The sequence below is a fragment of the Canis aureus genome, chromosome 31 (genome assembly GCF_053574225.1).
Source record: "Canis aureus isolate CA01 chromosome 31, VMU_Caureus_v.1.0, whole genome shotgun sequence".
Lineage (NCBI taxonomy): Eukaryota > Metazoa > Chordata > Mammalia > Carnivora > Canidae > Canis > Canis aureus.
In genome coordinates, this window is record NC_135641.1 from 17,355,467 (window position 1) to 17,635,059 (window position 279,593).

The following is a 279,593-nucleotide window of genomic DNA, read 5'->3' on the forward strand; positions in this document are numbered from 1 at the left end:
TGAACCCGCCGTCGCCTTTCCGTGCCCGGCAGGCGGCTGCCACTCTGCGGGCGGAGCTGCCCTCGGCCGGGCCTCCCCGTGCAAGGCCACTGTCGCGCGCCCCCTGGAGGAGCAGCCGGGTGGGAAAGGCGCCGCGAGCTGCAGCGCTATCCCGCTCCTCGGGCGGCGGGGCGGGGGCGGGGGCGGGGGCGAGTTCCGTCCGCGGCCTCGCCCGGAGCGGTTCTAGGAAGTGGAGTCACCCGCCGGGCTCCGGAGGGACGGGACCCCGCCCGGAAGAAGCCCGCGGCGGCGCACAGGTGCCGGCAGGGGGCGCAGGCCGCCGAGCCACCCCCGGGGCTCCCGCCGGTGGTCCCTCCCAGGTCCGCTGTGCAGCGTGGCCGCGCCGCCGCGCCCCGGCCCCCCGCCCCCGGCCCCTCCCCGCGCAGTCGGCGGGCCCCTGAGGTGCGCGGCGCAGGCGCGGAGCGAGGCGGTGAGTGCGGCCGGCGAGCCTGGGCCTGGGGCCTGGCGGGCAGGGCGAGAGGCGCGCGGAGGGACGGGGGCCGCCCGGGAGCGCCCGGGAGCGCGAGGGCCGGCGGCCCCTCCGCCCACGCCCGGGCGCCGCCGCCGCTGCCGCCGCCGGGGAGCCGCGGCTGGGCGGGCCGGGCGGGCCCCGCGGTCGCAGGGAGCGTGCGGCGCAGCCTCCCGCGGGAGAGGCCGGCGCAGGCCCGACGGCGTCCTTTAAAATGAGACCCTGCCTCGGCTTTCGGGCGGGATGGCGGCGCCCCGCGGGCCGAGGCAGCCGCGACCCGCTCCCCGCACGCGCGCGCACGCGGAGGACGCCTCGGGCCTCCGCCCGCCGCCCTCCTGCTGGCTGCTTTGGGGTCGCCTAGGCCGCCCGTGGGCCCGGCGCGTGGCCGGCGGCTCCTGCACGGACGCCCCTCGGCGGCCCGCGGCGCCTGGGCTCGGGACCGCGGCTGCCCGGCTGGCCCGGCCGGAGCCCTGGGCCCTCCTCGCGGTGCTCAGACGCCCCTTCTGGTTTCTTTTCCTTTTTTTTTTTTTTTTTTTTTTTTTTCCAGTACAACCTAGGGACGCGAGTAGTTTGAAGCAGTTCATCTCATTGCAGAGAGGTAAAAAACGTGTCCTTTGGCAATGCTGACACTGGAGTCGGACGTACCGTGGGCTCTAGTTCAAGACCTCTCCTGAAACGTTTTTGCGTTTGTTATTTTTTTAAAGATTTTATTTATTTATGCATGAGAATACACAGATTGGAGAGAGAGGAGAGAGGCAGAGACACAGGCAGAGGGAGAAGCAGGCTCCATGCGGGGACCCGGCGTGGGACTCAACCCGGGGTCTCCAGGGTCACGCCCTGGGCCGAAGGCGGCGCTAAACCGCTGAGCCACCCGGGCTGCCCATGTTTCTGTTATTTTAAACTCTGGAGAGCATATACTTATCTTGAAATGAGGGTGAAAAAGAACTTGCTTTGAAAACCTTATTGGAAAGATGAAGCTTTTGATTGTAAATACTTGGTTTATTTTTGTACCACTTAGAGAATATTTGTATTACGTGAAAGGCTGTTGATCTCTTTGATGAAGATACTGACTGCCTGTTTTGTGGCATTTTGCACGTTGTTGGGGGGAAAAAAATGACAGGTGGAGAGATGCCAATATGTATTTTGTAAGTTGCTTTTTGAAAAAAAGTACTGCATGTGGCATGGTGTCATTTTTGTAAATGTGAAATATATATGGATACCTTGGCATAGGAAACTGTCTAAATGTCTATCAAAATGTTAGCAGTGGTTTTTCTGCGTGAATAGATTCGAGGTGATTGAATTACTTTCTAACCTCTCTCCTCATTTTCCTGCAGTGACATGTATTCTATGTGTAATTTATTATATGTGCTGCCAAAGCGAGGACTTCTATGTGTAATTTATTAAGTGGGGAAAAGGAAGTGAATGATTAGGTCCATGAGATTCAGAATCTTCCCCATGAGAGGAAGACCAGTGAGCAAAATGTTCATATGACATCTTTTAGTAAAAAGCCAAACTTCTTCATCAGGGCAGTTATGTATACAAAAAGCACGTAAGAATATGTGCTGAAATGAAGGATAGTATTTCTGGTCTTGAGTAGGCATGTTAGCATTCATGCTAAAAGGAAGTCTGATAAATATTTGGATATTGTTCTGCCTCACGTCGTAGTCAGAGCTTCCCTGATCAAGGTGATCCTGTCCTGTTCCTCTCATCCGACAGTCTGAATCCAGGCCAGCTTGCAATGTTAATTCTAATGCTATACTTGCTTTCCTTTCCTTACTTTTTCATTCTTCAAGTTGGAAAGAATTTAAAGTGTATTCTGAAATAGCAAGAGGTTACTTTAATGTTTGGCTGACAGTTTTCATTGTTCTCCCTGATAGTTTTAGAACATTTAAAACATGAAGTGTAGCGCTCTGGGCTGTATAAATTCTAGAGGTGTGCAGAAGAGGTATTAGGAATAAGTCTTGAAGTTTTAGTTTATTATATAATAAGAAAATTTTTATTTTCTTAATGCACTTGATTGGGAAGGGTTTAAGGAATGCTATTTGTGTTCAGGTGAGCCTTTATATAGAGAAAGACTATTTCTATAAATCCACTGTTGTTGGTTTCTTTGGGTGATTCCCTTCCCTTTCTCCCAATTGGTGGTGGAATAAGAACTGGAAGATGTAACTTGCTGGTAATAGTGATTAGCAATGAAAATTACAGAGTTCGAAACTGGAGTCAGAAGACAGGCTTTTTCAGTTCTGTTCTGCCGCTTAGTTGACTGGACTTTCACTGAATCTGCTTCCTCATCTGTGAAATTGGAGTGAGTTTGATAGTAGCCCCTCAATGTACCTCACAGGATTGTTGTGAAGATCAAATAAAATAAGAGGAAAATGCCCAATAAACTAAAAAGCACTATCTTATTACTGCATGATCACATCACCTATAGTGCTAATTAATATAGCCAGAACTTAGTGAAGTAGCAAAAACAGTGTGTGCACCTGAAGTTCCTTACCATTAAAAACAAGATGAGCTCAGTAATGATACCAAGTTATACCTGCCATGTATATTACTTTGACAGTAAGAAAAGCAGCATATAATGCTAGTGGAGAAAACATGTTTCTTTTTCTGACATCCCTTACTTGCCCACTTCTGTGAAAGAACACTAGCCTGAAATGGAAGAGGAGATGTTGATTCTGACACTAAGTTGTTACTTGAATTGGAGTAATCTCTTTATCTCCCTATTTGTTTCCAAAGTATATGCTTTAAAAATAGATCTTTATTCAGTTCTAACCCTACCACTTATTAAGAATTGCCTTGACTTAATTTTACTATGCCTCAGTTTTCTCATCTGTAAAAGGTAAATAATTTTGAGAGGATATTGTATATTTTTCATGTTATAGGATTAAATAAGATAAAGTATGTGCACAGCCTGGCACATGATAGGTGTTAAATAAATGGTCATTGTTCTTATATTGTTAAATAACCTATAAGGACTGAGTATAAAGTCTGATTTGGTTCACTTTCATTGTATTTGCTTTCATTATGGCTGAATAAATGAATCAGATTTATATTCCTATCTTGCTGTTAAATTATAGCTTAAGCTTTAGAAAGTAAATTCATTTCAAAGAACAATGACACATGTATACACTCACATAGTTATCAGTTTTTAGTGCTTAATACGGTATATTCAAAAGATTATTTATACTTGAGTTAATTCCGTGTAACTTTCCAGTTAATTAAAGACCTGGTGCCATTGTATTTTTGAGTCTCAGAAGTGAGCTACATTTTTGCTTGTATGACTTCTGTTGTGTTTTTTTTTTCTACAGGCATTTTTTACCATCTGTGAAAACTTCCTTGTAATTCATTTCTCCTCCCTACAGTATTAAGAATTATACCATGTAAGTGGAATGTGGAAAACCAATTAGTCAATTTTATAAGAGTCCATGGGAATCTAATCATTTAAAAATTAAACAAAAGTTGCTACCTGCTTTGTCCTAAATAGAATGTTGAATATGACCTTACAAGTAAGAAAAGTATTTTTTTTCTTGGAAATTATATTCTGAGCTTCTACGTGATGAATATATTTTCTGGAAGCCTGGGGATAGATACAGATTTGTGACAATATTTTTTAAGGAAATATATACACTTTTAGCTTGAAAACTGCATCAAAATACTCCCATTTATAAGAAATATACTTGTTTTATTCTTAAAAAGATGCCATAGCAGCAATTTTTTAAAATAAAAAATAAGAGTATAGCTTAGTGTAATTATCCAGTTCTCACAATTACATCAACATCTGAAGTGGACTTCTCAACGTCACCAAGAAAAAAAACAGATTTTGGTGTCCTGCCTTTAAACTTGATCAGAAAAAATAAACCTAAAATATAAATGGAGGCATTTCTCTTACAAAGTAGATTTTCAAGTGGCACACACATTTCTTATTACCAATAAATTCTTTGTTTAGGATGAATTTCTATAAAATATTAACAATATTCATTTGTGGTATTTTTGTTAAATTTTTCCATTTTTAGATTGAAAAGATATGAATGAATATCCTAAAAAAAGAAAAAGGAAGACATTACACCCTTCTCGTTACTCAGGTCAGTGATTATTTTAAAGCTGGACCCTGGATTAATTCCCATGCAATTGCATTTTTATCAATTTTCTCATAAATGATCAGATAACAGTTAAATATCTGGGTCAATTTTTAGGTAAGAGAAAACTTCAAGTTCTCTGAATGTATATTCATCTGTCTACCATGTGCTAGGTACACATCAGAACTTTACAGACATTATTTAATACTTAAAACTTAATGGTTGAAAGATACTTAAAAACAGATATCCAAAGTTCCACACTTACACAGCATAATTGGGATTTGTGTAATTCCAAGCTTGTTCTTAATGTACAGCATTAACCTTGATGGAAGATATTTGGATTATTGGGGAAATTTTTTTTTTTATCCTGTACATTATTTTCAGAAATATGAACTTTATTTTTATTGTGTTCCTTTGGGTCCTCTGGTTGAGGTTGGCCCTGCTATCTTGGCAGTAAGAAAGGTCTTTGACTTCACTCATATGTGGAATTTAAGAAACAAAACAGGAGTATAGGGGAAGAGAGGGAAAAATAAAACAAGACGAAATCAGAGATTTAAGAGACTCAATCACAGGAAACAAACAGGGTTGTTGGAGGGGAGGAGGGGCGGGGATGGGGTAACTTGGGTGATATACATTAAGGAGGGCACATGATGTAATGAATACTGGGTGTTATATAAGACTGATGAATCACTGAATTCTTCCTCTGAAACTAATAATATACTATATGTTAATTGATTTTAAATAAATTTTTTAAAAAGAAAATAAAGTATATGTTAGTGAAAAAAAAAGAGGTCTTAGTGGCCACCTATAACTAATCTCACATATATATATATTTAAGACAGTCTCTGGCATACCTGTTAGCCTACCCAAGCTACACATTCTTCGTATCTGAGGAAATCAAGCCTGGTTTACTGTCTGAGAGGGTCTGTATGCCTTTTGCTTTCTCTTCAGTACATGGCAGATCTTCTTGGTAGTCAATTCAATGTTTATAACTTATAGAATTCTGACAGGCAAATCTATCTTTGTGTGCTTCAAGTGCTATTTTGTAAATCGTGTAGTTTGTGGTTTTTTTCAAAGCTCAATGTCAATATCAAATCTGAAATATAGAAGCTTTCAGAAATGAGGGAAATATTAATACTTTATTACAAATTTGAAAGTGTATATGTTAAGGGATGGCTGTTATTAAATGTATATATATTTACTTGAAAGTTTTAAAATTTTGCTCTTATTTTCAGATTCCTCTGGAATAAGCAGGATTGCAGATGGATTCAATGGAATTTTTTCTGATCATTGTTATAGTGTTTGTTCTATGAGACAACCAGACTTAAAATATTTTGACAACAAAGGTATATATAATATTTTCCAAAATATCCTTTAAGTTGTATTTTTATATTCTTGAGAATGTGGGTAAAAGTTATGACTTCTAAATGGGCAAGTATTCAAATTTGTCTAAATGTAGGGAAATGAGGTTTTTATAAGAAAGCAAATATGAATGTTTAATTTTTAACATTATTTTAGACCTATAAATAAAAAAGCACAGTCTCCTAAGTCTATTTTAGGTGGCCAGGAATAAGTAGAAAATCAAGACTGACCTGGAGTTGGGAGCATATTTATGATGAAAGGTTAGGAACAGTGCTATACACAGTTCTTCCACTAAGGTATAGTCCAGAGGGCTAAATGGAAGGAACAAAGGATGAAGGGTTTGATGTTTTTCAGTCTTGCATCTTGTATTGACTCTTTTCAAGAGCATTGAATAAATGATAACAACTTGCATTTATTCTTTCTTTGTGACCATCAAAACTGCCAATTTCCTTGAGCTCCTATCATAGGCACAGAAACACAATTAAAAAAAAAAAAACAAAAAAAAAAAAACAAGGAGTTGGAGACATTTGCATAAACTCATGTTTGGCTTAATAGAGACACAGATGGTTGCATATAGAGACATTTATAGATGTCTGTGCATACATAGCAATGTATACGCATTTTTACTCTGTTAGCTGAGAAAGCCTAAAAGAAATGACACCCCAGTAGAAGTGAGCCCAGATTTTGATTTCTAAAACCATTCTCCAGTAAAAAGAACTATTACTTAGAGAAGTGGCTGATTCTAATTCTGAGGCAGGAAATATATATAAGATACAGGTATACCAAAGGAACACAGGAGCCAACTAAGAGAGATCCCAGTAGCCAAAGCTGAAACGATTTGAGGGGGATAAAAAAGAATTATCACCCAAAGCATAAAATATATATTCTTGAGTCCATACTGATGTGATTGAATGAATGAATAAACAAGAAAATCTACAGAAGAATTCCAAATTATTTATGTGGGTACTCATCCCTCAAGGAGGTAGAACATAACTCTCCACTCCTTAAATGAGGATTGCATACTGGGACTTCCTTCCCCGTATGCAGGGAATATGGAAAGTAAAAGAGTGACTTTACATCAGAGAAACCTGACTGTTGTGATAAAAATGGCAGTTTGCCTCTCTGGTCTACCTCTATTAATCCATAATCCCAGTCTAATCATGAAAAAAACATTTCATTAATGGGACACCCTGCAAAATACCTGACCTATACTCCTCAAAACTATCATGGTCATCAAAAACAAGGAAAGTCAGAGAAACTGCCACAGCTAACAGTATCCTAGAGGGAGATGATAGCTAAATGTAATGTGGAATTTTAGGATCTTGAAACAGGAAAAGAACATTAGGTAAAAACTAAGGAAATCAGCTTAAGTGTGGACTTGAGTTGATATCACCTTACCAGTATTGGATATTGATTGGAACACATGTACCCTATTGTTATAAGAGAATGGAGAAACTGGGCAGCCTGGGTGGCCTAGCAGTTTAGCGCCACCTTCAGCCCAGGGGAGACCCGAGATTGAGTCCCACATTGGGTTCCCAGCGTGGAGCCTGTTTCTCCCTCTGCCTGTGTCTCTGCCTCTCCCTCTCTCTCTGTGTCTCTCATGAATAAATAAATAAAATCTTAAAAGAAAAAAAAAAAAAGAATGGAGAAACGGAATGCAGGATATATGAGAATTCTCTGTACTATCCAAATTTTTTCTGGGAACTTCTAAAAAATCTTTTTTTTTTTTTTTGTTTTTAAGATTTTATTTTTTACACAGAGAGGCAGAGACACAGGCAGAGGAAAAAGCAGGCTCCATGCAGGGAACCTGATGTGGGACTCGATACCGGGACTCCAGGATCACGCCCTAGGCTGAAGGCAGGCGCTAAACCACTGAGCCACCCAGGGATTCCCCTAAAAAATGAATCTATTAAAAACAGCAGTGACATGATTTGCAGCCCAGTTTTTTATGACCTGTACTTCAGTTTCCCCATGCTAAATTTAACGTTGGGACTGGGCTGAGGGAATACACTCTTATTCAGACTTAGTAATTTAAACTTAAAATTCCTAAGTAATTTTAAAAAGTATATTCTAGTCCAAATGGGGCATGGAAGCAAAAGCAGTTGATTATTTGGACAGATTTCTTTGTGTGTGACTGTGGAACAAGGATAACATCCATTTTCTGACTAAGTCCTTTAGTTCCTATTGGAGTTCAAAATTATATTTAAAACATTTAGTGCTTTGTTTAATAATAATTAATAGTTAATGCTTTGATATATATAATAAGTATTTTTCCAAATTTCTTTTTACAGATGATGATTCTGATGCAGAAACATCAAATGACTTGCCAAAATTTACAGATGGGATCAAGGCCAGAAGTAGAAATCAGAACTACCTGGTTCCCAGCCCTGTACTTAGAATTCTAGACCACACTGCCTTTTCTACAGGTTAGGGAAACCAGTTAATAGCATTTGCTTATTTTATGTAGATTCATGAAAAAATAATGTATAAAATAAATGTTTTGCCAGTTATTCAATAGGTCTTATTTAGTAATAATAATAGACTTGTTAACATTTTTCAGAAAAATCTGCTGATATTGAAATTTGTGATGATGAGTGTGACTCACCTGAGTCAGTCAACCAACAAGCTCAAGAGGAGAGTCCTATAGAAGTTCACACTGCTGAAGATGTTCCAATTGCTGCAGAAGTGCATGCAATTTCTGAAGATTATGATCTAGAGACCGAAAACAATTCCTCGGAGAGTCTCCAAGACCAAACTGATGAAGAGCCACCAGCTAAACTTTGCAAAATTCTAGATAAGAGCCAGGCTTTGAATGTGACTGCCCAACAGAAATGGCCTTTACTGAGAGCTAATAGCAGTGGCCTCTATAAGTGTGAACTTTGTGAGTTCAACAGCAAATATTTTTCTGATTTAAAGCAGCATATGATCCTGAAGCATAAGCGTACTGATTCAAATGTGTGTCGAGTATGCAAGGAGAGTTTTTCTACTAACATGCTTTTGATCGAACATGCCAAACTGCATGAAGAGGATCCCTACATTTGTAAATACTGTGATTATAAAACAGTAATTTTTGAGAACCTCAGCCAGCACATTGCAGACACCCATTTTAGTGACCACCTCTACTGGTGTGAGCAGTGTGATGTACAGTTCTCATCAAGCAGTGAACTCTACCTACATTTCCAGGAGCACAGCTGTGACGAACAGTACTTGTGTCAGTTTTGTGAACATGAAACGAATGATCCGGAAGACTTGCATAGCCATGTGGTAAATGAACATGCATGTAAATTAATTGAGTTAAGTGATAAGTATAACAATGGAGCACATGGACAGTACAGCCTGTTAAGCAAAATTACCTTTGACAAATGTAAAAACTTCTTTGTGTGTCAAGTATGTGGTTTTCGGAGTAGACTTCATACAAATGTTAACAGGCATGTTGCTATTGAACATACTAAAATTTTTCCTCATGTTTGTGATGACTGTGGGAAAGGCTTTTCAAGTATGCTAGAATATTGCAAACATTTAAATTCACATTTATCTGAAGGGATTTATTTATGTCAATACTGTGAATATTCAACAGGACAAATTGAAGATCTTAAAATTCATCTGGATTTCAAGCATTCAGCTGACTTACCTCATAAATGTAGTGACTGCTTGATGAGGTTTGGAAATGAGAGGGAATTAATAAGTCACCTTCCAGTCCATGAGACAACTTGATTATTTTCTTTAACTGCCACAATGTTAATGTAAAATAATAAAATTTTTTGGATATGTTAAATGGATGATTTTGAACACAACTTATGAGAATTGCTTTTAACAAGATTTTTTTAATTGTCCAATTTTCTTGGCATTGCTACATTTTTTCAGTATACAAGGGTATGTGAATGTGGTATTTTCAGTGTATGGTAGTTTTAACCAGTCTTGGTGTCTGTTGTCTTGTTTCTTACATAAGCTTTGATTTCATGAATTGATGGAAAACATGTACTAAAGAAACTAGACTATATTTTTCCTTCCATAACCATGGGTGCTATTAACTTTTTTAAACTCCAGACAAACTCAGTTTTTCACGTATGAAATCATTACTGCGTGATCAAAACTTAAATGCAACATACCATACAATTAAGTCCTCTGATATTCCTGTTAATAAGAACCCAGACGCTCCTCTTGATTCCCCATCAGGAATTACCCCTAAGACTATCGGTGGACTCTCCACCTGCGTAATTCTTTTAATAATACTAGGAGGCAAGTGTTATAGTAGTAGGAAGGGAAGATCCAGTTTTGTTGGCAGTCTTTTTTTTTTTTTTATGTTTTTAATTCTCATTCTATTTTAGCCCCTATCTACAAATTAAATGATTTAAGATGGGAATGAGGAGGAACATGTAAGGGGTTAGACAATAAAAAGTAAAATTTCATAACAACCTTTTCACAATTCATTTTCAGTTATGCAAAGTGAGCCCAAACTGCTGATGTCAAATCATTTATTGACTGAGAAAACCTACTATTAATATAGCATTAGGAAGATATGGGCGATAAAAGGTTCTAGCCTTTCTTTGTCTAGTTGATGGCTGTCTTCATTCACATTGACTCTGTATGCAAGTCTAACTCCCCTTTTTATAAGGTCACCACTCATACTGGATTAGGGCTAATCCAATGACCATATTTTAACCTAGTAAAGACCCTGTCACCAAATATGGTCATATTTGGAGGTACTGGGGCTCAGGACTTCAACATATATGGATTGGGGGATAGGAGAAACAGACATAATCACAATTCAATAGTAGCTTCTTAAAAAGTATCACAAAGATAAGATTTTGTCTATCGTACTCTAATAAACACTGCTGCTAACAGTATTGTTCAGGAATACTGATTTAGTTGAAGACATCCATTTACAACCTATGGTTTCCCCACTACCAGAACCATGGAAATTTAGTCTATTTTGAGAATGGTGACAGCAACAAGTTTTTTCCGATCATTTTTAGCTCTACTATTGTCATATGTGCATAATTTTATTCCTAGAAACTCATCTGATTGGAACATTCCAGATAGAGCTACCTGATAGAAATGTTTCTGTGGAGACTTAGAGTGGTTTAATCTGGAAGAGAACCTTAGAAATCAACTGGTCTAAACCTTCTAGTCCGCTAAAGTTTCTTGTAGAAATAGGCCAAGGTCACAAAACCAGTTGTAGCAGACAGGAGTGGAATCTAAGTTATTTGGCTTCCAGTCTAATAATGTTTCCATTACATCATGTTACATTAAAATCTAAGCTTTATCCTTAGGGTGTTTTTCATGACTACTTAACCTAGCTGTTCTGCTACCTTCTTGGTAATTCTGTTTTTATGTCTTTTTTATATACATCCACTTTTAAGAATTTTATTTTTAGGAAACTGAATAATGCCTTCGTGGGTTTGTTTTTCAATTCTATATTGCTTTACATTTGATCACATTAGTAATCAAAATGACTAATGAAACCTCAAGATATTAATCCAAGTTTTACAACCATATAATTTTGTACTTTTTGGTAAATCTGCTTCTTGAGGCCATATTCCACAGACAGTTTGTCCAATAAAATCCTTTTTGCTTTGGCTCAACTTTCAAATAAGTCAATGACACCCATAAATTGCTTGGGTAGATAGTTTATATTTTTAGCTTAGAGAACTTTGAAAAAACAACCCTACCTAAAAAGATTTTTCTAACTGCTTCTGGGTTTTTTCCCCTTCAAAAACAAATATTTCCACTGAACTCTTGTGACTTGAACTACAGTTCAAGTCTGAGAATACATAACTGATAGTGATGTTTATTAGCACTACAATAGAATTCTTGGCAGTAGTGTTAGGACTTTCCTTTTTTTATCTTCACCTCACAATAAATTATTACTTACAAAATTCCACATTTCCCCTGTACTCCAAAATTTGAAAGTGGTTGTGCACTACTCAAAAGCCTCTCTTCCTGCTTGTAAATTTTCTAGTTATGCCGTTTTAAGTCCTCTAAGATTTCCTGAATGTGTGTCCTCACATATTAACCAGTTTCTCCATTTCACATGGCCCATGGCCTATTATTGTTAGGTGATTGCTGAGTTGTTGGCAGGTGTAGTATATGTAATGTGGTGGGTTTTTTTTTTTCAGTACTAACACTATTCCTAATTTTAGAATCTGATTTGCAAAGCATTGTATTAATTCCGGGCACTTTACCATTAACCTTACCTTGCTTGTTTTGTCAGTATTACTACCTTTTGCAAGAAGTTTAATATATGTTTCCCAAATTACTATGATTCATTTTTAATGGAATTTTAATACCTAAAAAGCACTATGGCTTATACAAATTTGAAAAAGCTAATAAAAATCAAATGACCACAATCCTCTTGGGAAGCAGATTGCTTTACCAAAAAATCAATACTCGTTAAGAATTTAAGTCAAAACAAATAGTTAAGACCAAACATTAATCCCAATGGAGAAACAAATTTGGTTGGTCAGGTTTATCCTATAATTAACACAGTCTCATTCCCTCAAATTGAGATGAAATTTGAGGATACATATTCCTTTGCCTACAACTTTCAGTGTTGATGACTGAAGATAGAGTATCTACAAGAGTTTTTGTTCATGACATTTAGATTATTGATCTACATATAACTCCTTGTATTGGTTTAGCTTTCCATAAATTAATCTTTTAAGAGAACATTCAAATCTAAGAGAAAGAAATGTGTACATTTGGGTTGTAAATATAAATTCATAAAGCTAAAAGTTGTCATGTAATTTACATTAATTTATATGACAAGCTTCAATTTGTCAAGCTTCAATTTTTAAAAACTAAAAATTTTAAGACAGTTGTTTGAAGCTACTTCATACCAGCAATCAAAAAAATAATTTTCTGGATAAAAACTTCCCGTATTAAAGCATTAATCACCACAACTTCCTTAAGTTCATTCTCCTTAGTAATCTTGGTGTTAAATTGGTAACTACCCAAACCCAAAATAAATCACATTTATGACGAGCTATTTCTTCATCCTAAAAGGGAAATTTTGTGGGGGCTCCTTGCTGTCAATTAGAGCATGAGACTCTTGATCTCAGGGTTGTGAGTTCAAGCCCCATGTTGGATATAAAGATTACTTAAAAATAAGATCCTTTAAAAAATGAAACAATTTTTTCACAATGCTACATAGGAATATTATCTACTAGTAGTATTCCCACAGTTTAAGAAGGGTGATTATTTACAGTGTTTTTTTAAACTTTTTAAGTTTTTTTTTTTTTTAAGATTTTATTTATTCATGAGAGACACAGATTGAGAGGCAGAGACATAGGCAGAGGAAGAAGCAGGCTCCCTGTGGAGAGTCCAATGTGGGACTGATCCTAGGACCCCGGGATCACCACCTAGAGCAAATGCTCAAACACTGAGCTGCCTAGGTGCCCTATTTAGTTTTTTTCTTTAAAGGAATTTGTTACTTATAAATGTTATTTTTGGTCTTAAAAAGGCAAATAAAACTTGGATAGTCTTTTGTCTTGCTCTAAGTATTGAGCTGAATGACTTAGACTCTGAGAAATGTAATGAAAAGTATGTTTTGAATGAAAACTCAAAGTTCTAGTTTTTTTAATCTTACCCAGATAGTGTCCACTATCAAAAAACATAGTTGAAATAACTGATAACTTTGTTTGCCCTTCTTTTCAGAATAACCTGAGAGCAGGAATTGGAATCATATCCATCAAATATAATTTCTGGTGGGTATTTTTTTCCTTATTTAATCCTCTGTTGAAAGGCCATTCACCATTCTGCTCTGAATTTGAATTGACTAAAGTTTGAAAATATTAAATTCTCCTTTCCTGTCTACCCTGTTCATTTTATTTAGGGTTACCTCTTCTTTTTATGGCATTATTCATGTTTCTAAAACATATTCCTCAAACAAAATCTATGGTTGATTACCTTCATCTTTGGAACTCTTCTGCACCTCATTTGAGTCTCCAGAAAGTCTCATAAGATTCAAGTTTTTGCAATTAACAGAGTGAGGGTAAATATGTTTTCTTTACTTCTATCCTCCAAACTGTTACGTTACTTCCTTCACACCATATACCACATCACTCGTTCTATGCCCTATAAATATTTTACATGTTCCTGTCTGACAGCAGTTTGGCTGTACTGAATTTATATATTTCAGCGTATCTATCTTGAATTTTAGGAAGCAGAATATCATGGCATAGATCTTAATAAATACTTCTTTATGATCACAAGATTATAGTGAAGTTCCTTATGTCATTGATTCATTGTCCTTTACTGAATAATTAAAATACTGAGGCAGAGGAATTAACCTAGAATGACAGAATGTTAGTCTGTCTGGGAGGGATCTCAGAGGTCATCTAATCCAGACTCATAAACTGCACAACATATAAAAATAATTGTATGTGGCACAAGTTTTATTTTCATGGTTCATGTTTATAAACTATGTTAATTGTCACATCAAATCTGATTCATGAATATCTTTTCTTAGGCAAAACATTTTTTTAAGAAAATAGCAAATTGATTTGAAGAAAAATATGAAACAAATAATGATACATGCACATGGAAAAAGTTGGGTAGGTGATACATGAAAGACTAAAATTTGAGGATACAGGGATCCCTGGATGGCTCAGTGGTTTCGTGCCTGCCTTTGGTCCAGGGCGTGGTCCTGGAGACCTGGGATGGAGTCCCACGTCGGGCTCCCTGCATGGGGCTTGCTTCTTCCTCTGCCTGTGTCTCTGTCTCTCTCTGTGTGTCTCTCATGAATAAATAAATAAAATCTTTTAAAAAAAAATGAGGATACAAAATTCTTATCTAAGCTTCAAAATTTTTTCTTTAGAAAAAGTTAAAATGTACTCTATTTTTTTTCCCCACAAAATGTTACGCTAGATATCTGAGGAGAGAAAATGACAGGTTGGAGAGTACTGGACCAAAACATGAGTGATTTTTAATCCCTGTTTGCCAGCTAAATTGTGTGACTATAACCATGGACAGTAGATGTAATGTTGCTAAATTTTTCTCAAACAGTCCATGGACTCTGCAACTCCTTAACAATTTCTATTTCACTACTCTTCAATTTAACAAATAGCTATGGAATATCTACTATTAAGCCATGTGCTTAGGAATATGAGGATAAATAAACTATGGTTCTTGTCCTCAAAGACTTTTACCATATAAGGCAGGAAACTGTCACATTTCTGAAGTCAATTCGGTTAAATATCAGAGTGAGTGATTTCTGCATTTCTAAGTATTTGTTTTATGTACAAGGCTACCAGAACATTCTTGTACGTGTTGAGGTGTTTTGGGTTTGTTTTGGGTTTCTTTGCGGGTGTTTGGGTGAGTTGAGTTATATATATACATAATACACTTGTGATTAAATACTTCCAAAATATTATACAAAATTGCTAAAGTTTATATTTCCATCAGTAGATCATATTTCCCTACAACAAAAATTAATATCATGGGCAGCCCAGGTGACTCAGTGGTTTAGCGGCGCCTTCAGCCCAGGGCCAGATCCTGGAGACCTGGGATCAAGTCCCGCATGGAACTCCCTGCATGGAGCCTGCTTCTCCCTTTGCCTGTGTCTCTGCCTCTCTCTCTCTCTCTCTCTCTGTCTCTCTCTGTCTCTCATGAATAAATAAAATCTTAAAAAAAAAAAAAAAAAAGCATGTAACTTTGGGATCCCTGGGTGGCTCAGTGGTTTAGAGCCTGCCTTTGGCCCAGGGCCTGATCCTGGAGTCCCAGGATCAAGTCCCACGTCGGGCTCCCTGCATGGAGCCTGTTTCTCCCTCTGCCTGTGTCTCTGCCTCTCTCTGTGTCTCTTGTGAATAAATAAATAAAATCTTAAAAAAAAATTAGTATCATACCACTTTTTAATTTTCTGCAAATCTGAGGGGCATAAAGTAGTACATTATTATTGTTTGAATTTGCATTATCAGATCACTAAAAGGATTTAAAATATCTTAATATGCTTATGAGACATTTTGATTTCTTATTTTGTGAACTGCCTCTCCTGGTTGACTTCCAAAAGTTCTTAGTAAATTTTAAATATCAGTCCTTTCTTTGTTTTCTATATACATTGAAAAAAAATCCCAGATTGTTAGCTCTTACTAATGTCTTTTGTTGAACAGAAATCTTTAATGTAGATAGATCTGTTATATTTTCCCTTTACTAGTTGTGCTTTCTGCATCTTGTCTACAGAACCCTCTCTAACCCCAATATCATAAAATTATTTTCCTATGTTTTCTCCTAATAATTTTCTGGTTATACCTTGCCTGTCCAGATCTGAGTTTCTCTGTGTGTTGGTAAGATTCAAGTTGTTGTTGTATCATTCAAATGAACCAATTTCCCTAATACTATTTATTAAGTAATTCATCTTCCCTCAGTATGCATACCAATTTTATCATATATCAAATGCCATGGGCATAATTGGCATATGAGTCTGTGTCTATACTCATTATATTTCTCTGTTCTAGCAACAGTAGCCCAGGATTTAACAGTTACAGTGTGCTTAAAATATTAGGGCTTTGCAACGTATCTTAGTATCAGGTGGTATAAATTTATTCCCTCTATTCTTCTTTGGGAGAATTGTGCTAGTCCTAGGCAGACTTTTTCTTCCTCTGTGTAAATTTAGGATTAGCTCCAGATCATTTTTTTTAAGATTATTTATTTATTTAGTCATAGAGACACAGAGAGAGAGAGAGGCAGAGAGAGAGAAGCAGGCACCATGCAGAGAGCCTGACATGGGACTCAATCCAGGGTCTCCAGGATCACACCCTTGGCTGCAGGCGGTGCTAAACCGCTACGCCACCGGGGCTGCCCAGATTAGTTCCAGTTCTATCTAAAGTCTGTAATTGCATTAAAATTATAAATCATTTTAGAGAGAATTAACATCTTTACAACATTAAAACCTTTCCTTTTGTTTTTTTTTTTTTTAAGATTTTATTTATTTATGATAGTCACACAGAGAGAGAGAGAGAGGCAGAGACACAGGCAGAGGGAGAAGCAGGCTCCATGCAGGGAGCCCGATGTGGGATTCGATCCCGGGTCTCCAGGATCGCGCCCTGGGCCAAAGGCAGGCGCCAAACCGCTGCGCCACCCAGGGATCCCAAAACCTTTCCTTTTGTAAATATTGCATATATCTCCATTTACTCAGGTCTCTTTTTAATGTTCTTTTGAATTTTTTTCATGAAGGTCATATTTAGTTTTTAAGTCAATGCCTTGATTCTTTACAGTTTGGGTTGCTTTAGCATGCTTATTTTCTAATGGGTTATTACGGGTATATAGGAAGGCTTCTGGTTTTTTAAACATTGATTTTGGGGATCCCTGGGTGGCGCAGCGGTTTGGCGCCTGCCTTTGGCCCAGGGCGCGGTCCTGGAGACCCGGGATTGAATCCCACATCGGGCTCCTGGTGCATGGAGCCTGCTTCTCCCTCTGCCTGTGTCTCTGCCTCTCTCTCTCTCTCTCTGTGACTATCATAAACAAATAAAAATTAAAAAAATAAAATCTTAAACATTGATTTTGTATATAGACACCTTTTCAGGTTCTAGTCCTCTTAGTTCTAATAGGTATCTTTGCTCAATTTTTAATGTAAATAATCATATAATCTGCTATGAATGACATAAACTTAAGGAATTAAGTGTCCTTAATAGCTCTTTTATCTTATCACAGAATTTGGTTGTAACTTTATTTAATAATAATAATGAGCACCAAAAAAAAAATAATAATGAGCACCTTTTTTAAAGATTTTATTTATTTATTTATTTATTTATTTGAAAACAAGACAAAATCAGAGACAGAGACAAACCATAAGAGACTCTTAGTCATAGGAAACAAACTGAGGGTCACTGGAGGGAGGGCAGGTAGGAGAATGGGGTACCTGAGTGATGAACATTAAGGAGGGCATGTGATGTAATGAGCACTGGTTATTATGTAAGACTAATGAATCACTGATCTCTACCTCTGAAACCAATAATACATTACCTGTTAATTAATAGAATTTAAATTTAAAATTTTTATTTAATATATTTTTTTTTAATTTAAAAATTTTAAAGATTTTTTCTTATTTGAGACAGAGAGATCAAGAGGGGTGGGGAGGGGCAGAGGGAGGAGAAACTGACTCCCCTCAGAGCAAGGGGAGATTCTAGGAACTTAAGATAATGACCTGAGTCAAAGGCAGATACTTAACTGAGTCATCCAGGTGCCCCAGCAAATCTTTATTGCAAAACAAATTTTGATAGAAGTACAATATAAGGATTCTTAGAATGATTAGCGTACTGTTTATGTGTATGTGTTTATGGTGTGGAGAAAGGGCGGTGAAACAAGATAAGGGATTAAAAAGCATGTAACACTGAAGTCAAATGATTCCAATTTATTTTGCAATTATGCCTAGGGCTTTAGTAGATTACTAATACTAAAAGGCATTTTTCAAATGAAATGGCTTTATTTCCAGCCAATGGACTGGGCTGTTTAATAAACATTGTGTGGAATCTTGATAGGGTCCAACCAAAGTGACCTTTTAAAATGTCAATCAAACCAGTTCCCAAATTTAAAACAGCTTGACATTGCACTTACAATAAAATTCAAACTTTTGATCTTGGCTTATATGACTCTACACCTACCTACCTCTCTAATCTTCCCACATTTTCTCTCCCTCCCTGCATCCCAAATACGCTGGCCTTTTTATCATCCACCATACCACTCTCCTTCCTATAGGCCTTTAGACTTCCTGTTCCGTCTGTTTTGGGCATTCTTCCTCCACATAGTCCAAGGATTGGCTTCCTGAGAAAAATCAAAGAAATATCTCCCCAGAAAAGATCACCCTATGTGGTTCAGTTCTCATTTTTCTTCAGATAGTCTGTCCCCATTGTCATTTTTTCCTTTTTAGAGTACAAAGCACATGCGAAACGATCTCTTATTTCTTTTGTTTTCTTGATATTCATCGATTCTAATAGAAAGAACATCAGTATTTCTTTAATGTAGCTCTAACTGTATACCCAACAGTGTTATAAGCACTTCACACGCTATTGACCCATTAAATTTTCACAACAACCCATAACGTAGGTATCATTAGAATGCCAGTTTGATAGATGAAGGGCCTGAGGGTCAGAAAGATGAAGTGACTTCTCTTGCTAAACTGTATCGCACTTATGAGCTCTGGAATGAAATCTCCAGACTCTCTATTAATTAAGCCACGTACAGAACAGCAGCAGCAGCAGCAGCTCTTCAAGGATGCTAGAAATGCACGCTCTCAGGCCTCATCTCCGACCCAAAGAATCAGAATGCGCAGGTTAGCAAGATTCACAGGTCCTAGAAGTATAAAGTTCGAAGAACACTCAACAATGTATCATTTTCCTAAGTCTCGCTCTAAAGTAATTCAACGAGCGCACACGCGCGCACACACAGGGCTGTACTCCAATCCCAGGAAGCCAATCGCACAACAGAAGATAGTGGAGCGGCCAAAAGGTTCTCCTTTACTGGGGATCGTGGGGCAAACAGAAATCCCTTTTGTCTGGCAGCCCTAACCCCACCTCATCCCACTTCACCCCACCTCCTTTTAAGATCTCTCTCACTAAAGTGGGAGCTAACTATGCCTAAACCAGGCAAACGTCTGGAGACTGTGATGGGCGAAGAGACTGCAGGCAGACGTAAGCGATGGACGCAACCGCATCCCAGTAGCTTTCCCGAGAGTCAACCGGCCTCCTGCCCTTAAGAAAAATGGAGGTCGGCGTAGACGCACTTCCGGCCACGGAGCCAAACAAGCTCGGGGCGGAGAAGAAACCGGAAGTGACCGCCCCCTTGGCGCTCCTCCCACCTCCTCCCTGCTTCCCAGCGTCTCCCGGGAGGATGAGGAGGCCAGAAGGCTGAGGCTGGCCTGCGGTTGCCGGGTGACGGGTCGGAGCCGGGACAGTGTGAGTGCTCGCTGCGTCGGCCGAGGGCCGGTTCGCTTCGCTCGGGGTGACCTTCGTGCGGCCGGGGGCGGGGGCGGGGGGGCAGTCGTGCGCAGGAGTTCTGTGACGAGGCGCCGCCGCGGCGCTCCGGGAAAGGAGCTCCGAGCGGGTGTGCGAGCCCGGCCGGCGGCGGGGTCGAGCCCGCGGAGCCCGCGAGGCCGGAGCCCCGAGGCTGAGGAGCCTGTGCGGCGGGGGGGTCGGGTCCCTGGCTCTGCGGGGGGGCTCCGGCGCCGGGCGGCGGAGGCCTGTCCCCAAGGTGGGTAGGTGCCCACACGCGGTCCAGCCGGGCCCTTGCCCTCACCCTGCTCTTCCCACCCGGCTCGTTCACCGAGTCCTTTCCTGACCCTCCGAAAGGCTCGGCCTTTTTTAATGACCGCTCCGCTCCATGCCACATGCGTACGCACCGGGTGTAGACTGGTGTGTAATCGTTTTTTTTTTTTGGGGGGGGGGGTGTCTTTTCCATGAGAAGTTGCCAGAAAATAATTTTTTTCCCCCTAAACTTAACATTCTTTAAAGTTCTTGGCACTTTGGCTGGAAGCGTTAATTCTCGCCTCAAGCCTTGTCTGCTTATTTGTTCGGATGAGAACTACTTTCCTTTTTAAACGTCGGTATTAACATGATGATCCTGGAACTTTATTTCCTCAGTCTCTGTATGCACCTCCACCCACTAGAGCTCCAGGTTGAGAAACTTCTTGGCGAACTTGCTTCTGCTCGCTGACCCAGTTCTTAAGCGTCCTGTGCTGTCGCAGTTTGCCACGATGAGTTTCATCTTCACCAAAGGAAGATAAAGTAGAAATTGCAAACAGGATTTTGTCCAATAGAGTTGACTTATTTTAATGGAGTACCACCGGAAAAGTTGTCTTTAATTGCCCGTCTAAAACACTTCTCAAAAAACAATTATCTGAAAGTATGTTGGCCGTTTAAGTTTATTTCACTGGGGAGTTAATTTGGCAGGCAGCTGTCATTAATTTGCATGTCTTTATCATACAGTCTAACTTGTGCTTTTCTTTTTTCAACTTTTTTTTTTTAATTTTAAGGGCAGGGAGAGGAAGAATCTTTTTTTTTTTTTTTTCTTTTTAAGATTTTATTTATTCATGGGAGACACAGAGACACAGGCAGAAGAAGCAGGCTCCATGCAGGGAGCCCGACGTGGGACTCCACCCTGGGTCTCCAGGATCACGCCCTGGGCGGAAGGCGGCGCTAAACCGCTCAGCCACCTGGGCTGCCCCCAAGAGGAAGAATCTTAAGCAGATTTCCCCCTGAGCATGGAGCCTGACTCCGGGCTGGATTTCAGGACCCTGAAATCAGAACCTGAGTGGGAACCAAGAGTCAGATGCCCAACCATCTGTGCCACCCAGGCACCCCTAATTCGTGCTTTTCTAACTTTAATTTTCTTCCCCCAGTAACAATGGCAGAATCTGCTTCTCCACTGAAGCACTTTGTGCTGGCTAAGAGGGCAATTACTGCAATCTTTGACCAGTTACTGGAGTTTGTTACTGAAGGATCCCATTTTGTTGAAGGTTAGTTTCTCCAAGTCTTAAAAATAATAAGGTTGAAAATATATGCAGGGGCTTTATCCTTTCACCCGTAGTTACTGAACTTATGCATTCAGTGTAACGCGTTCAGTATATAAGGCATTGCAGTATATTCCAGGAGAGATGCCCTAACAAATAAAACCCATTTCTGCCTTCCGACGGAGGAAGACTAAATGGTATTAATAACCTAAGAAATAAATGGTTGTATGAACGATAGCACTAAGCACTTCGTTAATTATGCATGTAATCCTCATATCCACGCTGGGACAGATTTTAATTGCAGTTATTTTAAAGGTGAAACCAAGGCACAGAAAATTTAAGCATCATGCTTGTGATCAGTTAATGCCCGGACTAAAAAATCAGGCAGCCCACATTTAAGCCATTATACATTATCTCCTCCCCGAGTCAGCAGTCAGCTTAGATCGCAGACCTATCTTATCTTCTCAAATGAGGCTGGAATGTGGTGGGGAAAGGGCAAAAGGGAGTGTAACTGCTCAGACTGTGTTGGTGAGGAATATCTTACTGGGGAAATACTACTTTGGAGGCAACTTGAAATCTTTTCTGGTTCTTAATATCACATGACTATTAATGGTACAGTGAAAAGGGAGGGATTCTGTAAACTTCTAAAGTGACAGTGGGGAAACATTCGGTAGGTTAGTAGAGTCAAACATTTTTTCTTGTCCTTCCTAACCGTACCTCACCAGATTTTTAGCTTGAGGATAGCCCCTGTAATTTTTTAATAATTTTGAAATTTTGGGGGCAGGATTCTTACGACCCCCTTATGGAACAAGGCATTCACCTTTTACCAAATATTCAGATAACTGTGGCATTTTTACTTTTCAAATGGCCATGTGAATATAGAGCAAAGCCAAAATACGTGCATAGTCTTAGATATTCTATTGTATAATCAATTTAATACTCATTTTTTATCACTTTTTCTAACACCATTTTAATTTTGTAGCAACATACAGGAATCCAGAACTTGATCAAATAGCTACTGAAGATGATTTGATAGAAATACAGGGTTATAAAAACAAGCTTTCCATCATTGGTGAGGTGCTGTCTCGGAGACATATGAAAGTGGCATTTTTTGGCAGGTAATCCTTTTTTATTTCTCTTAAGGGTAGTTTCCAGTAATCAGCTTTCCTGTCATATCCCCCAACTTTTGTTTCTGATTTTTCAGCAAGTGATGGTCCTCCCCCTCTGCCCCAAGAGTTTCTCCCTTTCTTAAATGCTAAAGCTATTAGCATGAAAAGCATTTGTTCATTTTAGCTCTAGGTATAAAATGAAGGTTTCTAAAGGTCACCCATATTTATACTTTTGAAAGATGCTCATCTCTAAGAATTGGTTTCTTAGCCAGTTCTAAGACTTGAAATATAGATAAATGATATGCATAATTTGTGACTTTTTTCAGTTTCTCTTAATTATCAGGTGTCCCTTCCAAAAGGATTCTCAGCCCTGTGATTTCTAGAGGGAGAATAGGAAGTGCCATTTGTTAACATAACTGTCTGGAGTGGTAGAGTGATCTCTGCTACAGCTCATATATTCATTTAAGAATCAATTGTTAACTTCCTGTGTACTCTACACTCTGGTGGGCCCTAGGGATGCAAAGACAGATGACTAGGTCCATGCCTGTTTGCTCAAATATCATGTGCTGTGTATCAACGGAAGCATTTACTTACTAAACTAACGTTATAGGCCTTTTAAGCCCTTCTTATGGGTTTTTTTTTTTTAGCACTTGCAATTTCCTATATTTAGAATTTCCTTTATCTTGTTTTATCTATGTCTGGTTCTTTTTCACTCTTCAGATCTCATTCTAAATGTTAACAATCTCATTAACCTTCCCTGACTGCTTTGTCTAAAGTATTCTTTCTCAGTTACTTTATTCTAAAGTGCCCTGTTTATACCCTTAATTTTTTCCACAAAGCTGGGTGTCATAGGGGTTTTTTTTGGTCTACTTCTCCTGCTTGACCTTACAGGGCCTTACAGAGTCTAGTATGAGGTAGGTGCATAAATAGGCCCTAATAAGATTAGGGTGGAGTGGGAATGAGAAGGAAGAGGCCTCCTGGTGAGATGATGACTCAGTTGTCCTATTTGATAAGGAGAAATAGGTAATTGCTTTGAATGTGAAAAAGATGGAATTCAGATTTAAGGACATGAGGACAGTAGACCACATCTCATCATGGGAAAAATCTGCGGCTGTGATTTCAAATTGCCACAAGAAGCAAGAAAGATAAAAAAGGCAAGAATAGCTTTATGGGGAGGTAGGATTTGTTTTCCTCTATTTTTCAGAAATGTGTACATTCCTGATATTTGTGTAAACCAAGTTGGCAACTTTTGTAAAAAGTGCAATCTGATGAAATGTAAACAAAGTTTGAATTCTAAGAAAGTTGTCCTTAGACCCAGTGAAAGAACAAGGTTTTTACTGTTTTGTCTTTATGATTTTATATATTCATTCTTTAGGACAAGCAGTGGGAAGAGCTCTGTTATCAATGCAATGTTGTGGGATAAAGTTCTTCCTAGTGGGATTGGCCATACAACCAATTGCTTCCTGAGTGTTGAAGGAACTGATGGAGATAAAGCCTATCTTATGACAGAAGGATCAGATGAAAAAAAGAGTGTGAAGGTATAATCTTTGTTAGCCTCATAATGTTCTTGAAATAATGTCCTTGTTCCTTTTAAAAAAGAATTCTGTCAGATGTTTGTATTGCTAGAAGTAGAAGAACCATTAATGTTTCTATTTGTAGCTTTAAAGCCATCACTAATATTTTGAATACTCTAAATTTTTTTTGCTTCAGAGCTAAATTATTAGGATATACTTTAAAGCATACCTTCTTAGAAGGATAAAACTTGTCCTTAGAGTTAAAAGTTTATTACATTTATTTTTATTTTTTTAAAGTTTTTTTTATTTATTCATAGAGATACACAGAGAGAGAGACAGAGGCAGAGGGAGAAGCGGGGTCCATGTAGGGAGCCCGACATGGAACTCAATCCCAGGTCTCCAGGATCACTCCCTGGGCTGCAGGCGGCGCTAAACCGCTGTGCCACTGGGGCTGCCCAGTTTATTACATTTAAAAAATAATGTCCCCAGTGAAAATAACATTGAAGTGCTATTAAACATTGAGTGTTTAATCTCAAATCTAATTTCATTTTTTGAAAGAAAACTTCGCTTAAAAAATTGGGCCCTGGAATGTTTTTGACTTACGTCTGTGCCTTTAGAAACTATTTTATTTTTGGAATATTTAGTGAGGACGTTTTATGAATAAATGAAATAGTTTTATCAGATAAAGGCCAATGACAATTCCCTACCTTTCAAAAATTTCTTTTTTCCTTTCAAAAATTTCTTAAATTTAGTGCCACTAGGTTCCTTTAGCCAAAAGAGGGAAAAAAGGTGTTTCTCAATATCTTCACTTTCTCTTGTCTTTTTTCCCCCACTTTCTCTTAAAATCTCTCCCACAAATGGAAAAATTCGGTGTTTAAATATCCATGCCATTTTAGTTTTTGCAAAACAGTTGAATCCACGAGTCTAATTCCTGTTCTCTGAGTTTGCTGTTTGATTTAGCTCAGGTAACTCAATCTGTAGTAATATCCTTCAGATTAGTTATGAGGAACTAATAAAGGAGATGATGTTTCAAACTACCTGTGGCTTTAGATCCTCAAAGTAAAATGTACTATGATATTTTAAAGTATTCTCTCCTTTTTCTTGGTCGGTGATCTCTACTTCCAGTCCTCTTCCTTCGTGCCTTTTCACTCCTCTCCCCTACTCCAAAATTTAAATTGTTGACCTCAAGTAGTGGTCTGCTTTAAGGTACGGACTTTGAGTCTCGTGCTACACTAGTTTACTTAGTAAAAGAACTGCAACATTGACAGCTAATATTTCATTGTACGCTTTCTAAGTACCAGGCAGTATTCTAAGTGCCTGTAGTAACTCAAACCTCACCACAACTCTGTCAGATAGGTGCTTTTATTACCTTAATGTTATAGACCAGACATCAAGATTTTAGTACAAATTTATAATTCTATCAAAAAGTTTATGAAAGCAAGCAAAAATAAAATCTAGCTAACAGTGTCACTATGGAGATTCACTTCAACCTTAATCAGGACTATCATGCCCATTTGAAAATGGATGTTGCCCTTTAAAAATTGATACCTCTACAGTTCATTTGTATGTGTACTGGTGTCCTTTCCTTGAATATTACTTTTATATTAAGCACTTTGTATTTACTGTATATTTAACACATATGTGAAGGTATTAAAGTAATATGTTAATAAATTAGCATATGTCAGAAATTATCTGGAGAAATAGAAATATTTTAGTGAATTCAAATAGAAAGAGAAGGCATAGTCCTTGATGTCTGACAGGCTTATGTGAGTAACTACCTACTGAGAAAAATCTTATTAAAAGAATACGCATTGAGCTCTTCTTGTATTGTTTTCATCTTATTAGTCTGGTATTTTAAAACCTATTTTAGTAAGTGTTTCTTCTGTTTTCACCCCTTACTAAGCGGTAGATTTTAGAAGGAACAGAAAATGCAAATGGGCAAAAAGAAACTCCAAATTCACATGCTTCCTAAAACTAGTGGAAACCCTTGTGGTATAGAGTTAAATGTATGTTTCTCTGTATTTTGTAAACAAAATGGCTTCACACGTGCAATTTGATTACCTTCTTTCTCCTAATATAAATTTGTTCTCATACGTACAATATCAATTTCAGGTGTTACTTTGGATTCCATTGCCAGAGTTTATTGGGCATTTAGAATGTTACCAGCTCTGATTATTTTTGCAGAATGGATGAGTAAACTGTTTTAAGGTCCGCCCCCCCCCCCCCCCCCACACACACTTGGTTTCTAAAACTCAGCTTTTCAAGATTGCTGAGATGGTTTTATTTCAAATTATTTAAAGTTCTGTTTTTTTGTACATGTTTTGCAAAAATAAATGTATTAAATCATAGATTTTTTAATTTTTTACTGAGTTTTAATACAAGCAGAGTTTGTTTTTTCTTTCCCTTCCACTTTAGACAGTCAATCAGCTGGCCCATGCCCTTCATATGGACAAAGACTTGAAAGCTGGCTGCCTTGTACATGTATTTTGGCCAAAGGCAAAATGTGCCCTCTTGAGAGATGACCTGGTTTTAGTAGACAGGTAAAATTACATATGAATTGTATTTTCTCCTCATAAAGGTTTATTTGATAGAATAATACTGCGTGCTTTAGCATATAATACGTAACAGTTGCTGCTTTGTTCTCATTTGCTAGATTAAGGAACAAAAAAGTGTAGGTTTTTGTTTTTTACACTATTACATAAAGTACCAGTTTCTTAGTCTAATTATATTAGAAAAGAACTTTTTTTCCCTCCTCTAGATTGACTGTAGTTTAGATAAATAGGTGTGCCTTGGAGATTGTCTAATTCTAGATAACTAGATAGGTAACACTGATTAGGTAAATTTTTTTAACTAGTGATAAATTTTTTTTTTTTTTAAGATTTTATTTGCTAGTGCACAAGTGCACAGGGAGAGGGAGAAAATCTCAAGCCAACTTGGCATTGAATATGGAGTCTGATGGAGGGTTTAAGATCACAACCTGAGCTGAGTCCAACCGAGTCCAACGCTTAATTGACTGAGCCTCCCAGGCTCCCTACTAATAAATTTATGTTTGAGACCAAATTTCCCAAAGTAACTTTACTGGGCAATTTACATAGCCTTTCATTGTTCAAGAATTAATTGGATATTTATTATTACATGTTTTTTTACTACATCAGTGCTAAGTAAAATGATAATGCTAAGCAATGTCCTTAACTAAAAAAGGTAGTTAAATGATTTTTCAAAATTTTGGTATGCTCTTTTGTTTTCTTCAGTTAAAATTTCAGTGTTTTGTGGAAACCATTTTGGTTTTGGTGATGGGCTTTTAATTTTGCTTTATTTCATGGCCAGACTATGTCCTTGACCCTTGCCTCTCATCTTGCCACGTTATCATGGGGTACATTAAGCCAGTGTGTAGACAGCTGCACTATAATTTTATAGTAAGATGGTATATTAAACCTAGGTCTTAGCATAGGGTATTTTATTATTTATGCTCATGAGTACTTAAATATTTTGAGTTGTACTGGACATAGCTGCTTGCACTTTTGATTTTGGTTATATATTTTCACCCTTCCAAAGCATAAAGATTTAAAAGATCAAATATTGACCATTTCCTTATCAAACATCACAAGATTATTTGTTTTTAGTAAATAAACTTTTTTAGCATTTGTTTTCAAATGGATAGGCTCTGGGAGTTCTTTGTCAGCAGAATAAATATAGAAGTATGTAAAACAGACTCAGCTTGACACAAGTACTCTTATAGGTGAGAAGATAAATCTCATAGGCTTTGTGCTGAAAACCAGTAGAAATCCTGTCCTTTAGACTTCAGTTCATAAAAGTTACACATTTTTTCTACAATGAAAATTTTAAAAAACTATTATAAAATACATTTTAAAAAAAATATAATTTTATCTTATTTCCATTAGTCCAGGTACAGATGTCACTACAGAGCTGGATAGCTGGATTGACAAGTTTTGCTTAGATGCTGATGTCTTCGTTTTGGTTGCAAACTCTGAATCAACACTAATGAACACGGTAGGATTTAATCATATTGTTATGTTTGGTAGGAAATGAGATAGTGTCTGTTAACTCTGAAAAGTGAGGAAAGTCCAAATCATGGATTAGAAAGAACCTCTAATATCAAGGGTGAACAAAGGAGTTTGTGTTTCAGTCAGACCAGAAGAGCTGATTCTGGTGTCTTAAGTATCATTGGGAATCTAGGGTTTGATGGCTCTAGCTTCTAGTGAATCTTTAACTTCAGGGTGTGATACGTGTGTGTTGTTGACATTGATTGTGGTTATTTGCCAGTTTCAGAAGGAATGGGCACCAGAATTGTTAGGATGATGATTTAAGTCTTTTGAATAAAGTTTAACACTCCCCCCCTCCTACCCTTCCCCTACCCCTCACATCTGGCAGACAAAGCTTTTCATACTTCTAGTTTTGTCAACCTTTCCCAGCTTTACTTTTGTACATTCTAGGTTCCACCTTACTTGTGTGCATTCTAAGCTGCTGTCAAACTTAATAGATTAGATTTATGTGTCTAGAGCCAGACTCATCCTAAATAAACTCCAGAATTTATAGATCTCCAATATGCAAAACTATGGTATGATTTTTTAAAGTTGTTATCCCTCATAAACATATAAATGGCTAAACACCATTATAACCTAGGTGTTACCAGCAAGAGCTCTGTTTTGTCACTGTGTTACTAGTTTTTGTACAGTCAGATCTATATCACATGGACCAGGCTGTTGCAACAACACAGACAGTTGTTTATGTCAGATTATACAAGAAACATAAATGTTTAAAATCTTAAGAAAAAAAAATCTTTGTTAGAATAATGCCCATTATTTTGATAATGATAAACAAGCTTTGATGTACATTCTGATTTCTGAGTCTTTGTTGATGCTATTCTTTGCCCACAATTCTTCCCTCACTCCCAACTTCTCATCTTTCAGAAGGCCATTACCAGTACTTTTAAGCATATCTTTATCACCACTTCTTTCTTTTTTTTTTTTTTTTTTTTTTAAATCACCACTTCTTTCTTTATGGAGCTTTTCCTAATTCCAAATAGATACAGTGTCTCTTTCCTTTGAATAAGCACAGCATGTATCTATAGCATTTAGGGCACATAGCTTTCTCTGTTATTATGATATATATAGGTCTTACATTGTTATTAATTTACTTAGTCTAAATCTTAAAAAAGATTTGAGGTAGCTTTTTGAAAATATGGACTACTGTCATATCCAGTAGTATCTATTGTGTTCTGCCAAAAGTAGAGACATAAATATTTGTTAAACTGAATTTCAGAAAAAACTCATGGCAGGATCAGGAAAATCTTCAGTTTTGCCTTCTTGTAATTTAATTTTCACATCTTTGAGAAGCCAAATGTTCAGAGTGCTTTGGGATTCTTTATCAATGGGGATTAATCACTATTGTCTAAATGGTTCAGACTTTTAGGTTAGATCTTCAATTATAAATGTAAATATAAAATAGCTGTTTAAAGTGAACATACTCTTGGGTATTTGATGTTTTTTAGGAAAAGCAGTTTTTTCACAAGGTAAATGAGCGACTTTCCAAGCCTAATATTTTCATTTTGAATAATCGTTGGGATGCCTCTGCATCAGAGCCAGAATATATGGAAGACGTAAGTTATTATTTTTTTTCTTTTAAGTTGTGAAAGAGTCATGTACATTGTTATCTGAGAAAACAGTGTATCTTATGGAACATCACAAGTAGCTGTTCTTTTACTTTGGAAAAGACTAATTAAAACCTGAAGTGGGGGATCCCTGGGTGGCGCAGCGGTTTAGCGCCTGCCTTTGGCCCAGGGCGTGATCCTGGAGACCGGGGATCGAATCCCACGTCGGGCTCCCGGTGCATGGAGCCTGCTTCTCCCTCTGCCTGTGTCTCTGCCTCTCTCACTCTCTCTCTCTCTGACTATCATAAAAAAACAAACAAACAAAAAAAAAAAAACCTGAAGTGGATATGTGATAGAGACTAGAATATTAAGCTGCTTCGGAAAATGGTTGCAGATGTGCTATCTAATCATTTATTTATTTAATCATTTAGATCTTGAAACTGTTGTAATTTTTTATTGAAGTATAACAGGAAGTGTGCAAATCATAAGTGTGAGTTTTACAAACTGAACGAACCTCTGTTAAGATCCAGTCAAGAAGCAGAACATTCCCAGCTCCCCGTTCCAGTCTGTCCTCCCTCACGGGGATGAGCGCTTACCATGACTTCTAACACCCTTGATTAATTTTTTGGTTGTTCAACTTTATGTAATGGAATCCTGTAGTATCTACTTTTATGTCAGATTTCTTTTGCTCAACGTTACATTTGTGATATGCATCCATACCCTTGTGCATTGTTGAAGTGCGTTGTCATTACTGTGTAGTATTTTAGCTTATATGAGTAAGTATATTTCACTTATTCATTCTGCCAGTGTTGGGCATTTGGGTAAACTTCCTATATTTAGCTGTTATTCAGGTGCTGCTGTACATATTCTTACATATGTCTCTTTGGTGCACATGGGTATGTATTTCTGTTGGGTGTGGTGTATATCAGTGGTTTTTCAACATGAGGGATTGGGCAGATTTGATCCCCAGGAGTATTTGGCAATGTCTGAAGATACTTTTAGTCATCACAACTCTTAAGAGTATGCCGCTGGCATCTGTTGGGTAGAGGCTAGGGGTGCTATTAAAAGTCCCATAACACAGAACATCCCTCCCAACCAAAGATTTATCTGACTCACAATGTCAGTACTGCAGAGATCAGTAATCTGTGAGTATATATCTAGCAGTAGAATTGCTGGATTATAGGTAAAGAATATGTTGTTTTAGTAAACACAGCCAAAGAGTTTCTAAAGTGCTTGTACCAGTTTATACTCCCAAACAGATTGAGATTATCCTCTTTCAAATTGAAGTCTCATTTAATCATCAGAATTAGGAAATATCATCCACAGATTGTTTTATTTTCCATTCCTGCTTAGCTTAAATATTTTTTTTTTTTTTTTAGTTTTTTATTTATTCATGAGAGACACACACAAGCAGAGGGAGAAGCAGGCTCCCTGCAGTAAGCCTGATGCGGGACTTGATCCTAGGTCCCCGGGATAACACCCTGAACTGAAAGCACTCAGTCACTGAGCCACTAAGGTGTCCCCAGCTTAATTTTTTATTAAGTCTTAAGATAAAGATCTCACCACAGCCACAATGCTAAAGTCTAGTACTAAACCCTAACTAGTTTCTAATGCTTAGTCCTAATTTTCTTTTTAATTTTTATTTTTTTTTAAAGTTTTATTTAATCTCTATACCCACGTGGGGCTTGGACTCACAACCCTGAGATTAAGAGTCACATACCCCCCTGAGCCAGCCAGGCTCCCCTCTTTTTTTTTTTAATTATTTTTTTAGGCTCCCCTCTTAGTCCTAACATTAATACCAAAGTGCTGATCTTAAACCTAACGTTGCAACTCTAATCCCAAATCAGGATTAAGCCCTAATCAGGGCATGATCCTGGGGTCCCGAGATTGAGTCTCACATCAGGTTTCCTGCATGGAGCCTGCTTCTCCCTCTGCCTATGTCTTTGCCTCTCTCTCTGTGTCTCTCATGAATGAATGAATGAATAAATGAATAAATAAATAATTTGGTAAATAAGCATAAGGAAATGCCACCCAGTCTGATTGTTACTTGCATGCTACCTTTTTGGTCAAATAGTCATGTAAGTCAGTATCCTGTCAACAAGTATCAGACTTCATTTATTAGAATTTTTGGACTTAAGTACATGGAAACTACTACTTATGATATCACTATAAATGGCGTTTAGTATAAGTCTGTAGCTATCAGTTATAATTGTTTAATTACTAGAATTATTTCAGTACACTGTTTTCTCTAGGTACGCAGACAGCACATGGAGAGATGTCTGCATTTCTTGGTGGAGGAACTTAAAGTTGTGGATCCATTAGAGGCACAGAATCGTATTTTCTTTGTTTCAGCAAAGGAAGTTCTTAGTGCTAGAAAGCAGAAAGCACAGGGGATGCCAGAAGGTGGTATGTATTATTATAGATTGGATTGTCTTTTGAAATACAAGTACAATTGTAGAAATAATGTGCTAGAAATCTTATCTTGTATAAACTCTTGACCTAAATATTACAGGTGGGGCACTTGCCGAAGGATTCCAGGCAAGATTACAGGAGTTTCAGAATTTTGAACAAATCTTTGAGGTAGGAATTTTGTGAATGCATTGAGTAATATAAAACCCTAGCATTGGTTGGAGAATGATGATAATCTTCTGTTTCCATTATTTCTTTTGTCAAATAACCTTTGCTTGCTGTTATTTAGTGTAGTTACTGCCACAGCAAGTGAAACAAGTTTGAAGAAAGGAAGTCCCTGCAAAATGGATGATCTGTAAGAATTGAGAATTAAAGATTGTAATTTCTTATTTTTTCTTACGTAGTTGTATTTAAATGAGAAACTATTTTCTAATATTGCATGTGTTGTGCAATGAGTGGAATTCTCTTCAGTAATATGAGGTAAGATTAAATAAATGTAATTGCTATTAGAATGGGTAATAAATTGCTTCTCTGCCTTTTGGCTAAGATCAAGTGTAGATTTGGGTAATAGAGCAAAGTGAAGATGATTGTCTTTTTCTTTTGTACCATACTATTTATAGATATGGAATGTAGTTAATGTCATTTGACAGAAGTTTATTACATTTTAAACTGTATTGTCACCTGTTTATTCTCTACATTTTATGTCAAATATCCTAAACAAATGAATACAAAAGTAATTAGGATATAGGGTATCCTGTGCTTTAGGAATCCCGTAGGTACTGTTAGGGCACATAAATAGCTCATGTATTTGCAGCATTGGGAAGGAAGCATACTTCCTTATATTTTGGTGTAGGTATTTCATTCAGAGACATTAAAACTCATCCTATGTTTGAAGAGTTCTTTATATTTACAAACTCTTATTTAGCCCAGTTTAATCTAGCTCTGCTTATATTGCATATTCCCTCTTCACCCATGAATGAACACGAAGACTTCAAAACTGAAAACATTTCTTTCTGTAATTATTCTTCCTTAGAAGTCAGAATAGCTTTAGTAATAAGGACATAAATGTTGAATGTACTTGGCAGAATTTTTTAAATTAAACATTTGCTCACTATCCCCTATCTTTAATTTGGAGAGTTGGAGATAGACTATTAAGTAGGTGATGACAAAGTATTTAAAGAAGGGAAGCCCGTTAGAGGCTATCTTGGTAAGATCACTCTAAAGTCAGAGGCCCCTGGGATATTAGCATATGCTGTCCCAAGCTAAACCATAGATTACGTGAAGTGCCAGTCAGACTATTGTTTATATTCTTTCCCTTTTGCCTATACAAAGAGATGCAGTGCCCTCCTCATTCTTTATCAATTATTTCATCCATGGAGAAAATATTGGGAGAGGATCTATTGTTCTGTCTCCCTTTGTCTTATTTATTGACCTTTTCTTTCTTTCGTTCTTTCTATGTGTGTGTTTAGATATTTGTCATTGATTTCTCCTACCAAATCATACTGTTCTGTTACACATTTATAACCTGTTTCATATTGGTTCCTGCTACCCAGACAGAATATCTCCTTGAAGAAGTGGGAATGAGAAGAAATAGAAGCTGTGCTGTAGAGCACTGGCTCCTAAACCTTGGCTGATCATGAGAATCACATGAGGTGCTTTAGAGAACTGCAGACTACTGAATTATCCCAGAGACTGATCCAATGGGGCTAGATTGAACCTAGCAATCCGTATATACGTGTATATATACAAAGCTCCCCATGTGATTGCACTAATCAGATCTAGGAATTACTGTTTTTAATGTTTTTAGAAGAAACTTGGCAGTTTTTTATTGTAATAGTTCTTTGGGAGTCTAAAAATTATGTATGGAAAAAACTGTGCAAGAGCTTTTACATAAAGTTATGGAGAATGTCAGACTTTATATAGAGTTTGAAATTTTGAATTAAAAGTATGATAGATTTAATAAGAGAATCAGCTAGAAATTAATTTGAACTTACCTAAAGATGTAATCAGATAGGCAAAAAAAAAAGCCTTGTCTTGGTTGCCAAAGCATTTTTTGATGATTACATTGACAACTCTATTCAGCTTTTTTCCAGAGCTGAAATTTGTTACTTCTTAAATCAATTTCGATAATTTATGACTTCCTGTAATTTTGTTGGATAAAACTGTTCATTTTTATTTTATGTATTTTTTTTTAAAGATTTTCATTTATTTATTCATCAGACAGAGAGAAGCAGAGACATAGGCAGAAGGAAAAGCAGGCTCCATGCAGGGAGCCCGATGTGGGACTCGATCCCGGGACTCTAGGATCATACCCTGAGCCAAAGGCATACGCTTATCTCCTGAGCCACCCAGGCATCCCCAAACTGTTCATTTTTTAAAGTTCTATATTCTTTTTCACTTCTATATAAACATACACTCTTATATATATATACACATTTAATTTCTGTTCTTATTTGGATTTGCCAGTGATTTAACTGCTCTGCTTTATCCTCCAAACATGTAGCTCTAGCCCTTGGTTACTTTTTCCATTCATAAATAGCATTTTTTAGTTTTTAATTTTATTTATTTATTTTTATTTTTTATTTTATTTTATTTATGATAGGCACACAGTGAGAGAGAGAGGCAGAGACACAGGCAGAGGGAGAAGCAGGCTCCATGCACCGGGAGCCCGACGTGGGATTTGATCCCGGGTCTCCAGGATCGCGCCCTGGGCCAAAGGCAGGCGCTAAACCGCTGCGCCACCCAGGGATCCCCAATTTTTTAGTTTTTATTCACTAAAATCTATGTTAATCTTTAAACATAGTTTCTTTTGCTTTTTGTATTCCTTTTTTTTTTTTTTTTTAAGTGGAATTGTGTTTTGCTTTTTATTCTTTTGGAAAAAAATTAGGGCTGTGAATTTGTGATGTAACTTTGGACATATTCCAGGGTTCCGGTATCCAGTTTGGTTTTTATTGTTTAATAGTTTTTAATTATAGTTGTTGGCATATCCTATTCAATATAGGAGTTGTTAAGAATCAGGTGTTTTGATTCTCTTCATCTAACTTTTGGTTATTTCTTGGTTTCTTTGTATTGTGATCAGAGAATGTGCCCTTTATAAACATTTTGTCTTTGTTATTAGAATTCATCTTTTTTTGAGTCTTAGAAAATGATTTTTGTGAAAAGTTGTACCAAGGTTAGCATTTTAGTAGTCTACTCTTTGCCATAAACTTTGAGATTCATTTGGTTCCAAAGGAACAAAACACTGTGAGAACATTTGGAGTACCAAGTTAAATAAGGCTTCAAAATTAAATCTTAAAATCAATCAAGAAAATCAGCGTTAATCCTGTCAATATGTTTCTTAATGTTTTAAATCTGTATTTGAACAAGTGTATAATGTAAAGATAATTTAGAAATCTAAATTTCTTTGCTCAAATATTTGGCCATTAGCTATTCTTTTTTTTTTTTTTTTTTGCCATTAGCTATTCTTAATCGTTTTGGTTATAAGATGAAAAAAGAGGTAAAATAATTCTCTAAAATGTCAGTGAATTTGTTGTAAAGGACATTCTGGGACAACTGGTAAAATTTGAAAATGGATTGTATGTTACATTAATAGTATTGCTCCAGTGAATGCAGTAATTTTTTTTTTATTGGATAGGAAAATGACCCCATTTCTAGGGACCCACATTAATATATTTATTAGTACAGTTGTGATGGTGGCAAAGAACTGTCAAATTGTTCAGGAAAAAAATATGTATAAAAATATATGTACATTTCTAAATATAGACATACGTGTATGGCGAGGGAGAAGGAAAGGTAAACAAATGGGGAAGTTCTATTGTACGTTAATGGGTTTTTTTGCACTTGTCCTGTCAGTTTAAAATCTATCAAAATAATAAGTTAGGAATGATGAATATCATGTTATTGGGTGTTTGAGGTCTGTTAAGAGGATTTGACAAAGCCATTTTATGTCTTAATTACACATAAATGCTAGTATCTATAAATCTATAACTATAATTAACTACCAGCAGGCTTCTTTAGATATTATTAGTAAGTTAGAAAACTATCTTAACTGAGATGTGATTATTGCTTTGGTTCTACATCCTTAATAAGTTTTAAGATAGTTTATAGGATATTCTGGCAAGATGACATTTAAATTGATTTGGCATAGTACTTTAACCTCCTTGGAAAATTAGAGGGTTGTTTTTTTTTTTTTTTTCTATTTTTTCCCCAAAGATTGTATTTATTCATGAAATATTCATGAAAGAGAGAGAGGCAGACACACAAGCAGAGAGAGAAGCAAGAAGCAGGCTCCATGCAGGGAGCCTGATGTGGGACTCCATCCCAGGACCACGGAATCATGCTCAGGCCAAAGGCAGGCACTTAAATAAAAACAAATGAAAAGAGACGCCTGGTGGCTCAGTGGTTAAGTGCCTGCATAATACTTTTTTTATAATTTGCCAGCATATAACACCCAGTGCTCGTCCTATCAAGTGCCTTCCTCAGTGCCCATCACCCAACCCCCACTCCTACCTCCCCTTCCACAACCCTTTGTTGTTTCCCAGAGTTAGGAGTCTCACGGTTTGTCTCCCTAAGGAAAATTAGAGTTCTGATAAAGTAAGTCTGGAAACTGCTGCTCACTATTTTGTTCATAAACATTAATATTAGTGTAGTAAGGGTTCTGAGAAATAATTCAGTTTTAAAAACCTGTATTTAAATTAAAGTTTCCCACGCTTCAGAATTGAGTATTTCTTTTATAGGTTGACTTGATATTTTTTGACCAGTGGGAACATCAGTGTGGGATACTTCTTGACTAGAAGATTGCTTATTTTCTTTATATTTATTCATGATAGTATATTTTTAAATCAAGGAATAACTCCTACATTGCCTAATAACTTGTGAAAATATTTTCTTTCTGGTCTAGCTCTAATACTGTGCTATTATCTACAAATTTTGGGTCTTCATTGCTGATACCTAGATCTGCTTCATCGAGGAACATAGAATTTCTTTTACCTCTTTTCTTTTAAAAATATTTTTATGCTTTTATTATTGTTTTTATGGAGATTAATTTGTCAGTTTATGAGATAAAGTTATTTAAAGAAAATCAGAGCTTGCTTTTGGTTAAAAATAAGCAGTTTATACTTTAATATTGTGTAGTTATTGGTGGTTTTTTTGTAGGCAAATACAGAACAGGGAATTACTGTATTTTTCTACAACTGATCTTTTCAGGATTATTGATGTTGAGTGATGTATAAATAAGTTTAACCATGAAAAAAAGTTAAGCTACACAGTGAAAGAAAATAATGGGCTAAAGTTAAGGCTTTATGAACTGTTGACTAAATGAATTACTCTCATAATGTCCTATAGCTAAAGAAGCAAACCTGCTTTATTTTTTATACCTCAAAGTACTGCAGAGGACAGCTAAAATGGCAAAAGAAATTTTAAAAGTTTTTTTCTAACTTAACTAAATTGAACAGATAATCATTTTAGAGTTGTGAAGGCTAAGCATAGGTTATATATAAGTAGTGTATTGAATATGTAACATACTAACGATTTCAAGATAATAAATACTATAGTATTAAATGAATACCTTTTAAAGTTTGAAAGCCATTTATTGTGACAAAGGATAGTTACCACAGTTTATACTGGTTACAGTGAAAAGAGGTTCAAGAAGATAAATTCATGGAAATCATGGAAAGTTGGGATACATCCCTAATTTTTTTTTTTAATTTTTATTTATTTATTTATGATAGGCACACAGTGCGAGAGAGAGAGGCAGAGACATAGGCAGAGGGAGAAGCAGGCTCCATGCACCGGGAGCCCAATGTGGGATTCGATCCTGGGTCTCCAGGATCGCGCCCTGGGCCAAAGGCAGGAGCTAAACCGCTGCGCCACCCAGGGATCCCTACCATCCCTAATTTTTAAAAATTCATCACAGGGAATAAATGTGGCTTCCTACAAAACACCTCTTATAGTTATTGCTGCTGTGGCCCAGAGAAGCATTTTTTGTTTGTTCAAAGACCAGATAGCCCTTCCTGTTTATGAACACTTGTACTTGTTTTTAGATGTCATATCAGTGCAGAATTTAACTTAATACAAAGAGGGAAAGGACAGTTTTATTTATTTATTTATTTTTGAAAGGACAGTTTTAATGTAATAATTCTGTGAACTTTCAGCTATGAATTCACAGTCTATTTTATTTTTTTAACTTTTATTTATTTATGATAGTCATACAGAGAGAGAGAGAGAGGCAGAGACATAGGGAGAAGCAGGCTCCATGCACCGGGAGCCCGACGTGGGACTCGATCCCGGGTCTCCAGGATCGTGCCCTGGGCCAAAGGCAGGCGCTAAACTGCTGCGCCACCCAGGGATCCCCACAGTCAATATTTTAAATAAGTTGTATGGACATGTATTGAAACAAATAATTTATAAATATCCATTACTATTGTATTAAAAACACTGGTTATGAAACTGATTTGTACAGCTGTGAATGGTTTATGAGCTACAATTAGCTTGAAGGTGAAACAAATGAGATAGGGCATCATTCAGACCTGTATGCAGACTGTAGACCAAGGACCAATAACAGGATTATCTTTTAAATAGCTGTAGATATTTTTCTAAACTAAAATATTATTTAGGTTGTTCATTGCTAAAGAGTGTTTTTCAAGTTCAAGTTTTAACTTGTACAAGTCTTTAACCTTATGTGAATCCTATCATTCAGCTAATTTCTTAAAACTGGGATTCTAATGTATAACTCAGTCAAGAACTTCATTAGGTTATCTGTTTTGTAAGCATGAGAAAAATCAAGACAGACCAGAAGTAACTTAAAGGCAGTCCAGATAAAATTAGTAATTTTAGCAGAGAAACCTTTAACATGAAAACAGTACCCTCTGTATCTATTTGTTTTTAAAAATAATAGTCAAACAACCATTGCACATTACTGTGTAAAATTACACAAAAGATACGAACTTGCTGTTAAGGCCCTTTTTACTTTTGATTTCTTGTAGTTTTTTTTGTTGACCTTTATTTTAAGTTGTGTTTATCATGCATTTATTTTCTGTCCTTATTTATGTTTTGGTTATCATTACAAACAGCAAGTTTTTGTGTTTAAATTCCTGAAAATGTTGGATGGAATTACAGTAATGTGTTATGGCTTGGGCCCCTCGCAGGAGTGTATCTCGCAGTCAGCAGTGAAAACAAAGTTTGAACAGCACACTATCAGAGCTAAACAGATACTAGATACTGTGAAAAGCATAATGGATTCAATAAACGTGGCAGCAGCAGAGAAAAGGTATGAATTCATTTTATTGCAAAATAAAAATGTCAGTTTGTGTCAGTATAAATTCCTTAGACTAAGGTTTTAAATTGTTATTTTTAAAATACTTTCACACTAAAGTCAACAACCTTGCGTGTTTTTAAGTGACTATTTGAAATTATAAATCTTTATTCTACAACCTTAAATACATCATTTACATTCCTTGGATCTCAGTATTCTGAGCTGTGATTTTAACATGTTTTGTAGTTTTAAAATATCTTTAAAGCAGTGGAAGGACCATTTCTTCAAGTGGAATTTTTTTGAAGAGGTCTGAAAAAGAGGTGACCCTCTTTTTTGTTCAATTTAACCTATGACCCATTTTTCATATATTTATACATTGATACCTTAAAATCTCTCTTTGATGCCAGTTGTATTTGTTTTTTGTCAACTGGTAAACAAACAAGGTGGTATTACCTGCAAGTTAGAAAGTCAGTTTGGTAAGCACTATCCCATGTGTCATTGTCCTGCACTCTTATTCCATTTATTGCCTTATAAAGATGAAAATAAATACATGAATTTGCTAACGTTGAAGAAAAGGGTAGTTTTCACAGATTTGGTACACTTAAAGATGAGAATGTTACTAGATATGACACAAGTAATGATGTTAAGCCTTAATTGAACTGTTAGTGGGCTTAAGCCAATCAAGGGAAAGATATAAAGCATCAGAGATTGAGCTTAAGAGGACATTAAATTGGAAATTTTAAATGCATTAAAATCTTACTGGGAACAAATACCTAAATCTGTGGGCAACAAAATTAGGCAATTTTGATACTTTTGCTGGAATGCATCATATACAAAATGAGAACATTTCCAATATATGAAACACAAGAGTGATAACTCAGTCTGATCTCAGGCCCAATCCACTATTTCTGTATGAGATTGTGTTGTCATTTATACCTCCTCCAGTTCAGTTGCTTTATTATAGTAGCCAAAGTGAGTTTTTGGTCCACCCATTGACCTTAATATTACTGAATTTAAAAATACGGGACATTGGAACTAAACACAGCACAAAGAAGATGTGATAAATGAAGCCAATATTTTTATTGTGACAATTCATATCTGTGTTTGGAGAATCCTTTTAATTCTTTGGGGGATTCAGAGTCACATGGGCAGAGAGACAAAGTAGTTTATATCTGATCATCTATGAAATATTTTATAAAAGAAATATTATTTGAATACTTTTAGATGTTGAAATACAAGATTCATTTTTTTCTTTTCCCTGTATCATGCTAACAGATGATTCAATACATAAGTGAGTGCCCTAGCTTAATTGCTTTGGGACTTTAATATATCCTGAGAATTAATTCCTCTGCATACTACAATAGGGTTTATTCATTGGAAGAGAGGGAAGATCAAATTGATAGACTGGACTTTATCCGAAACCAGATGAACCTTTTAACACTGGATGTTAAGAAAAAAATCAGGGCGGTTACAGAAGAGGTGGCAAACAAGGTGGGTTGGTGACCGTATGATTAAAATTTCTGGGAATTGAGGGGCTGGCTCGGTCAGAGCATGCCACTCCTGATCTTGGGTTGTGAATTGAGCCCCACATTGGGTGTAGAATTACTGAAAAATAAAATCTTTAAATAAATTTCTGAGAATGAAAATATTTTTCATAATCCTAAAAATGTCATCCCTGTTACCCACATTTTGTTAAGTTTTTTACAATTTGGTTGAGTAGTAATCTTAATTTTTTTTGACTTCATATTTTCAGGTTTCATGTGCAATGACAGATGAAATTTGTCGACTGTCTGTTTTGGTTGATGAATTTTGTTCTGAGTTTCATCCCACTCCAAGCGTATTGAAAGTATATAAAAATGTAAGTTAAATTGTCATTAAAAGTGACTCAGATAGTTTCCTCACTTTTTCTACATTTTTATTTAGTGATTTAGCCATTTTAGTGTCTTCATGGCAACCAGTACATGATTGAACTGTTAAATCTCCTATGCACTCTTGTGATAAATGTAAATTATCTTGTATGTAAAGTACACAGAAAAGTGATCCTCTTAGAATAAGGTTTTATTTTTTATTTTTTTTTAAGATTTTATTTATTCATGAGAGACAGAGAGGCAGAGACAGAGACACAGGCAGAGGGAGAAGCAGGCTGCCTGCAGGGAGCTCAATGCAGGACTCGATCCCAGAACCCCGGGATCACACCTTGAGCCACAGGCAGATGCTCAACCACTTGAGCCACCCAGGCATCCCAGAATAAGATCGTTTAGTGTTTACTACATTTTTAAAGTTTTCATAAAATTTGTACATGTTCTAGAGAAAAAGTAATGGATACATGTACCATGTTAACAGGAATTAAATAAGCATATAGAAGATGGTATGGGAAGAAATTTGGCTGATCGGTGCACCAATGAAGTCAACGCTTCAATGCTTCAATCCCAGCAAGAAATCATTGGTAATGTTTATGTCTACCAGTTCATGTGTAGTTTCTTATTTATTTCCTTGGGAAATGATTTATTTTCCTTTAGGTGTTTTATAAAATGTAAAATATTTACTGTTTCTTAACTATCATAATTTCGTTTTGTTTAGAAAATTTGAAGCCATTACTTCCAACTGGTATACAAAATAAGCTACATACACTGATTCCTTGCAAGAAATTTGATCTCAGCTATGACCTAAATTGTCACAAGTTATGTTCAGATTTTCAAGAGGATATTGTATTTCGCTTTTCCTTGGGCTGGTCTTCCCTTGTTCATCGTTTCTTAGGCCCAACGAATGCTCAGAGGGTGCTGCTAGGATTATCAGAGCCTATCTTCCAGGTATTTTTTTTTTTTTTTTGGAATAAGCTTTTTATTTTGATACTAGTATTGCTCTACTGCTCAGTTATGCATCTTTGATTCTACCAGTTGAGATTCTTTTTATCTTGCTTATTAGGTGATTTCTCTAATAGAACTAGTTGTGTCCAATTTGCATATATATGAGCTAAAACCTATTGAGGAGAGCCATTTCTGAATTAGGTATAAATGCAAAGGGAAAGGTAATCCCAGTGTTTTCATTTAGTACTGTCTCTGTAGGTGGTTCTACATTCAGTTTTGAACCTTTTTTTTTTCTTAAAAGTTTTTTTTTTTTTTAATATTTTACTTATTCATGAGAGAGAGAGGCAGAGACCTAGGCAGAGGGAGAAGCAGGTTCCCTGCAGGGAGCCTGAAGTGTAGGACTCAATCCCAGGACCCTGGGATCATACCCTGAGCCAAAGGCAGACACTCAACCACTGAGCCACCCAGGTGTTCCATTTCCTTAAAAGCTTTTGTTTTCAAATAAAATTGAAGTTTTGACTCTAGAGGAAATGTAAGCATTTAGAAAAAACTTGAATTTCTCAAATCAGCAATTTTTCAGAAAATCTATGGAGTTATAAAGCCATCACCACAATCCAGTTAGAACCTGTCACCCCAAAATGGTACCCTTGTGGCCATTTGCAGTCAATCATCATTCTACCTCCAGCCCTCTGCTGGTCAGCTTTCTGTAACTGCCATATTTTGCCCTTTTTGGACATTTCCTATAAAAGGAATAGTAAAAATATGTGGCCTTTTGTGACTGGCGTCTTTCACTTAGCATAGTATGTTCAAGGTTCATCATCATGGTACATGAATGTTGTAATATATATCAATACTCCCATTTTTGATAGGTGAATAATATTCCATTATAGATATCACACATTTTATTCATCAGTTGATGGACACTGGAGTTATTTTTACTCTTTGGCTATTATGAATAATGCTGCTATTTTCTTTTCTTTTTAAAGATTTTATTTATTCATAGAGACACGAGAAAGAGAGAGGCAGAGACACAGGCAGAGGGAGAAGCAGGCACCATGCAGAGAGCCTGATGTGGGACTCGATTCAGGGTCTCCAGGAGCACGCCCAGGCAGTGCTAAACTGCTGCGCCACCGGGGCTGCCCTGCTATGAACTCATGTACTATTTTTATGTGGACGTCTGTTTTAATTTCTCTTGAGTATATGCCTAGGAATGAAATTGCTGGCCCACACTATAACTACATGTTAACTTTCTGAGGAACTGCCAAACTGTTTTCCAAAGCAGCTACCTCATTTTACATTCCCACCAGCAGTATATTAAGGTTCTGTTTCTCAACATTCTCATCAAGACTTGTTTTTGTCCTTTTTATTTAGTGGACGTGATGAGCTACCTCATATAGTTTCAATTTGTGTTTCCCTAATGACTAATGATTTTGAACATCTTTACATGTGCTTGTATTGGCCATTTATGTATTTTATGAAATGTCTTCAGATCATTTGCCCATTTTTTAATTGGGTATTTGGCTTCTTATTGTAGGAGTTCTTTATTCTCTAGATACAAATCCTTTGTCAGATACATGATTTCCAGATATGTTTTCTAGTTTATGGCTTGTCTCAATTTTCTTATAGTGTATTTTGAAGTGTAGATTTTAATTTTTAATTTAAAAAAATTTTGTAAGGATGTGTCTGAGATTTTTAAGATACAGTTTCAATTGCTCTTGAGAGTTGAGGGCCTACAGTTATAGGTGGAATCATATAGTATGAAAATTCATTATTCATCATATCACTGGTGTAGTATTGTAGAAAATAATTTTCAGACCGTTTTTTTTTTTCATATATTTATGGTAAACTCATTGGAGTCATTCTTATGGATTTACTACTGTAATTATAGAAGAAATACAATAGAACTTTATAAATGTAACTATTCCATTTGTAGTTTAATTGTAATAATAATTTTTTCCCCCAACCTTATCAGCTCCCCAGATCTTTAGCCTCTACTCCCACTGCTCCGACCAATCCAGCAACACCAGACAGTGCCTCACAGGAAGAACTCATGGTTACCTTAATAACAGGATTGGCTTCTCTCACATCTAGAACTTCTATGGGCATCATTGTTGTTGGAGGAGTGGTAAGAAGTCCTTCTTAGTATAATTAAAATTGGAATTTTTGCAAAGCTGTCTGCTAGATCATGAAAAGAAAGGTGTATTTTACTTTTATATCCAGGATAGTCTGTAAAATGACATGAAAAGTTGTTGGTTAAAATTAGTGAATAAAGATGAGTTGCACCGGTCTAATCTTAAGCTTTTAAAAATATAAATTTATTTTAAAATTGAAATATAATTGACATAACGTTGTATTAGTTCCAGGCATGCAAGATAATGATTTGATATACGTATATTGCAAAGTGATTGCCATAGTATAAATTTTTAACGAATGCTTTAGAAAAAAAAAATACCACCAATTAGCTACACCTTAAAACAATGTTCCCTTCTTTCACTTCACAGCCTATAAAGAAATGATATTTGTACTTTGGAGTAACAAGGATGATTCAAGTCCCTTATCTAGCCTTCTCTGAATACAAAGGGATCTGCCTTAAAACATTAAAGATTATTTTTTAGTAGTAGTTCTTTTTAACTGCTAATTTTTTTTGTTTTCACCTCATTAACAACGTAGGGTTATCTAGTTTGGTTTTTAAAATCTCTGACCTAAAAAAAAAATTCACATCTCTTTTTGAGATATATCAACTTAGCAAATGTCTGGCAGGTTATGAAAGTTCCTGCCTGATATTTATGTACTCCTTTTTCATCTTGGTTGATTTCTAGTAACTTCACATTTTCTCATGGAGAAAGAATATCTTTTTTTAAAAAAAAATGGATTTGACTCAGATCTGTAGGGAGCTGATAAGTTTGTTAAAATGCCTTAACATACAATCTCCCTAGTGGTGTTATTCTTTCTTGAAGTAACCTGTGAATTTATCTTACAGATCTGGAAAACTGTAGGGTGGAAACTCATATCTGTTTCATTAAGTATGTATGGAGCTCTGTATCTTTATGAGAGGCTGACCTGGACCACACGTGCTAAAGAGAGAGCCTTTAAACAGCAGTTTGTGAACTATGCAACTGAGAAACTGCAGATGATTGTTAGCTTCACAAGTGCAAATTGTAGCCATCAAGTACAACAGTAAGTTGAAAGATGTGTCTTTGTTGATTTTTTTTAAGCATTATTGAAGTATGACATATATGTAAAAAAATGCACAAATGAGCATAGCTCAAAAGAATTATCACAATATTCTTGTGATATGAACACATTTTGTGATCACCACCAAGGTGAAAAAAGAGTAAAACCAAACAAGGCTCAAAAATGCATCATGGCAAGTGTAGTTTATTTTTACTGTCACAGCCCAGATTTACAAGCCTAAGGCTTTTTTTGTTTTTGAGAGCGAGAGCAGTAGCAGAGAGGCCTAGAGGTAGAGGGTGAAACAGACTCCTTCCTGAGCAGGGAGCCTGATGCAGGGCTCAATCCTAGGACCCTGGGATCATGACCTGAGCTGAATGCAGATGCTTAACCAACTGAGCCACCCAGGTGCTCCCACCACATTTACAAGTTTAAAGCCATAATTATTTTAGAACTTAAGAGGATTTTATTATAATGAATACTGGAGTACACTAGTTTCTTTAATGTATCTTAAAATTTGTTTCATTAATAAAAATATTAGATTTCAGTTAAGGCAATGCATAATAATCTATATTTGGTTGCTGCTGAGAGCTGAATTTAAAAAGTTTCCTGAGCTGAAGATGATTGTTGTGATTTAATGGAAGAGATAACATGTACATAATTACAATAAAAGGTGAAGAGTGGATGCGCCTGGGTGGCTCAATGGTTGAGCATCCTGCCTTTGTCTCAGGTCATGATCCTGGGGTCCTGGGATTGAGTCCCACATCGGGCTCTCTATGTCTCTGCCTCTCTCTCTCTCTCTCATGAATAAATCTTAAGTGAAAAGAAGTAATATAAGTGGTAAGTAAGCCTCATAACATGAAGCTCTAGAATCTTAAATCATGAAAGATAGTGGGTCAAAAAAAAGATTTCTTCCAAGGAAGAGTAGCCGAATGGGTTTTGAGTGTGCAGAATTTGAAGATGTAGGCAGAGAAAACACACCAAAAGAAGGGAAGTAGGGGGGAAAAGAAATGTGTTCAGAAATAGAGAATTTCAGTGTGGCAGATTTGTATATTGGGTGTGGGGGGGTAAATTAAAATATAAACCTAAAACTAAGACAGGACCTTGGATGATGGGGAGTCCTGCTCTAGAACAAATAACTGCAGTGGTGTAGTGTATAGGATGGTTTAGGCTAAGGAGACAAGAATTGCAGGGAGATTCAGCTTTCAGTCACAAGATCAACATGGTTAGAGTTGTAGGGAATGGAAACAATGAGGGCACAGATTGGAGAATATTTGCCAAATACTTATTAAGCTCCTGCCTTAAATAGTTTTCATTTATTTATGTTAAGAAAGATGTTTTCTCTAATGGAGGTACCTAGACATCCCAAAGAAATCAGCTGAGGTCACATATGTAAAAACAAGGTTAATGAAGCTTTGCATTCATTTGATTATTTGTTAACTGTCTACCATTTGCCAATAACTATGCTAGAGATGATTGTAGGAAACTAAAAATAGATAATGAGATCTCTTTCTTAGAGGACTTTACATCCTAATGGCAGCAGCCTAAATTATTGCTCAGTTAAAATAATAGCTAAATATTGATTTAATGAAATACGAAAATAATAAAAGATGCTTAATTTGTGTAATACTGATATTTGGTGGAATGGGTTGAGCGTGGAAAGAAAAAGAGACCATGGGAAAGATGAGTATGCACAGGAGAATAGTTACAAAAAAAATGTCAGTTAATCATAAATATTCCAGAGGTAAACATCTATATCAGGCATGCTCCCAGTTGCAAAAATAAAATGTTGACCAAAGCAAATATATTAACTGGCACACAAATTGGTTTGGTTGTAGAAACATGGTTCAGTATTACTATGATTTAAAGTATTTTTTGTCTGAGTCACATAAGCTCATGAAGTTTTCTCACCTGTTCTCAGTAATTGTTATTTCTATAGGCAAGGGACACGTAAGGCTTACTGTGCTTCTGAAGAAATATTCCCAACTTCTGCCTTTTTATAGCTTAGTCATATTCACAACCATATTCTAGAGGTTGATACTGCCTGTTGAGCATTTGTCTTAAGGCCAGATGAAATTAAGCCCAAAGTGATGTTAAGCCTACAAGTGCCGTACCCTCCTTAATAGTAATATTCTTTGATATCTTGTTTTAGGTATACTTTAAACTTGCAGTCTTTCTATATAAGCTTTAAATTAAAGCTTCATTTATTTTAAAAGACATTCATGACTGCTGAAAAAAATAATTTTTTATTTTAAGGGAAATGGCAACCACTTTCGCTCGCCTGTGCCAACAAGTTGATATTACACAAAGACATCTGGAAGAAGAAATTGCTAGATTATCCAAAGAAATAGATCAACTGGAGAAAATACAAAACAATTCAAAGTTCTTAAGGTATTTGAACCTTTTTTCTCAATAATATGAATATTTATTGGTCTCATTACCTGAATATAATTATGTAACATTACTTGTGAATTTGTATTAAAACTTTCTGCATCAGCTTAATTATTTTTCGTATTTAATTCTGAATGTTTTTCATTTTCAATGAAAGCTAATTTCACAAATAAAAGCAAATCTAAAAGAGTAAAAGGAATCTTTCAGATCTTTTTTTTTTTTTTAAATCTTTCAGATCTTTATCTAAAACTGTATTAAGCCATATTAGTTCCTTTTCAGAGCAGAAGTTTTTAATTAAAAGTGTGAGGTTTTTTTTTTTTTTTTAGATTTATTTTAGAGGGCATGCGTTTGCACACTTATGTGAGTTGAGGAAAGGGCAGAGAGCAAGAATCTTCAAGCAGAGTCCACCGAGCACAGAGCCTGATGTGGGGCTCAGTCCCAGGACCCAGGAGGTCACCTGAGTCAAAACCAAGAGTCAGACACTCAACCAACTGAGCCACTTTTGGGGGCAAAAGTGCAAGTTTTTAGTCCCCTGAATTCAAGACCCTTAACTTCCATTTTCACTGAGGGACTGTTGGGTATGCTTATATTTAAAGCAATGCAAGTAAAACAAGATATCCTAATACATGCAGTTCTGGTATAGTAGAATTTATCATGGATTCTGTGGGGTCTAAGTAAAGTTTGCCTTTGGGGACCTGACCAGAAGTGTCACCATGACGTGACTACTTCGGTAGGTCCTAACTCAGCTTTTGCCCCATTAGCTGGCTCACCTACCAGTACCATTAAGCATCATTTAATTCCTGCTGCTACTTACCCCAGGGTATGTGCTACATGCAGTTGCCCATGTGAGAGCAGTTTGCAGTGTCTTCAAATTGTAGAGGCTATCCTTGTGAGCTGAATTTGGGGACATCTAAAACAACTGAAGTGGTGTCTACCATGGTATCTTAATCTGATCTGCAGTGACATTGTCATCACTCCTCAATTTCATAATGTCTGGAAAAGACGACTGCCTGTTGTTTAGACCCCGACTTCCTTATCCATACAAACACACCCAAGTAAATTTCACTTATTCTATCATGTTTTAAGTTAAATCATCTCAAATACAGCCTTTCAAATATATTGAAATTATACCTAGTAGAATTATTTACTTAGATTGTTTTTAGTAGTGTTTTGTCTTGTTGGAGTAAAATGTAAATGATATTATTGGCACTTTAGCCTTTTGATTTTGGCAGGACTGACTTGAGTATGAATAGTTTTGAGCTGCTAATCCTTTGTCTAACAGGAATAATAAATACCATAATTTTAGAAACTCCATTGTTAACTAGATTAGGCTCAGCAATTCAGGTAAAACACTTACTTAATCCTTCAGGAGAGTTGCCTGAAGAAGCATACAGAGGAGTCTGTATGTACATTAACTTATATGACCCCTGCCATGTGTACCCAGCAACAGTACAAGACCAAGAGAAAAGAGAGAAGCTCATTCAAGTATGTGTGTGTACCCTGGCATGGTAGGAGAATGGGAGACATGATCTTTGTTCCTGTTTTCCTCTTGTTAGGGTATTTGGCTTTGTCAAGTATTCTGGTGTTAAAAAACTCTTGGAATACCATGGTCCTTTGACATCTGACAGCTGCTTTATATATACACAAAACCAGTTGTTCTATACTTTATGCTTAAACTTAAAAGGGAATTCAAGGACAATTATGACTGTGTGTGACATAGGATATAACTCCCAAGAAGGTAATAGGATTCCATTGTCTGTTACGATTTTCATTTTTAAGGTTTTGGTTTTATCCCCATGTACCTTTTTAAAGTTCTGGACATTGGGTTCTGTGTTTACAGCAGAGTATAATAGCATATATACATATTCTTAGAAGGTTGATAATAGCTTAATCTCATTTCAAATAAATGCAGCACCAGCTGACTAATGATTTTAAAATTGGATGGAATGCATTTTTTTTCTGATTGGCCTTTATGATAATCAGATTGGTATTTTATTCATTTTTTTAAATTAGAAATAAAGCCGTTCAACTTGAAAATGAGCTGGAGAATTTTACTAAGCAGTTTCTACATTCAAGCAATGAAGAAAAATCTTAACAGAGATTGCTTTGGTGATCATCATAGGAGAAAATGGAACTTGGAAGACTGGGACAGTTTTTGTCTTTTTTTTTTTTCATGAAATGACTTTAAATGTGAATTATACTAACTGTATCTAAATAGCAAATCCTTGTATAGATTCTGGTAATGATCTATCTCAGGGTGTTTGCATTTCTGAAGAGTGTTATATCTTCTTAGTTTTAAATTTGGGCAAAGGCTAAATTGTGTTAAAAATGATGAATTAGTTAAAAGCAACAGAACCAACTATGTGACCCCTGAGGGGTGGGGCCTCGTTCTTAATTAGGGCTCTCTTTGTTTTTGATTCTGAAAAACTCTGCTTCCTGGCATCCAGGAGTTAGAGAATGCTTTCATCTTTTTCTCAAAACTAATTTTTGATGCCTACCTTAATGGGTATAGTCATTTGTTTTTGTTTCATAAACTTCATTGCTCTATCGAGGAGTGTGGTGGAATGTTCTTGAGCGTATTGTTTATGCAAGTTGCAATCACTTTTGCCATCCTGGCTGGTAAGTAAACCACTAATAAATATACTGTTTTTACTCCCTCTTTTTTCCCATTAAAACTGATGTAAAAGTAGTGTAAGGATTTGTTATTATAAAGTCTCTTATAAAAAAGTATCTGGGTCTGAATAAATAGTTGCTTGGTCTGTTTCTAAAGAAACATTTTCTGCTTCAGCAATGATTACAGCAAGGAAACCTTTCTAGCTCAGTTTTAGGAATAAAGTTTGAACTGACAAAAATAGCCAAAGATATGGGTGCTCTGAATTGTTGGTGGTTATGGTCTTGTACAAATGCTATTCTTCAGAAGATATTCGCCAAGGATACTGCTGGATTGTCCCCCCAGGTGGCTTTTACTTTTATGTAATTGTATGAATTTGCCAGGGCACTGTTAATATTGTATTTCTTAACTTAATGAAATGTTCATGAGTTCAAGTACTGTGTCTGTTTCTGTGTAAAAACTAATTGAAATATATATGGAAACACCAAAAAATGGCATTCTAGAGCTTTGCTACACAAAATGTAGTCTTGAGGATCACCAGAGTAACAGCATCTAGGTGGTTGTTAGATGCATGACAACAGTGCATTTGGCCAAGCATAGTGTCTGCTTTTCCATAGAGGGATAATACGTTAGGCTCTTTTATCCTTAATACTGTTTCCTTTTTTTGTGCCTTAATTTAAGGCTACTGGATGCTACTCAGTCTTTTCACAGCAGGTGCAGCACTTTTTTCAGGATATTTTGAGAAAACATTTAAGTCACAGAAGCCTTTCAAAAATATATTTTTATGCAGATCAGATACTAGGATGCAGTATCAAAATCCATCTACTAGTTTGTAGCTTTTGTTGCTTTATAACCAAAATATAGTGCAAGCTGCCAACAACCGGGATTAGGTAGCAACTGCCACGTGAAACTAATGTCTGAGACTGGGTACTGCTAACTTAGAAGTTCAAGACCTTAATCTTTACATGAAAGCACTTGAACTTTTGAAATAGTGGTTTGGTATCACCTCATTAGTAATAGTACAGTGGCTGTCAAAGTCTGGTCCCTGGATTAACTGTACATCACTTGTGAACTTCTGACAAGTGCATATTGCAGGTTCTTACCAAGACCCACTGCATCCAGGAGTGTCTGGGAACCAACCATCTGAATTTAACAAGCCCTCCAGGTGATCCTCATGCTTGCTAAAGTGTGGACTGCTGGAATAGTGGTTCCTAGTAAATCTCTAGGAAGTTTTTTCCATCACCAGTTGAATGCAGTTCCACCACCTTGATCAAGTTTGAAAATGCATGAATGTTGAACACTAAAATAAGGACACCCAGCCTTGATGCCTGGAGATTAAGTTTGCAGGACTATAACTTTGTATAACCTTTTTACAAAACTACGTTTTTATAAGTATGCAAGGTGAAAATAAAATGTTTGCCTGATAGTTGATAAATGTAGCATTTATACTGACAGTGAGTTTTAATATTTGTGGTAGGTATCTTGGGTAGACTGGCTGACACATCTGGCCAAGAGAAGTTTCCTCATTCTCCAAGGATGTGGTGATGAAACGAAAGCAGTAAATAATGTTGTAGCCTTTTAACAGTAGATAGCATTCACAGGGGTAAAGAATATGTTTACTTCTGAGGCTTAATTTTTAATGTGATTTTTAAAATTAAAGCCTGCTACATGAAATCTGGTTAAAAGCACTTTATTGATTACAATATCAATTCACAGCAACATTTCACAGAGCTACTGTACAAATAGAGGAATGAATCATTGTGCAAGAAAGAACCAATACTATTAAGTCACGGTACAAGTCCATAGTTTGCTTTAAAGCTTTTATAAGAGCTTTAATCTATGTTCACCTTTCCCATAGTCATACTACTGACATTCAGAGTCAATTGGCTACAAGTTTATAGAAACCACTGTAGGTGAAGAAAAACATTTTAATCAGCTTTAAAAACCCACTTCTGTGAATGCTTTTGGATAAGAATATGCAAATCTAAGTGTTCAGATGCTTCTTCGAAAACAACAGAATAGAGCACCATTGTATAAAAGACAAAAGGCTTGAAATATCTACCAAGTATCACTGAAGTTCCATTAATTAAAAAATAAATATGTAAGATTTTGTTGAACACTTAACACCAGTTGAAACACGAAACCAATTTTTTCATGATGCTGCATTATTAACTTTTATAGGATCAGTAATTGGATTTAAGAAAAAAGACTCAGGAAATTTTATCATCATGCAAACAAATCTGCTAAATACAAGGTGTACCATCAATCTGTGACCAAAATGTTTTAAAAGTACACTGCTAGCTTAGACATTTAGCTACAAACCATTTTAAGGAGTGCCTATTATAACCAATATTTTTAGAATATACCACAAAATTTAAGGCAACCCTAACAGGAAGAAAAACTAGTAAATTTGAAACAATTCACCTACTTAATCTAATTTAAAATGCCAGTTTTCTTCACTGTGCTACTCTTTCTCACGAGAAAGATGGTCTAACCTTGAGGGTGTTTAAAAACTTTAACAGGTAAGAGTTTAAAATTTTGCTTTTCATAAGGGCAAAAGGGAAATTTGAAGCTGAATATAGTACTTGATTTAAAAGCAACTATTTTTAAGCATGACTTCTACCCTAAAGATTCTAGAGAATATTGTGAAAATGATAGGCCCATTTAGAAGATTGCTTAATCAGTTTCCTTAAGTTTAAACATCAAGAGAAACCACAAGTATTCAACTGCCTTGTAATTTAAAATGTGAAACATTCAACAGTAATCAAAGCATAAAATTTCCCTGAATGCTTTCACTTTAAAAAGGTTAAAGTTATTAAATCTTAAGACCGCAACAGTGTTGGAGAAAGTCAGTTATAATATTGGCACAGTATGTTTTAGCAATAAAAATTCCATTGTCACCTGGAGAAGTCAAGATCCATTTCTCTTAACAGATTAATTAACACATTCCAGAAGCACCTACATCTATATGTCTAGACTAGTTTACTATCCCTCGTGCAGTATCCGTTTAGCTGAGTCTACATTAAAATAAGGAAAATGGCCTATTAGACTCTTGAAATAGTAAACCCCAATTTTTGCCTCTGTGAAGATGGAACTCAATGTGGTGCTAGGAACCATGGCATCACAACTAGAAAAATCTGAGTAGGTAGGGAGGGACCTTCGATACTCAGTCTAAACCTTAATACAGCTGCCAAAAATGAGGCCTGCCTCAAGGTGGAGAGGTCCTTGCTATCAGCTTTTGGGATGAAGAGCTGAACCACATGGCAGTCACTACCACTTTTTAGAGAAGAATATGTTCTCTTATTCTTGCCAGATCTGGGAAAAGGAAAAACCACCCCACTCTTTATGAAGTGACTGATGAATCTATAAACAAACATGCTGAGGCATATAGTATGTTTAAATGTTTCTTATAAGGTAAAAGCAAATAGGCACCAGATAAATGCAACAATCTTGATACACATTCTTTAAAACTAGTACTACTACATTACTCTTACTGGTTACAAGTCTTATGCACAATACTTAAGACTATCAGCTGAACTCAAACAGCAATAAATATATTTAGCAATTGGAGCCTGTTATTACTAGAGAGCAAAGGTTTAGCTAGTAAGTTAATGTGGTAATGAGGTCACCATTTGGTCATAATGTGTCAACAGCCACCATAGTGGTTGGTTCATAGTTGTCCAGTCCATACTGAATTACAGGAACTGCTCTGAAACTTCTCTATAAAGACTTTTAACATTAACTCATTCTATCAACATGCTGAAGACCAGAGAATTCCTGTAGTCCCAGCCTCTCAAAAGTATCTTGTGATTAGGTAACTTTCAAAGCAGAGGAGATATTCTCATACAGTGTGTGTGTGTGTACACACACACACACATATATATATGGCTGTTTTGCACATGGCAGAGGTGCTGCTTCAACAGGACTGTGGAACTGTGGAAGGAACTACTGAACTATACGGCAAACCCTCACCTTTTTGGGAAATGAATACTTTGAATTTAATGAATATTAAAGTTTCTTTAAAATAGTCTTGCCTTACCTCAAAGAGCTCTTCTTTATGACAGTCCACAAACATTAATTGCAAAAAAAAGTTCATAGAAATCTTATGTGTTTATAAATATACATTCATGCCTGCCATCTATAATAGTCTTTTTTTTTTTTTTTTGGTCCTTTATCTTAGTATTCGTTTATTATCAGCTGATCTTAAAAACGGGTACAGAGTTCATTATAGTTGATGCACTTACTAGCACATTCACAATATAAAAATGAAAATTCACAAGTAAAATCTGGGGAGTATTTAGAGTTATATGTGATCAAAAGTTGAGACCTATCTCAACAGTAACAGACACAGTTCACTAAATTACAAAAACAATGCACTTCTATATATGAGAGTAACCAATGACTTCATCATCAAGCAAGACTAACAATCTTCTATTGTCAATCATTTAGCTTTAGTTAACAGGAGAAAATCCAACAGGAAAAGTATCTTTATTTGGGGGGAGGGGCATTCTAGTAATAGATACATTATTATCACTGACAAACAGGAATTGCTTAGTATTTTCCTCTGACTCCTTCGAGGACTGCTCCTGGAATTTTTCTTTTGGCTTTAAAGAGGAATCACTTGGATCTAAGCATTCTTTGAGGCAAAATCACTTAGAAATCATATTATGCCAAGGGAAGAAACATTACAGAAAAACACAAAGTCTGAATGCTTCCTTTTTAAAATTTAAGTTGCAGATAATACAAAATGTGAACTGATGTAAACTATGAACAAATTCATAAAGCTACCTTGCTACACAATTATAACTAGTCAAGTCTAGTGACTGGTTAGATTTTACCCTTCTTTCAACAGCATAATGGCATCACCATTATATTTCCTATCTACATGTATATCGAGAACACTGGAGAAAATTCTTCAGATGCAAGGATAATCCAAATGTTAATGTGAAATAATGAGTGGACCCTGTGAACTCATGTCTAGAACATGAAATCACTAGGAAAGCTTATCATTTACAGAGAGCTACTCAAAGCGTCACTTGATCATAACCACATTTTCTGAATGTCAACCATTTTTATGCAATTACTGCTAACAATACAAGAGTTTCTTATCTAGGTCTAAAATTTCAGAATGAAATCTTGATTCCCTAGCCTTCAGATTAGCTCTTCCTCCAAGGACTGAAAACCAGCACTTATTTAAATTCATAGGATGGCAAAGGATGCACCAGAAACTAAGGATACTCAACAGGGGACTCCCCTCAGAGGTACTGAGGCCTGCTAGCATTCTTAAACATTGACCAGCCAGAAGCTCTTTTAGATTTTTAAAAGGAAGATCAGAAATCAAGGAGACTTTCTTCAAACGGAAGTACACACACATAAAGGATCACTTCCATCTATTACTGTGCTTACTTCCTCCATTACAAAACTGAAAAATGTTATTTCTTATGTATAGAAAGTTAAAAATGTAGTTCTTAAAAAATGCAAACACAATCAAACATGATAACCGGCTATAATGTGTACATTCTGTCCTATACAAAGAAAATAAAGAATTTGAGTACAAGCAAGAATTTATCAAGGTTAAATTAGCTCAATTCCTCAAATTAATGCACTGGTCCTTTTGATGTCAGCAAGCACCCCTTGCTGCCACGCCCCCCTCCCCAATTTTGTAGTTTACTGAAATCTTTTTGTATATAATAATCTCAATAGAAAAATCTTCACCTGCAAATAAAAGGTAGAATTTTCTTCTCACAGCAATAGGCTGTAGCACTGATTTCTCCAGATAGCAATGGAGAACAGAAAACCTGCATGTACTATTAATTCCAGATTCTAAGAAAACTGTCCCAAGAGCCTGTTGCCACAGCCATGCCATCATCTGTTACACCTAAACAGCTGACACGGTTGTCATGACCAGCAAGAACACCTGAAAAACAAAAGTTTAGGAAAAAGAAAAAGTTAACAGCAGGCAACTTTCAGAATTGAATAGTTATAGGCATAAAAGATCTAGAAGAGTATTTAAAACCTAAAAAGGGAAACTGGGTTCCAGGGGTAAGCTGGATGTGTGCACAAATACAATTATTTGCATTACATGAATCACTGACATGGACATCAGCTCATGCTTATCACTTGAAATATTTTATAGTCATCTTATATCTAGGAAAACAGATGCATGTATACTTTATATAAGTTCATGATCCACCAGATGTTGCCATTGTGCTCTATGCTGTTTTCAAAACAAAATTTCGAGTGATAAGTAGCCTTTCATCACAACAATAAGAATGTAGGAATGAAGTTGCCTGATATCACTACTTGCCTTGCAGAAATACCAACATAACTTACGTGCTTTGTTAAACTGCAAATACTAAATGTTTTGGATTTAACTTATGAAACCATCCAACTCATCTAGTTTTAGTTTTGTATATTAAATTCGTTTGATATTCAGATCACTACACGGGATAAAAACGAGCATTCCCAAATAATTGCAAGGAAAATGAGAAATGTAAAGATGTACAAGAAAAATATATCAAATTCAAGAATTTTTTCTTTAATAAACTGTGTCTGAGTTTTCAGTAGCTGTACATAATGAAGCAAAATCATTTTCACCCAACCTCAGAAATAAAAGTTCATCGTGTCTAAAACTATTAATATTCTCTGTAGTGTCTCCAGCACAGCAATGTTTGGCAATAGGCAAATGTACAATTACGGGTTGAAATAAAAAATGAGCACTGTGACTAAATACTCTAAGTCACACTGGAAAGGAAAGTGAATTAGCAATTCACAAAGTCGTCATTCAATTTTACTGTGAAACTATCAAGTTGAGCCAACTTGAAACCAAGCAGCTGTAGGGAGAGCAAAACTAACTCAAGCACATGCTAAAATATGGAAAACAAACACATTTTGTTGTGGATGCTAAGTGATTCAATCCAGGCAAAACACCTAATACTGATTTTAAAAAGTCTTAATTATGTAAACACTGACTGAGTTCTAAATAAAATCCGCTCCACATGGGAGACATTAAAAGATAGGAAGGATGTGGCTGTGGTGGGAAGACAGATGTTAAAGCTGAGCCCTCAAAAGAGAACGCCAAGAAGTAAAAAATAATAATAAAATTTTAAAAAATGACTCATTCGAATTGTTTTAAAACTAGGCATTCTCTGTTGAGGGTTCAGCTTTAACACCACTCCTCCCAGAGCACCCCAGTGTGGATACTAAAAACCGTGTTGGAGTGTGCATACGTGCATGTATGTGTGCGTGCATACACACACACACACACACAAATTAAGCAACAGCAACACAGGGTATTATTTAAAGATACGGAATAAATACTTAGGAGCTACCTTTGGGCACAGAAAACATGAGCTGGGGCCAGAGGACTGCTGTTTTGGTACAAGCCATGTACCTGTTTGATTCTCATATGTATAATATTGATTCTAACAATACTTAAAATGACTGTATGTAAGTTGCTATTGATGGCAGTAACCAGTGTGACTTGATGCATTCACTAACATTCTGGAAGCTACACGGGAGAACTGAGCTTGGCTCTGAGGCGACCGTGGGTCTACAGACCGTCCAGGCAAGATCTCCAGAAGGAAGAGGATTCACAGCAATTACAGTGTTTCCGGTCAGGTTAGAAGAAATTGTAACTTGGAAAAGACCACGCTGAATTTGATTCACTGTTCGTCTTTAGAGCAAAACTTACCAAACACGAGGACAAGACAGAGCTTGAGGTTACTGTTTGCAAAGTGGGGAAGTCCACAGGGAGCACGAAGGAGCCCGGCCAGGGTGCTGGGCCCACAGCGCTAAGGCCCCAGAGGCCACAGGCTGCCAGAACCTCCTCCTGCTTGCCCCCCAGCGGACCCCCACGCAGTGCACCCATGCAGTGCACCCCACGCAGTGCACCCACGGCCGACTTCCTCACCGACCTGCACGATCTCCCTTCAGCGTGTCCCACACGTTACAGTTGAAGTCGTCGTAGCCAGCCAGGAGCAGGCGGCCGCTTTTGGAGAAAGCTACGGACGTGATCCCGCAGATGATGTTGTCGTGGGAGTAGAGCAGCAGCTCCTGGTCGGCGCGGAGGTCGAAGAGGCGGCACGTGGCATCGTCCGAGCCGGTGGCGAAGGCATATCCGTTGGGGAAAAACTGGAAAGCAAAGGCGCGGGCCGTGACCACCGGGGCGCACGGGCCGTGGGCGGGCGCGAGGACAGGGCAGGGCAGGGCAGGGCAGGGCAGGGCAGGGCAGGGCAGGGCAGGGCGCCGGCGAGCGGGTGGGACCCGGCCGGGCCCGGGCGCTGCTTAGGAGGGACGCGCGGCTGCAGGCTCACGGCTCGGCCCGCTCCCCCACACGGTTCATCAGCGGGTTTAAATCAAACATTACCCTTTACAGAATTTCTAGATGTGTGGTCTTAAACCCCCCAGAACCCCATCATGAGAAATAAAGATTCTACAAAAGAGCATGAGCCACCCCAGGCAGGCTCGTGGTAAAGCACGCCGCAGTGGTGGGCAGTCGCCTTCTCTCAGAATCTGCCACTACTACTCAACGGGGATTTTTTTAAACACTTTTTGTCCCCCTTGTACCTACTGGCCATCTGTATTTTGTGAACTTATTCTTCGTGACCTTTATTGATTTTTTACTATGCTGTTAGTACTTGATTTGTAGAAATAAGAGGACTATAAAAATTTTTTTTTCAAATTTTACTGTTTTTGTTTCCTTTTTAAAAAATATAAAGCAGTATGTCATTTTATGTAATCAAATTTATCTTTCATTTGAGATTTCTTCCATTGTTTTTATGAATAAAGTCCTTTCTCAAGCTTATTGACTGATGCTCAATATCTTTTTCTAATTTCATTTTTTATGTCTTAATTTTTATCTATCTGGGATATATTTGATATACAGCATTCAGTATAAAGATCTAACTTAATTTTCTTAGTAGTCAACAGCTGTCCCAGCTGTTGATCAAATAATCATTTTACAGATTTTGTCGTTAAATCTTTAATTCACTAAACTCTTGTATGCACAAAAATGTTTTGTCTATCCTTTCTTGTACCTGTACCACACTTTTTAAAAATCACAACCTGATAGTAAATTTTTTCTATCTCACATGGCAAAACACTCATGGTACGCGGATTCAGATCAATCTGTTTTCTCCTCCCCCACTCAGACCCCCGCTTGAATTTCACAGACATCTGATCAAGTTTCTTCATATTCTTGTCTCAAAAAAAAAAAAAAAAAAAAACACACAAAAATTTAAATAATCCACTTTTTTTTTTGAGGGAGAGAATCCCAGCAGATTCTCTGCAGATGCACGGTTCCATCTCACGACTCTGAGATCACAACCTGAGCCAAAACCAAGAGTTGGGGACGCTGAATGGACTATGCCACCCAGCTACCCATCCATTTGGGTTTTGATTAAAATTTGTATTAATCCTAAAAATTAGGGACGCCTGGGTGGCTCAGTGGTTGAACATCGGCCTTCAGCTCAGGTCGTGATCCCAAGGTCCTGGGATCAAGTTCCACATTGGGCTTCCCGCAGGGAGCCTGCTTCTCCCTCTGCCTGTGTCTCTGTCTCTCTCTGTGTCTCTCATGAATAAATAAACAAAACCTTTTTTTCTATTTGTTTTCATTTAAGTTTGATTTGACAATTAAATAAAACCATTAAAAAAAAGCCTAAAAATTCACCTGAGGATAAATGTATTGGCTTATAATATGCAGTCTTCTCATTCAGCACTGTAGTATTTTTTTAAAGATTTTATTTATTTTTTAATTTAGAGAAAGAGAGTGCAAGAGTTGGGGGGTAGAAGGAAGAGAATCTATGCCCAACAAGGAGCCGAGGTGGGGGGCTCCATTTCATGACCCATGCTGAAATCAAGAGTTGACACTTATCTGACTAAACCACCCAGGTATCCCAAGATTATCTTTTTTTTTTATTTTTTTTTTTAATTTTTATTTATTTATGATAGTCACAGAGAGAGAGAGGCAGAGACACAGGCAGAGGGAGAAGCAGGCTCCATGCACCGGGAGCCCGACGTGGGATTCGATCCCGGGTCTCCAGGATCGCGCCCTGGGCCAAAGGCAGGCGCCAAACCGCTGCACCACCCAGGGATCCCCCCAAGATTATCTTTAAGTCATCTCTACACCCAACATAGGGCTTGAACTCACAATCCCGAAACCAAGAAGTGTCATGCTCCACTGACTGAGCCAGCCAGGTGCCTCAGGTATACGGAATTTAAAAAATGTTTCAACAAAAATTTTTTTAATTTATTTATTCATGAGACACAGAGGGGTGGGGGGCACAGAGACACAGGCAGAGGGAGAAGCAGGCTCCACGCAGGGAGCCCAATGCGGGACTTGATCCAGGGTCTCCAGGATCAGGCTCTGGGCCAAAGGCGGTGCTACAGTGCTGAGACACCTGGGCTGCCCTCGAAACAATTTTTTATAAAGAGTCTGTGTGTTTCTTGCTAAATGTATTCCTTGTCTCTTTCCTAATTTCTGTTGCCATTTCCAAGAGGATTTTCTTCCTGTTTTCTACCTGGTTATTATTGGTGTATATAAGAGAGTTATTGATTTTAAAGTAATTTCTGTAACCCAGAAAATACACCAAACTCTTTATGGTATCTAGATAGCCAGATTATATCACCTGCAAGTAATATTTTTTTCTACTTTCTAATTCAGCTTTTATTTCAGTTTTGGGTCCAACTATACCAGCTGAAGTTTCACAACAATTTAAACAATGGTAATGGTATTATCATCTCGTTACCTAATATAATGAGAATGCCTCCAGTGTTTTCACTGTTAAGAAGTGCCCCTACACTCAGGATGATAGTGGAGGGAGGCAGTGATAACAGGCATACAGGTTCTCAGAGATACAGGTACTTTAATGCTTTTAGGGATGGTTCAAGCCCAGTGGAGATGCTTTTTCCGCATCAAAAACAAGGAACTGCTTTTCCTTTTCAAATTCCCAAAGGAAATAGGGAACTTCTATCCATAATTTCCTTTATCTACCAAGCATCCAATCATTGGTCATCCCAGGCTACAGTAAAGTTTGTAAAGGTGGCCCTTCTCTTAAGCAAGTGAGAGGCTTCACCAAACCCTCACTGACTACTTAGAGACTACTGATTCTGACCAAGATCCTCCATTCTAACAGCCAGCAAGATACTCTGCTGTTTATTTGCAGGAAGTCCAGCAATACCGTTTACATACTCTATCAGCATGTGTGGGTTAAACCTGTTCTCTAACATGGACCGAAACAGAACTGTGCAGTAAAGGACTCCCAGCTCAGAACACCCAATCATCAAGAGCACCCCTTTTGCTCACTCTACGGGGCATGGCATGCCAACAGTCTATGTTCAAGAGACAGGAAGACCAGACCTCCCATTTTGCATAGGATCCTCCCCGTTTATGCCCTTCTCCTTGGCAAAATTAGTAACAGCATTCTTTCACTCTCAAAGTTTCACATTTCCTAGTTTGTATGATATATGCTCAGTTTATCCATATGATGAACCAGTTTTAATTGCCTGGGAGCTTAAGATGGCCCCCAGAACTAGAGGAAATATTTAAATGCATCTGGCAGATTTAACATACAAAGGAAAGTGTGTGTGATGTTGGCAGTTGATTTAAGTTGCATTTCTTTTTAATAACAGAGAAGAGCTTTCTAGTACCAAAAATTTTTCATTTTTTAAAAATGGTTGTTTGCTTTTTATCAGATATCTTTTAGTATCCAAAATACTGATAAAATGATTTGGTAAAATTTATTAATAGATTTCCTAATATTAAATCATTCTTCCATTCCTAGAATTTTTACTTGACTTTTTTTTACTTTGATACGTTGTTGATTTGATTTGTAATTAGTCCAAAGATGTTTTTAAAAGATTTTTTTAAAATTTTTATTTATTTTAAAAGATTTTATTTATTCATGAGACACACAGAAAGAAAGGCAGAGACACAGGCAGAGGGAGAAGCAGGCTCCCTGCAAGGAGCCCGATGCAGGACTTGATCCCAGGACCACAACCTGAGCCAAAGGTAGACACTCAACCACTGAACCAACCAGGGGCCCTATAAGATGCTTTTATCTAGTCTGGAGAGAGACCCTTTCTTGTTTTTTGGTGTAACGGTTAATGCTAGTTTGAGACACTAAACTGGGCAACTCTTAATCTTTTTCTTTGTTCAGGAACAGTTTTAATAGTGCTGAAATTTCTGTTCCTTCAAAGTAGTAGTTATTTGCCAATAAACTATATAATTCTGAAATTTTAATTAAAAAATAGTTTTAAAAAAACTATCAAGCTATTCAAGTTTTCACTTACTGAATCAGTTTTGGAAAACTGAGAATTACCATAAGTTACATATTTCTTATGATTTTTTAAATCTTTAATAAAAATCTTTTGTAAGTAATATAACCCCTACTCTTAATTTTGTGTATCTACAATATTTATCCTTCTTAAGTTTACCGGAGATTTAATCAAGTCTCAGAAAATTTAAAAATTCAAGTACTCTAATAGTTCTCTATTATAAAATCTATATTTGTTCATTAAACAAATATTCATTAAGCACCTACTGTATCTATCATGCACAGTTCTAAATGCTGGTCTGGTTATACAACAGAAGTCAACAAAACTGACAAAAATTCTTGTCTCCATGGAGCTTATATTCTTGTGAAGCAGACCATAAACATGAAAAGCAAAGAAAAAATAAGCATGTTAGATCATGGTAAGTACTAAGGAGAGGAAAAAAAAATAAGTCTGGTAAAAGGGCAAAGGGAGCATGGGTAAAAGCTCAGGGTGTCCAGGGAAGGCTTCACAGACAAGTAGTTACTAAAGAACACTCCCCCACACCCCTTCCCTGCCACCCTGGAGGTGAAGCAATGGGCTTCTGGGGGGTGGGGAGGGGCAGTAAGGGTGATAGCTTCCTTGGTAGAAAACGTGCCATTGGGGGGGTGGCCAAGGAGGCCAATGTGACTGAGGTGGAGTGAGGACTGGGGAGATCAGAGAAAGAGGCAGCGTGGATCATGGGTGACCACAGGTCCACAGTCCCCAAGAGGCCAATATGAACCCTTCAGAATTGTGGTTTTTCAGAACTTATAGTCATTCAGATTTTAGAAAAGGAATATGCTGTGTGTTAACTACAACTCCACTGGGCCTGGAGCGGCATGCTGTGATAAACACAGCAGTGCAAGGTCAGTGACAGTCATACCAAGTGGGCTAAGTAAGGACTACAAACAGCTCCCTGCCACAGAGTATGTCTATGCTATTCTTAGGGGAGAAGACGTTTTTCACAACTTTCTGGATGTCAGAACTGCAGCTCAAGAGCTGGACAGACTACAGGTAAGGGGCAGAAGGTAGATGGTGGAGGACCTGCTGGTTCAGGTAAAGGCTCTCACTTCAATCCATATTTCTGCTTTGCTCCTTACCAGCTCCCTCCTCTCTCTCCCAGTGTGAACTGTTCTTTCCTCCAAAGTCCTGAGCTATTCACTTCAGATTAATGATTTCTTTTTTTTTTTTTTTTAGATTAATGATTTCTTTAGTGGCCTGCTGTGCAATTGGTTTTTATGTTTCAGAACATTTGTACAGTGCAGAATGCAATGTTTATTCCATCAACATCATTAAACTACATTTTTCAAATCCTTAATCTTTTTTCTTGCCTACTTAGGATATCAATACCTCAAAGGTGTATATGAAAGTCTCCTCCTTGATGGCTTTTGGTACTTCGTCTCATAGAAATATAGTAATATTACTATAGATTTCTTTTAGTTTATCGTTTGCCCATTCTTTCATTTTTACTGTTAGCTTTCCTGGGCCATTTAGTTTGAGATGAAGCTCTTGTAAACAACATACAGTTTGACTAATGGTGTAACTTTTAATAGTGGTGACCATTTACATTTATTGTCTTGAGTTATTATATGTGGTCTTAATCTCTTATCCTATGTTATACTTACTGGAATTTTCCCTCCCCATCAAAAAATATGACCTCTGATAATTAAAATTCTTGGGTCACAGTATTTCTCCCTCAACACTAAGTGGGTATTGTTCAGAAGCTTTCCAGCCCTGTCTATTATGCAAAAGTGTGAGGCTAGCCTTTTTTTTTAAATCTTTTGTATCTAGGTAACCTACTTTTCATTTTGAATATTTCTAGAATTGTTTTTCCTTATGTTTTGATATCTTAAATTCAAAAGGATGTCTGTTGGTCTTCTTAAATTACTTTTAAATACTGGGGAAGCAAAAAAAAAAAAAATACTGGGGAAGCCCTTTTGTTTTCACTCTTCAGTTCTTTTTAAAAAAATTATTTCTTTGATATCCTTCTGCTTTCAGCCAAAAGGGAGTAAACAGTGATTACATTTACCCCATGCTGATAAATTAATTAATTAGATAAAATATCTGAAACATGGTTCTAAAGACACCGGATATCAATCAAAGGAGACTGGTCCCTGAGAGACAAGGCACAAATGAGGTAAACCGCGTAACTGCCACCACCTTCCTGCCTGGACCTTTACAGGTCACGGTGCTGGGAAGGGCAACCCAGATGGAATCCATTGGTATCTCAGAGTTGAGGAGACAGCTAAGAATCCAGGGAGTCCAAGGCAGCTAGAGTTCACCAGAGAGCACCAGAGAGGACAACACTTAGTAGACAGAAAAGTCAGGAGATGATAAGGGGCCAGTCAAGTATTCAGATGAGTACTGATCACAGGTGTTTAAGGAAACTATTCAAGCAGAATAATTTCCCATTAAAGATAACAGGAAACAAACCTGATGTTCACCCAGGGCCAGGAATAATGCCTGTGCCTTGTGGCAAGGAGGAGAACCTCACAATTCACTGGGAAGAGAGATCATAAGGTTTTCCCTCACTGGTGGGACAAATTTAAGCATACACAAAGTGCTGCTCTGGTCCCACCTAACAAAATTGAAATGTGGGCAGCCCGAGTGGCTCAGTGGTTTAGCGCCACCTTCAGTCCAGGGCATGATCCTGGAGACCGGGGATCAAGTCCCACATCAGACTCCCTGCCTGGAGCCTGCTTCTCCCTCTGCCTGTATCTCTCTCTCACGCTCTCACTCTCACTCTGTGTCTCTCATGAATAAATAAATAAAATCTTAAAAAAAAAAACTGAAATGTAAGACCTGATAGGATCAAATTATTTCCAAATAACTATGCCCTAGAACAAAGCTAAATAGTATTTATCTAAATACAAAATTATCCAGCACCCAACAAGGTAAAATTTACAATGTCTGGCATCACATCTAATGAAAATCAGACATGCAAAAGCAAGAAAATATGACCCATAATTAGGTGGGAAAAAAAAATCACTCACCTGACACAAACCCCAGCAATGTCACAGATAACAGAATTAACAGAAGAAAAACAGCAATGTCTGAGATTAAAAAGTACACTCTATGGGTTTAATGGTAGATCAGACATTGCAGAAGAAGTGTAGTGAGCTGGAAGACATATCAACAGAAACTACCTAGAGTGAAATACAGTGAGAAAACAAAACTGGAAAATAAAATGAACACAGCATGAGTGAACTGTGGGAACACTTCAAGCATCTTAATATACATGCATTTGGAATACCCACAAGAGAACAGACACAAATATACTTTACTGATAATGGCTGAAAATTTTCCAAATGGGATGAAAGCTATAATCCACAGATCCAGACACAAGAAATATGAAGAAAATTATACAAAGATATCATAATCAAGTTGCTTAAAAACAAAGAGAGCACCTGGGTGGCTCAGTCAGTTCAGCTGCCCCTCTCAATTTCAGCTCAGATCATTGTCTTGGGGTTGTGGGATCGAGACCCACATCAGGCTCTGCACCCAGCCCAGAGTCTGCTTGAGATTCTCTCCCTCCCTCTCTGCTCCTCTCCCATCCCCCTGGGTCAACCTGTATTCTCTCTGAAATAAATGAATAAGATCTTTAAGAAAAAAAAAAGGAGGAGGAGGAAATCTGAGCATTCCTTTTAAAAACAAACAACAAAAAAAAAAAACAGAAAATATTTAAAGTAGCCAGAGGAAAACAAAGGGCCTACTGTATAGAGAACAAATATAAGCATGACAGCACATTTCCCATCAGTACCAACATAAAGCAGAAGACATTGGAATAACATCTTTAAAGTATCAACAGAAGAAAAAGAAGTGAACATTTTTTTCAAAACTGAAGGCAAAATTTTCAAAATTTTGCATACAGAAAAGCTGAAGGACCTTAACAGATTTGCACTCTAAGAAACACTAAAGGAAGCCCTTCAAGAAGAAAAATGGATGAAAATCTGAATCTATAAACAAAAGAATGAGAAGCACAGAAAATGGTAAGTAACTATGTTAGTAAACAAAAAGACTTTATTTTTTAAATCTCCCTAAAAGGCATCAGCTCCTTTTTAAAAAAATTTTGAGAGAGAGAAAGAATGAACCAGCAGGAGGGGTGGAGAAAGAATACTTCCTACTGAGCAGGGAGCAACCTATGGAGCTTGATCCCAGGACCTTGGGATCATGACCTGAGCCAGAGGCAGATGCTTAACTGACTAAGCCAGCCAGGCATCCCAGAGCATCCGCTCTTGAAAGCAAAAATAATACCAATGTGTTGTAGGGTTTAAGACATATAAAAGTAAAATGTATGACAATAATTGCCTAAAGGCTGGGACAGGAGAAATGGGAGAATCCAGGTAAAAGGTCTTATATATACGTAAAACTGGTATAAGATCACTTAAAAGTAGACTGCCATAAACTATAGATGTATACTACAAATTCTCTGCAACCACAAACAAAACAAACCCCCAAAACCAACAAAAATCGTGCTAAAAACTAAGAAGGAAATTAAAAAATTCTTTTTTTTATTTTTATTTTTTTTAAAGATTTTATTTATTTATTCATGAGAAACACAGAGAGAGAGAGAGAGAGGCAGAGACACAGACAGAGGGAGAAGCAGGCTCCACGCAGGGAGCCTGATGTGGGACTCGATCCCAGGATGCTGGGATCACACCCTGAGCCAAAGGCAGATGCTCAACCACTGAGCCACTCAGGCGTCCCCCTTTTTATTTATTTTTTTTAAACTCAAAAGAAGGCATAAAAAGAAAAACAAAGAACAGGACAAAAGGCAAAGAGCGAGATGGCAGATTTAAACCTAATCATGTCAATACAATAATCACATAAAATGTAAATGATCTAAACAAAAAGCAGAAATAGGATTCTATTTATTTAAGATTTATTTGTTTGAGAGAGTGAGTGAGGGGCAGCCTGGGTGGCTCAGCAGTTTAGTGCTGCCTTCAGCCCAGGGCATGATCCTGGAGACCCAGGATCGAGTCCCACATAGGGCTCTCTGCATGGAGCCTGCTTCTCCCTCGGCCTGTATCTCTGCCTCTATCTCTTATGAATAAATAAATAAAATCTTTAAAAAAAAGAGAGAGAGTGAGCAAGCAAGCACATGCCAGAGGGGTGGGGGCAGAGGGTGAAACAGACTCTGCAGAGCAGGGAGCCTGACCTGAGCCCAACACAGATGCTTAACTGACCAAGCCACAGAAGTGCCCTGAAATAGGATTCTTTAGACCCAACTACTGCTCTATAAGAAAATCACTTTGAATATAAAAATATAAATAGCAAGTAAAAGCAAGGAAAAAGAGAACACCCATGCTTAGACTAATGAAAGAAAACTGGGGTAGTTCTATCAATATCAGACAAAAATTTCAGAGCAAATACCAGCGATAAAGAGGGACATTTTGTAATGATAATGAAATCAACTGACCATGAGAACAGAACAATCCTAAAGGTTTATGCTTTCAAATACTCACTGAGGCAAAAACTAATAAATTGCAAGGAAAACTGCACTACACAATTAGAGATTTCAAAAGCCCTTTCTCAAGAACAGAACTGACAAGTATCAGTAAGGATCCAGAAGAGCTGAATAATACTATTAACCAACCTGAGATAACTGTTATCTGTGGAACTCTCCATCCAGTAACAGCAGAATAGATTCTTTTCAAGTGCAGAAAATGACCAGGTCAGATTGTATTATGGACCATAAAACAAGTCTCAAAAACTTTAGAATCCTATAAATCATACAAAGTATATCCTTGGACCATAATAAAATGAAATTAAAAACTAACAAAAATAAAAATATCTAGAAAATCTCCAAATATTTGAGAACTATATAACACCCTTCTAAAAAAAACACAAGGGCAGCCTGGGTGGCTCAGCGGTCTGGCGCCTGCCTTCGGCCCAGGGTGTGATCCTGGAGACCCAGGATCGAGTCCCGCGTCAGACTCCCCGCATGGAGCCCGCTTCTCCCTCTGCCTGTGTCTCTGCCTCTCTCTCTGTGTCTCTCATGAATAAATTAAGAAAATCTTTAAAAAATAAATAAATAATAATAATAATAATAAAATAAAATAAACTCAAGGGTCAAAGAGATAAAAAAATATTATTTTTTAAAAGATTTTATTTATTCATGAGAAATAGAGAAAGAGAGAGAGAGGCAGAGACACAGGCAGAGGGAGAAGCAGGCTCCACGCGGGGAGCCCAACGTGGGACTCGATTCTGGGTCTCCAGGATCACACCCTGGGCTGAAGGTGGTGCCAAACCGCTGAGCAACCCAGGCTGCCCAAGACCAAAAATATTTTTAAAGAATTTTTAACTAAATGAAAATGAAAACACAGTGCATTCAAATCTGTGGAATGCACCAAAAGCAATGTTTAGAAATGAATCACTTTAAGCTTCAATATTAAAAAAGAAAAAAATTGTTTTCAAATCAGTGGGATCAACTTCTGCCTTCCATATCTAGAAAAAGAAAATGAGGGGATCCCTGGGTGGCTCAGCGGTTTGGCACCTGCCTTTAGCACAGGGTGCGATCCTGGAGTCCCAGGATCGAGTTCCACGTCGGGCTCCTGGCATGGAGCCTGCTTCTCCCTCTGCCTGTGTCTCTGCCTCTCTCTCTCTCTCTGTCTATCATGAATGAATAAATAAATAAATCTTTAAAAAAAAATAAAAAAAACAACTGAAGTTATTTGTTCATCATGAGAAGATGAACAACTATTAAAAAAAAAAGAAAAAAAAAAAGAAAATGAAACCAAACTACACAACAAAGAAATAATCGCAGTAAAAAATCAACTAAATAAAACAGAAAAATAGAGCAAATTGTCCCAACCAAAAGATGGTTGAGAAGATAAACAGATAAACCTCTACCAAATGTAAAAGCACCACAAACTGGATGGTTTACACAGCAGAGATTTAAGGTCACACAATTCTGGAGGCTGGAAGCTTGAAGTCAAGGTGTCTAAGAACTGTATATATCAGTCTTCTCCCTGTGACTCTTCACACTGCTTACCTCCTCTGCCTGTTGGTTTGTAGATTTCCCCCTTTTCTAAGGATACTAGTCATATGACGGATCTCCAATCTGGGTATGACACAGCTGATGACATCTCCAACGATCCTATTTTCAAATAAGGTCACATGCTGACATAGTGGGGGGTTAGGACTCAATGGATAATCTAAACAGGCCTATATCTAAATAAGACATTAAATCTGTAGATAAATCTCTTCTCACAAAGAAAACTCCTTGGCTAAAGAGCTTTCACAGAGAAGTCCAACCAAACATTTAAGGAAGAAATAATACCAATCCTACACAAACTGTCCCAGAAAACAGAAGAGGAGGGATGCTCCCCAACTTTGCCTACAAGGCCAGCATTGGTCTAAATAACAAACCAGAAAAATCATTTCAAGAAAGGAAAAATATAACAACTTTTATGAACACGGTTGCAAAACTTCTTTTATAAATCAAATGAACTAATATTTACAAACAATTATGCAAGATGACCAAGTGTGGTTTGTCCCAGAAATACAGGGTTGGGGTAATATTTGGGGAAAAAGAAATCAATGTGAATTCACCATTTAACAGACTAAAAAAACAAATCACATGATCATCTCAATAGATGAAGAGAAAAAAGCATTTAACTCCACTCATCCCTGACAAAATGTAAGCAAATTAGGAAAAGAGAATACCACCAACCTGATAAAGGTGATAAAATGAGAGATGGAAAAGACAAGGTTAACCTGCTTTAAATCTCTATTCTTCTAACCAGGCTGGTCTGATAATAGGCGGGGGCAGGCGGTAACAGTATTTACTTTCTCAGATGTTCAACAAAATTATAAAAAATGGCTTTCAATATGTGAATAAAGAGTAACCAATTTTTTCCTCAAACACACTTCTCACAAAATTAGGAGTGTCTGATACACATAAGCACTTGCATTCACAGTACTTTTGGAAATCCTAGTTGTTCCTGTACAGTTTAGCACTTGATCTACATGGGACAATTATACTTCATACAACCAGTTCATTCTCATATACGCTGAGTACTTACTTGGCTTAATCTATTTGCGGTTACCTGTTTGGAGTTTTTGGGGTTAAAATCAGGTTATAGATCTCAACAGTTTGTATGCATAATAAATTTTCCTTAGAAATGCGATTTACTTACACTGACAGCATTAATATCTGACACGTGTCCAGTGAAAGACTGTCTGCACATTCCATCTCGAATATCCCATAATTTTGAAGAGGCATCACAAGCACCAGAAACAAATGTCCTCATGTCAGGACTCAGAGAGAGACTCATCACATCTCCAGAATGCCCAGTGAATGTGGTGGTCTGCTGGGCAGTTTCGATGTCCCATAAAGCACTATAATTAAACATATATTAAAATGATGACTGTATCGTCTTTTATGTTAGTTCCTACTACCACCCTCAATCCCCAAATCAGTGTTCCTGTGGGCCACACTTACCAAGTTGTGTCTCCTGAACTGGTAACAATTTGGCTGTCATCTAAAAAACGACAGCAGGACAAGTAGCCTGCAGCACAGAGCAACACATTTTAGGTTATCACTGACTGAGTACCTCCATTACCATGTGAAATAGTAATATGCATTTTTAACAGCACAATACGTGGCAACAAAGTTTTGTTACTATAACGTCTAGCTCTACTTCTAATTACTTCAAGTTCTATGCTGTCTGCAACTAAATTTTATCAACTCTCAGGTATTTACTGTCAACGGTGTCGTGTTGGACACCCTGAAAATGACAAACTTAAGACACAGTCCCTTCTACCTGCTACAGGTAGCAGGACCTGAAACAGATTCCATTACACAAATCTCTATCATCTATGGCAGACTGGGCTCAGTACACTGGGAATCCTTTAATAATACTGTGAGAAATTACAACCACCTTGGTGAAGGCTTCATAGAAAAGGTGTTCCCTGAAAGCTCAGAATTCACCAGTGTCTCAAAATACGGAAATGGCAGGACAAGGACATTAGAGATTTTTGTAAAAAAGCATGATCAAATAGTACTACCAAGAATTCAGAGAGTTAGAAACTTGATGAGTGGCAATAAATTCCTTACTAACACTGCCAACCAAATACTATACTATTGTGTACACACTATGGTGGCATACTGGCAAATCAAGCAATGCACTACCACATTTATGAAGTGTTTCCTACTATGAACCTAATACATATTTTCAATTACTAAGTACAGATGCCAAAATCCCATATTGTTATACGGTTACAGAGAAAACAGAAAATTCTATTTGCTTTCTTTTTAAAGTAGGCTTCATGCTGGGCATGGAGCCCAACATGGGGCCTGAACTCATGATCCCAAGATAGAGACCTGAACTGAAATCAAGAGTCAGACACTTAACTGACTGAGCCACCCAGGTGCTTCTGTATTTGCTTTTTAAAATTATTATTATTGTTTGAATATTTTGTAATCAATCTGTCATTTTTTTTACAAAACAGTGCTATTTTTTAAATAAAAATAAAGTTACAGTCATCATTTGTAGAACTACAAAGTTGGTGCATCCCAGATTCATAGCCATTTCTACTCACTTGATTAATATTCAAGCTTTAACAGTTGAGCACAGTTCATCCCTTGCTCTCATTGGTTGGCTCACTCAGGAGTCCTCATATTTAGTTAGAAAGGACAGTATTTTGTGGAGCTCACCTGTGTGACCTGGTAACTCCCGACTCACTCTCACGTTTCCCTCTCTGGTTTTTAAGTTATATATAGAGCAGATGTTGTCCAGCCCTCCACATGCCACGTAATTACCGGAGGGAGCATAGGCACAGGTCATTACCCAGGAAGACCTCAAAGGAATAGCATGCATCTGTACAACAAATAACATGCAAAAACTATTACTAATATTGTAAAAAACAGTCCATTTTTCAAATCTTTTTTTTTCATTTTTCAAATCGATTTACAATGAAGCAAGCATTACTAAAAATTAAATGCATCTAACTAAAAATAAGCTAAATTAAAAATGCAACGGTTTAAGTGAACAATGAAAAATAAAATACTTATAATTACACAGAAAAAATAATAGGCATGTTAGCATGTGTCACCAATTCATTTGGATTTAAGTTTTCCTTTTCAGAAATTATTTTAGGAGAAGGATGTAGGATGTTTCAATGCTAATATATCCATTCAAAATATTAAGTGCAAAATGTTTAAGAATTTAATAAAATCTTTTGTTTTGGTAATAGCACTCAAAGGAGGAATTTCCTCTAATACCAAACAAGGCAAGTGTCAGAGCCAATTAAAATGGTTCTTCCATAAAAATAAAAAAATAAAATGGTTCTTCCATGAAGAGATGGCACTGTGTCCCTCTAATAGGATATATACTCTGCACTCAAATTTTAAAAATGGTCATAGTTTGTGCTGATCTGCCCACACCACTCTGTGCCTTACTCAATACCAATCAATACCAATCATTTGCTAGTAGGTAGAAAAGTCAAGGCTGAATGGTCCAGAGAATCAACATATACGTTGTTACTATTATGCTCTCACTTAAACCTAAAATATATTTTTTGAAGATTTTATTTATTTATTCATGAGAGACACAGAGAGAGAGGCAGAGACATAGGCAGAGAGAGAAGCAGGCTCCATGCAGGGAGCCCGATGTGGGACTCGATCCCCGGACTGGGATCACACCCTGAGCCAAAGGTGGAGGATCAACTGCTGAGCCACTCAAGTGTCCCTAAACCTAAAATATTTTTAAAACTATTTTTGTTCTAGGAAAATATGTTTGAAAACCAATTAATATAAAAACTGTTATAAATAAATCTCAACCAGGTTGAAGTTATTGTTTAATTCACAAAACAGTACTTTTAAATCTTTAATAAAAAGTGATATAAGTACACACAGAACCTAAAAGGTATTTGATGTGTGTAAGTTTTCTTGAAGCTTTTCTGCTACCACTCAACACCTTTACATCAAGGATTCTTTGCAGTAGACACATTAGGAGAACCCAATGGGTTTCTCCAAGAGATGGGGAAAAAGCTGGAATTTGCCTCCAATCTACTGCATCTCCTAAGCAATCCAGAAACCCAAATCAATGCCTAGAGTGGACCAGAGAAAAGCCTTAGAGAAGCTTTCAGGCTTAGTTACAACAGAAATAAAAATCTCAGGGTTGCTGCCACATTAGCACATGGGAAATTTAAGAAAAGTCATTTATAGGGGCGCCTTGCTGACTCAGTCAGAAGAGCATGTGACTCATGATCTCAAGATCATGAGTTAGAGCCCCACATTGAGTGTAGAAATTAAATAAAACTTTAAAAAATAATAAATCATGAGTATGTAAAACTGGTGCACTTTTCTAATATTAGAATACAATATATAAGACAACTAAAACACACTGAATAATAGTCCTACATCTGTTCTTGAGAACATAAAAGGGGTTAATATTAAAAGCAAACACTAAGCCCTAAGAGACAATCTAGATTAAAATAAATGGAATCAGTTTATCTGTGAAGGAAATTAAAGTTTGAAATAATAGAATAAAGGAAAGAACTGTTGGACCCTAGACCAAATAAAAGGTTAAGGAGAAAAATTAAGAAATCCTACCTTATTTGTTGTATAGCTATCCCAAATAATTAATTTTCCATCTTGGGAAGCACTGACTAGTAGCCTAGAAGAACAAACACAAAAATAATTTGACAGAGGAAAAAAGTAGCTTCAATTAGTCATGCACTGCATTAATGTAGAACAGTTCCAAAAATATAATTTTCCTAATTAAAAACTTAACACCAGAAAATATCCTCCCAATTTAATAAAATTTATTCTGCATGCCAAAGTTTCCAATAGGACACAGAGTTTAGCAAAATTCCAACATTTTACTAAAAATGCTTCTGGTTATGATTCAACTTTTTAAAGGATTCAACTTTTTTATGGTGACAACATTCTTATTCAAGATTCTGATAGATTATTATTTATTGACTTGTCCAACAATCATATTTCACTCCATCTAAATCGAGAGCCTGTGAATGCAAGGCCGTGTGATGGGTATGACGCAGGACACGCCTCCTGCCTCTGAGGCCTCTACCATCAGGCAGAGAGAAGGTATTCACACGTTTACAAGATGTTAGATAAGTGAAAACTGTCAGGAGGGGGGGTATAAAATCAATGTCACAGGAAAGTAATAGGGGAAAGATACCTGTTTGTTGAGTGAATCAGTCTTCCCAAAAAGAATGCATATTGAAAAATGGAATTCTGTAAGCTAAAGGTAAAGAGAAGTCTATTCTGTGAGGAAGGTATGTTCATTGACAAGGGGAGGAAAAACACAGTGAGTGTATCAGGAACTGTGAATTTTCCAGTTGCATCAAGTGTGTGAGAAATGGGCATAATGGCTGAGTAAACCGGACTGGGCTTGAACAGCAGAAAGCTTGGTTTGCTGGCTAAATGGGAACTCCTAACTAAACAACTATTAGTTACTGAACTTTGTTTCGCTTTGGACATTTTCACTATCGTATGAAATTCGAAAGATACAAAAAAAGCTACCTGGGGGGAAAAGTCACCTTCCTGTCCCTGTCACCAAGCTGCGCAGATCCCTTCCCTGCAGGTAAATGACATTAGCAGGGATTCAGGTAGCAGTTGTCCCCAACTTTTTATGAAAGGAAAAGTTAACAGTAAGGTATGTGGCAGAACCTGAATTTCTTTTTTTTTTTTTAAGTAGACTCCACACCTGCTTGAACTCACAACCCTGAGATCAAAGTCAGATGCTTAACTGACTGAGCCACCCAGGGGCCTCTGAAATAAATTCTTTAAATAGGCAGGTACAAACCTTGAATCGTATCCCCAATGCATAGCGTAGATCTTAGCTAGATGACCCCTCAGCGTCCGTCTCGTTCTCATTTGTATTCGGCCCACGGAATCCATATTTGATGTGATCTTCAGAAAGCACCAAGAATGTTATTCTTTACCTTAGACATAGCTCAGACAATAAAGTAGAAACAACAGGCATAAAACAGAAGACAAATTTACAGCAACTGAAGGTAGTTTAAATAATTTCAGAGCCATTATAGGATCAGTAAGTTGAAGAAAAGGTATGATTTAAAATGATCCTATTTGCACTTTCCATTGAGAATATCTATTACAGATTAACTTTTAAGAGACATACCTCCCAACTTTAGTTTTCAAAAAGCTACAAGTAAAAATCAAAAAGTAGATGATCAAAGAGTAAAAGCTTTCATTCAGCGCATAAAATTTTCCTTAATAAAAATTATCAATATTAAACTAATGCAATCTAAGAGTTTAAGGAAAAAAAAGCATAATTGGCACATATCAAAAAGAATCAGAAGTTACTTAAAAATACATACGAATCTACATATTTTTACAGTATTTGCTTTTCCACAGGCTTCTATTTTAACAAGTATGCTTTAAAAAGCACATGTACAGCATCTGGCAAAGTGTTTTTAAATACAGATCTCACTTTCAATTAAATACTAATAAAAACCATCTGAATGTCATTTGCATCTGTGTCAAGCTCTTTCATGTGACTTACTAAAATGGATTAAAAAAAAAAAAAAAAAAAAAACCACTTTACCTGAATAAGGGTTGCATCGTTACACGCTTTCCTAGCATCCTGAAGTAAAGAAAGATGATTATAATACATTTAAACATGGAAATCTCTGGATAGGACCTAAAATACTATTTTTGTTGAAAATGTGGACTTACAAATATATCTTTCACTGGGCCACACAATCTATTTAAAATTTTAGTGGTTAGTACATTTACAACACTGTACAACTACCACCACCAATTTCAGAACATTTATCATTAAGAAAAAAAAGAAGAAGAAGAAACAAAGAAACAAACAAAAAATAATCCCCATGCCTCCCAACTTCCTCATTCCTTGGTAATCACTAGGTTATTTTCTATCTCTATGGGTTTACCCATTCTGGACATTTCATATAAATAGAATCTTATAATACAACCTTTTGTCTCTGGCTTCTTTCACTTAATGTAGGTTTTCAGGGACCATCCATGTTATAGCATGTGTCAGTACTCTTATTTCTTTTTATGGCTGAGTAATATTCCACTATATGGATAGATCAGACTGTTTACCTATTAACTGATGGACATTAAGTTGTTTCCAATTTTTGTTTTTCTGTGAATAATGAGGCTGTGAACCTCATGTGTAAGTTGTGTATACATTTCTTCAATTCTCCTGGGTATATACCTAGGAGTGGTGGGTGATGTGGTAACTCTGATTAATTTTTTTTAATTAAGTGTCAAATTGTTTTCTTCATAGCAGCTGTACCATTTTACATTCCCATCAGCAATGTATTATGAACTTTCCAACTTCTTTGCATCCTCACTCATACTGTTGTCCTTTTTAAAATTATTACTATAGCCACTTTAATGGTTATGAAGTAGTATCTCATTATAGTTTTCATTTGCATTTCCCTAACAATTAGCGATGGTGAGCATCTTTTTCATGTGGAGTATCTGTACATGTGCTTATTGGCCATCTGTACCTCTTCTTTGGAGATAGGTCTATTCAAATCCTTTGCCCATTTTAAATTGCATTATTGTTGAATTGTGGGGGCTCTTTATATATTCTGGCCACTAGATCCTTACCAGTTGTATGACTTGCAAATATTTTCTCCCATTTTGTAGACTGTCTCTTCATTTTCTTGACCAGTGTCCTTACACAAGTTTTTAATTTTAATGTAGTCTGATTTATCTATTCTGTTGTTTGGGCTTTCAGTGTCATATTGAACTGCCACCTAATCCAAGGTCACAAAGATTAACAGCTTATGTTTAGTTCTAAAATTTTTACACTTTTAGCATTTATATTTAGGTACCACTTTCAGTTAATTTTTATAAATGGTATGAGCTGGGAGTACAAATTCATTCTTTTGCGTGTGGATATCCAGTTGTCCTAGCAGCATCTGTTGAAAAAAATCTTTCTTTCCCTCTTAAATGGTCTTGTTATCCTTGATGAAAAATCAATCGGCCCTAGATATATGGGTTCATTTAGGGACTCTCAATTCTATTCCATTGTGTAAATATATTTCTGGTTTATGATTAAAAAATTTTTAATTGCATCCTCATGAGTAAAAATGAACTAGGTTGATTTAATAAGACCATGGTATTCAGAGTTATATTTGTTACTAAGCTTCAGCAAAAATGTTCAGAGTTCCCTTTTGGTTTGTTCTGGTATACAGAAGTTGAGATGATAGGAAGGATATTTATAGCATACTCAGGTCATTTCAGAAAACTTTTAAAAATACATAGCACTGGGATTCCTGGGTGGCTCAGTGGTTCAGCATCTGCCTTCAGCTCAGGTTGTGATCCCAGTGTCCTGGGATCGAGTCCCGCATCAGGCTCCCTATAGGGACCCTGCTTCTCCCTCTGCCTGTGTTTCTGCCTCTGTGTCTCTCATGAGTAAATAAATGAAATCTTTAAAAAACAAAACAATAAAACAAAACAAAACAAAACAAAACAAAAAAAGGTCAGGGTAGTATCCTCTTCAACTTATTCCCTACTGTTTTTAACATACTCCTGTGCAAAGAGGAAGCACACAGTATTTGTTGAATAAATGCCCCAAATGGACAACTTGTCCCAGTCAGCCAAGGGAAAAATGCCTGCCTCTGCTCGTAGCAGAGACTAGATGGAACACACAACCTTTTTAGCTGCGCTTTCCACCTATTTATAACACTTAGAATATTTCTATGTAAGGATGTTCATAAGTAGTTACACAAACATATGATTTGATTCTTTAATTCTCAGTCAAATTGTGGGTTGAGAAACCTCATTTGGCAAGGAATAATTTAAGTCCACCTTTCCTACAATGAAAAGAATTTCCAGAAAGGATAGTGATAGCCTGAGCCAGGTTCCAAAAATGGTAGAGTTAAAGACTAAATTCTAAAAACAGGGTTTTCTGGTTTTAAACTTTATGAATATGAACTATCATTGTTTAGGTCATCTTATTTAATTCAATCACTCAATTAAAAAAAAATCTGTTGAACACTGTGTCAGGTACTAATCTGGGCACCACAGTTTAGCAGACAAACCAGAAATCCCAGCCCTCATAGAGGGCTTGTAATATTAACAGTGTAATTAAACTGTAAGTGAAAATTACTATTGCAAATAGGTAAAAATTTAAAACACTGGAATATAAGCATTCTACTAATAGCAGTTACTTGCAAGTCATGCAAAGATTCTACTCACATTCAGAAGAATTTACCCTTATGAACACTCATCCATTATAAAACTGAATAAAAAATTATTTCCAATTAAAGGTTCAACTCCACATTGTCCACCATAATACACTTTGTGCAAGAGAAAAGTGACATATTTTTCACTCCAAGAAACAATTACAAAAGATAAATACGGTTTTCTCTATTGCTGTTTTTTTAATTTAAAATAAATCATATTGGGATGACTGGGTAGCTCATCAATTGAGCATCTGACTTTCACTGAGGGCGTGGTCCCGGGGTCCCAGGTCCTGGGATCAAGTCCCAGATCCGGCTCTCTGCAGGGAGCCTGCTTCTCCGTCTGCTTGTGCCTCTGCCTCTCTGTCTCTACCTTTAAAAAAATAAATCATATTGCATACATTTCTATTATGTCATGTGTTTATACCAGTGACATATACAGTTAGGTTAAATTCTAGGGGACAGCCCTGGTGGCTCAGCGGTTTAGCACAGCCTTCAGCCCAGGGTGGGATCCTGGAGACCTGGGATCGAGTCCCATGTCAGGCTCCCTGCATGGAGCCTGCTTCTCCCTCTGCCTGTGCCTGTTCCTCTCTCTCTCTCTCTCTCTCTCTCTCTCTCTCTGTCTCTCATGAATAAATAAATAAGATCTTAAAAAAAAAAAAGAGCAAATTCAAGAAGTGAGGGGGAAAGAGAGGGTCTTTAAATATAGCATGACATGATTAAACTGAGAAGTACATGGCACCTTACATACAGAGGCAAGCTCTATCAAAATTCAAATGGCATGGGCAACCCGGGTGACTCAGCGGTTTAGCACTGCCGTCAGCCCAGCGTGGGATCCTGGAGACCTGGGATTGAGTCCCACGTCTGGCTCCCTCTAGGGAGCCTGCTTCTCCCTCTGCCTGTCTCTCTCTCTCTCTCTCTCTCTCATGAATACATTAAAAAAAAAACAACAAATGGCATTTTTCACAAAAATACAAGTAATCCTAAAATCTGTATGAAACCACCAAAGATCCTGCATAGCCAAAGAAGTTGAGACTAAAGAACAAAACGGGAGGCATCATGTTCTCTGATTTCAAACTACATTACAAAGTCATAGTAATCAACCAGTATGGTATTAGCATAAAAATGGGACATATGGATCAATGGAACAGAGAAGCCAGAATGTTCCTATGCATATATGGTCAATTAATTTATGACAATAAGGGAAAAACAGTCTCTTCAACAAATGGTGTTGGGAAAACTGGAGAGCCACAAGCAAAAGAATGAAACTGGGCCACTATCTTACACCATACACAAAAATAAACGCAAGATAGATTAATGCCTTGAATCTAACACCTGAAACCATAATACTCCTAGAAGAAAACATAAGTGGAAAATCCCGACATCTGTCTTGGTGATTATTTTCTGGATTTGACACCAAAAGACAATGAAAGAATAAGCAAGAATAACCAACTAAAAAGCTTCTGCACAGCAAAGGAAATAAACCATCAAGAAGATGAAAAAGCAACTATTTAATGGGAGAGAATATTTGTAAACTGTATCTGATAGGGAGAATATCCAAAATAAAGAATTCAGACAACTCAAAAGCAAAACAATTTTAAAAAACAGAAAATATGCCATGCGCATGGATTGAAAGAATACTATTAAAATGTACCCCCTTACCCAAAGCAATCTACAGATTCAATGCAATCTCTATCAAAACACCAAGTATTTGACACAGAATCAGAATAATCCTAAAACTTGCATGGAACCAAAAAAGACGCTGAATAGCCAAATCAATCTGAGAAAGAAGAACACAGCTGGAGGTATCAAAATTCCAGATTTCAAGATATACTGCAAAGCCATAATAATCAAAACAGTATGGAACTGACACAAAGACAGACACATAGATCAATGAAACAGTATAGAGCCCAGAAATAAATTCATGTATAAACCTGACCAATTAATCAAAAGATGCAATGGTGGGGGAAAAAAGACAGTCCTTCAATAAATGGTATTGGGAAAACTGGACATCTAACATTCTAAAGAATGACACTGGACCATTTTCTTATACCACACAAAAACTCAAAACAGAGTAAAGACCTAAATGTGAAGACCTTAAACCATAAAACTCCGACAAAAAACATAGGCAATAACCTCTTGGATGTCAGCCTTAGCAACATATTTATGGATAGGTCTCCTCAGGCGAGGGAAACAAAAGCAAAATAAACTACTGAGACTACACCAAAATAAAAAGCTTTTGCAAAGAAACCAACGAAACAGGAACACAACCTACTAACAAAGAGAAGATATTTGCAAAAGATTTATCCCTTAAGGGGTTAATGTTCAAAATATATAAAAAATTTAAATAACTCAACAACACCTGAAAAACAATCTGATCAAAAAATTTCAGTCAAAGGATGTGAACAGACATTTTTCCAGAGAAGACATACAGAGGGCCAACAGACACATGAAAAGACACTCAACATCACTCAGTATCAGGGAAGCAAATCAAAACCCCGATGAGAGGGAAGCCTGGGTGGCTGAGTTGGTTCAGCATCTGCCTTCAGCTCTGGTCATGATCCCGGAGTCCTGGGATTGAGCCCCAAACCAGGCTCCCTGCTCAGTGGAGAACCTACTTCTCCCTCTCTTTCTTCTGCTTGTATTCTTTTGTGTGCATGTGTGCGCGCTCTCGCTCTCTCAAATAAAGTCTTTAAAAAAATAATAAAATAAAACAACCCCAATGAGATATCACCTCACACCTGGTAGAATGGCTATAACCAAGAAGACAAGAAATTACAAGTGTTAGCGAGGATGTGGAGAAAAAGGAGCCCTCCTACACTGCTGGTAGGAATGTAAACTGGTGCAGCCACTGCAGAAATCAATACGGAGGTTCCTCAAAAAATTATGAAATTACTATGTCATCCAGCAATTCCATTTCTCAATATTTATTAGAAGAAAACAAAAATACTCACTCAAAAAGATATATGCACACTTACTGTCATTGCAGCACTATTTAAATGGCTAAGCTATGGAAGCAACCTAAGTGTCCACCAATAGATGAATGAAGACAATGTGGTATGTACACATGCACAGGATTATTATTCAGCCATTAAAAAAAAACCCAAGATCTTGCTATTAAAGACAACATGGGTGGACCTTGTGGGCATTAAAAGAAGTCAAAGACAAATACTGTATGATCTCATTTCTGTATAATTTAAAAAAAAAAAAAGCCAAGCTCATATTTACAAAGACCAATTCTTTTCTTTTCTTTTCTTTTTTTTTTAAGACCAATTCTTTTTCAATGACACCACCACGTGGCCATGTGCTTGGCCAATCAGCCTGTCCTGTTTAGCTTCTGGAGCAAGTGACACAACATGGAGATCACAGAGAATCCAACCTGGTGTTGGTGAAGCATCTACTTCGGAGATTGTTTTAGGAAGCTTCTTCATCCCAGGCAAAACATATCCCTCCTTCATTCTGACAGCTTGGTTCAGACACCTAAACTATCCAACCCAGAGCTCCTATGCACATCTACATCATTCACTTCCTTGAATTCCTGGTAGTGAGATTTGGTTAGGGTTTCAATCCAATCAGAATCAACAGTTCCTTGGTGTTCTTCAGCCGTCCCTGTTCTCGATCCTCTCCTCTCTGCCTGTAGTAATGCCCTCGTATATATCCTGTGCCTCATCCTTTCTTCTTCTTCTTCTTCTTCACTTACAGCATCAGAGGGGTTCCGAAACAGCTACTGCAGGAGGGGGAGGGGGAGGGGAGGGGCAGGCAGTGTTGCAAGCTACTAGGGCTCCTCCTGGCTTTCTGCTGAAGTTCTCCAATTGTATCTCTTACTAGTTCAGCCCTTGCTGTCCCTGCAGTAAGCAGCCAGAGCCAGGCTACAGCTCAGTCTCTTTCCTCTACCCTGTGCACCAAAGAGGCTCCCTAAGCATAAAGGTTTACAGACGTGCCATCTTTCATCTCTACCTTCCTTGATATTCCTCCATCCAGGGAAACTTCTGTTTCCACCGTTTCAGAGGATTACCGGTATTTTTGCGGAGGGAATGCTACCCACTTTGCAGAAACCCTCCCTCTGAGCCTTTCCATACCCTGATGCATCACTCTGATTCTGGGTGTGAAGTTCTAAATGTCTTTTAATTTTGTTGCCAGATGGAACTTGTATTTACTTCTTAAGATCTTTGCTGTTTTGAGTTGATTTCCAAGAGTAAAAGATGACAGACATGTCTTTATTATGCCATTAATAATTTTTAATGCTTTTCTGCAATCTAATATTTTAGAGATTCATATTTTTTTCTAGTGTTTTACAATGTGATAATATCTGCCTCATTACATTGCACCAAACACCTACAATTCCAGGTGTGTGACTAAGAGAATTATGTTTGTCTTTCAGCAGGAATTACATCTAGAATATTAACTTCTTAGGGACACAGAGCCTATAAGCACACACACAGATTTCTTAGGAATGATTTTTAGAGAGGACCCTAGAGGTACGATAAAAACAAACTGACCATTTCAAGACTTATAAATTTAATATATGTAAACTGGTCCAAAAATGAACACGTTTTATTCATTGGTGGTACTAAAAAAAAAAAAAAAAAAGTGTTAAATTTAAAAACGAGAAACTTTGCTCTTACCTGGATCTGATTCCGCAGCTGTTCGGCTTCCTGCCTCAACTGCTCCAGTTCACTCATCTTTTAACTTGTTTGCCTTCGAAATTAGCAAGTGAAAGCAACTGTCAAAACAAAAATAAAAACAAAACAAGCTGGTTTCAGTTCTCCATTTATGTATTAATCTATGTTTTAAACTACTGACAGAACTTTTTGATCCTTCTCAAACTCAAGTGAGCTAGCAATTCCAAGTTGTAGATCTAGATTACTCACCAAAGAGTCTAATAGAGAACATAACTGGAGGATGGAAGAGAAATCTTGAGCTGTAGTATTCAAGACTGAATTATAGACTGTTAGTACTAGAACACAGTCCACAGTGAGAAATACTTTACCATACTTTAGAGAGCACCCATAATACCTATTTATCTCCACTTAGATGTCTAATAGGCACCTAAGAGTTCATACTTCAAAGGTGAACCCCCGCCCCCATTCTTGTCTGGGTATATGGAAATTCAGTCCTGTCAACCCTTTAAGCCAGGATACCTGGGAGTCATCCTTGTTTCTTTTACACCCTACATGTACTCCCATCAGCAAAACATGCGAGTTCTTCCTTCAGAAAAAATACCTAGGATCTGATCAATTCTGATCACTTTGCCACTTTGCCTACCTTGGTCTAAGCCACCACCTTCTCTCACCTGTCTCCTTTCTAATGCCCTGAACCACAGCCCCATCTATCCTAAATTTAGCAATGGAGTCATCCTTTTAAAACCCCAGTCTTTCTTCTGCTTTAAATCCTACAAGGTTTTCCACTCAGAGGAAAACATAACCCTTTATCTTGACCTATAGAGCCTACCCAATCTCTTACACACACCCTTCTCTGACCTTATCAATCACGCTGTCCCTCACTCTGCTCCAGCCATTTCTTGAAGTCCTTTGAACACACTAAGTAGGATCTAGCCCCAGTGTCTTTATACTTGCTCTTTCCTCAGCCTGAAATGTTTTTACTCCTGATATTTTCATTGCTTGCTGACTTTTGCTCAAATGTTACATCCTCAGCAGGACCTTTGCTGATAGCACACAGGCATCGGCCTTATCCTGTAAGGCCACTAGACATTTCAACACCATCTGGCATATTTTTGTTTATTTGTTGTCAGTTTCCTCCTGGAAGAATGTAAGCTCCTTGAGGGAGGGGCTCTGTTCAATTTACTTTTGTTACATCCCTAGCACTGAAGACACTTCAGTAAATAATCTGAAATAGCTTAATAAATAAAGGAAATTTTTTCCCTGAGGATTTAGGATGAATCACAGAACCAAAAGGCAGGAATATTACTACTTCAGGAAGAAACTAGAGGCTGAAAACTGGTAGTATTCTTTCTCTACCTGTCCCATTTTTCTCTTCCTATTTATTTTTCTTCTACAAAATAACTTTCTCTTTCTCTAAGCAGAAGACTCGGTTTGTATTTCCTCAGGTCAAAATTAGAGACCCGAATGCTTACCACAACTAAGAATCCCCATGAAACACTTTGATTCCCTGAAGAATTTGTTTCTGGTGTCTACCCTTCATTCACTTCAACTGCAGTACAAGTATCTTTTTATTCTTTCAGTTAACTTTGAATTTATTTTGTCAAATTAACACATCAATCTATTGGGGTTGCTTGCAATGGCATTAAGCTATAAAATAAGAACTGACATCATTCTAATATTCCATGTCCCAAAAAAAACAACATTCCATGTCCAACTTACTGTTATAATACAGCTCTCCACTTATCTGAATTTTCAGCAATTTTTGATAATTTTCTTTAAAAGGCTTAACCATTTCTTGATGAAGTTCTATTTAACAAATTATGTTCCTCAGAGAGTACCAGGCTGGTTAGATTACAGCCAATCTGGAATAACACTCCACCTAACTGAAGAGAGTAGCATTTAGGTTCTGTATTTTTATTTATTCTTTTTTTTTTTTTTTTTTAGATTTATTTATTCATAAGAGACACACAGAGAGAGACGCAGAGACATAGGCAAAGGGAGAAGCAGGCTCCTCACAGAGAGCCTGATGCGGGACTCAATCCCCAGACCCAGGATCACACCCTGAGCCACAGACAGACACTCAACCACTGAGCCACCAAGGTGTCCCTATTTTAATTTTTTGTAAAGATTTTATTTATTCATGAGACACACAGAGAGAGGCAGAGACACAGACAGAGGGAGAAGCAGGTTCACCGCAGAGAGCCTGATGCAGGACTCAATCCCAAGACCCCGGGATCACAACCTGAGCCAAAGGCAGACACTCAACCACTGACCTACCCGGGTGCCCCAGATTCAATTCAGGTCCTTTATATTCACAACCTTAATTACCCTTGCTGGACTGTACTGAAGACATCACTGTTCCCACATCCTAAGAACTCTGGTTCTGATGCTTCCTTTTCTGAGTTCCAAAAAAATCCTAAGTAAAACTGGTATAAACCTCTGAGTTGCTAATGTACTAAAAAGGAGTATCAAGGGGCCCTAACAGACCTTATTAGTTTCAGGGTGTTCAAAACCACCATTTACCTACCCACTACTGCCTTTCCACCCTATGAACCACCCACGTAACAACTGACTCTCTAAAGTGGAGCTGATCTGCAGCTGTAAGCAGAAAGAATAAGGGGTCCCCCCAAAAGACCAACAGACATAGCTTTCTTAAAAAGTTGTTTTAGGTCCCCAGACATCTTGTGAAAGAATGTGAGAACAAACAGCCACTATCAGGCCAGCTGACTGACCAGACCCACACTCTTGAGTTATCTTTGCAGGATCTAAATCCCTTTGAGCGCTCAGATACCAGTCCAACTAGAGCCAGAGAACTGATGATGCTGACCTCTGCTTTTGCCAATCCTCGCTCCTTGTGACTTTGACCTGGACTCCATCACCTCAAGAGGACTTTTGCCTCAACTCCATGCTGCATTCCACACTGCCCAAGCCCTTTCGTCAACATGTACCCTTAGCTTAGAAAGTTCCCAATTTTATCCTTCTGGGAGCCAATGCTCTGGGGAAGGAAAAAACAAAAAAAAACAGTATTCTCCTTTACTTGCTGGAAGTAAAACCTTTCCATTTTCCTTTTCTTTGGCTTGGTCGTTGTCTTTTGGCTCAACACTCACCAAGAGGCAAATCCAGTTTCAGGCAACACGGCTACTCAGGATATATACTATGATCTGTACCAAATGGAGGAGATATTCCAGCCTGGCTGCCCAAAAGGATTGAGTACCATGAAGAGAAATGGCAAACAAAAAGCAGTTCCTTCATCACCACCACTCTATGAATCAGTTACTTTTGGGAGAGGCCGTGGGCCCTGAATATCACTATATTTTTCCTGGGCGTGTCAAAATAGAAGGCCCTAATCACTTTCACTTTTCACTCAGGGGTGCATGTGGAGCAAGCAACCCTGAGGGATGAGACAATGTCTCCCCTCTAAGATGGAGCAGGCTTGCTCCCACTTACTATAAAAGTGGTAAATTCCCCAAGCTCAGTGTTTCTGGGTTGTGACACAAATTTAATGTGCGTGTGGTATCTATCTAGGCCCACCTGTGTTCACCCCATAGGAATTGAGGAACATGAGGGAATTAACACAAACCGACATCAGGAGAGGTTACTCGCTGTGCTGTAAGGAATAAACTCCTTGTTCTCTGACCAGGGAGTCTCATGTCAATTTTGAGCATCCGTGAGCCAGTAACAGGCTGACTTACCTGGCTGGTAAGTAGTTAAAATCCCAGACATTTTGAAGTCCTTGAGGGAGAAGGTTCATAAGAGATAAGAGGAGTTCAATGTGAAATGTAGTGAGTTTGTGGTACCTTTCTTCTTTCTTTTTATGGAGATATAACTGACATAGAACATTGGGTAAATTATTGTATAAGTTTTAGTTACAGAATGTGATTTGACATTTATGTTGCAATATGATTACCAAAGAGTTAACTATCCTATCACATAATTACTGTTCTTTGTAGAGACAACATTTAAGCTCTAGTCTTTTTTGCAACTTTGAAGTATATAATACAGTGTGGTTGACTACAGTCACTGTGCTGTACATTAGATCTCCAGAACTCCATCCTTTCTCTGCTTGCAAGCTGCACTTCCCTTCTTAAACAGATTACATTCCAGGCCCAGTACTTCATCCACAATTTTGCCAGCATCCTACTTGCCTTACCTTTTAATGTTGTCATACTCAATAGATAAAAAATCACAATCTTGTATGAACCCAACTACCTACTTTTTCTTTGGCCAGAACTCAAGCGACCATTGATCAAAAATCAAACTAAAGGGTGTATTATTTATACTACAAATTCATTTCATCCATCTCAAGTGGACCCTCAAAACCATCTCTCAACCCTATGCAGCATTTTGTTCATCACTTCTACTCTATCAACTATTTCAGTTCCTTTGAACTCTTTAAGCTTCTGACCTTTCACACTCCCTCCTACAAATGACCTTGCTTTCTGCATCACAGAAAAAGCAGAAGCCATCAGACATGAATGCTTTTCTATTTTTTTCTATTACTTGATATATAAAACTATACAAACTTAAATGACTCACCAACATTCTCTTATCAGAAGAGAGGAAGAGACCTTTCTTTCATTTGGTCCAATTCCTCCACCTATGATTTAAATCCTATCTCTTATCTTTTCAGTAATCTTATACTTCTGATTGTCTCTTCTAGAACATTCAAGCTCTCATTTTTCCTCCATTGCTTTAGTCTTTTAGGAAAAATTCCAAACACAGAGAAAGGTGGAGAAATCAGTATAACGAACCCCCATAATACCCACCATGTGATTTACAAATTGTTAATGTTATATTTACTTCTTGTTTTTCATAAAGTATTTTGAAAGTTTTATTTGAGAAAGAGAAAACATGGGTTAGCACAAGCAGGGGGAGGGGTGGAAGGGAGAGGAAGAAACATACTCCATGCTGAGCAGGGAGCCTGAAAAGGGGCTCCATCCCAGGACTCTGAGATCATGACCTGAGCCCAAGGCAGACACTGAGCCACCCAAGCACCCCATTTGCTCAAGTATTTTAAAGTCAGTCACGGACATCAAGACATTCCACTCTGAAATATGTCAGCATACATCTCCAAAAATATCAGGACATTTTTCTATTAAATCGTAATGGTAATTAATGGTAATTAATAGATCTACCAAAATTAACAGTAATTATTCAGGAGCTAATATACCTAGTCTATTTTCTTTTTTTTTTTTTTAAGATTTTTATTTATTTATTCATAGAGACACAGAGAGAGAATGAGAGGCAGAGACACAGGCAGAGGGAGAAGCAGGCTCCACACAGGGAGCCCACGTGGGACTCGATCCAGGGTCTCCAAGATCATGCCCCGGGGCTGCAGGCAGCACCAAACCGCTGCGCCACCAGGGCTGCCCTATATCTAGTCTATTTTCAAATTTCCCCAATTATTCCACCAATGTCTTTTTACATCTGATTTATTCAAATGAAGATCCAATTAAAGACTACATAATATATTTGGTTAGATCTCCTAAGTCTGTCCATCTAGAAGTTATCCACTGCCTGCTTTGTTACCCCTAGAATACTGACTGGATAGAATGAGCTACTTGTCCTAGAGGATGCCCTACATTCTGTTCACTTCCTTAGGGTATTAACTTGTTTATCCTCTAGATTGCCAATAAATAAGTTAGATCTACAGGCTAGATGATAGCAATGTGTCTGGCAGGAATACTTTCAGGTAACAGGGCAGACTTCGTATTATAATAAATCAGAACAAACTTAAGGTTTGTTTAGGCACTATTTGTAAAGCTCAAAGTGGTCAGTGTATTCAGGTGTTAACAGTTTAGTCCATTCTAAGGTTGTAATTCCTCACTTCTCATCTAGCAAACCACCACCTGTGGGTAACCTTTCACTTTGAATTGGATCCTTTCTATCAGGGTTAAACATGCCCAAGTTTGAAAGAAAAGAAAGAAGGGAGGAAGGGAAGAAAAAGAAAGAAAAGAAAAGAAGAGAACAGAACAGAAAAGCAAAGAGAACGAACAAACAGAAGTCCTTGATTTTACTATCACGGACCCTCCTTTTTCAATCCTTCATTATGAACTCTCAGAGCTGCCTGTACATGACCCCATTTCTTCACATGGATTTCTGAATTCTCAGGCCCTACTCATGTCCAGCCGACTTCAGCTAAGTTGAATCAGGCACCAAGGAAAAGGAGGGGGCAGTCAGAAGGCAGGGCTGTCTGAGAAAAGTTTCTAAGCAGCAAAATTAGAACCCTTGAGATGCTTGGAGCAAATGAAAGGTGAATCTGCCACCCCAAACATGGCCTTAGGAGGCGGCAAAGGATCATTCAGAGACAAAGCAGACGCGGGAGACGCTGAAAACAAGAGAAGTCCCTCCTCCAACGTGGAAATTTACATTTATAAAGAAAACCTCCATTTGTAAGGGTGTCTGTCTCCCTCTCCATACTAGGAAGTGAAGGACACTAAATCACCAGAGAATCTTAACCGACGGAGAAGGCACCGATTGAAATCACCACAACAAACCTTACCCCGGTGACCCTTGCCTTTTCCGATAACCTCGGGACGGCCCCGCCCGCCCCCCCGCAGAGGCACACTTTCTTCCGTCTTTGGCTGAAGACCGCATTTTGGCTGGTGCCTTGGGCAACCTTAGGGAGCAACGCACTCTTCCCCGCTGGGAATCGCCCAAGTATACCCGAGCAATACATACACGTTCATAAACTTGTTTTTCCCAATTATCTTTTATTGCAGGGGGTCTCAGCCAAGAACTCAGAAGGGTAAAAGGGAAAATCATTTTCCTCCCTACAGAGACTATTGCAAACTTTCTCCAGATGCCTGAAAAGAAATGTTGAAACTGCCTTCCCCCACCTTCCATTACCTGCAGCTAAAGGGAGGAACTAGTTTTTCACTTTTTAAGGAACTTATTGGTTCTGTCACTAAGGAAAAGAAAAACATATATTTTAAAAGATTTTATTTATTCATGAGAGACACAGAGGCAGAGACACAGGCAGAGGCAGAAGCAGGCCCCACGCAGGGAGCCCAACGTGGGACTTGATCTGGGGTCTCCAGAATCAGGCCCTGGGCTGAAGGTGGTGCTAAACCGCTGAGCCACCCGGGCTGCCCAGAAAAAGAATATTTTGATGACACAAACTGTTGACCTCTTCTACCCGCCTGACAATTGCTACATTCCTGAGACTATTAATGAGGAACACATCTAGCACAGACTAGATTATAAACTACTTCTGTATGAGCCTAGAGGCTGAGTAGGCTAAAATGAGGCTATAAGATACCCCCAGGTGAAACCTAGTAAAATAAATTCTAATTATGTTTTAAGGTCCAAAAAGTGGCCAATCTGTGTACTGACATGGTCTGTGTATGCAATATAGCTATAAAAGTTCTGAATTCTTGAAAAAGAGACTGTTGCATGACGTACAGTTTAGTAAGTTTCTCCCTCAAACCATGTATCTAACACATACTCAAATTTAGCGAAGTGAGATCCTCCAGGGGCATGTATTTGACTAGAGCAAAGTCATTCAACTACTAAGCCTTCCTGCAGTTCCTTTACATCCAGTTAAGAATGAAAACCAGGGAAATGGCAAAATAGTTTATAGAAGCAGCCCGGGTGGCTCAGCGGTTTAGCGCCACCTTCAGCCCAGGGCCTGATTCTGGAGACCCCAGATCAAGTCCCACGTCGGGCTCCCTGCCTGGAGCCTGCTTCTCCCTCTGCCTGTGTCTCTGCCTCTCTGTGTATTCTCATGAATAAATAAATAAAATCTTTAAAAAAAACACAACACAACAACTTTGCGAATTCAGTGTGGAGGGGAAACATGAAAAGTAATGTCAGGAGAAAGAAAGCCAGCAAGATAAATGGTCACCCACCACTAAAAGTCTCTATTGGGTATAGCCAGGCGAACTGCCACATAAAGTAACTCCAAATCTTCCTTAAAGTTTAAAATAATCAAGAACCCGACCTGAGAAGGGAGTAAACCAAAACATATTCTCTTACTGATCAGACTTTACCTGAATTAATGTCCAAAAAGGGAAACAATTATATACAGAAATTAAGGTTTCCGTGTACACTGGTCATACATCTAACAGAAAATGGAGTAGGATTCCTGAAAATTCAGACAGAGTGAGCAGCCCCAAAGCTGAAGGCAGAGAGGCATCAATTACACTACCCCCCCCCTTTTTTTAAGAGCTTCCAATATATGGGAGCAGAATTAACCTCAATGCCAACTAAATAGCCTAATGGGGGAAACCCTGGTGGCTCAGCGGTTTAGCACCTGCCTTCAGTCCAGGGTCTGATCCTGGAGTCCCAGGAATCGAGTCCCACGTCAGGCTCCCTGCATGGAGCCTGCTTCTCCCTCTGCCTGTGTCTCTGCCTCTATCTGTGTGTGTTTCTCATGAATAAATAAAATCTTTAAAAAAAAATAGCCCAATGGACTGCTGTACAACCCCCCAACCCCAACAACAACTGTTGACAATGATTCTTACAATTATCCCTCTATACCAGAAGGCTGAGAAAAGGTCCGCTAGAAGAGCTAGCTAGCATCTTCGGTTGTGTAAAGACAGTGTATTAACAAAGAGAGTTTCTTTTCTATGGGGGAGGAGGGACAGGGGAACCAAGACACAGATAGGGAAAAGACAGTTGCAAGCTAAAGTTAAGATAAAGGATCAGCATCCAGAGTTGTGTGACTTTTTTTTTTAAGAAATTTTCATTTTTTTAAAATTTTATTTATTCATGAGAGAGAGAGGCAGAGACACATGCAGAGGGAGAAGGAGGCTCTCTCGGGACTCAACTCAGGACCCTGGGATTGGGGCCTGAGCTGAAGGCAGACGTTCAACCACTGAGTCACCCAGGCGTCCCAGCATCCAGTGTTTAAAAGCGATTACTCCAAACTAATAAAAAAGACCAATGATCGAATTGAAAAATGTGCAAAGATATGAATCAGCAAATCACAGCAGGAAAAATTGTGGAAGCCAATATACAAATGAAAAGATACTCAACCTCAGTAATCAAGGCAATGAAAATTAAAAAAACAATTTCATATCTATCAGATTGATAAAATTATATCTCAACCAAGAATTAGCAAGGTTGGGGCAGTCAGCAGAGTGTGGGACTCTTGATCTCCAGTCACGAGTTCAAGTCCCACATTGGGCATAGAGATTGATTAAATAAATTAAAAAGGAAAAAAAAAAAGAATTGGCAAGGTCAGGGGTGAAATGGTATAACTCATTCTGGTAGAAAAACTCTTGGAAAGCAACGTGGCTAATATCTAACAATGGGATGGTATCTCTTTCAATATGACAATTCCATTTCTGGGGGTGCCTGGCTGGCTCAGGTGGTAAAATATACCACTCTTGATCTTGCAGTCATGAGTTCCAGTCCCATGTGGGATGGACTTGACTTAAATAAAACTTTAAAAGTTTATTTAAAAAAAAAAAAAAAGATTTAACTCTATTTCTGGGTATATAAGCCCTAAAAGAAACTCAAGTACATGTGCTAAAGAGTTGGATTCATATAGTACTACTTGTAAGAGCAATAAACTAAAAATGCTAATGCCCATCAACAGAATGGATAATTGTAATGTTTTCATGTTGAATTATTATATTGCAAGGAAAACAAATGAACTACAAGTACATACAATGTAGATTAATTTGAACAATAATATGGGGGAGGTGGAGCAAGTTCCAGACTCCTCTGGAACATACTAGCATAATACTCTTTTTATAAAACTCAAAAAACAAAACTGTTTAGGAATGCACACATATGTAATATAATGCTTTTGAAGGGAACAATAAAACAGTACAAGGAAGAAGAACACAAGTACAATAGTTGCAAGTAATTGTTAATTTTAAAATTCCTGTTAATTTTCAAATTTTCAAACTCCTTGAAAGAGTTCAAATTGAACTCTTTTATTGGAGTTCAATTTGCCAACATACAGCATAACACCCAGTGCTCATCCCATCAAGTGCCCCCTCCCAGTGCCCTTTACCCAGTGACCCCCACGCCCCACCCACCTCCCTTTCCACCACCCCTTGTTCGTTTCTCAGACTTAGGAGTCTCTCATGTTCTGTCTCCCTTTCTGATATTTCTGATTTAGGTATTTACTTCAGTGTTTATGTTACCAATAGGCAAGCAAATATAAGCATATAAAAGTGAGTCCTACATGGATCCACAATAAATAATCTACGTCTTGCACTAAATTAAACAAGAAGACCATTAGATTAAGGTGGTTCTAATACCTTAGCAAACTGTGTAAGCAAAACCAAACCTAAGTCTGTAAAACCCAAGGACAACCAACCACAGCCAAGTAGGCTTTCCAAATAAGGCAACCACACAGCTATAGCTAATCACATAATTTCCCTGCTTTGCTTCCTTCTTTATAAAAATCTTTGTTATATATATTTTTATTAAAGTTCAATTTGGCAATATATAGTATAACAATAACAATATATAATATATATATATATATATATATATATATATATAGTATAACAATTTGGCAATATATAGTATAACACCGGGATCCCTGGGTGGCGCAGCGGTTTAGCGCCTGCCTTTGGCCCAGGGCGCGATCCTGGAGATCCAGGATCGAATCCCACGTCGGGCTCCCGGTGCATGGAGCCTGCTTCTCCCTCTGCCTGTGTCTCTGCCTCTCTCTCTCTCTGTGTGCCTATCATAAATAAATAATAAAAAAAAAAATTTTTTTATAGTATAACACCCAGTCCTCATCCCATCACGTGCCCGCCACCCAGTCACCCCATAAAAATCTTGCCCCTACCTATGCCAAATCCAAATGGACTTTTGCTTAAAAAAAAGACAAAAAACAAACAAAAAACTTAAACTGTTTAATATACTTCATTTTATCTCTTAACACACCTGAAGTCCACTGGGAACCATGAAATAAGTAGAATGAGAAAGGGAGACAGAACGTAAAGACTGCTAACTCTGGGAAACGAACTAGGGGTGGTAGAAGGGGAGGAGGGCGGGGGGTGGGAGTGAATGGGTGACGGGCACTGGGGGTTATTCTGTATGTTAGTAAATTGAACACCAATAAAAAAAAAATAAGTAGAATGAGATAAAAATAAAGACAAAAAGAAACAGAGGCTCAGACAGATTAAATAACTTGCCTAAGATTAGAAGCACAGTTGGGAAGTGAATCCAAGTGTGTATGGGACTCTGGAACCCAGAATCTCAACTACGGGAAGTGAATCCAAGTGTGTATGGGACTCTGGAACCCAGAATCTCAACTACCCTGCCACACTGCCTCTTTTCAAAGAGCAGCTCATCGGGGTGCCTGGGTGGCTCAGTTGGTGGGGCATCTGCCTTCCCCTGGGGTCAAGATCTGAGAGTCCTGGGATGGAGCCCTGCATTGGGCTCCTGGCTCAAGGGGCAGTCTGCTTCTCCTTCTGTTCCTCCCCCTGCCCAAATGAATAAATAAAATCTTTTAAAAAGGGGGGAGGGGCAGCTCTGACTTCTCTGCTGAATCTGACAATACTGCCTTCCTTATTCACTTTATTACAGTGGCTTTCATGACCTCAACTTCTTAGATTCTCCTTGTACTTCATGGACTATTGTTTCACTGTATTTCTGCAGTCTCCTCCCACCCCCATTCACTTCTTAAACACCTATATTTCTCAGGGTCTATCTTCAGCCAGCTACTTAAGCAACTTTCCTACTGGGAGGAGGGAAAGGTAGAGGAATAGGAGATATATATGAGCCATCTCCATTCTTTTACAAGAAAAGAAAAGAAGAAAAGGGAAAGGAAAGAAAGGGAAAGGGAAAGGGATCCAACCACAGGGGTGCCTGGCTGGCTTAGGTAGTGGCACAGGTGACTCTTGGATCTCAGGGTCATGAGTTCAAGCCCCATGTTGCGTGTAGAGATTACTTAAAAATAAAATCTTAAAATTGCTTTTTAAAAATCATATACATGAAAAACCACAACCAAGAACAAAACACACAAAAAACTTCATAAGGGTACAGTATAGTTAAGAAGTTTCACAAAAAAAATAATAAGAAGAAGAAGAAGAAGAAGTTTCACCAATGGTGATTTTTACTCTAGGTCAAATTGGAGCTGTTCATCATAATCTCTGAAGTGATATTGAAACTGCAGACTAAAGAAATTTAAACTAATAATTTAACAGAAATTAGCTTAATATAAACACAGTGGGGATCCCTGGGTGGCGCAGCGGTTTGGCGCCTGCCTTTGGCCCAGGGCGCGATCCTGGAGACCCGGGATCGAATCCCACATTGGGCTCCCGGTGCATGGAGCCTGCTTCTCCCTCTGCCTGTGTCTCTGCCTCTCTCTCTCTCTCTCTCTCTCTCTCTCTGTGACTATCATAAATAAATAAAAATTTAAAAAAAAAAAAAAAACACAGTGGCTTTCAGTCACCATAACTTCTTGACTAAGTTTTCTTTCCAACATGAATTGATTCATTTAACACAATTGAAATTATTATATAGTGAAAGCATTGTAACTTGAGAAGAAAGCAGCATATTAGTTATCTTTTAAAAAGTTCAGCTGTGCCAGTTACACATATCAAAAAATATCAATGAACCACTGTATTCATACCAATTAAAAAAATACAGTTGCATAATTCAAACAGCCTTCTCTCTCCACTTCTTAAAATGTCTACAGAATTTTTACTAAGCAACGCATTATGTAGCCTGTACAATTATACTGCTGTGTTAGTGAACAGCCATTTTCATCTATATGCAACAAGGAAATATGAATATTTCTTAGCTAATAATTTTCATACTGATCATGAAAGTTTGCAAGCCATGAAAGAATATTTTAAGGGGCGCCTGGGTGGCTTGGTAGTTGAGCGTGTCTTTGGCACAGGTCGTGATCCTGGGGTCCTGGGATCAAGTCCCACATCGGGCTCCCTACAGGGAGCCTGCTTCTCCTTCTGCCTGTGTCTCTGCCTCTCTGTGTGTGTGTCATGAATAAATAAAATATTTTTTAAAGAAAGAATATTTTAAGTTGTAAATTTAAAAACAAAAATAGACTTTTCCTTTAAGTCTATTCATCAGAAAAATTCAAGTTATTATAATCTCTAATGTCTTGCTTTTCTGTAATCTTTGTCAATTCCTGTACTTTGTAAAAAATTTTTAAAAACCTAACTTCAAACTCATAATGAGTTATTTAAAGCTTTCGCGATCATTCTTAGCATGGAATTTAAAAGCACACTTGCCTATCCACCCCAAGTATTCCATATACAGACATCCCCATGTGGCTTTCATAAGAAGTTAGCGAAAAGCCTGGGGCTACATGGGGCGTGTGGACAGGACAGAAAAATGGACGCTAGAGCTGCTGAAACTGTAGCATAGATTTAAGTTTTTATTTTTCATCACACTGAGCACTTAAATGCCCCCAAAGTAAAAAAAATTCCACTTCTTGTGAACTGCAAGCAGTCTGTTTTGTCTGTGTTCCAGAAAAATAAATAAGGCGCTGCTCTTTAGTCTGGTTCCCTTCACCTAACTGGTATGTCGTGGCATGGTTTGTTCTTTCACCAAACATTTACTGAATGCCTATCATGTCACAGACCTGAGGCTACACACGACTAGGACAGGCCCAGCTCCCCTGGAGTTCACAGTTTAAGCAAGAAAACAGACATTTAAGTGTATTCTCACATAGGTATTTGAAGCCCTCAGACCACGTGTATTTCAGATTTGGGAAGTTTCCAGACTTTAAAAAGGAGTGGACCCTGGAGCAGCACCCCATATAATCAAGGAGTATTTCTGCCACAGATCATAAGCCATATATACACAACTAGGTGGGAAAAAATAGGCTAGCAAGTTTCATGTCAGGCCAGGTTGTGGCATGAAAGGAGTCCAAATCACATACAGTTCTGCCACTAAGTGATGTGTGAAAAAAACTGCAGTTTTCATAGCATTCTAGATCTTCAAATTCTGGGAGACCATTGACCTGTAATAGCTAAGAGGAAGATTATGTGGCATAAAGTCAGGATGACCCCAGAACTGAGAAGTTAGTAGGAGTTAGCCAACCAAGAGATGGCATTTATTGAGCACTTATTATGTGTCAAAACTCTTCACAGTAACTCATTTAACAACCTCAAATCGACCTCAGAAGATAGGGGCTAATATCATCCTCATCCCATAGGTGAGGAAACTAAATGTTATGGAGGTGACCACGCTTACCTGAGCTCATACAACCTAATAGCTCGCTGACTCACTCGCAGTATACTTACTGCGTGATCCTAGAAACGGTTTACTTGCTCTGCATCTCAATTTCCTCATCAATAGAGTGGAAATATCCTATGGGATTGTTTGGGGAACTGAACATACACATTCACAAAATGTCCTTGGCACTTAAGTGAGGGCTAATTTGGCCCAGCAAGGGATATACAAAAGCACTCTAACCGGAAACACTACTCAGACTGGTATCTTGGTCTGGGTCAAAGATATAATATAAAATACTTTAAACAAAAAAGAAGGGATCCCTGGGTGGTGCAGCGGTTTGGCGCCTGCCTTTGGCCCCAGGGCGCGATCCTGGAGACCCGGGATCGAATCCCACGTCGGGCTCCCGGTGCATGGAGCCTGCTTCTCCCTATGTCTCTGCCTCTCTCTCTCTCTCCCTCTCTGTGACTATCATAAATAAATTTTAAAAAAAAATTAAAAAAAAAAACAAAAACAAAAAAAAAAAATACAATTATTACCAGAATTTTTTTCATGGCCTCAGCATCCCAGTTATGCTGCAATGTAGCCCCTCTGCTCTCTCTGTAACCCCTTGAGGAGCGCTGAAGCTCCCTTCCTGGGAACTCTGGAGACCATCTTCTTCTGTCTGCCAGGAGAGGACCTTATGCCAATTCCCTATGATATAGACCAGGACTCTCTAATTAATGACTGGGGAGGAGAGAAGAGAGATTCAAAGGGGCAAAGAGCGTAGGAGAGAAAACATCCAATCATGTGAAGGCCTTTCTCAAGCTATACCCACCTCATGAAGATATCAGTACCTGGCCCACCCAGCATACTGCCCACCTCCACTCCAATGCCTTGACTCCTAGATTGAAGCAGTTACTGTTATATCTCCAGATGTGTAAGGGAAGAAGTATGTTTGATAATCACTGATCCAACTAAGTAGCCTCATCAGTGGTTCTCAAAGTGTGGGGACGAGCAGCAGCACTGAGGAACTTGCTAGAAATGCACATTTTTAGGCCCTTTTCCAGGCTTAAAGAACAAATGGGGGGAAACCCAGTGATCAGTGCTTAACGAGCACTCCAGGTGATTCTGGTGCCTCCCAGAGTTTAAGAACCACAGGTCTAAACTCTCGTTTACATAGGAAACAAAACTAAAACCATCTGATTGAAGGAAGGCTCAAGAATCTGTGTTCATTTAGGAATACCTGGGTGGCTCAGTCAAACCTCTGCCTTCGGCTCAGGTCATGGTCCCAGGGTCCTGGGATCGTGCCCCACAACGGGCTCCCTGCTCAGTGAAGAGCCTGCTTCTCCCTCTGCCCCTCCCCACCCTCCTCTCTCAAATAAATAAAACCTTAAAAAAAAAAAAAAAAGAATGTGTGTTCATGGGGTATCTGGATGGCTCAGGCGGTAGAGCATGCAACTGATGATCCTGAGGTTCTGAGCTCAAGGGCCACATAGAGTGTAGTGATTACTTTAAAAAAAAAAAAAAAAAAGGTGTGTATTCACATATTAAGAAGTTCCTAAAAAAAACTGGGGCACCTGGGTGACTTGGTTAAGTGTCCAACTCATGATTTCGGCTCAGGTCATGATCTTGGGGTTGTGGGACTGAGCACTGAATGGGGCTCTGCACTCAATATGGTGTCTGCTTGAGATTCTCTCCCTCTTCCTCTGCTCCCCTTCCCCCATGTTCTTTTTCTCTAAATAAATCCTAGAAAAAAAAGTTCCTAAAAAAAAAAAAAAACTAAATGGCATTTATATTATCTTCCTGGTGAAACATAACATCTAAATACTTTTTAAAAAATAAAGATATTAGTTGGAATACATAGTTAGAAAAAAATTATTCCCATTCTTATCAGTTTTTAAATAGGGCAGAATTATTTCCCATATCTGAATTGTGAAAATTTTTTGAATTTTTTCCTGAGGAATGCCTGTAGAATGGGAAGAGAGAAAAGAGAAAGACTCTCCCCATATAAATTTCCTACTTCTCAAACATTCACAACTTAAAAAATGTTTTTACAAAGAAATCATTAACAATTCCTTGACATATATCAGGTGTTATTTTCCCTTTCCTCAGGGGAAACAACGCATCTGGCAAAAACTTGAATTTTTTTTGGCAGCCATTACCTTCTTTAAAATAATCTACTTGTAGATTGCTTGCTTTTACTCTTAAATGTAAGAATGAAATAAACTCAAGAATTGAAGGGAGAGCTTAGGAAACACAGCTATCTTCTATCAGGATATACCCATGACACCCGAAAAGAGAGATACTCAAAAAAAGTTTTTAAGGCTTAAATGCATTAATCTTTTTTAAAGTAGCAAAGTGTGTGAGAAAATTCCCAATAGTGTTTCAGGTTAACTAAAAAAAGGAACTTAGATTCTCAACTGCCAAAAGTAGCTCTTATTACATTGTTTTTTGTTTTTTGTTTTTGTTTTTTTTTTAAAGAACTTGTGATTAAGTTTTGTTAACAAGTCACAACATGATCCATCCACACACTCATAAATCAACCAAGAAAACAAACTCTTTATCCAGGTATCATAAACTGATCCATTGGGAGTAAACACTTTGGATAAGAATTAGGAGATCTCTTATTGAACAGGATTTGTCATCTTGGCAGAAATCTAAACCAAGGTGGTAAATTCCACAACCTAATAAAACATCATGCATAGGGCAGCCTGGGTGGCTCAGCGGTTTAGTGCCGCCTTCAGCCCAGGGCCTGATCCTGGAGACCCAGAATCGAGTCCCACGTTGGGCTCCCTGCATGGAGTCTGCTTCTCCCTCTGCCTGTGTCTCTGCCTCTCTCTGTGTGTCTGTCATGAATAAACAAATAAAATCTTTAAAAAAATAAAATAAAATGTCATGCATAAAAATAAATAAAAAAAGAAATTAAAAGCAAATGGTTTTTGTTGCTTCATTCCTACACATTTTTACATTTGTGTGTTATAAATAAAACATTTATAAAAAAAAAATTTGTGACAACTGCAGTGTTTTAGGCTATTTGCCAGTTATAAAAGCTGAGTGTCAATCATAAATTCCTTAGGTTTGATTTTTATTTTATTTTTATTTTTAGGTTTGATTTTTAAATTGCAAATTATAAAAGTATCCTTTAAATCAAGGATAAGAAGGGAGGAACTCTTGGAGGCAAAAGTAGTAACAAAACCTAAAATTATAGTAATATCAGATACTACATGAAAACCTCATGCAGTGATTCTTTTAAATACAGAGTGCATGTGTTTCCATTCTTTTAGTGTATACTACATACAGAATTGGAGAGAAAACGGAAGCTTTAAGTGAAGAGGGTTAGCTTTTTTTCTAGTCAACATTTAGGAAAGCTTTCAAAAAGATTTTTCTTCCTGTACTATTCCTAGCTGTAGTCCTAAACTATATAAGAAATGAACACTATCCCAACCTACTGGCAGTCCAAATCATCACGTGATTCATCCTTCCACTCAACAAACACGTGTTTAGCGCTTACCCTGCCCTAGGCACCCACACAGATCCACCCCAATCAGAAAAGTTCATCTTCTCAGGAGAAACTGATAATAAAATTCTATCAGGATGTAAGGGCCGCAATAGAGCCCATATTTAAAATGCTGTCAGCAAAACCAAATATTTCCTGAGAATATGGCTGAACTTTCCATATTTAGGATTTCCCTTAAACTGAAACCGTTTCTAGTATGCTTATATTTTTAGCTGCACCTCTTAAAGCAACAAGTTCTATGAATTCACTGACAGCTCTGTAAAATGGCAGAGAATTTCTTTTTCCTTAGCCCTAAAACTACCTTCTCTAAGTTGAAAAGCCTCTAGCTTCAGTATTTCTAAGACGCTGTGACCCAGACGTTAGGAAGATTATGATTATGTAAATTACAAATCATAACTTTCTCAGACTCTTTTTTTCTCAGGTGATTTCACTCAAGTATTATTACCTCTTGGATTTTTTTATAGAACCATGTATGGTTCATCTTTGTATTACTAAGTCACACATTCTTAGATCACTTTAAAGTCACATAATTTAGGGGGTTTTTTTTTAGCCAAAAATAACCCTTTAAATTTGCCAGAATTGGTTACATATTACTCTTGATTATATCTAAAAAATGCTTAAATGAACACCACCACTAAAGGATGAGAATATGACAACTGTAGCTATCAGAATTTCATTCAACAAAGGTCTATAAATGCCCAACAGGGGCAGCCCGGGTGGCTCAGCGGTTTAGCACCGCCTTCAGCCCAGGGTGTGATCCTGGAGGCCTGGGATCCAGTCCTGCGTTGGGCTCCCTGCATGGAGCCTGCTTCTCCCTCTGCCTGTGTCTCTGCCACTCTCTCTGTGTCTCTCATGAATAAATGAATAAAATCTTTAAAATAAATAAATAAATGCCCAACAGGCATCATGATCTAGCTTATTTGCTAATTTGGCTTTGCAGGACAAAATGTGACATGCAATTAACATATTCATGGAGAGGTAGCTACAATTTTGTGTTCACAGCTTTAATGAAAGCAAATTGTCTTTAAAAAAAAAAAAAAAGGAAAATTATCTTAAAGTTACCAATAATAAGTAGAAATAGAGTGCAGCACCCAGTGTCTTTCCCCCAGTACAGATCTCCTTCTCCCTAACATAAAGTCATAATACTGAAGCAGAAGGTAAAACTTCGGAGATTTTACTAATTAGAAGGCAAACTCACCTCTGCAGTATTGGTCTGAGAGGAACAGATCTTCACCAATGCTACTTTAGGATCACACTTGATTTACCAAAATATCATATAATTGTTTTCTTGGGTTCAGACTAACAGCTAATAACCCACACTAGCTATTTGTGATTCCACTCCATCCTCAACTCCTTCCTCCACCACTAATGTTCTCAAAATCCATCAATCCAAAGGGTCTTCTCTCTCCCAGGTGGCTTAAACAGGGTTTCAGCAACACTCACTATCCCATACACCAATATCACTCTTCAGCACTGCTGAGGAAACACACATTACTCCTGATGCTTCACTCCCTCTTCCACGTGTCCCACCATCACCTCTAAAAACTGTACAAAGATGTTTCCTCACTGAAAATTAGCACATAACCACAGGTGAAATTTAGATAGCAACATTTCTCCCCTTCTTTATATCCTAAATCATGCAGGAGTATTTCTGGGTGTGTTTTTAAATATTTTTCTGCCAAAATCTTCCCTAGTAGCGTATTAATAATTAAATAATGAAATCCCATGGTAAATTTTAGTTCCCATAAAGGTAAACATATAACCATGAAAACTAAAATCTATGTTTAAAAATTTTTAGATATCAACTGCTTTTGCTTTTTATATCATATGACAAGAAAAATCACATTTTTCTTTTTTTTCAATGTTAATTTATTTAAGTAATCTCTATACCCAACGTGGAGCTGAAACTCATGACCTCAAAATCAGGAGTCACATGTTCTTCTGACTAAGCCAGACAGGTGCCCTAAGGACACATTTTTCAAAAAGTTTATTCCTTCTTCCACTACAGCTTCTCCAGAGACCTATTTCACGAGTAATGCACATAATGAAGATCCCTTGTTGACCAATTTCAGTTTCCTTAATTAGCTGTCCATTTTTCTACTAAGTACATAATTTAATTTACAGAAGTCTAAAAAAAAATTTTTTTTAAGTTTAAATTACTTCTTTATTAGAACCTGGTCACTATAAGCCTTGTTAACTAACTTTTTAAAAATATTTTATTTATTTATTTATTTTTATTTATGATAGTCACACAGAGAGAGAGGCAGAGACACAGGCAGAGGGAGAAGCAGGCTCCATGCACCCGGAGCCCGACGTGGGATTCGATCCTGGGAGCCCGATGTGGAATTCGATCCCAGGTCTCCAGGATCGTGCCCTGGGCCAAAGGCAGGCGCCAAACCGCTGCGCCACCCAGGGATCCCCCTTCTTAACTATCTTAAATACAATGTATAATCTATGTTGCACGCCAGTTAAACAAAGTCTCATTTCAGCTTAAGGTGTATTACTGAGTTTTTAATTTCACATTACCAAATAGTTAAAGCCCAATTTTCACTCTTTAAACAATTTCAGGGTAATGGTGTGTAGGTGGGGAACTCATAAAAATTGAAGGAAAAAAAATGAGTCAAGTGATTGCTAAATGTTACCATAACAAATATATCAAACATCCTTACATACAAGCCCAGGGACTAATAGCTCTTTGAACACAGGGACCACTGTCCTCATCTTTGTCTATTCCAAAGTAGTATTCTCTCTCTACTGTATTAATTCTATCCATTTCTCGGTAGCTAAAAATGTATTACAAGTTACATGATGAAGAAGAAACAGTAAGACTTCTGAAAACAGTATTTTTTAATAAGAATGAATGTTTAAGGATAGTCACTATTCAATTGTTTATGTAACAAAAAATTAGAAACATAAATCAACAGGAGAGAAGATACGGTACATCCATACAACAAAATATTATGTAGCTGTAAAGATGACAACCGCAGAGCTCTAAATACCTGCAAAGATGCCAGCACTAATGACACCCCTACAAATGCTCCCTTTGGGGTTCCAACTATAAAATACGCATTTTGGTGGAAGTATGACCTTACCCAGCAAGGTATATACTAAGTTTCCTTGGTAATAACCAAACAGCACAGGAAACAACCCTGTTAAGGCCAAAACTAGATGGGAGAAGGGGCTAATTTAAGCTGTATACTGCTAATTTAAGCTTTAAATATTAAAGGTGGGCATTAAGAGAAACTTTAAGTTTATATCATTTTACCAAGTCAGTAGCACATGAGTGTTAAAACCATTTAATGTGATGGCTACTTCAAAACAATTTAAATGAGACATAATGTTCAGTAATTCTAGAAGGCTCTCTATATTGCATACTGGAAAAATGGTATTGAGGAACATGTATCTGAAATTTATCAAGCATTTTTTGTTCATCATTATGGCACCAAAGGAAATTCTCTGGTACCTCTACCATCCCTAGGACAGTAGCAAGGCTGTAGTGTAGCATAATAATTAAGAGTGCTGCCTCTACTACCCAATTGCTGGGGTTTGGATACTGGCTTCTACACTGGCATATGTTAACTGACATATTGAAAAGTCAAAAGATTAAATGAAATTAATATTACAGTTGAGGAAAAAGTGTCTATAAACTAAAAATGGAAAAATATTAAAATATTTTAAGAGAAAGAAGTATACTTAAGCAGGAATTATTTTAAATAATCAAAACATTTTGGAGCGAAGTAGGGTTTTTTCCATCCTAAACCAGATCTCTTTAAATCTAAATATTGTCCTTTTTCTTGTCATTCTTTCCAATATTAATATGGTTAATTTAGAAGCTTACCAAAAATTAAAATTTTTAATCTTTGTAATTTTAAAATTAATTTTCCAGTTTGTGATCAATGTTCTTTTTGTTTCTTCCTAGTGACCTACTGTATTCATCTGCTGCTCGGTAGTATTACCTCCACCAGAGGGCAGACAAAAGGAAGACTAAGCTGGGAAACAAAATTAACAACTTTGTTAGCTTCCAGAGAAGCATTAGCAATATCACCAAGAAACTTTAAACAGGACTATCATTAAAGGATTCTCTGAGACAGTCTTCTCCATTGGAAATAGTATTAGATAAAATACAGCAAAAAAGCTGGCAACCATTAATTCATGCACTTATTCATTCCTTCAACAAATACCTAAGTTACGACCACATGCCATGCACATTCCAGGCTCTAGGGATTTAGCAGTAAACAAAACAAACAAAAGGCCCTGTTGTCATGGAGCTTTACTCTATATATCTGTCTAGGAGACAGATAATAAAGCACATAAATAAACAACAGTTTCAAGTACAGATAAGTACTATGCAGGAGAAAAAACCTGCAAGAAGTCAGCAGCAAGGAAGACTTTTTTTTTTTTTTTTTTTTACTCTTTATTTATGTATTCATGAGAGACACAGAGAGAGAGAGAGGCAGAGACACAGGCAGAGGGAGAAGCAGGCTCCATGCAGGGAGCCCGACATGGGACTCGATCCCAGGCCTCCAGGATCACACCCTGGGCTGAAGGCGGCGCTAAACTGCTGAGCCACCGGGGCTGCCCCAGGAAGACTATTTTTAAATAAATTAATCTGTAAAGCCTGAATGAAATGATCGAATGATCCATGCCTTAAATGGGAAAAGAGCATTCCAGGAAGAATAAACAGTAATGCAAAAGTCCTGAGGCAGAAACTCTAACCTGGCATGATGAATCAACAGCAGAGAGGATAGTGAGGCTAGAGGGGAATGAGCAAAACAGAAGAGATTAGAGGGGGTAGGAAGGAGCCCAACCACATAATCAAGAGGGCCTCCTGACCACAGTAAAAACTTCAGATTTTATCTAACAGTAATGAGTTCTATTGCCTGAGACTGGAAGCTGAAAGACCAGTTAGGAGCTACTGCTGTAGTCCAGGCCCAGGAAGATGGTGGTTTGATGCAGGGGTAGTGTCAATAGAAATAAAAAATAGCCAAATTTGGAAAAATAATGTTAGAATCCATTACAGTTGCCAATGGGGGAATGGATGTAGGGTGAGTGAAACAGAATTAAAGATAACTCTCAGGATTTTTAGCTTGAGCAACCGGATGGATGATAACACCGTCTACTGAGGAGAAGCAGCAGCTATAGCCAGTGAAGTAGGATGAAAATCAGAGTCCCAGAAACCAAGGAAAAATGTTTCAATACAAAGGAGTTATCTATCACCTGTGTGAAATGTGGCTAAGAGAAATCTAATGTGACAAGACTGATGTCACTGGCGATCTTGAGAACAGTTTTTTTCATACCACAGGAAGAATAAAGTCTCTCTGGAGTGGGTTCAGAAGAGGGGAGATTGGGAGTTGAGAAGTAGATGTAGCCTACACAGACTCTTGCAAGGATTTTTGCTGTTGTTTATGGACACAAAGTAGCTTTATTATTTTTTGAAGTTTTAACATTTCATTTTTTAAAAATTCAAACTTAAAGTTGAAAAAAGTAGAACAGTGAATAAATACTCTCAGATTCACTAATTGTTAATATTTGCCAGGTTTGCTCTATCAGTCTCTCTTCATATGTCATAATTATTATTGTTTGCCCATTTGAGGGCAAGTTGAAGATATTTTGACCATTTACTCCTAAATAATTCACTGTGTATATTCTAACAAGGGTATTGTCTTAAATAACCATAGTACAGTGATCAATTTCAGGAAACCTAACACTGATGCAATATTATTATTCAATATTTTCAGTGCATATTCATATTTTGCTAGTGTCCGGATAAATGTCTTAGGTCAGTAAGATTTTCCAATCAGGATCTGTGTTGCATTTTGTCAGGTATTTTAAACTCCCTTTAATGTAAAACACTTCCTTTGCCTTTGTCTTTCACGATGTTAACGTACTGGAAAAGAACAAACCAATTACTTTGTAGAACAATCCTCAGTTAAGGTCCCTCAATTGTTTCCTCTATGTAGATTTTGTTTATGCATTTTAGAAAAACCACAGAAAAGCAATGATGTGCCCAATTCAAGCACATCAAGAGGAACCTGTTTATCCTGCTATTGCTGATGTTAACTTTGATCACTTGGTTGAGATGGTGTCTGCTAGATTTCTGCACTGTGAAGTTATTCCTTTTCCCTGTGGTCAGTAATCTCTGGAAAGACCATTGGAACCTATATTAGTACTCTGTTCCCCACCAAAGTTTCTCCATTAGCAACACTTGCATCGATCAACATGACCATAATGGTGGCAAGCTAGTCACTTTTCTAATTCTACTGATCCTTCTACATTTTTATTGGCAATCTACTAGAGAATTCATTCTCCTTTTTCATTATGAACTTGTGGATTCTTATTTTATTCAATGGGTTATAATCCATTACTATCATTATTCATTCGAGGCTCAAATTTTCCCAGATTTGGCTGTTCAGGTTAGTTCCTACATCTTTTGGATGTGCTATCACTATTTTGGATAACACTTACCTTGCGTTCTAGGCTAATCTACTTTCCTTGCCCTCCAGACATTTAGATCTGGGCATTACCTGTGCTCACTGCCCCGAGGGGTGTCATCGCTTCTAGAATTTTCCATCAGACAAAGCTAGGAAATATATAACTCTCATTCTAATCCAACACCAGAGAGTGCCTTCTTCCATTTCATATCTTTATTTCCCTTCTCCACAGTGAAAACCTTATCTCAAAAAATATCAATGAATTTACTCATGCTCATTCCTATGATACATACAAAACGGTTCAAGAATTGCTTTATCTCTAGGACTATAAAAAACCAGTTTACTACAAGGGTTCAAGGTTTTTTTGGGGGGGGTGGATTTGCAGTCCTTTCTATCTTTAGATTAAAGGTAGATAGCCAAAGTACTGTGTTAAAAACTTACTTGGATATTTCTTTTCTTCAGAGAGTTCATGTTATTCACTGAAATACAGTTGGCTCATTTGCTGCTGTTTGCATTCAGTTTTGCAGGGTTTTTCTTTCAACCTTGTTAGTTTTATTTTTGAACATATAAAACAAACAAGTTTTCAAAACTCAAAACTATAAAAAAGATATAATCACAGCAGTGCCGTTTCCTCCACTATGCCTTCCCTGTAGGTAACTAATGAGTTTCTGGTTATCCTCTCTTGTATTTATTTTTTATTCTATCAAAAAAGTATGTTTTCTCAAAAAAAGTCTTAATGTGGAGAGAAGTGGCGCAGGATACTAGATCAAGAAAATAATTTTAAGATGGGAGACATAATAGAATGTATAATAATGTAGATGATTCTGTAGAAACTGAATTGAAATTATAGTAGAGACAGGATAATCTATCCTTAGAGTAGGGAAAATATCAAAATATCTTCTACTTTTTTTTTTTTTAATTTATGATAGTCACTCAGAGAGAGAGAGAGAGAGAGAGAGAGGCAGAGACACAGGCAGAGGGAGAAGCAGGCTCCATACACCGGGAGCCCGATGTGGGATTCGATCCCGGGTCTCCAGGATCGCGCCCTGGGCCAAAGGCAGGTGCCAAACCGCTGCGCCACCCAGGGATCCCTCAAAATATCTTCTGATTTAATTTGAGGAATATCAGAGGGTTCCCATATTCCAAAATAAGACTGCCATTCCAAAATAGTTGTATCTATATGGTTCCAGAAAACCCACATTAAAATGGGGTTATTATTTTGGAAGGATAATCATACTTTCACTACCTATTAATGTCAACAGAAGAAAATCTGCCCTCCTAAGAGGGCGATCTTAAACTTGGGGCCAGACATTGAACCAGGAACAGAGAGGTAAGACGAGAGTGGCTGGCATAAGGATCTGTACAATAACATAGATGGACAGTAACGATCATGCTGGAAAAATAAATCCACATCTCTGGCACGTCTTGGAAAATTTACAAGAAATAGAGGGTCATTCCTCAGGTCCTGGCCCAAAGTCAATGCCGCACAGAGGAGAGAAAGTGGACTTCAGATTCAGAGAGGTCTGGCCTTGAATCCCCGCTGAATGACTGAACAGCTACATGATCATAGGCAAGTTATTTAAGATCTCAGGGGCACAGTTTCCTTACCTATAGAACTGGATAATGTCTCCTTTGCCAAGGATATAAATAGAATAACATATAGCATCACCCTTGGCCCAGAACAAATGTCTAATAATTAGTTCCTATAACAGATTCAGGGTAAACCAGTCAGCAAGGTAAAGAACTAGTAACAAAGTGTACTTTAGTAACACGCCTGAAAAAAAATCAGAGAAATCACACCATCTCAGGCAGTACTTGGTAAGGGCAGAAAAATGTCCGATACTTTGTTCCAATTCTCAATTTTCAAAATGTCCCAGAATCTATTTTTAAAGTGTAAAAATATGTGCTGACATACTAAAGCACCAATGACTTAAAAGAAACAATTCTGGGGAGATGCTGATCAAATGGTGCAAACTTCTGGTTATAAGAGAGTAAGTAAGCTCCAGGGATGTCAAGTACAGCACGGTTACTACGATTAGTATCCTACACTTGAAAGTTGCTAAATACACGCACACACATGCCCGCACATGCACAGGTAATTATGTGAGGTGATGAATGTGTTAACCAACCTTACCACGGTCATCATTCTGCAATATATGTGAATATCAAGTCATCACGTTGTTGTATACTTTACATTTCTATCATGTTATTTTGTCAATTACATCTCACTAAAGCAGTGATGCTACAGGTTAACGCAAAAGACCAATGACTCAGAACAACCTCCTAACCGGTGCCGATGGCTCAGAGATTACCTTGAATGTATTAAAAGCCTGCAAGCCACATTAACTAATTTTATAAACATGTATACACAAGAACAGTCAACCTCGTTCAATAAAACGATATTTTAAAAGTTTCTATTTCAGTTTCAAATTCATCTACAAACCAAAATGCAACATGGAAAATCCTAAAATGATCTCTGGCCAAATGCCTGAAATGCACAATAAACTTTCAGAGCCTCAGATCAGTAATAACCGAAAAGCCCCACACCTTAGAGTCTTAAAACGTACAATGGCAAAGAGACTCCAAGCATACAATTTTAGGTCTCCAAACCGTTCTTTTCCTGCAGGACTAGAAAAGACCTCCCTTTCATCTTAAATAAGCAGTGTGTGCCCTGTGTTCTAGAAGATGTACTCAAAGGTCACAATCTCAGTTTGCAACACTAAGAAGGAATGATCATAAAGCGTCCTGATCAACCATTAAATCTCCAACGTCTCAAGAAAACTTCCCCGCAGGGAGCTAATCCGCTCGCCGAGCCTATTCCGCCGGCGGCCGAAAGAGAGAAAGATGCATCCACGTCCCCTACCAGGAAAGAAAGGGGAGGAGGGCGAGAAAAGGGAAGGGACACACACACAGGGAGAGATGCAAAGTAACAAAGCACCGCTTCTATAAACAAACGAGGGTCTGGTTCGTGAAGTTTTGGAGATTCAGTCCTCCCTTACCGTAGAGCGACAAGTATCAAAACAGAAGGAAATCATTTGCTTTGAAGCAGAAAAAGGAGGCGGGGAGACGTGGAAAACATTTTACCATGTACCGAATTTACAAGAATTCGTAATCCATTACCACCCCCCACCCCCAACAGTGGGCATATCGTTTCCAAAGCAAATTTCACACGAAACCACTAGTCTGGTTTTTAGCGCTCAGCGGAAAACTTTTACGAGGCTTCCCAGAGCTCCCCTCCCAGGAACCCCGCTGGGCGGCCCCGCAGGACCGCGCTTTTCGGGGCAACCGCGAGCGCCAGCCCCGAGTGCCCCCGCGAGGCCTCGGGGCGCAGGCACCGGCCGGGGACCCGCAGGCCGCCCCCGCGCCCCCCGGGGCCAGCGCTCCCAGCCGCCCAGGGAGCGCCCAGCCGCGCCCGCCCCGCGCCCGCCCCGCGCCCGCCCCGTCCGCCGAGCCTCCGGGCAGGCTCCGCAGCCCAGGGCGCCCGGCCCAGCCGTCCCCACGCCGCCGCCGGGCGGGTTCCGGCGGGGCGGCCCCGAGGCGCCCCCCACGCCCCCCACGCCCCGCAGCGGGGAGCCCCGGCGCCCCCCACGCCCCGCGGGGCGCCCCGACGAGCCGCCGCCCACCTGGAGGAGCCGGGCCCGCGTCGACCGGCCGCGGCGCGAGTCGGCGGAGAGCTCAGCAGCCCCCGGAGCGCAGCGCCCCGCCGAGACCAGCGCCGCCGACAGCCGCCGGCCACACCCAGGCCCGCGCCGCCCAGCAGCCGACTCCGCGGCGCGCCGGGCCCGGGGCGGGGACGTGGCTCGAGGCGCGAGGCGCGAGGCACGAGGCGCGCGGGCCCGGCCGGGGACGCGCCGCGGACACGCGCGCAGCCTGGAGCGCGCGCCGCCAGGGCGCGGGGCGGGGGGCGCGGGGCGCGGGGCGCGGGGCCGGGGGCGGGGGGCGCGCGCCGCTTCTGCTTCCTATTTTCTCTCTCGTTTCCTGCTAGAAGGAGAAGAAAAACACGAATTCCCAGGCAGTTTCGTTTTCTTGTCGTTGCGGCGCCTGGACGCCGGAGCACACACTTCTGAGTTGCGCCCCAGTGGTGTGGCCGGTTTCCTTCCTGGCCCCGCGGAAGCCTCGGTTTGCTCGCGGGCAAGGAGGAGGGGTGGGGTGGGGTGGGGTGGGGGAGGGGAGGGGTGGGGGAGGCTGGTGGGGGAGACCCCGGGGTCCCGCGTAGGTTGAACAGTCCGGAATTCTACGTGTCAGAAAGTAAACCGGAGGCAGCCCAGAGTCCCGCGGAATCGCCTTGCAATCCCAGCTCTGCTAGCGTCGCTTGCTTGGGTGACCGCGTACGTCTCAGGGACTGCGCTTGGTCACGGGCAAAACAGGGACGACGACACCTGCCTCCCAGAGGTGCTAAAGTGTGAGCCGAGACGCCGTTTGCACAGAGCCTGCCTGCCTGGGAAGAAATGACCTCCACTTGGAAGTCCTTGTTACTGTCGTCGCCTCTCAGATAACCCTGGCAAGTCGCTCGTCTCTGCAGGAGTTAAAACATCATACACGTCTCAACAGACTTTTTTTTTTCTTTCTTCTCCTTTCTCCACATTTCTCAGGGTGTTTTATGTTTTTAAATGTCATAAAATGAATGCAACTACCCAATTTGCTTCCTCTGAAGTCGGTGCCGCCCGGGAGCAGTTTTCCTTCCTCTCCCCACCCCCATCTTTCTTCTGAGTTAATTCCAGTTTGACAGACTGTTGCTATAGCATTCCTCCTCTGACGTCAAACAATTTAAAGAAACCGCCCTGGGTAATGAACGCTGCAGAGGAGTTCTTTGTGGAGTTCTGTGCTGGAGAAAGGTTTGAACAATGTAAGAGAACTTTAACACCTCCGCAGCGCTGCATTCCTTCCTCTTCGGCAGCTTCCCACTATCACCTGGAATAAATTTCCTAGTCCCTTAAAAGAGATGATGCCATGCGAAGCACGGTCTGATTGCGACTGTGCAGGAAATGTGGCCGTTTTGTGTAAAAGCCAGACTGTGACAAAAATGGAAACTATCCTAGCGCTAGGAGGGTAAAATTATAGGCGTTCTACACCCCCCCCAAAAAAAATTTTTTTTTTCATTTTCCCTTATGTGGGGTGCTTTTTCCATTAGGAAGAAAGAGAAGAAATGTCAAATGTTCGACATCCCAAAAGTGTCAGAAAAGTTGACTGAGACTTGACTGGTTTGCGTCTGTCCCTGTGTGTTTTAATGATTAAATCCTGAACGTTTGCACTGTCATTTTTTAAAAGGAATCGAAGGGAAATGATTATTTAAGGAACTCCTGTTAGACACCAGGCTTTCTGCTTTCTTGTATTGTCCTCAGTTCTCATAATGACCTTGCGATGTGCGCTTTACCCCCATTTTACAGATAAGAAAACTGAAGTTCCGTGAGATTAAGGAATTTGCCTCAAGTCACACAGGGAATAGCAGAGCCTGCATGGAACCCAGATTAGATGGACTTCAAAACCCACTCTCTTTAGATATTTTCTTTGTTCTTGTGCACTGGATCTTAATAGATATTATAGGCCTTTAAGAAGTCATCGGGTTAAGTTTATTAGTTGAAAAACAAGATGCTGGTATTTATGAAAACCTGGTGGAGAGTACTGAGATATTCTATTCCAGAAAAGAATGGAGGAATATAAATCAACAGTTCCTTACTACAAAAATCTGAAAAGCTATAACAAGACTTTTACTGACCTTTGCTTGGAGATTTGAGAATAAGTTACACAAAAGGATGACTTCGACCTTTCTGAAAATGTGATGTGGACAGAGAAATTACCGGAAGAATAAAGTCCAAATATGAAAGTTTAATTGTTATCCAATCTAGCCCACTTCCAAGAATATTATATTTCTGTTTTGCCACATCTGCTGCATGTTTTTCTGAAAAGAACACTTACTTGTTAAGGACAAGCCTGTGTTGCAAATCTGAAAGTGGAACTGATGAAAAGAATTTCATTACCAGGAATAATTTCCTAAGAACACAGTAATGCATCTAAGTGATCCAGCAATTAGTAATATTGCAAATGATAATGTAATCCATGTTGAAAGAGACAGAAAGGGAAAGAGAGGAAGGAAAGAAAGAAAAAGAAAAGAAAGACAGAAAGAAAGAAACAAAGAAAAAAAGGGTTAATATTTTTGAAGCCTGCTAATTTGTATAGACAATTGTAGTGATGTATCCCGCTTCTAAGCTTAAACCCAGTTTTCTTATGTTTGGGTGCTACTGGCTGATGCTTAGATTTCTAATTCATTAGGCTCATGTTCTCAAATCTTACTCTATTAAAAGAGGAGGATGGGGTCCCGGCTAGAAAACCTTTGAAGATAAAGCCCGTTTCATCCTTGTATTCCAAGTAGTGTTTAACAGAATACCTTGCACGTAGTAGGTACTCAGTGAACAAATGAATTAATGAAGGAACTTGGCCATTTTGGTTTACTCAAATAATCTCCGTACCTAACCCCACCCCCATGCCCTACTCAGAATCACAGAAAGGGAGAGAGTGATCATTATTTTTCTGGGAGTTTGGTTGCAGTTGCTTCTGCAGGGTGTTTTGTTTTCTTATGATCCAGTTCAGCGAAGCTCTGCTCTTGGTCCTATGTTGAATGAATCTGAGAATCTGGTCCTCAGTGAGCTATCCTAAAATTCTCAGTACCCTGTCTTTATAACCTCTGCTTTTAGATTGTACCCTAGAAATCATATATTTTTTTCTGAGCCTGCTTTGTTCTCAATGACAAGTGCATTATGAAGAACAGAATCATCAATGTGTACAATACACTCATACTGCTCTGTTGAATGTGTTGTATGCATTCCAGTTCTATTGTATTCAGATGAGGCCAGATTTTATATATACAATATACTTGATAGAATAAAGTAACAGGTTTTCTTCCAACAACAAATTAAGTATTTTTTTTAAGATTTATTTATTTTAGAGTGGGGGTGCAGGAGGAGAGGGAGAGAATCCCAAGCAGACTCCCCACTGAGCATGGAGCCTGACTCAGGGCTGGGTCCCATTACCTTGAGATCATGACCTGAGCTGAAATCAAGAGTCAGACACTCAACCAACTGAGCCACCCAGACACCCTACAAAATAAGTTTTAAAATATTAAATGAAAATTGTCTAATAAAATCTACCACAGTTTCCTCAAGGATGGATGTAGGAAGTGATTCCTTAGTCAAATCTGTAAGAAGCTTATGTGTCATTTCAAACATCCTTGATCCCAAGTGGTTATGTCTAAATACTTTTCTTTTTCTCATTCATGATGCATTTCCATATCAGATCATTTTACAGCTTAAATTTTGTGATTGCATTTACTGTATTCTTCTGACACTCTTGATACAAATCAGTTATAACTCCTGCATCTTTGTACTCAGGTTCTCTAATGGCAATTTGAGTCTATAATCTCCACACTCATCAGTGACCTTAGGAGAGCGCTGTACTTAACTAACAGGCATGAAAAGGGTAAGGAGAAGCACCTGGCATATATTATTGCCCTAGATCCTGTGGTTCAGGCCTCTGGAATCTGTTATTGGGAAGGGACAGGGAGAATGAAAAGAACACTAAACTGCATGTCAGAAGACTTGATTCAGAGTTTTGGCTCTGGTACAAAATGTCTGTGTGATTTTGAGCAGATCACAACTGACCTGCACTCTGTCTTTAATTTCAAATATAAAATGAGAGTGCTGGATCTGACAGGACAGGCACATAGCACTGGTGCCAGCATCAGTACTGTGCCCAATGTACAACCTCACTGATCAGTCATGTATTTTCTCCTCTAAGCTCACCTATCCCAGGAATGCCAGGAAGGTGTCATCTATTGGTGTTGATGGTAAAAATATTCTATTAGCTATCTACTGCTGTGTAAAAAGCTGTCCCAAAATATGGTGGATTAGAACAACAACAATCATTTACTTTGCTCATGAGTAGCCAATTTAGGCAGGACTTGGCTCTGCTTTAGGCAGTTCACCTAGTTTAACTTTCAAGATGGCTTTCATATGGCTGGCAGTTGGTGCTGGCTTTTGGTTGGAAGATGAGCCAGGGCTGTGGACAAATATCTCCGTTTCTCTTCACGTAAGTCTTTCCGTGGTTCTCCTTGGAACTCCTCACAATACACTGGCTGGGTTCTAAGAGCAGGTGTTCTAAGGGAACAAGGAGGAAGTGCGTGGCATTTTTATGACTTAGCCTTAGGAAGCACATACGGCAGCTTTCACCATACTCTCTTGGTGTATGCAATCTCAAATCAAATGATAGGAACACAGACTTCTTGATGGAGGAATAGCAAGGTAGCCTGACACATAATGTTACAGGCTTTTTTTGAAATACAGACTTCCACAAACAAGCGTATTTGCTAACCCTGGATCAATCTATGAGTCTCACCATCTAAGAATCTATTTCTCCATTCCTTCCTCCCATTTAGCATTGACTTTGCTTACTTATGCTAATGTGCTCTACCCAATAGATATTTCAAACAAAGGAAAATAGCTTGCTTTCCTTGCTAATTTGTTTGGCTTTGCTTTCTTTTCTTAATTTTTGAAATTAACATAATGCAAAATTGACCTCATTCTCTTGGTATATGGTTCTATGATTTTTTTATGGTTCTATGATTTTAAACACCACTGCAGATTCATGTAACCACCTCTACAATCAGTATACAAAATAGTTTCATCACCCCCAAAAAACCTCCTCATGTTATCCCGTTATTATTATTGTCGTTATTGTTATTACTAGCTCACCTCCCTCCTCTAACCCCAGGCAATCGTTGATCTGTCCTCCATCCCTATAGTTTTGTTTTCTCAAGAATATTATGTGAATGGAGTCATGCTGTATGAAAACTTTCAAGACTGACTTTTTTTTAAGATTTTATTCATTCATGACAGACACAGAGAGAGAAAGAGACAGAGAGAGAGAGGCAGAGACACAGGCAGAGGGAGAAGCAGACTCCATGCAGGGAGCCCATGGCGGAACTGGATCCCAGGTCTCCAGGATCACACCCTGGGCTGAAGGCGGCAGCTAAACCGCTGGTCCACCGGGGCTGCCTGACTGACTTCTTTCATTCACTATAATGCCTTGTTCCTTCTTGTTGCCAAGTTCATTCCATGGTATGAAGCTATGACAGTTTATTTATTCATTCACCTACTCAAGAATATTCAGGACATTTTCCATCTTGAGGGATTCATAATGCTTATTTCATAATTATGAATAGTTTCTATAAACACCCATGTACAGGTTTTTATATTAACACATGTTTTCATTTCTCTAGGGTAGATAACCATGAGTGGGATTATTGGGTATATGGTTAGTATATGTTTAACCTTATGAGAAATTGCAAAATCATTTTCCCAAGTGGATGGTTCATTCTTCATTCTTACCAGCTATGTATGGGAGTTCCAGATGCTCTTGAGTCCTTGCTAGCACTTGATATTATCAGTTTATATTTTTTAAAATTTTGCCACTCAAATAACTATGTAGCAATATCTCATAGCAGTGCTTTATTTTTGTATCTTCTTCAGCATCACATATGCATGTTATTTCCTGCCTTTTCCTGCCCAGCTCCATTCCATGCATTTCTGTCAAATTAATTTTCCTGAATCAGAGCACTGATTAGATCCCTTTGGCTCAAAGAACGTGCAATGGTTTCCAATTATTTACTGAACTGAATATACCTTCCTTGCCCTGGCATGCAAGGTCTTACTTATTTGGCTCCAAACTACCTCTCCAAGCCCATATTTTTGCTACTCTGCTCGATTGTTCAGTCCACTCCGCAGTTTTACTCTTCAGAGAATAGGTTCTTTGCTTTTTGATCTTGCTCAGTGCTATTCCCCAAACTGGCTTTTCCATTCTTCCTTCTGTTATCTTTCAAGAACCAAGAATGTAAGAAAACTGTCCTGCCCTTTCTGTGCCTGGAATACCACTATGCAATGCCATGTGGTCTCTCTCCACAGTCTGCCCAGGCTCTTAGAGGACCCTCTTGGGCAAATGAGCAAATCCAGGACTGGGCAGGCATCCAGCTAGGGAATGGGGCTCCTTTGCTTATAGAGACCAATAACTTTCCAAGTGATTCTATTGGGCACCTCTCCCGTGGAGAGGGGAGAAAAAACAAGGTTGGTGGTTAATCTCTCTTCCTGATGCTGTATTCACCTTAAGACATTTCCTTCCCCAAACCCATTCTCCCCTTTTACCTATGTCTGAACATTAGAAGGCAAAGAGTGAATATATAGTAATGATATGATGTCTGTCTTAGAAGTTCTCGGAGAGATTTTTGAAATATTTTTGAGATTTGAGTTTAATGATATGGTAATTTTTCAAGTGACTTTCCAATAAAGTATGAAGAGTTCTGATAGCTGTCAACAATTATGTCACTTCCCTTTGCACTGGAAGCTGAGAAAGAATAACTTAATAACATTAATAATTTTCTACTGGAAACAGTTGCTTTGGTCTGATACCAAGTCACTTTGCCTGGACTTCAGACTTTGCTTAGGAGGTTAAAAAAAAATGAGAAGGAGATATGTGGGGGTACCCGAGTAGCTCAGTTGGTTAAGCATCTGCCTTTGGTATAGGTCATGATCCTAGGGTCCCGGGATCACGCCCTGCATTGGGCTGCTTGCTCAGCAGGTAGTCTGCTTCTCCCTCTGCTGAGCTCTCTCTGTCTCTGACAAGTAAATAAATAAAATATTTTAAAAAGGAGATATATAAATCAAGTTTTGCTCTGAACATTTTTATTTCATGGTACAAACATCATTTTCAGTATCTGTAACAACAATCATTAATGAACCTGTTCTTTAGAACAAATCTCTAAGATTGAGGGAATGACTCTGAACTTGCTCTGCTTAAAATGGAGTTATTAATTCCAGCTTCCTTAACTATCCTAAGTGGACCAGAGTATCCAAATCATGTTTCGACCAGCCTATATAAATTCTAAGGAAATCAAGTGAAATTGTTAATGATAGGAAATTCAGTTCAGGTCAAGTGTATGATGTGTTCAAGTTACATTTACATAGCTTCCTCCTTGTATAATTATTATGCCCATAATTACACCAACTGGAGCATAATATATTCTTTTGTATGATCTAGAGGTTTGCAACTGCATGACTATTTTATGCCAAAATCTTGTTCCTGGAGGATTCCTATCTTTTTTTTTTTTTTTTAAGATCTTATTTATTCATGAGAGACACACCCAGAGAGAGAGGCAGAGACATAGGCAGAGGGAGAAGCAGGCTCCATGCAGGGAGTCTGATGTGGGACTTGATCCCAGAACCCCGAGATCACACCCTTAACTGAAGGCAGATGCTCAACCTCTGAGCCACCCAGGCATCCCTGGAGGATTCCTATCTTACCATGATATCCCTAGTCTTAGCATAGCATCTGCACATCTCCTTGATCAATGAATGAAGGAATGAATCAAAGTGCTAAGGAGAGGTCACTGGAAAGGTCATTCACTCATTTGTAAGTATTCAATGATGAATACTTTCATTCAGATGAAAAGGTATCTTCATAGCTCTTAAGGGATGAATAGAATCAGGCTAACAAAAAGCTTGATTTGACATTAATGCTTCTAGGAGCTGGAGTCTTCTCCTGACAGGTGAGGTGGTCAAGTTGGGGTGGAAGTAAGAAACAAGTTCTAGGGCTTGGAACCGTTTACACTTTTCCTTCACTCTGAGGTCACATATGAGCATGAAGCTACCTTCACAGCTTACATGTCTTTTTGGTGTCATTATAGTTCATAACGTGATGTAGGGAGGGGCAGGAGGGCTGCTCTAATACTTTGCCATCCTAATGACAGTAGCTAATAAGGGTTTCTGGAGCAATTCACTCTCCTCAGGGACCAAGCATGGGAGAAAACTACTGGACAGAAGCCAGCTTCTGTTCTCATGGCCTGTGCTGAGTGCACTAATGGGTGTGATATCATCACCTGATTTTAAGTGCTGTGTGGGAAAGCCAAGCCCTTTGATTTAAGCCAAAATATTAGCAGGGTATTGATGGTTCAAACAAAATTGCTTTTCTCTTCTTTAAAGTACCTTGCAGGGGCAAATCAACAACTGGAGCAGAATATTGAAAATAAATGTCTAAAATGCTCTAGGAACAAGGCAGGGTGAAGACTTTTCCTAATAGAAACAATGGTCTTTGGAACAGATATCATAATCCATCATTTCTCCTTTGATATCTTTTAGGTTTATACACATTTAGTGAGTATTCAGGAGGCAACACGTCACATTATTTACCTCATTGACTAATGACGACTGATTTGTGAGGAAATACTGTTATTCTCATTCTGCAAAGGAGGCTCAGAGAGGGTGGACTCTTGCGGAAGGTCCTGAAGGCTTGGGCATGCTTCTTCTCCCTCCCTCAACCCCATCTCCAATAGCCCTTAAAGCTACCCCAGTAACTGTGCAATCTAAAACAAAAGGTTTATGCAGATATTATACAAATATAGCTTCTAAACATGTCCCTCCTGCAAAACCCCAGCCTCTGAGACCCTCCTATATATCAATCAAACATCCAATTAATGGCAGCACTGACATATGGAGTCAGAATTTTCTGACTTAATTCTTAGGCATGTTCCTGTCCATGCTTTTAGGAGCCTACCCTCAAGCAGTAATGCAACTGCTTTCATTTTGAATATTCTATTTCCTTCTAAATAAATCAGGGCAAAACTTCTGCTAATGAATGCTTCAGAAGTTTTTCTTCTTTTCAATTGTAGCACATAAATAAAAACCTGGCAGGTGGAGAATTTAACCACTCCACCCTCATCCAACTTGTTCCAACACTTACCCAAATCTCAGAGACTTCACAAATTCTTTTGATTTGGGAACATCAACTTCTTTGCTACTCCTTTTTGGCCCTCCCTTATCAGGATTAGCTACTTATTGCTCTTCCTGTTTTGCTTTAACTGAAATAAACTTGAGCTCTTATCCCTTCTGTCAGATAGATTTCCTAGCTTAAAAGCTTTGAATAAGAATGACATTAATCCTACCTTTGCTGCAAAGTGACATTATTGCTCATTACGGATATTTATACTGCTCCATCTTACTTTCTGAGAATTTCATGGACTTTCTCATTGCAAATGAGTCACTGTTTTGGAATTTGCATCTTCTCAAGTAACAAGATTGATTGCCTCATTTTTTAAAATCTCATTTTTTTTCAAAGAAAATTCTAGTCTAACTTATCAATTTTTTAGAAAATCTAATTTAGTTACAATCAAACCCAGAATTCAATTAACTAGTATTTACATTATTAGCATTACTTGAAAATAAGTATATTTTCTGTAGAGAATGACCATGGGGCAGCCGCACAAGTCTCTGCAAGAAGGTTCCTCTTCTTTGGGGACAATGAGTCAGATTTGTATTAGCTCAGAAATGAATTTAAGGAGAAAAAAAGAACTTTGTCATCTAATGAGTAACTGTTTAATCTTGGTTTAGTTGATAAAGCAGTAGCTCTAAAATAAAACTTTCTGTAAATTTGTTCTTTTTTCTTTTATGTTAAAAACCAAACTCTTAACTTTGTCTTTTTGCATACCTAATTAATATATAATTTTTATTTTTATTTTTTTTAAATTTTTATTTATTTATGATAGTCATACAGAGAGAGAGAGAGAGGCAGAGACACAGGCAGAGGGAGAAGCAGGCTCCATGCACCGGGAGCCCGACGTGGGATTCGATCCCGGGTCTCCAGGATCGCGCCCTGGGCCAAAGGCAGGCGCCAAACCGCTGCGCCACCCAGGGATCCCAATATATAATTTTTAAAAAGGACTTTGAGTATTAATATTTGGAAGTAATTGCTTGGTTTGGGGATGGTGTGCTAATTGGTTGGGTCCACATGTGAGCTGAAATATAAATTTCAAGGAAGTTAAATGTCCTCAATTGAAATGTTTTCCATGAAATCTGAGTAGTTTTTTTTTAATCCTTACTGACAATGATTGTCTAAAAATCCAAGACCAACTAAAAATATAATAGCTTCCCAGATCTTCTTTTCCTCAACCTACAATTACCATGGCATTTTGTATATTTCAATACCATTATTAAATTCTGCCTCTTATTGAAATTTGTGTAATTCTGTAAAAAGTGATTGTGTAAGAAGAGTTGTAAGGATAATAAACCAAGTCTGAACCATCTTTGTATCCTTCATGGCACCAAAAAGAGTTTTCTGACTTTTACTGCCCCAATCTATCCAATATACTACTATCAAATTTATTTTCCTAAAGTCTAGCTCTGCTTAAGTAACTTCTTGGATAAGAATCTATAACAATTTCAAGTTATTTACTGAACTATACACTCCTGCATCACTGGTATGCGTAACCTTATCTCCTTGGTATTTTCCATTGAAACTTGGCTCTTCCTACTTCTAAGAAAAGGTCCTGGGATTTCCCATTTTTCTTGTGCTTTCTCACCAACTGAAGTACCTCACCTCACACAGAGGCCCATCCACAAAGCCACACCTTATCTTACCAATTGAAAAAAAAAAAAAAAAAAAAAAACTTCCCTTATTTCTGATCTTTGCAGGACCTGGTTTATACCATTTTTTAAAAAGATTTTATTTAATTATTTAATTATTTGACAGAGAGAAAGCACACAAGCAGGGGGGAGAGGCAGGCAGAAAAAGAGGAAGAAGCAGGCTCCCCGCTGAGCAGGAAGCCTGACATAGGGCTAGATCTCAGGATTCTGGGATCATGACCTGAGCTGAGGGGAGATGCCCAACTAAAACTGACTGAGCCACCCAGGTGTTCCAGTTTATACCATTCTTTTTTTTTTCTTTTAAAGATTTTATTTATTTATTCATGAGAGGCAGAGAAAGAGAGAGGCAGAGACACAGCCAGAGGGAGAAGCAGGCTCCACGCAGGGAGTCCGATGTGGGACTCGATCCCGGGACTCCAGGATCACACCCTGAGCTGAAAGCAGGTTCTAAACTGCTGAGCCAGCCAGGCGTCCCAGTTTATACCACTCTTGTGTACTTATATCACTACTACTCACTTTGGCTTAAATTATAATAATCTGTGTGTGTTTCTTTTATCTTTCTGATGTGAGATTTAGCATGGCATGCTTGAAAGAACATGAGTTTAAGTATGAGGTTGGAAAACTAAGTTCAGATAGTGCCTCTCACTTATGAGCTGTGTGAGTTTCGTACCTTTCTGAGTTTTTTTTTTCTCCCAAATCTATGTAAAAGAAATTGATTCACTTCCTCTCTCTTGTACATTGAACTATTGTAAATAAAAAGAAGACTCCTACCAAACCCAATCCCACTTGTAAATACTGAAAAAAAAAAAGATCAAGATGGAATTAAACAGGGATCCCTGGGTGGCGCAGCGGTTTGGCGCCTGCCTTTGGCCTAGGGCGCGATCCTGGAGACCCGGGATCGAATCCCACATTGGGCTCCGGGTGCATGGAGCCTGCTTCTCCCTCTGCCTGTGTCTCTGCCTCTCTCTCTCTCTCTGTGACTATCATAAATAAATAAAAATTTAAAAAAAAGATGGAATTAAACAGAGACCAATGAATGAAAAGAGACAGAAAGCTTGTACTGAAATTCTAAGGTTTGCAGAAAAATGACGAGTTAATGGTATTTAACTGAATGGAAGAACAGATCTTTTTTTTTTTTTTTTTTAATTTCTTGAAGGAGTTTTATTAGTGGATAGTACATTCACAGAGTCAGGGAGCAATGCCTGTAGTCATTCAAAACAATGACATCCCTGGAAATCAAATAGAAGCCAAGCTCACTTCTTTCTGAATCTGTCCATCCTGTGCTGTCTTTTGGAAATAAGACAGTGAAAAGAAACAATGCCATCCAGCATATGGTGGGATATTACTCTTCTAAACAGAGGAAATTTTTCATATTTTTCAAGGACAATTTCCTAAAATAAATTTGCCATTGCTTCTGCAGGAGAGGGAAAGAATTAATGTGCCCATTAGTAATAACAATGAAAATAACCGTAGCCATTTGTCACGTGGTTACTATAAACTTAAATAATTGATACCCAAACATATGATCTTTTTTTGTTTTAAGATTTTATTTATTTAAGAGAGAGAGAGTGTGAGGGGGCAGGGCAGGAGCAGGGCAGAAAGTGAAGAAGGGGGAAAGAATCTCAAGCAGACTCCATGCTGAATGCCAAGCCTAATGTGGGACTGGATCCCAGGCCCCTAAGATCATAACCTGAGCCAAAACCAAGAGTCAGTCGCTTAACTGACTGAGCCACCCAGGTGCCCCAAATATTTAATAGCCAAATAACTTTGTACTCAGAGTGGTCCATGGAGTTTGTTACACATTCAGGGTTGTAGTCCTTGTCCCCTAAACCTACAATATAGGATCTACATTTTAGAAAGATACCTAGAAGGGGTATCTGACTGGCTCAGTCAGAACCAAAAGGCAGAAATACTACTACCTCAGGAAGAAACCAGAAGCTGAAAATTGGTAGTATTCTTTCTCTATCTGTCTGGTTTTTCTCTTTCTATTTGTTTTTCTTCCTTCTACAAAATAGTTTTTTATGCTTCTCCAAGCACAAGACCAAGTTTGTATTTCCTCAGGTCAAAATTAGAGACCCAAATGACTATCCCAACTCTTGATCTCAGGGTCATGAGTTTGAACCCCACACTGGGTGTAGAGATTACCTAAAAATAAAATCTTTTTTAAAAAAGAAAATATTACAAAAAAATTGTTTAAAGATACCTAGGAAATCATCCACAAAATGAAAAGGTAACTTACTGAATAGGATAAAATATTTGCAAATCATATATCTGATAAGGATTAGTATACAAAATACATAAAGAAATCATATAACACAATAGGAAAAATACTCCAAACTATCTGATTGAAACATGGGCAGCAGATCGAAATATACACTTTTCCACAGAAGATGTCCAAATGGCCAATAGGTATATGAAAATGTGCTCCACATCACTAATCATCAGGGAAATGCAAATCAAAACCACAAGAAATCACCTTGCATCTGTTAGAATGACTACTATCAAAAAGACAAGAAATAATAAATGTTGGCAAAGATATGAAAGAAAAGGAAACACTTGTGTGCTGTCAGTAAGAATGTAAATTGGTACAGCCACAATGGAAAACACTAAGTAAGTTTCTCAAAAAATTAAAAATAGAAATACCAGCAATTCCATTTCTCAGTATTTATTGGAAGAAAATGAAAACACTAACTCAAAAAGATACATGCACTGCCATGTTTACTGCAGCATTATTTACAGTAGCCAAGATACGGAAACAACCTAAGTGTCCATCAGTAGATGAACAGATAAAGAAGATATGGTGCATATATATACATTGCAATATTATTTAGCCATAAAAAAGAGTGAGATCTCACATCTCACCATTTGCAACAACATGAATGGAACTTGAGGACCTTATGCTAAATGAAAGAAGTCAGATAGAGAAAGACAAATACTTTATAATCTCACTTATATGTAGAACCTTCAAAGACAAGCAAACAAACCAAGCCCGTAAATAGAGCAAATTGGCAGAAACAGGGAAGAGGGGGCTGGCGAAATGGGTGAGATAATACAAACTTCCAGTTATAAAATAAATAAATCATGCAGATGCAATGTACAGTATGGCAACTATAGCCAATAATACTATGTTGCATATTTGAAGGTTGCTAAGAGACTAGATCTTAAAAGTTCTCATCACAAGAAAAAATTTCTGTGTATGGTGATGGATGGTAACTAAACTTATTGTGGTGATCATTTCACAATATATACAAATATTGAATCACTATGTTATACATCTAATTTAATGTATGTCACCTAGGGAACCCTGGGTGGCGCAGTGGTTTGGCGCCTGCCTTTGGCCCGGGGTGCGATCCTGGAGACCCGGGATCAAATCCCACGTCGGGCTCCCTGCATGGAGCCTGCTTCTCCCTCTGCCTGTGTTTCTGCCTCTCTGTCTCTCTCTGTGTGACTATCATGAATAAATAAATAAAATCTTAAAAAAAAATGTATGTCACCTATACCTCAGTTAAGAAAATGATCCCAGGTATTTCACAAGTACGTTAAAATTTGAGAAGCATTGATCAATAAAGTCCTTTCCCTGAGGATTCTAAGATCCTTAACATTAGGAAATCATTTTTCCTTCTCTCTTTCCACCTCAGTCTTCATCATTTGAGATTCTTTAGTGTCCAGTAATAATTTGGACTAACATGGGGTTTGAAAAATGCAAAAACATACTAATGTGATATGGTTGTAAGAAGGTTCTGGAAATGATGGCATATTTCCCACTTGCACTGTACTGAGGATGAGGAATGTCAGCCTATAATCAAAAGTTCTTTCCTGGTCACTATAGCTGACTTTTATTTAGGGTGAATTGGTATTAGTCCCATATGAAAAAGCTGTGGATTGGACAGGTAAAATAAACTTTGAGGAGGTCAAAGGGAGAGGCCATTGCTAGCAGAATTTCAAGTTCAGGTAGGTATTTGTTACTATAGCCTTTCTGTAGGAGAATTTGGCAATATGTTTAAGAACACTAAACTCTTTGACCTGTTGATACCAATTCTAAGAATTTATGTAAAATGCACAAAGATGCACAGAAAGATTGATGAGTAAAAAATTTTATATGCTATTTATATTAGTGAGAAATTATAAATAAATATTCAATATAATAAATGATAAACTAGATTATGATTTAGCCACATAGTAGCATAATATGCAGCCAATAAAAATACTTATTTTTGATTCGGGAAAAGTTCATAATATGCCAAATGTAAAGGTAAACTCACCAAATAAAAATGGAGAATGACCCAAATTTTATACAGAACTATTTACATGAAAAAAAATCAAAATATCAGTAGTAATTACTGTCCATTTTTAAGTTGTGGGAAATTTTAATCAATTTATTTATGACTTTCAATATTTGCCATATTTTTGTAATGAACATGTATTATTTCTATCATTAGGGGAAGTTTTTAAATAAAAACAAAATATATAGTTGGTACTCCTTGAAATCTGCTTCTGATTTCAAGCTTTGAGTTGGAAAAGGAAGGAGTATTTTTTTGATGGAATATTCTATTGCTTTTTTCTATGTGCTGCCTCTCATTTGAAGAAGGGACCCTCCATGGACAGACACAAATATACTTACTGAAAATGACAAAGGTCTGAATGCAGACATCCCTCTCCTTATTCTTCTGCTAAATTCAACAATGTAACAGCAATTTTCCAAGGTTAAAAGTCCATTTCCCATACTGAAGGAACTTTTAAAAATTTATTTTGGAGTAATTATAGATTTATAGGAAGTTGCAAAGATAATACAGAGAGATCCGTTGTGCCCTTCACCCAATTTCTTCTTGATGCAACTTTTAAACATGAATTATCTGGGGGATTTAATTTCTTTATTCTAACAGTATGAGTGAGATTCATGCTGAGCAGCAGTGTTGTAAGTTGTAAAGGCAAATCCAGTCCCTTTGGTTTCTGTATTTTGAAAACAGGGCAATAATTATTTTTCCTAATTACCCACCATTGCCAGTGAGTCAGATGCTTGAAAGGAAATCTCAGCCTGTTATATTGTATGCTTTGTTTTACCATATGAAAGCGTAATGTAACCACTTAGTTGCAGTTTCAGTTCAAGAGTGCATCTTGCAAGGAGTGTCTGCCTTTGTACAGAATGACCAGGTACTGGTACTTCCTCTGCTCAGCATAGCTGATGAAAGGGTGAGGAGAAAGAGGGCGGAAAAGAGCCTCTTGATTGATACAAATTTCTCTGTTGTTTTTAATGTGCTGAGGTTTCAACATAAACTTAAAACATTGAGAATTGAAAAAATAATACTCTTCAATGATATCTGCTTGATTATGAGATTAAAACAAAACAAAAAGACAAAACCTGACTGTTTCTCTTGCCAAATTGCTGATGGCAAAAGCACCACAGTACAGAGGTGTCACTCTGGAGTCACATTGCCTAGATTTAAATCGTGGTTGTGCCACTTATGAGCTGTGTGGCTCTGGGCAACATTTTTTTTTAAAGATTTTATTTATTTATTCATGAGAGACACACAGAGAGAGAGACACAGGCAGAGGAAGAAGCAGGCTTCCAGTGGGGAGCCTGATGCAGGACTTGATCCCAGGACTCTGGGATCATGAGCTGAGCCAAAGGCAGATGCTCAAGCACTGAATCATCCAGGGTAGCCACCCAGGCATCCTTCTGGACAACTTCCCATTCCTCAATTTATCTGCCTGGTCCTTAGCAGGCACTCAAGAGGTATTGTTTCTGTTGCAGAAATCATAAGCAGCTAACTTACATTCTATGAGATTCCTAACCATCTTACTCACATAATTCAGGATACAATTTTTTTTTTAAAGAGTTTGAGAAGGATTGTATTAATTCTTTAAATGTTTGGTAAAATTCACCAGTGAAGCCCCATGATCCTGGACGTTTTTGGGGGGAGGTGTTTGATTATTGATTCAATCTACTTATTAGTAATCAATCTGTTCAAAATTTCTATTTCTTCATGATTTGGTCTTGGTAGTTTGTATGTTTCTAGGAATAAAGAAATCTTTTAAACTATTATAAAGTTGGATATGTACCATGATACTGTCAATTTATGAGACATCAAGATACACTTCAATTTTATATTTTATTTTTTAAGATTTTATTTATTTATTCATGAGAGACACACACACACACACACACACAGAGAGAGAAAGGTAGAGACACAGGCAGAGGGAGAAGCAGGCTCCATGCAGGGAGCCCGACACGGGACTTGATCCCGGACTCCAGAATCATGCTCTGGGCCAAAGGCAGGCGCTAAATTGCTGAGCCACCCGGGGATCCCCAACACTTCAGTTTTAGATTCTAGCAAATGATTCTATACAATCTCTGGTGTCAACTTGTTTTTAGATGGCTGGAGTTCTCTCAACACACATGTCCAAGTGCCTAGCTGGCCCGATTTCTGGTCTAAGACTTGTGTTTGTGTCACATAACTACTCAGACTTTTTAATCTTTTTATGTTCACTTCATGTAGATGCTGAGAAGTTACTTGGGAGAAAATCAAATGAGATTATTGACCATAGGGCCACAGCTTTCCAGGTCAAGAGCCTGAAACAGAGATAATTTAGCTTTGGCTATCTGATGGAAGGAGTGCCTATGTTGCAAAAAAATTCCTGTCATTTTTGCCAAGCTAATGGAGGAGCATTTTCCTAATCCACATAAAGGCATCTTGTGAGTTAATCAGTTCGATTAAAAGTAGAAGAAACAGTTAAATGCCAAATGTATGAGTACACACTAGAAAAAAAACCCAGTTACAATCTCTTCTTAAATAGAAAGTATCAAGATTATTATAGTTTTCAAATGTTCTGACGTGCTCTAGCATCCCTTAGAAATACTGCATATTCTTAGGTCATAGAATTACAGAATTTGGAACAATAAGAAATCCTAAGGATTATGTAGCCCAACTCTTCATTTCACAAAAGAATAATAGGGGTCCCCTATGGAAATGACTCACTTAAAGGTACTGGATACATCTGGTAGCTGAACCCAGATATCCTGTTATCCTGTAATAACAGCAATAACGATTTTCGGGTCCATAGCTCTGAGCACCTTTTCACATGCTGTCTCTCTTTCACTCTCACTGTCTTTATTTTTCTTTCTTTCCATTATAGACCAGTCATTCTCAAGGTCTCCACTTCCTCTAGGAGGAGCCTGGGAAACAATTTGCCTCCCGCATAGCTCTTATTTCATAGCATGCACATCCCCACTCACTACTTGAACTGTCATCAACTACAGAAGCGTTTGTGTTTATCATCCATGGCCAAACAGATAAGATACTGTATAAAGAAGCAAAATCTATTATTACATGAAAATATTCGCTAATGAAATGACTGCTCGAACTCTCACATAGTTAATGCTATGGCCTTGCCTTGTCCATGGCCTCTACAACTTGGTGTGTCATTTCTACCTGATTTTTAGATATAGGAACCATCTGCTAAAATAATGGGAATACAATGCAAACTGTTTAAAAACTGAAGTTGTAAATCATGGTAGAAATGCCTGAATTCCATGAGGCCTGTTTTTGTGAAACTAGTCCTGAGAAATAAAGATTATTACTTTCCCCTCTAATTTTTCAAACATAACCAATGTTAATGATAATGAGGATCTGACAACGTTTAAGAAGAGTAAGTTTGTTAAAGAAAAGAAATGAGAATCATAACACAATGGACATTTTAAAAAGAATGCTTTAAATTGAACACCAATAAAAAATAAATAAATAATAAAAAATAAAATAAAAAGAATGCTTTAATTAATGAATTAATGAGTCATCTTGTTAATCATGCTACAAGTATTGAGAATATTTTGTTTCATTGATTACTCCAAAACCAAGTTAAGGCTCAGTTCATTCTAAGACTTCATGCACAGTTTCAATCACAACATAAGTTTTGTTCAAAATAAGATAAAGTGAACTTACTTTCATAAGTTGTTTCTTTAAAGGATCAAGTTTCAGCCAAACATCTATTTATCATTTACTGTAAAATTATGGTTCCCTCTTTAAATGATCTTTTTGTAAAGCCATAGATCCTCAGAGAGGGATTATGTATATAAATAAACACAGATCAGAAGACTAGAAGGACAGAGAGTAAAATGTTAGTATAGGTTCTCTTGACTGGTACTGTGACCAGTAATCATTTTTTCTCTTCTGTGTACTTTTCTAAACTTTTCAAAATCTTCTTTTTTTTAATATTTTATTTATTTATTGGGAGACAGTGCACAAGTGGAAGGGAAAGGCAGAGAGTCAGAGGGAGAAGATTTCCTGCTGAGCAGGGAGCCCAATGTGGGATTTGATCCCAGGACCCCTGATTATGACCTGAGCCAAAGGCAGATGCTCAACTGACTGAGCTACCAGGTGCCCCGCAAAAATTTCTAAAAATAAGTATATATCACTTTTGAAATATGAAAATATTTTTAAAAGACATAATTCTCTTTCTATTTCATCTCTTCATAATCCCTACTCCCACCAAAGAACCCAGCCTGAGACATTCAGGCTGCGGTTTCTCTCTCTACTAAGACATTAATTATTCCTATTGTTTGATACTTATTAATAATTTTGGCCTTGTTCTGACTCTTTTCAGGACCCTTATTTTTGAAGGAAGGGGGTTGGTGTGGATAACACCCAACAGGTAGAAAGCATAGTCTGGAATTTGACTTTCCTGGCCTCAGTGTATGAAGTCAGTCCTGAGAAATAGAGCATCTTACCTTCCTCCCCCTAAAAAATGGTGAGCCTTTTTATGATTCCTATTCTTTATCATGTCAAGTATAAGAAATTATTGGTGTGAAGCTTTTTCTAGAGATAATCAGCTAGTGAACCTGTGATTTCTTTTTTCTTTTTTTCGAGAGAGAGTGAGAGTGTGAGTGAGGGTACAAGGAAGGAGCGGGGGAAGCAGGCTCCACATTCAGCATGGAGCCCAATGCCGGGCTGGATCTCACCACCCCGAGATCATGACCTGAGCTGAAATCAAGAGTTGACGTTTAACCAACTCAGCCACCAGGCCTCCCATGAGCCAGTTATCTATTAAGGCCGCCTCTGGTTCATGATAACAAAACCATGATGCCGACATATAGAAGAAGTTATAGATATCCGCCTGCAGGAAAACAATGGCTCCTTTTCTTTCTCTCCAAAAGACAATTTAACATCTTCCTTTATTTATTTATTTATTTTTCTGTGTACATTCTGCCTCCTTCCACAAAAAAGATGTTTTCCCTTCTAATTTCAGAATTACATGGCTAACAACAAAACACATGCAAAATGAAAGAGCAAAATAGAAATAGGAGTTAAAAAGTCAGGATTGAGAAAATTATAAATAAATAGTAGTAATTTTATAATTAATAAATGTTATGCTACATTGCAAATACATTTATGTTAGTCGATTTTTAAGAGAGTTATATAAATTTTCAGTAAGATTAGGAAGAGGAAAAGGCTCAAAAAGGTAGAGGTCTTGAAGACTATATAGTTGTTAGAGTTGAGCTTCAAATTTCACTCTAAGCTGCTAGTAATTAAAGCTAAAAGAAACAATCAACATCATTTCACTTTCCTTCATTAATTCAGTGGAGAACTATATAGTAGATTTATATGATGAAGTAATCATTAAAATCACAAATTGCAGAAAACCTATGACAAGCAGACAATTGTTTCACATGCTACCAAATATAACCTCTATTATGAAGATTGAAAAAGTGTTACCTTTTACCAGACAATGGTTTAACTTACCTTTTCCTACTCTCTGTAGATTAGATGGCTTATTTCCATTTTGATTTGAAGAGAATTATTTTCTTTTCTGAGGGTGTCCTCCTCAAGATTGGGGTTAGAGGGCAGCCCGGGTGGCTCAGCGGTTTAGCATCGCCTTCAGCCCAAGGTGTGATCCTGGAGACCCAGGACTGAGTCCCACGTCAGGCTCCCTGCATGGAGCCTGCTTTTCCCTCTGCGTCTCTCTCTCTGTGTGTCTCTCATGAATAAATAAATAAATAATCTTAAAAAAAAAAAAAAGATTGAGGTTAGAAAATGTTGACTAAAGTGAAAATATTTAACAAATCTTATTGCAATCAATATGGTTTAAATAGGTTTTTATTTTTAAAAATATTTTATTTATTTATTCACAAAAGACACACACGGGGGGCGGAGAGAGAGAGAGAGAGGCAGACACATAGGCAGAGGGAGAAGCAGGCTCCATGCAGGAAGCCCAATGTGGGACTTGATCCCAGGACTCCAGGATAAGGCCCCAAGCCAAAGACAGATCTGAGCCACACAGGTGTCCCTGGTTTAAGTAGTTCTGAATTATTCCTCACCTGTTCCTTCTCAAAGCTGTTTAGTCCCTTAAAATTGCAGCATTTAGACCTGAAAGTAAGGACCTTAGAACTCTTATAGTTCAATCTCCTCGTTTAGTAGTTAAGAGCATATTTTCTCAATGTCTTAGTTTCTGAAAATTGGTATAGTACAATTTCCAAATTGTAAAAAAAAAAAAAAAAAAAAAAAAAAAAAAAAGACTCAGATAAAGAAGAAAATGAACCCATGTCAAAAATTTTTATTTAACTTCATTTTTAAAAGATTTATTTATTTGAGAGAGAGAGAGAGAGAGAATGTACAGGTAGTGGGAGGGGCAGAGGAAGAGAATCATCAAGCAGATTCCCCACTGAGCTCAGAGCCCTGTGCGGGGCTGTATCTCAGGACCTATAGGATCATGACCTGAGCCCAAACCAAGAGTGGGTTGCTAAACAGACTAAGCCGCCCAGGTGCCCCTATTTAACTTGTTAACTAGTTAGGGAACCGGTAGGTTACTAAATCCAGTTCGAAAGCAATTGAGAAACTAGATTTATATTGGCAATTGACCTGATTTTTGCCTTAAGTATAAAATTGACTCCCGCGGGTCCGCATACCATAATCTATAGGGTTCTGTTCTATTGGATAGAAATTATTCTCCTCTCTACAAGACAAAAAGTCAATCTTCATTATTTGCAGATTCCATATCTGCAAATTCGCCTACTCATTAAAATTTATTTGGATTTCCAAAATCAATACTCACAATGCTTTCATGGTCATTCAAGGACATGCACAGAGCAGCAAAAAAATGTGAGTTGTCTGACATGCACATTCTCAGCTGAGGTCAAGCAAAGTGACAGACACTCTGCTTTCTTGTTTCAGCTCTCACATTGTGAATAAGTGTCCTTTTGTGGCCTATTTAGTGCCATTTTTTTCATTTTTGTGGGTTTTTTTGTTGGTGACTTTTCTGTTTACAATGGTCTTCAAGCATAGTGCTGAAGTGCTGTTGAGTGCTTCTCATGCAAGAAAGCTATGATATGCCTTATGTATGTGTTAGGTAAGTTTGATTCAGACGTGAGTTATGGTGATGTTGGCCAAGAGTTTAATGCTAATAAATTAACTATATTATATATAGTTAATGGCAACTTTACAGAATATCACTACTGGGAATAATAAGATTTGATCGTATCCATAATCGATCTACAAGTTAATTTCTGCCCCTGCAAAGTTATAAGATAAACCTGTAAAGAGAAAGTCAAGCCTAGCTCCACACTGCAAGAACACCTGGCATTTCTTCTGTGTATTTCCAAATTTCAGGTATTTCTAGTAATATTTAGTTAGCTTTGTAAAATACCTTGACCCCACTAAAGTTCTCTGCTTTTTCCTAACGTTGTGAAACATAAAGCAGGATATATTTCTCTGCTCGCATTTTGACCAATATTATGTAGAGTGCATTCTTCCCTCATCCTAACTCCAGAATTACATTCCAACATATATAACTCAGTTTCCTGTGCTTTTAAACATCATCACTTTAAATACATATGAAGCTGTTACTTTGAAATCTCTTCCTCTTATCTCTACTCTGAAAAACTTATATTTCAGTTACATAGTTATGATACCATTATTTTGCTCCTAACCCAGATATAAACTGGTGATTCAAACTATGATAATCCCCTTAGATTAGTTTGTTTTTAGAAGTTTCTAGGACCTTATTATGAAGCACTATTAATGAGAAGGGCCATTTGGCTAATTTCAAAGACTTGCTGTAGAAGCAGCAGAAGATGTTTCATGGAGTCCTGTCACTGTAGTAGTTGTGTGATCCTGGGTAAATCATTGGATTGCTCTGGGCCTCAGTGTCCTCTTCTCGCTCAAATGAGGTTAATAAATAGCCTGCCTACCTCCCACCATTGTTTTACTGGCCAACTAGAAATGCCTAAAGCAAACAACATCCAATCTAGTCACAGGGGTCACGAGGTAATGTTTAAGCTGAGACTTGAAGAAGAGGAGAGAAAGAGTAGCTGGTGAGAAGGTTCTTCTGGAAGGCAATCTGTCAGGTCTGGGGAACTGCATGCAAACCCAGTGTGACTGGATGGCCCACGAGACCAATGGTGATGCTGGATTGAGGTGTGAGTTCTGTAACCCCCTTATTTCTACTAACTGTGATTATTCTTCAGTCTATTCTTCTGTTGAACAATTTAAAACAATCACATGTTTATTTACTTAGTAAATCCCCCTATTGTGTGAACTGTCCCTGCTTCTTTTGCATTGTTTTCCATCTTAAAATTGTGATATTAATTTGAGGAATGTTTAATTTAGCTTTTCTAATTCCCAGCTATAGTCACCCATCTTTGCCTAAAGTTGAAGAGTATTTGTATTTTTCAGCCAAACAAGAGTAAGAAAACATAAAAAGAAAACAAGTAGATCCCTGACATCTGCAATAAATCAATGAGCTGTCATAGGATCCTAACTGAATTTCAAGAATTCTCTGTGGCATAGGAAAGGTTTTGATCCTATTTTACTTGATGTGGCAAATTACAAGCACATTTAAGTCCAAAAGAGATCTGAGCAGGTTGAAGCTGGCCAACCTATCCATCCATTTACCCATTCACTTACTCATTTATTTCTTTTGTACATCTTAACTTCCTTCACCTCTTTCACTCACCCACCACAACGCTCCCCTCTCACAATCACCAGTTTGTTTTCTGTATTTATGAATCTGTTTTGTTTTGTTTGTTTTGTTTAAATGGCCAACTCATTTTATTTTTTAAATATTTTATTTATTTATTCATGAGAGACACAGAGAGAGAGACAGAGACATAGGCAGAGGGAGCAGGTTCCCTGTGGGGAGCCTAATGTGGGACTGGATCCCAGGACCCGGGGATCACGACCTGAGCCAAAGGCAGACACTCAACCACTGAGCCAGCCAGGTGCACCCCATGACCAACTCATTTTAAAAGGCAAAGTTTTGTCTCAAATTCAGTAAGGTAGATGTATAAGCATACTGCTGCACTGCCATGAACTGAATTACTAGGGAAATTCTAAGCATGCAGAAAGAGCCCTTGATCAGTAATTAGGAAGTTGTATTGCCTTGTGAAAGGTGAGCGTACAAATTAAAAACAAGACTGTTTAAACATCTGGCCTCACAACATAATCATACAACTCTTTTAAGAACATATTGGCATAGATCAAGCTGGAGACACTGGGCCTGAAATTAGAAAACACTGTTTAAAAATGGTTCCTTCTAAGGAAAATCTGAAAGAAAAAAGAAAAAGCTTTCATTAGAAGCATGAGATACTCCACTGTTTCAGAATCTAACCAAACCCATTTTAAATGAGAGTCATTTATTACAACATGTGCTTACTGTGAATGTCTTTAGATGATAAACCAATTCCTACAGTGTTTAACAGAGAAAGGCATACTGTTAACTGTGATGAATATGCTAATGACATTTGAAAGAAGATTATTCAACTGCATCTTATCACATTATCTTATTTGGTTAGAAAAGTACCCTTCACATGTTATCAGTATCTTATATGAAATGTTTTAAAAATGGGTCATATATAGGAACAATGCCAGTTTTGAGATCTAAAACAATAGGTCTAATGGTAAGACATGAATTTCGGATACAAGATGTGATTATTCTGTGACGAAGTGTTCATGACTCTAAAATATATTTTATTTATTTATTTTTTTAAATTTTTATTTATTATTTATGATAGTCACAGAGAGAGAGAGGCAGAGACATAGGCAGAGGGAGAAGCAGGCTCCATGCACTGGGAGCCCGACGTGGGATTCGATCCTGGGTCTCCCGGATCGCACCCTGGGCCAAAGGCAGGCGCCAAACCGCTGCGCCACCCAGGGATCCCTCTAAAATATATTTTAATTCAAAGTGATTTATTTTATAAGGAAACAACTGCAAACTTTCAATTAAGGGATATAAAACATTTCGTCATACATGTAAGTTAAAAGGCAAGGAACAGGGCAGTCCCAGTGGCCCAGGGGTTTAGCGCCTGCCTTTGGCGCAGGGTGTGGTCCTGGAGACTCGGGATCGAGTCCCACGTTGGGTTCCCAGCATAGAACCTGCTTCTCCCTCTGCCTGTGTCTCTGCCTCTGTGTCTGTCATGAATAAATAAATAAGATATTAAAAAAAAAAAAAAGGGCAAGGAACAGTATACACCAGCTTTTTTTTTTTTTTTTTAAGATTTTATTTATTTATTTATGACAGACACAGAGAGAGAAAGAGGCAGAGACATAGGCAGAGGGAGAAGCAGGCTCCACACTGGGAGCCCAATGTGGGACTTGATACCAGGACTCTAGGATCACGCCCTGGGCCAAAGGCAGGCGCTAAAGCGCTGCGCCACCCAGGCGTCCCACACTAGCTTTTTTATGGCTATGTTTTATCTACATCCAAAAAGCTTAAAATATTTTACCATAAAAGTCACATATATAACTTGGCTATTGCAATAAAAAATGAAAAATAAAATGCCATGTTATTGTACATTGAATATACTAACCCACAAATGAACATACTGATTGCTTATTACACTTAGCTCTGAGTCTCCTATCAGCTAAAGAATAAAGGAAAAGGCCAGTTATATAATTCTTACCACATGACCAAAATTTCTTTAGGCAATCTTTTCTTGATACTAAATTCCAAAAGGAAGTAGAATTAGTGTTTATTATTTTATTTTATCTATGCAGGGGAATTTACATACATGATATGACTTAATCACCTCAGTGAGCATTATATTAATCTATTTTTCATTTTATGAGATATAGATTCAGATATAGGACTGCTTAATTTCATGGTTTATGCTTTTTCCACATTTCCCAGCCACTTTGTACAGAGCACTTAATTAATTCAGTATGTACATATGTATATATGTATGTATTGTACAGAGCATCTAAAACCCTATAAACCCTATTAAGGGTCAGGATACATCTTAGGGACTTTACTGGAAACTCAGAACTGTTCTCAGAAACATTCTTATTATAACTTCTTGTATTTAACCTCTGTAGAAATCGAGGACACATATTTTTTTAAGTGACTTAGTAAGGTTCTGTCCTGGGTAAGATAGTAAACACAATTCCCTTCGTTTCACCCACTGAATATAACTATAAAATCTAGATAGAACGCAACAGGTATTTTAGCACTTTGAAAAAGCAAGGAGTAGAAGATCTATTAGAAAGAAATTCAGATTTTGAAGTACGACTGAACTGGCAGGGACTTTCCAATTTTACCCTCCAATATTCCCTTGTCTGAACTGAAGGTAGCCTCAAACCCAGAAATGTGGTCAAAATTTGTAGCCTGAACCTGACCAGGTCAATTACCTGCTAAAACAAAAATATCAATGTCTTCCCTAAGATTTCAATAAGATACCAGGCTTTATAATATTCAAAGTGCCCAGGACACAATCTAAAGTTACTCAGCATTGAAAGAACCAGTAAAGTCTCAACTCAGGTGGGAAAATATTGTCATTAGATGCCAATACCAAAATGACATATAATTAGAATCTGATGATAGAGTATTTAAAACAGCTATTATAAAAATGCTGTAAGAAGTAAGGGTAAACACTCTTGAAACAAATCTACAGATGGAAATTCTCAGCAAAGAAATAGAAAATATAAAGAAGAATCAAATGGAAATTTTACAAAGATGGATAAGAAGAGGTCCCTGCATTTAAAGTCTATGAAATCTAATTGGAAGGATAAGATAATTTAAAATTACAATAATACATAAGAGAATAAAGATCCAAATCAACAGATTGAAATCCATTTATAGATTTCAATAAACATAGATCATCTACTAAAACACCTAAATCATAATAAGAGTATTATGGAAAGTGCTGTGACAGCGGCATGAACAAAGCAGCAGGGCCAGAAAGAGGGAGTGGTCAACCTGGTGGGTGAAGGGATAGAGAAGGATTAGGGTAGGAATATTGTTTAGGATTAGGTTAGCCCAAAAGTGAAAGAGATTCAAAAAAATCATTAATTTTTGCTCTTATAAAAGGTCTGGATGGAAGCGTTGCAGAGTTGGGTGTAGAGGTTCTACTATCACTGGATCCTCGACTGACTGCCACCTTCTGTTCTGCCATTCCTAAATATGGCCCTTTTTGTCTCTGTCCAGAATGGAATTGTAGCCATCCTGCACAGAGGCCAAGCAACAGGAAGGAAGGGACAGGGAAGGGCAAAGATTTTCCTCAGTTGGTCTGTTTTTTGTCTGTTTAATGAGGAAGTTTCCCTGAAGCAGCCACGTGTCTGTGACATATCATTGGCCAGAACTTAATCACATCATCACACCTAGCTTTAAGGGCAATGCTGAAATTTTATTTTGGACAGCCCTGTGCCCATCTGAAAGCTGGGAGTTGCAAAATGGAGAAAGAAGAACAGATATTGAGGGACACCCAGAGATCTCTGATACAGTCAGCTTCATAGAAAAATCAATTGAATTTTCCTGGCTTCTAAGCTACTACTTTTTCTTGGTTATTCTCCTGCTTCAAAAGCCTCTCTTATCTGGCCTCTCTTTGTTTTTCTGTTCTAGGTTTAGTTTTCTGGAGGCAGATACTGAGTTTAGTGTGTTAAGATGTATCATTGAGATCAATATCTATGAAAGGAAGGAAGAGAAAGCAGAAATGGGCACAGAGAGTTGAACTTCAATGCAGGCCCAACAAAGCTGTGGTCTACCCAGTGGGGTGCCTAGAATAAATATTACTAGTTGGAGTTGTCCTACAATTGGACAAAAATGGTTGAGCTTTCATGGATTTAGGCTGCCTGAGAAAGCATGAGACTTGGGCTGAAGTGGCTCTCTCTGCTGAGGAACCTCCTGAAGGAGCTAACAGCTGAGGTTTCCTGCTGACTACCCTCCCTACAGTGGGGTCAGGTCACAAGTCTTTCACTGAAGGGAAATCTGGGCAATAGCTGTCTTTGTCTCCCAAGCTCTTGGTACTCAGACCCCCCCTCTTCTTCCTTGACAGTCACTCCCTAGGTGATCTTATCTCATATTTACAACTCTAGGCTGGACATGGGCTTCACTCCTGAACTCCAGACCTAAATATCCATTGCCTACTTCATGTTTCCTCTTGGATGTATAATGGACATCTAAAACTTAGCATCAAAAACTGAAAATTAAACTTCTGATTCCCTCCTTCTCTAATATTTGCTAAGATGGCTTCCTCATTTCCAAAAATAACTCACACAAAAAACTAGGCATTCCCCTTTAGTTCCTTCCTTCCTTCCTTCCTTCTATGAGATATAGATTCAGATATAGGACTGCTTAATTTCATGGTTTATGCTTTTTCCACATTTTCCAGCCACTTGGAATCTTCCTCTTTCCTCCTGCCTTCCTCCTCTTCCTTCCTCTTTCCCTCTCTCTCTCCCTTTCTCTATCTTTCCCTCTCTTTCTTTATACCTGGGAGTTTGTATCTTTTTAAAAAATATTTTATTTATTTATTCATGAGAGATACAAGAGGCAGAGACATAGGCAGAGGGAGAAGCAGGCTTCCTGTGGGGAGCCTGAGCGGGACTCGATCTCAGGACCCTGGGGTAATAACCTGAGCTGAAAGCAGATGCTCAACCACTGAGCCACCCAGGCGTCCTAGTTTGTACCTTTTTTTAAAAAAAAAAGATTTCCTTATTTATTTTAGGGAGAAAGAGTTCACAGTGGGGAGGAACAGAGGGAGAGAGAGGGAGAATCCCAAGCAGACTCCGTGCTTAGCATGGAAGTCCACACAGGGCTCTGTCTCACAACCATGAAATCAGGATCTGAGCCAAAATCAAGAGTTGGACACTTAAACGGCTGAGCCACCCAGGTGCCTTTGAAGTTTGTATCTTTTAATCCCCCTCACTGAGTTTTTTCTTTTTCTCATGCTGTATATTCATCATCAAATTCTGTTTTCTCTACCTTTAAAATGTCCAGAATCTGACCACTTCTTACCACTTCTATTTTTTTAAAGATATTATTTATTTATTCATGAGAGACACAGAGAGAGGCAGAGACACAAGCAGAGGGAGAAGCAGGCTCCATGTAGGGAGCCCAGTGTGACACTCGATCCTGGAACTCTGTGATCACTCACGCTCTGGGCCAAAGGCAGGCGCTCAACCACTGAGCCACCCAGGGGTCCCTTACCATTTCTATTATTACCTTTTCATTTCAAGCATCATCATCTTCTGCTGTCAGTATAGCACATGCGGCTAATAGGATTAGGTACCCTCTTAATCCTTCATTTTAAACTATTCAGTCATAAATTTCTTCTTCTTCTTTTTTTTTTTTTTTTTTTTTTTTTTTAGCATTTGTTAAGTGTTTATGATGGGCCAGGCAGTATTCTGAGTACTTTACATTGATTATTTTATCCAGTCTTGTGTGTGTGTGTGTGTGTGTGTGTTTTCAATGGTTTTGTTTTGTTTTTCTTTTATATTTGTTTTTATTGAAATTCAATTGGCCAGCATATAGTATAACACCCAGCGCTCATCCCATCAAGTGCCCTCCTCAGGCCATCACCCAGTTACCCCTTCTCCCCACCCACCTCCCCTTCCACTACCCCTTGTTTGTCTCTCAGAGTTAGGAGCCTCTCATGGTTTGTCTCCCTCTCTAATTTTTCACACTCACTTCCTCTCCTTTCCCTTATAATCCCTTTCACTATTTCTTATATTCCATGTATGACTGAAACCATATGATGATTGTCCTTCTCTGATTGACTTATTTCTCTCAGCATAATACCTTCTAGTTCCATCCACGACAAGGCAAATGGTGGGTATTCATCCTTTCTGATGGCTGAGTACTATTCCATTGTATATATAAACCACATCTTCTTTATGCATTCATCTGTCAAAGGACATCGAGGCTCCTTCCACAGTTTGGCTATTGTGGACATTGCTGCTAGAAACATTGGGGTGGGGATCTCTGGGTGGCGCAGCGGTTTGGCGCCTGCCTTTGACCCGGGGCGCGATCCTGGAAAACCGGGATCGAATCCCACGTCGGGCTCCCGGTGCATGGAGCCTGCTTCTCCCTCTGCCTGTGTCTCTGCCTCTCTCTCTCTCTCTCTCTCTCTGTGTGTGTGTGACTATCATAAATAAGTAAATAATAAAAAATGTTTAAAAAAAAAAGAAACATTGGGGTGTAGGTATCCCAGCATTTCACTGCAACTGTATCTTTGGGGTAAATCCCCAGCAGTGCAATTGCTGGGTCGTAGGGCAGGTCTATTTTTAACTCTTTGAGGAACCTCCACACAGTTTTCCAGAGTGACTGCACCGGTTCACATTCCCACCAACAGTGCAAGAGGGTTCCCCATTTTCCACATCCTCTCCAACATTTGTGGTTTCCTGCCTTGTTAATTTTCCCCATTCTCACTGGTGTGAGGTGGTATCTCATTGTGGTTTTGATTTGTATTTCCCTGATGGCAAGTGATGCGGAGCATTTTCTCATATGCATGTTGGCCATGTGTATGTCTTCTTTGGAGGAATTTCTGTTCATGTCTTCTGCCCATTTCATAACTGGATTGTTTGTTTCTTGGGTGTTGAGTTCGATAAGTTCTTTATAGATCTTGGATACTAGCCCTTTATCTGATATGTCATTTGCAAATATCCTTTCCCATTCTGTAGGTTGTCTTTTAGTTTTGTTGACTGTTTATTTTGCTGTGCAGAAGCTTTTTCTTCTTTTTTTATCCTGATTAAGCCCCAATAGTTCATTTTTGCTGTTGTTTCCTTTGCCTTCAGAGATGTATCTTGCAAGAAGTTGCTGTGGCCAAGTTCAAAAAGGGTGTTGCCTGTGTTCTCCTCTAGGATTTTGATGGATTCTTGTCTCACATTTAGATCTTTCATCCATTTTGAGTGTATCTTTGTGTGTCTGGTGTAAGAGAATGGTCTAGTTTCATTCTTCTGCCCGTGGCTGTCCAATTTTCCCAGCACCATTTATTGAAGAGACTGTCCTTTGTCCAGTGGATATTCTTTCCTGCTTTGTCAAATATAGAGTTGAGGACCCATTTCTGGGTTCTCTATTCTGTCCCATTGATCTATGTGTCTGTTTTTGTGCCAGTACCACACTGTCTTGATGATCACAACTTTCTAATACAGCTTGAAATCAAATCCAGCATTGTGATACCCCTGGCTTTGGTTTTCTTTTTCAATATTCCCCTGGCTATTCAGGGACTTTTCTGATTCCACACAAATCTTAAGATTATTTGTTCCAATTCTGTGAAGAAAGTCCATGGTATTTTGATAGGTATTGCATTGAATGTGTAAATTGCACTGGGTAGCATAGACATTTTCACAATATTTATTCTTCCAATCCAGGAGCATGGAATGTTTTTCCATCTGTGTCTTCCTCAATTTCTTTCAGAAGCGTTCTATAGTTTTTAGGGTATAGATCGTTAACCTCTTTGGTTAGGTTTATCATCTTATGGTTTTGGGTGCAATTGTAAATGGGATGGATTCCTTAATTTCTCTTTCTTCAGTCTCATTGTTTGTGTATAGAAATGCCACTGACTTCTGGGCATTGATTTTGTATCCTGCCACACTGCCGAATTGTTGTATGAGTTCCAGCCATCTTGGAGTGGAGTCTTTTGGGTTTTCTATGAACAGTATCATGTCATCTGTGAAGAAGGAGAGTTTGACTTCTTCTTTGCCAATTTGAATGCCTTTTGTTTCTTTTTGTTGTCTGATTGCTGAGGCTAGGACTTCTAGTACTATGCTGACTAACAGTGGTGAGAGTGGACATCCCTGTTGTGTTCCTGATCTAAGGGGAAAGGCTCTCAGTTTTTCCCCATTGAGAATGATATTTGCTGTGGGCTTTTCATAAATGGCTTTTAAGATACTGAGGAATGTTCCCTCTATCCCTACACTCTGAAGATTTTTGATCAGGAATGGATGCTGTATTTTATCAAATGCTTTCTCTGCATCTATTGAGAGGATCATATGGTTCTTGTTTTTTCTCTTGATGTGATCTGTCATGATGATCACCCTTGATGAGTATTGAACCACTCTTGCATCCTGGAGATAAATCCCACTTGGTCATGGTTAATAATCTTCTTAATGTATTGTTGGATCCTATTGACTAGTATCTTTTTTTTTTTTTTTTTTTTTTTTTTTTTGTGATAGGCACACAGTGAGAGAGAGAGAGAGAGGCAGAGACACAGGCAGAGGGAGAAGCAGGCTCCATGCACTGGGAGCCCGACGTGGGATTCAATCCCGGGTATCCAGGATCGGGCCCTGGGCCAAAGGCAGGCGCTAAACCGCTGTGCCACCCAGGGATCCCCTATTGACTACTATCTTGTTGAGACTTTTGCATCCATGTTCATCAGGGATATTGGTCTATAATTCTCCTTTTTGGTGGGGTCTTTGGTTTTGGAATCAAGGTAATGCTGGCCTCATAAAATGAGTTTGGAAGTATTCCATCCCTTTCTATCCTTCAAAACAGCTTTAGTAGAATAGGTACTATTTCTTCTTTAAACATTTGATAGAATTCTCCTGGGAAGCCATCTGGCCCTGGACTTTTGTGTCTTGGGAGGTGTTTGATGACTGCTTTAATTTCCTTCCTGGTTATTGGCCTGTTCAGGTTTTCTATTTCTTCCTGTTCCACTTTTGGTAATTTGTGGTTTTCCAGAAATGCATCCATTTCTTCTAGATTGCCTAATTTGCTGGCATATAGCTGCTCATAATACGTTTTTAAAATGGTTTGTATTTCCTTGTTATTGGTTGTGATCTCTCCTCTTTCATTCGTGATTTTATTAATTTGAGTCTTTTTAAAATAAGGCTGTCTAAGGGTTTATCTATCTTATTAATTCTTTCAAAGAACCAGCTCCTGGTTTTGTTGATCTATTTTACAGTTCTTCTGGTCTCTATTTCATTGAGTTCTGCTAGAATTTTTATTATCTCTCATCTTCTGCTTGGTGTAGGCTTTACTTGCTGTTCTTTCTCCAATTCCTTTTAGGTGTGAGTTTAGCTTGTGTATTTGAGTTTTTTTCCAGTTTTTTGAAGGAGGCTTGTATTGTGATGTATTTCCCTCTCAGGACCGCTTTTGCTGTATCACAAGGATTTGTTTTTAATATTTTATTTATTTATTCATAGAGATGCAGAGAGAGAGAGAAGTAGCAGAGACACAGGCAGAGGGAGAAGCAGGCTCCAACGCAGAGAGCCCAACGTGGGACCTGATCCAGGGTCTCCAGGATCACGCCCTGGGCTGCAGGCGGTGCTAAATCGCTGCACCACTGGGGCTGCCCATCATAAGGATTTTGAATAGTTTTATCTTCATTTTCATTAGTTTCCATGAATCTTTTTAATTCTTCTCTGATTTCCTGGTTGACCCACTCATCTTTTAGTAGGATGCCTTTAACCTCCACATGTTTGAGTTTCTTCCAAATGTCTTCGTGCGCTTGAGTTCTAGTTTCAAAGCATTGTAGTCTGAAAATACACTGGGGACAATCCCAATCTTTTGGGATTGGTTGAGACCCAATTTGTGACCCTGTATGTGGTCTATTCTGGAGAAAGTTCCACATGCACTTGAGAAGAATGTGTATTCAGTTGTCTTCAGATGGGAAGTTGTGTATATATATCTGTGAAATCTATTTGGCCCAGTGAATCATTTAAGGCCCTTGTGTCTTTGGTGATGTTCTGCTTAGAATATCTGTCATTTGCTGAAGGTGCCATGTTGAAGTCTCCTACTATTAAGGTATTATTATTTAAATATATCTTTACTTTGGTTATTAATTGATTGATATACTTGGAGACTCCACATTAGGGGCATCAATATTCATTACTGTTAGGTCTTCTTGTTGGATAGACCCTTTAAGTATGATATAGTGTCCTTCTTCATCTCTTACCAGATTCTTTGGTATAAAATTTAATTTATCTTATATGAGGATTGCTACCCCAGCTTTCTATGGAGGACCATTTGAATGGTAAATCGTTCTCCACCCCTTAATTTTCAGGCTGGGTGTCCTTAGGTCTGAAATGAGTCTCTTATAGACAGCATATAGATGGGTCTTGCTTTTTTATCCAGTCCGATACCCTGCATCTTTTGATGGGATCATTTAGCCCATTCACGTTCAGAGAAACTATTGAAAGATATTAATTTAGTGTCATTGTATTACTTGTTCAGTCCCTGTTTTTTTGTGAATTGTTTCTCTGGGCTCTCCCTTTCTTTTACAGGGTCCTCCTTAATATTTCTTGCAGAGTTGGTTCGATGGTCACATATTCTTTTCGTTTCTGCCTATCTGGAAGCTCTTTATCCTTCCTTCTATTCTGAATGACAGCCTTGCTGGATAAAGTATTCTTGGCTGGATGTTCTTCTCATTTAGGACCCTGAATATATCATGCCAGCTCTTTCTGGCCTGCCAGGTCTCTGTGGAGAGGTCTGCTGTTAATCTGAGATTTCTTCCCATATAAGTTAACAATCTCTTGCTTCATGCTGCTTTAAGAATTTTCTCTTTATCTTTGAAATTTACAAGTCTCACTATTAAATGTTGAGGTGTGGAATTAATTTTGGGGGGTCCTCTCTATCTCTTGGATCTGAATGCCTGTTTCCTTCCCCAGATTAGAGAAATTTTCACCTATGATTTGTTCAAATATACTTTGTGGTCCTCTTTCCCTCTCAGCTTCTTCTAGAATCTGAATTAGAGGTATATTCTTCCTTCTCAAGCTATCATTTATTTCCCTAAGCCTTTCCTCGTGGTCTCTTAATTGTTCTTCTCTTTTTTCCTCAGCTTCCTTTCTTATCATCAACTTGTCTTCTATGTCACCCACTCTTTCTTCCACTTCATTAACCTTCATTAACCCTCATTAACCCTGCAGTTAGAGCATCCAGTTTGGATTTCATTTCATTTAACCTGTTTTTAATTTCGGCCTGATTAGATCTCAATTCTGCAGTAAAAACGTCTCTAGAGTCATTTATGCTTTTTTCCAGAGCCACCAGTAGCTTTATAATTGTCCTTCTGAATTGAATTTCTGACATTGTATTTAAATCCAAAGTCTGTGGCAGAGAGTATTGTTTCTGGTTCTTTCTTTTGTTGTGAATTCTTCCTTCTAGTCATTTTGTCCAGTGCAGAGTGGTTGTATGAGCCAGCTGAGTCAAAAATATCAACCATGATCTATGTAAAATACACCTAGATGATTCTGAAGAGGTCAAAGACCAAAAAATTAAAAAAACAAAAGAACAGAACAAAATAAAACAAAAGGACCAGTAAAGTGAAAAAGAAATTTTAAAACAAAGTAGTAAAAATAAAAAGCTAAAAACCAAAAACAAAGAAGAAAAAAGAAAAAAAAAACAGTAAAGAAAAGAGAAAAAAAGGGGGTGGTGGTGGTGGTGAGGAAGTGGTAGTGGAGAGAGAATGTAGTCTACCTGAGGGGTCCTAGAGGGTGATCCTCTTGGTTCTGAGTGTATTCTGTTCTGGATGTTAGAAGATGGTCAATCCCAAATTTATATAAGTCAGCAATACTTATATAAAGTCCCAACATTGACCACAAAAAAAGAGGGGGCAGAATGGGAAGGAAGAGAGAATATAATATCACAGAATGAACTAATACGGTGTTCCACTTTGTTCTGAGTGTATTTTGGTCTATGTTAGAAGGTTTTAACTTCTTCCATTGTGAAACAAAGTGAGGCAGAAAAAAACAAAAAAACACAAAACAAAAATTCATATCTTGTATATCTACCAAAATTAAATTGAATACATTGAAGGGAATCCAAAAGTGTAAAACAAATTTAAGATATGTAATTGTAGAAATATAAAAGTCAAAAAGGAAAAAACTTAAAGGAATGCCTGGGTGGCTCAGCAGCTGAGTTTCTGCCTTTTGCTCACGGGATGATCCTGGAATCAGGGAATCCAGTCTCACATCAGGCTCCCTCCAGGGAGCCTGCTTCTCCCTCTGTCTGTGTCTCTGCCTCTCTCTCTGTGTCTGTCATGAATAAATAAATCTTTAAAAAAAAAACTTAAAAATGAAGAATTGTAGTTAAGGTGGGAAGAGAGAAGAAATATTGGACATTTTGTAAAATTTTGTAGTTAAGGTGGGAAAAGAGAAGAAATATTGGAAATTTTTAGTATGATATAAAAATGAGTCATAATGGAAAAAAAAAAAGGACCCTCTAGTTCTATATACTATTTTCCCTCAGTCCTGGAACTTTCCAGTGCCACTTGTTCAGTAAACTCGCTCTTCCCCTGCTTTTCCAGCTGGTCTTCTGGGGGAGGGGTCTGCTGTGCTGATTCTCAGGTGTGTGTACCTGGGGGAGATGCCCCGCCCCCACTAGGTGCTGGGCTCAGTGAGAGCTGTTTACCCCGTGAGGCCCCTGTTCTCTGGTGCCCCCCCCCCACCCACCCAGGCACAGGGTGAAACAAGGAAGAACAACAGCAATGGTGGTGACCAGGTCTCCAGGTCTGGAGTCAGCTCCCCCAGTAACTACCACAGTCTCCCAGTCTGAACTGGCCTAGGTGCTCCCAGGGCAACAGGGGGCACTGCTCTGCACAGCTTAGGGGCACCCAGTGACGGGAGAGTCCTTGCTGTCTTGAGCCCTCCCCGCCTCCGACTGGCCTGGGGTGAGCACAGGATCACCTGCTGTGTGCAATCAGCACCCTGAGATCCGGGCCTGTGCTGCTGGAATCGGGCTCCCAGGGGCCACCTCTCCCAAAGGGAATGGGGCACAGCCACCTCCGTCAGGAGCCACCGCCTGACAGACTGGCTTCTCCCAAATGCCCCAGGGGCTGCGGTGCTCCAGACCTTAACCGAGATCCGCCTGAGGTTTGTGGTGCACTTTCCCCTGGGGCGCCCTTCCTGTTAGTGTGACTCCAGGAATCTGGAGGCTTCACTGCCCCTCCTGCGGTTCTGTCCAATTTCCCTGCAAAGCATTTTCCATCCAGGAAAATTATCGGGGATTTTTAAAGTTCCCGCTTCTTCAGGGCAGGGTTTTCCTGTCCCAGAGGCTCCCACCACCTCACTTAGTCGGCTCCCGTGGGCCCCTCCCCCACTGGATTCTTTTTTTTTCTTCTGCCTTCCTACCTTGTTAGAGGTGAAAACTCTCCTCTCTGTAGTGTTCCAGCTGTTCTGTCTTTATTTTTTTATTATTATTTTTTTATTTTTAAAGAAGTTTTTATTTATTCATTCACGAGGGACACAGAGAGAGAGAGACAGAGGCAGAAACACAGGCAGAAGGAGAAGCAGACCCCATGCAGGGAGCCAGACGTGGGACTCGATCCCAGGCCTCCAGGATCACACCCTGGGCTGAAGGTGGCGCTAAACCACTGAGCCACCCGGGCTGCCCTCTGTCTTTAAATCTAAGGTTGAATTTGTAGGTGTTCAGGATGTTTTGAAAGTTATCTAGATAAGTTTGTGGGGCCAGAGGAGTTGAGGACCCTACTCCTCCGCCATCTTGCCCTTAATCCTCAGTCATAAATTTCATAATCATTTGGTTATATTATACAGAGAAATTCCCATTGATCTCTCAATTTCAGTGGTCTAAAGCCTATGAACTAAGTTGGGGAGAACTGACATTGTTACAATGCTCAAAATCTCCGCTCAGGAATATAGCAATTTTTTTTGTATTATTAAAACCTTCTATCTTTCAGTAGATTTACAATGTCCTTTATTTATGTCACACATTTCTCTTGTAAACTTATTCTGAAGTACTTGTGCATTTTTGATGCCACTATGAATGGCATTGTTCTTGTGTTTTCTAGTCTGCTATTGCTGGTATATTTGTTGAATGAATGGAGAAAAATAATTGAGTGGGTGGTGATAGCCTGTAGTTTATCCTTCCTGTGGTCTTTGAAATTCAAGGTTTTGAAAAAAAAAGCCTTGAACTTCCATAATCTTTCCTAAGATGAAATATGCAGCCCTGAGAGTAAGATACAGCCATTTTAATTGGAGATTAAAACTCATGTTCCAGGTGTTTGTATTCGTTAAAACTTGCCAAACGGTACACTTCAGATTTATGTTATTTTGCCATATGTGAATTTTACCACAGAAAACCACCATAAACAAATATTGAAGTCTAGTGAATAAGGCATGCTGGGGATGTCTGCGTGGCTCAGTCGTTGAGCCTCTGGCTTCGGCTCAGGGCGTGATCTTGGAGTCCTGGGATCGAGTCCCACATCGGGTTCCCTGAAGGGAGCCTGCTTCTCCCTCTGTCTATGTCTCTGCCTCTCTCTGTGTCTCTCATAAAAAAAAAAAAATAAAAGGCATGCTGAAGTGTTTAGACATGAGGCGTACTGATGTCTGCTACTTATTTTAAAGTGTATTAAAAAAGAGAGAGACTGGTGGATAGATGAATAGATCAGTAGATATCTACCTAATAAAGCAAATGAAACAAAATGTTAATTACAGTATCTAGGTGGTATGTGAGAGGTTACAATTTTATCAACTTTGTGGTATGCTTGAAAATTATTATAATAAAATGTCAGGAAAAAGTCCTGTTATCAACACACAGTTCATTAAAGTATTCTGGGCTTAATAGCTGGTCAATATCTCAGTGGTGTTACCTCCAACAAAGAGAGCCTCTGCCATATGTGGCCTGCCATTTGTTTACTAGTGGTGAAGTAAGAACATCTTTGATTTTCTGTTCTGCGTTTCTATTCTAAGACCCTTATAATTAACACTGTTGGAAGCATAATGTCATAGCACTCAGCATTATCTAGTGCCGGCAAGCAGCCTCAGACACAGCCTTCAGCATTCATGGTGGGTTAGCTTATTATCCAAATACAAGGATGCAAACCTACTATAGTTGCATTCAAAAGATTAAATTAAAGGGCAGTGGCTTTCAATTGTGGAATGAATCACAAGCCAAACGTGTTCAATCTGTTTTCCATTCGCCAGCAGCCAAGATTTGAAATACTGCTTTCAGGTCTCTACATTGCTTTCTTTTGCTTATAAAACTAATAACAGATAAAGCTAAGTTGAATTAAACTGGGGAATGGTTCTGAGTTCTGAATTCCCAAGTCTTTCTAAGTGTACTTAGAAAGTACATTTCATCATAGTTTCCAGGGATAGATGGGATAGGTAAGCTTTCCTCTGATATTATAATCCCTTTATTTGTATTATTCATAATTCTGAACTTTCTAGTCTTGCCTGAGGCTTCACAAATCTCTGCTTTAAAAAAAATAATGGTGAAATTCCTTTATGCAGCGACCTTAGATATAAAAGAGGTAAAATTTTATAAAAGTAACTAGATATCATCTTCTCCCATTTCTCACTCAGGCCTGATGCTAACAGGTTTAGGTATAAAGTATGTGACAGGTGGAAAATATATATTCTGAATATATATGATATCCTTTTGTCTTAGTTTTGGCTATTGCCGCAAAGTAGTAAACAAAAGGAGGTGCTGACCTAACTTTTAGGACCCGCTAAGAGGTTGTAAAATTCATTTTGTGTATCTAAGCCCATCTTCCACCTCCAGCCTATTGATGGATCAATGGAGGTGAGAATCACTTTTGAAAACAGTGATTGGAGTACTGTGCATCGCAGGCTTCCTATCCCATCCTCACCTTAGCTGAGATAAGGAACAGTAGGAGCATATTTCTGAGAGCTTGCCGTGTGTCTTCAGATGTTTGGAAGACCCAGTGGCTGACTTACACCTGAAAACTCCAAAGACACGGGCTAACTAGAGCTGCCCCTGATGACAGAGTGAAGAGTACAGGCTCTCACTCTCTTATTTTCAGAATAAGAGTGAATAGCTGGTACTTTCAGAAATTGGTGGAGCAATAATGTGAATATTACCATGAAATAGAGTGGGCACTGCAGTAGAAGGCCAGCGTGAGTTGTCTTAAAGCGTCTTCATTCTAGAGGTCTGTCTGCCTGACAAGATGGCCCTAAGAGAAAGAATGGTCCTGGGATATAAAGCCAGAAGCAGGCACTATGGAAACAGTCGCAGGGTCGGCAGGAAGATGTTTGCCTACATCAGGGAACAGGGCAGCGGGTAGCTCCAGTGAGAAGTCTTCAAACAACCCACACAAACATCCCATAAGAGAAACAGCCAGCAATTCTGCATGTGTTGGACAGAGGACCTATATCAATCTGACACCAGTCAAGCTAAACGATTAGGGGAGAGAGGAAGAATGAACAGAGAAAGTCAGACCCTCTCCTGACATGTGTCCTGAGTCTGATTAAGAGTTATGGAAGAGAGAAGGAGCTTTGCACTGAATGCAGAATTACAATTTTTATTTTGATCAAATTGAGCTTTTTAAGTTACAAAGACAAGACTATGTGCTAATACCTCAAGGTGTTAAGAAAAGCTTTTGGATCTCCTTTAGATAATCTCCATAGTTGGGGAAGGAGATGCCATTCAGGCATATTTGAAAGGCAGTAGGGAAAAAAAGCTATTTAATAATTTTGTTCCACAAAACCTAGCTACTTCATAAAGATGATACATAAAGAGCAAGCAAAATACATGCATCCATAGGAATTTAGAGCTGAGGTGGATTTTATTATTGTTTCCAAGGATTTATTGTCTCTCCATATAAGAGAATACTTGCCCACTTCCTGACATCAGGCTTAACCATGTTGCTTGCTTTGGCCAATCAAATATGAGTTGGAGTGATGTGAAACACTTTCAAGCAGAAGAAAAAATATAAACAAAAAAGAGGAGAAATGTACAAAGTAAAAGGATGGGAGGAAAGTATGTGAGCTCTGATGACAATAATGAGAAGGAAAAGGAAGATGCAAGGGGCTTCATAAAGACAGAATAGATAGGAACTTAGTTGACCAGGCTCTGAAGCTCTCCTGGGCTTCAGCATTCATTTATACAGAAGCAATTTTAGGTCAGCACACTGTTTGGGTCCTTGAGATCAGTTACTTCCTTTATGCTTCTCAAATGCAAGCTCCTACTCTCGTCCCCAATACCACTCATCCCTCTGCTCTTTACTGTCTCCTTGTTCCTAGTCCCCTTCTCTAATCTTCTCTCTCTTTTAAATAAAAACCTACATATCCTTACCCTTATCTTAAAATCTGTTGCTCACTCCCTAAAAAGCATAGCATCTTTCATGTTGTAGATGCTTAATAGATATTTGTTAATTGAATAAGTTTTCCCTTTTTTAAAAAAATATTTTATTTATTCATGAGAGACACACACAGAGAGGCGGAGACACAGGCAGAAGGAGAAGCAGGCTTCCTGCAGGACTCGATCCCAGGACCCCAAGATCAAGACCTCAGACAAAGGCAGACACTCAACCATTGGGGCATCCAGGTGCTCTGAATATGTTTTTCATAGTGTTATTCCAATGATGTGGATACCCTCATGATTGTTCCCCATCCTCCAACCTGTGGCTTCTACTCTTGTGCTCCTATTCGAAGTCAGTGGTGTCACCACTGTAGGTGGCCAAACCAGAAGTCTGAGAGGATCCTAGAGTCACCAGCCACTTGCCAAGTCCTACCAGCTCTGTTTCCTTCACGTCTCCAAGTTAGTTTTCTTTTCTACCACTGCTCTTTGTTCAGGCCCTCATCATTTCTCTCCTGAATTATTGTGTTAGTCTTGTGTACTATTCTTTCTTACATTCTGTTCTCATTCTCTGACCAATGACCATGGTGACTTTTTAAAATGCAATTCTCATTACATTGCCACACAATTTTAAACTCAGTGTTCAGATAAAAACAGCAAAATCTGTAACATGAGTGAACAAAATTCTTCACTGTCATATTGAAAAATATGTGGTTCTTGGAACACATCTTACTCTTGATTACCTCTGAACTCTCTCTGCCAGAATGTTCTTTCTCCCACCTTCATCCCCTTCTCATGATGAAATCCCACTTCTGCTTTCTCCCAAAACTCAGCTCAGGCGTCACCTCCTCCATGAAGTCCTCCCTAGTTATAATTTTCTGTAGTCCCTCTGTCCTCCCAAGCCATCTCCTGCCTACCATTACAGTATCTCCTACCATACTGGGACTCATTGGGTACTCTGTGTCTTCCCATTGCAACGAAGACTCCTCAGAATCACCAGTCATGTCCGATTTCATCACGTACTGGGCATAGAGTTGATGCTCAAAAATATGGATATCAAATGTCTTGGTGATTAATAGAATATGACAACCAAACAGAATAGAGAAGTCTAGCTTAATCAAAGTTTTGAAAACTGGGTGCTTAGGAGCTGGGAACAGATACAGGGAAGTAAGGAGGCAGAGTTAGTTTGAGGAGAAGGCTGATGCTTTGGCTTTATACATCTTGAATTTTCACTGCCAGTATCCTCATGGAAAAGAAAAATATGGGCATTTTCTTTTTTCTTCAGGTATACATCAGAGTGATTTGATATTTTTATACATTATGAAAGGATTCCCACAATGAGTCTAGTCACCATCTGTCACCATGCAAAGTTATAACAATATTATTGACTGTATTCTTGATGCTGCACATTATAGCTCTATGACTTATTTATTTTATAACTAGAAGTTTTTACCTGTTAATCCCCTTCACCTATTTTGCTTCCCTCCCCCATCCTCTCCCTGCTCTGGTAACCAACAATTTCTTTCCTGTATCTATGAGTCTGTTTCCATTTTGTTTTGTTTATTCATTTGTTTTGTTTTTTTAAGATTCCAGATATAAGTGAAAACATATGGTATTAGTCTTTCTCTGCCTGATTTATTTTACTTCACTTAATACCCTCTAGGCCCATTCATGTTGCTGCAAAGGCAAGATTTCATTCATTTTAATGGCTGAATAGTATGCCATTGTGTATATATACCACATCTTTTTTTTTTAAAGATCTTATTTATTTATTCATGAGACACACACAGAGAGAGAGAGAGAGAGAGAGAGAGAGAGGCAGGCAGAGACACAGGCAGAGGGAGAAGCAGGCTCCATGCAGGGAGCCCAATGTGGGACTCGATCCCGGGACTCCAAGATCACGCCCTGGGCCAAAGGCAGGCACTAAACTGCTGAGCCACCCAGGCATCCCCCCCCCTTTTTTTTTAATCCAGTTACCCATCAATGGACACTTAAGCTGCTCCTGTATCTTGGCTATTGTGAACATAGAGGCTGCTATGAACATAGAGGTGCATATATCTCTTCAAATTGGTGTTTTCACTTTCTTTGAATAGATACCCAGAAGTGAATTGCTGAATCATACGATAGCTCTATTTTTTAACTTTTTGAGGAACTTCCATGCTGTTTTCCATAGTGGCTGCACCAATCCTATTCCCATGGACAGTACACAAGGGTTGCCTTTCCTCCACATCCTTCTCAATACTTGTTATTTCTTGTCTTTTTGATAATAGCTAGTCTGGCTGGTGTGAGGTGATAGCTCTTTGGGGTTTTGATTTGTATTTCCCTGATGATTAGTGATGTTGAGCAACTTTTCATGTGTTTGTTGGCCGCCTGGATGTCTTCTTTGGGAAAAAATGTCTATTCAAGTCCTTTGCCCATTTTAAAATCAGATTATTTAAAGACATTTTCTTACATAACCACAATGCTCTTACCCATACAGACCCATGGCAAACACATCACCATAGGGGGGGACATGTGGGCATAGCTGACTCCTCACTGGAGCGGCAGCGTTTGGAGTCCTCCTTTAGTATCATCTAAGGAGATTGGGTTCAAAAAGATACCTACGTGCTTATATTTGGAAAAGGAAACACTGCCAAGATAAACACTGTGAAGATATGTAGTTTTAGATTGTGTATCTTGTTAATATCTTACATATCCAAAATATAACTAAAAAAGCAATCCCTAAAAAGTTTTTAAAAAATGAAGTGAATATTTTATTATTTTTAGCTCTATATCAAGTTGGTGGTAGAACTACAGAGAAAAAATAATTACTTCAAGTTATCAACCCTGTATTTCAACTATATATATTCAGTGGGATGTATTCTAAGGACAAATAGAGCTGCAAAGAAATCATGAACTTCATGCATTAAATAGTTTTATTGTTAACAATCACATTAGTATTATTTTGAAACTAATTTTTACATTGCAGGATAAAGCAAATGTTAACTATGTTAATGTTGTTAGGAATCAAGTTTTCCCACAGTAGTATATATATCTCCCTTGTAATGTTAAATTTGAATTGGAAATATCAGTAGGAGCCTGTGATTTTTTTAATTTCCAGAAATACGTATTTTATAGCTCTGACCACTGAAAAGGCCTAGATGTAATGACAGCACAGATTGTGGCCTTTAAATACCATTTCCCACTCAAGAAGCCAAGGCTCCTTACAGAAATGAGTGATTCCAGATCTAGGACCTGAGATACATGTGTGTGTGCATGACTGTGTGTGTGTGTGTATGTATAAAATTCATCATATAGAAATTTAATTATCTAGCATATCTCAGATATGTTTTGGGGGGACATAGTTGGTTTAACCAAAAGAGGTCAATTTGTAAAATCAGAATGACCATTATTTTAGAAGGTGGAGTCAAACTGCCAAATAAACTGGGTATTTATTTGCATTCTCTGTGGACAGATCTTAGGGAGAGCAAATGATAAGCGAAGTAGCATGGGGAGCAGCAACTAGAGTGAACAGAGGGAGCTGGAGAATCCCAGTGGCTGATATTATCAAGCCATGATCACCGGAGGCATATATCTCCACACAAGTGACTCGACATGCACCTGCTACTTGAAGAGGATTCTGTTGCTCTGCTAAGCAGCGTAGGTACCCAGTTTGCAACCACGGTATTAGGGCGCCTCTGTAGGATCACTCACTCTCCTGAGCCACTGCCCTTGTTGGGTCGTTCTCTCTGTTCCTAGTATTCAGGTCCAAGGCCTGAACAGGGTATCTATCGCCTGTTGACCTCCTGTGTGCATTGGCCCCAGCTACCCAAGAGGTGGTTACCCCCATGCAATAGAATGAATTTGCTGCAAAGAAGGCAACTCGGCCCAAGCCTTGGGGAAAACCCACGGCAGAAAAGTGAGAGGACGAGAAGAAGCCTCTTCAGAATGGGGTTCCTATTTGCTCCTTTCTTTCTTTAAAAAAAATTTTTTTTCTTTTTTTCTTTAACAAGGTTTCCCACTTTCAGGGCTGACAATCCGCTTCCGAAGCAGAGCCCCTGAAGTCAAGTCCCGAGCAGACGTGCCCGCGCGCCCTGGCTGAGTCTGTGAGAACCTCGCACACACTCCCATTGTGACACGGGCGCGACCTCGACCGTCCCCCCCGCGGAAGCTGGGCATAGACTCAAACCCAAAGTATTCTCGGTCCACGTTTACAGATGTTAGCCCGTGTTCCATTTTTTAACTGTGACGTAGGCACGTGCACTGGTTGCCCAGGAGACACGAATCTGGGCAAACGCGGCAGAAAAGTGCCGGAGGAAGGGCAGATGTGTTTCCCGGAGGTCCTGCTCACGCACAGCCTCCGAGCTCCCCGTCAGTGCCCTCCCCCAGCCGCAGAGCCCCAGGTAAGTGCCCCCCCCCCCCCGCGGAGCCCCTCCCCGGGTGGGCTCTCAGGAAGCCCGCGGGCTCCGCGGTGCAGCGGCTGCGGCCCGGACGGCCTCTCGGGCCTGGGGGGGCCGCGGGGCTGCGCTTGCCCGGCTCCCCGCCCCCGGCCCGCTGCCGCCCCGAGGGGGCCCCGGCGGACCTTCGCGGCTCTCCAGATGGGATGCGGGGCGCGGGGCCGCGTCCCTAACCCACGTGGACGTCCCTGCCTTCCCGCCCAGGCTCCGCGCTCACTGGCTCAGCCGCCTCCACATCAGTGTCTCTGGCCTCAGTCTCCCCGTGTGGAAAACGGGGATAAGGGTAGCAGCTCACGGAGCTATTGTAGGGATTAAATAATACATTTTTTAAAGATTTTATTTATTTATTCATGAGACACAGGGAGAGAGAGAGAGAGAGAGAGAGAGAGAGAGAGGCAGAGACACAGGCAGAGGGAGAAGCAGGCTCCATGCAGGGAGCCCGACGTGGGACTCGATCCCGGGTCTCCAGGATCACACCCCGGGCTGCAGGCGGCGCTAAACCGCTGAGCCACCCAGGGATCCCAAGGGATTAAATAATATTTATGAAGTGCTTAAAATACTTGGTACATGGTAAGCATTATGTGCTTAGAAGCTGGAACAGGACCAAATTCTGGGTCTCTTGACTCCCTACCCAGTGCTTTTCCCGAAACCGATTAATGTTATTTTGTCACTGGACCAGTTCTGTCCAATACAGTTTTCTGTCGTGATGGAAAGGCTCCCCGTACTGTCTGTTACAGTAGCCCGCTGGCCACATGTGGCCGCTGCACACTTGAAAGGCGGCTAGTGTGACTGAGGAAATTAATTTTTAATTTTGCTTAATTTTAATTAATTACACTTTGAATCTAGACTACTCTGACGGACAGCCAGGAGCAGGAATTCTTTTTTTTTTTTTTTTTTTTAAGACTTTATTCATGAGACAGAGAGGCAGAGACAGAAGCAGAGGCAGAGGGAGAGGCACGCTCCATGCAGGGAGCCCGATATGGGACTCGATCCCAGGACTCCAGGATCACACCCTGGGCCGAATGCAGGTGCTAAACCACTGAGCCACCCGGGGTTCCCAGGAGCAGGAATTCTTAGAGCAGCCAAGTTGTCTGGGCAGACAGACTCTCTGGCTACCCGTTAAGCCCAGGAACATCCTTTTGAGCATGAGAAGCACAGTTTCCTGGAAGCCAATAAACTCCCCCACATCTTTATTTCGGTCAGGCCTCCCAGGCCAGGCACCTGGCATCAAGGCAGTGTTGCTGTTCTATCAGGTAGCTGCAGGTTGGCACCCCTTCCAGAACTGTGATTGAATAAGCCAATTAAGAGCCTTTTTCTTGTTTTTTTTTTTTTTTCCCCTAAGGCCATACACCGTGAATTCAAAAACAACAACAGTGTACAGATAAACACAAATTTTCAAAGATCTAATGTGAACATTTTTAAAACCAGTTTTAGAATACATATTCTTCAAGAACATTTAAAATGCTACTTTTGGAGAACTCCTCTTCCATATGTATAGATATCTCCTGCCATTAAAAAAAAAAAAATCAATCCAAGGAAAAAGGCAAGACCTCAACTGGTTGGATTCCAAATTAAGCTACAGCTTGAGCTAAAAATAGCTTGCCAGTGTTGAGGATCTGTCCTCTGAATTTAAATGGCTTGCTTCTCTCCCAGAGGACAACATTCACTGTGTCTGATGGCAGGATTGGACTCTGGGAACGCACACTTTATGTTTTCTCTGGACTCATTTCTGTGTTGTGTTCAAAGCAGAGTAAAAGTAACCAACCGTAGTTTTAGGTTCTACACATATGCGTCGTTAAGTATAATGAGCATAAATATCTCGGGCTTCTCTTGTAGGAGGGGTTTGTGCATGTGTGTAATTCAGCTTTGTGTAGGTAATCCTAAAGGTATGTGTAAGAGCCTGAAGGTAGGTTCTGAAATCGATTTTACTTACTTCTGTCCCTCATATTATTATTTACCCTACTAAAATGTATGTTCTCCAGTTATCACTGAAAGATTTTATTTTCTTTAATTTCAAAAATAATCTCTGTTTTTTCTCTGGAACTCTGGGATAGCTTTCCATTTGGTGGTAAAGACCAAAAGAGAAAAATATGATGAGTTGAGAGCTCAATTTATGGTAAAAATTATATTTCAAAATGGATTGCATTACAAATACTTAAAAATTTCTCAATACCACCGAGAAGTAAGTATAAGGCATTTGTTATCAGTTATACATACACATGTTTTAAGTAATCAAATCATTCTGCAAATTTGTGAATTATTTTTATTTTTAAAAAAGATTTATTTATTTATTCATGAGAGACACAGAGAGAGGGGCAGAGACATAGAAAGATGGAGAAGCAGGCTCCGTGCAGGGAGCCCAATGTGGGACTTGATCCCCTGACCCAGGATTACTCCCTGAGCCCAAGGCAGACGCTCAACCACTGAGCCACCCAGGTGTCCCCTGTGAATTATTTTTTAGGATGGACACTTCTGCAAATGTACATACCTCTGTCAGGTGCTGCCAAAGCCCTCCTTCTTCACTACGTTGGTCACACAGACAACTCATTTTCGGTGTAATGCTTATTGACATCAATCTTTTCTTTCCCACCTACTTCTTTTATTTTATTTTTGAAATTTTTATCTACTTATTCGTAAGAGACCCACAGAGAGAGGCAAAGACACAGGCAAAGGCAGAAGCAGGCTCCCTGTGGGGAAGCTGAGGTGGGACTCAATCCCAGGACCCCAGGATCATGCCCTGATGCTCAACCGCTGAGCCACCCAGGCCTCCCCAACCTACCTCTTAAAATATGTTTGAAGACATCTGAAATTCCACTCCATTATGAATAACCACAGCTCAAGTTTGGCGTTTATTCTTCCTGCTACCCCTACCTGGTTGTCATTGGCATGCAACCAACATTTAACTCAACACTTTTTTTTTTTTTTAATTTTGGTAGCATCTATGTAGAATAAGGCTCTGTAGTGGGGAAGGATTATGGCAGGTGAACCAGAACTACCTGGTCTCCAAGCAACTCATAGAGGAGCTGAGGCATGGGCTGGTATAAAATGGAGAAAACATAAAGTTATGAGAAAAACAGACATCATGCTTTGAGAGCTCCGCTGAGAAAAGAGGGATTCCCATTGGGGAGGATTGGGACAGGCTTCCTGGCAGAAGCTGCATCTGGGCGGGATTCTGAGATGTAGGTGTGATGAGGACATGCAGGATGGAGAAAGACATTCTAGGAGCAGGGAGCTCTACGAGTACAGACAAAAACCAAATACACCTCAAGCAAAACAACGAAACAACGTGTGATGCATTTTGCTTAAGACATGGAAGGAGGGACACCCTAGTGGCTCAGCGGTTTAGTGCCTACCTTTGGCTGGGGGCGTAGTCCTGGATTCCTGGGATCGAGTCCTGCATCGGGCTCCCTGCATGGAGCCTGCTTCTCCCTCTGCCTGTGTCTCTGCCTCTCTCTCTCTCATGAATAAATAAATAAAATCTTAAAAAAAAAAAAAAGACATGGAAGGAGTTTATGGGGAAGTGGTAGCATGGTGGGAATTAATCCTTAGACACCATGATTCAGGTTGGAGCATCTCTGAAACCAGTGAGGAGACCTTAAAAGTTAGTTGCTAAGCAAGGGACTGAGGCAGAGTGTTGTGAAGTGAGACACCCCCTCCTCCCATTCATATGTTGAAGCTCTAAACCTCAGTGAGACACTCTTTGGAGATAGGACCTATAGGAAGTAATTAAGGCTACAGGAGGTCGTAAGGGTAGAGTCCTAATCCAAGAGGACTGGTGCCCCTGTAAGAAGGTAAAGAGACCACCAGAGTTGTGTGAGTGCAGGGAGAGGGTTAGGTGAGGAAATAGCACAGGGGTGGCCATCCAGAGGTCTTATCAGAAACCTGCGTTGACAGCATCTTAATCTTGGACTTCCATGCCTCACAACTGTGGAGAGGAAAAAACAAATTTCTTTTGTTTTAGCTCTCCAATCTATGGTATTCTGTTGAGGCAACCCTAGCAGGCGAATACATAGAGTTAACATTTGGTTTAGAACTTGGTTTTTACTAGAGAATAGACTTTAGAATTGTCACATTTTAAAATAATAAAACTATAATAAAATTACCCCTTCAAGCTTTGCTTCTCTATTTAAAAACGTGAGACTGACTCCATTGCCTTTACTCAGGATGACAGCCTGATATTGAATACCCCCAATCATAGTTACAGTATGCTAACTTCTTTTTTTTTAATTTTTTTTTATTGATTTATGATAGTCACACAGAGAGAGAGAGAGAGAGGCAGAGACATAGGCAGAGGAAGAAGCAGGCTCCATGTATCGGGAGCCCGACGTGGGATTCGATCCCGGGTCTCCAGGATCGCGCCCTGGGCCAAAGGCAGGCGCCAAACTGCTGCGCCACCCAGGGATCCCCACAGTATGCTAACTTCTATACAAATGTTCAAAAGTCACAATCTGAGCACACTGAGTGATTGCAGGTAAAATGACTTAATAAGAAGAATAATAACAATAAAACTAACACAGTTAACACTGAGTGCTTGCATGGTAGCAGACACTAAGTGCTCCTCACGTATTGATTCATTTAACCCTCACAACAATCCCTACCTGATGAGGAAACGGCACAGGGAGCTTAAGTAACTTGCCCCAAGTTTTATAGCTGGGAAATGCAGGATTGAGGTTGATACACCTGAAATTGACCTAATACCTAGATATTTGTCTATTATTAATATTCTAAGAAGAAGTATTGCCATTTGACGATGCATTGAGGACAGCTTGTTTATTTTCAGGTACAACTCAAAATGTAAGTAGAATATAAGTTCTGTGATGAAAGTAAGTGTTAACACGAAGTGCTGTGAGTCAAAGGCAGGATGTGAGTATTTAGCTTCAAACTGAATTCAAGCTTTCCTTACCTCTTTCCACTCCAGTATCACTGAAATTAAAACATATTATCCTTCAATTTGCAGATATCTGAGCAAACTTCCTTATAAGATTCTAATGTTTAAACCAAAAATGGAGTTTTGGAGCCCATAAAGCTGAGAGCTACCCTGTGGACCTTGGAGAGCCACTCTATAAAGCTCTGTTTTAATGGTCAGTTGATCTCTCCTGGACATCTCTATTTTATTCTCTCTCTAAACTCAACACTGTCTTTATTATCTTTATTGCAAATCTGAACTGTGCTGCTGTGCCAAGGCCCTGTCAAGTTATACTCTAGATTGAGTTTTCTTAGTCTGCTTGTATAAACTTTGAAAAATGGAGAACAAAATCTTCCTCTCACTTTTCCTTGTTGTTTCGTTCCTTATAGGATAGATAAATTACAGTGTTACACACATTGAAGATCCTTGATAAGCTGAGCTATAGGAAAATAATTTTTGGTATCATTCCCAGAATCAGCAACAACAAAAATTTACTTTTACATATGACTGGTACAAATGGTCATAGTGGAATGCATAAAGAGGCTTCAGGGAATGGGAAGAGAGATCCTGTGAACAATTCTCCAACCTAGAGGATACGAATGTTGTATGTGCATTGCTCTGGAAAAAGGGTCGCTAGCAATTAAATAGTTAAACCTTGAGTGAACACAGGCAGCAGCTGGAAGAAGTGTTTATAGTACAAGGCAGGAAGCCCGAGAGTCAGTGACTTCTGCTGGCAGGAAAGAGTAGAAGGCGGAGGGAGAGCAGAGCAGGGCATCAGATTTTTAGTTGTTCTCGGCCTGGAAGACTTTCTTTCAAAATTTGAAGCCAGATATGGGCCAGAAAACTTCTCCTATTGTTGCACAAAGGATGAAAAGGTGCTGAGTGCACATGGAGTGAAGCCAAAGTCGGGAGATACAGGCATTGTGACTAGAATACATTTGGAACTTCCACCCTTTGAATGAAACTACATGAGAGTAAGAACTGAGATGCTTAGACATCTAGGAATACTGTTGAGAAAGCCTCCTTAAATAATGAACACCTAACATTTATCGACCCATTTTAACACACCAAGAACACCTAACATTCATCTACCCATTTTAACATACCAAGAATTATGTTGTTTAATATTTGTTGTCCCATTTAAATCTCGAGAACCCAATGAGGAAAGTCCCTGTTTTAGAAATTATTCCTTATTTTATAAATGAGTAAACTGAGGCTTCATAGGTTAAATCATTTGCCAAAAGTATAAATTTAAAGTTTGACCCTGTCACAGTACAAATTTTTAAAAGTTAGAAACATGATCTCTATACAAACATACAATGTTGAAGATTTACTTACCTCATTTATGAGGGAACCAGCTGGTTCAGAGGAGAGGATACAAGACTGTGTGTGTGTGTGTGTGTGTGTGTGTGTGTGTGACCAGCAGAAGAAAAGAATGCTGGATGAGATTGCAAAGATAGAGAATAGAAAACTTGGGGATGCCTGGGTGGCTCAGTGGTTAAGCGTCTGCCTTTGGCTCAGGTTGTGATCCTAGGGTCCTGGGATTGAGTCCTGCATCGGGGTCCCTGTGGAGAGACTGCTTCTCCCTCTCCCTGTGTCTCTGCCTCTCTGTGCATCTCTCATGAATAAATAAATAAAATCTTTTTTAAAAAAGAGAGAGAATAGAAAACTGGCTAATGCTCTACAGAACAATAAAACCAAACATTTAGGGTTATTTTCTGTTGGACATAAATCATCTTTATCTCTATAGGATAGAAACAATTTTGATGTAACAATCTTGTAGACATTATCTACTTTCTTGAGTTTTCTAAAAAAAATGTAGTCAATACACAATGTCACAATGATTTCAAGTGTACAGCACAGTGGTTTGACAACTCTATATGTCATGCTGTGCTCACCACAGAGGGGCTACCATCTGTCACCGACAACACTATTTCAATACCATTCACTATATTCCCTATGCTGTACCTTTTATCCCTGTGATTTTTTCATTCTATAACTGGAAGCGTTTACCTCCTACATTCCTTCACCCATTTTGCTCATACTCCACCCCACTCCCCTCTGGCAACTGTCAGTTTGTTCTCCATTAACGTCTACCTTTTTATTTTATTTTATTTTATTTTATTTTTTTTTACGTCTACCTTTTTAAAGACTTGGGACCCTAATTAATAAAACATAACAGATCAAGCAAAATTACATCCCCAAGATAATCAGGTGATCACAGGTGGACTCATTAGTGTTGTCTCCAGCACTATCTAATAGATATTTCCAATGGTGATGAAAATGTTCTATAGCTGCACTGTCCAGTAAAGTGGTCATAAGGCACATATGGCTATTAAGCATTTAAAATGTGACTATTCTGACTGAGGAACTAAATTTTAAATAATTTAGAGTCACATATGACTGGTGACTACTGTATTGGATTGTGTTGGATCACACAGCTCTATGACTTTGAAAGAGTACTGTTGGGGCACCTGGATGGCTCAGGGCATGATCCCAGGGTCCTGGGATCCAGTCCCACTTCTCCCTCTGACTAGATCTCTGCCTCTCTCTCTCTGTCTCTCATGAATAAATAAATAAAACCTTAAAAAAAGAGAAAGAGCACAGTCTATAGAAAACCCGGTGACCCATATGCAGGTAAATTTTATAAGCATTGTTATTGGTGATATTGACAAACACTTTGTTGACCACATTCTGAAAAATGCTGCTCAAATCCATGCTCTCTTGGAGTCCACTTTGTGTAAGAGGAAAAGGTGGTGGTATGGATCCCATTTAAGATGCAGGTAATGGAGAGTCAACTGCTGAAGGCAATACAATTAGTCTATGGTAAAACTAAGATTTGGACCCAAGTGTGCCTGGTTGAAACATTGAAATCTCAAATGCCTACAACAGGTAAGTAAGTTAAACGGATGGGTCCAGTGGTTTGGTTATAAAACAAACTGAAAACACTAGTCTAGATCCAGTTGATTTGGGTCCAGAATTTCCAGATCTTAAAATTTTTCAGAAAATCCATAATCCTGGATTATGTGAGATTATCTTGATTTTTAAAACCCTGTAGGGACCGGGGTGCCTGAGTGCCTCAGTCGGTTAAGCGTCCAGCTTTTGATTTTTGGCTCAGGTCATCAACTCAGGGTTTTGAGAGCAGCTCTGCTGCACTGGGCTCTGTGCTCAGTGGAGAGTGTGCGCCGTATTCTCTCCCTCCCTCTCCCTCTGCCCCTCCCCACTGCACACACGTGCACTCTCTCTCTCTTTAAATATAAATAAATCTTTAAAAAGAACCTGTATGAACCAAACAAAACAAGTTTGTGGTCCTGATATAACCCACAGGCCACAGTTTTCAATCCTGGCTAGATCAACGGTGTAAAAGCTTTCCTCTTAGCCTTGCTGCTTCTACAGGGAACTGAAAACAGGGATTGGTCTTTCCAGACCTTTCCAGGCAGAGTCAAGGGCTTCTCACAGCAATTTGACCCTTTTAATATTTGTTATAAATCGCTAGATGGTTATTTACATGTTTATCTCCTTGACTAGATTGCAAGTCCGGAGGAGAGGAACATCTGTCTACTCAGCTATTACCAGCACAACACCTGGCAAATAGAAAGCATTTCATAAATGAGTATGCGTAAAAACGAGAAGCTTGGATAAATAGAGTGGCTATGGGCCATTTCTTCACTTCCACTCTAAACTTCTATGGGCCAAATGGATTTATTTCCTTGTTATTATCTTCTTGTTGTTTTTAAACCTGGGCTCAGGCTTCCACAGAAATACTACACACAATAATTCAGAAATAATCTCAAAGTAATAATGGCAACCATATTTTTAATAGCCTGTTATGCATAAGGTTCTTTCTGTATATTGTCTTACTTAATCCCGCCAATAACCCAAGGAAGTCAGCACTATCATTCCTATTTCACTGAAAAGAAGACAGATTCAGAATTGTTAATAATTTGCCCAAGTTCACTCAGCTCTCAACTGCATTGCCGCCAGTATTAATGCTCTGAGTTACAGTCAGGAACTTCCCCTCCCCTTTCCAAGTCTATCTGGTAAAAGCTAAAAAGTCTCATCTTTTCCTTTGGGTAGAAGGCTGGGATGGAGCAGGAAGGTGAGCTTGAGTCTGGGGCAAATGGGGAGAGACTCTCTTAGTAGGAAAGCCCGCCAGAATTAAGAACCAGGCAAGTGAGGCAAGTGGGCTGTGGAAGTGCAGAGCTGGTGCTGATGAAGCAAGACAGGAGGCCTGGGCAGGTCACTGCAAGAAGAGCTAGAAAAATGAACCTAAAGCCAAAGAGAATTTGTAAGGGATAGGCACCTAGGGATGGGCAGATTGTGCCTGCTTCAGAGTCATACTGGTCTCCTTTCCATAGGCTCTGAAGCTTGATACTTGGGAAAATCACAGGAAGGCACAATGCCGTAATATCCCGGTGTGGTGCCAGGCACCAAAGCAGTGGCTCAATCAATAGTCATTGACTGATTAACTGTCATAGAGTTGCCCATAAGGGATTCATTTACAGATGTTTTTCACCCTTAAAATTCAAGCAAAAAAGAGGTTCAGAAAATTTGAGAATGCTAACCCAATCCAGGGAGGTACTTTCCCCCTCCCCTCCCCATTTCCCAAACCAGCAGTCTCCACCCCATGAAGATGTTACCATTCAACATTTATCAATCCACTTATTTGTTTTAAGAATCAAACTGAAATCCATTTGCGCACTCTGTGAAATGGCGTTGACTCTCAAGGAAGACATAATGGAGCTGGGGAGCTCCAAAGCAGAAATTCCAAAATGACCAAAGGAGAGAGAATGACCTGCAGGGGTTTGGACTCTCAGTCGTGGGGCTGTGGCAGAAACTCAGGAAAGCCCTATGACTCAGCCCCATGAAGGGAAGAAAGAAGTGGGCCGTGTGAATGGAAACAGAATTTTCCATCAAACTCCATACCAAAAGGGCACATGATTTAAAGTTTGAAAAGAGGTCCACTGCCATCTGACACACTGGGTACCAAGGTTATGGAATCTTCTCCTCAAAAAGTGGTTCAGGCTGTAAATTAGAAATTGTCTAAAAAAAAAAAAGGTAAATATATTTGATTATCAAATTCACAATGGACTATTAAGAGAATCTAAGGGTGTTTGAGGACAAGATATATTTCTGATCCTCTAATGTTTGGCATCCTAGAGAGGCAAGTATGCTCAAGAACAAAAAGTCTCTGTATTGCATGTAAACATTTTTCAAATGTTTGTTCAGACAAAAAACGACTTCTGCATTTTGCAAAGGATTTCCTTAGAAAACAACTTTTGCTCAATGTATTTAATTTCATTTGAAATATAAATATATGAATTTCAATGACACCAAAACATACATACTTAAGAGTATATAATAGTAAGAACTTGTTTTGAAATGGAAGAGCCACCAGCAGAAATAGAATATTGAAGTGCATGGGAGAGCTTGGTTTTCTAATATTAGATTGAGTGCATTTCAAAACAGAATGAAATTCACTTTAACTGTGATGGGGTTTCTCCTCAATCCAGAATGGTTTATTTATTGCTGCCACAAAACAAAAGCATATTTGTTAATGTGTAAAGTTGTAAAACTTACACTTGTGTTGATACTAAATTTAGAGTTAGAGTGATGTGACAAGTCTATCCTATTAGTAATTAACGATGTTGATTTGATAACCCCAAGTATTATTTCTTAAGTAATTTTCAAAAATCAACTACTTTACAGGGAACATGAAATATTTCTTTTTTGAATAGTCCCAATTTTTTCCATGCCTGCCTTTGAGGCAAACTAGATCTTTCTGTTGACTTTACCAGTGTGATTTTATGAAATACAGCCGCACCTCGCATTTTTTCCCCAGAAAAAACCAACAACTGTGGTGTATATAAACGTCTATGTGCAGTTTTTGAACAAATCCAGTCTTTTAAGGCAGAGCTGCAAGGACAAGGCAGGGGAGAGTTCTTTTCTGTACTGTGAAGTTTGGTTCTCTGTGAAGTAGAATTTCATCAAACTGAATGTGTTATGAATTTTAAATATATTTGATGTTAAAAGGGAAAAAATAAGTATGCTGTCCTTTCTTGTAGGCTTGTCTTTAGATGTGTCTGGTCATTACCTTGGCAACCCTTACAAATGGCAACTGACGTCAAGAAAAGAGGAAAAACACTGCTGAGAGCGTACACTTCATGCATTAGAGATCATTCTGAGGACTTCAAATTCTTAGACTCATACAGGCACAAATGGCTTTTAAATGAGCACAAGCAATCTTCCATTTACAGTCTTCATAAACTTATTAAGACTGTGAGATCTGAAAAGAGCATCTTTGAGTTTTTAATTTAAGCAAAATACAATTCAGCTACTTGCTTAGGTGTTCTGTCTCACAATAACTGTCAAGTCCATAAAAATGTTGGGACCTTAACAAATCTCAAAAACAAATGGAAGCTGCCTATTTCTTCTGAAAATATTTTTCCTTAACTTTTTAATATGAAAAAGTTCAGAGTGCCTGAGTGGCTCAGTCGGTTAAGCATCTGCCCTCAGTTCAGGTTATGATCCCGGGGTCTTGGGAATCGTGTCCCACCGCATGGTGTTCCCTGCTCTGTGGGGAGCCTTCCTCCTCCCTCTCCCTCTGCCTGCCACTCCCCCTGCTTGTGCTCTCTTTCTCTTTCTCTCTCTCCATCTAATAAGTTAATAAAATCTTTTTAAAAAATAATACAAAAAAGTTCAGACATGGGGAAGTTGAAAGAATTTTAGAGTGGACACCTATATATTCATCGCCCAGAGTTACCACTATTCTGTTGTACGGACCCTATCACATACATATTCATCTACTATCTGTCTTCATCATCCATATATCCATCCCCTTGTGCATATCTTAAGCCATCTATTTTTTTGATGCATTCAAACATCAAAATTGCAGGCATGAGTATACTTCCCCCTAAATATTTCATCATGCATATCATTAACTATAGTTCAATATTTCTTCTGATATAATATTTACAATGAAATGCACAAATCTTAGATGTACATTTGCTGAGTTTTGAAAAATGCATATACACTTCTATCAAGATATTAAACACCACTAGGAACTCATACGCCTCTTCCTATTCAATCCCACGCCAACCACTCCTGATTTCTGAAAGTATTTTTTAGAGCTTTGTATTAGGGCTTATTACTTCTTCTTTTTCAACAATTTATTTATTTTAGAGAGAGAGAGAGAGGAAGGGAAAGAAGAGAAAGAGGGAGTCCCAAATACTCTGTGCTGAGCCCAACATGGGGCTCGATCTCCCAACCCTGAGATCACAATCCTGAGATCACCACTCTGAGATCACAACCTGAGCCAGAATCAAGAGTCGGTCGCTTAACTGACTGCACCATCCAGGAGCCCTAAGGGCTTATTCTAAGAGCCTCCTCCCTTGAACTGTCCCAATGACTCCATTTATCCCTCAAATTGCAAGTGCACATGTTCAGTGACATTTAATATTAGTGTGTGGAGCATTTACTTCTGTTCTTTTCTAGCTTTCTCCCTACTTCAACCATGTAATCATAATACCCCATTTCCAGGGATAAAAGGCAAAATCAAAACAAGCTGCATAATTCTTGAGGCCTAGTGAAAATGAAAATGCAAGGCCCTTGTTCAAAATGTAGTAAGAGGGCAGCCTGGGTGGCTCGGTGGTTTAGTGCCGCCTTCAGCCCAGGGTGTGATCCTGGGGACCCGGGATTGAGTCCCACGTCAGGCTCCCTGCGTGGAGCCTGCTTCTCCCTCTGCCTGTGTCTCTGCCTCTGTGTGTGTGTGTGTGTGTGTGTGTCATAAATAAATAAATAAAAATCTTTTAAAAAACAACAAAATGTAGTAAGAATTTCAAGATGGTGAGGTGCCTGGTGGCAGAGTTAGTTGATCAGTCAACTCCTGATTTTGGCTCAGGTCGTGATGGTAAGGTTGTGAGACCTAGCCCTATGTCTGGCTCTGTGCTCTGCACAGTATGCTTAAAACTCTCCTTTCTCTGTCACTCCTCACACCCCTCAAGTAAATAAATAAATCTTAAAAAAAAATTTCAAGATGGTGACAATCAAACATTTTTTAAAATTTTTTAGTTTTTTTTTTTTTTTTTTTTTTTTTTTATGATAGTCACACACACAGAGAGTGAGGCAGAGACACAGGCAGAGGGAGAAGCAGACTCCATGCAGGGAGCCTTGATCCCGGGTCTTCAGGATTAGGCCCTGGGCTGATGGCAGCGCTACCACTGAGCCACCTGGGAGGCCCTGATCAAAATATTTAACAACTGTTACAGGGTAGCCCAATTGATCAAACTGCAAATCAGCCATTGAGGCCAAGCTGGGTTGTGGAGCTTCTCTTTTAGTAGCTGGATGATGAGAGGAGATCCAGGGGGCATGGCATAGGCCACGGTAATGGGAAGCAGACAGGTACTTGGGGTATCCCAGCAGTGGTCATATAACAATATAATGGATGTATCATGACCTCAGCTTTGAGGATGGCCCTACTGGTGTCCACTGACCAGCAGAGTCCCTGGCAAGTGAATTCTTGGATTCTTGTAGTCTATTCCCTGAGTCAGTCATGAAGTAGGTTTGTAACCCAAGCTGGACTAATCAGCTATGATTTTTCTATTTGGAGCTGTAGAAGCAGTACCATCTCCCCGTTCCGTGTCCCCACTACATATTGCATTCACACAAGAGTACCAAACCAGGATTTTTGAGACTTCTGATTATTTTCTTCAGGGTCTCTATACATGCTCTTCCTGTGATTTTTTAAACAATTGTATTTATTCATTAAAGAGAGGAGAGAGAGAGAGAGTGAGAGCGAGCACAAGCGGGGGTGAGAGGAGCAGAGGGAGAGGGAGAGGAAGAAGCAGACTTCCCGCTGAGCAGGGAGCCTGATTTGGGGCTTAATCCCAGAATCCCAAGATCATGTCCTGAGCCGATGGCAGATGCTAACCGACTGAGCCACCCAGGTGTCCCTCTTCTTCTTCTTCTTCTTCTTTTTTTAATAGACTTTATTTTTAGAGTAGTTTTAGGTTCTTGGTAAAATGGAGCAGAAAGGACAGAGAGTTCCCACATTCTCTCTCTCCCACACATGCATAGTCTCCTCTACCGTCAACATCGCAAACTAGAAGCGTAAATTGTTGCTGTCGTTGAACTTACATTATGACCCAAAGTCCATAGTTTACATTAGGGTTCACTCTTGGTGGTGTACTTCTCTGAGTGTTGACAATGTATATTGGCACGTGCCCACCATTATAGTATGATACCAAATAGTCTCACTGCCCTAAAAACCTTCTGTGTGCAACCTGTTCATCTCACCCCCCAGCCCCCCACCCCGGCAACCACTGATCCTTTCAACTATCTCCATAGCTTAGCCATTTCCAGAATGTCATATAGCTGGACTCAACAGTATGTTGTCTTTTCAAATTGGTTTCTTTCACTTAGTCATATGCATTTAAGGTTCTGCCACATTTTTTTCACAGCTTGATGGCTCAGTTGTTTTGAGTACTGAATAAATTCCATTGTCTAAAGTACCAGAGTTGACTTATGTATGCATTTACCTACTGAAGGACATTTTGGCTGCTTCCAGGTTTTGGCAATTATGACTAAAACTGCTATAAACATCTGTGTGCAAGTTGTGCGTGGGCTTAAGTTTAAACTCATTTGGGTAAATTTTTTTTAAAGATTTTATTTATTCATGAGAGACACAGAAAAAGAGATAAGGAAGCAGAAGGAGTTGGAGAAGTAGGTTCTCTGCAGGGAGCCCGATGTGGGACTCGATCCCAGGACCCCAGGATCACAACCTGAGCCGAAGGCAGATGCTCAGCCACTGAGCCACCCAGGCATCCCTCATCTGGGTAAATTCGAAGGATCACAATGACTGGATCATATGGTAAGAGTTTATTCAGTTTTATTAGAAACAACTAAATTGTCTCTCAAAGTGGCTGTGCCGGTTTGCATTCTAACCAGCAACAATGAGAGGTCCTATTGCTTCACACATCCCTGTCAACGTTTGGTGTTGGCAGTGTTTTGGAGTTTGGCCGTTCTGATGGGTATGTAGTGATATCTCGTGGTTTTTGTTGTTGTTTATTTAGAGAGATAGAGTGGGTGGAGAGGGCCAGAGGGAGAGACAATCTCAAACAGACACTGCTGAGTGCAGAGCCTGACACAGGGCTTGATCTCACCATCCTGAGATCATGACCTGAGCTAAAACCAAGAGTTAGACATTGAACGAACTGAGGCGCCCCATGATATTTTGTTTTATTTTGCAATTCCCTAATGACATATAATGTTCAACATCTTTTCATGTGCTTATCTGCCATCTGTATTCCTTCTTTTCTTCTTCTTCTTCTTCTTCTTCTTCTTCTTCTTCTTCTTCTTCTTCTTCTTCTTCTTTTCTTCTTCTTCTTCTTCCTCTTTTTCTTCTTTTTGGAAAAATGTTATGGGCCTTTTGGATAGTAATAGGCATTCATTTCCAGGAAGGATGATCCCATCATACTTCTACTAGAATCAGCACAGAGCCTCCTCTTTGTTAATTCTGTGTGGTCCCAATGCCGATTGTCCTGTGTTTGTGGTCTGCAGTGCTGAAACTTGGCCTACTCAGCACCATGTAGGGGTCCAGGCTGTGGATACCAAAACTGGGGTCATATTTGATTCCCAGATGAATGTATTCTTGGATCTCAAAACCAAAGTTTCCAGCATCTGAGAAGTTATTTTACTCATACACTCATGCCTTTAGAACTATCTCTAGAATTTCTTCTGTGTTGGCCACTGTGCAGCCTTTTCATTTCTTCTGATGCCAAGGGATCTGATGGCATATCTAGCTTTGGAGGGCACAGGAGCCTGACCTGTAAGCTGCTCCACCACCTTGGCAGCCAGGGTCAATTTGTCTCTCCTTTCTCAACACAGGCATTGTGGCAGTTTGTGGATGTAAATTTCCCATATAGGGTTCTCTTTTTTTTTTTCCTCCTGATCCTGTGCCATGATGGAGAATGGGGAAAATATCTGTATGTCTTCTTTGGTGATACAATTGTTCAGGACTTTTGCCCATTTTAAAAATCAAGTTGTTTCTCTTATTGTTGAAATTTAAAGGTTCTATGTATAGTTTGGATAATAGTTTTTTTTTTTTTAATGAGTGTCTTTTGCAAACATTTTCTCCCAATCTGCCATATGTCTTCTCATTCTCTTAGCAGCATCTTTCACAGAAGCATTATCCATTTTTTCATTCAAGAAATATTTCGTTTTATTCAACTGAGGGGATGACTCAGCAGACAAGAAGATCCCTGCCTTCATGAAGCCTACACTTTAATGGAGAAAATAAGAAACAGACAAAGGAATAAACATGTAACAGGCATTTGAGTGGAGATAGTTTCTGGAAGGAAAATGTAGACAGGGTACAGGAGACCTAGTGGGGCCAAAAGTAGAATAGACCCTAGTGGGAGTAAGAATGGAGGTGGGGAAACCAGTTAGTAGTCTATGGCAGTCGCACAAACAAGAGATGATGTGGGTATGGACATATTCTGGACACTCCTTAAAACTGGAGCTGACATAACTTGCTCATGGTTTGGATGGAAGAGAAATAAATGATGTAGGGATAAAAGCTAGGTTTGGGCCTAAGCGACCAAGTGAACGGTGGTAAAACTGGAGGGAAATGGGAAAGGAATGGGTTAGGAGGGGACCAGGCTGTGGCAGGGGAAAATCAAGTGAAAATTTGGGTGGAGAATGTTCAAGTAGGCCATTGCGATTCAACTAGAAAGCTTAGCGTTGGAGCTATACAAGCCTGGGGGTCTTAACTGTATAACTGTGTGCTGGATATCTTTGTAGGCCTTCCAGATTCTCTCTCCTTACCTCTCCACCCTTCTCTCTGCCTCCGTACAGAGTAACCAGTATCAATTAAGTGGATGGACGGACTTCAACCTTCTGGTTTCTGGCTGGGTTCAGATCAGAATGGAGGAGAGTAAGACATCATAGGTTACTCCCCCAGCTCCCTCCCGGCACTTTCCCCTCCATTGCCTGAGTCTCTCTGGGAAAATTCATGGCCCCTGTCAAGCAGGTCACCACACAGCTCTCTCTCCAGATGCAGTAACTTTCCTCCCTGCACCCCTGCAGGGCCATGGTTGGAGACAGCTCCTCCTCTCACTGGCTTCAGAGTACTGATATCCTCATACTTTTATAAACACTAAGGACATCATTTAGTGGACCCTGCTTCCATTACCTTAGTTGGAGTGTGCCGTCTGTTTCCTGTTGGTACCTTGACTGAATTTGAAACCAGAAATTGGATGAGATCCCTTAGGAAGGAAGAAGAGGGGATCCCTGGGTGGCTTAGCAGTTTAGCACCTGCCTTTGGTCCAGGGCACGATCCTGGAGTCCCGGGATCGAGTCTCACGTCAGGCTCCTGGCATGGAGCCTGCTTATCCCTCCTCCTGTGTCTCTGCCTCTCTCTCTCTCTCTCTCTATGCCTATCATAAATAAATAAATAAATAAATAAATAAATAAATAAATAAATAAATCTTAAAAAAAAAAAAAAAAAAAAGGAAGAAAATGAGGAATACGTGGTGGATCAGTGAAGACAAGTTCGAGAAAGAGTCCTCCTAAATTGGCCCAAGCCACCATTTCCCTGAGACTCCCAGAATCTCTTATTGCCCTCACTCGTCATTCCTGACTCCTTTTTGCCTCTCAGATATCTTGAAATTGCTTTGTAATTTGACTTCTGACATTCCCGGATCAGCCCATTTGTTGTATCTATCTCAGTCCTAAGGGAAATGGTTTGAGTTCTCCTGGGAGGCTCTGAACAGCTGTGCACAACTACAGATGCATTAGGTATGGGTGGGAGAGAGGAGTGGATGGGAACTGCCAAGGAGTTCACACACATGGGCACACACTATTATTCTATACAAGTCTCAGGTACAATGCTGTGAATATGGTCAAGGCAGAAGCAATTTCATATCAACTACTGATGTTGAGTACCTAACCTAACTCAGTACATGGTAGCAGCTCAATAAATTTTTTTTTGATGAATAAATGCTTTTTAAAGATGGCTTACTGTGGGGATCCCTGAGTGGCTCAGCGGTTTAGCACTTGCCTTCAGCCCAGGGTATGATCCTGGAGTCCCGGGATGGAGTCCCACGTCGGGCTCCCTCCATGGAGCCTGCTTCTCCCTCTGCCTGTGTCTCTGCCTCTCTCTTTCTCTCTCTCTCATTGTGTGTGTATCTCTCATGAATGAATAAATAAAATTTTTTTAAAAATGGCTTACTGTGATATAGTTATACTATGCTCTTGGTGCATGAAACCTCCTTTATAGGCTTGACAACTAATTCCTTGAATTGCACTATTATAGTATGGCTCCAGTTACGCTTTTGTATACCCCATATGCCTGGGTCTGAATGTTCTTTTATTTTTTTAAATAGAATTATATTGAGAAGATGACAACATAAACTCTGAAGAAACAGAGGCTATGGATTTTGGTCAGGTGGGCTCTAGGGCCATCAGATCGATATATCAGTGCTGTACTTCTAACAATAATCATCTTTGTTTAAAGTGTGAAACTGGGGAAGCCCTGGTGGCGCAGCGGTTTAACGACGCCTGCAGCCCAGGGCGTGATCCTGGAAACCCTGGGTCGAGTCCCCCACCAGGCTTTCTGTATGATGCCTGCTTCTCCCTCTGCCTGTGTCTCTGCCTCTCTTTCTCTTTCTGTCTCTATGAATAAATAAAATCTTTTTTTAAAAATTTATTTATTTATTTATTTATTTATTTATTTATTTATTTATTTATTTATGATAGTCACACAGAGAGAGAGAGAGAGAGGCAGAGACACAGGCAGAGGGAGAAGCAGGCTCCATGCACTGGGAGCCCGACGTGGGACTCAATCCCGGGTCTCCAGGATCGTGCCTTGGGTCAAAGGCAGGCGCCAAACTGCTGCGCCACCCAGGGATCCCAATAAATAAAATCTTTTTAAAAAAATGCTCAACCTTTGAGCTAAAATATTAAAAAAAATAATGTGAAACTGCCCATCCTGATATTTTTTGCCATTCCCACGAAACGTGCTTCCTGTAATTGGCAAGTTTTTGTAAAGCTTGTTAGCTATTTGCAGCCTCTGTGTTAAGGTGCTTGACTTATTTCTCTGACTCTTTTTTTTTTTTAAGATTTTATTTATTTATTTATGATAGTCACAGAGAGAGAGAGAGAGAGAGAGGCAGAGACACAGGCAGAGGGAGAAGCAGGCTCCATGCACCGGGAGCCCGACGTGGGATTCGATCCCGGGTCTCCAGGATCACGCCCTGGGCCAAAGGCAGGCGCCAAACCGCTGCGCCACCCAGAGATCCCTCTCTGACTCGCTTTATCCTATCCTGACTCAGTATAGGTGAAAAACATTTCTCTCCTCTAAAAAATGGAGTTTGAATCCTGGCTGTGCCAATCTCACAAACTGTAAATTTGTGTAAGATTTTTAACTGCTTTGAGTCTTAGTTTCTTTATCGATAAAATGAAATTAATAGCACAGGTGATCCTCATTATTTAGATTCCCATATTTGTGAACTCATCTACTTGCTAGAATTTGTTTGCAATCCCCAAATCAAAGTACAAAAGGGCACTTCTGCAGTCATTTGTGAACATGTCAGTGCAATGAAAAATTTGAGTCACCTGACAGGCATGTTCCCCACTGAGTTTAAATACGGTGATACTTTGCTGTCTTGCTTCAACCAATATTGAAAACAAGTAATCTTTAAGTCTGTTTTGGGCCATGTTTTCACATTTTTGTGACTTTTCTTGGCGATTTTGTCATTAAAAATGGCCCTCCAGCATAGGGCTGAGGTGTGGTCTAATGTTCCTAAGCAGAGAAGGCTGTGATGTGCCTGACAGAAACAAATACATGTGCTACAATGTTAATCAATGATATATATTAAATAAAACAGCTTTAAACAGAATCACACATAAAAGAAGAATACATATTAATCAATTGATGAAAATGTTGCGAACAGAGATTCACAGGAACTTAACCCTGTATTTTCCTTAGTAGCAATTGTTCAGTATTTACTAATTCAGTGTTTGCAAAGACTTCATGAAAGATAGCGAGGATTAGGATTGGGGCCCACCTTTAAAAACCTCATTTTAACTTGATTGCCTCTTTTTTTATTTAGTTACTTATTTTCATTGGTCATAGAAGTTTACTGAATACACTTCAAGAGAGTGGCAGGTAGGATAGCAGAGGGGCTGTCTGCTAATTACCTCTTTAAAGAGTTTATTTCCAAATATAGTTACATTCTGAGGTACCAAGGATTAGGACTTTAACATAGAAATTTGGGGGGGGGGGGACCCAGTTTAATCCATAGGACAGCCTATCCATCCTCATTTGCCACACCTGGTTCTCTAGCCAGTCAAACTGGCCACTCGGCATTCTCTGAAGTTTCCTTGCCCCTGAGCTTTGCTCACAATAAGGCATCCTTACAGCATCCTCTATCTCTACCTGTTTAAGTCAAATCTACCTTTTAAAAACCAGTGTATTGAGACACCTGGGTGGCTAAGTGGTTGAGCATCTGCCTTCAGCTCAGGCCATGATCCCTGGTCCAGGATCGAGTCCCACATTGGGCTCCCTGCAGAGAGCCTGCTTCTCCCTCTGTCTCACTCTCTCTCCCTCTCTCTCAGTGTGTCTCTAATAAATAAATAAAATACTTTTAAAATAAAAAATAAAACCCAGCATATTGATATGGGCTCAGGCTCCCTGCTTAGTGGGGAGTCTGGTTCTGCCTCTGCCCCTCCCCTCTGCTCGTGCTCTCTCTCTCTCAAATAGATAAATAAAATATTAAAACAAAAAACCAGTGTATTGGTGCATGTTCATCAAAGAGGTAATTAAGTTAAAATGAAGTCTTTAAGGCGGGTCCTAATCCAATATGATTCATGTTTACAAGGAGAGGAAATTTGGACATAGAGACACATGCACACAGAGGAAAGACCATGTGAGGACAGAGGTGGAAGATGGCCATCTACAAACTAGTGAGAGAGGCTTCAGAAGAAACCAACCCTGTTGGTACCTTGATCTTAAACCTCCAGCCTCCAGAACTACAAGAAATGAATTGCTGCCATTTATAACAACAGTTTATGGTATTTGGTGATAGCAGCCCAAATGGTCTAAGACACCATGCAAATGAGTTTGGGTTGGATCTTGTAGTTAGTGTGAGCAACTAAAAGTTTTAGAGAGGGGTAATGTGATCCATGCTGCCCCTCAGGAAAAGAACTGGAAGCATCTTCTGAAGAAAATGAGCTAAAAATGAAGACGGGTAGGAGGCTGGGTCGATTATTGTTGTTGAGGCTGATTCTTCCAGGTTTATATATTTATATTTGAGGCTTATAAGATGGTGCCTATTTTTAGGCCCTGATACAAAAAGATGGCAGGGGAACAAGAAGATCAAAGCGTCTGGGACAAGGCTGGGAGAACGCTGTAAGAAAAGTGATATTGCGTGAGTTCTGGAAACCTTTCACAATAGCATGTTTGACATTTTCAGTGGAGCCATGAGGACTACAAAAGAACTTTGCGACAATGTTCACTGAGCATAAGATGTACTATTTCCAAGTGTGTCAAGGATATCGTTGGGGATAAGAAATGCTGAGACCCAACTTGTGAATAACACGTTTCTAGCAGGCATTCAGCTGAGAGTCCTGAACTGCTGTATGTACCTGGACAAGAAGTAGCAACCTCAACCTTACTTTAATATGTATTTTTCTACATCATTTTGCATCTGGGCTTCTGGAGTCTGATCACTTAAGGGAAACTGAGGCAGTGATTGCATGAATCTAAAAACCAGGTAATAAAAGAGCTAGTAGCCATGTTTGTCATATGGAGGGTATAGTTTGGAGAGGTACTGCAAGGTGATACTGACAGGACGTAGCGACTAACCAGATCTGAGGGGACCAGGGAGAGTCACTGGGCTTAGCCCAGAATAACTCAGAGTTTGAATTTTGGAAGAGCAGAATAATTTCACTTTTGGACATGTCAAGTTTATTATTTATTTATTTATTTTAAAAAAGATTTTATTTATTTATGACAGACACAGAGAGAGAAAGAGGCAGGGACACAGGCAGAGGAAGAAGCAGGCTCCATGCAGGGAGTCCCGACATGGGACTCGATCCTGGGTCTCTAGGATCATACCCTGGGCTAAAGGCGGCACTAAACCATTGAGCCACCAGGGCTGCCCAAGGACATGTCAAGTTTAAAGAGCGTTTCCAACTGGGACACATGAATGCAAAACTCTAGTAGGCTAAGACCATAATACCTAGGTTTGAGAGCTTTTTGCTTGTGAGTGAGAAATATAGCCAAAGATACCAGGGATCTGTACTACAAGAAAAGAAAAGTAGAGGCTAGGAATAGCTGTTGGCAGGTTGCAGTACATTTCATTGGTCAAAGTAGAGGAATGGAGAGATGAGATCCTACCAGGTATCTGAAGGGAGAACTGAAAGTTTTATTTTTTTATTCTTATTTTTTTGAGATTTATTTATTTATTCATGATAGACATGGAGAGAGAGAGAGAGGCAGAGACAGGCTCCACACAGGGAGCCCGACGCTGGACTCAATCCCGGGACTCCAGGATTGTGCCCTGGGCCAAAGGCAGGCACCAAACCGCTGAGCCACCCAGGGATCCCCCGAACTGAAGTTTTATAATGGTCTTAGTGATTACCCCACGGACTAACCAGGTTTGGAATATTGGCAAAGAGAATATGGCAAGACAGGAAAGAATCTACAATGGTTGGAATGCCCTGGAGCCATTGAGAGAGTGGTACAGGAGAGAAGTAGAGCATCTATAGGGTGAGGCAGATATCAAGGGGACAGAGAACAAAGGAGGGACATGGAAAATCTAGTTTGAAAGGAGTGAGAGAGTGGTAGAAAGCTAGGGGGTGGGATGTTACTGTATCTCATTTCATAGCTGGTCACAGAAAAGTTCATTGCAGCTTGGTGAGCTAGACTGAACGGAAGCTGGACCAGTCCACTTCAGTGAACAGGTGCCCAGGATAAAGGTCCACTTAATGGTACTGGAGGAATGTCCACTCAATGGCAGAACCCAGTAGTCAAGAAGTATGTGAATCTATAAAGTTCAGGGTCCCAAGGAATGATCAGCTTCAGGGTGAATGCAGCTGCTGAGATCTAGGCACAGGTAATATCCAGAGATTTGAGACAATACGAAAGAGGTTTTCAGTACCAGGAAAGTTGGTCACAGATAAAGCCCCAACTTTGGATTGCAGTTTTTTTGGTTGTTGTTGTTGGATTGCAGTTTTAAAGAAGAAAGGTCAATTACTAAAAAAAAAAAAAAATAATAATAATAATAATAATAATAATAATAAACTTTTAAAAAGTGAGAGGCACTAGGCTGACTCAGTTGGAAGAGCATGCAACTCTTGATCTCGAGGTTGTGAGTTCAAGCCCCACAATGGGTGTAGAGATGACTAAAAAAAAATTAACTTAAACAAATAAATAGGGACCCCTGGGTGGTTGAGCATCTGCCTTTGGCTCAGGGTGTGATCCCTGGGATCCTGAGATCAAGTCCCTCATCCAGCTCCTCCAGGGGGGCTTGCTTCTCCCTCTGCCTATGTCTCTGCCTCTCTCTGTGTCTCTCATAAATAAATAAAGAAAATCTTTAAATAAATAAATAAATGAGAGAGGTCAGGACCCATGGACATCTACAGAGACAGAACACTGTTAGGACTAACACACCAGGGAACAGATGAAAAAAATTTTTATTCCTTGGTAAATTTTTTAAAAAGACTTATTTATTTACTTTAGAGAGAGAGTGGGCATATGCGCCTGGTGGGGAGGGGTAGAGGGAAAAGGAGAGAGGAGCTCAAGCAGACTCCACTGATGAGTGTGGAGCCTGACATAGGCTCAATCTCATGACCCTGAGATCACGACCTGAGCTGAAACCAGGAGTTAGATGCTCAACTGACTGTGCCACCCGGGCACCAGAGAAAACCAACTCTTAATCAGAGTGAGACATGAACTGTATTTAAGAAACTGTTCAAGAAGGTAGGGGAGCTTATTGACCCTAGAATAGGGAGTTCCTACTGCCCAAAGGAGATCCTAGTTAAAGGTGAAGCATGGGAGATATGAGAATGGACAGAGCCAAGGTATGAAAATGGGGAACTAGCAGAGAGAGGATGTGTGGTTATATAATTACAGAACTAGATCATTATGGAAGATGTTTACCCTAATCTCTGCTTTTGTCTCTTCTCATGGGCATAGCTGTTGTCTTTATACTTTAGTTCTGTTTTATTTTTTTAAGATTTATTTATTTATTTTAAAGAGAGAGAGAGAGAGAGGCAGGGGCAGAGTGAGGGAATGTCAAGCAGACTCCATGTTGAGTGCCAAGCCCAACACATGACCCATGAAATCTCGACCTGAGCTGAAATCATGAGCTAGACAGTTAACCAACTGAGCCACCTGGGTGCCCCTATACTTTAGTTTTAAAGGCAGAAAACATTTATGGTGTTTTTCTGTTAGTGTGCTAATCTCAACAAAATTATAAAGCAGATCAAGTGGATGATAAGATTAGAACTCCATCTGTAGTAGACAGAATAATGGTCCCCGCAACGATGTCCATAACCTAATCCCTGAAGTCTGTGAATATATTACCTTCCATGGCAAAATGGACTTTGCAGATGTGATAAAGGGTGAGATTGGTCGATTATCCTGGTTTACTTGGGTGGGCACAAGAATCCTTCTAAAATAGGCAGGAGGGTCAGAGTTAGAAAAGGAAATGTGTTGACAGAAACTGAGCACAGTGGTGTGGGACCATGAACCGAGGAATGCATGAGGCTTCTAGAAACTGGAAAGGACCGGGAATGGATTCTCCACTTTAGCCTCCAGAACAAACACAGCCCTACAGGCACCTTGATTTGTTCCCCATAAGACCTGACTTTGGACTTATAACTTTCAGAAGTGTAAGAAAAAATTTGTGCTGTGTTAAGCTGTTAATTTTGTGATACTTTGTTACAGCAGCAATGGAAAATTAATATAACATCTAAGGACATGACTGAGGAGAACCCAGACTTTAATTTCATGATGTAGGAAAAGGCAAGAAAAGGAGGACTGGAGTTAGGTTGGAAGATAGTGAGGGATTGTCATTTGCTATTCCTTATCTTTAAAATCAATAGAAATTGGGGCACCTGGATGGCTCAGTCACTTGAGCATCTGACTCTTGGTTTCGGCTCAGGTCATGGTCTCAGCAGCGTCCTGAGATCAAGCCCCAGGTCGGGCTCTGCGCTCATCAGGGAGTCCGGTTGAGATTTTCTCCTTCTCCCTCCCACTTGTGTGCATGTGCTCTCTCTTTCTCTCTCTCTAATAAATAAATAAATCTTTAAAAAAATCCAATAGAAGTAACAGCTAAATTCTCTCAGGAAAACATGCAATGGCTCTACGCTTCTACACAAATTCCAGGGTGTTTTGAAGTTATGCTTGTTGACTAACAAACTTCTCTGCAAAGAGAAATGGAAATTCCTTCTGGAAAGGTTAAATGAAAGAGAGTCGTAAATGATAAAAGAGAAGTTACAAGAAAATAAATACTGCATTTTAGAAATAGCTATTCAAAACAAAACAGAAAAAGAAAGTTATTCCATGCATTTACATTTTGTAAGGTAATTCTGTATAGTTTCTGAGGAAATGGGTTCTTAGCAGACCAAGAAAACTTGTGACAGTAAATTCTCATAAATTTCAAGTAAGAGTATTTTTTTAAAATTTGTGGAAAATTCCACTTTATTCTATAAATCATTATACTGTAGTATCAACATCTCGGTCTTTTCTTTTTCTTTCTTTCTTTTTTTTTTTTTTTTTTAGGATTTTATTTATTTATTCATAAGAGACACCGAGAGAGAGGCAGAGATACTGGCAGAGGGAGAAGCAGGCTCCATGCAGGGAGCCCGATATGTGGGACTCGATCCCAGGATCCCAGGGTCACGCTCAACTGCTGAGCCACCCAGGTGTCCAAACCTCTAGGTCTTCTGAATCCGTTTATTTTCATTAAAAAGTAGCTAATTGTAGGGGTGTCTGGCTGGCTCAGTCAGTAGACCTTGTGAGTCTGGGTCTTGGGGTCGTGAGTTTCAGCCCCACACTGGGTGTAGAGATTACTTAAAGAAAAATAGATACTTGTAAGAGTTAATTTTATTAATATAGATGCATCCTTCTCATCTCTCTCTCCCTGGTGTTCCCAGATCTTTTCTTGGACGGTATTTGAGGCTTGCTCTGATTTAATTCAGGCATTTGAAAGTACATGTGAGGCATTACTCCAGAGGGCTAATTGGATTTTTCTTACACAATGGATTTTTTTTCTCTGAGTAACAAATACACATGTATACAAACTCCACACACTGAGAACTATTTGAAGAGGAATTTAATTTGGTGATGGTTCTCTTAGCCTTTCCAAGTTAGTGACTACACAATGAACAAGGCAAACCAAGAGTTAAAAAGCTGCAGGTAAGGGTGTGAGACCAATTTGAAAGGCAAATTGAGCAATTATGGAGTCCTAGAGGATGGCACCCTGAGAATTCAGCTGTGCCTGGCTAGCCAGGGGCACAGGCCAAGTCATGGGGAAACCCAGTAAGACAGCTGAGCCAGGTAGGCCTCCAGTCCGGTGCTTCAGTGTGCAGGGAAGAATTCGGAGTTAGCAGGGATATAAAGGAGTTCAGCCAGAGCCTGGAAAGATCAACAGTAGCCAGCAGCTGAAACACCATCCAGACAGGGCAGCTGGGCTGTGGGTGGCAGCTATCCCCCTGCCTGGGTTGGTTTTGAGCAGGTTTTCCTGCTGTAAATGGAAAGAGGATAAACAGACCCATCCAAGTATTGGAGAATGCAGCTGAGGGTTAGATGGTCTGAAAAAAAACAAACAGAAAACCAAACAGAATCCTCAGCCCCTAGTAGCTCTGGGTTGGATATCCTAATGAAAGTGAACTACCTACCTTTCTGTGCATGATTCTAAAGGCAAAAATCATAAATAAAAAGCGATATACTCATATCAATGTTATAAAATTTTTTAAACTTCTATATGTCAATAAATATTCACAAAGATGCAAAGACATAGACGTCCAAGATATTTATAACTCAAGATAAAACTATCATTTAATCTATATGAATATTTATAACTGCAGAAAATTAGGCATGATTGAAATGTTGATCAAAAGACAATTGCTGAAATTGGGAAATATCCCAACAGTGAAATTTAAGGCCTTCTTTTTCATAAGTACTGTATAATATTTCAGGCGTATGGGCCATGAAGTGCCTTTTGCAACTACTCAGTTCTGTAGTTGTAGCACAAAGCCCACCATAGACAATCAGGAAACAAAAGAGCATAGAATGTTCCAGTAAAACTTTACTTTCAAAAACATGTGGCCAAATCCACAGATTATAGTTTGCTGATCCATGTTTTAAACAATAACTGTTGTAAAAATTAGGTAATCTATGTATAATACTATGGACCTATTTGAATTATATTAAACAAAAACTCAGAACAGAATGTGTATTTATACAATGTTCTATTACTAAATATTTTATACATCAAGTATATAAATAAAATTATATATAACTATATGTGTTTACATATTAAAATATTGTAATTATATATATATTTCTATCCTTATGTAAATAAAGAGATAGTTCAAGCAAAGGAAAAAGCCCTGAAATAATATGTATCAAAATGTTAACCTGGAGATCAATATCCTGATTTAGGACTGTAAAATGATTTTCCTAGTGTAAAACTTTAAATGATTTCTTTAAAAAATAATGACTAAAAGAAATTTATTATGCAAAATGAAATATTAAAAAATGTATACATGACTCTACTAGTCATGTGTAACTGTTTTCATTTCTCTGTGTTGTTCTCTTTCAATTTTTATCTGAACTATATGTTTATCAAAGTATATATTTTTTTCCTGATTTTCTTTGCCTTATCTCTGGTGTATCATCAGGGTCAGCAGTTTGCAATAACCGTGGTTCAGTAAATGTTAGTTAACAACTGTGATTTTTTTTTTTTTAAGATTTTATTTACTTGACAGAGAGAGAGAGATTGCGTGAGCAAGTGAGTCCGAACAAGGAGAGCAGCAGAGGAAGAGGGAGAAGCAGACTCCCCCACTGAGCAGGGAGCCTGATGGGGGGCTCTATCCCAGGACCCTGGGATCATGACTCAAGCTGAAGGCAGACACTTGGCCAACTAGGCCACCCAGATGCCCCAACAGGTGTGATTATGATCTCAGTGATAATGATATGAAGGAAAGCAATTTTAGATAAAGTTTTTAACAAGGCTTCTTAGAAAAACTAGCAATAGCATTCACAAAGGTTACTGTCAAGTGTTACTCTGGAACCAGAGATACCATGCAAAATTGTTCAGAATCTCTTTGTTCAGATATCCCAGGGGATAGATACCAAAAAGTTCCCCCAGAGCATTGCTATCTCCGTCTTTCTTACTATAGCCCAGTTGGCATAGTGGGAATGTCACTTCTAAAAGCTGACAGAACAATATGAAATGATCAAAGGTTTAGCTTGTGAATTATTCTGCTTGCTTTTGTCTTCCAGAATCTAGACCCCTAAAAATGTATTCCCATATTTGATGCACCAGTGATGGTACAAGGAGTAAAATCAGAACCTTTTTAATCCCTGTGTGAGTTTATTAAAGTCTGACAGTTAATGAGGTGAGTAATCTTAGAGTAGCATAATGTGATTCCATATGAGCTCTAAGAGGTAAAGGGAGGGAAAAGAGAGACTGGACTCCAGAATCACACTTCATCATACTGACTACGTACAATAGGCTAGTTATGACCTAGTCTGGTGCTCAAATTCTTCAATATTTGGGTTTTTCCACATGGATGTGGGCACTTTTGACATTTCTTATCAGAAATCAACAAATATAATGGTAAGTTTAAAATGCAGGTTTTCTTATAGTCAGTTTAGGTAGAGCTGGAAGATGGCAGTTATTTGACTTGTCTGCAAAGACCAATGGTTTTGTAATGAACAATTAATTCCTGTGCTTCTTACACTGTTTTTCAAAAAACTTGGATCTGCCCCTATCCGCAAAAGAAACAGAACAAAAGAAACACCTTCTCACACCTACCAACAAAACAAACCCTAGAAGCTGTTCCTTGGCTAAAGCCAGAGTGCATTCTGCAATTAAAATGTGAGTACCACTTATTAGGTGTGCCAAATGCTTTCTCTTTTCTTTGCAACTGTCTTATTCATATGCCAGAGTGGAGATGAAAGACTTCAAATGGAAGGATTGCACAACCACCACCCACAGCTTTGCAAGCTTTGGTGGAAGCCTAAGCCTAAGTGAACATTTGGGATCCATTCTCCAAGTAGCAACTGGAATGTGTTAGCAGCCATTTTCATATAATGTGGGAACCGTTATAGTCCTTGAGTGGAACCACAGCTCATTTCTACTTGTATTCTCAGTGCTGGTCTAGAGCAGGTGTTCAATAAATTAGGTGATCAAAGATTCAGCGTGCTTTTGTTATCCAGAGTCTAGAGCCTCCATTAATGGCACAGTTAGTACAATCAGAGGCTCTGCCTAAACAGCTAATGATTGAATGAAACCTTGTATAAAAAAACTCCATCTTGACAGAAGTTCTGTGCTGGAAAAAGTATACTCCCAAACATGTTAATGGATGAATGTAAATTGTACAACCTCTGAGTAATTTGGTAATGACCATTGGAATAAATGCATCTACCCTGTGACCCAGCAATTCCACCTCTGGGAATTCATCCTGCGTAAAAACTCTCTCACATATACATACAGAAAAGAATAGTCATTGCAGTATTCTTTATATCAGCAAAAGACTAGAAACAACTTAATGTCTGCGTGTAGAGAATTCGTCAAATAAATGATGGTATATACTATAATGGAATTCTCTCTGATGTTGGAATGAGTAAGAGAATTATACATACTGATATGAATGATCTTCAAGATATAATGGTTGAGTGAAAAAAATCAGGTGCAAAACAGTGTTTAGTATGCCTACTACTTGTGTAAATAAACAAAGAAGATAGAGGAAGGGATACCCATACGTGCTTTTTTTCTTTTGAAAAAACTCTCTGGAAGGTTAAAAAAGAAATTAGTGAAAGTAGGTCAATTTGGGTGGAGAAACCAAGGAATTTCAAGGATTGGAGGGAGGAAAACTTGCTTTTTTCACTCTTTAAAAAATTTTTTTAAAATCATTTATTTATTTATTTATTTATTTATTTATTTATTTATTTGAGAGCAAACAAAGGAGGAAGTAGAGAGAGGAGAAGCAGCTTCCCCTGTGAGCAGGGAGCCTGATGCAGGGCTCTATCCCAGAACACTGAGATCATGACCTGATCTGAAGGCAGATGCTTAACCAACTGAGCCACCCAGGTGCCCTGCTTTTTTCACCCTTTTGTTTTATATCAGCTTCTAGCTGTGTGTATAGACTAGCTACTAAGATATATTAAATAAAAATGCTCAAAAGTAAACACTTTCAAAAAAAATTTATTTATTTTTATTCATGAGAGACACACAGAGAGAGGCAGAGACACAGGCAGAGAGAGAAGCAGGCTCCATGCAGGGAGCCCAGTGCAGGATTTGATCCCCTGACTGGGGATCATTTCCTGAGCCAAAGGCAGACGCTCCACCACTGAGCCACCCAGGTGCCCCTCAAAAGTAAACATCTTAAAATTAGTTTCCAAAGAGAATGCTTTTTAAAACTCACTTACCACAGTGTGAGTTGGCAAGGGAGGGGAGTGATATATCTACATATTTACTCATAGAAGCATAGAACATCTCTGAAGAAGAAAATGGGGTAGCTAGGGATACAGGTAGAAGAGAGACATTCCTGTATGTCTTTTTGTACCTTTTGATTTAAGTAAACATATGTGTATATCTATATGTATAATAAAAATTAACATTGTTTTTGTTTTTAAAGTTAACAAGAAGTGGGACACCTGGGTAGCTCAGTTGGTCAAGCACCTTATTCTTGGTTTCAGCTCAGGTCATGATCTCATGGTTCGTGAAATCAAGCCCCAAATTGGGCTCCCCGCTCAGTGCAGAGTCTGCTTGAGATTCTCTCTCCCTCTTTTCCTCTCCCCCTGCCCCTCCCCTTGTGCTCTCTCTCTCTCTCTCAAATAAACAAACAAATAAATTTTTTTTAAAAAGATAAAGTTTACAAGAAGTGTAGGGGAAGTGGAAAGGAAAAGATACCTTAGGAAATAGGAACAGCATGTTTGGTAGGGTCAGAAAGCCCTAGTTTCAAATCCTGACTCTTTTAATAGCTGTGTGATGTTGAGGAACTTGCTGAAATCTCTGGGCCTCTAATGAAAAAACCTTCACAGAAATGTTGTATGGATTAGCTAGAAAATACTACATATAAAGCACATTTCTTATGATAGTACTTATTAGGAGGTCAGTACTTTGTAGTCATTATTATCATATAGCAGATGACCTTTTTCACATTCCAAAAATAGTTCAAGGGTTCTAACAAGCAGTACAGAACAAGAACCTTGGACTTGGTTCAGTGTTGCTATATGGGGTGTGTAAGAGCCCCAAACACGGATTAGCACTGACCTAGATCAGTGGGAAGCCCAGGATTGACCCTGAAATGACCCCAGGGGGCATGTTGCTACTTTCCAGCACCAGTTGATTCAATGTGGAAAGTGTTTATGTTGTGATTTCTGAAAAGAGCTGTATCAAATGAGCAAAGAGATTTTTTAAAAGTGATCATGAAGGTGCAGCCTGGGTGGCTCAGCAGTTTAGCACCGCCTTCAGCCCAGGGTGTGATTCTGGAGACTCAGGATCGAGTCCCACATCGGGCTCTCTGCATGGAGCCTGCTTCTCCCCCTGCCTGTATCTCTGTGTCTCATGAATAAATAAATAAAATCTTAAAAAAAAAAATTTAAAAAGTGATCATGAAAAAAACAACAAAGACTTATAAGATCTACATCTAGTATTTCATCTTCTTTTCTCTCTTTGTTTGTCTTTTTAGGATCACATTGTCAATATATGACAAATCTATCAGTGTGTTATAAAGTACCAGCTATAAACACATATTTTTCTTTTGTTTCTTTGTCTAGCTAGGTCATACTATTTGAAATGGTTAGCAGAGCTCTTACTATACTAATGGCAAACAGACATGTAAATCTGACCGATCATATTTCTATTGGTAAAAAACTCTAGACTCCAGATATTTATCCTTTATCCTGGGAGTGCTTATATTTTTGGAATTTCACTAAACAGAATGTGGTACGGTTTACATTGAAATTAGTTTTAGGTAATTGCTAATGTCACATGTTTTACTGCATGAAATGAAGTGATTTTAAAGGTACATGAATTGTGTCATTCTTTTTAACAGAAGATAATCTCTTGAATTTGTTTCCTAACTTGCATTAGTAAGTTGCAATTTTTTTTTTCAACTCTGAGACTGATATAGGCTGAGACAGTGGAGAAGCTGGGTAATATTTTATAACAATTGCTGTGATTCCATAATCTGAAATCTGACAGAGCTGGTGAAAAAGGAGTGAGGTACAGCATCTTATGTGGGCTGAAGCAGCATTAAAGAATGGAAGACCAGCGACCCAGTGAGGCAAAACCAAGTGTTGCACCGGGTACATAGAAGAAATTCTTGCCGCTTACAAAAGATTTCTGAAAGGGCACTTATTTTTATTGATCTGGATTCAGAGGCAAAGACTAAGCATCTACTAAGGGCTCAATAAGTTTACATACATGTTACTTCAGTATCTTTTATTTTGGGGTTGATAGAAGGAGAATGCTGGCCTAGGCGGGAAAATTGCAAAGCACTGATTGCGTGGGATGTTATGCCCTTGAGAACTGATATAGAGACAATAACCTTGAATTGCTGTTGTTTTTGTCATTTTTTTTTTTTTTTAACCCGACTAGCTATCAGTAATGTTGATGAAGGCTGAGTCAAGACTTTAGGGGAAACATGTTAGGCTATGAAGGAGAAATATTAACCTAATATTAGGCACCACCACCCCCCAAAAAATGCCAAACCCTCACGTATTTAATATTTTACAAAATAGATTCTGATGGGTCAGTATTTTTCTTTTAATGTATTTTCTACCAATTTTCCTAATTACGAGGAATGGAAGACAGCAAGCTGCCACAGTGTATGTCTTGCCACAAAGGAAACCATGTCATTATTATCGAGGATGTGCAGTTACCTGACAGTTCTTGGGATGCTGAATAGGTTTCCTTTCTTAATAATCCCTTTCTCTGGTAATTCAATATGTTAAGGTCAACAGACTTAGTGCCCTATTACAATTTTGCTCCATTAAAATTTATGAAAGACTTAGGTGTGCACTTTCATCTGCATTAACATGTCATTAGTCCTGACACAGCAGATGACTGAAGTTCAGTTCATTTGAAGTTCATTATAATGGTTTATTAACATATAAAGTAACATGTCCAGTGGTACATCAAGAGAACAAGCTGACCTGAAATTATGAATGATGTTTTCTAATATCTTTTCAAATTATCAAATGAAGCAAAACCCTTATATTAAACAAAAATAGCTAAGCATGACTTTCCAGTATTTTCTCAAGCTGTCTTTGTGTTGTCACACTGAAGATTCCGCTGAACTCCAGTGTGTTCTTTATGGGTGGAGACATTCCCGGCATCCCAGGCCTCCCTGAAGGCTAGCAGTGTGGTCCTCATTAATTCCACTGAACTGTTTTCTGATGAACTCTGAACTAGTAGGACAAATATTTTACTTTTTCAACACAACCTAACATGTTTGGGAAAGGTTAGAGATAGTATTGATGAGATATCAATGTATATAATCTACTTAAATTGGTAGATATGAATTACTATGCATTTAAATTGTAAACAGATTTAAATGAATTACTATGTATTATGAACACAAATAGTTTTATTTCAATATTTAATTATTACCAAAGTAGCATATATTTTATAGCCATCAGTTTTATTAGTCAAACACAGTATAAAACCACAGAGTGGAAATGGAAGTGTTTTTTGGGATGTGATTATGTATCTATATAGTGAGAGCTATAATCATGGGGAAAACAGTTAAGCTATAATCATGGGGAAACAGAGTACTTAGTGCAGTGTGCTAGATGGGGTAAACAAATTATTTTAGGGGTTGAGAACTCTTTCTACAAGGGGTCTGATAATAAACACGTTCTCCAGCTTAGTGTGCCACGCATTCTCCGTCGTAACTACTCAACTTGGCCTTGCAGAGCAAAAAGCAGCCATAAACGAATAAGCCTGGCTATGTTCTAGTAAAGCTTAGTTTACAGTCATTGAAATGCAAATTTCATATAATTTTCATGTCACAAAATATTATTTAAAAATATTTTTATTTTATTTATTTTTAAAAAATATTTTATTTATTTATTCATGAAAGACAGAAAGAGAGAGACAGAGACAGAGACATAGGCAGAGGGAGAAGCAAGCTCCCTACGGGAAGCCCGATGTGGGACTCGATCCCAGGACCCCCGGATCATGACCTGAGCCAAAGGCAGATGTTCCAACCACTGAGGCACCCAGGCGCCCTTTAAAAAATATTTTTAAAAACTATTTAAAAATGGGGATGACTGGATGGCTCAGTCAGTTAAGGATCAGACTCTTGTGACTCTGGGTGGCTCAGCAGTTGGTGGCTCAGGGCATGATTCTGGGGATGGAGTCCTGTATCCGGCTCCCCACAGGGAGCCTGCTTCTCCTTCTGCCTGTGTTTCTGCCTCCATCTCTATGTCTCTCATGATAAATAAATAAAATCTTTAAAAAAAAAAGGATCAGACTCTTGATTTCGGCTCAGGTAATGATCTCAGGATCCTAGGATCAGCCCCACAGGGGCTGGGGAGTCTGCTTGAAATTCTTTCTCTCTCCCTTGCCCTCTCCCTCTGCCCCTCCTACTGCTTGCACTTTCTCTTTCTAAAATGAATAAATAAATCTTAAGAAAAAATGGAGGTCCTGGGTGGCTTAGTCACTTGAGAGACTGACTCTTGGTTTCAGCTCAAGTCCTGATCTATAGGGCCTCAGATGGAGCCTACAGTGGGGCTCTCTGCTCAGCTGGGAGTCTACTTAAAATTATCTCCCTCTGCCTCTTCCCCATCTCACCCCCAATTGCGTGGGCCAACTCTCTTTCAAATAAATAATTTTTTTAAAAAAGGTTTTATTTATTTACTCATTAGAAACACAGAGGGAGGGAGAGACACAGGCAGAGGGAGAAGCAGGCTCCATCCATGCAGGGAGCCCAATGTGGGACTTGATCCTGGGGCTCCAGGATCATGCCCTGAGCTGAAGGCAGATGCGCAACCACTGAGCCACCCAGGCATCCCATAAATAAATCTTAAAACAAAACAAAACAAAACAAAACAAAACACCAAAACCCATGCATTTATTTTATAATGATTTATTTATTTATTTGAGAGAGAGACAGAGAGACAGAGAGAGCACAAGCAGGAGGGGCAGAGGGAGAGGGAGAGAGAAACTCAAGCAGACCCTGTGCTTAGAGGAGAGCTCCAAGCAGGGCTCCATCTCACCACCCTGAGATCAGGACCTGAGCAGAAACCAAGAGTCAGATACTTAACTCACTGTGCCACCCACATGCCCCTCCAAAAAAACATTTAAAAGTGAAATAACCAGGGACCCCTGGGTGGCTCAGCAATTTAGTGCCTGCCTTCAGCCCAGGGCATGATCCTGGAGTCCCGGGATCTAGTCCCACGTTGGGCTCCTTGTATGGAGCCTGCTTCTCCCTTTCCCTGCTTCTCTGCCTATGTCTCTGCCTCTCTCTCTCTCTCTGTCTCATGAATAAATAAATAAAATCTAAAAAAAAAAAAAAAGTGAAATAACCATTCTTAGCTCTTAGGCCACACAAAAACAGAAAGCAGATTGGATATGTCCACAGGCTATGGTTTCCTGACCTCTGCATTGTCTCATTGGGTTAATGGGGATTTCCTAAATGGCCACATATATTGAGATTATATTATCAAGGGAATGGGAAGGTTTTCTCACTAGCCTTGTTCCTCACCCTGCTATCACTTTCTACCACGCTGCTGGCACTGACTTACAGGGCTTTATTCTGTGGTTCCTAAGGTTAGGAGCAGCCCTATAGTCTAGACTCTAGAGAAACCAACTATAGAACTGCTTTCAACTACAGGAATAATACAACCCATCTTCAGGGTTTAAGTTGAAGTAACATGACCACATTTGGGTGTTTTTTATAGGTTGAGCTGCTTGCAATGTGGCCAAGAGGCAAGGCAGTAAGTTATTGCAGTAATTCAGGGGAGAGACAACAGTGACCAAATTGGGCTGATAAAATAGGGGACTGGGGCAGCCCGGGTGGCTCAGCGGCTTAGCGCCGCCTGCAGCCCGGGCGTGACCCTGGAGACCCGGGATCGAGCCCCGCGTCGGGCTCCCTGCGTGGAGCCTGCTTCTCCCTCTGCCTAGGTCTCTGCCTCTCTCTCTGTGTCTCTCATGAATAAACACGTAAAATCTTAAAAAAAAAAAAAAAAAAAAGAAAAAAGAAAAAAAAAGAAAAAAAAAAAGAAAAGGAGACTAAGAGCAGTAGACAGACTGGATATGTATTTAGTACTAGGTACTCGGTTGGTTGGGGACTGTTGTGCACCTGTGTCAGAGGATAAAAGGTGATACTTTAAAAAATCATTTTTAAAGTGGTCCTTAAATTTAGTTGGGGGAAAGTGTATAGTACATCACCTTTTAGTCATTAATAAGCACTTTAAAAATTTCAGGATCCTACCGGTTTATCTGATTTACTGTCCCCCGACCCCAAAGTTGAGCATGCTATTTTTTTAACATAAAAGGTGGCTGAAAATACTTTTTTCCGGGGTGTGAAAAAAGTTCTGCAGTCTCCAGAGTCCGAAACTCGGCTCGCTGCGCGGACACGCCGTTTCTAGGCTGTTTCCCGGGGGCTTGCGTTCGCCGCCGGCGCCTCACGGGCTCCCGCGCGCCCCGCCTGCCTCCGCGAGCCCCCCCCGCCCGCCGCGCCTCCCGCCGCGCCTCCCGCCCACTCGGGGAGCTCCGCCCAGCCCCCCTCCCTCCCGCGCCCGGGGCCAGTTCCGCAACCCAACTCCTACCCTCCTTCCGTCGCTCTCCCCTTTCCCCGCCTCCATGGCTGCCTCCGATTGGCTGAGCTGGCCGTGCCGCGGCGGGGATGCAGCGCAGCCTCCTTCTGATTGGCTAAGGCGTCCCCGGCCCTCCCGTGATTGGCTGGTAGGAGCAGACAGCAAGTGTGGCTGAGCTCCGCGGTGTGTGGACGCTGCTTTGTTGCCCGAGGGGGGTGGCGGTGGAAGTTCGGGGCTAGGGGCTGGTGCTTCTCGGGACCCGCGCTCGCGGCCGTCGCAGTCGCTTCGCCCGGTAGCCTGTAGCGTAGGAGTCGCGCGGACAGCAGCCATGAGCGGCGGGGTGTACGGGGGAGGTGAGTGAGTGCGGCCGGACGGGAGAGCGCGCCTTTTCAGCGTGCGGAGTCTGTGACCGCCGCCCCCAAGCCTCCCCTCCCCGGCGGCCCCTTCCGGCCTCCCCCGCTGGGACCCCGGCCTCCCCGCCCCGTCCCCGCCCCGCGCTCTGCCCGCCCCCGCCGCCCGCAGCCCGCAGCCCGCCCGGCGCCGCGACCGCTCCCGCGGTCCCTCCCGCGGTCCCTCCCGCGGTCCCTCCCAGCCCCGGCGCCCGGGGGAGCGCGGCTTTCGGGGTGCACGGCGGCCGCGGGCTGGGCGGGCGTTCCGTCCTGGGGGCCGGCCCGCAGAGCCCCGGCGGGAGCGGCCGGCTGCGGGCTCGCGTCCTGCGGGGAGTCTCGGGAACCCGGCTCCGTCGGGGCGCGCGCCGGTTTAAACTCGGGAGGTCCCGGCAGTTGGCAGGCGCGGACCGAGGGTTTCCGCAGCGTCCCCGAGGGCCAGGCGAGCGGCGGGGGGTGCGGGCCTCGGGACGCCCAGCTGCCTCACAGCTGCCTGTCGGCTGACTGGGCTCTCAGGGTGACTCGTGGGGACACCTGTGGCTTAAAGACCTCGTCCCTGGCGGGGGCTGTGGTGGGCTGGAAGGGTCCGCACGGGCCTGGGAGTTCCACAGACCTGGCTGCCTGTACTTCCAGCCTATTTAGTGAGCGCGTTGGCCTTGGCTAAGTAAGTTCACTTAGCTTTTCCCAACTTCGGGGCCCCGCATTTTGGGAACGACAATCCCCACCCAGTGGGGGTGGGCTTGAAGGTTCGGTGAGCTCAGCTAACGGTGCACTTGCTGCAGAAAGTGTGGTCCCTGGATGAGCAGCGTCAGCATCACCTGCGAGCTTTTTAGAAATGCAGAACCTCGAGTCCCCTCTACGCATACTGAATCGAGCTTTCATTCTTGCTACATAGGTAGGAGGCACTGGTGTATCTGATTCTGGTCTGTGCTGTGTTTGATGAGTTTGGAAAAAGAGGAGACAGATCTAAAGTGTTGCTTTTGTTATCGTGTCTAGTAAGGTTAGTGTTTCTGAAGAAGTTGGCATTTTACAGGTAAGGGATAGAAATGAGGTTCTCAAAGTTCTTGATTTTTGGAATGTAGCAGGAGTTTCTTTGGGGCAATATGCTGACCCCTCCTCCCATTCTTCTCTGTATATATTCTGGGTTTTGATTTCTCAAATGTGAGAGGCAGTAGTTGTCCCATTTTTACTTTGGAGAAAGCCTAGTGAATCTTCATGATTTACCTCCTTTCCATCTGAAGATGCAATCTTGACCCAAAAAGTGGATCTTTGTGTCTCATGGAGGCTGACTCTATTTTGACCTTTAGGTTCACTGATCCAAGTACCTAGACGCTGTCCATGATTATTTCCTTAGAAGGCATTGTTGACTATGACTGAGATAGAGGTGGATACTTATAATGCCAGCAGCAAACATTTATTGAATGCATACTTTGTACTAAGAACTGTTCCAGAGACTTTTCATGTGTTGCACTAATATGTGTATTAACTCAATCTGCAGCAGCCATAGGAAATGGTACTGCTAACTCCATATTATGGAATAAGAAAATAAGGTATGGAAAAGTTTAAGCAACTGGCCCAGAGTTACATAACTTCCTAATAAGGGTGAACAAGAATCTCTGGGATGAAGAAAAAGGCATTTCAATAAAACCCTTTCCCATCTTAAAACTAAAAAGTTTTTTGGTTGTTTCTCCATAAGTCATTTTTCAATTATATAGCGACAGCGTATTCACGTATGGTTTAGGTATTCACAATAAACATCCTGTGTCTCATTTGCTTATGGAGAGGAATATGTCTTAAAGCCTATTTCACATATAAGGTATTTAAAGCTCACAAAAATAAGTGTATGATTTTGTGTTTGAGTTACCCCTGTATGGCCAGTATTTATAGTGGGTCACATTTTCCAAAGGGTGTATGGTGAAAAGAAACCAAACCTCCCACCTAGGTTTTGTGTAATTAATTAGTAAGTTTTATTTTTAACTTGCTTGCTTATTTAAAAGACCTTTGCAGTTTAAATTTTAAAGTTTATGGCTATCTTATTCTAATAAAGATTTCTGACTAGATCTGACACTGATCTTTAGCTTTGAGTATAATGCATAATTCATTATAGAAAGATTTCTGTACTTTCTACCTGGTTTCCAGGCCTACTCATTGCTCCTAGGACCATGTTTCCATGGTTCTCCTTTATTTCAACCTTACATTATAAAAATAAATAGACCAACTTTGATAAATTGTGTTTCATCATTCCTGCACCTGTTACCCCCAAATCTCTAACCTTAAAAATTTCTCAGAACCATCATCCCCATAAGCACCTTTGTCCAAACAAAAAAATAAAACGACCTTCCCACTTTCTCCCAAAGTCATTTGCCTTCAGTATCACATTGGAATGTTTTAAGACCTGGTTAGAAAATTGCCACCATTGCTTCATGTTTTCCCAGAGAAATTACCACACCTCTAAACTTGGAAGCCATAGGAAAAACATCAACATCCTCAGAAAAGTGAAAACAGTGTTTTAAGTAGCAAAGGGATCCAACTCTTAAGAATTTTTATCTATTGGAAACTGTATCCCGGTTTTTATATATCTGGACCTCTGCAGTTATGGTTTAAGCTTTCTATCTCCCTTTGCCATTCTCCTATTTTGGGTTCATTGGTACTTAATTTTTAACAAAACCAGGTACAGGAAATAAACCCATTTCTCATCCTTTGAAAAAGGAAAATAAGCAGATGCAAAATTCCAAGAATCAAGAGTCTCACTCAGATTAAAATTCTATGTCTAGTTTGAAAAAAAAAAAAGAGAGAGAGAGAAAATAGTTTGCCATCTAATTAGGACAGAAACATAATTGATTTGTTGAATTTTTCATTTCATAAAATGTTTTTTAATGCTCGCTATGTGCCAGGCAGGTATAGCCTCTGCCTCCGAGAAGCTCAGTTTTACAGGTAGGTGAGTCAGTCACATAGACACTATATTGTATTTAGTTTTAGTCATACATTTCCCCTCCATATTTAAAGAGCTGAAGTTGGAATATTTCTCCTTTTTCTGGGGAGGTTTTTCTATTTTACATAATTAAAATAATTTAATTCCAATCTAATTGACATGGAATATTTCTTTTTTTTTTAATTTTTATTATTTATGATAGTCACACAGAGAGAGAGAGAGAGAGAGAGAGAGGCGCAGAGACATAGGCAGAGGGAGAAGCAGGCTCCATGCACCAGGAGCCCGATATGGGATTCGATCCCGGGTCTCCAGGATCGCGCCCTGGGCCAAAGGCAGGCGCTAAACCACTGCGCCACCCAGGGATCCCGACATGGAATATTTCTTGATGTTGTGGCAGAGTTTAATTGGCAGCATGCTTTTATTTCTTAGTAATGCATGCAATAATGGTGCATCTTATCATTGGTATAATAGAATTGGGTAACTTGATGAGAAAGGGTAACTAATTCAATGAAGTGTGTTCAGTAATGACAATATATAGAAGGTACAAAGGTAGAACAGACGAGAAAGTTAATAACTCAGTGTAGGGGAACCAGAGGATTTTACGAGAGGTTATGGGGATGATGGAAGTAGAGGGGAGAAGGACAGTATATGCAAAGTTGAGCTGAGTGAGAGTACACAGTGTGTTTAGGAGACAACATTATCCGGTAATGCTAGTGTGTGAGGTGAGAAACCAAACAGTTGCCAGATTTTGCTAGGCCTCGAATATCAACTTGGTGAAGTGATTTGAATTTTATTTTGTAGATGATGGGAAACCACTGATTGGTGCTTTCTTTTCATTGAGGCATTTATGTTCCCATATGTTCAGAGTTACAATTTTGAAAGATCACAGTATAGCAGTTTGAAAGGGAAGGGAGAAGGTGAAGAGATGGAAAGCATAATAATTGTAATCCTTTTTTAAGATCTTGATTCAAGGTGGGTGGGTTAGTTGGTTGAGCATTAGACTCTTGGTTTCTGCTCAGGTCATGATCTTGTGGTTGTTTTATGGAGCCCTGCCTTGGACTTTGTGCTTAGCGGAGAGTCTGCTTGAGATTCTCTCCCTCTGCCCCTCCCCCACTTGTGCATTGGCATTCTTGCTTTCTCAAATAAATCTTTTTTTTTTTTTTTAAAGAGCTTGACTCAAGACTGTGGTAGTGGTTGTAAAGAGGAAGGTAACTGAGGACTATTTAGCGGAAATATGAAGACATGAACAATTCTTAGTTTTTTGCCTCCGCTGATTAGGCTGCTAATTGGGATATCACTACTGAGATTAGGTTAGTTAGGATGGGGTAAAAAAGACAGTGCTTCAGATATGTTGGATTTGAGGTACCAGTGGGACATCAGGAGGAATTGATGTTGTACACTAAGAAGTTTGAGATAGGTCTTTTGGCTCTCTGAGTAGCACCATGGTGGTTGGTGAAGAACAAGTACCTTATGAAATGTGGCAGGAAAGGAGCCAAGAAGAAAGCAGTTGATCTATTTTTCTAAGAAAAATTGGTCTCATGTGAAAGTATTACGTATCATCAGTATAAGAAATATTGGAAAAACACTAGTCATGAGAATTCAATGGAGCCAAAATCACATCTGATGGCCTAAGGATCATTATTTTGAAGTGAGCCTTGGCAATCTGCAGAATGATGAAGTTGAATTTATTTTTACTTTTTGTTTTTTAAAGATTTATTTATTTATTTATTTACTTATTTATTTATTTGAGAGAGAGAGAGAGAGAGCGTGCGTGTGATTGCAGGCATGCGTGGGGGTGGGGGGGAATACAGTGGGGCAGAGAGTCTTAAGCAGACTCTGTGTGCCCAGCACAGGGTGAAGGAGGGGGGTGGGGGACTCCCATCATGACCTGAGTTCAACAGTCTAATGCCTGACTGTGCCATCCAAGTGCACCTGATGAAATCGCATTTAGAAAATTTAAGCTAATTACTGAGAAGATTCAGGGCAAAAACTACCTGACTGATTTCCATGACATGGATCTTACCTGTGACAAAATGTGTTCCCTGGTCAAAAAGTGGCAGACATAAAAAAAAAAAAAAAAAAAAAAAAAGGTGGCAGACATGATTGAAGCTCATGTTGAGGTCAAGATTGCTGATGGTTATTTGCTTCACTTATTTTGTGTTGGTTTTACCAAAAAATGCAAAAATTTGATTCAGAAGACTTCAGCACCAACAGTTCCACCGAATACAGAAAAAGATGATTGGGGGGGTGGGGGACCTGGGTGGCTCAGTGAGCATCTGCCTTTGGCTCGGGTCATGATCCCGGGGTCCTGGGATCCAGTTACACATCGGACTCCCTGCAGGGAGTCTGCTTCTCCCTCTGCCTGTGTCTCTGCCCCTCTTTGTATCTCTCACAAATAAGTAAATAAAATCTTTTTTATTTATTTATTTATTTATTTATTTATTTATTTATTTATTTATTTATTTATTATTTATTTATGATAGTCACACAGAGAGAAAGAGAGAGAGGCAGAGACATAGGCAGAGGGAGAAGCAGGCTCCATGCACCGGGAGCCCGATGTGGGATTCGATCCCGGGTCTCTAGGATCGCGCCCTGGGCCAAAGGCAGGCACTAAACCGCTGTGCCACCCAGGGATCCCAAATAAAATCTTTTTGAAAAGATGATGGAAATTATGACTTGAGAGGTAGAGACTAATGACTTGAAAGAAGTGGTCAATAAATTGACCATTTCCAGATACCGTCGGAAGAGACAGACAAGTCTATGTCTTTGTTAAAAAAGTAAAAATGCGGGATCCCTGGGTGGCGCAGCGGTTTGGCGCCTGCCTTTGGCCCAGGGCGCGATCCTGGAGACCTGGGATCGGGTCCCACGTCAGGCTCCCGGTGCATGGAGCCTGCTTCTCCCTCTGCCTGTGTCTCTGCCTCTCTCTCTCTCTCTCTCTCTCTCTCTCTCTCTGTGACTATCATGAATAAATAAAAAAAAAAAAAAGTAAAAATGCTGAAGAAGCCCAAGTTTGAATTGGGAAAGCTCATGGAGTTTCATGGTGAAGGTAGTAATTCTGGAAAAGCTACTGAGGATGAGATCAGTGCTCAGGTTGACCAAGTTGATGTATATGAGCTGCCAGTCCAAGAAGAAATTCAGACATTTAATGAGAATAAATAAAATATCTTATTTATGATATTTTAAAAACAGTTTAAGATATTGGATCCAAGATGATGTTGAGAGCTTGAGAGATTTGAGATTGGAATTATTAATATTTTGGTAGAAGTCAAGGCTGTAGGGGGTGGAACAGATTACCTATGAAAGGATAAATTAAGGGAGGGGTTCCAAATATGGGGTCCCTAGCTTCTCCAAGTAATCCACAGGTAGAACTATATTTTGTTATAATTAATTAGTTTCTTTTATAATCTCTTTTAAAACCTTACAAGAAGGGAGTCATAAATTTCCTAACGTGTCTATATTCATTTGCTAGGGCTGTCGTAACAAAGCACCAGAGACTATGTGGCTTAAATAACAGAAATTAATTTTCTCTATTCTGGAGTCAAGAAATCTGATATCAAAGTGTTGGTAGGGTTTTTTGTTTTTTTTTTTTGTTTTGTTTTTTGTTTTGTTTTGTTTTGTTTTTTTGAGATCTTTCTCCTTGCTTTATAAAGGCTGTCTTCTCCCTGTGTCTTCACATGGTCTTTCCTTTGTATGTATCTGTGTCCAAATGTCCTCTTCATGCAAGGACACCAGTCATAAAAATTTGGCTTAGGGCCCATCCTAATGATCTCATTTTAATTTAATCACTTCTTTAAATTAAGACCTTATCTCTAAATACAGTTATGTTTTAAGGTACTAGAGGTTAAGACTTCCGCATATGGGTTTTAAGGGAAACAGTTCAGCCCAGAGCTTTGTGAAGGAGGTCCGTGATACAGGAAAGGCTAAGAGCTGTGGTGTAGGACAAAAGATAGAACCTTGGGAATAGGAATTGAAAATTTTGGTTGATCAGGCAAAGCAATCCATTTATTTAGTTAAGATGTTTCTTTAGCCAGTATTCTGGTTTGTTAGTGTTAAAGCTTATTAATTCATACTCATTGGTAACTTTACTATTGTACTTGAATGTACATACTATGGTGACAACAAATGCAGTGTTCTGCTTTTAAGGACTCCTGCTTTCAGATAAAATAATTGGGATCAGAGGATTGTATAAAGAATGGATAATTACTTTGGGAAATATAATAAATGCAGAAACTTCCTTTCAAACTATAAATAAAAATGGGTAGCTCATTTTATTTGAATAAAAATGAGATCATTATTCTGTAAAGACACCATCTCTTAACTACAAATATCTGTATAATCATTGATTTTTATTTTTTTAGTTTTCTTTATTTTAAAATTTAATTTTTAATACTTCTAACATGCTAAAAGTAAAATATATATAAGTTTATATGTGATGTAATATTTTACCATATTTGTCTGAGATAAATAGAATATTATTGATACAGTTTCCTTCTCTCCAGTTCAGAGGTAACCACAGAACTGAAATTGTATGCAACAATCCCAGACCTCTGTGCTTTTACTAAGTGTGTGTGTATTCATAATGAATTAAACAGTTTCATAACATATTCATATAAATGTACATAGTAACTATATATATAGTGTAACATACATGTATTCATATATGTATACATAGTAAGACACACATATATATTTAATAGCTTTTCAAACTAATCCTTTTTTGGAGATTTATCCATATTAATACATGTAGATCTAGACCATTCATTTTAGCTGCTCTATAGTATTTCATGGTGTGAACAAATTATAGTTGCTCTATTTCCCTCCTGAGGAGACCATTAGATTATTTCTATCTTTTACTTTGACAAGCAATGTGGTGATAATGTAATAGCTGCTCCCACTTATGGTGGTTATGTGCAGGTACTGTTCTAAGTGCTGACATGTATTATAGCATTGAACACATTTAATTATTAGAGCATCCTATGAGATAGGAACTATTATTATGCACATTTACATATGGGGAAACGGAGGCAGAGAGGTTAGAAATCACTCAAAGTCACATAGCTAGTAAACATTCTTAAAGGTGTCTCCTTGTGATATGTGTGAGTTTCTCTAGAGAAGATAAAAGTGTAATTTCTGGATATGTTCATTTTCAACTTTAATGCATATGACTAAATTGTGCATTGTGGTTGTATCAGTTTAAAGCTTTTATAAGCAAATGTGCAGGAGCTCTTCATTCCCTATATCTTTGACAAAACTTGGTCTTATCAGATGGATTTTGCCCTTTTAATGGAGGTGTAAATTATAGTTCTTTATTTTTTTAATGATTGAAAAAAAATTATGTGAAAAATCAGTGCCTGGGAAACCCAAGTGTTTTGTTTTTGGAGGCATGCTGTTTTGGGTAAAGTCTTTTAAAAGTATAATTAGAGTCTTTTCTCTGAATTTGAATGTGGAAAAAAAAAATTACCAGCTTTCTTCTTCAGCATTAAACTCTACTAAAAATCTTTGAAATGTGTGATAACTTCACACATTGATAACTTCATTTTAATGATTTTTTTACTTGGTCTGCATAATTATATCTTAAACTGTTATCCAAAAAAACAAACAAAAACAACAACAACAAAAAACTGTTATCCAGAGTTCCTCTTTTTCTTGGAAAAAGAGTTTTGCTAAGTTTCTTCTCTAATTGCATGGGATATAATTTCCCATAACATATGAAAAAATGGTACCTAAGTGTACTACACTACACTTCTCCCTGCAGATCTACTTTCCACCCATTTCCACCCTCTTTGTGCCCATAAGGATGACCATTATAGACTGCTTCAGTGGGTCTCTTAACCTCTGGTTTGGCTAGTGGTAGGGTAACCATATCCTGCTTCATGCCTCTTGTCCTGGTAGAAATATTAATAGAGGATCTTTTTTGCATTCATTAGTAGCCCAGTTGGGCGAGAAATTGTAAGATCACCTGAGCCAATGAAGAGGGGGAAGAGGGAGGTTGAGGTTGGCATATTTATTAGTATGATTTCTTCCCCTCAGGGTTAGCCATGGGTCACTGCATCCCTCAACTGAAGTCACAGCTGTCAGGTAGCCCCCCAAATAGAACTCTCTCTAGGTTCTGGTAACAGTTCTTTCTCCATGTTTCTTCCGTTCTAAGAGTGGTAACAAATCTCTATTATTAGTGCTAGCGTACCATACTGTCCCTTTTGGTTTTCCTGTATTGTGCCTCCTGTATCTTTATAAATAGTCCCTTTAATAAGTAAACTCTTGCAGATTACCCAATTTTAGTGTACCATCTCATTCTTGATTGAACCTCTGCTGATATACAATGTATTGTTATATTTTAATTAAATGAATCTTTATTTTTTAAGGTGTATTTAAAACTAGGTTCAAGCCAGTAATAATATGAATGTAATACTTATTTTAATTTGTAATAGAGGTTTCACATTCTTATTTTAAGCACATTAACAACTCTTAATTTTAATATGATACCTGTGTTAATGTTAATTATCCTTTCATCTTTTCAGATGAAGTTGGAGCTCTTGTTTTTGATATTGGATCCTATACTGTGAGAGCTGGTTATGCTGGTGAAGACTGTCCCAAGGTAAGTATAGTGTTAGTTCATTAGATATGAAAGGGACATTTATGCAGAATCAAATTCATGCAGAAATTCTGACTCAATTATGGTAAAAGACTTTAGTTTGAAAAAAACGACTACTTGGTAAAAGCAAGTAAAACTTGTATTCTTATGTTTTTGACTTTTCCAGGTGGATTTCCCCACAGCTATTGGTATGGTGGTAGAAAGAGATGATGGAAGCACACTGATGGAAATAGACGGTGATAAAGGCAAACAGGGCGGCCCCACCTATTACATAGATACTAATGCCCTGCGCGTTCCCAGGGAGAACACAGAGGCCATTTCACCACTAAAAAATGGAATGGGTACAATATTTGTTTCTATGGATTTGATTATAGAGTATGCGTGCTACATTTTAGACACAAAACCTCTTTTTTTTTTAAATTGAATTTTTGTTTTTAATTTTTTTAAAAGATTTTATTTATTTATTTGAGAGAGTGTGAGCTTAAGCACAGAAGAGCAGGGGATGGGGAGAGGCAGAGGGAGAAGCATGCTCCCTGCTGAGCAGGGAGTCCCATGCGGGGCTCCATCCCAGGACCCTGGGATCCCAGGACCCTGGGATCATGACCTAAGCTGAAGGCAGGCACTTAACCAACTGAACCACCCAGGTACCCCAGACACAAAACTTCCTATAATTCGAATATTGGATATTTTGTTGTTTTTATTACACAAACTCTCTGTTCCAGGCACGAGAATACAAAATGCATCAACTTGTTCCTCTTCCTTAAGAAACTCATAGGGGAGGGATCCCTGGGTGGCGCAGCGGTTTGGCGCCTGCCTTTGGCCCAGGGCGCGATCCTGGAGATCCGGGATCGAATCCCACATCAGGCTGCCGGTGCATGGAGCCTGCTTCTCCCTCTGCCTATGTCTCTGCCTCTCTCTCTCTCTGTGACTATCATAAATAAATAAAAAAATTTAAAAAAAAAAAAAAAAAAAAAAAAAAAAAAAAAGAAACTCATAGGGGAGATAAATATAAATATAGAAATATGTAGGTTAAGTGTTACAGCTGTGTTTGATAAGCAGTGAGATTAGAGAGGAGAGGTATTTAACTCTCATTGGAAGTCAGTGATGGTTTTCATAAAGGAGGTAGCTTTTGTACTGGATCTTGACCAATAAATGAGGATTAGTCTGAATGTCAAGGTTGAGTAAAGCAGAGCAACCAGCATATGTAAATAGGTGGAGCTGCAGAAGAAGCTTACATGTTTAGAAAGGTCATCCGTTAAGGATCCCTGTAACAGGGCAGCCCGGGTGGTTCAGCGGTTTAGCGCCGCCTTCAGCCCAGGGCATGACCCTGGGGACCTGGGATCAAGTCCCACATCGGGCTCCCTGCATGGGGCCTGCTTCTCCCCCTGCCTGTGTCTCTGCCTCTTTCTCTCTCTGTGTGTCTCTCACGAATAAATAAAATCTTTAAAAAAAAAAAAAAAAAGAAAAAAGGATCCCTGTAACAGTGGGTGTATTAGGACCAGTTGCAGTAAAGGTGGGCAGAGAGCAATCATGATAGGACTTGTAAACCACCACACTAGGGGTGTATTAAGCTGGCAAATGAAAGGATACCCCAAAGGAATTTAAACAGAGATATGAAATATTCATATTTTCCAACTAGAGGGAGGATTCTAACAGTGTTATATAGGCTAGATTAGAGGAAGATACTAGGATTAGTTAGGTGAGAATTCAGATGAGAAATGAAGAGGGTTCACATTTTATTACTGATGGAGATCCTGAGTTGGCTTTGAGGGGTATCAAAGAGATGAAAATTTTCCTAGATTTTTGATTGGGGTGATTGGGTACCATGCATTGAGGTAGGATAGAATGGGAAGGAGGAGGTTTTATGTTCTTAAAAGGCAAATGTAATACCGGAGATCACTCTTATGGTTCAGTTATTCACTAGAAGGACTCACAGGACTCCGAATATAGTTGTACTCATGGCTAAGATTTATTCTACTGTAGGGATACAAAGCAAAATTAACAGGAAAGAAAGGGCATGGAGTGAAGTCCAGAGGAAAGCAGTGCAGACTTCTTAGAGTCTTTTCACAGTGGAGTCAAGCAGAATGTACTTAATTCCTCCAGCAATGAGATGTAACATGTGTGTTGTCTACCAGAGTAGTTCATTAGAGACAATTTTTACTGGGGGTGATCATGTGGGTACCCCGTGCCTTGCATGTACTAAAACCTAGGGTTCTCAGTGGGAAAGGTGTTCATCATAAACCACATTGTACAAACAGTTGAGGTGCAGTGAACTACTCTCATCATTTAGGGGAAGTTTCATCAGTGTAGTGTAGTTATCAATCAGAGTTCTCAGATGCCAGCTAAGGGTCAGCCTTGCAAGCAGGTCTTTTTTAGTTACTGTGTGCAAAGTATTTGAATATAGGTGCTGTTGTAGTAAGTCGGTGAGAAGAATTTTAAGACATGGAGTTGTATTATATTAGCCAGAAAGCATGTGGAAGATGAGACACAGGTGGAGGATAGCGTCCCTTGTGAGAGCCTGTTCTGTTTTTATCCAAAGAGAAGAATGGGTGTCCATGAAGGAGAATGAGAAGGAACAGTTAGGGATGTAGGAGGATAAATAATATTCAGGAGAAGGCTAAGGGAAGAAAAAGTTCTTGGAGCATAGAAGTGATTCATTTTCATTGTTCTCAGCTGTGACATTGAGATTTACACAAGAAAGGAAGTGTTAGAGTGACTAACAGTTCATTGACCAAACAAACAAATCCTCATATGCCTGTGGGAGTATGTTGTACAGGTAATGACATTTTTTCTTTGGACTGTGGCAGAGCAAGTTTGTAAACTCTTCAGTGTTCAGTAGTGTCAGATGATGTTGAAGGAGTCAAGGATATTACAAATGTGAAGTTTCCCCTGGATTTGTCTGTCAGCAGGTCATTAGTGACTTATGCAAGCATTTTCGATGGAATGTTTAGGTGGAAGCCAAATTGAACTATTCCCTGAAGGTTTTTTTTTTAGGTTTTTAGGTTTTTAAATCTTTTTTCAAGTAGATTGTAAGCTTTTTGATATCCAATCTAGATCATACCATTCTTTTGTATTTTTTCTTACCATTCAAATTGCATACTGTGCTTCTAGTAAGTACTTATTGAATAATATTTATTTGGCATTTTAGGTCTATTAGATACAGTAATTATATTTGGGACAGGTCTAGGAGTTGTGATACTGTTGGGGCTGGAGGAACCAAAAAGAGGCTCCGTGTTTATAGACAACAAAGATGATGTCTATATAAAGTACTGTATTATGAAGTAAATCTATAAAATAAGTAGATTCTATGTTAATGCTTAACTATAGAAACCATCTCTTAAAAGATTCTGTGTTCATCTTCAACTAAGCATTGTTTTCAAGGTATTAATCTTATATTGTAGTTGAAGACTGGGATAGTTTCCAGGCTATTTTGGATCATACCTACAAAATGCATGTCAAATCAGAAGCCAGCCTGCATCCTGTTCTCATGTCAGAAGCACCGGTAAGACAGGCTTTCTTTTCTGAGTTTTGTAGTTGTTTTTTAAATTCATTCAAAGATTGTGTTCTTTTTTCTTTAAAGAGGCATATTTTGAATTTTGAAAATTAGGGAAAGGAGGATTAATTTTTTATATCCTGTTACAATTTTTATTATTTCAGTAGTTAAAATATTCAAAGAACAATAACAAAGCACCCTAAATGGAATTTGATTATTTATTTTTTCCAGGGATTTATTTAACACTTGAATTCCTTGGGCCACTTCCCATTTGGGTTTATGAATTGTCCCGTATGCCCCAGGGGCAAGGTGTATCTGCTTTTATATTCTGTTTTCCAGGAGAGAAGTCAAATATGGAACTAGGGCTGGAAATTACTAGACCCAGGACTCTTGTGAAATAAATTTAGTAGAGTCCAAATTATCATAAATCATAAATTAACGATATTATCATAACGATCATAAATTATCAATATTTTGTTATTGTTTTTAACCTATAGTTTTCTTTATGTGTACCAACTCTAAGTAGGAGAATTTGGTGGTTTAAAATTACCAGATTAATTCTTAAGATTTAATAATAGTTTATAAGAATTGTGATTTTCTTGTACTTTGAAGTCTGTAACTTGTAGAATTCATAGCAACAGATAATTATACTTTTTATTAAATAAATTTTCATTTATATTTACTGAATTTATTTACAGATAAATAGAAATAAATACACATATATTCTTATGAAGATTATTTTATGTGGTATTCTGTTTTTAATGCTTAAATCTTTGTTAATGTGGTGCTATATTGAATCTTGAAATAAATCAACATTTTAGTTTTTAAACAGTAAATAACTTGCATTTCTTTTTCCCCCTTTTCAAGTGGAATACTAGAGCAAAGAGAGAGAAACTGACAGAGTTAATGTTTGAACACTACAACATCCCTGCATTCTTCCTTTGCAAAACTGCAGTTTTGACAGCGTATCCTTGAAAGAGTAATACTCAGCTTTTCTTTCAAAGTAAATATGGTACCATTAAAGAGAATGCCCCCAGCAGGAAGACATGAGCCAGTTCTTGCTTGTTCAGAAGTTTGGGGTTTTTCTCTCTCTCCTTTTTTATCTTTCAGTATTTCTTATTGGAAAAGATATACCAGAAGTTATTAGAGGGAAATAAAGAAATGCTCAAATCCTGCTTGTTGATAAGGTTTTGAAATTTTTTGTTTCTTAGTAGGGGAATAGAAGATAGTGTTTAAGCAAATTCAAAGATTGCCATTTCCTTTCTCTTTTCCCATTACCATAGAAAAGTGGAAATTATATATAAATTCACTTAAGATTAAATCACCAATTTAAAATAAAATCAAATATTAATTGTAGGCATGTTAAAGGACAGACAAGGAAATGTTATGTTCTTATCTCAAAGAATATGTAATGTAATATTCTTGTTTAAAGGTAAATAATAGATTTAAATATAAGCACTTCAAAATAACTGGCAAAAGTTATGAAGAAGTACATGATTAATTATAATTTTTTGTGGAATTGTGGAAGTTCCCCAGAGGAAAATAGTTGCCTGACAAATGTTTATGAAGAGAATAGATTTGATTTGTATGAGGTGGGGGAAGGAGCCCTGTATTTAGAGTTCAAGTTGAAATGCTTACAAACTGATTTTGAATTAAGTACTTAAAACCTAGCTTCACTTTTTACTAATTTATGTTGTATACCTTCCTCAATTGCTATATTATTTAAGTAAATTTTACATATATGTGAGGGTCACTGTGGGGACTGTAATCTAATATTGTCTGTAGTGCTATTTTGAAGATGAATTTAGCAAAAGTGTGGAAGTAGAAAGTGTAAGTGTTCTTTCCTGTGAAGATTTCTTTCCTTTGAAGATTTCTGTTAGACTTCAGAAGGAAATAGGTTTGGGTCAAACTATAGTATAGACCTTACATGTTAGGTTTTAAAAATTTGAACTTTAGGGACACTTAGGTGGCCTAGTCAGTTGAATGTCTGTCTTCAGCTCAGGTCATGATCTTGGAGTCCTGGGATCGGGCCTGCGTTGGGCTCCCTGCTCAGCGGGCAGCCTGCTTCTCCCTTCCCTACTGCCCCTCTTGTGCTCTCTCTCTCTCTCTCTCAAGTAAATAAATAAATAAAATCTTTTAAAAAAAAATTGAACTTTAGACTCTAGAGAACCATTGCACTTTTTTGAGTAGACGATGGCACTGTATTATCTCATTAATACTCATTAATAACCCTCTCAAGTCAAAGTAAGCAAACTGGTTCAAGGTCACAATTTCAAGTGGCTTTATTAAATTTGAATATAGGTCTATTTGGCTACTTCCTTATAAAGAGTGTATAAACAGAATTGGGCATTGTTCTATTTTTTAACCTTTTTCTATGGAAAATTTTTAACACAGGAACCTCCATCTGCACATCACACAGTTTAATAATTTTCAACACATAGCTAACTTGTAGTAGTTACAACCTCACCCAGTCCCCCTCTTACTGTGATTTTGAAGTAAACCCCAAGGATGATACAGTTTTATCCATAGGAACTTTAGCATGGATCCCTAAAAGATTTGACCATGTGTCTAAAGACAAAAATAGTAATCACAACCTTTTTTAAAAAACTGTTTAATATATTTCAGTCTGGGCCCGACATCATATTTGTTCAGCATGTCTCTTTTCATCTGTAGATTCTATTCCCCCAGACCCTTTTTTTCTTTTGTAATTTGTTAAGGAAGTAGATTGTCCTGTAGAATTTCCTACATTTCTGGATTTAGCTGACTGATGTCCTTTTACTATGTTTTTCTAGCCCAGCAGATTTCGAACCTTTTATAACCAGAGCTTTCATGGATTATATCTGTCAGTGTTTACCATATTGGAAATTAAAATAGAAACCAAAAAATTAGATTTATTAGTTTAAGTAAATAATAAATCATTGTAGGTTAATATAAAATGTTTTAATGAAAATTAACTTTTCTAAAACCAAAAAAAATTATGAAAAGAGTGGAATTACTTTATATTTGTTCAGATCTCTTTAATGTCAGGCTTAATAGCAGATGTTGGATTCTCATATCTGTCTTTTGCATTCAGTCTGTTCTGTATCACATATGACATGGTCTTTGGAAAAGTCACCTATACACTCATGAGAAAATGACACTGGAAAAGGCAAATAACATATGAGGAGTATTCTAAAAATTGTTTTGACCTCTCAAACATGCATGGCTTCAGGACTCCTTTATACTTTAAAGAATTACTGAGGACTGCAAAAAGATTTTGTTTATGTGGGTTTTATCTGTCAGTATTACTGTGAGAAATTAAAACTAAGACTTTATCTATATGAAAGAGTGAGCCAGTGCATGAGGTGGGGGAGAGGCAGGAGGAGGAGGAGAGAAGCAGATACCCCACTGAGCGCAGAGCCCAATGTGGGGCTCCATCTCATGACCCTCAGATCATGACCTGAGCAAAAGAACCAGGAGTTGGATGCTCAACTGCTTGAGCCACCCAGGCACTCCAACTAAGAATTGTTTTAGCTTTTAATTATTCACTTAAAAATGACCAAAAAAGATCCATTAAGGTTAGCATAAATAACATTTTTATGAAAGATATGCTTTCCAAGAACAAAAATATTAGTGAGAAGGGTTGCATTGTTTTATCTGACTTAATTGACCGCTAGGTTATTATATCTGTCCACTTCAGGCTTTGTCCTCTTGACATCTCAAGCTAGTAAGGAGGGCTTTCTGTGAACCAAGCTGCATACTGTTGGAGAATGCATTTAGCTAAAAATGTGACAAAATCACAGAACTCACAGGTGCTGCTCTGATTTGAAGAGTGGATTAGTCTGTGTTCTGTTTTTGTTGGGCCCCCAAAGTCCTGGCCCTGAATAGTTTAGCAGTCAGTCAGAGATGTGGGTATATTTTATACTCAGATTTGGGTTTTACCCTTTCTGTTGTTTCCTGGCTTGTAGGGTTTCAACTTTACCTGTCCAGCTTTTCTTCCAGCCCTGAACTTCCTCTGTTCACTCAAAGTGGTGAAGGTGCAGTTCTCCACCACTGCTTTCCCAAGCCGTAGCCATGGAGCTGGGGAGCACCTGCAGGCACGGAAGCTATAAACTTCAGCTTCTTACCCCTTCCAGCGGCAGTTCTAGGAGACTAAATTTTGGCTGCTTTTGAAAGCTTTCTAGTCTTAAAGTGGTTATTTAAGATAATTTGTTCAGATTTTGATTGTTATTTTTAGGAGGGTCCATATATCTTTATGCTACTTTTTAGTCTGGTATTACTGCATCTGTCCTTTTGTACTAATAGAGCCTCAATTTAACATTTATATGTATAGTTGACCAAAGGTCAGTAGAGTACCAATATTAGCAAAGATAAATCACCAACCTGTCTTTCTGGCCATTGATTCTTATTGATTCTGATCATTTCTTACCCATTGCTTGGTTTTCTGCCGTTAGCCCTTCATCTCTCTTGACATGCTCTTTCTGGTTTAAATTATTAATTTCCTTGGCTTCAGACACCAGTCATACACTAACAGATTCCAAATCTGTACTGTTCTGTATCCCAGCGCTTTCTTGTGAGCTCCAGGCCCACATCTAGGTGCCCTACTAGAAATTTTTGTATTAGTTCTCTGTTGAACCACTTTAAACTCATTATGTCCAGAACTGAATTAATCTTCTCTCCTCTCAAATTTATTCCTTCTCCAAAAATCGTCTAGCTTCCAGTTGCACAGACCAGAAATCTTTCTCTTTAACCCTTCAAATTTAGTCAGTCATCAAGACCTATTTTTTTTTCCTCCCCACTACCTCCAAAATCCATTTATTTCTCCACTGCCACTGCTTTAGGTGTAAGCTATTTCCAGGATTATTGCAACCCATCTTCTCACCTTGTCCATTCCCACTGCCCCTCTAATAATCTTTGTTAATTGCCAGGCTGCTTTAAGCCAAAATCATGTACATTCTTGCAGGCTCTCCTGAACTACTTTGCACTTCCTTGGCCTCACTGTACCCTCTTGCCTGCTGGCCTTCCTACATGTTCCTATCTTCCCTGTCTTTTCCTCCCTACCTTACATTTGGATTTCTCCAGCGTTGGTTAAGTGGTTTCTCCTTTATACCCCTAGGACACCCTGAGCTGTTCTTTTCACAGCATTACTGATTTTTACTAAACAGGATACCCTTCAGGGTAGAGCCTGCTTCGGGTCACCTTTTTGTGCCTTCTGTGCTTGGGAATGCCAGTGCCAGATTGATACCTTCCCTCAGTACCAAACTTATCACTAGGCACATAATAGATGCTCAGTAAATATTTGATGACCATGTGAATGGCCCTACTCCTGAGTACTGGTTTATGAGGTTCATGACACAGGCCTTCTGCAGCACAGAGCTGTGGAAAGCTGGGATCTGCCGATATATTTGCTGGCCATTGAATCCACCTGCAATAGCTTTCCTATTGATTTGTGGGAACTGCCACTCAGCTGCTACACTGCTGAAATATTTTTTTTTTTAAATCCTCTGTGGAGAATGGTTTTAGTTCGTAGCTCAAATGCCACAGCCTACCACTGTTCGTACCGAGTTTCTGTAGATTTTGTTAAATGCTTCTTAATTTGTTATAAGTCCTTTCATCTGTCTCCAGAGACTTTGAAAGATTGTGCTAATTTTGACCAGTTTAATAGATGTCTCTCTCTGGGATAAAGGTTTCCCTGACTTCCTCTCATCATCATTATGGAAGTTCTGCCTATTCTCATTTGTCTTTAACCCAGAGTTATTTGACACCAGTTTTCATCTCTGGATTAACTTTAACACATCTTAAGCCATAATACACATGTTTAAGAATGCTTTAATAAAACTTTCCCTTTATAATAAATATTATTTTAGGAGCCTTGATACTTTCTTTTCCTTAATGCTTTAAACTAGATTTGCTAATGGTCGTTCTACTGGGCTAATTTTGGACAGTGGAGCCACTCATACCACTGCAATTCCAGTTCATGATGGTTATGTCCTTCAGCAAGGTAAATGGATTTAACTAGGGTACACTGAGATGATGTTAGCTGGCATGAAGACATAGAAAATACAGCAGTGATTGGACTATCACACAGTGATTGGTATGACTTGGACTATCAAGTCATACCAGTTTCCAAATAAGATCTCTTTGTTAAGGGTTTTTAAAAAATATAATGTATATTTAAACTGATACATGGCTTCATTCATGCTTAGAGGGATAGTTCAGTTATTTCTACTTGAAAAAATTATTCATATATAAATACACAGAAGAATTTGTCCCAAGGAGCTTGGGTTTAATGCTGTCCTAGCCTTGTTTAATCTGTTTTCATAGGCATTGTAAAATCCCCTCTTGCTGGAGACTTTATTACTATGCAATGCAGAGAACTCTTCCAAGAAATGAATATAGAACTGATTCCTCCATATATGATTGCATCAAAAGTAAGTGATGCCTGGATTTTCATTTTGGAATTTATCTCCAACTCTCCACCCCTATGTTGTGAACCCTCCTAACCTAGCACATGCTCTTGGTACTCAGGAAGCTGTTCGTGAAGGATCTCCAGCGAATTGGAAAAGAAAAGAGAAGTTGCCACAGGTTACAAGGTCTTGGCACAATTACATGTGTAATGTAAGTAGCCTTACTCTCTTCATAAAACTATTATAGGCTGTAAGTTTTTTAATAGAATGTGAGCGGTTTATTATTTTTTTTCAAGATTTTATTTGAGAGAGAGAGTGTGAGCATGAGCGGGGGGAAGGGCAGAGGGAGAGGGAAAAGCAGACTCCCCACTGAATGTTGGGGATGCATTCCAGGACCCCAAGGTCATGAACTGAAGGCAGATGCTTAACCAACTGAGCCCACCTAGCACCCTGAGCGTATATATATATATATATATAAAATTTTTTTTTTTTTTTTTTTTTTAAGATTTTATTTATTTATTCATGAGAGATGAGAGAGAGAGAGGCAGAGACACAGGCAGAGGGAGAAGCAGGCTCCATGCAGGGAGACTGACATGGGACTTGATCCCGGATCTCCAGGATCAGGTCCTGGGCTGAAGGCGGCGCTAAACTGCTGAGCCACCTGGGCTGCCGCTTTATAGTTTCAATGATATTTTACAATAAAAAATAATAGCTTATTTTTAGAGGAAGGGCTATTTTTTGTATTTGTCAAACAAGTTGTCTCAACAAACTACTGCATTCATTTACATTACTATGATAAGACCTGGAAAGAACTTTGATTTTGGAGTAAAAGCAAACATTATGTTATTCTGTTCATTTTTTTGTCTAAGATAATAGTTTTAGCCTGTAGAGACCTGCTAGTATGGCTCAGTTATGTTCTTTTTAACATCAGTCAGCCATATTAAAAAAAAAAAGTGTCATTAAAAAAATGTCGTATTAAAAAAATGTGTCATAGTAAGGAGCCAGTAAGATTCTCTTTACCAAAAATCCATCTCCGAACATATAACTTAGAGGAGGAGAGGTTAGTAAAACCTCTCACACCGCAATGTACATTCATTTCTAACAGTAAAAGGCTATGAAAGTCATAATTTGTCAGAGGTATATCCTGTCTGATATTTTTTTACACCTAAAGATAAAGATTTTTTGTGGATGTTTAGTAGAAGGAAAAATTGTGAAGATGATTAACAGTTTGTCTAGATATTAAATGAGATTTTTCATTAGCAGCCCAGAGGTTGTATTTATTTCGTAGCAAAATTTTTAATTGTTTTATACTCTGTGCAGTCATTAAAAATTACATAAGATGCCATATATGTGTATATGTATACATTACATATTCAGATAATCTTGCATCTAAGTCTAGGCTTATCTTTAAGGAAAGAACAGTGTTCTGAAACCAGTTTTGTTATGCAGGACAGGTATGAGGGTTCCTGATTTTTTTTTTTTTATCTCATTATTGTTCCATAATTACTGTTAATTTAAATGTCATATAATTTAGTTTCTAATGCAGATGTTTAGAATTGGGTTTCTTGATACTCTGAGTCCTTGCTGGATAGATTTATACCCATGAAAGGACTTTGCCATCCAGGAACATGGTCCAGTTTCATTAAGTATTTCAAATATAATATTACAAAAGTATAGATTGCAAAGACAAATCTCCATAACCTTGTTTCTTAAAAACTTTTTTTTTTTTTAATCCATAGTGTGTTATCCAGGATTTTCAAGCTTCAGTACTTCAAGTATCAGATTCAACTTATGATGAACAGTATGTTTTCTTATCTATAAGATTTATAATAGCTCATTAAAACCTTCATACTAATCTTCTCAACACTGAATACTTCATAAATGAGGAGAGAAATATGATTTATTTAGTTAAAGAATTGCAGAATACGCTTAACTGGTCTAAAGGTAAAAAATTATGTTAAATATTGAATAACAAAAGATATTCTGCTTTCTTAGAAGTTGATAATTTCTTAGTTTATAATTTCGAATAGGATTCTGTCTTTTGTTTAATGTTTACTATGTTTTCAGAGTAGCTGCACAGATGCCAACTGTTCATTATGAATTCCCTAATGGATACAACTGTGACTTTGGAGCAGAGCGGTTAAAGATTCCTGAAGGATTATTTGACCCTTCCAATGTAAAGGTATGAAAGCTTGATTCATAATTTGCATGGCTTGTCCTGTATATGTGAAGATCTTGTGTAATTATAAAACCTAAATAAGACTGCCTAGATATTCTTGGGTATGTTGTTTGAAGTTCTTCTGTGGACTACTCATTTTTATTTTGTTGTAGGGGTTATCAGGAAATACAATGCTGGGAGTCAGTCACGTTGTCACTACAAGTGTTGGAATGTGCGATATTGATATCAGACCAGTAAGTGTCAGCCTCCTGCTTATGGTATAAAGGTATTTTTTAGGGTAAGAGAGTGCTCCCAGATCAATATTTAATTAAGTTGGCAACTTTGACCCTTGACTTTGAAATCTATTTTAGAGTATGTAAAATCATGAAGTACTAGAAAAGGAAAAATCCAGAAATCTAGAGCTATGGTGTCCAATGTGGAAGCTACCAGCCACATGTGACAATTTAAAATAAGTAAAAATTTAAAATTCTGTTCTTCAGCTGCACTAGCCACATTGTAAATGCAGCTAATGGCTACTGTAGGACAGTGCAGATAGGGAACATTTCTGTCATCACAGAAAGTTTTTTTTGGATAGTGCTCTTCTAGAGATTTCCTAAAATGTGACAAACCAAAATAAATATTATTGGTGACTTTTGTTGTATATAGTTTTGCTACTTTTATTGTTCAGAAAGGTGTGGGTTTAAATTACGTTATAACTTTTACATGGAGCTTAGAGGATCAACCTTCATATTTTTTGTGCTTTGCCAAGTTTTAAATGCTAGCTCCATATTATATACATAGTATTTATTAGATCGATTATATCTTATTTAAACCCTAGATTCAATTTGTAGCCAACATACTGCCTTAAAAAATTGAGTTAATTCATTTGCTTAGAGCATAGTACCAATAGCTAGGGATGTATTAAAAAACACTTTCAAGGGATCCCTGGGTGGCGCAGCGGTTTGGCGCCTGCCTTTGGCCCAGGGCCCGATCCTGGAGACCCGGGATCGAATCCCATGTCGGGCTCCCGGTGCATGGAGCCTGCTTCTCTCTCTGCCTGTGTCTCTGCCTCTCTCTCACTCTCTCTCTCTGTGTAACTATCATAAATTAAATAAATAAATAAATAAATAAAATTAAAAAAAAAAAAAAAAACACTTTCAAAAAAGACTTTTGGGTGGCAATGAAAAATGTTCTATATTTCAGCTAGCACCTAGCAAACACATGGTGCTTCTAAGACAATAGGGATGTGCACACAGATTTTTAACACACACTCAAGGCCACTTTGGGGGAAGGCAATTAAATTGAATTATACTTACTATAAGAGTGTGATAACTTTGTTTTTAGTGAGATTTCTCCCTTAATTAACAAATACTGATTGCAGAGGACGTGCTTCTATATTCCATTTTCTCTTTTAAAAGTTAGAGGATTTAGATATTTGGAATAAATTTTTAAAATATGAACTTAGCCATTAGAAAGCATACAGGTTGACATGTATATTAACTAACAGAATTAAAAAAAAAACTTTAAAAAGCAGGCTGACATTTAGCTTTCTGATACGATACATACATGCAAATTAGAGGTTCTAAGTAGGAACTGCTTGTAAGTAGGGACTCAGTTTTTTGGGGTGGATTTTGAAAAAAAAGTCCCTATGTGGTTCTGATGTATACCCCTGCAAAAGAGAAAGGTAACAGTCATTTTGGTCAGGGATCTTATTAGATTATGCACTGTCATAATCATTAAATAATCTTCACTGTCTAATTTTGAATACTTCTAGATGAGCATTCCAAGGTGAAGGTATAAAACATACCTCTACTAAATATTGGCAGCTATCTGCCAAAAAATTATGATTGGGTTTTAGTTTTAGAATAATTGCTTTAAATTAGTGGTTCTTAAGCCTTAATCCACATTAAATCATCTGGAGGGTTTTTTGTTTTTTTTTAAGATTTATTTATTGATTTTAAAGAGAGGGGAGAGCACACACGCAAGTGGAGGCAGGGGCAGAGAGAATCTTTAAGCAGACTCCCTGCTGAGCACAGAGCCCCAAGGCGGGGCTTCATCCCATGAGCCTTGTGATCATGATGGGAGTTAAAACTGCATTGAATGCTCAACCGACTGGGCCACTCAGGCGCCCCAGAATCATTGGAGTTTAAAACTAACAAAACCTTTGCCTGGCTCCACCCCTGGATTTTTATTTAATAGCCCCCAGGCATTGATGTCCTATAAATTCCCTAAATGAGTTGAATGTGCAGCGAGGATTGGGAACCACTGGATCAAGCTACTAGATCTGTATAGAAGTAAGAAAATTAAAAAAGGGAAAATTGTAGAGGAGGATATACTATTAGTTGTAGTTGTATTTAAAACTGTTGGAAACATTTGGAACTAATATATTTTTGTTTTTTATCCTAGGGTCTCTATGGCAGTGTTATAGTGGCAGGAGGAAACACGCTAATACAGAGTTTTACTGACAGGTTGAATAGAGAGCTCTCTCAGAAAACTCCCCCAGTAAGTTTTGTTTGTTCTTTAGTGGTATTCTTCAGTCGTATGTGTCATCACTGGTAGAATCTTATAGATTAAGGTTTGTTTTTCAGTAGTAGATTGATACTTTGTGTGTGCCTAACATAGTATTACCTAAATAAATAGCCCTTGTGGATTAAATTGTATATAGATGACATCTTTTCATAGAGGACTTTTGTACTATTTGGATCTTTTATTCATTGATTCCATATTTAAGTACCTTTAGTCTGCTAGGCACTAGGAATATAAAATATAGTCCCTGCCCACAAAGGGCTCAGTCTGCTAGGATGAATGGACGTGCATAAAGTTTAACATACTAAGTGGTGTTAGTATGTCATGAACCACTCCAGGGAACACTGTAGATCAAGCACTTAACTCCCTCATGAAGAAGCTGTATGAATGAATAGTTCAACTGGTTGGTAATTTATGAAAGGCTATCTAGGTGGAGGGAATATCCTGTGCAAACCAAGAAGGGAAGATGGCATATTCCAGTATTTCAGCGTAGTTGGCTTATAGTCTGTGCAGAAGTGGGAAGGGTGATATGGCTGGAAAGATAGATGGTGTATTAATTTCCTAGGGCTGCCGTAACAAAGTATCACAGACTAAACTGGGTGGCGTAAAACAACAGGAATTTGTTTTCTCTGTTCTGAAAGCCAGAAGTCTCTCTCTGAAACATACAGATGAGAATTCTTCTTCTTAGCATCTGACTGTCTGCCAGGAATCCTTTGATAGTTATTGGATTGGAGCTCCAACACTTCCATCTGTCTCCATTGTCATAAGGCAGTCCTCTTCTCATGGATCTGTTCTTTTCATTATAACTCCCATCCAATGGATTAAGGGCCCACTCTGTTCCACTATGACCTTACCTTAATTTGTATCCTAATTATATTTGCAAAGAACCTATTTCTAAATTAGGTAACATTCACAAGTACCAGGGATGAGAACTTCAACATATCTCTTTTGGGGATATAATTCCACCCACAAAGATAGGTACCAGGTCTTGTTGCTTATTAATAGTGAACTTTTGGGATGAAATTTGGCAGGACTGCAGAGCTCCTGTGTTTGTTTTAAAAAAGATCACTGGGTACACTGTGACAACTTGTAAAAGGATTTTAAAAGGATTAGAAGAATGTGGTTTGAGGAGAAGGTCTGGTACATACTGATAACAGAGTAGTAGTCATAATCTTTATATTTTAAAACTTCTATCAAGTAGTTTTTTATATGTTACTCTGGACTAGTAGTTATAGTAAACGAAACGTATTAGGAGTTACATGGGCCCTAATGTTATCCATAGAATTTGTATATTCGGTAGTCTTTTTGTTTCTCATATAAAGGAACATTTTACATATGGCACATTTATAATTGTTATTTAAATACTAATATAGGTACATGATTAACACCTGATTACTACATTCTTGGAGTATATGGTCTGATCTGGAAAAGACCTTAATTATATAGTACTAATTACTAGGTTTGGTAGGAAGTCCCAGAGTAATGACTGTCAATCTGGGCTGTCCAAGATCTGGTCAAGAGCAGTTAATTATCCTGGTCATTTAGGAGGCAATTAAAGATCAATGCAGTAACAAAAAAAATCTCAGATATCAACCAGTTCCTCACCTATAAAAATCCATATTCATTCCTCCTGCACCTAGTACCTCCTCCCTTCCATATTCCACGCCCAAAAAATACAGTTTTCCACTGTGTAAGACTCAAACTGTGTGCTTGTATTAAAAAGCAGGGAAATATCAACAATTTGAGAACTATCCCCAGAAACAAACTCCTAGGTAGAGGGAAAAATCTCTTGATGCAGGGAGATAAGGATAGGACTAAGCCATAAAACCATGTTTATCAAGAAAGTGTGACTTCAAACTATAAACACTAATTTTGGAGGAAATCCGTATGAATCAAAAAATTAACCTGAAATTAGATGTCTGTATTTTGATTTGGAAGTGGAGGAGGGTGGAGTGACCCAAGATAGGACGGATTAGGACAGCATGAAGGCCTAAAAATGTAGTAGCGATCAAGTTGAGGAGGACAACAGGAAAGGTGGCAGGTTGGGATGATAATTAGATTTGATGTTGGAAGAAATGAAATGGTGTATGAAGCACTTAACACAGTACCTGATTTATAGGTAAGTGTTCAGTATGTCTTTGCTATTCTGGGATATAAACTGTGAATGTCATACTTTTTAATTGCAGTTTCCTAAGGTTTATATAATTTATTGTCAAATATTATACTTTAAGGCCACAAAGTATTTTTATGAAAGTACTTTATATAGTAATTCAGCCATGCGTACTATTAGCCTAGCTGTTACAAAATAATCATGTATTACCATTATTTGAAACAGTTACTAGGCAGTCATCAAAACTAAATTTTCTGAGTTGAATCACCCATTCTTAATTTGATTGTACTAATACTTCTCTCTCTATTTTAGAGTATGCGGTTGAAATTGATTGCAAATAACACAACGGTAGAACGAAGGTTTAGTTCATGGATTGGTGGCTCGATTCTAGCATCTTTGGTTAGTAGCTAAACTACTTTGAAAAACAGTCTATTGAATCATTTAACCTAAGTGTACCAGTGAGTATAGTAAAAGATTAAAAATAATTCCAGGGCATCCATCATCTTTGTATTTTACAACTATCAAATGAGGAGAGGACTTAATAGCAGTTCCACATGTTCTGATTTAACAAAATGCTTCCGTGCCTAATCAGTGGCTATTTGTCAGCCCAGTTTCAATTTCCCTTCTCTAAGAAAAGTGGGAATTCAACTTACTTACTCCTGCCTCTTCTCATACTCCCATTGACACTGGTCAGGACCTCTCTGTAGCACAGTTAAATTCAATCATTCCTTCTCAGGTCCAGGCTGTTCCCTGGCCTCTTGGTGAGGTGGAGGAAGTCAGGAGTTGGCTTTGGGGGCAAATGGTGAAGTCATGATGCTGGATTTTGCATGTTACTTAGATGGTGCCTGCCTTAAATCAGGAGATAAAGTTCTTGTACTTACGTGCACCCTAGACTTGGAGGATTTTCCCTTCACCTCACAGCAGCCAGAGTAAATGTCATGAAGTACTTACACTGAACATTTTTAAGCTAATAAGTGTTTGTAGCTGTCTACTTATATATTTGTTCTATTTCCAATCTTTTTAATAGATCTTTTTTAGATCAAAACAGGCTACCATGCATGAATCCACTTGAATAGAGTCCATCTTAGGGAATGGATTTGTCCTACTTTATGTTTTATTAATAATGTAGCCGAGGCTCCTTCCTCGTTGGGTCATTTTCCTCCTTTCCACCTTCTATAGCGCCTATATACTATTGTGTGTGTACTTGCAAAACTTAGTCCTGATGGATGAGCACTTTTGGGATCTAAATGCTGCCATTAGTCAAGTGCCAGAACAGCTCTTCAATTCGGTACTGGGATCAAGCCTTCCAACAACAGTTTCTATTGTTGTCATAGGTTGGCAGCGAGCCATAATAGCTAAACCCCCCATCTTCCTGTCTCTAAAGCCTCGTGACAGTTTGAATAGGAATAGGAAGACTTAATATTCTTTCCAAATTGTGTCTGTGGTGTTCTGGAGGAGGGCAGAAATAGAGGAGTAACGGAAGACTTATTTTGGGGGGAAGGGCTTAAGGGTTCTTTAAAGATTAGGAGTTGTGAAGGTATTTATTTATTTATTTATTTATTTATTTATTTTTTGGTGAAGGTATTTAAAAAGTATTTTCTAATAAAAAGGCACAATATATAACTTTTCTTTCCATTTTACAGGGTACCTTTCAGCAGATGTGGATTTCCAAACAAGAATATGAAGAAGGAGGGAAACAATGCGTAGAAAGGAAATGCCCTTGAAGAGAGTTCCCAAAGCTCTTCCTTCCTGTGTCACCTTAAGTTTCATAGCTTTAGTATACTCAGGAAAAGAATGACCATCTTTTGTAGAATGTTTATACATTTTTGCATATTTCAATTTCCACTTAAAATTTTTAAGGCTTTAACTGGCTCTATAAATTAAGATAAGTTTGTGCTTTCCTTGAAATGCACTTATTCTTATTACAAGCATTTTATAATTTTGTATAAATGTCTATTTTCTCTAAATATTTTGCTTTCAGTAAAAGCTTTCCAACTCTGTTTAGTATGTTAATTACCAGTCATTGGTAGAATTGGTTTTTATTGACTAGTAAAACTTACTGCCTATGCTTTTTATCTTAGGCTTGCAAAATTAAATAAAAATTATTAGCCATTCCAGAAATACTTTTTTGGATTTTTGTTGTGTTGTGACTTCCCTACTTTAAGGACTAAATGTATTTATCATGATTTTGAGTGAAAGTACTCCCTGTTTCTTAACAGAAATATCCACACCCCCTTTATATGCTATTAGCCAAATAGTAAAAATGTTACCGGAATCTCTGCCTTTGCTGTAACCAGTTGACATCACTTTCCCGCTCTAAGGTACAGGTGGTATTAAGTCTGCTTAGATGCCAGAATTTATAAAGTGGGTATTTGAACTTTATACCTGATTTTTAAAAAATCTTGGCAGAAGTATGACCACTCCCAGAGTTAGCATGCTATATTAACAATTAAAATAGTTGATAGTCATTTGACTAAAAACACAATTTCTTTATATAAATTAATACATATTTACTTTTGTATATAGACTGTTATCCAAGGAAAACAAAATGGCAACTTGAACTCAGACATCTTAGACTTGACTTGACTTCTGGGCTTCAGAAAGATGTGGAAACTTTTCCTGAAGAAATTTTTCTTTCTTTTTCTCTAAACTTTTCTTTCTTGCTTCAATGCGGGCATGTTTCTCAAGTCTCAGTCTAGAATAATAAAAGCATAAGAGCAATTTACACACAAATATTCCCCTGTTATTCAGTACCATCAAAATATGTCCAAATCAATTACTGAAAAACCCAAATCATGCCAGCCTCCATATTAGGTGTGTCATGTAGACTATTAAACTTGAAAATCACTGCAAACCTACACAAGTCAAAGATGAACGTGAAATCAAAACCATCTGTAACCCTATACCAATTCCTCTCTTTCCAACCTGAAAAGAATGAATAGAGCTTGTGAGCCTGTAAGAGACTGGGCTACCTTTCTATATTTTATTTTAAAAGCACTAGTTTTTACTGAATACGATAGATTTTTTTTTTGTATCCTGAGAATACATCCTGAGAGTTTTAGGAATTCCCCTAATTCCAAATAGCACTCAGTCTACCATATCATTTTTCCCTGCAACATAGAGAATAAAACTGTACTAAGAGATGATGCTTAGGTGCTAATTAGACTTGCCGCTCTCTATGTGAGTTTGCTTCTACTCACGCTCAGCATCCCAGAGCGTGAAGCATTTGTGCCTCAGCTAAATTCTTTCAACCTCTAGGGTCACTTATGAATCAAAATTGCAAACAATAAATTCATGGATGTCAAGCCTCTACTGTACTCGAGTTGATATTTTCCAGGAAATTTTATTGATCACTAGGCAAAAGTTTATAAAACGAGAATTAAGAGAGATGCGGTGAATATCTTAATATGCTAGTGCTGTGAGAGAGGTCAGAAATTTGAGACTAATTCCATTTGGGTGAAGACCAAAATAAATGTATATTTTAAAAAATATGAGCTATTTTGTAAGTTAAATATAAAAGCTAAGCAAAGCTGAAATCATATTAGTCACTCTATTAATCAATCTTTGCTCCAACTAAATTTTGACCATAAAAAAAATAATAAACCCATATGAAAGAATAAAGGTTAGCTATTCTTAAGACTATTCAGAAGATTATGCTTCATGCTCTGAAGGTAAGGCTAAGAAATTTAGTTTCAAAAACAATAATTAGAACATATATAAGGCGTGTAAGAGTGACACTGGATTAATAAATTCTCACACATTATTTTAAAAGTATTTATAGCTTCCACCTTACATGAATAAGAAGACAAAAGAGCCAAATAGCACACTAGGCTTGGAGAAATCGTGGAGGGAAAAAGGATACATAAACTTCTTCAATTGCTTATCATCATGAACTGGGCCTTAAAGTGTGAGTAATGGAGATTTCAGACTTGTAAATAAAGGAGCAGCAAAAGAGGGGAAAATGAGCAAGACTGTTCAGGAAACAAGGAGAAGGTCTGCCTTTTATGAAGGATAAACAGGTAACACTTAAGTTGTGGAAATGGTGGGAAGGAGTTGGGATTTGTTCTATAAACTTTTCAACAGTGCTGATGTGATAAAAAGGTTTGAGGAAAATTAGCCAGGAAGCAATATTTGAATGGACTGGAGTAAGGAAGATGTTCAAGAATTCATTTTGAGGGGATCCCTGGGTGGCTCAGTGGTTCGGCGCCTGTCTTTGGCCCAGGGTGTGATCCTGGAGTCCCGGGATCGAGTCCCGCGTCGGGCTCCCGGCATGGAGCCTGCTTCTCCCTCTGCCTGTGTCTCTGCCTCTCTCTATCTGTGTCTATCATAAATAAATAAATCTTTAAAAAAAAAAAAAAGAATTCATTTTGATGAAGAGGGAATGCACTAGGGCAGAGCCGGAGTACAAAGGAAGACGCAGACCTGCAGGCAGAATTAAAGACTGACTGCATCTAAAGGACTGCTGATGAAAAGGACGAGGGATGCTTAATGCCCGTGTAGAATGGATGTACCATATCAAGGGGTTCTGGACCTATTTCCACTGATGGTGGTCCCCCCAACCAAGCAATTCTCAGACACAAGCAGAATGTCTGAGACGTCAACTTAATTCTAACACTACCTAGGTGGGAATTGCATCAGAGGCTGTCAGCTGCGCTCAACAACCTGCTACAGCCTGGAAATTCGCACAACTCCCTCTCCCTTCTTGAACTTCAGATGCTAGTTCCAAGTCCAGGTGGTTGTCTGTACTTCTGACGGGCTGGCTATAACTCAGGCTCCCAAGACCTGCTCCTTAGTTTCGACTAATTTGCCGGAGTCACTCACAGAATTCAAGAAATCCCTTTACTCACTAGATTATTTTTTTTTTTACTCACTAGATTATTGATTTATTATAAAAGGATAGAAAAGTCTGCATACAGACAGAAGAGGTGCATAGGGCAAGGAGGAGTAGGGCGTCCCCCTCTCCAATCACCAAGTGCCACTCACCAACAGGGAAGCTCCCTGAACCCTGTCCTCTTGGGTTTTTATGGAGGATTCATTACAAAGGCATGCGTGCGTGATTAAATCATTGGCCACTGGCAACTGATTCACCTCCAGCCCCCTTCCTCTCTCCAGAAATCATGGAGTGGGCCTGAAAGTTTCAACCATCTATTGGAAGGTGGTTCCTCTAGCAACTAGACCCCATCACAAGGTGCTCTCCAAAAGTTATTAACATAACAAAAGACACTCCCCATCCCCACAGGGGTTTTAGGAGCCCTGTGTCAGGAACAGAGGAAGACGAAATCCATACTTTTTATTAGAAGTCACATTACAATAGATCAAATTGGAAATAAGGAGAGGCAGCTGGTTTGATGAGAAAGATGAAAAATTTAAACTATGATTCTAAAATATACCATAAGATCTGAAAGTCCAGTTTAAAAGATGTATTTTATTTTTTAAGCGTATGTATGTATGTATTTATTTATGGTATGGAAATATCATCTTGGGAGAGAAAGTAAGTTTTTAAAGAACTCCTGATGAAAGTAGACCATATGATCTAAGGCAGTTGTTTAAAAGCTGTGGGTTTTTTATGCTGCCAGAATTTACTTAAATTTCCAGCTGCTTTCCTGCCTTGAATTCTGATCTCTAGCCAGTAACCTTGATGTTCTCCCCACCCCGCTTCTCTCCGCAGCCACTGCCATGGGAATTGAGCAGCACACTTGACCTGAAACCACAAATTTGCCAATTCTCTCCCCTTCCAATTGCAGTTTGGATTCTGTCTGCTTTTGGATGTGGATCTAGTGTTCTAAAATAGCTGTTTTCTAAAATCCTTCTTTGTTTTTATTATTATTAGCTGCGGTCTTATGGAACCACTTCACTCTACTATTATAACATAAGTCCTATATATATATTCTCCCCGTTGAATAATAAACCCAATGAAGAAAAAAAATTTTATAGAAAATATTTGGAAATCAACATTCTGTAAGATAATATGACTTCAGATTTAATGCAGCAGGCTCCTCTCCTCACCCTAGCCCCTTTTCATTTCACCAACCTTGCAATAAATATGAGCTCATATGTTATGTAAAGTATTTGGATGTTCCTTTTCACATTAGAGAGGAATTTAATCATGTACTTACATAGAGATTGACGAACAGAAAGGCAATAAAAATTTTTGAAAGCATATACACTAGAATGTTAATAGAAGCTATTTCTGGATGGTGAGATTATGTAAGACTTTAATTTCATCTTTTCTACCTGATTCTTCTATTTTTTTCCATAACGAACATGTATTACTTATGTAAAAGCTTAACTTGTGTCATCTAATGAAAAGATAAGTTTCGTTATTAAGGGTACTGTGCTCACCTGACAAAACGTTCCACATAGGGCATTGCAAAGAATCGTTTCCTATTGTATCTTTTATTTAGGTACCAAGGTATAGGCCACTGCTTGAATTTGTGCCTGCCAAGAAAGCAAAAAGATATTGCCTTACTAGAAAATATTTAATATATTTTTCATTTTTTACAAACAGAGTTTCAGCCATCTTTGAGCTAAATATGTTTTCAGTAAAATGCATAGAACTGGCTTTTTTTTAAAACTGGCTTTTAAAAGATTTTACAGGGGTGCCTGGGTGGCTCAGTCGGTTAAGTACCTGACTCTTTATTTTGCCTCAGTCATGATCTGAGAGGGTCCTGAAATCAAGCCCTGAGTGCTCAGCACGGAGCCTGCTTAGGATTCTCTCCGTCTGCAATAACATTAGCATAATTAATATATTATGATATGCCATATGTTCTTTTTGACAGAAAAAAAACTTTTTAAGGAGCTCTGCATTTAAAAGGCTATCTTATAAATATCATAACATGCAATACTTATAACATGCAATAGAAAATTAGAGAAAAGGCATTGGAATTACAATGTTTGAGTTAATAAGCTACACTGGAAAGATGATATAATTGCTTTGTTCACTACTTTGTTTAGCTCTGGAAAAGTTAAAAGGAAAATTTTAAAAATCTAACAGAACAGCACTCATCCAGATTCTAATACTGACACAGATTCTCTCCTCTATTTCCACCCTTTCTTAATTGATCTCAACTGACTTAATCCAAATAAATATTAGTAAAAAAATAAAGTTTCTAGTTAGATGTTTTGGTAACTTTTCTCTTTTCTGTATTGGATTACACAGAGTACAGCTACTTCTCTACATTTGGCTCCAAGCAGCCCCATTACTGCAAACTCCATTAAAAGATCCTATCTAATGAGTAAGCACTATTATAACTTGTTTAATTTCAAGAGTACAGGGAAAGTCTCCAGCCACGCACAATGCCTTCTTCATTTTGCTGACCGATGTTTAAAATTCTACCAAGTACGCTTCCTTTTAGCAGCTTAATCCAAATGTAAAAAAGCCCTGGAAGAGACAGATTACACTGGGTCTTCTCAATTATTTATATTCAGATCCTTTCCCGAAGTCTGAAAGAACTTCAGGAACTAGAGGGACAAACGGTAGAAAGATGTTATGAAAATAAACGGTTTCATAATTTGGACTAGGGCTTTACCCTCATGGCACTGGGAGCAAACTCTGAAATGGGTTCATATGGCCTTATCCTTGAGAACTTCTTTTTTTTGTTGTTTTGTTTTGAGAACTTTTATAATTTCAGGTTCATAATGGGCAGGTATGTATCCTAAAAATTAGCCTCATGGTATTTATAACCCTTTGAAATTTTATGTGCATGTGTACATTTTTCTAGGGAAAGGATCTATATAACTTTAATCAAATTTTCTAAAGGTCATATAACTGACATAAGATTAGGAACTACTGTCATAAAGAACAAGTAATTGAATCACGAGAATCAGGTGCCTAGCCTACCACATAATGCTACCTTCATTCATGTACTAGGGCCCCAAAGGGGCTTAGGGACCACTGTTTACATTGGATACATCTGTAATATATTTCATATGGTGAGACTTTTTATAAAAGATACTGGACAAGAGAGTGAGGCATGAGACTTCCACTCTCATCTTAGAAAAACCACAATGAAAACTATATACCAGATGATTCTTCCAAAGATGTCTCTTCTCCAAGCACCAGGTCTAGCTTTTTCTTGACCAGTCTGAAGAAGTCTTAGGGCATCTTCTCTTTCCTGGACAACTTTATCTAATGCATCCATGGAATCTATTACCTGGTAAGATAAGAAGATGTAATTTCAACAATCACCTACAACAAATATAAAAAACAAAAACAATCCCCCTCCCTCCCAAAAAAAACATAAAGACTATGCTACAGAAAACCTTAATGAGTATTTTTGCCAAAGAACCATTCTGTCAAATATTTCCTAAAAATCTTTTTGGCACAGGTATGCATACATGGGTGTTTATAATATTTTTTGTAATTTTTTAAAAGTTTAGTTTCATTTATTTTTTTAAAAGATTTATTTAGGGGATCCCTGGGTGGCTCAGTGGTTTGGCGCCTGCCTTTGGCCCAGGGCGCGATCCTGGAGTCCCAGGATCGAGTCCCACGTCAGGCTCCCGGCATGGAGCCTGCTTCTCCCTCCTCCTGTGTCTCTGCCTCTCTCTCTTTATGTCTATCATAAATAAATAAATCTTAAAAAAAAAAGATTTATTTATTTGAGAAAAAGCGAGAACCTGCACATGCATGAGAGTTGGAGGAGGAGCAGAGGGAAAGAATCTTCAAGCAGACTCTTGCTGAGTGTAAGCCTGACTCAGGGCGTGATCTCACAACCCATGACATCATGACCTGGGCTGACACCAAGAGCCAGCTGCTGAACCAAGTGAGCCACCCAGGCACCCCAAAACTTTAGTTCATTTAAATGAAAATCTACTTAGCTCAAATTTCCACATATATGTATTAGTTTTGTTTGGCGTGGGATACACTTGCAGAGATTCCGTATGAACACCCAATTTGACTCCTGTTATTTCAAAATTCAATGAGCTATTAATTGATAACAGTTTGCTACTTTTTAATACTAAAATTCATGTTCTGGCCTCAACTAATCAGTGTCCCCTAACACACAGACACAGATGTTTTGACCTGTCAGCTGCTACTAATACAAACAGAATATCAGTCTACCCTGATCCTAATCTCCAAAGATCCATCAAGATGCAAGAAGATCCTATTAGAACCTCATCTATTTTTATCTCTTCACCACTTCTATTGAGTCTTACAATGCATATAATAATATATTGGCAAGATAATATATATATTTTTTATAAATGAATATTCATATTTGGGTACTATAATGACAGATAAGCTAAATTTTTTCATAGTTCTAAATACTGAGAGGCATTTTTAGCTGGTTATAGTATCCATGAGCATCATAACAAGTAGAAATATCGCATATACACATCTGTTTCTTGCAAGAGCCCTCAAAAACAGAAAGTGGGGAAGATTAGATTATAATCTTCTAGGGGCACCTGAGTGGCTCAGTTGATTAAGTTCTGACTTAATTTTGGCTCAGGTCATGAACTCAGGGTCATGAGATTGAGCCCCACATTAGGCCCCATGAGGAGTGTGGTACCTGCTTAAAATTCTCTCTCTCTCCCCCTGTACCCTCCCCTTTTTAAGTGCACATTAGAAAAAAAAAAAAAAAAAAGATAGTCTTTCAGATGGCTGTGGGACCCAAGAGATGTGAAGGCCACAAATTTAGACCACCTCATACACTGCATTCAGCTCACACTCAGTGCTTCTGTTCTTGCTTCTTCAATTAAAGTCACACTGAGCAGCTGAAGCCACGTGTAATTCCTCTTTACTACATGAATTTCTACAAAATCTCTGAAAAATAAAAGATGGGTAAGAATGGTGAATCCTATTTTGAAGACACACTTCAAAGAGTAAAGAAACAAGATTGGTCAGGGTCTAACACAAAGGTGTAGCCTTTAGGAACTTAGTAAGCCTGGCTGTTAACGGACTACATTAGAGTTCTCCTTACAAGGTTACTTCTCGGGCTCCTAACTGAAATCTAATGTTAGCTTACAAAGAAAGTAAACGGCTATTCAGTCCACAAAGCTAACATCTGATTACTCATGTTCATGCCACCAGAGGAGAAGGAAAATCAGAAGTATCAATGAGATACACTTTATTCAAAACAAATCAACCTAAAAAAGCTTTCTTTCCTTTCTAGTTTAACTATTCCAGAGCCAAGAGTATCCTTACACACTTCCAAATCTTCAGTTTATATCTTAAATTAAGAATAATTATTTTAAAATATTTTTCTTGATAAATTTTCCTTCGTAGTATGTCACAAAACACTGAGAAGACTCCATACATTTGAGGCTTAAAAAAAATTGCTTCTAGTTTATCTGGAGAAATGTTCATTATTTTTGGATTGTACTTATTCAGAGATAGGTCCACATATAGGACCTATGGAGATGAAGTTCACATCAAAATATATATTTTTTAAACCAGGGAGGGGAGATATTCTGAAGTTTAAGAATTTTAGAACAAGCAAAAGCAAAAGCTTTTCCACCAAATAAATAGCCAATGCACTTTTACTAAGACTCTCTAAAACGTAACTTTCCTTAACAGAATTAGCAAATATATCTGAAAATAAAATCTCAATACTTTATAAATATTGTGTAGCAATGAGGAAACTTACCACCCAGATCTTAGTTTCTAAATACATCGTTCTCCACTAAAAGGAATCAGGGTATTCTTCTGTAAAATGACTGATTCCAGGTCTGGGGCAGGAAAAGTACAAAACAAATCCAGAATACTTGCTATGCCTCATGAAAGAATGATAAGAGCACAGGGGCCAGCTTGAAGGGACTCACATTGGCCATTAAATCTGGGATGATGATATTAAAGAATTATAACTCACTGAATAAAATTGGAATTGAGGAGTCTGCAGTGATAGGAAAGGAAGAAAGAGGAGGGAAAACCATTTCTTACAGAAAAAAGCTAACCAATCAAAATAGAATGAATCATGGAATGAGAAAATCACCATTTAGCAAACATCATAGTAAAAACTGATCAACAGATGCAAAAACTGGTGAGTCCAAGTTTGAAGAATTACAGTATACTTACATGATTTCAATACAAAGAAAAATTAGTAACTATATACACAGTGGAGAAACCTGGCAGAACCACACTAACAAAATTATTAATGTGAACATCAGTAATACACAAAAATCCCCATCCTGTGCCCAATATGCACTGTGAAGAATACAGTATCACTTCTATGATATTTCTGATTATATGATCCAATCATAATGTATAAATATTATACAAATCCAAATTGGCCTAGACTCTTTAAAAATGTGAATGTCCTGACACACAAAGAAAGACTGAGTATCCAGATTAAAGGAGGCAAAAACTGAAAACGAATAATCCTGGATTTTCTTCTGCTATAAAGGATGTTAGGATAACTGATGAGAGAGATCTGTGGATTAGATAATAGTACTGTATCAGTGTTAATTTCCTGATTTTGAAAATTGTACAACAGTTATATAAGGAAATATCCTTGTTTTTTGGGCAACATATATATAACTATTTATGGATCAAGGGACATCATGTCTCTAACTTTTAAACTTCTGAAGAAAAAATGTGTTATTTAGAGAAGGAAGCAGAGAAGGATAAAGCAAATGCGGTAAAACATTCACTGGGGGAAACTGGGTGAAAGGTACCTCTATACCACTCTTTTTAACTTTCTGTCAGTCTCATGTTAAAATAAAGTTTAAAGAAACAAATATGCTATGGATTTCAATTTTCACTAAGTCAGAATAACTTCTTCCTAGTTAGGGTAAATAACTGAAATTTTATGCACTAGCTTCTTAGACTCTGGGCAGGGATATCAGGTCCTCTCTTAGAGGCAGCGTGGCAGTCACAGCTGTTGAATAGTGCAGAGAAAGCAAAGCGGAGCACAGCTGAGGCCAGGCAGAAAGCTGAGCTCCACTCTCATGGACTACTTACTATGGTACAGACACATCAACAAAGAGCTGCCTTCACAAGCAATCCAGGCAAAAATCCCTGAGAAATCTAATGAAATAAAACAAACAAAAAAAGTCTATATGGAAGAACTAGCTTAAACGTGGACGGTGTGACACATGAAAAAGAAGAGGCAGATCTACATATACAGACAGGGAAAGATACCCAAGATATACTAGGTAAGTGGAAAATGCAAATGTCAGAAGAGTTTATACGGCATAACCAAATTAGATGAATTATTTATTGTAAATAAAAATAATGAAGCACACTTCTACATGCAGAGAAAAACCCTGATGGACAAATAGGAAACACGCAGAACTAATTACCTCTAGGAGTGGAAATAATGAACCTAAGGGATTTTTCTTTCTTTTTTTTTTTTTTAAAGATTTTATTTATTTATTCATAGAGATGCAGAGAGAGAGAGAGAGAGAGGCAGAGACACAGGCAGAGGGAGAAGTAGGTTCCATGCATAGAGCCCGACGTGGGACTCGATCCAGGGTCTCCAGACCACACCCCAGGCTGCAGGCGGCGCTAAACCGCTGCGCCACCAGGGCTGCCCTCTTTTTTTTTTTTTTAAAGTATGCTCCATGCCTCACATGAAGCCCAATGTGAGCTTGAACTTACAACCCTGAGATCAAGACCTGAGCTGAGATCAAGAGCCGGATGCTCAACTCAGGTGCCTTGGGATCTTTTTTAAAGATGAAGAAAACCCAATTTGAACAACAGTTGACCTTCTCACAGTAACGTGAATATTCTTAACACTACTGGAATACACATTTAAAAAAGACTAAAAAGGTAAGTTTGGTGTTATATGTTTTTTACAATTAAAAAAAGAATGTATTAAAAACTTTGACCTAGGGACGCCTGGGTGGCACAGTGGTTAACCATCTGCCTTTGGCTCAGGGTGTGATCCCGGAGTTCCGGGATCGAGTCCCACATTGGGCTCCCCGCAGGGAGTCTGCTTCTCCCTCTGTCTATGTCTCTGCCCCTCTCTCTCTGTGTCTCTCCTGAATAAACAAATAAAATCTTAAAAAAAGAAACCAAACAACTTTGACCCATTGGTAAGGAAGTAGTTAAATCGGAACTAGAAATATAAAATGGATAGCTACTTTAAAGAGTTGGGCTGTTTCCTAAAACATTAAACATAAATTTACCTTACAACTCAGCAATTTTACTCCTACGTATTTATTCAAGAGAAATAAAAGCATGTGTCCACATATCTGTTGAGGTCTGCAGGTGGGAATGGGGAGTGACTACAGATGGGCATGACACTTTATTTTTGGGTGATAGAGATGTTCTAAAATAGTGATGGTTGCACAACTCTGTACATTTACTAAAAATCAAACAAATTTTAAAAAAGAAATTTACTTGCCAAGAAATGTAGGAACCATACATTTACATATTTTGGCTTTTTTTTTTTTTTTTTTTTTTGTCATATTTTGGCTTTTATCCCACACAACAGTCTCCAGCCTCCCATAAATGTTACCTTTTCTAACCGCTCCGGACTTGGCATTGGCAATCTCTGCCGCTTGGCCTCCTGCTCTAGAGTTAGGAGCATGTTTCTTTCTTTCAGTAGGACATACCTATAGCAAAGAACACAAAGCTTGTGATGCTATTCTATGGCTACATTAAGGTTATAATTTTTTTAAAAGATTTATTTATTTTATAGAGACGCTGAGTAAGAGACAGGGAGCAGGGGGAGGGGCAAAGGGAGAGAATCTTCAAGCAGTCTCCCTGCTGATTGCAGACTTTGATACTTAACCAACTGGGCCACCTGGGTGCCCCTAAGGTTGTAATTTTTGACATCAAAACTGATGATCTGTACTCAAAAGTCCTTTAGAAATCTCGATTTACAAAGTATCATTACAAAGAATTATCCTTTAAACACAGCTGTATTGATTCTTACTCATTTGTTTAATAAGTTTTCCACATGCTACATACTGTACTAAGTGCCAAGAGTTATAAAAAAATAAAAACCAGTCCCTACATTCCAAGTGGAGAGAGAAGGGGTGGCTCAGTTAGTTGAGTGCCTGCCTTCAGCTTGGGTCGTGATCCCGGGGTCCTGGGATCAAGCCCCACATCCGGCTCCCTGCTCAGTGGGGAGTCTGCTTCTCCCTTTCCCTCTGCTGCTCCCCCTGCTTATGTGCTCGCTCTCTGTCAAATGAATGAATAAATAAAATCTTAAAAAAAAAAAGTGGGGAGGGCAGCCCGGGTGGCTCAGCGGTTTAGCGCCACCTTCAGTCCAGGGCCTGATCCTGCAGACCCAAGATAGGATCCCACATGAGGCTCCCTGCATGGAGCCAGCTTCTCCCTCTGCCTGTGTCTCTGCTTCTCTCCCTCTCTGCCTCTCATGAATAAATAAATAAAATCTTAAAAAAAGAAAAAGTGGGGAGAGAAGATGAAAGATAACATTTATTCAGTGCCTATGATATGCTAGGCAATGTGCTAAGCATTTTATATATATTACCTCATTTAGTTCTCACAACAACCCTTTGAGGTGGGTACTATTTCCACTCTAAAAGAAAAAAGTAAAGCTGACAGATGCAAGGTATTCTGGAGGCACATAGCAAATTCAAGATTCAAATTCTAGACTCCTTATGTGTATAATTCTTTTTATTTTTACTCTACTATGCTGCCTCAGAAATTGTAATGTGATGTGGTATACTGAGTGGTACAGACAAGCAGCAGAATTAAGTGGGAAGGCGGCGACACATCTCTTCCAGCTCAGATGATCAAGAGATCATCTCTTCAGAGAGATGGAATTTGTTAGGCTGGAAAGGAAACCAAAGCAAACATAACCAAAGGCACCAAAGTGGCAGAGCTGAAGCAGGGATAAGTTTGTGAATACATCTGTTTGAGATTTAGAGCTGGCAGAAAGGAAAGGAAATAAATGTGGAGGGCACTGAAAATGACACAAAGGCATTGGGGTATTTTTTTTAAAAGATTTTATTTATTTATTCATGAGAGACAGAGAGGCAGAGACATAGGCAGAGGGACAAGCGGGCTGTGCAGGGAGCCTGATGTGGGACTCGATCCCCGGACCCCAGGGATCATGACCTGAGCTGAAGGCAGATGCTCAACCACTGAGCCACCCAGGGGCCCCGGCACTAGGGTATTTTAAGCTATAGAAAAAGATGATTTGGGGGAAGGGGTTGGCAGAAGAGAAATGATCTGGTTTTAGCCAAGATGAATGCTAAACAGCTCTGACCATCCCTTTCCCAATACCCTATAGTGACAGTGCTTTCATACAACTAATATTTTTTTAAAGGTTTTATTTATTTATTCATGATAGAGTGAGAGAGAGGTGGAGACACAGGCAGAGAAAGAAGCAGGCTCCATGCACGGAGCCCGATGTGGGACTTGATCCTGGGACTCCGGGATCATGCCCTGGGCTGAAGGCAGTCGCTCAACCACTGAGCCACCCAGGGATCCCACAATAACTTTTCTATAATGAATCTGTACTGCTCTACACATAACACTTCTGATACCAAATGAAAGGTTTTTTCCATCCTGACGCCAAATACATGTTGACTTTTTCTTTTTTTTTTTTACATGTTGACTTTTTCAACACCACTTCTCTGACACTATCTGTAGAGCCAGATTCCACAGATTTAAAGGTTCAGTCTCAGAAGACTGTCCCTCTACTTCACATGCCAATAGCAAGTTCCAGGACCCCCATACATTTGACTGACAACTATGAATTGGGGTTTCCGTGGCCATATGGGAGATCTCCCCAAACTTACTTTTTTCCAAACTGCACTGGACAGCTACGGCTCTAACATTGCCAAGATAAAATGGGATTGGCTTAGTATTTTCAAACTTCCAAACGTTATCAGGAATCTAAAATTGCCTCTCTGCAAAATATAATTTCTAGACTAACAGGCAAACAATTAAAAAGCAAACCCAGAGATTTGCTGAAGAATTTAGCATAGTCATTCCAACACAACAATCTGGTCTCTCAGATTAATAATTAGTCCACATCCTTGTTGGATCAAATTAAAATTTGATTTTAATTTACCTAATTGGTGGGCAGCCCCGGTGGCGCAGCGGTTTAGCACCGCCTGCAGCTCAGGGCGTGATCCTGGAGACCCAGGATGGAGTCCCATGTCGGGCTCCCTGCATGGAGCGTGCTTCTCCCTCTGCCTGTGTCTCTGCCTCTCTCTCTCTAGCTGTGTCTCTATGAATAAATAAATAAAATCTTAAAAAAAAAAAAAAAAAAAGAAAGCAGATTTCTCACTGTAATTGATCTGTGGAGTACATATTTTAGTACTCGAACTGATAAGGATAGCCACTATCTCTCTGCTTTCACTTGGGAAGAATGGAAAATACATCTGGACAGTAATGCCCCAGGGCTCTATAATGCTACAGAGGCCTTCTTACTTTCACAAACCTTAAAAACTGATTTAGATGATAATAGTTTTCTGTTGGCTCTGCTTTCTTATAATATGTAGATGATTTGCTTCTCACTCCCTTTCTCAAAACTCTGCATAGGAAGACAACATCTGTTACAACTTCTGGTCTTAAAGGGACATAAAGTCTCCAAAGAAAAACTGCAGTGTGTTCAAACTTAGGTTTGATACTTAGGGCACCTGATCTTGGAACAAGGACATTTGGATCCAGGTAGACTTCAAGACATCTTGAATTTCCCTAAACCTAAAACAAGCACCAATTACAAGGTTTTCTTGGACTTGCTGGCTACTGTTGGAAATGGAAACCCAAAATTCTCTCTTATGATTCAAACTCTATATGCTTTACTAAAAAATGACAAACTTGACCTTATTTTTATTTTTTTTTATTTTTTATGATAGTCAGAGAGAGAGAGAGAGAGAGGCAGAGACACAGGCAGAGGGAGAAGCAGGCTCCATGCACCGGGAGCCTGACGTGGGATTCGATCCCGGGTCTCCAGGATCGCGCCCTGGGCCAAAGGCAGGCGCTAAACCGCTGCGCCACCCAGGGATCCCCCAAACTTGACCTTATTATTTGGAATGGTCAGGAAGACACAGCATTTGGAGCTTTAAAAAAAAAAGCCTGGCCTCAGATATCATAATTATCAACTCTCCTTTTTCCTCTTTGTAAGAGAGAAGGGAATGTCCTTGGGAGTACTCACCTAAAAACATGGGGATCATCATCAACCCACGGGGTATTATAGCTAACAACTAGACCCTATGGCAGGGGATCCCCCTCGTCTCAGAGCTATTCCTGCCACCACCCTTAAGTTAAGGCCACTGAAGAAATAATAATCCCCTTTAACCATCCTTATATTTTGGCCAAGGGTAAAACCGCAAACATACCAATAGCCTGTTTGCCTTTCTAGTAGCTCATGACCCTGGAATATTATGGAAATAAGGTTTCCTTACCTCCAATGGGGATAAAATTAAAAATAACTCCTATGTCCAAAATTTATTAGATGCCACACTTTTACTGGCTGCTCTGGCTATTATTAAGGTTCCAGGGGATTCCAGACTTAAGTCCCTGGAGGCCAAAGGAAACCACCTCACTGATATTTCCACCCAAAAGGAAATCAACAGCCAAACTTCTGTCATGGTCCAAAGGGATGTTTCCCAAACGATAATTTGGAAAAAAGTTATCAGAAATATCCAACAATTGCTCCAGAAAGGGAATAACAATACTAGAAACTTAGTAAGTGTTCCATAAGAAGAGAAAACTCTGGTTTGAACCAAGTAATAATCCTGCCCTACCAGAAATTCTTAAATTCCCACTTCTTACCACTGTACATGCATTAAACCAGTGGTCTAATGACGCAACGACAGTATACATGAACCTACAGTGAGGGTGGGGGGAGAGTGGGGACACAAAAAGTGCCTACCTCATTTGTTCCACCTGCCCAAAATAGAATACAAGGAAACCAGTTCACACAAATCAATTTCATACATTTTCCCTGTTTCATGGATATACATGTTTTAGTCTTGGTTTCTATGTTTTCTTACTGGACCAAAGCTTTCTCTTGTAGATAGGCCAATGCTTCTTTTGTGACTAACACCGTTAGAAAAAGATTATCCCTACCTGTGATAGGGATAATCAACAGTGATTAGGGGATGCACTTTACTGGTTAGGTGCTTCAAGAATTCTGTGCTGTATGGCTGGTTTTACAACACTTTCACTGTGTATATCATCCTCAATTCTTAGGGTGGCTGATGCACTAACAGCATTGTTAAGACTCAACTGGCAAAATCTGTAGACACCCTCCAAATACCTTTACCAAAAGCATTGCTATTAGTCCTTCTAAATCTCAGATCTGCCTTTTTTGACACTTCATAAACTTTTACCCTCTGAGATAGTCACAGGACATTCAATGTACTTGGCTTCTGCCTCCTTCGACCCATAATTGATAGAAGATCTACATCAATATTATAAAGACCTAATTACTTCCATTAAAAGTAACCACACTTTGGGGATCCCTGGGTGGCTCAGCGGTTTAGCATCTGCCTTCGGCCCAGGGCGTGATCCTGGTGTCCCGGGATCGAGTCCCACATCGGGCTCCCTGCATGGAGCCTGCTTCTCCCTCTGCCTGTGTCTCTGCCTCTCTCTCTCTTGCTCTCTCTCCCTTTCTCTCTCATGAATAAATAAAATATTGAAAAAAAATAACCATGCTTTGGTAGAGCAATCTTCTCACAGTGCACTCCCTGGAGATGACTACCTTAAGCATCACACTTTGCAACCTGAAGATTTTGGCTTTTGAAAAAGACACCTTCAGAAAGACTCTCTTCAACCTCATGCCATCAAATCCAAGGAGCAGAATCCTATATTCACATGACACATCTAGAGAAAGCACTAACAATGACTGGACCTGCACACCATCTAGTGACTTGAGAATATAAATTTCCTGGAATTGAAGCAGACTTGTGATAAGACAGCTTTCTCTACATGTCTAGACCAGGCCTGCATACCTTTTCCTATTTGGTTCTACTATCTCTTTTGTGGAAAGAAAATACTCTTGTGCATATTTCCCAAATGCTTGCAAAAGGGGGAACCTCTTTTTTTTTTTTTTTTTTTCATTATGGCCTTCAGAAACAGCCTCATCATGATCTTGTGACAAACTACTTTTTCACTTGCTTTTTCTGAAGAGTTAGAAGGTTCAGAATTAACAAGTCTTTCATCTAAACTATTATCTGATTCTGGATTCTTTTCCAAATTCATGATCTTTAAATATGTAACCTTACAGGTTGTATCACTGGATAGTATCTGTTTTCAAACAGTTCTTTTAAGATAATACTGTTTTAATGCAACTTTGAAGTTTTGCTATTTTTTGCAAAAGTTAACTATCACTTCGTGTTTACACCTGCACTATATCTTCCAAAATACACTTGATTGATTCTTCCAGGGTGTTCTTGCAGTATCCACTATTTTGCTTTCATGACCACTTTAAGTGAAGACTTGCAGGAGGCATACATAACTCTGGGTTTGCCTCTGTAGGAGAACTTTTCTCCTCTAAATTGGAATAACTACCAATAAATATTTTTGGTTGAGGACTTTCAGACCTAGGGTCTTAGATTAAAATCATGAAAACAATTTTGGATTGTTATTTCTTATATTTTGTATAGTTACTTTAAATTTTTGTATTTGTTGCCTGTTAAACTTTTGTAAAAAATGTACCCAGACATGTGGAAGAGAGCAGAGTAAAGGATTCTAGGCTCATCCACGGATATACCTAGGTAACATCCACCTCAGTGTTAATAACCCAGAAAACAACCTGAAGACTGGCAGAACAGATTTTCCACAGGTAAACGTAGAGAAGAGGCCACATTGAAGAGGGTAGAAAAGGTGGAGACGCAGTGAAGAGCCAAACAAAGCCATGGGACTATCTGTAAAAGGGACAGGTTGGACACAGAGAGGGGAGAAGAGCAGACCCTAAGCCAGGCACCCCAGGCATGGAGGACCCATCCTGGGAAGATGAATCCCTGTAACATTTGCCTTTGAGAAGCAGAGGGGCTTAATTTCTAAAGGTCTTACAATCACCGGGGTTTAACACTTACAACTTTAAAAATCCACAGGCTTGGGTCCAAGAGACTTGAGGGTGAAAGGACCTGTTTGAAAGACTCCTAGGGTCTAATTTCAGGGCCTATGCTGGAGGGGCAAGGATCTTAGGGAGACTTGTCTATGAACAAAGGAATCTGCAGGCACTATTTCCCTCCCCTACTCCCCAGCCTAGATACATGGACACCTACAAGAACTAGTGTGGTGCAAACACTCTCCATCTAGCTTGCTAATAGTGTGCCTGGCCCCCATCTATTTCTGCAGATCTACTTCCTCCAACCTGGCCTCCTCCCACAGCAGACCTGTGCAAACTCTACTAACCCCATGTACCTGCCCCTGTGTTCTTCTGTGGACTTGCTCCCTCCAGCTCTCTCACTAGGAGTCCATCCAAAATGGTGCCACAAGCCTGGCAGTGTGCAAGCAGCCCTGACAGGGGTCAGCACCAACCCAAATTGACTACTATCTGGAGGAGAGAGGAAGAAAATAACCACACACACTAGTTCCACTGTGGTCCCAGCAATGAACTGAGAGCAGACATCTGGCATGACTGTAGATCTTGCCCAACAATGCTTCTTAGGGGACAACAGGGAGAATACCTTGTTGTTCAGTGCAGCTGCAGCTCTGGTGAATGTCTGGTCTGACCCAACTCAAGTCAAGGTGGCCCCAGACAGCCCACTAACAGCACAGGGACCAAACCCTGCCACAACACACAAAGTGAATCATTGTAGATGATTAGACTGACAATCCAAACACATGTCGGCCACAAGAGTAGGGTGCATGCAACACACATAGGAAAATCCCTAAATTGCCAGGTTCTGGTGAACAGGGAACATTGCACTGTAGGGCACCATAGGACCTCTTCTTCATAAGGCCACTACTTTCAAGAGTAGGAGATGTAGCTACTTTCCCAACACACTGAAACAGAAGCAGAGAGTTAGACAAAAATGAGGAGACTGAGGAGTAAGTCCCAAATCAAAGGACAAAATCACAGCAAGAGATCTAAATGAAACAGACATAAGTAATTTTCCTGACAGAGAATTTAAAGTAATGGTCATGAAGATACACACTGGATTTAAGAAAAAATGGAGGGCCTCAGTAAGACCCTCAACAAACAGAGAGAAAGTACAAAAAAGAACCAATCAGAGATGAGCAACTCAATAACTGAAATTAAAAACACACTGGAGAGAATAAATAGTAGACTACAGGAAGCAGAAAAACAGATGAGTGATCTGGAGGACAGAGTAATGAAAAGCAATCATGCTGAAAGGGAAAGAAAAATGAAAATAGTTAGGGAACTCAGCAATACCATCAAGCATAATAATATTCCCATTATTGGGATCCCAGAAGGAGAAAAGAGAGAAAAGGGAGCAGAAAAGTTATCTGAAGAAATAATACCTGAAAACTTCCTGAATATGTGGAAGGAGACAGAAATTTATCCAGAAGGCAGAGAGAGCCTCCAACAAAATCAATCCAAGGAGGTCCACACCAAGACACACAGTAATGAAAATGGCAAAAAGTACTGATCAAGGGAAACCCATAAGGCTATCAGCTGATTTCAGCAGAAACTTTGGAGGCCAGAGAAAATGGCATGATATATTTTAAGTGCTAAAAGAAAAAAACCTGGGACACCTGAGTGGCTCAGCAGTTGAGTCTGCCTTCAGCTCAGGGCGTGATCCTGGAGTTCCAGGATTGAGTCCCACATCAGGCTCCCTGCATGGAGCCTGCTTCTCCCTCTGCCTGTGTCTTTCATGAATAAATAAATAAAATCTTAAAAAAAAAAAAATCTGTAACCAACAATATTCTATTCTTTGTTCAGCAAAGCTATTATTCAGAAAAGAAGAGACAGTTTCTCAGACAAACAAAAGTTAAAGGAATTCATCACTAAAACAGCCTTATAAAATATGTTAAAGTGGACTCTGAATGAAAAGACGATAAGCAGGAATAAGGAAAGTAGGAAGCCCAAAAGCAGTAAAATAAAGATATCTATAAAAAATCAGTCAAGGAATTCACAAAATAGAAGACTGTGAAGTATGATATTATATACATAAAACATGAGGGGTAAACGAGTAAAAATTTAGTGCTTTTAGAATGTGTTCCAAACTTAAGTGACCACCAACCTAATACAGATTGCTTTATGCACAAGATGTTACATATAAATCTAGTGATAATCACAAATCAAAAATCAGTAATCAATATATTTAAAAAACAAGAAAGAGGAGGCCTGGGTGGCTTCGTTGATTAAGGGTCTATCTTTGTTTTAAGTCATGATCCCAGGATCCTGGGATCTGGCCCCATGTCGGGCTTTCTGCTCAGCAAGGATCCTGCTTCTTCCTCTCCCTCTGCCTGTGCTCACACTCTTCCCCTTTCTATTTCTCTCTCTGTGTCAAATAAATAAAATCTTAAAAAAATAAGAAACGATTCCAAATACATCCCTAAAAAAAGCCAGCATACTGTAAGAGAGCAAGAGAAGAAGAGAACAAAGAAGGAGAACAAAAACAATCATAAAACAGTAACAAAATAACTACATACCTATCAATTACTTTGAATGTAGATGAACTAAACACGTCAATCAAAAGACAAAGGGTGATGGAATGGATAAAAAGCAAGACCCATATATATGCTGCCTACATGAGATTCATTTCAGACCTAAAGGCACATGCAGATTGAAAATGGAGGGATGGAAAGGCATTTATCATGCAAATGGAAGTAAAAGGAAAACTAAGGTAGCAATACTTATATTAGACAAAACAGACTTTAAAACATTAAAACTAGGGCAGCCCCGGTGGCGCAGCGGTTTAGCGCCGCCTGCAGCCCACGGCATGATCTGGAGACCCTGGATCGAGTCCCACATCAGGCTCTCTGCATGGAGCCTGCTTCTCCCTCTGCCTGTGTCTCTGCCTCTGCCCCCCCCCCTCTCTGCATCTCTATGAATAAATAAACAAAATCTTAAAAAAATAAATAAATAAAACATTAAGACTGTAACAAGAGACAAGGATGGACACTATATAATCATAAAGAGAACATAACATAATCATAAAGAAGACATAACAATTGTGAATATTTATGTACCCAACATGGGGGCACTTAACCACATAAAGCAGCTAATAACATAAAGGAAGTAATTGATAGTAATACAATAATAGCAGAGGACTTTAATACCCTACTTAAATGGAGAGATCTTCTAAACATAAAATCAACAAGGCAAGTGTAGCTTTGAATGACACATTGGACCAAATGGATCTAACATATATTCAGAATACACATTCTTTTCAAGTGCACATGAAACATTCTCTAGAGTAGATCACATGTTAGGCCACAAAAGAAGTCTTAACAAATTTTAAAAAACTGAAGTCATACTAAAGTCAACTACAAGAAAAATCTAGGAAACACACAAATACAGGGAGGTTAAAATAACATCGTACTAACCAATGAATGGGTCAACCAAGAAATCAAAGAGGAAATCAAAAAAATACATGGAGACAAATGAAAATGAAAACACAGGGCAGCCCCGGTGGCGCAGCGGTTTAGTGCCGCCTGCAGCCTGGGGTGTGATCCTGGAGATCCGGGACCGAGTCCCACGTCAGGTTCCCTGCATGGAGCCTGCTTCTCCCTCTGTCTGTGTCCCAGCCATCCTCTCTCTCTCTCTCTCTCAATAAATAAATAAATAAAATCTTAAAAAAAAAAAAAGAAAGACAATGAAAACACAGCTGTCCAAAATTTTGGGGATGCAGCAAAAGAGGTTCCAAGAGGGAAATTTATAGCACTATAGGCCTGTATCAAGAAGCAAGAAAAATCTCAAATAAACAACCTAATCTTACACCTAAAGGAGATAAAAAAAAGAACAAGCAAAACCCCAAACCAGTAGGAGGAAAGAAATAATAAAGATAAGAGCAGTGATAAATGAAATAGAAACTAAAATAATAGAGTAGATAAGTGAAATAGGAGCTGATTATTTGAAAAGACCAGCAAAACAAATGTTTAGCCAGACTCATTAAAAAAAAGAGAGAACTCAAACAAAAACATAAATAAGAGAAATAACACCTGACAGCAAAGAAATAACCAGAATTGTAATAGAATATTATGAAAAATTATACGTCAACAAACTGGACAATCTAAAAGAAATGGATAAATTCCTAGGAACAGATAACCTCCCAAAATAGAATCAGGAAGAAATAGAAAATTTGAACAGACTGATGCCAGCAAAGAAATTGAAGCAGTAATCAAAAACTTCCAACAAACAAAAGTCCAGGACCCGATGGCTTCACAGGGGAATTCTTTTACTTTATTTTTTATTTACTTATTTTTTAAGGATTTACTTATTTATTTGAAGGAGAGACACTACATGCATGCACACAGGTGGAAGGGGCAGAGACAGAATGAAAATCTCAAGTAGACTCACTGAGTGAGGAGCCTGATGTGGCGCTCAATCTCTCCACCCTGAGATGACCTGAGCCAGAATCAAGAGTCAAAGGCTTAACCACCTGAGCCACCCAGGTGCCCCAGGAATTCTACCTTTTAAAGGGGAATTAATGCTATTCTTCTCAAACTATTCCAAACAATAGGAGAGGAAGGAAAGCTTCTAAATTCATTCTATGACACCACCATTGCCCTCATACCAAAACCAGATAAAAACACCACAAAAAGAGAACTCCTAGCCAATATCTCTGATGACCACAGAAGCAAAAATCCTCAATGAAATACTGGCAAAAAGAATACAACAATACATTAAAAAAATAATCCAACATAATCAATTAGGATTTATTACTGGGACATGAGGGTGGCTCAATATTCACAAATCAATCAACATGATAGATCACATCAAGAGAAAAGATAAAAACCATATGATCATTTTAATAGCAGCAGAAAAATCATTTGACAAAGTATACCTATTCATGATAAAAACCCTCAATAAAGTAGATATAGAGGGAATGTATCTCAACATAATAAAAGCCATCTATGAAAAACCCACAGCTAACATCATACTCAACAGTAAAAAACTGAGAACTTTTCCCCTTAAGATCAGGAACATGACAAGGATGTCCACTCTCACCACTTTTATTCAATACAGTATGGGGGGTCCTGGCCATAGCAGACAACAAAAAGAAATAAAACGCATCCAAATTGGTAAGGAAGAAATAACATTTTAACTATTTTTAGATGACATACCATATGTAGAAGAAACCTCTAAAGACTACCAAAAAACTGGGATCCCTGGGTGGCGCAGCGGTTTGGCGCCTGCCTTTGGCCCAGGGCGCGATCCTGGAGACCCAGGATCGAATCCCACATCGGGCTCCTGGTGCATAGAGCCTGCTTCTCCCTCTGCCTGTGTCTCTGCCTCTCTCTCTCTCTGTGACTATCATAAATAAATTAATTTTAAAAAAAAATTAAAAAAAAAAGACTACCAAAAAACTACTAGAATGAATGAATTCATTAAGGTCAATCAATCTACAGAAATCTGCTGCATTTCTATAGGCCAATAATGAAGCAACAGAAAAAGAAATTAAGAAAACAAGCTCATTTACAATTCACCAAAAATAATAAGAATAAACTTAATATATATTTATTGGGAATAAACTTACCCAAGGAGGTGAAAGATCTGTACTCTGAAAACTATAAAACACCAACGAAATTAGTCAAAAATGACACATACAAAAAGATAACCCATGCTCATGGATTAGCAGAACAAATATCATTCAGATGACCATACTACCCAAAGCATCTACAGATTTAATGCAATCCCTATCAAAATACCAAGAGCATTGTTCACAGAATTAGAATACGCAATCCTAAAAATTTCATGGAACCCCAAGAGACTCTGAATACCCAAAGCAATCCTGAAAAAGAAGAACCAAATCGGAGTTACCACAATTCCAGATTTCAAGTTATATTATAAAGCTGTAGTAACCAAGAGTATGGTACTGGCACAGAAATAGGCACCTAGATCAATGGAACAGAATAGAGAGCTCAAAAATAAACCCACAAGGGGCACATGGGTGGCTCAGTTGGTGAGGCCTCTGACTCTTGGTTTGGCTCAGGTCTTTTTTTTTTTTTTTTTTTTTTTTAGAAGTTCTTTAAGCTAATTTTTTTTTTTTTTTTTTTTTTTTTTTTTTAATGATAGTCACAGAGAGAGAGAGAGGCAGAGACACAGGCAGAGGGAGAAGCAGGCTCCATGCATGGAGCCCGACGTGGGATTCGATCCCGGGTCTCCAGGATCGCGCCCTGGGCCAAAGGCAGGCGCCCAGCCGCTGCGCCACCCAGGGATCCCTGGCTCAGGTCTTGATCTCAGGGTCGTGCTCTGTGCTCAGTGAGTAGTCTGCTGGAGATTCTTTCTGTCGCCCTCTCCTTCCCACTTGGCGCCCCCCATTCATGTTCTCTCTCCCAAATAAATACATAAACATTTTTTTAAAGATTTTTAAAATTTATTTATTCATGAGAAACACAGAGAAAGACAGAGACATAGGTAGAGGGAGAAGCAGGCTCTCTGCAGGAGCCTGATGTCGGACTCAATTCTGGGACTTTGGGATCATGCCCTGAGCCGAAGGCAGATGCTCAACCACTGAGCCGCCGAGGCATCCCAAATACATAAAATCTTTTTTTTTTTTTTTTTTTTTTTAAAGATTTTATTTATTTATTCATGATAGTCACACAGAGAGAGACAGAGAGGCAGAGACACAGGCAGAGGGAGAAGCAGGCTCCATGCACCGGGAGCCCGATGTGGGATTCGATCCCGGGTCTCCAGAATCAGCCCTGGGCCAAAGGCAGGCGCCAAACCGCTGCGCCACCCAGGGATCCCTCAAATACATAAAATCTTAACGAAAAATAATAAACCCACAATTATGTAGTCAATTAACCTTTGACAAAGGAAGCAAGATTATACAATGGGAAAATGATAGTCTCTTCAACAAACAGTGTTGGGAAAACTAGACAGTCACATGCAAAAGAATGAAACTGGATCACTTTATTACACTAAATACAAAAATAAACTTAAAGTGGATTAAAGACCTAAATGTGAGACCTGAAACCATAAAAATCCTGGAGGAGAGCACAGGTAGTAGTTTCTCTGATACTAGCCATAGCAACATTTTTCTAGATAGGTCTCCTAAGGCAAGGGAAACAAAAGCAAAAATAAACTATTGGGGGGCACCTGAGTGGCTCAATTGGTTAAGTGCCTGACTCTTGATCTCGGTTCAGGTCTTGATCTCAGGGTTGTGAGTTCAAGCCCCAATGATTGGGCTCCACACTGAGTTTGGGGGTCTATAAATAAATGAATAAATGAATAAATGAATAAATGAATAAATGAATAAATGAATAAATGAATGAATGAATGAATGAATGAATGAATGAATAAATAAATAAATAAATAAATAAATAAATATTGGGACTACTCAAATTCAAAGCTTCTGCACAGCAAATGAAATAATCAAGAAGACAACATAGTAAATGGGAGAAGATATTTGCAAATGAAAAACCAATAAAGCATTAGTTTCTAAAATATATAAAGAACTTCTAGAATTCGACACCAAAAACCCCACAAGTAACCAAATTAAAAGATGGACAGAAGACATGAACAGGTATTTCCCCAGAGAACACACACAGAGGGCCAAAAGACACATGAAAAGATGCTGAACATTTCTCATCATCAGGGAAATGCAAATCAAAACCACAATGAGATGTTATTTCATACCTATGAGAATGGCTAAAATAAAAATCACAAGAAATAAGTACTGGCAAGGATATGGAAAAAAGTTACTCGTGTACTGTTGGTGGGAATGCAATCTGGTACAGCCTCTGTGGAGAACAGGATGGAGGTTCTTCAAAATATTAAAAACAGAATTACCATATGATCTAGTAATTTCACTACTGGGCATTTATCTGAAGAATACTAAAACACTAATTTGGAAAGATACATGCACCCATATGTTTATTGCAACACTATTTACAATAGCCAAAGTATGGAAGCAACCCAAGTATCCATCGATAGATGAATGAATAAAGAAGATGTGGTATATGTGTACAATAGAATATTACTCAGCCATAAAAAAGAATGAAATCTTGCCATTTGCACCAACATGGATGGATTTAGAGGGTATAATACTGGGTGAAATAAGTCTGAGAAAGACAAATACCATATGATTTTACTTGTATGTGGAATTTAAGATAAAAACAAAGTAAAAAAGAGACAAAACCACAGAGTCTTAACTATAGAGAACAAAGTGATAGTCACCAAAAGGGAGGCGGGGGATGGGTAAAACAGGTGAAGGAAATTAATTAAGAATACACTTATGGTGATGAGCACTAAGTAATGTATAGAATTGTTCAATCACTATATCATACACCTGAAACTAACATAACACAATGTTAATTATACTGAAAATTAAAAAAAAAAAAACGATGCACTCAATAAGGAAATGATCTCCAACAGTTGGGACCTTGAAAAGATACAAACTTATTCAGGAACTACCTGAGAATTCTCCCTCTTAACCTTCCTTGTTACTCAAATGTGACCTTTAAGTGGTTCCCAACTGTTAGGCACTTTCCCTCCAAGGTAGGACAGGACAACCAGGAAAGGTCCTTCCTGGCACTGAAGGACAAAACCAATAAATATAGAAAAACTGAGTCTTGATCAGCACTACTTCTGAGGAAAGATCCTGATCAAAAGGTGGAAATGTGAAAATTAATAAAAGGAAACCTAACTTAAGTGGACTGGAGATGATGGAAGAGATGTTGGAAGGGGGAGTCACACCACTTCATGTCAATTATAGGAAAAAATGTCAATTACAGATCCCTAATAGAATCTTCAACAGGAAAGAATCAATTACAGGCTCCAATAGAGAAAGATACACACTTCCATCTCCTACAAGAAATTGACTACCTCTGTAACTCAGCCAGTGAGAAACCATTCATCACCCTGAACTCTTTTCTGTCATATTTATCAAATCTTTAATGGTTTTACATATCATCCACAGTATTACAAGACAAATTATGTTAATTTCTTACATCAAATATATATAATGCTTATACCTTACTGTTATACTTTAACTGCTTCACACACCTACACATATATATTTCCTAAGATTTTATTTTTAAGTAATCTCTATACCCAATGTGGGGTTTGAACTCATGACTCCAAAATCAAGAGTCCCTCCATGTACCCTACGGACTGAGCCGGTCAGGCATCCCTCGAACACCTACATATTAATGTACTCAATATACTTACCAAAGTTTATGTAAATCTTCATTACTTTTATTCCTTAATTGCTGACACGTCCATGAAGCTCCTATTAAAATTATGAAATTCACAACATGAAATAATTTTCTAGGTATGTGCCCTGTGGTAAATTATTTACCCTCTCTAAGCCTATTTCTTTATCTATTATCTATAAAATATAATAATGTTAGCCTATTATAGTATAACATGTAATTAGAATTAGATTTGCATTAAATTAAGCAACACATGAAAAATATTAGTAACGTGACTGGCAATAGCATTCAAAAAATGTTATATTAATATAGAATATATTTCCAAAATTTAATACCAAAATATTTTATATCATTATAAAATAATATTTAATTATCTCTAAAAAATGAAATCTAAAACAAACCTTAAATCTCACTTCAATTAGCAATTTTTTTGTTTTAATTTTTATTTATTTTTAAAATGATTTTCATATTTACTCATGAGAGACACAGAGAGAGAGGCAGAGACGTAGGCAGAGGGAGAAGCAGGCTCCATGCAAGGAGCCCGATGTGGAAATCAATCCTGGTACTTTGGGATCACACCCTGAGCCAAAGGCAGATGCTCAAGTGCTGAGCCACCCAGGCACCCCAACAATTTCTTTTTTAAATATGTTATTTATTTATTTAGACAGTACATGTGCAAGGAAGTGGGGGGAAGGACAGAGGGAGAGAGAAAATCTCAAGCCACTCCTGGCTGAGCAGCACAGAGTCCCAATGTGGGCCTCAATCTCACAACTCTGCAACCATGACCTGAGCAAAGATCAGGAGTTGGATGCTTAACCAACTGAGCCACCCCAGTGTCCCTCAGTTAATAATTTCAACCTACTCCTCTTCTAAACCCTTTGCCAACCTGCCAATCAACAAGCAACTCTATTACATTTTCTTTTAATTTTCTTTCACATTTCCAAAGGAAATCAAAAAAGGAAAAAAACTAGATGATTTCCAAGATTCATAAATAATCCCCAAATGATGGAGGGTTCAATAATTATATTTAATATTAATCAACCCAAATATCTTACCAGATTTCACTTTTTCTTCCCCCCAGTTCTTTGGGTCATCAAAAAATTCTTCCAGTCCTTTCCTTGACAATGTGGTATGAAGTAATCTACACTGGTGAAAAGATGTGACATTTGGTATATTCTTAGGCAAAAGACTAAGTGAAAACCTGCAACTGAACATATATAAACAAGTGATTAAAGTTTAACATTTGAATTTTATAAGCAATAATTAGAATGACTTCCTCATCTCTAATGTTATAAAAAATTACTCAGGGTTTCTACACAAGAAACAAACAAAATGCTTTAGAAATTATTTTTAATATTGGATTATAGATGTTGCTACCCTTTAATTTCAGAAGTTAATATATTCACGATTTTGGAGGTAATATATTGACATAATTATATTTTTATTTTATTTTATTTTATTTTTTTAAAGATTTCATTTACTTACTCATGAGAGACACAGAGAGAGAGAGGGAGGCAGAGACACAGGCAGAGGGAGAAGCAGGCTCCCCGCAGGGACTCAATCCCAGGACCCCAGGATCACGCCCCGGCCGAAGGCAGGCATCAAACCGCTGAGCCACCCAGGGATCCCCTGTTTTTTATTTTTTAAGTGAGCTCCAATATGGGGCTCAAACTCACAACTCCAAGATCAAGAGTCTCATGCTCTACAGACTGAGCCAGGCAGCCACCTCACTAATATAATTATATTTCAAAGTAACATTTTAGGCCTTTCATACACTGCTAGTGGTTATTTATGCAAATAAAAACATTCTGAAGGTTAATTTGGCAACATGTTATCACAAGCCTCAATGCTTCCCTCTTCAACCCAATAATTCCTCATCTAGAAACTTCAAGTAAAAATAGTATATATGGAAACTGATAAATAAAAATGTCTATTAAAGCATTATGCGATATCCAAAAGTTCATAATAATGTAAATATGTGACCAGAAAATGGTTAAAAAATTATTGTGTATTTGTTTTTTTAAAAAGATTTTATTTATTTAAGAGAGAGTGGGCAAGCACACGCATGTGTATGCTTGTGTGCAGAGGGAGGGGTGGAGAGGGAGAGAGAGAGAATCCTAAGGTGATTCCATGCTGAGTGCTGAGACCGTTTGGGGCAGGGAGGCTTAATCCCTGACCCTGAGATCATGACCTGAGCAGAAATTAAGAGTTGGACACTCAACCGACTGAGCCATCCAGGTGCCCCAATTATTGTGCATTTGTATGATAATTTAATGTACAGTAATTTAAAAATCATGTTTTTTAAAGAATATTTACTAACCAGCTGTAATCATATAATACAAAAGCAAAGTATATCACAAGTGTTAAATTCCTACCAAAAAAAACCAAAAAACCTTAACCTGAATCTAGCCACAAGGACGCAATCAGATAAATCCAAATGGAGGGGATAATCTAAAAAGGCTGATTTTATAAAAAATGTTCTGGATTAGGGATGCCTAGGTGGCTCGGCGATTGAGCCTTTGGCTCAGGGTGTGATCCTGGGATCTGGGATCGAGTCTCACATCGGGCTCCCTGCAGGGAGCCTGCTTCTCCCTCTGCCTGTAACTCTGCCTCTGCCTCTCTCTCTGTGTCTCTCATGAATAAATAAATAAATCTTTTTAAAAAATGTTCTGGATTAAAGATTACTAAGGAGACATAACAACTAATGTGATGAAAGATCATTGATTAGACCCTAGTAAGAAAGAAAGAAAAAGAAATTAGCAAGATAATTAAAGACATTTGAATTTGGACTGTATACTAGGTAAAAGAACAGTAATTATAGTGTGTTAAATTCTCCAGCGTGATCACTGTAGTACTGTAGTTATTAAGACAGTGTTCCTGTTCTTAGGAGATACATGCTGAAAGTGTCATGATGTTTACAATTCTGACATGCCTCAAGTAGCTCAAAAAAATACATAAAGGCATGGATATAAAGATATAGAAAATGTGATAAGATTGCTAAGGATTGCATAATAAAAATGAAAATAGGCAAATAAAAATGGTCATTCTTTGTAGTACTTCTACAACTTTTCTATTGGTTTGAAATGAACAGATGATCATTTAATAATAAAAATCTAAAATTGATTTTGAAGAAAAAAAGGATGATGAGGAAGAGACAACTGATCCAAGTTTGCCATCTTTACTAAGTTACAACCTTAGAGCCTCCACAAAATGAGAAAAGTTCTTATCTCTAAGATAAATATAAGTAATAGTATTGTACATATAGATGCTCAGCAATTGTCTGTGCTGGGTTCAAGGGCACATACATTATTTCCTCTTAAGACCGATGATGGATTCCACTCCGAGTGTGGAGCCTACTTAAATAAGGAAATAATAAGAAACAATTTGTAAAAATCCGACGCATCCAACTATGTATAAAATTCAATTCAGGGGATCCCTGGGTGGCGCAGCGGTTTGGCGCCTGCCTTTGGCCCAGGGCACCATCCTGGAGACCCGGGATCGAATCCCACATCGGGCTCCCGGTGCATGGAGCCTGCTTCTCCCTCTGCCTGTGTCTCTGCCTCTCTCTCTCTGTGACTATCATAAATAAATAAATAAATAAATAAATAAATAAATAAATAAATAAATAAATAAAATTCAATTCATTACAAACAAAAGCCAATAAAAGGGAAGAAACCATATACCATAAACTCTAAGTCGGTCCGTCCAGAAAACAAGCTGCCTTTCCAGAAATAATGCACATCATATGTAGAACGGGCTTCTTTTCCTTCATTTGACTACTTTCATTTATTCACCCAACATTACTGAACAATCTCTTTGGAATAGATTCTGGAAGTACAAAGCCCCCTTCCCTTCTCTTTGATCCATCCGAATCTGACACAGCCTTCAGTTCCATAACCAAAAACTCTTCAGGGCAACTCACCCAAACAGGATGCTTCTGTACCTCCAGGTTTAATTCAACAACTACTACCTACAGACCCCATGGACTGCCTGGCCCACAGTAGGAGACAACAAAACCTCTAAGGAAGGAACGGATACGTCGCAGGTGGGCAACTTCTCTAAGGTCATTCCTTCCTCACGCGGGTGCCTTCGGCCTCAGCCATCCGCACGGCCTCTCCGCTATCTTCAGCATCTCCACAACCAAACAAGATCTGAAGTCGGAGAGGAGAACAGATCTACTCGTCACATCACTTACCCTGTGCTAGCTAGGGCCTGAGAACTTTTAAGCAACTTGGGAGCCTTCAAGCCGGTTAAGACCTTTCTCCAAAGAACGCCGACGCTGGCCGCAGCCATGTTCCCACGGAAGTGGGAATAACAAATGCCCGCTGCTGGTTCCTCCAATCACGTCACTTCCGGTGTCTCGCACCCAGGGCGGTTGGACAAAACAGAAATGAGCTTTGCCCTCACTCAACATGGCCACCTTTTGCCTTCGCCCTCATTGAGAAATCGGCCCTTTCGGCTCCCGTTGGGCGCTCCAGCGTTTCAATTGCCCAGAGTAGCCATGGCGGCCATGAGTATACTGCAGCGGGCTTCGGTCACTGCAGTGGCCGCTTTGTCGGGCTGCCGGCTCGGTCCTCGTCTCGGATGCGGGGGTTTCCTCACCCGTGGCTTTCCGAAGACTGTCGGTGGGTGCTAAGCTTTGGGAGAAAGCGCGCTTAGGGGACGTGGGGTGAGAGGTGGGGAACTCTTCCCGGATGACCTTGGTGAGGTCTGGGAGAAATAAGCGGGCTTGGAGCCGGAGAGACGGGACGTGGTCTTTGTGAGGCTACGAGAATTTTCCTAAAGTAATCAGGTCATTCGCGTTTAAATTGTCGCTTAGTATTTGTGAAACACTTTGCCTTGCAACCATTCCAATGGGCGCTAATTTGCGGATGAAGTTGAGGTTCAAAAGGCATGAAGCTGAGACCCACGTCTCTCCGGCGCCAGATTCTCTGTCCGTTCCACCTGCACGAGGTACTGGGCCCCCGAGGTTGGAAGTCGGCTGCCCAGGAGCCCGCTGATGCTGAGTGATGGGAGGCGGGTGGAGAGGCTCAGGGCCAACTTCAGTAGGCACGGTGCCCACACGGTACTTTCAGGTTCCATGAAAATGGTTTAATTTGGATTTCTTTTAAAACCAGAAGAAAAAAAGCCTATAATGTTAGTGAATATGGATTGTATTAGTTTTATATCAACACAGTCAGAAAATAATTTTTAAGATCTTCTTAAAGAGAAAGAGGCACATGAAGGAAACGTGGCTGGGTCCAGGAAAGTCATAATGCAGTTATGGGAGGGCTAGTTGACTCCTAGGAGAATGAATGATAATAGCAAAGCCTCAGGTGCCTTGTATTCAACCTAATTCTTTCAAAGACTCTGCAAAGTAAGTACCGTGTTGTTATTCCCATTTTGCTAAGGAAGGAACTGTGACTTGATTGTTACAAAAATACTGCAGTATTGCAACAAATTTATAATAACAGTAGCTAACATTTATTGAACACTTATGTGCCATGTACCATCCTAAGATTTTTTTTAAAGGTATTGATTCATTTAATGCTCTTGATAAATATTCTATAAGCTATCTACCCTAAGCAATACAAGTAGATAGAGAGGAAGTGAAGTGTACTCTAAAGCCAAAAAGGTTTCTACCCTCAAAATAACTTTCTCTGTTTACCCCTTTTTTCTTCTTCCAATTTAACTTGAAGTATGTCACTTCACACGATGAGGCATTATACAGAGACTTTTTGCAAAAATGATGGAAAGAACAAATGATGTTCAGCATGTTCAAATGATGTGATGTTCAGCAAATTCCCAGCGGGAATTTGAACCAGTTTAAAAAAAAAAAAAAAAAAAAAAAACTACATATGTTAACACTCTTTGACAAATTCTCTTTGTAAGCCATTTCTGATTACAGATATCCTCTTCAGGGACCCTTGGGTGGCTCAGCGGTTGAGCATCTGCATTTGGCTCCGGTCATGGTCCCGGGGTCCTGGGATCAAGTCCCTGCATGGAGCCTGCTTCTCCCTCTGCCTGTGTCTCTGCCTCTCTGTGTGTCTTTCATGAATGAACAAATAAAATGAAATACTCAAATACCCTCTTCAAAGACTCACTATGGATAGTATTTAATCATGCCTTGCTGGAGATAATCTCAGGTAAAATCTCACTCCCAGATCCTCTTTATACTTTACTCCCCAGGAAAGGATCTAATAGTTTATACCTTATAGTTACTTTCAAAGGTATTTTGCAGGTGGCCTCATCTGTCACTGTGGAATGAAAGGTTTTAATTTGTTATATTATTGCTTATGTCTGAGTCTATGTGACTGTAAGATCCAGCAGAATAGAGAACTTTGCCTTGTTTTCTTTTCTCTGGACCTAGACTGCCTACATTCAATTTCTGGCTTCAAACTTCAGTAGCTGTGTGACCTTGGGTCATCCTATCTCGGGAGCTAAGTGGAAAGTATTTAATCGCTTGGAACCTACATTTCTTCATCTTTAAAAAAAAGAGAATGTTTATTACAAGTGTGCTTATATTCTGTTGACAGAGAAATAAATATAATGTCTTTCCTATTGACAAGAATTTATAACCCTGAAATATTTCTGGATAGTTTGCATCTTTCTAGATAGCTGTTTTGAAAGGTACTTATCGGGCATCCCCGGTGGCGCAGCGGTTTAGCGCCGCCTGCAGCCCGGGGTGTGATCCTGGAGACCGAGGATCGAGTCCCACATCTGGCTCCTTGCATGGAACCTGCTTCTCCCTCTGCCTGTGTCTCTGTGCCTTTCTCTCTGTGTCTCTTATGAATAAATAAATAAAATCTATAAAAAAAATTAATTCCTTTAAAAAAAAAAAAAAAGAAAGGTACTTATCTTTTACCATAAGAACTGCTTTTAAAAAAAAGGAAATTTTGGGCAGCCCCGGTGGCACAGCGGTTTAGCGCCGCCTGCAGCCCAGGGAGTGATCCTGGAGACTCGGGATCGAGTCCTGCGTCGGGCTCTGTGCATGGAGCCTGCTTCTCCCTCTGCCTGTGTCTCTGCCTCTCTCTCTCTCTGCATCTCTATGAATAAATAAATAAAAAATATTTTTAAAAAATTAAAAAAATTAAAAAAAGGAAATTTTAATGTATCTCACAAGGGAGTTGTGAAGGATGAGGGGGAAAATTGACAGCACCTAGACTTAAAAGCATTAGCCTTGGGCAGCCCGGGTGACTCAGTGGTTTAGCACCGCCTTCAGCCCAGGATGTGATCCTGGAGACCCGGGATCAAGTCCCACATCGGGCTCCCTGCATGGAGCCTGCTTCTCCCTCTGCCTGTCTCTCTCTCTCTCTCTCTCTCTCTCTCTGTGTCTCTCATGAATAAATAAATAATAAAATCTTTAGGAAAAAAAAAAAAGCATTAGCCTTAGCCCTGTGGCCACCCCTTTCTTAAACATCTGGTACTGTTACATTATCTTCATTCACCATCATTGAAAACCTTTCTCAGGAAATAAGTAGATAGAAGTATTCTATTTAATCAAATTATTTATTGTCATATATCAAAGGATTCCTGAAATGAGCTTAAGTTCTTCCTCAGCTACAGGAGCTTTAATTTGAAGACTGATGTGTGCATATTATGGTTTAAAAAACTGAGAAGAGTATTTAAATGATAAAGCAGTATGGAGTTAATTCAGACATAAAAGGTGGGACATTTTAACTGGATTCTGGATGGTTTTAACAGATGCAATTAGCAGGAAAGTAGATGTATTTTCTGATAGAACTGAATATGGGGCTCTTGGGATAGGTACATGTTAAGAGAAAAAGCATAAGAAAGGGAAGTTGGGACCAAATTGGGGGAGTGACGGGTCTGAATACAGAACCAAAGTGTCTTAAGTCTTTTGTAGGCTGCAGAGAGTGAGTGTTTTAGCAGGAGAGCAACACCAGTAGTGTGTTTTGGGAAAATGCTTCTGAATATTGGTTGGCTTATAAGGGGGTGTGGATTACTTAAGCCAGTGAGTGAGGTGAAGAGGGCACAGAAAGAAATGCAAAGCTTGAATCATAGAATCAAGAGGCTTTGTCAACTGATGAGCAAGGGGTGGGTGCAAGGAAGATGAGTGAGATTTTTATCCTGGGTAATTGAGTTGGTGGAGTCAATAACTGGGAATGAGGGAAAGAAAATGGCCAATTTCCCATTGTTGTTGTGAAGACACAAAATCTACATTATCTTATTTGATCCTCACAAATATCACAACTGTCAAGAACATAACTTTCTGGAGGTTATTTGCATTTAAAAAAATTGATTATTGAAGTTTTAGTTTCATATAGCTAAATGAATACCTAGTTGAGAAACTCCAGGCTTTAGAGAAGATGCATATTTAGTGGAAGGAGAATCTGAGTTCCAGAAATCCTGGCAGTCACCTGGTTGTAAGCAGTGTTAACCCTAATATTTTTAGATTGTAAGCAGATGGCCTTACCACATCAACAACAAATCGTGAAGATTTGGAATATTTGAAAAGAGTTTAGTGCTATGAAGTATACTTTAGAACAGCTAATAGTAATAATAGTTATTTACCACATTTAATGACATGAATAATTGTTGTTTAACAGTAGAGTAATTATGTGTAAAAGTAAGCAGTTCACTTTACTAACTGCATTAATATTGCTAGAATGCAGCCACACTAAGCTTTCTTCCATTGTTTTGTTTGTTACATTTTCCTTATTTATTTATTTATTTATTTATTTTTTAATATTTTTTTAATTTTTATTTATTTATGATAGTCACAGAGAGAGAAAGAGAGGCAGAGACACAGGCAGAGAGAAGCAGGCAGAGAGAAGCAGGCTCCATGCACCGGGAGCCGACGTGGGAATCGATCCCGGGTCTCCAGGATCGCGCCCTGGGCCAAAGGCAGGCACCAAACCGCTGCGCCACCCAGGGATCCCTTTTTTTTTTTTTTTAAATATTTTTTTAATTTTTATTTATCATTTTCCATATTTATTAATAGTGTTATTTATTGTCACTAAAGCCACACAGAGTTTAGTCTATCTCTCTCTCTCTGTTTGGGATGTGTGTTTATGGGTGTATGTCTTTTAGTCTGTTTGCCCAATAGAAAGGAAAAATTGGGAGTACACTGTCTCTTCTGAGTAGATTTAATTTCAGAGAGCAAGAAAGGATCCTAACATATAATTTACTTAAGAAATGTAAATTCAACAATATTTATGGAGCACCTACCATGTGGCAGACATGAAAGAGTACTGGAGATACAGTACTGAATAATACAGTCCTTGACCTGATGGACTTCAACAAAAAAATCAGTCTTAGTGTGTATTGTTCTAAAGGAACTAACAAAATGATGTTAAGGAGGGTGAGAGGGAGGCAGCATTCGATAGGGTAGTCAGAGAAAACCTCTTCGTAGAGATTATATTTGTTCTTGGCCCTGAAGGATGAGATGGGGAGGTAACTATTCAAAAAGCCTGGGGAAAGTTTTCAGTCCAAGAGGAAAGTAAGTGCAAAAACATGAAGCCTGGAAAGAGTTCTTGGAATTGGAAGGAAATCATTGAGATTGATAAAGTCCAAAGTTATGCCTTCTTGTTCTAAGGCAGACCATATGTTCAGATTCTTTGAGGAAAAGGAAATTAGAAATCCTCCAGGCCAACCCCCAAAGTATCCTTGTTTCATCCCATTGTTGATAGTTGAATAACTCCATAAAGGGGAACTGGTGATGCAGTCCAATTTTTGTTTTTGTTTCTTGTTTGTTTGTCTGCTGTTTTATTTTTTAGTAAGACTAAATTTATTCAGTATCCTAAGTAAAAGTTTCAATTGTAAGTATCCAACAATATAAAAAGTATAAGACAGATTTGTAGATTTTTCTTTGTTTTTTTTTTTTTTTTTAAGATTTTATTTATTCATAAGAGATACAGGCAGAGGGAGAAGCAGGCTCCGCACTGAGCAGGGAGCCCGAAGCAGGACTCGATCCCAGGACCCTAGGATCACAACCCAAGCCAAATGCAGATGTTCAACCACTGAGCCACCCAAGCGTCTGATTTGTAGGTTTCGAATATATTAACACAAAGTGCATGACTACATACAGTACCTCCTACAGGCAAAGAGGTGGAAGGGGAAGAAGACGACTGTGGTTGAGATCTAGTAATACATACATACATAAGAAGTAGTGATGATCCATATTATAATATATTCCACCACCCATACTGTGGCCAAAAGGTACAAAAAAAAAACCCAAAAAACATTTCAAAATAACAGGAGGAAAATGATAATGGCTGGGACTCCTGTGATAAACCTTAAAGTCTGTGGGAGAGCCAACCCAACTCACTGTTGTGATCTGTGCATATGGTGGCTTATAGTTTTTGCCATAAGGAAGAAATATAAAATTTTAAGTTTAGATTAAGATAAAATTATAGGATACTCATAAAAAGTGGCTCATTCCTTAGTGTTATTTATGCAATCCAATTTTAAAGATCCAGTTTTAAAAATAAACACTGAGTCACGTTATTATAAGGTAGGCAGAAGACCCTCCCTTATTATGAAAAGTCTGACCTGATAAGTTTTTCCTGAATGTTCAGAAGAGAGGCAATGAGAGTACTTTGGTTTGGGTTCAGGTAAAAGGCTTTCAAGTGAAGATTTTAGAACTGAAGAGCTCCATGTTCAGGATTTATTGTCTAATATCTCACAGTTCACAAAGCCTGACTAGAAGAAGCCAAAGTTAAACCAACCTGTTTAGCATTAGCACATACCTCTTTTCTTTTAGTAGAGTTTCACTTTAATAGAGTGAAAAAAACCCCAACTCCTAATAGGTTAAAACAAGTCAAACAATCACTCTACACAGATAAAACCTTCACAGAGGTCAACTGAAGTAATCCAGAGCTAAAACTGAATTGTGCAGATTTTCAATGAAGTCACCAGTCATGTAACACAAACAAAAGTCAATTGTTTACACACTAGACAAGCCCTCTAATGTGCCCCAAGAAGCATTAACCTTTGTTTTCTTTTGCATGTGCCGTCTTAAAGACTTACACATTTTTTTCAGACACTTTATACTTTTTTATAGAATGTGATCTCTACATGTGCTAATGCTTTGGTGCTTTTCATTTAGGATTCCTCATCCTAAATCTTGACATTTCCCCAGTGGAGCTTTGATTCAGCTTTAGAAGTTTCATTATAGACTACAGTCTTTTATCAAATATCAATATGGAGGGAGGTGACAAAGGATGCAACATATACAGTCAGGTTACCTCTCCATATATTTAGAAATTACTCCTAAAAGGTATTTGCACCAGAACTTAGTCTGTCCTGCTTCATATTCAGTAGTATAGGTTTGAATCATCAGAACCTTGGCAAGACCTTGTTTTTTCAGAATTATTAACAACTACATCTAGGGGCAAGTCCATACTGAGTTATGACAAATTTATTATCATGAAGGAAAACAAGTATAGCCAGCCATCTTAAATGCCCTAACCACTGCTTCCCGAAATAGAAAGACTAAAACTACCTGCGTTTATCATACAACAAATCCCATCTCTATCCCCTGAAATTCCCTTAGTTTCATTCATTAGAGGGGGATTTTTTTAAAAAAGAAGACTTAAAGAGCACTTTACAGCAGCATTCAGCTTTCCTGTGAAATACTCAGCATCTTAAATATTATGTACACTTTTTTTTTTCTTCTAGTAAGTTAGATATAGGCTTCAGAGTTTATGGAACCAGAGGAGAAATAACCCATTCAAAACTATTCTAGAAAAGGTCTTTTGCAGAATAGCAGGTATCCAAGTTAAAAATAGGGAGGTTTTGTTGTTTTTTCTTTCCAAAATTTAAATCATTTTTGTTCCCTTTCTACCTAAACCTCAGTCTCCACTCCTGCCTGAGTGGAGATGGGCAGAGGCACTGGCCCCTGCTCCTTTGACTTCTCACCAGCTGCTTTCTTATTGCTGCACCCAGGCTTGAATAGATGTGTGTCAATGAGGACTTCCCCCAAACGGCCTTTAGAGATAATCCCATAACATATTTTCTGCCTGTTCCAGTATGTGAGATATAAAAAGAGAAAAATTGGCATTGTGTTGAAGCCAGTGGCCATCTCTGTATCCAAACCATCATCTGACTTGTTACTCTAAACAAGGAGATCGAGCTAGGGAGGCCTTGAGGTGGTACTGTGAGCATCAGAATTGTGACATTTAAATTCCTTCTGTAGTTTACCGATACCCTGTTTCTGGATAGAGTTTACACTTTCTTTGATTTCAGTGTAGTCTTCAGACTGGGTCCTGCCCTTGCATCTACCTTGTGGTTTTCAGTTTTTGGTTTTTTGTTTTATTTTGTTTGTTTATTTGTTTCTGATCCTGCTGGCAATTTCCTCCATCTTTTCACAAGCAGGACACAGGCATTACAGATGTCTTCTGAACGGGTCTCATGCAACCCAAAACAGCTCTGGACGTCCTTTTCATAGCATTTACTGTCAGTGAATCAAGAACTGGAGGATTACCTCTGCAAATACAGCAGCCCTCTATACTTCATCTTTGGCTTATGAAAATCAAACACTGGGCAGCCTGGGTGGCTTAGCAGTTTGGCGCTGCCTTCAGTCCAGGGCCTGATCCTGGAGACCTGGGATTGGGTTCCATGTCGGGCTCCCTGCATGGAGCCTGCTTCTTCCTCTGCCTGTGTCTCTGCCTCCCTCTCTCTCTGTGTGTGTGTGTCTCTCATAAATACATAAATAAAATCTTTAAGAAAAAAAAAAAAGAAAATCAAACACCTTTTCTTCTGGGCAATTGTCTTTTTTTTTTTTTTTTTTTAATTTTTATTTATTTATGATAGTCACAGAGAGAGAGAGAGGCAGAGACACAGGCAGAGGGAGAAGCAGGCTCCATGCACCGGGAGCCCGACGTGGGATTCGATCCCGGGTCTCCAGGATCGCGCCCTGGGCCAAAGGCAGGCGCCAAACCGCTGTGCCACCCAGGGATCCCATGTCTTCCAAAGGCAACTGTTCCATGTGCAATAATGTTCCCAGGTGCAGAGTGCACACTAAGCCAGCGCCCCCCTCCAGTCACTCCCTCCTCAATTGCCTTGCCTCTTCAATCTTATTTTGAACCAGTAAAATTGTTAGAAACTTCTTTGTATTAAGTTGAAAATTATCCTTTCACACATTGATCCTGGTTCTTACTTTCAGGTCAACACAGAATAGTGTAAGCCCTTTGTCATGGGATAGCCCTTCAGCTATTTAAAGCACTTACATGGTTTCTACCCAGACTTCTTTTTTGTAGGCCAGTTTTAGTTCTTTAAGCTTCACTGAATCATTTTCCAGGTTGTTTGCCATCCTGGTTGCTTAAGATGGTATGTGCTCCAGGTTGTTCCTCTAAAACAATGTACTCTGGGATGGACACATTTCTGCAGGTGTGGTTAGGAAATGGTGGTGGGTGCTCTTCCTGTTTTGACCCTATACTTCTAGTACATAAAATTAAGCTTGAATTATCTTTGGCCTTCTTGGTAATCACATCACACCAATGACTCTTCTTAAATCTGTGAGCAACTTTTGGGGGATGCAGTCAAGACCTTCCACTTACTATATTTAATCTTTTTGTCAATGTGTATGAAGACTTTGAGGATCCTACTTCATCATCAGTGTAGTAACCACTCTTGAATAGCTTTGTGTCATCAGGAATGCCATTTTCACCTTGTCCGGACTGTCTATAAAAATCTTGACCTCTCAGGGCTATGGAAAGCCTTTGGCAGGTTATTGAATTAAGTAATCAGCACTTTTTGAGTGTAATCAATCAATTACCTATTACAAATTCACCTAACTTCCTAGTTCTCTTCAACTTATAGTGCACTTTCCTCATACTCCCCCACACCCACCATCCTGTTTAAATAGGAATTTCTGGGCCTGATACTTTTCTGAGATTGCACCCTGTTTCTTCTCTTTGTTGTCCTTATAGATATGTAATTATGTTTATTTGTTTCTCACAGCAGGATATATATATCTCTTTTATAGACTGTAGGCCTAGCATAGGACCTGCACATAGTAGGCATTTATTCAGTTAGTGAGTGGTTTGTGTTGTTATCCAGCCCTTTTTACCCACCTAGTCCACAAAGAATTCTATCTTTCAAATTATTTTCTGAAATACATAATTACTTTGTCACATTTTCTTGTTATTTTAGAAGCCTTAATAGTATGAGTTGTACCTAGTGAATTCATGCCAGCTTCTAATTCTCTTATGAATTAACCTCCTAAATTCATTGCAAGCTGCTGTAGGTGATGCCAAAATTAAGAATACAGTTCCTGCCTTCAAGACATTTATATTTCAGTAACAGCAGGGAAAGCAAGTATGAATATCACTAGAATATACAGCAGTTCAAAGGAGAGATCTTATATGGTTGGGAAGAGGGTTGGTTTCTTAAAGGATAAAATGTCATCTGGGCCTAAAGAATAGATTTCAGGATAGGGGAGGGCATTCCAGACATTTAAGCTTGAACAAAGGATACAAATCTTTTTTTTTTTTTTTTTTTTAATTTATTCATGAGAGACACAGGTGGAGGCAGAACCAGGCTCCTTACAGGAAACCTGATATGGGGGTTGATCTGGGAACTCCAGGATCATGCCCTGAGCTAAAGGCAGGCACTCAACCACTGAGCCACCCAGGTGTCTAAAGAATACAAATCTTGGGATTCCTGGGTGGCGCAGCGGTTTAGCGCCTGTCTTTGGCCCAGGGCGCGATCCTGGAGACCCGGGATCGAATCCCACGTCGGGCTCTCGGTGCGTGGAGCCTGCTTCTCCCTCTGCCTGTGTCTCTGCCTCTCTCTCTCACTGTGTGTGCCTATCATAAATAAATTTAAAAAATTAAAAACAAAAAAAAAAACAAATCTTTATGACTTCTATCATGACTGAAATTCCTTTAATGGGAAATTAGTTTTTTATCCTGTAGTGACTCTCATGTGAAATTTCCTTGAATACAATAGAAACAGTAACCTTGGTTTCCCAGTAACAGTGAGATCCTTCCCTGCTTCTAGCAGAAAGAGTTCACAGTGCTTGCAGCAGTCTTTCCAGATGTCCAGGAAAGGGAGATTGTGTAAAAATAATATCAGGAGTGAAATTTTGCCTCAGTTTATCTCCAGTAAGGGTTGATTACATACCATCTGATGGAGAATTTGAAGAGGAGAATATTCACAATCAGAAATGGCTTAAAGAGTGATTTTTATCAAGATATGTTAGAGTGTTTAATAGAGATGTGTTGAGTAAATACCTTTCCATCTATTTTTCTGCGAGCCCTAATATATACTGCTTCATCATATGAAATGATACAACTTAAATTTAGTTATTTACTAGCATTAGCAAATCCTTATTGTAGAGGTAAACAGAGTTAAGTAACCCACCAAGAGTATCTGACCTCCCTGCCTGCTCTGGAAACAAATTCAAATTATTTAGGTATTTCTGGAACGTTGAATAAAAGTGAAGAGAACTATGGTTTACAACAGTACATCAGACTCTGTTTAAAGATACTTTATCTGCTCTGCCTTTACTACTCCAAGTATGCATTTTTATTTTAATTCACATTAAACATCTATGCATATACATTTTCTGATAACCTGATTTTATCTCCGAATATAACAGTATATGTGAGCCTTGTATATAACAGGGTAATTTAATATTTCCAGCTCCTGTGCGACACAGCGGAGACCATGGGAAAAGACTGTTTATCATCAAACCTTCTGAATTCTATGACAGGCGTTTTTTGAATTTAATGGTGAGTTAAAACTTTTGCTAAACTAAACTCTGTACATACACATGGAATTTTTTTTTTTTTGCCTATTTAGAAAACATCTTTTATAAAAGATGTGATTTTATAAATTCATATTTCTTAATAGATATGGAGATTTTGTTGTAATGTCTGATTTGTTACTGAGTTTCTTTTTAAATTAGTGAACCTTCTTCAATAAAAGGATTCATGTGTATTGGAGGTAAAATTTGAGCCATTTCTTTATTCTTAAGATTATGGGGTTTTGAAATATAACCTGTGTTTCCTGCGCGCGCGCAAACATACACACACACACACGCACATACTCACACATCCCAAAATCTAGAATTATAAAACTTTTAAAATGGATTCATTTGGGGATAATTATCATATGACTAAAATATTATTTAAGTTACCAAAGAACTCATTGAAAGACTTCTTTAATAAGTAACTCCATTATTTTGGGTTATGATTTTTTATTTCTGTATTGTTCAGGAACAGTGATTTCAAAGGATCAAGTAGGGTCCTGGCCATATATTTGTATCTCAAGGCTCTATAAGGCAAAGTAGAAGTTGGGAAGATGGAAAATTGTCTAGACAATTTAGACTCTCTGCCACTGTTCCTAGAGCTGTGACCATTTGAGCACTGGCTGCCCTCTAGACCTCTTGCCTGCCCTTTGTATTTAATGTCCCTCTTCATCCTCTTGGTTGAGCTCCCACTTTTCTTGTCATGACCAACTCAAACTCTATAGTTGTTGAAATCACCCAAATGTTTTTACCGTTTTCATCTTAATAAATACAAAAATTTTGCAACTTTTATTACATTGTGTTCACCAGAAAATGAAAAATCACTTAATTATATATTGTATTATGCTTGCAGAATTAATCCTTTTTTTCTTCCATTTTTGGTACCAAATATAGGCGTCTAAAAGTTAAGAGTAAAAGAAAATCTCAGAAATAAATAATTTGGTATCTATCACATCTCCAATTTGGCAAGTTTATTTCACAGGCAACGTAAAGAAATAAAAAATTGAAGATAATTTGAGAGTAGGGAAAGAGAGGAAATGGTTGTATGAAAACTATTTTTTAATCTCAACAGAAATTCTACATTTTGTTGACTGGGATTCCAGTAGCAATTGGCATAACTTTGGTGAATGTATTTATTGGTAAGTACCGCTCTGACCAGATTGGTAAAATTTTAACACCTATGTACACTAATAACAGAAAGAAATTATGGATGTTAGAAAGAAAAATTATTTCAATAATAAACATAGGGTTGGGATTTTATTTTATAGTAACCAGATCGCAACTTCAATAGTGTGTAATTTTTTTTAAACTTTTTTTTTTCCTCCAAAAATCTTTAAGGTCATTAACTCTGTGGAGGCCACAAATGGCTTCAGAGAGCCTTGTTTTCCTCTTCTTTGTAATTTTCCAAACCAGCTTTGACAAGTCCGAATAAGGAAAATAGAAAAAGATAGAGGTAGAAGAGAGGCTGAGGGATGGAAGAATTTTTTTTTATCCATCTTGGGATATAGAAAATTATAATCTTCTAAAAAAGAATGAAACTGTGAAAGATAGCTAATGTTAGATTTTCATGGGAAATTCTGCCCAAAGTACTTCTAACATCTTGAATCCTAAAATGTTTTGTCTAGTAGTGATAGGGAAAACCAGAAGGAATAATGTGTCTTTTTTTAAATTTTGTTACACTATATTAAATTGTGAAGCTCTTACATAATTGCCCATTGGCAATGCCTTACACATAGGAGACATCTAAAAAAATACCTAATGAATGAAATCATTTTCATATTAAAGTGATTAAAATACAATCTTTAAACAATGTGGGGCTGTCAACCCCCTGATCAGTCAGAAATCACATATAATTTTTTATTCCCCCAATACTTTATTAATAGCCTATAGTTGACCAGAAGCCTTATCAATAACATGAAGAGTTGAATAACACATACTTTGAATGTTTTTTGTATTGTATACTGTATTCTTTTTTTTTTTTTTTTTTTAAGATTTTATTTATTTATTCATGAGAGACACAGAGAGAGAGGCAGAGACACAGGCAGAGGGAGAAGCAGGCTCCATGCAGGGAGCCCGATGTAGGACTTGATACCAGGTCTCCAAGATCAGGCCCTGGGCTGAAGGAGGCGCTAAACCGCTGAGCCACCCGGGCTGCCCTGTATACTGTATTCTTATAATAAAGTGTCTGACTGTTGGTTTTGGCTCAGGTCATGATCTTGTGGTTTTGAGATCCAGCCCTGCATCAGACTTGGCACTCCGCAGGGAGTCTGCTACTCTCCTTCTTCCTCTTCCTCTGTCCCTCCCCACCCACGCATATGCTCGCTTGCTCTCTCTTTCTCTCTCTCTCTTTCTCTCTCAAATACATAAATAAAAACTTAAAAGTAAGCTAGAGAAAAAATGTTATTAAGAAAGTCGTAGGGATGCCTGGGTGGCTCAGCAGTTGAGCGTCTGCCTCGGCTCAGGTCATGATCCCAGGATCCCGGGATTGAGTCCCACGTCGGGCTCCCTACAGGGAGCCTGCTTTTGCCTCTCTCTATGTGTCTCTCATGAATAAATAAATAAAATCTTTAAAAAAAATGACAACAACAATCCATAAGAAGTTAGCTTCTGACTTAAATAGTGAAGAATTAAGATTATAAATTCCTGATACTAAAATTGGACATCACTGTTTTCTCTTACTCTAGGTGAAGCTGAGTTAGCAGAAATTCCAGAAGGTTACATCCCAGAACACTGGGAGTATTTTAAGGTTGGTATATGTTATTAAAAGTTACTTTCTGTTAGTTGTTTTATCAGTGCACTGATTAATGTCTTCATTTAGCAATGGTGGTATTGTTTTATAGTAAGTTTTTGCTATCAACTAGATGATAAATTTTGTGCTTACTTTTTACAAGCAACTTCTGATAATTTTGTTTCATTACTTTAAGCTTTATGATTTTTTTAAAGAATGACTCTGCAGTGTGTTTCCCTCCTAGCAGAGTAACAGTCAGAATTTATTCTAAGTTCAATGCCATAGGAAAAATTTTACTTGTGCTAATGCTAGCTGTTCTTTATTGAGCAGCTACTGTGTAGCAGGTACTATGGTAGTGTTTTGCAAATATTATCTTATTCCATATGAAATGTGCTATTATTATTCCCAATTCAGAGATGAAGAGACTGAAACTTAAAAGAGGGTAAGTGACCTGTCCAAGAAGTATGGCCAGTATTGGAACTTAGGCAGGCCTGAGCCCACAGCCTGTACTATCAGTCATTTTATCACACTGTCACTGCTGCTAAAACCCAAAGTTAATTCTATTACTTGTCTTTATAAGTGTTATAGTGAGATGGCCTTGATTAAATACTATCATGTTTTATTATCTGAATGAACTATATTTCAGAAAATAAATGTATCATTATTGTACCTTAAGGCAAACCATACAGGTAGTTTATGCTGAGAGAAGAAACTTCAGTTTTTAATCCCCAAACTCTGGGTTTGGCTCCTAAATCTACCACTTAAGATACTCACTGCAGTATACTGGCAAAGAGCATAGGTTTTAGAGTCAGACCTTGTTTGAGTCTGGATGCTGGCACTTAGTAACTGTATAACTTTGTACAATTTGTTCATCTATAAAATGGGAACAAAAATAGTATCCATCTAATGGATTGAAAGTATTTAAAATACATATAAAGTAGTTGGCATTTAGTAGGCATTATTGGTTTACCTGAAATGGCCATTTTAAAGAATAGTAAACTGGAAGAGCAAAGTACTATTCAGAAAATAAACAAATTTTCTCTTTTAGCATCCTATATCAAGATGGATTGCCCGAACTTTCTTTGATAGCCCTGAAAAGAATTATGAAAAAACAATGGCTATCCTTCAAATTGAAGCTGAAAAGGCTGATTTACGGTAAGGGGGGAAAAAAAAAAGATGTGCAGGGGGTAAGGAAGAAAATCCTTTCTTACCGTTGCAAGCCACAAGAAAAAATTTAATAAACTATATCAGCACAATTAGATGCTCCATGGAAAGGGATGAAAATAGGGAGGAAATTAGCCTATTTACAGTAGAGTTTATGAGTCAAAGACTGAGAGACTTACTAATTGATAATATCTATCAGAGTAAAAGAATTCTTTTTAAAATATCACACTCTTAAATGCAAGGCAACTGTCTGCTCCCTCTATCCCCAATCCCCAATTTCCTTTTGTCTTCTACCTAACCTCATTTTTTTCCTACCTAACCTCATTCTTAAAGGTGACTACTATTTATTTTTTTTATTTTTTTATTTTTATTTATTTATGATAAGTCACAGAGAGAGAGAGAGAGAGAGAGAGAGGCAGAGACATAGGCAGAGGGAGAAGCAGGCTCCATGCACTGGGAGCCCGACGTGGGATTCGATCCTGGGTCTCCAGGATCGCACCCTGGGCCAAAGGCAGGCGCCAAACCGCTGCGCCACCCAGGGATCCCAGTGACTACTATTTAGTTATTTCTTAAATCTTTCTAAAAAAAGTTATGTATTAAAAATATATATTAACACAAATAGAATCCTCTTATAAACACTGTTTCACTTAAATACAGCTTAATGGTTTTTCTATAATGGCATATCCCATTTGTTTTAATGGCTGCATCATATATTTCACTGGGTAGATGTGCCTTAATTTTTTTAACCAGTACACATAGTATTGTGAATATTCTCATATATAGATTTCTGCATATTTATTTAGTGTATATGAAATATAAATTCCTAGCAGTGGCACTGATATACCAAATGTCATATGTTTTAAATTTTATTTTATTTTATTTATTCTTTTTTTTTTAGATTTTATTTATTTATTCATGAGAGACACAGAGAGAGAGAGAGAGGCAGAGACACAGGCAGAGAGAGAAGCAGGCTCCATGTGAGGAGCCTGATGTGGGACTCCATACCGGGTCTCCAGGATCAGGCCCTGGACTGAAGGTGGCATAAACCGCTGAGCCACCTGGGCTGCCCATGTTTTAAATTTTAGATAGTTGTTGCCAAACTCTTCCAAAAAGTTGTACCAGTTGTTTTTTTCTGCCACCAATACACGATAATTTGTTTTCCATACCTTTCCCTCTAAATGAAATTTATCAAACCTAAGCATTTTGCTGCTAAGATAGTTGAATTTGTAAGTTTGAGTATTTTTTCATCTATCTATTGTTTGTATTTGTTTTCCTGTAAATTGCCCATTTTTCTACTAACTTACACATTTAACTAAAATATCTCTTTGGTTGTTTTCTTTTTCTTTTTCTTTTTTTTTTTTTTTTTGAGATTTTATTTATTTATGAGAGACAGAGAGAGGGGTAGAGACATAGGCAGAGGGAGGAAGCAGACTCCCTGCAGGGATCCACGGACTCCAGGATCACACCTTGAGCGGAAGGCCGATGCTCAAGGAAGGCAGATGCTCAACCGCTGAGCCACCCAGGCATCCCTCTCTTTTTGGTTTTGTTGCAGTTGTTTTCCCAACTTGCATTTGTCTTCTGATAGTGTAAAATTTTTTGCAAAGTTTTTTTTGTTTTTTTTTTTTTTGTTTGTTTGTTTGTTTGTTTTAAGTATAATCGCCATTTATTTTTTTCCCGGAGAACACTTTTTCTTCAGTCGTTAAGGACTCAGCTGCTTACATGGGCTTCGGTGGAGGTCGTGGGGCGGCTCCCGCGGGTCTAAATCGGGGCGGGGGTGTTCGGTCCTTCCGCGCTTCACGAGAGCGATTCCGGACTACCTTGCTGTGAATGGCACGACTCACGCAGTGATGGAGCTTCACGTACAGCTGGGAAGCACGTAAGCGTCGAAGACACTCGCTTCGGAAATGCCCCTGACGGCGGCGGCCTCCGCGATGTCCCGAATAACGAACTTCTTAATGGCCTTGTCCTTGGGCACACAGCGGGCGCAGTTGGTGCAGCGGATGGGCTGCACGTGGCCGCGGCCCTTCTTGGCACGGCCATTGTTCCTTCTCTTCTTCGTCATCCTGGGCGCCGACCGAGAGGGACAAAGTGTTTTTATGTTTCAGATAACGAAAATATAGTAGTAGCTAGTATGTTTCTCAACATTACTATGTATTAGTATTTTAATTATTTTGTATATATTTACTCATTTAATTATTGTCAGGTTTCTCAGTCTTTTTCTTTTTTTAATTATTTTTTTAAGATTTTATTTATTCATGAGAAGCATAGAAAGAGAGGCAGAGACATAGGGAGAGGGAGGAGCAGGCTCCGTGCAGGGAGCCTGATGCTGGACTTGATCCTGGGCCAAAGGCAGACCTTAGGCAAAAGGCAGACGCTCAGCCACTGAACCACCCATGTCCCCATCAGTCTTTTTCTTTAGCTTTTGGGATTTTGTGTCATGGAATGGTCTCTGATAGTAATGAAATAAGCAAATATGTATGTAAGTCCAAATTTTTTTTTTAAGATTTTATTTATTTATTCATGAGAGAGGCAGAGACACAGGCAGAGACACAGGCAGAGGGAGAAGTAGACTCTATGCAAGGAGACTGATGTGGGACTCGACCTGAGCCAAAGGCAAACATTTAACCACTGAGCCACCCAGGCATCCTCAAATTCTTTTTTTTTTAACGTTCATGTTTCCTTTGGTACTTTTAAATGTCATCCTGAGATTTATGTTAGTGTTTGTAGTGAGGTTTACATACAGTCACATGTACCCATTAAATTTGATGGGTTTTTAACAAAGGTAAATAGCTGTGTAACCATCACACTCAAGGTCATTTTGATCACCTGATAAGCTTCTTTGCTGTCCTTTACAGTCATTTCCCATCCCCTACTCTTAGCCCTAGTCTACCATTGATCTGCTTTCTCTTTATTCTCTTTTAACTTTGTAGTTTATAAAAATTGGTACAATATTTTAAAAGTATTTAAATGATTAAAAGAATATACAATTGGCCTGTTTTCTAGATTTGTAATTATATGTATATATAATTACCATATGGAATTGTTATTAAGTATTTAAGAGCTTAGGATAGCAATATGGCTCCTACTTAGTATCATTAGACTTTTTTGAACTTTAGACATATACCACATCTCTATTTCCTATTTCCTATTTTTGAAAGATTTTCATCATTCTTTTCAACAGGTGCCTAGTAGTCTATTATAAGGGTGAAACATAATTTATTTAACCAGTGCTTTTGATGAATATCTTAATATTTGTATTTTGGATAATTATATTCTAAAGAGTAGAAAAAAGGATAATATGAGGATACATAATCCAAAAAAAAAAAAAAAAAAGAAAGATAACTCTTTTAGAGTATACAAAGGTTTGTAATCTTTCATAGATAGGGGGTAGGGTTAGTGAGCTGGTTAAAGTTAATAAAGTGAATTATTTAACTGATAAATTTCCAGTCATATGAAAAATTTAATATGTAGTCTATAAAAATGGAGAGGAGAAAAGACTATTTCATTTTTAATTTGTTTTTGTATCTTTCAAGTTTTTACTTAAATTCTAGTTAGTTAACATATAGTGTAATACTGATTTCAGGAGTAGAATTTAGTGATTCATCATTTATATATAACACCTAGTGTTCAACACAAGTGCACTTCTTAATCCCCATCACCCATTTAGCCCACGTCCCACACGCCTCCCCTCCTATAACTCTCAGTTTGTTCTCTATAGTTAAGAGTTTTTTATGGTTTACTTCAGAAAGGGATTATTTCAGGAATACGTGGTCTCGAGGTTTTCTAAGAGGCAAGGAGACGGGAAATGCATTACCACTACCCAAGTGAAAGTGATCAGTCCAGATAAAGAGCAGGGACAGGAGGAGAGAAGAGATTGATTATCAATGCAAGTGGTATTTGTTGGTTAACTACCTATACAAGATAATGAAAGTAAAAAATGAGTCCCAAATTTTCCTTATAGGTACATTTCAGATATATGCATACGAATCTATGGAGGTATATTATTACTTTACATAAATTACTTAGAGAATACTTTACACAAAAGTATTATCTAAAGTATTTTAGGGTACCTGGGTGGCTCAGTGGTTGAGCATCTGCCTTTGGCTAGGGTTGTGATCCTGGGGTCCTAGGATCAAGTCCCGCATCAGACTCCCTGAGTGGAACCTGCTTCTCCCTCTGCCTATATCTCTGCCTCTCTGTGTGTGTGTGTCTTTAATGAATAAATAAATAAAATCTTTAAAAAAAATTAAAGTATTTTAGATAATACTTTACACAAAAGCAAAAGATCTAGTGGTTTTTCTTTATGAAGATAATTTGTTAACTTTGCAATTGGAAATGCTGGACTCACAATATTGCTATTCTGTTTGTTATAGGTTAAAGGAGCTGGAAGTGCGAAGGTTGATGCGTGCAAGAGGTGATGGTCCCTGGTATCAGTATCCAACTGTTGATAAGGCACTGATTGATTATTCTCCAAAAGCAACTCCTGATAACTAATCTTTTATTTCTCTAATACAAACTGTATTCTCTTTAGGGGAAAACTCAATAAATATATTCTGTATTTTTGCTCACATGATGAATAAAAGATCTTCCATTGTTCTATTTCTCCACATTGGTTCAGATTAAGACTTCTGTGTGGGATTTCAATTTTTTTTTTTTTTTTGCTTTATTGAGGCATAATTGACAGAATTGTAAGATTTGAAGTGTACATTGTGATGATTTGATATATATTGTGAAAGGCAGAATAAGACTTTTGTCTTTTAAGAAGGTTTGTTATATAATAAAACCTTGGGCAAATAGGAATTTATGAACTCCTAAGGGTGTGACTTTGAAAGTTTTGTCTGATAATTGAAAGTTAGAGAAGTCTAATTATGTTAAATATCAAGAAATGTAGTAGTTTACATACATGCCTAGATTATTCAGAGGTGATTCAGAATTTTAAATTACATAATTATTGAACTAACTACATAAACATTAACATCTTAATAAACAATTTCTCAGTGAACAAATCTCAGATATTTTCATGTTTTCTGCCATTACACTTATTTTTTGTCACTGAAGTGATTTTTATTGAATATAGTTGTCAATGTTACCTTAGTTTCAAATGTAGTATAGTATATTAGGCATTTTAAATGCATACACACTTGCACCCCTTTTCTTAGATGCGATCTCTTAAGCTTCCTGGAGTTCTTTTTTTGTAAGCACAAGGTAAAATGAGTACTGCAAAGATTATAAAATGTGAGTAGGGATCCCTGGGTGGTGCAGCGGTTTGGCGCCTGCCTTTGGCCCAGGGCGTGATCCTGGAGACCCGGGATCGAGTCCCACATCGGGCTCCCGGTGCTTGGAGCCTGCTTCTCCCTCTGCCTGTGTCTCTGCCTCTCTCTCTCACTCCATGTGACTATCATGAATAAATAAATTAAAAAATAATAATAATAAAATAAAATGTGAGTAAAAGCTAAAATAATGGCTGTCATTTATTAAGCACTTACGGTTTGCTAAGTACTGTGCTAAATGCTTGTATTTTTTCACATTGATTTGGAAATACCTTACAGGGTACTATCACTTTATGTTTAACAGATGAGAAATTGAGGCTTAGAGATTTTAAATACATAATATTTACAAAAATAAAAATTTGCACTTCAACTTCCAGAATGACTTTTAGCTTCAAAAATCCATTGTTTTCAGGAAATACCTTTTGTGCCCTGGGGACATTTAGGGCCCTTTACAATCTAGATAGGATCCTCTGGAGTATTTGCATTTTCCTATTTTCCCAGAAGAGGGCTGCCTCACCCAACTACTTCCAGATTTCATTCTGAAGATTCCACATGCAGTCAAATTACCAACTCTTAATTCTAACAAAGGATATGAAAGAAGGGCATGCTGTCCCTAAGCCTCTGTAGGAGAGGGGTAAGGAGAGTGGAAGCAGATAGGTCTTGAGAATGGTAATTGTAAATAATGCTACATTTAATGTACATTTATGTTAACCTTTTTTTAGAGTTTACAGGTTATTTTCTGGCATTACTAGGTTTTATTTTCTCCTTTCTACTAATATAGATGTAAGAAACATAACAGAAATATTGAAAGCATAAGAAATACTATGAATTATGAATGCCACTACCCATAAAAAAATTTGAGAAAGTTCCTTCAGTCATCCTTTTATTATATTAACATAGCTGGGATCATATGAATTTTTTTTAAGGTTTGAAAGTGTTTCTTGAAGGAAAATGTTAGTAAAGCTAGTATATATATGTTTATGTTGATTTTTATGTATTTTTTTTCTAATTCAAATACTTAAAGCTTATTCTGTATTAGTCACTATGATATAGGCAAGGGATAAAGTGGTCATCACAGTAGACACATTTCCTCCCAAGAGTTTACTCTTTAGTACAGATGGTAGACATTAAAGCAGATTTTTTTTTTAATTTGTTTATTCATTCATGTGAGAGAGGCACAGAGAGAGAGGCAGAGACATAGGCAGAGGGAGAAGCAGGCTCCTCGCAGGGAGTGGGACCCGATCCCAGATCCCAGGATCACGCCCTGAGTTGAAAGCAGATGCTCAACCGCTGAGCCACCCAGGTGTCCCAAAGCAGAAATTATATGCATTGAGTTTGGTAGGAAGAACAATACTGTAGCAACCTGTGGGATCTCAAGCTAGCCTAAGGCAACATGGAATGATTGTAAGCTTGTTTCATAGCATCTGGAACATGGTAGACACTGAGTCAAGATCAGCTGAGTGAATGATATGTGGATTTAACATTGTTTGGGGTTATCTTTATCTTTTTTCTTCTGCAATTCTACAGAGCCCAGCCTGTGTAAAAAGGCATGGGCTTGCTTGAATTGAGCAGACGTCAGACTAAATCCTGAGCTTGCTAATTACAGGGACAGTAATGATGGCTTCAGTCTTCTTGGTATCTGCTCCATGTGCCAGACACTAAACTAGGGACTTTATGTTTAATCTTCCCTTCTAATGTTGGGAAATTTCCTTCATGCTTTGAGCCCTCTTTCTAAAAGATGATCTTCATCCCTGGTAGTGTTGTAAAGATCACTGGGACAATGTATGTCAAGTGCCTACTACACTAGTAAATGTAAAGAGGTGATAAAGATCTCTCTGCCAACTAAAGATTAAAATGGTCCAGGGATCCCTGGGTGGCGCAGCGGTTTAGGGCCTGCCTTTGGCCCAGGGTGCGATCCTGGAGACCCGGGAACGAATCCCACGTCGGGCTCCCTGCATGGAGCCTGCTTCTCCCTCTGCCTATGTCTCTGCCTCTCTCTCTGTGTGTGTGTGACTATCATGAATATATAAATAAAATCTTAAAATACAATAAAATGGTCCACTCCTTTTTCAAGAAAATTACTAAACATCCCATATTGTCTCTGCTTAAAGCCTATTGACTTCAAAGAGTAATGGACTTACAGGTAGAATAGAGCCAATGGGCAATGTACTTCTAAAACATGGAGGGATGCCTGGGTGGCTCAGCAGTTGAGCATTTGCCTTGGCCTCAGGGTGTGATCCCTAGTCCAGGGATCGAGTCCCACATTGGGCTCCCTGGGAGGATCCTGCTTCTCCTTCTGTCTGTGTCTCTGCCTCTCTCTGTGTATCTCTTATGAATAACATTTTTAAAAAACATGGGAAAAGTCCAAATTCTAGGATGTAAATTAACCATATTATTCTGTTTAGAAACAAATACACTGTTGGAGATCAAAAAAGTGTTACCAGTAAATTCCTGGGTTCAATCTCTTATGTCACTATTTCTCAAATTTCAGTCCTTGATTTTAAACATTCCTATTTTGTCTCCATATATGATATATACTTTGTATTCTCTTTATTTATTTTTTTAAGATTTTATTTATTTATTCATGAGAGACAGAGAGGCAGAGACACAGAGGGAGAAGCAGGCTCCATGCAGGGAGCCCGACATGGGACTCCATCCCGGGTCTCCAGGATCACACCCCGGGCTGAAGGCAGGCGCCAAACTGCTGAGCCACCTGGGCTGCCCTGTATTCTCTTTAAATTGATCTTTTTAAACTTTAAGTTTGAAAAAAGAAATGTTATGACTATGAATCGGTCCCTTGTCATAATTAAAAAGTAATCATAGATATAACTATTCCACCTAGATTTTGTTGCCCACCCAAGGCTCTGAACCTAAGGCCTGGCTCTCCGTTTGTTGAAAATGGAGAATTTTAAAAGAAAATCGTGTTAAAAACATACCAGTACCAAATGGAGGCTTTCCTTGATATAATCAAATGGAGAATTGAAAAAACAATAATTTAGTTTATGATGTGGGAATTATATCCTCCAGGTAGGTACATGCCCACTTTTTTTGTTTTTACATTTTATTTTTTATCAAAGAATAATTGACATTTAATATTGTATTCATTTCAGATGTATAACAGTAGTCCAACATTTATATACATTATGAAATGGTCACCGCATTAAATCTAGTTATTTGTGACCATTTAAAGTGGTTAAATATGGGAATCCCTGGGTGGCTCAGTGGTTTAGCGCCTGCCTTCGGCCCAGGATGTGATTCTGGAGACCCGGAATCGAATTCCACATTGGGCTCCCTGCATGGAGCCTGCTTCTCCCTCTGCCTGTGTCTCAGACTCTCTGTGTCTCTCATGAGTATATAAAATCTAAAAAAAAGAAAAAAGAAAAAAGTGGTTAAATATTGATTATATTCCCTATGCTGCACATTATAACCCTGTGTCTTATTACAACTGTAGGTTTGTACTTCTTAATCCCCTTCATCTATTTTGTCCATTCCCTCAATACCCTTTCCTCTGGCAACCAGCAGTTTGTTTTCTGTATCTATGAGTCATTTCTGTTTTGTTTATTTTGTTTTTTAGATTCACATATAAGTGAAGTCACAGTATTTCTCTCTCTGATTTATTTCATTTAGTATAATACCCTCTAGGCACATCCATACTGTCACAAATGGCAAGAATTCATTCTTTTTTATGGCTAATATTTCATTTTATATAAATGTCACATCTGCTTTATCTATTCATCCATGAATGGATATTTTGGTTGCTTCCATATCTTGGCTATTGTAAATAATGCTGCAATGAATATAGTAATGTATATGTCTTTTTGAATTAGAGTGTTCATTTTCTTTGGATAAATACCTGGAAGTGGAATTGCTGAATTATATGGTACTTCTATATATGCCCACATTTTGCAATTTTTATATATCTCATTAAGATGGTAGTACTATTGACATTGGGAAATATGTAAAGAAATATCCTCTCATGTATCACTTATAAAGAAGCTTAATTCACATTTTGATTTGTTTCTAATTATATATTAATTGCTAAGGCATATCACTTAACATTACATTCAGTTAATTATCCAAAAGCATAGGGATCCCTGGGTGGCTCAGCGGGTTAGCGCCTGCCTGCCTTTGGCCCAGGGCGTGGTCCTGGAGTCCCAGGATTGAGTCCCACGTGGGGCTCCCTGCATGGAGCCTGCTTCTCCCTCTGCCTGTGTCTCTGTCCCTCTCTGTCTCTCTGTGTGTCTCTCATGAATACATAAATAAAAACTTAAAAAAAAAAGCATAAGTTATTCAGCACTCCACATCAGGGTCCAACCACAGAATTTCTTTTGGAAACATTTGAACAGAACCTACCTAGAGTCACAACCTCTTTTCTGTTTTTAACCTAATAATCACATAGCTAGGAATTTGTCTTAAGGAAATAATCCACAAAAATGTGAAAGTTGTATACACTAAACTCTTAATTATAACATTATATATATATATAATACGTATATATTCTGAAACCAAGAGTCGGATGTTTAACTGACTGAACCACCCAGGTGCCCCTCTTTCCATGCATCCTTAATTGGTTCTTTAGAATAACCTCCCAGAAGGGAGGTTTTAGTTAGAGTGTATTTTCAGGCTTTCGGTACATATTTCAAAGTTGTCCTCCTGTTCATGTTGAACCAATTCACACTTCCATAGGCCTCATAAGAGGACATCAATTTTCTCAAGGCCCCAAGGTATAAAGTTCTCAAGTACAATTTTGTCACCCTGATGGTACAGTTTTGTGGCAAATAGTTTCTTTTGACACTATAGTTCTCACCATACTATTTCCCACTCAGCACAGACCTTGTACCTTTGCTCAGCATTCCAGATCTTGGCATTTGACACTGTTTACTAAACTGCTTGATGTCTTCATTGAATTGTAATAAAAGATGATTAAGGCCCACAAAACACACTTCTTCAGGAAGAAGTCTTCGGTTCCCTGCTGGTGATTAAATATGTGTCTTCCATTTCTTTGAACGTAATAATCAGAGTTATTTTATAGTTTGTGTTTGAGAATTCAAGTACTTAAAGTCTCGCAGGTATGTCTTTTTGTATTGGTTTTAGCTGTCGTCACTAATCACGCTTTTCCTTGTGTGCCCGATGTTTTTTTTACTGTGCACTTTTGATTTTCCTTGCGTTTGCTTCTGCCACTCATTGCCAGTCCAAATCATGTTATAGATGAAATTGGTCACGGACACGGTTGGGCCCCATTTGTACCCACCAATGTTAGAATGGGGCACCAATACAGCATCTGAGGTAACCAATTCACAAATGATGGCACTGTTGTAGAATCCCTACGGCAAAGAAGAGTGTCAGGCATTTGACATTTGGGGTTGTAGGTGCTGCCTTTGTCAAACACCTGCTGGGTGACTGACCTAAGGAGACATTCAACATGCTCAGTAATATGGCTTTGCTGTATTCCATTTTGATTTGTTTTGATCAGAGGCACATCCCTCAGGCTTTCCATGATGCCCCTGAGACCTTGGTTGTGATTTTCAAGACTGAAAGAAGGAAGTCTTCCCAGCCCCAGACCGTGTGTTTTTTTGTCCCCCACCCCCCCACACACACACACCGTCCCCAGACCGTGTTTTGGACTGTGTGACTTTGCATGGAGCTATGGCATGAACACAGGCA

At 38.7% G+C, this 279,593-nt stretch overlaps 6 protein-coding genes, 2 long non-coding RNA genes and 3 pseudogenes across 21 annotated transcripts; 6 read left to right on the forward strand and 5 right to left on the reverse strand.

Annotated features, from left to right (window-relative positions):
- Window positions 1-389: 389 nt before the first annotated feature.
- Window positions 390-9,721, forward strand: ZNF639 (zinc finger protein 639). 3 transcript variants are annotated; one of them, XM_077879718.1, is made up of 6 exons: window positions 390-469; window positions 3,817-3,888; window positions 4,522-4,590; window positions 5,820-5,930; window positions 8,238-8,372; window positions 8,507-9,721. In XM_077879718.1, exons 3-6 carry the CDS (start codon window positions 4,533-4,535, stop codon window positions 9,658-9,660), a joined length of 1,458 nt encoding a protein of 485 aa, XP_077735844.1. In that variant the 5' UTR covers window positions 390-469; window positions 3,817-3,888; window positions 4,522-4,532; the 3' UTR covers window positions 9,661-9,721. The 3 variants fall into 3 exon arrangements, with proteins under 3 accessions (XP_077735844.1, XP_077735843.1, XP_077735845.1); XM_077879717.1 differs by lacking the exon at window positions 390-469 and adding an exon at window positions 898-1,106; XM_077879719.1 differs by lacking the exon at window positions 390-469 and adding an exon at window positions 1,539-1,653.
- A 9,956-nt stretch (window positions 9,722-19,677) lies between these two features.
- MFN1 (mitofusin 1) lies at window positions 19,678-51,698 on the forward strand. Of its 3 annotated transcripts, XM_077879715.1 has the most exons (19): window positions 19,727-19,835; window positions 20,520-20,781; window positions 21,278-21,394; window positions 22,371-22,506; window positions 23,873-24,035; window positions 26,427-26,551; window positions 27,914-28,022; window positions 29,524-29,631; window positions 31,875-32,028; window positions 32,135-32,202; window positions 39,177-39,298; window positions 40,648-40,774; window positions 41,037-41,141; window positions 41,627-41,729; window positions 41,864-42,093; window positions 44,063-44,215; window positions 45,071-45,267; window positions 47,518-47,652; window positions 49,666-51,698. In XM_077879715.1, exons 3-19 carry the CDS (start codon window positions 21,283-21,285, stop codon window positions 49,745-49,747), a joined length of 2,229 nt encoding a protein of 742 aa, XP_077735841.1. In that variant the 5' UTR covers window positions 19,727-19,835; window positions 20,520-20,781; window positions 21,278-21,282; the 3' UTR covers window positions 49,748-51,698. The 3 variants fall into 3 exon arrangements, with proteins under 3 accessions (XP_077735839.1, XP_077735841.1, XP_077735842.1); XM_077879713.1 differs by lacking the exon at window positions 20,520-20,781 and having other exon boundaries at window positions 19,678-19,835; XM_077879716.1 differs by lacking the exons at window positions 19,727-19,835; window positions 20,520-20,781 and adding an exon at window positions 20,112-20,130.
- A 239-nt stretch (window positions 51,699-51,937) lies between these two features.
- GNB4 (G protein subunit beta 4) lies at window positions 51,938-111,158 on the reverse strand. Its single transcript, XM_077879720.1, has 10 exons — window positions 111,003-111,158; window positions 83,338-83,435; window positions 76,096-76,134; window positions 75,334-75,440; window positions 74,118-74,181; window positions 72,219-72,381; window positions 71,004-71,070; window positions 70,699-70,900; window positions 58,180-58,396; window positions 51,938-56,180 (listed from the first exon to the last, which is right to left on the reverse strand). The coding sequence occupies exons 2-10, from the start codon at window positions 83,392-83,394 to the stop codon at window positions 56,074-56,076; spliced, it is 1,023 nt and encodes a 340-aa protein (XP_077735846.1). The 5' UTR covers window positions 83,395-83,435; window positions 111,003-111,158; the 3' UTR covers window positions 51,938-56,073.
- A 186-nt stretch (window positions 111,159-111,344) lies between these two features.
- Window positions 111,345-114,539, forward strand: LOC144302438 (uncharacterized). The gene is made up of 2 exons (XR_013369287.1): window positions 111,345-111,498; window positions 111,625-114,539. It is a non-coding gene; the product is annotated as an uncharacterized LOC144302438 (long non-coding RNA).
- A 40,982-nt stretch (window positions 114,540-155,521) lies between these two features.
- On the forward strand, window positions 155,522-165,189 carry LOC144302443 (uncharacterized). 2 transcript variants are annotated; one of them, XR_013369289.1, is made up of 6 exons: window positions 155,522-155,666; window positions 156,020-156,409; window positions 160,715-160,934; window positions 161,244-161,326; window positions 161,421-161,544; window positions 164,898-165,189. It is a non-coding gene; the product is annotated as an uncharacterized LOC144302443 (long non-coding RNA). The 2 variants fall into 2 exon arrangements; XR_013369288.1 differs by lacking the exon at window positions 164,898-165,189 and having other exon boundaries at window positions 155,523-155,666; window positions 161,421-161,579.
- A 675-nt stretch (window positions 165,190-165,864) lies between these two features.
- LOC144302170 (large ribosomal subunit protein uL5 pseudogene) lies at window positions 165,865-172,386 on the reverse strand (annotated as a pseudogene).
- Window positions 172,387-193,550: 21,164 nt separating this feature from the next.
- On the forward strand, window positions 193,551-222,081 carry ACTL6A (actin like 6A). 5 transcript variants are annotated; one of them, XM_077879721.1, is made up of 15 exons: window positions 194,159-194,427; window positions 194,546-194,658; window positions 203,214-203,290; window positions 203,454-203,628; window positions 206,689-206,789; window positions 207,648-207,745; window positions 212,666-212,760; window positions 213,084-213,190; window positions 213,288-213,377; window positions 214,906-214,967; window positions 215,234-215,348; window positions 215,498-215,578; window positions 217,731-217,826; window positions 220,273-220,359; window positions 221,604-222,081. In XM_077879721.1, exons 2-15 carry the CDS (start codon window positions 194,562-194,564, stop codon window positions 221,682-221,684), a joined length of 1,362 nt encoding a protein of 453 aa, XP_077735847.1. In that variant the 5' UTR covers window positions 194,159-194,427; window positions 194,546-194,561; the 3' UTR covers window positions 221,685-222,081. The 5 variants fall into 5 exon arrangements, with proteins under 5 accessions (XP_077735849.1, XP_077735847.1, XP_077735852.1 ...); XM_077879726.1 differs by lacking the exon at window positions 194,546-194,658 and adding an exon at window positions 194,659-194,796; XM_077879725.1 differs by lacking the exon at window positions 194,546-194,658 and adding an exon at window positions 194,659-194,763.
- On the reverse strand, window positions 221,499-253,425 carry MRPL47 (mitochondrial ribosomal protein L47). Of its 5 annotated transcripts, none has more exons than XM_077879727.1 (7): window positions 253,266-253,425; window positions 250,126-250,277; window positions 249,087-249,147; window positions 233,361-233,457; window positions 227,983-228,113; window positions 226,303-226,398; window positions 221,499-222,655 (listed from the first exon to the last, which is right to left on the reverse strand). In XM_077879727.1, exons 1-7 carry the CDS (start codon window positions 253,361-253,363, stop codon window positions 222,532-222,534), a joined length of 759 nt encoding a protein of 252 aa, XP_077735853.1. In that variant the 5' UTR covers window positions 253,364-253,425; the 3' UTR covers window positions 221,499-222,531. The 5 variants fall into 5 exon arrangements, with proteins under 5 accessions (XP_077735853.1, XP_077735854.1, XP_077735856.1 ...); XM_077879728.1 differs by having other exon boundaries at window positions 250,126-250,211; window positions 253,266-253,415; XM_077879730.1 differs by lacking the exon at window positions 250,126-250,277 and having other exon boundaries at window positions 253,266-253,343.
- A 37-nt stretch (window positions 253,426-253,462) lies between these two features.
- Window positions 253,463-273,266, forward strand: NDUFB5 (NADH:ubiquinone oxidoreductase subunit B5). The gene is made up of 6 exons (XM_077879733.1): window positions 253,463-253,695; window positions 264,662-264,750; window positions 265,840-265,906; window positions 267,452-267,513; window positions 268,544-268,650; window positions 273,033-273,266. The coding sequence occupies exons 1-6, from the start codon at window positions 253,572-253,574 to the stop codon at window positions 273,151-273,153; spliced, it is 570 nt and encodes a 189-aa protein (XP_077735859.1). The 5' UTR covers window positions 253,463-253,571; the 3' UTR covers window positions 273,154-273,266.
- On the reverse strand, window positions 260,859-262,325 carry LOC144302147 (SIN3-HDAC complex-associated factor pseudogene; annotated as a pseudogene).
- Window positions 270,304-270,740, reverse strand: LOC144302442 (small ribosomal subunit protein eS26 pseudogene; annotated as a pseudogene).
- Window positions 273,267-279,593: the final 6,327 nt, after the last annotated feature.

What these genes read in the sequence shown, in the direction of transcription:
- GNB4 (XM_077879720.1), bottom strand. Translation starts at nt 83,394, where the DNA reads ATGAGTGAACTGGAGCAGTTGAGGCAGGAAGCCGAACAGCTGCGGAAT. An exon ending in CATTGGGGATACGATTCAAG is followed by an intron (nt 74,182 to 75,333) that starts GTTTGTACCTGC and finishes TTGTTCTTCTAG; the next exon opens with GCTACTAGTCAGTGCTTCCC. An exon ending in AGTTCAGGAGACACAACTTG is followed by an intron (nt 70,901 to 71,003) that starts GTAAGTGTGGCC and finishes GTTTAATTATAG; the next exon opens with TGCTTTATGGGACATCGAAA.
- MFN1 (XM_077879713.1), top strand. Translation starts at nt 21,283, where the DNA reads ATGGCAGAATCTGCTTCTCCACTGAAGCACTTTGTGCTGGCTAAGAGG. An exon ending in GACCTGGTTTTAGTAGACAG is followed by an intron (nt 26,552 to 27,913) that starts GTAAAATTACAT and finishes TATTTCCATTAG; the next exon opens with TCCAGGTACAGATGTCACTA. An exon ending in ACAGGGGATGCCAGAAGGTG is followed by an intron (nt 32,029 to 32,134) that starts GTATGTATTATT and finishes TAAATATTACAG; the next exon opens with GTGGGGCACTTGCCGAAGGA.
- ACTL6A (XM_077879721.1), top strand. Translation starts at nt 194,562, where the DNA reads ATGAGCAGCGTCAGCATCACCTGCGAGCTTTTTAGAAATGCAGAACCT. An exon ending in CTTTCATTCTTGCTACATAG is followed by an intron (nt 194,659 to 203,213) that starts GTAGGAGGCACT and finishes TCATCTTTTCAG; the next exon opens with ATGAAGTTGGAGCTCTTGTT. An exon ending in CATATATGATTGCATCAAAA is followed by an intron (nt 213,191 to 213,287) that starts GTAAGTGATGCC and finishes CTTGGTACTCAG; the next exon opens with GAAGCTGTTCGTGAAGGATC.
- MRPL47 (XM_077879727.1), bottom strand. Translation starts at nt 253,363, where the DNA reads ATGGCTGCGGCCAGCGTCGGCGTTCTTTGGAGAAAGGTCTTAACCGGC. An exon ending in CAGGCCCTAGCTAGCACAGG is followed by an intron (nt 250,278 to 253,265) that starts GTAAGTGATGTG and finishes ATATATGTTCAG; the next exon opens with TTGCAGGTTTTCACTTAGTC. An exon ending in ATCTTTGGAAGAATCATCTG is followed by an intron (nt 226,399 to 227,982) that starts GTATATAGTTTT and finishes CTTTCTTGGCAG; the next exon opens with GCACAAATTCAAGCAGTGGC.
- ZNF639 (XM_077879718.1), top strand. Translation starts at nt 4,533, where the DNA reads ATGAATGAATATCCTAAAAAAAGAAAAAGGAAGACATTACACCCTTCT. An exon ending in ACACCCTTCTCGTTACTCAG is followed by an intron (nt 4,591 to 5,819) that starts GTCAGTGATTAT and finishes TCTTATTTTCAG; the next exon opens with ATTCCTCTGGAATAAGCAGG. An exon ending in AAAATATTTTGACAACAAAG is followed by an intron (nt 5,931 to 8,237) that starts GTATATATAATA and finishes TTCTTTTTACAG; the next exon opens with ATGATGATTCTGATGCAGAA.
- NDUFB5 (XM_077879733.1), top strand. Translation starts at nt 253,572, where the DNA reads ATGGCGGCCATGAGTATACTGCAGCGGGCTTCGGTCACTGCAGTGGCC. An exon ending in TGGCTTTCCGAAGACTGTCG is followed by an intron (nt 253,696 to 264,661) that starts GTGGGTGCTAAG and finishes TAATATTTCCAG; the next exon opens with CTCCTGTGCGACACAGCGGA. An exon ending in AACACTGGGAGTATTTTAAG is followed by an intron (nt 267,514 to 268,543) that starts GTTGGTATATGT and finishes TTTCTCTTTTAG; the next exon opens with CATCCTATATCAAGATGGAT.